This window comes from Parasteatoda tepidariorum, chromosome 7, assembly GCF_982258835.1.
Source record: "Parasteatoda tepidariorum strain Cologne lab strain chromosome 7, Ptep-v5.0, whole genome shotgun sequence".
Classification (NCBI taxonomy): domain Eukaryota; kingdom Metazoa; phylum Arthropoda; class Arachnida; order Araneae; family Theridiidae; genus Parasteatoda; species Parasteatoda tepidariorum.
Genome location: NC_141761.1, coordinates 15,828,742 through 16,117,099, shown reverse-complemented (window position 1 = coordinate 16,117,099; position 288,358 = coordinate 15,828,742). Strand labels below are relative to the sequence as shown.

General features: G+C 30.2%; 2 protein-coding genes across 2 annotated transcripts; both read right to left on the bottom strand.

Moving 5' to 3' along the window:
* Window positions 1-32,331: 32,331 nt before the first annotated feature.
* LOC147806906 (uncharacterized) lies at window positions 32,332-39,158 on the bottom strand. The gene is made up of 4 exons (XM_087168629.1): window positions 38,568-39,158; window positions 35,162-37,637; window positions 34,574-35,074; window positions 32,332-32,654 (listed from the first exon to the last, which is right to left on the bottom strand). Exons 1-4 carry the CDS (start codon window positions 39,156-39,158, stop codon window positions 32,332-32,334), a joined length of 3,891 nt encoding a protein of 1,296 aa, XP_087024755.1.
* A 53,279-nt stretch (window positions 39,159-92,437) lies between these two features.
* Window positions 92,438-249,473, bottom strand: LOC107453082 (uncharacterized). The gene is made up of 3 exons (XM_016069762.4): window positions 248,835-249,473; window positions 102,075-102,235; window positions 92,438-92,728 (listed from the first exon to the last, which is right to left on the bottom strand). The coding sequence occupies exons 1-3, from the start codon at window positions 249,232-249,234 to the stop codon at window positions 92,666-92,668; spliced, it is 624 nt and encodes a 207-aa protein (XP_015925248.1). The 5' UTR covers window positions 249,235-249,473; the 3' UTR covers window positions 92,438-92,665.
* Window positions 249,474-288,358: the final 38,885 nt, after the last annotated feature.

Genomic DNA, 288,358 nt, shown 5'->3' with positions numbered 1-288,358 from the left:
GAAAATGTTACTAACCATTTATAGTTTATTAATTAGTGTAATAATGTTATTATTTTAATAACTTGAAAATCCTTAAAATTCCCTGTGTGTAGAATTAGTATATTATGCAATAGTTATTATCAAATTTATATTTCGTAGAATCTACTCGATTTTTTCTGATTCATGTTGGCAGCTACGATAATCAAATATTTTAAATTTCCTATTTCTAAAAATTTACTCAACTCATTATTCAATGGAACTATATGTTTTACCTGTTTTGAAACATAGTTTTTCTTTTTTTCAATAAAGTCATATTCAAGTTTGAAATACCGATTTTTTTAATTTTTAAATCATCAATCAATACTTATTGTCAAATTATATATTTTATGAAATTTTACTTACTGCATAATTTGTCTCGTCTTTGGATCTCAAAATCTGTTACTTAAAATGTTATTTAAGAGAATTAAAATTTTGCTCAATATATTTTTTAAAAAAAATAATAATTTAAAATTGTCATTTTATTTTAGTTGTATGTCTTTGTTTTATCTGGATCCTTATATGAATATTTTATATGTTTGAAAAAAAGAGTTACATAATCTGTGTAATTGAAAGTGTATATTTTGTGTTGATTAGTTTTGCTTCTTTTGTCTTTATGTATGCTTTGAATTGTCATGTGTCAAACCTTCCTGTAAATAAAAGAAATCATTTACTATTTTTGAGAATCTTTTAAAATAATTTTGTATTTTAGGAAAAGTAATTAAATATTGTAAAAATGTTTAAAACTTTTTGTTCATGGGAATGGTGATAGATGAACAAGGTTATCCGCCCCAAGTTTTAAGTGTCACCACTTAAAGAAAGAAAGATTTTCGTTGTTAATGGTAGCTTTTTTAAAAAGTGCTTTAAGTTGCTTGTTTTTTTAAAACCCCTTAAAGATTTCTAAATAGTGCTTAATTTTCCCTTTCCGAAAATGAAATTTTTTTTCATTTGCATGTTGATTTTCGCTGCAAAAGCACGGTTTTCATATTTTTTCTATCCCAACGTTTTCACAATTCATTCAACCGTAATCTATTTCGGCTTATCGTCGGTCGTATGAAAGCGCCAATCATGTTTGATGAAATACTTGCATGTGCGTCTACTGAGCGTGAGATTCTCTCGTTTGCAACTCTGCTGCATTTTGCAAGTCATTCTTCATTTTCCACCCTCTGAAATCGAACCGCTCTCGATCTATTTATGCTGGCTAATATAATTAAAAAAAAGTGTTCTTTGTCAGAAACTATTTTATCATGTAAAGGCTTTGAAAATTATTTTACATTTCGCTAGTATATAGTGCATAAAAATATATTTTGAGTGCTTAAAAAGTACTTTAAATGTGTTGAGAGATTTGGGTAATGGAACCCTGAAAAAAGAAAGATTTTGAAATTTTCGTTGTGTAAAAAAGGGTTGAAAATTTCGAATTAAGATAAAGTTTTAAAATGTCACTACTTAAGCTGATTTTAAAAGGCGAATATTGATGAAGGATTCATTTGTGCTATTGAGTTTACTGAGCCAAAATTTTTTTTTTCTTTTAATTTTGAATGCCATTTCAAGGAATACTAAAAATTATCCAATATTTGTGATTTATACATTTTTTTTGGAATAATGCTTAAAATCATTTTGATATAAAAATCTATAATAAAAATAATCTTAAAAAGAAGTATTTCATTTCTCATTCATAAGTGATGAAATAAAATTTATGTATTAATTTTTTATAAAATAAAACTACAATTCATAAATATTTATTTATCTATACTGGTTGAATATCCGTTCTTTGTGGGGGGTGAAAGAAAAAAGCAATCAATAAAGCAGGGGCTTTTTTTTTCCCTCCTGAAAAAGCAACTATTTTCTGGAAACTATTGGGAGACTGTACCCCTATCGATGTTTTTTTTTTTAGTATAAACTGTCCTTCTAAACACAAAAGTAAGCTTCCAGGAGGTGAATTGGGTCACAAGGATTTGAAAAAATTGGGTCGGCTGTTCAACAACCGTTATATGAAATAAAATTATTTACTGTACATAGATACTCCTTTTTAGACCCACTGGAACAAGAAAGGTTAAGGTGGGCTGACTCAGTGGAGTCTCTCGCAATTAATGAAAAAAAAAATCTCGAGAGGAAGGGCCAACTATGATGGTGATTACTTACATAGAAACGCGTTTTTAAGAACCGGATTCGAACCCCTGAGTCATTCTTAATTTGGCAGTGGGCCAGGAGAGATGGTTTCGCTACATCTTGAGGTTTAGTGGTCTTTTTTTTTTTAATCGCGAGATGACGGCCTAATCAAAATACTAAAAAATGGTGATTCCGTCTGACGAGATCAGATTTACGGTACATTGTTTTTGGGGAATTCTACTTCAGAGAACGGTTGATTCTGCTATCAGATCCAGTAGAGATGCCCAACCTTGTGCTTTCTTTTTAGTGTCGCGAAAACCTTTGTTCAATAAAGCAAAAATATTGCTGTTTCAAACCTTTTCCTCCTAACAGGATTAAAAATTGTTGTCCGTCATGACGTCACACTAGCGATAGGATTGAATTGTCCATTAAAATTTCATGACAAGGTGGATTTTAGCTGATCACACGAAGACTTTGCTTAAAGAAAAATTTTAATAACCTAAGATTATTTTCACCTTGAGATTAAAGGATTTTTCTAACGCTTGAAAACTCGATTTAAGGTTTTTAAAAAGAAGGTCAAGGATTAGGATAATGTGTGTAGAATAGTGACAGATGACACGCAAACCGCATGAAAACCTTTTTAGGTTCACATTAAAAGGTTTTTGCTCAGTGAAAATAAATATCTGGACAAGATTCCTCTCTCCTAGACCAAAATGTAATTAAGACAACGACGTTTCTTCTGCAATTTTGAATTTTTAAAAATGAAGCTGCTTTGTTAAAAAAAGAATCTTGCTGCTAAAAGTGTTAAAAAAAAATAGAAGAAATTGCGAAGAAGAGCTTGTCTTAAATAATTCCAAAGCGAAGAAAAGGTTCGATAAAATATGCGAAAAGAATTGAATTCATGTCCAGTTTTTTGTCGCTTCCAAGGAAACACGTTTCAAAAAACGTGGAAGAACCTTCATTTTTATGCAAAAAGAAAGAGAAATGGAAGAAAGTGTTATGGGTTTCGTTTGCAATCATTATACAGGTAGAGTCATAAAATTTTTGTGGAACAAGTATGTCACATTTGAAATAAATGTCTTCTATTAGTTAAATCTTTCATTGCTATTGCAGAGTATACAAAAGATATTTAGTGAATTATTTACAGTACTAATTATTAGGCGCACTCTATGTGAAAACCTTAGGTGATACAGCTGTATTGTTTTCCCGCGACTGATACATAGAGTTGATATAGTAGGTAGAGGAACCAAGTCCGCTTTATTCCTTCCGAAAAGACACGCCACAGATAGCAAGCAAAGAGTTACAATCACGTGCAATAGAAAGAGTGCAATACTTGGCGCAGTATCACAAATGTTGGCGCACTAAGTTTTTAAACAGCTTTATTTCGATATTACCGATGCGCAAATAATCGGAGCATTTGAAAGACAAGTTTTTAAACAGCTTTATTTCGATATTACCGATGCGCAAATAATCGGAGCATTTGAAAGAGAGAAAAAAAATATTTTCGTTAATCATATTTCTTTAATATTATTAAATGGGTTTTTAAAACACGAGGAGTTTTTTTTTCTCTTAACAAATAATTTTTAATTAAAGTACTGCCCTTATTTAAAAAAAATTCAGTAGTTCTCGTCTGTACCCTTAACACTATTCTATAAAATTTATTCATTATATAAAAATAAAAAACGATATTCTGCATCACTTATATTTATTACTATATTCAGAATTTTTTATTTTAAATGTTTTTACTGCAAAGATCTATTTAAAAAAAAAATTACTAATATATATTGTAATAACTATTGTTATTTTTTTAAAAAAAAATAATAACTTCGATACAAAAATCAGGATTTTTTTTAAATCTACCAGGGCTTAAAATGTGAATTTGAAAATGTTGCCCTTCTTTTTTAATGAAACACAAGTTCGTTTAAAAAATTAATTTAATCTTTACGTTTTAAAAGTTTTATCACTGTTAGATAAAACAAATTGTAAAATTAAACAGATTGTCTGAAAAAAGTTCGATGCTTAGAAATAACGTTAATGTTGCAACACTTTAATCATTTTTATTTATGCTCACGAAGAGACTGCTCGAGAAGTAATATCAAATTTCGGGAAAAATAGCTTCGGGGAAAATAAAACCCGTTTTTAGTAGAACAGATTAGTTAGAAAACATATTTTTGATTAAATTTAATTACGTTTAGAAGTTTATTTATATATTGAATACATTAAATTATTTATACAATAAAGATTATTTACATTATTAATTTAGAATTTTGACTTCTTTTTTTCCTGACACTTAAAATAGATATTTTCAAAAATAAACTGCTGTTGCATTTTAACTTAATACTCAACAATTTGTCTAAATATGAAATAAAATATTTATTCTAATATAAAAGTTTTCAGCTCCGAATAGAGAAAAATATAAGATTAAAAGCATTAAACTAATCAAAGAAAATAATAAAAGAGTTTAATTAGAAATTTTACTTTGTATTTCATGTACAATCTAATTCCATAAATTACTAGAAAGTTTAAATTGTACACACAAAGAGACTAGTAGAAAAACTTTCGAAATTTAAACAAAAAATATTTAAATAAAAGAGAAAGCAATTAGAATTTTTACTTTGTACTAAATGTAGATTGAAACTAATGACGAACTTAAAATTAAAATATCTTACTTTTATTTGTGATAGAAATTGCAATTTATGCAACTTTTTATGAGGTAAATTTATGCAACTTTTTATGAGGTAAATTTATGCAACTATTATAGGTCAATGTATATTTAATAATTTTTATACAGAAAACCAGTATCTTAAAAAGTAGCAGTTAAAAATATTTTACTTTACAAATAAAAGAACCATAATCATTTTATGGACATTAAGAAAATTACAATGCCCATCCATAAAAAATGTAATTTTCTTAAAAATAGTAAGTGCATTTAAAACTATATCTTTCAGCCAGCTGCAAATTAAATATATACAATCTCGATAAAGGTAAAAACAGTTGAAATTTTACAAGAAAGGTTCACGATGCTAAATCTTTGCACCACAGCCAGCTGTTAGCCTTGGCCGTCTGAGCAGTTTATTCTATACCAATGCATAACATGCGCTAATTTACTGCACTAATTTACTCCTATACAACTTATCCACTTCTATGTCATGTTTTCTAAATTTGTTGCACTAAATCAAACTAATTCTACGCTTTAATATACTAGTAAAATAAAGTATTTCTAATAAAGCAACTATTTTTAAATAAAAAGAAGATAAACAAGTACTTAATGATTATATTAAATATACCTTAATTTATTTTCTAAATAGTACATAATTTGTATTCATTTTATGTATAGTAACAGAATTATATAATTTTATTAAAAATTAACACTAAAACTACTATACACTATTTTATATTTAAATACTAAAAATATTTCATAGAATTTAATTATTCATCAAACATATAAGAATATACAAATAATTTGGTTTTTAAGCATTCCTATGTAATTTAAAAAACACAACTTCTTATGCACCAAATTTTTTATTTAAATATATATATTTAAAGGAAACATTTTAGAACAAGATAAATATTGGGTTTTAGTAATCAAGAGGTAAAGATATACAAAATCTTCAGAATATACAGAAATGATATCGACATTTAAAGAGAACTAAAACAAAACCGAAAGTTTACTCAACTGTTCCTTGGCGCTAAAGTATCTCGCCAAGGAAGCCAACAAAGCTTTGCAGCTATTTCAGCTAAAAATAGAATATATATTGAAATATACTTAAACATTATAAGTTTAAAGTTTAAGAAACAATAAAAACTTATGTTAAATGCAAAAAAAGTGAGCAAAAACGAGCGTAATTGATTATTAAAGCAAATAAAACATGATTATCAGAGCATGACTGAGTATCGGAAAATTTTAAAAATCAATTTCAAAATAGAAAAAGTGAAAAAAAATGTCGCCCTTTCTTGTAAAAAGTTATCGGACAGTCCCTAGAAAACTTCTCCTTGCAGCAAAATGCTCAGGACTTTTGTACCATTCTTATTTCTGAATTAAAAAGACAGACAGTTAATTGCATCAGAGGATCGCAATGCTAAACGAATGGACGGGAATCGAAGCGGTCTCAGTGAACGGCAAGTTTGGGCTACAGTCACGTGACTTTATCTTGTCCACGGGTCGGGGGTTATTCTACTCTCTCTACCCAGTATTTCAACTCTATGGACTGATACCGATTTGCACCGCTTGGGGTTAAATTAGACGATAGATAAATATTTATTATATTACAATAATTAGATCAATTTATACTGTAGTGTTTTAGTAATTACATGTTTTGCACGATACTTTTACTAACTCGCATTTGCGTTACATGGAGAAGAAGACCACGAGAACCTCCCACGGTTAGCCTGATGAGAAGGGGACCCATGATCCGTCTACCACTGAGGATATTTCACTTCACCACTGTGGTCGGTGCATGCCGGATGCGGAATTCGTTTCGACTGGGATTCGAACCCTGTTCGCCTCATTGGACGGCGAACGCTCTATCCCCTGAGCCATCGCGGCTCTTTTACGACACTTAGAATGTTGAGAACAAAACAATATTTTATTCTAGAACTACATAAATTAACTCCCCGTAACTGGCCAACATTAATTGTACTCTATAATTTGAACAAATAAATGTTTTTAAAAATACCTAATATATAAGAATTGGAGACTGCTGTTCTTATTTTAATAATCTTCATGTTAAGCGCGTGTCAGCGCAAAGTAATTTTTTTTCCTTTCTGAAATAGCTTGTTTCAAAATGTATATCGGTTTTTCACACGCTACAACTGAAAAAACAAGAACTTATTTTTTAAAAAAAAATAATTAAAAGTTATAAATTCAATCATCATCTTATAGTTTATATAATATACATTTTAACTGCGATATTTTAATGAGAATACAAATTTAATTTAAATCTGATGCTCAACTAAAAAAAATAAAATAATGAATTTTTTTTGTGCAATTCAATTTGATTCTTTATCAAAGAAAAGAAAAAGGTAGTATATTGTGTCACGCTTATCAAAATCTGGAACGTTTTGTAAAAGAAAGAGATGAGCTGATGAAAAAAAATGGATGAGTAAGAATCTTCTCTGTCCTATGCTTTACTTTCATCAGACTAAAAGGTTTGAAAATTTACCTGGGAAGATTTTAGTACCTTTCATTGTTTTCCAAATATCGAAAAACATTCCATCAAATAAAAAAGGAAAGCTTTGCTACTCATATTTGCTTGGACATGCTTTACTAGCTGAGTGCTTTTGAGTTCTAACAGCTATCTTAAAACTTTGCTTAGAAAAATGTTCGATAAAACAAAATCATACATTCTTCGTATATATATATGAATAATACAAATACTTCCTATTTGTATTATATATGTTTATCAGGTGAGTATACAGCTTTGTTGTCTTAACGCGACTGAAACCGGTTTGCACTTGCTTTCGTTCATGTCGGTTAAATTAAAAGATATATCACGGATATATTAGAGGATAGGTTATATGAATATAGAATATTTATTATATAAGTGTATTATAATAATTAGACCAAATTATGAGACGCACTGTAGTGTTTTAATAATTGCATGTTTTGCACAACTTTATTTGCAATACTTTTATATTTAAGCCTACATGTAATGGGATTTTATTTATACTTCCTATTTGTATTTATTTTTAGCGTATTGCATTAACCCATTGATACACAAACGGAAACAAGTGTGTGTATATATATATATATATATATATATATATATATATATATATATATATATAAAGTAGAAAATTCTGGAAATTGTATGCCGGAATTAAAATTTGAATCAATGAACGTACATTTTTCAGGTCGCCGACCGGCCTGTGTAAGGATTAGGGAACTGCCCTTGCGTCAGAAAGGTTCTGGGTCGAAAATCAGGTAAGGCATGGATGATTTTTCCTTCTCTGTACTATCTTACTGTAAGAGCAACGTTGGCCCACCTAATAGGGTGCCCCTGAAAGAGAGGCCAACAAATCTGCCCTGTAAATGCCTGAATTGACGGAAAATGTTAACACAGGTGGGCATTAGGGAAAAAAAAACAAAAAAAAAAAAACATTTTTCAGGTCTGCTGATAAGCCGTATCTATCTCCTGCTGCCAAAATTAATAATCTCAAATCACAGTTTGCTTATTTGACCAACTTTTGTGCAACTACAATAATTCAGTTTCTTTTACCTTTTGTACACTGTCTTTAAATCTCATGAAAAATAATGCAACATTATTTATTTATTTTTTTGAAAAATTCTTATTTAAAAAGAAAAAATTCAATTCTACATAATCAATATTCGATCAAATATTTTAGCAATTGCTAAATTAAAAGTCATATAATTGACACTTCAGTAAAATAATCGGCTCTTTTTCCATAGCGTCAAGCGTTAGTTGTGTGATGAATAGCTCCGCAAATAAAGATTTATTAGACACAATAGAGAATGTAAACAAATCATCTTTGTATCACAGCTGAGCAGAGAGGTTGCTATGGAAACCTGTAAGTATTTTTTTTAGCTTGTGGGTTTTTCGCAGCTCTTTCTTCAAGGAAAAGCCACAGGAATCAACGCTATAATTTTATACTATATATGCTTTTTAGAACAGACAAACGATATTCTTAAAAATCATCAATTTTATCAAAATTTTCCCATTCACATTAGTCCCGCAGATCGTAAAGACACGGTTCCCAGTAGAACACCGAGCATCACCGACTGCGCGGTCAGTAAGCGGGTGGGTGACCGAGTATACATTTTATTGGTACTCGTTAAACTGTTCTACCCTAAAGTGCTCGCGCACTGGTCGTCAGACTAACAAAGCAGGGGAGCCTCTGCAGAGGAATCAAAATTGAGATGGCATGTCTTCGGATCATCCTGAGGGATGCTTCCCAGACCGTCGCCCATTGTGCAAGCTCTAGTGCGACATAAATAAAGTACCACCATTTACATTAAATTTATAAAAATCAATGCCACATTTTATGCAAATTTTTAAGGGCATAGTTTCTTTTTTTTATTTTATTTCATAACCGTCGTTTAGCAGCCGACCTAATTTTTAGGTTTACGACTACTAATGTTCAACTACGTAGCCTTGTAATTTTAAACCCAATCTAGTAGACAAGGGAACTCCTGGATCCAGAAATTGAGAGAAATTTGCCTTCGTGGAGAACTTTTTGATGGAACTCACCCTCATTTGCTTTACATGGGGAGGAAGATCAGGAGAACCTCCTCTGGTGAGCCTGAAGGCAAGGGGACTCTAACCCATGATCCATCTACCACTGAGGATATTTCACGTCCGCACTGTGGTTGGTCGGTGCAAGCCGGATGTGGAATTCGTATCGACCAGCCATCGCTGGGATTCGAGTCCGGTTCGCCTCATTGGAAGGCGAACGCTAGATCTCTTGAGTCATCGCGGCTCTGAGAACATTTCGAACATTAAAAAAAAAAAAAAAAAAAAAAAAAAAAACTGACCACAAACGCTTTTTATTTTCACAAAATTGTGGTTTTTCTCCATTTTGACGTTTTGCGCCATTTTTATAATAAGCATATAGAGGAAGTTGGCTAAACTAACAGTAGTGAGCAACTGTTGCAAACTGACAACAGTTATGATGATAGCATATGTTATTTCTCAGGCGCCATAAAAAAAACAGCCTTATGCAGACGATCACATTTTCTCGATTAAAATAATTTAAATATTTCCTTCTATTTAACGAACTTATTTAAATTTTATTAATAATCGATGGTTATTAAATAATATAATGGTTAGGGTAAATCAAGAATGGCAAGTACCCGGTAAGTAAAAACCAAACCTTAAGAAACATCAGTGTAGGGCAAATATATACTCAACATTGTAGGGAATAACTGTCAATGGTCGAGACAAGCCTGCCTTACTATTATGTCGATTTATCTGATAATTATTCATCATAAACGACAATTATCAATAAAAGATAATACCAGCACATTAATAACTTTACTTTTTCGACAAATAAGCGAGATCGAGGAACGATGGCTCAGGGGATAGAGCATTCGCCTCCCAACGAACTGGGTTCGAATCTCGGCGATGGCTGGTCAATACGAATTGCCCATCCGGGTTGCACCGATCTCAGTGCTGACGTGAAATATCCTCAGTGGTAGACGGATCAAGTGTTAAGAGTCCCCTTGCCGCCAGACTAACAACGGGAGGTTATCGTGGTCTTCTTCTCCACGTAACGCAAATGCGGGTGAATTCCATCAGAAAGTTCACCACGAAGGCAAATTTCTTCCTGCACTCGATCCAGGAGTTTCTTAGTCTTCTGGATTGGGTTCAAAATTAACTAAAATTACGGAGTTGAAGATGAGTAGTCGTAAGGGATGGCAACGCCTCGTTCTGAAAGTTTGACGTGTTTTTTCGAGCTCTTTTGTTTACTTTTCAAAACGGTGATTTTTCTGAGTTAATTTGAATTTAAAATATTTTTGAATTGTTTTAAACACCTTTTCTACAGCTTTGCTAACGTACGTGATGTGATATTGGTTTTTCTTGGACCTTAATACTTCAATTTGCAAATACGCCAGTCCAACATGACGACCCTATTGCAATAGTGAAATGCCTACTTCAATGTTTTTCAAGATATTTATCTGAACTTATTGCTTGGAATTACTCAACAACGAGCGAATTACTGTCCTTTGGAAACACCTGTGATTTGACATTTCTTGTGGAAACTGGTGAGTCTTACCTCATTCCGAACTTTCATTGTAAGTGACTATTCTGTATTTGACTATTCCGAACTTTTCATGGGAGTTTTATAAACGCTCTTTGAACTTTGATATGAATACTAATGAGCGCAAAACTGTTGAAATCCTGTTTGTCTGTTACAAACTGTTCTCACGTGACTTGTTTTGATTCTCCATCGATTAATTACCTTTGCTGGATTATTTTCCCAGTTAACTGGAACCCTCGAGCTACGCTTTGCTATTCCATCAACTGGATTGCTCTCACAGACGGTCTCATTGATTTTGATCTTCACTATTCTGTTTGTTAAAGCACTACTGGGTTGTCGGCTCGTTGGATCAACATTCCGTGAGTCTGTTTTTTATTCCGCAATTCGTCATCTGTTGACAACTACGTGTCGTCTCTCATTAACTGGATCGCTCGCCGACGACCCTACTGATACTGTGCATTGTACCTCACTGACTTCATGTCTTGACTGATGAGTCACAATTGAGACATCCATCCGCTGTACTCTTCTTTGATGTGCATTCCCAGTACTGAACTCGCTGCTGGACTTACTCCTCCTTGGTGGATTCCATCTGTCTCTTCTTCAAGTGTTCAGATAGGGTGTGAGTTACCGGATTTCTTTACCCCCGTCAGACATGCCCTCTGCGTCCGACGATCACCCCAATAGATCCCGAGGTTTATTAATCCAAGAAAAAGGACTTTTTTTTTATTGCCTGTTTAAAAACAGATGAGTGTCTAAGGACGGTTTTCTGAGGAAGCTAGGGACAAACTTACAGATATATAGCTGCATCCTTTCTTAGCATTGTAAACCAACAGAATTTGTGTCCTTACGGAACATGAGAGAATACGCCAATGTACCGGAAATCCTCGGACAGGCACTTCAAACAAGGACTCTGCCCGACAAGGGGTTAAGTCTCCTCCGACAGGGAGGCTCAAACAAATTAATTCAAAATATTTAAATTGAAACGAATTTTGTACTTTACATTTTTTTCTCACATCATTTTTTTCAAGTATGTTTCTAAGAATCACTAGAATTGATACTATAATGTGCAGATTCCTTTTAACGTAAATTTAAATCGCATTTTTTTTTCTGTTATAGATGTACTGTATGGTGCAATTAACCACACATTGTAAGCTGCTTAAAAATTACTTTTGAAAAATAGTTGTCTCTACTTCAAAACGCTTCTATTTACTCTCAAAAATTATTAGAGAATAAAAATTTTAAATTTCATGCACCAAACGTTTAAAGAACATTTTGAAATGTTACTTTTTAGATGCATCGATGGGTATTTAGGTATTTAGCTGGTGGTTATCCATATATGCTTTGATAAATTTAAGGTTTATGTTTGGGAGAAGAAAATAAGGTTAAATGATGTTCACTTTCAATATCAATATTAGATATAAATAAATAAAAACGTCTTCCATTTTGACCTCTTTCTTTAATTTTAATAATGGAAAAATGCATTTTCCTCAAACACCGCTATTGTGGAAAGTTATTTCTTTTAAACTCGTTATAAACAAAGAGTTTTTGTATCTTAAATATTAATGTTTTGAAGGTATCGTAATATCGATCATCTCGTAATATCGATCATTATCAGTTTTATTGACATAAAAACATTTTAGTTCCATTTCTTGGTGGGTTAATTGAAAAGTAAAGTTTTTTTGTTGCACTTTTTTTAATTCACATAGCAGCAAAATGTTAATTGTGTTTTTTTAAGGTATCCTCGTGTTTGTTAAAATCATCTTTTTTTTTGAAGTTTTAAAATAAATTAGATGTGCATGAGTTAATAGGTCTCCTTATTAGCAAATACCAATTTGTTTTAAATATTAAAGACAAATTTTGTGATGAATAATTTTTTTTTTTTTAAAATCCCTCTTTGTTAGCAAAAATCAATTATAAATAAAATTGCATTGAACATTAAAAATAAAATTGCTATGCTTGCTTTTGCATTCCGAGGAACAAAGTTTGACGTACATTTCGAAAATTAAAAAAAAAATGAGAAAAACGTTAAATACAAAATAAGTCAATTTTGGAATATCCAAATCTTCAAAATTTTTTTTGCACTGCCTCTTATTAGAGAAAAACAGAGTGCTAACGTTTAAATTATAATTTGAAATAGTGCTTTAGTGTAGATCTAGGTGTTACATTATAATACGCATTTTAATACAAAAAAGCATACGTCAACAACAACAATACAAATAAACAAACGTACATGACACTGTTTTGTGATTTAGTACATATTTCTAGAAAAAAAAGGAACAAAAAACGAAATCAAATTCCCTTTGTTCGAGATAGTACACATTTTATTTCTTTCTTCATATTCTGTAGCGCTCTTTCAAATTTATTTCTTCCTTGCACGCTTCTGCTTAAAGTCTATATATTCAGAAAATTAGCAAAAAAAAAAAAAAAAAAAAAAAAAAATCAAAAGTATTGCTACTGATTCAAGATGTATTACGTCACAGAATAAGGCGTAACTTCCAAATGACGTCAGAGCTTGTTTTAACCTATTAATGGTGAGAATAATGACTTTCTTTATACGTCATGAAAAATAATTCTGGATAATAATATTCATCCGGCTTGATCTTTAACTGACACGATCAAGAAAGTGTAGGCCTGAAATTGAGAGTAAAACAAACATACAATAAAAATGGTATAAGCTTTCAAATATTTCATATTTGATCGAGTATTATATTTTGCTTCGGAGTATTATTTTTTTACTTATTTTTGGTGAAAAAAAGTATCAGACGAGAATTAAGAATATTGTAAAAGGAAAATAAATAAAACTGAATGCAAAAGTAATAAGTAAATGTGAAATAAATGCCCTCTAGAAATAAATGTAAAAGGAAAAGAATTATTCTTGATTTATAATGCATAAATTTTTTTTTTTCATGATGTATTATTTTTTAAGTTAGTAGAATAAGACAATTAAAAAATAATTTAAGATTAAAGTTGAGTTGATCGAACGAATTGTCGTCTGTTTGCCAGCAAATAAATAAGTATTTATTTAGAGTCGTTGATTATTTCTTCCTAATTGGGTAAGAAATCACGAAGGTTGGCAGTGTTAAAGCTATTTGGTCTGATTTATTATCACACGTGTGTATTGAACTTGCGGAATCGCGATTTATCCAGGCTTGAATTCGCTTGCAGTTATCAAATTTTAAAAGACTTTTCCTGAATAATTTCATGAAACCGAAAATATTGCTACATTAATAATATATCGTTTGAAGTAACCGTTTTTTTAGAAGTGAATGCACGCCTATGAGCTGTTGTAATGTTATTAGTTTGAGCACAGAATGTTTATGTTTTTCCGATTTTTCGATATTTTATTTTACTTTATAACCACCGACCCAATTTTTAGGTTTACGACTACTAATGTAAGAAACCTCGTAATTTTGAACCCAATCCAAAAGACAAGGGAACTCCTGGATCAAGTATTGGGAGAAGTTTGCCTTCGTGGAGGACTTTTTGATGGAACTAACCCGCTTTACATGGGGAGGAAGATCACGAGAAGCTTCCACGGCTAGCCTGACGGCAAGGGGACTCTAATCTATGATCCGCCTACCACTGAGGATATTTCACGTCAGCACTGTGGTTGGTGCACGGAATTCGTATCGACCAGTCATCGCTGGGATTCGAACCCGGTTCACCTCATCCCCTTGAGCCATCACGGTGCGATATTAGAAAATGTTTTCCTTCAAGCTTGTTTAATTGCAGCGAATCTACTTACAAATATATACTATATCATTTTTTCACAAAGAGCTATAAATATTCTAACTTCCAATTAAAACATTATTTTTTGAAGTTAGTGGATTCTTGGAAATATACAGTTTAGAAAATCCTAAAATTCCCTATAGTCTTGTTTTTGAGCAATTGGGCCTACGTCACAGGTTGTGTTATTCCTACTAAATTTAACCCATGAACGGCATTTTCTGCGAGCCTAACTTCAAGCCACAAATAAACAAACGAAGTGTTTGATCGTTTAAATAGCTGCTCGCCAGATTTTATTGCATTATAAAGAAAAGTAATTGATATTCGATTTTTGATTAATAATTGATTTATGTGGATAGTGGCATTTATGTGGACAGTGGCATAGAATTTAGCATTGCGTCATGGTAAATGTTATTCCTACTAAGTGGAAGTAGTTGTGTTTTTTTTATATTATACCCAATTCAACATTTCTGAATTTTTCCATTTGAATGACAATATCTGAACGTTTCAATAAAGGATATTATTGTAACTTTCAGAATCCCCAGATAAAGAGCGGGAAAGTTGTTATCAACAATGTCATCTATCTCTAACATAGAGTCTTATATACTAGTGAATTGGCATTTTTGTAGTGGCAGACACATTACAGAACTCTCCCACCAGAATTTTATCTGTGATAGAAATCGATGAACCACTAGCTGATTCATTGCTGTTTTGTGAAAAGCCGGGAGAGCTGTATTAAGTGCTGTTCATGAGAGCAGTCAGTCTTATATACTAGTCCAAAATGTACGGCTTTCATGGCTGTATAACTTAGTGCCCCAACATTCATGCTAAGGGAAATCATGTATGTAAGGTATGGAAAAAATCCAACGTAAGCTGTGAAATAAACTTTATCTGAAGCAATAAAATAATGTTTATTTATTATGAATTGTTATTGTTAGTCATCGAAAAGACATTTAATTTTATGTCGTCATTCGAAACTTAATTAATTTGGGAATAACGTAAAATAAAATTTAACGATCCAATAATCAGTTCGAAAAGGGATCTTTTAGTGTTTTACATCAGTAGAAAAGGAATCAAGACAAAGAAAAATCGGCAAAAATAAATAATCTAAATTAATCGCACGTTTTGAAATCACGCAACCAGAAAGTCAGCGAAATGAGTTGGGCTATCAGAAAGTTAGATTAAAAAGTTTTCTTCCCCCCCCCCCTCAACTCGGATTCTCAAAATAATTCTGCAACATTGTGAATGTGTAGTTTATTCTCTTGGAATCTGCAAAATGTCATTATATTTCTCGGAGTTACAACTCCCAACAGTATTAGGAAATTTTCTAGTATTAGGAAAGTACTAAATAATTCTTTTCTATCTCCTTCACTGCTGTGCTTTATTTATTTATACTATAAAAAATTACAATATCATTAAAAGACATTCACTAAATGAATAAAAATAACTCATGTGAATAAAATTAAACTGTTGGATGAAATTATTTTTCCAAAAAATCGAAAGAAAAAAAAAACTTTTCCATATTTCAACTAGAAATCTCTAGTAATAAATTAAATGAAAAGGTAAAAGAAGTCAATGTAAATTTTAAATTATCCTAATGAATTCAAATTTCTGATCTATTAAGTATTTCAGGTCATACGGAGGACCTCGAGAAAAATATCTTCATTTCTTTAATGGATTTTGATGTTCATCGGAATTCGCTAGTCATAGTCGTTAGTCATCGGAAGATCAAAACTATTTGACACTAGAAATATACAGCAGTTAATGGAGGTTTACAAACACTCTCCCTCTTTTTATATATATATATATACTGAAAAATGTTTCTTTGCTAATTCATATAATTTTTCCATGTGCAAATCCATTTCGGGCAAATCCATGGCTAAAATTATGTGCAAAACAGGTAATTCATGTTTCTCTTTTCTATTTTATATTTTTTTCTTAATTATTTTCTAAAATTATTTATGGTAAACTTCTTTAAATTATCCAGTTTAAATTACCTTGTGCACATCCATTTCGGGCCCATCCTTGGTAACTAACAAATCAAACACACTTCAGCAATGCAGTAAGAACGGCACTTTAAAACAAAACTCTTCTAGTTGCGCTCAATTTGCGATTTTGTTTTCATGCTTTGCAATCTGGCAATCTTGTTACGGAAATATTTTTTAAATCATTCTTGGAAAATTTCCCGTTCATGTAAGTACATTTGAACTCGCTACTCACTTTATAGATTTTGTTTTATTCTGTTTTTTCTTTTTCTTTTATTTTATTTTCTGTTTTTACGTGTTATTTTTACTTATTGTGTTCTATTTTATTTGTTGTAAATTTTGTAAAAAATTTCTTTTGAGTGCTCCTTACACTATTGTATTAATATATTTTGCTTTGCTATATTGATATAATATCAGTAAGCACTTTTTTTTGCGGATATAATCGTTTGGGCTGATGAAAAGATTATATCTTTTATTTTCCAGATTTTTTAAAAAAATTTATCCTTTTTTTTCTTCTTCCCCATTTGTATTTTTTTATTATTATTTTTCTCCCCCCCCCTTTTTTTCCATATGTTTGTGATTTTCCTTTGTTTTATCTTCATTTTGAACTATATATATATATATATATATATATATATATATATATATATATATATATATATATATATAATATACAGAAGCAGCGATTACTCAGGGGATAAAGCGTTCGCCTTCCAGAACGAGTCCAAATCCTAGCGATCGCTGGGCGATACGAATTCCGCACCCGGCTTGCACCGACCACAGTGCTAACGTGAAATATTCTCATTGGTAGACGTTTTATGGGTTAGAATCCTCTTGCCGTTAGGCTGACCGTGGGAGGTTCTCGTGATCTCCCTCTCCATATAACGCAAATGTGGGTTAGTTCCATCAAAAAGTCCTGCACGAAGGCAAATTTCTCTCAATCCAGGAGTTCCCTTGTTTTCTGGATTGGGTTCAAAATTTCTAGGTTACAGACCCAGAGAGCAAAATAAGGTTTTATTTTCACTCAGGAAAAACCTTTTAATGTAAACCTTTTTTGTCTTAAAGCCTTAAAACGAGATGCGTGACAATCTGCTACCAAAACCTTGGAAGACAACTTTCTCTATAAAAATTATTAATGGAGGATGAAAATAGTCTAGTTATACTCAGCAAAAATCCTTTTCCATGAAATCGCTAGTGTGACGTCGGGTAAAAAACACCTAAATGATCATTTTACCTACTTTTTTAAAAAAGCTTTTTTTATAATTCTTTTAGGATGAAAGGTTTGCAATATTTTTGCTTTATTGAAAAAAGGTTTATTTTCGTGACACAGCACAGTGGGCCAGAAGACCTTGAATTTTGGCCAAAAGTCAAAAATTAAATTTCAACTAAAACATGTTTAGTCAGCTTTAATATAGCCCAAATTAAGTATTCATAATCATTCCAAACATTTTAGTTTACTTTTTGGACCGACAAGAGTGCAATGTAGTGAAAAATATGTTTAAAAATTTTTTTTTTTAATATAACTTTTAAATTTATTTTTCAGAAATATATATATAAATTTCACCTTTCTGTTACATTTTTATAAGAGTAATTAGTCTGAAAATATAGTACAATTTTTCAATGTGTTGAATTAGTTAATACTCTTGACAAACTTATAGTTTCTATTTTATCATTTGACATTTTACAATGTTTGACTCACTTTCGAAACTTATCTCCAAAAAGTTCCACGAGGTAATTAGCTAAACTTTTTTTTGTTGTCTTCTTTGATGTTTCTTCTTTCGAAAAAACCTGCCTCATTTTGCCCATATTGCAAAGGTGGACTAAATATACCGAAAAACAAAAATTATTGATTTTGAAAATTTTGAAACAAATTTTATCGAAATGCTAATTTTGGCCACGAAACATTGGAAGCTGGCCCACTGTGCACCGTAAGGTTATATGCTTTCTGGGAGAGTTGAATGTTAGTAATCGTAAACCCAAAAGAATTGGGTCAGTTGTTCAAGGGCGTTTATAAAAAATAAATAATAATAAATAAAAATATGCAGATTTCGTGCTTTATAAAATGCAAAATCGTCAATCCACGTCATTTGATAGATATTTAGCTGTAAAAATTAAAAAAAACAAACAAACAAACAATGAATTTATTCTCTTCTAAAATATATTGATTTAAGTGGGCTTTTTTTTCTTCATACGATAGAATAGCAAAAAAATGCTTCTTTTCAATTATTCAAGAGAAGAGAGAAAATTAAATTATAAATGGTAATTTGATTTGACCATCCATTTCATTTAAAATTAAACGAACGTAAAACGCTTATTTCTCTTATTTTCGTACTTTTTTGATTGGACAATTCTTAATAGCTGCTGAAGAAATAAGATAAATTATTAAATAAAATTATAAAATATTTGATACTTAAAAATTTAGCTGCCTTTTATTTTAGAGAGAAAAACTCCATAAAGAAAGAAATTGTTTGCATTCAATATGTTTTAACATGCGCAAAATAAAAAACGGAACATCCTGAATAGCTTTTGATGGTATTTTAACGTTTTGGGATTCATTCTTAATGGCTTCAGTGCCTCTAAATTATTAGTGTGAGCCGCGTTGACTCAGGGTGATAGAACGCTCGCCTTCCAATGTGGTGAACCGGGTTCGATACGAATTCCGGCTCGCACCGACCACAATGCTGTCGTGAAATCAGTGGTAGTGGGTTAGAGTCCCCTTGCCGTCAGGCTAACCGTGGGAGGTTCTCGTGGTCTTCCTCTCCATGTAACGCAAATGCGGGTTAGCTCCATCAAAAAGTTCTCCTTGAAGGCAAATTTCTCCCAATACTCGATCCAGGAGTTCCTTTGTCTTCTGGATTGGGTTCAAAATTACAAGGCTAAGGAGTTGTACTTTAGTAGTCGTAAAGCCATAAAATTGGGTCGGCCGTTCAACGACGGTTATGAAATAAAATTATTAGTGTGATCCCCGCCTGCCGAAGACTCCCCATGTGGTAAATGGTTGCTGATGCGCATTAAATTTGTTAGGTTACAAAGTCCTCCATGTTCCCATAAACAATCAAACCTCTGATCTTATGAATTGGTTCAAAATTACAAGGTTGTAAATAGTAGTTGAAAAACTCGGCTTCTCAACGATGCATATGAAATAAAAAATTATTACTATGGACGATATTTTAAATTATGTTCTTTCCTTGTTTTATTCTTCATCATCTAGCCTCTAAGTAGTTTTAATTCAAATTAAATCCTTTTTATATTATTTCATAACCGTCGTTAAACAGCCGACCCAAATTTTTGGACTACTAATGTTCAACTTCGTAATCTTGTAATTTCAAGCCTAATCCAGAAGACAAGGGAACTCCTAGTAAAGGGAGAAATTTGCCTTCGTGGAGGATGGAAGTAACCCGTATTTGCGTTACATGGATTGTAAAAACCACGAGAACCTCCCGCGGTTTGCCTGACTGGACTCGAATCCATGATCTACCACTGAGGATATTTTATGTCAGCACTGTACAAACCGGATCATTGCTGTGAAATCCTTTGATGCGATTGAAACTTGGCTGCTGAGAATCGTCCTTAATTTATGTCTATTTACCTCAATATATGACAAATGTTTGATTAAAAAACGATTACACATTTTTAAATGAGCTTAAAAATTTGAGTTTTAAGATATGCAAATATTTTTAATATATCAAGTTTTAAACAAAAACTGACATTAGAAGGAAATAGGTTAATTATTTTTTCAGGAATGACTTCTTTGAGTCGACAAAGTACAGTGAAAATAACATTTAGAAAATCCAAACTTAGTACTGGTCCCCTGTTTAAATTATAAGGACGATATTTTACCGGCTACCCTCCGTAGTTTAAAGGTCAAGTATCCAAATTTTATCAAGTACATTCTTTGTGTATGATTTCGGGATACTGTGTTCAAGATTTAAGAAGTTGAAATTATTTAAGAACATATCTTTCATGTACTGCGAAGTAGTATCTCGGGGAAGAAATATGTCTTTAATTATATCAGCGGTTGTAACAAAACGGTTCAGATATTCCTTTTCATTCTTTTGATAAATAAAGCGTATCTTCGAAGCTATTACAAATTTCATCTTGTAAGCCAGTGTTTCCCCTAACTTATGACTTTTATGTACCCTTTCTAAATTTTTAGTAAAGCTGTGTACCACTCATAAAAAAATTTGTGTATTTTTTACTATAAAAAATTGCACAAAAGTTAGAAATCGCAACTGGCTGTTGACACCACTAAATATTCACTGTTAACACTGCAAAAAATAGGCAATAGAAAAATGCGCAATCGTAAATTTTCATCACTAGCTTTGTTTTTAAATAAAAAAAATTTTTAAATTTTCGTTTGTTTCAAGATATTTCGCATAAGAACGCGTACCCCACTTTGGGAAACACTGTTGTAAGCAATTTGCAAACTATTTCCTTTCAAATTGTAGGCGGAGGAATTCTCCTTTCGGTTTATGATAATTGCCTCCAGGTGTAAACAGCAGCACTTTCATCGAAGAAAACCTTCTTCATGTTCGGTTGATCACTTCCTTTAGCGACATATTATTACTTAAATCTCACACATAAAAGAATTTATCCTAGAAAGCAAGTAACCTACTTACGACAACCCGGAATTTTCTTTTTTAAGAAAAATGCTTTTTGTTTTAATGAAGCAAAAATATTTCAAACCTAAAAGGATTAAAAAGTATTGTCACTACAGTCCCTGGCCAAATTATTCGATGCATTCTATGTAAAATCTCAATTTACGTGGTTTGCACTTTAGTGGTATCAATTGGTTAAACTAGACGCTTGGATAACTGATATTATATAGAATATTTATTATATTATATTGCAATAATTAGACCTAATTATTAGACGCACGCTTCAATAATGTGCACGGAATACTTTTATAATTAAACATAAATGTTCAGGAGATTTTTTGTATACTTTTTTAATGTATTGTATTGATACAGGAACATAAAGAAGCCGCTTCAAATAATGCTGTTTAGTAGATCACCTGATAATTTCACATAGGGCGTCTAATAATTTGGCCAGGATTGTAAAATTACTCTTCTGTCAATACTTGCATCATTTTTTTGCTCTCTCTCTTAGAATAAATAATCTCATAGTATTAATAACATAAAGCTCTTCTGGTCAACGAATTTCTATAGCGTGTGAATATTCGCAGGTTGAACCATATATCTGAACGACCTCAGGAAACTGCCTTTCTGCTGTTTCCTTCCGACTCCAACGAGTGTACATTCATCAAATTACATTCAAATCGGTTCTGGAGATCTCTTAATTTCTTTTTCCTGAATTCTTTAGTCCGTTTAAACTGCCTGTGATTACTTGGCATTGTGACAAAGGGAACAGCAGTTCTACGAGTTAATTAAGAAAACTCTAGAGAAGCAGCTGTTGGAAATTTAGATTCTTTGGCGTCAACAAACTTGTGTTATTCTCCCTGTTTTAATTCTCCATTTAATCGTTAATATCATTTAAAATACATTAAGAAACAGCTATAATCAAAAGCATAGAGCCGTGATGGCACAGAGCGTCCGCCTTACAATGAGGTGAACCGGGTTCGAATCCCAGCTATGGCTGGTCAATATGAATTCCGCATACGGCTTGCACCGACCACAGTGCTTACGTAAAATATCCTCAGTGGTAGACGAACCATGGGTTAGAGTCCCCTTGCCAACAGTCTAACCGTAAGAAATTTTAGTGGTTTTCCTCTCCATATAACGCAAATGCGGTTAGTTCCATCAAATAGAGTCCTCCACGAAGGCAAATTTTTCCCAATACTTGATCCAGGAGTTCCCTTGTCTTGTAAATTTCAGGGGTTGGGAAGAGAGGTAGTGCCCCCCTAAGCGATTTTAAAAATTCTGGCTGAATACATTTTGCGAAACTTTATAAAAAGAAACAAAATTTAATCTTTACATTTCAATTGCATAAATAACTTAATTCTTAAAATGAAAAAAAAAATTAATGTGTTGAAACACAAGTAAAAAATTATAATAAGGATTAAAATTTATTATTCCTTTTAATAATCATTGGGGCCGTTCAAAAAGTACGTACACAAAAATGGAGAAATTTTAAACCCCTCCCCCCCCCTTCGTACATTACCGTACATAAGGTCTTACTCCCCCCCCCCTTAGAGTACGTACATTTTATTAGTCTACCCCCCTTTTTCATAAAAATTAAAATAATTCTGTTTTAAATAAAATTAAATATTTATTTAAGGAGTGTGTAAGAAAAAGTCAAATTTAAATTTGGTGTATGCTTATAGTGTACGTACTTTGTATAATACCACCCCCCTCCCCATCGTACAAAACCGTACAAAATAGCGAATCCCCTCCCCCCCCCCTTCGGGATGTACGTACTTTTTGAACGGCCCCATTGAACTTCGTTTGTAGTAAAAAAAAATATAAATATAATAATATAAATAGATTCTTCAATAAACTTTCAAGTAACACGTATTAAAATATAAATTATATTTAATCTTTACGCCGTGTTGCATTACATTACGATTCAACTAAAAAAAAAAAAATTTTTTTTAAAGTACTTCTCGCATTCAATAAAAACAATTTATATCGTGAAATCCGCCATTTATAGCTTTTTTTTTTAAATTCATCACTTTTCACATAAATTTTTTTTCCGCTACAGCGAAAGTTAATTGACTTCTATTCAAAGAGAATTTTTTATTTTCCGGTTTATGAAATTTGTTAATCAGATTCTTTTCATTTTATTGACAGTTAATGAATGCTTAGAAATCCTGGCTTTTATTTACATTCAGTTCGATATCGCTTCGCTTAGAATTTCAATTTTTATGGTGAAATGTTAATTTCATTATTTTGTACATGTTTTTTTTTTTAATCAATGCCATAATTATGTTCTTCATTATTATTTTGCACTTGTTTGTAATGTTAATGGCTTATCATTAAGTTTCCGTTAAGTTTTCATTGGCTTTTTTTGTAATTCATTATAAAATTTTTAGAAAATGTTAAATTAATCTTAACAATTTTTCGTTCTAAAGTAACGGATTATTTTATTTGGAATGTGCTGAAATTGATGCTTCGCTTTTCACTCAAGTTTTTAAGAAGAGAATAAAAAATTGTGGTTCGTTAAATGTAAACGTTCATTATAAGATGAACATTTGTGGGCAAAATTAACTCGTTCCCCAATAAAAACACCTTTACATTGAATACGAGAGAGAGGGAACATCATGACTTGAGAAAAAATTACATGAAAAGGGTTTTTATTGAAGATTTTTATGTTACATTCCTCGAAAATTGTTTTGCAATCTAATAAATTTAAACATTTTGTAGTTTTCTTGTAATGTTTTCAGTATAGATGCTTAACTAACATGAAAAGACGTGATAATACTTACTTAAGTAATATTATTAAAATAATATATTAACATTTGTAGTCTTACCTTTCAATTAAAACGCATGAAAGCTTTACGGAAACCTTGTGTCCTTGTATTGTCATGAAGTACTAAAAATCTTTTTTCAATAATATTGCAGTTTCTAACTCCTGAAAGGATTAAAAACTATTTTTTAAAGCTTTTTTTAAAAAGTATTGTCCTTTAGGTAGCTGAGCATAACAAGACGTTGAGAAAAGAAACCTTATAATTACCTAGATTTAAGATTATTTTAATCTTAAGATTAGCTTTATTCGAAGATATTTTTCACGCTTACTCGATTTTCAGGTTTTTACATAGAAGGTTGTTTTTCAAGGTTTTGAATTAGGGTAGTGTGTGTCTTAGAGCAGAGCAGGTTGTTACAGATCTCGTTTAAAGGTTAGAAGGTTTACACGCAAATGACCTAAAAAACCTTTTTAGGTTTACATTAAAAGGTTTCTGCTGAGTGGAAATAAACCTTATTTTGCTATCTGGGGATTTTTTAAAATTTCTTTTTAATAGTTCTTATGATTTTCCTTTAGTTTAAAGTCATTTATTTAAAGTCATTTATGATGCAAGTCATTTATGATGCATATAAGTGCAAGATGAAAGTTTTTCACCTAGAAATATTATTTTTCTTTATATCACATTTCAGGGAAAATGTGTAAGGCTTTTATAATCGGAAAATGATTTTACATTACGACTCCCAGATAGCAATATAAGGTTTATTTTTACTCAGCAAAAATCTTTTAATGTAAACCTAAAAAGGTATGTAATAGGGTTTACGTGTAAACCTTAAAACGAGATCTGTGATAATTTGCTCTATTCTACGCACATTACCCTAATCCGAAACCTTGGAAAACAATATAAAAACCTTAAATCGAAGTTGGGTTTTCAAGCGTGAAAATATCCTTTCATAATCCTAAATATAGGTAATTATAAGGTTCGCAAAGGCATGAAATTTTAATTTCAATTTGATCCTATTGCTAGAGTGACGTCATTATGACGTCTCTAAGTGACCTTTTTAAAAATAATCCTGTCAGGTTTGCAATATTTTTGCCTGCATTAAAGGTTTTTAGTACAAACATTTTCGTGACAATAAAAAGAAAATAATAATTCGATAAAGCAAAAAATTTTGCAGCTTCAAACCTTTGATCCTAAAAATTATTTTTCTCTTAGGTAAAATCGTTACACTAGCAATGCATTGCACTACATCAAAATTTCTTGACAAGGTGGATTTTAGCTGAACATACAAGACGTTGCGGAAAGAAACCTTATAATTACCTAGATTTAAGATTATTTTCCTCTTGAGACTAGCTTCGTCCAAGCCCAGAAAACAAAATAAGGTTTATTTTCACTCAGCGAAAAACCTTTTAATGCAAAACTAAAAAGATTTTTTGGGAAACCTTTTAACCTTAAAACGAGATTTGTAACAATCTGCTCTATTTTACGCACATTACCCTAATCCAAAACCTTGGTAAACAATCTTTGATATAAAAAATCTTAAATCCAGGTTGAATTAGAGTGAAAATAACCTTAAATCTAGGTAATTATAAGGTTTCTTTTCTCAACGTCTTGTTATGCTCAGCTAAAATCCCCCTTATCATAAAAATTTTATAGACAATGCAATTTGATCCTATCGCTAGTGTCATTATGGACCTAAGTGACCATTTTACCTAAACGAAAATACTTTTTTAAAAGCTTTAGAAAATAATTTATAATCCTTTTAGGATGAAAGGTTTGAAACTGCAATATTTTTACTTTATTGAAAAAAGGTTTTTATTACAAATATTTTTGTGACGATAAAAAGAAAAAAAAATCCCGACACAAGGTTACTGTAAGGTTAGAAGATGCTTTCTGGGAGGATTTTTTACGCTAGTTCAACCTCAATGGAAGGTTTTTGTATCGAAGGCTGTTTTCCAAGGTTTTGGATTAGGGTAATGTGTGTCTTAGAGCAGAGCAGGTTGTCACAGATCTCGTTTAAAGGTTAGAAGGTTCACACGTAAACCACATAACAAACCTTTTTACATTAAAAGTTTTTTGCTGAGTGCCTTATTTTGCTCTCTAGGCTTAGATTTAAGTCCTAAACATTCTTGAATTTAATACAAGAATCTGAAGTATTCTTTCGCTTCATATTTATTGTGTCTAGTGCATTTTATTATTTTTGAAACAGGTATCTAATAAAACTAATCTTTTCAGAATCCTTTTTTCGTATAAAATTTATAATGGTATCCATTGCTTGATCACCCTGTTCTAAAATTATATTCTGCAAGCTCTTTTTATTTTCTTCGATCTGACTGAAATCGATTCACTTTTTATAACTTGCAAAAGTTTCTACCAAGTTCAAATCTGACAGAAACTCTATTTAATATTTTTAACAAACATATAGACGAAAACAGCATAAATATTATGACATAAATCTTCCGTCAGAGGTGCGCAAAAGTTTGATTTTCTACCAAGTTCAAATCTGACCGAAACTGTTTTTAATATTTTTAACAAACATATAGACGAAAACAGCATAAATATTATGACATGAATCTTCGGTCAGAGGTGCGCAAAAGTTTGATTTTCTACCAAGTTCAAATCTGACCGAAACTCTTTTTAATATTTTTAACAAACATATAGACGAAAACAGCATAAATATTATGACATGAATCTTCGGTCAGAGGTGCGCAAAAGTTTGATTTTCTACCAAGTTCAAATCTGACCGAAACTCTTTTTAATATTTTTAACAAACATATAGACGAAAACAGCATAAATATTATGACATGAATCTTCGGTCAGAGGTGCGCAAAAGTTTGATTTTCTACCAAGTTCAAATCTGACCGAAACTCTTTTTAATATTTTTAACAAACATATAGACGAAAACAGCATAAATATTATGACATAAATCTTCGGTCAGAGGTGCGCAAAAGTTTGATTTTCCACCAAGTTCAAAGCTGACCGAAACTCTTTTTAATATTTTTAACAAACATATAGACGAAAACAGCATAAATATTATGACATAAATCTTCGGTCAGAGGTGCGCAAAAGTTTGATTTTCTACCAAGTTCAAATCTGACCGAAACTCTTTTTAATATTTTTAACAAACATATAGACGAAAACAGCATAAATATTATGACATAAATCTTCGGTCAGAGGTGCGCAAAAGTTTGATTTTCTACCAAGTTCAAATCTGACCGAAACTCTTTTTAATATTTTTAACAAACATATAGACGAAAACAGCATAAATATTATGACATAAATCTTCGGTCAGAGGTGCGCAAAAGTTTGATTTTCTACCAAGTTCAAATCTGACCGAAACTCTTTTTAATATTTTTAACAAACATATAGACGAAAACAGCATAAATATTATGACATAAATCTTCGGCCAGAGGTGCGCAAAAGTTTGATTTTCTACCAAGTTCAAATCTGACCGAAACTCTTTTTAATATTTTTAACAAACATATAGACGAAAACAGCATAAATATTATGACATAAATCTTCGGCCAGAGGTGCGCAAAAGTTTGATTTTCTACCAAGTTCAAATCTGACCGAAACTCTTTTTAATATTTTTAACAAACATATAGACGAAAACAGCATAAATATTATGACATAAATCTTCGGTCAGAGGTGCGCAAAAGTTTGATTTTCTACCAAGTTCAAATCTGACCGAAACTCTTTTTAATATTTTTAACAAACATCTAGACGAAAACAGCATAAATATTATGACATAAATCTTCGGTCAGAGGTGCGCAAAAGTTTGATTTTCTACCAAGTTCAAATCTGACCGAAACTCTTTTTAATATTTTTAACAAGCATATAGACGAAAACAGCATAAATATTATGACATAAATCTTCGGTTATAGGTGCGCAAACGCACCATTTCAGTAAATATATTTTTTTTAACGAATATTTTGGCTAATTTTATTTTACTGCCTGTAAAATATTATTAATTCAATTAGAGTAAACAGTTGAGAAACTACTCTAGCTTATTAACAATTATTGAGAAATGAAATTTTTGAAAATGTATAATTATTCCTTTTAAAAGTTTATCATATGTCTTTATGATATTTTAAAGTTGCACGTCAGTAAATAAAGAAATAAAAAAAAAATTCATAAAAAAAAAACAAATGATCAACTAAATAGTTCGTTCATTCATTTAGTGAATGGCGCTTATATGTACCATTTTATTCCCCAAATAAAATACAATTTTACATTCATAAAATTTCTTTTGCGTCGTAATGAATGTAATGCAAGCATATTTAAATTAAAAAAACACCACATTTTATAAAAAAATTTATGCCCTTCCTAAAATGAGTTAAACTAAATAGTTTCTTTAATCTGGTTTAATTTGCATGGTAAAAAACACACATGCGATTTGATCAACCAAGTGTATGATTCACTTATTATAAAAATACAATTATTTTATTGAGTGTAAATCCAGCCACGGATCTTGAAATGATTGTTTGTTTCATAAATAAAGCAACTTGGTGAAAGATCTTCCGCTCATCAGCTGGGGTGTTCTAACAATACATCCGAGATAGCAATCAATATTTTGTTACTATTTCCGACCCCGCGGAATCTCAGTCAATGGCACGCCATAAATTTGCATATTCCGAATCTTTCCTCCATTCATGAGAAAGGCTTTTCCTCTGAAGGGGTTCCGGTTTTCTTTATTTCTTTTTTGTTGTTGTTGTTGCAGTAATGGTTCCGATACTCCTCTCTCGGGAGAGTTCTGCGTAAAATATGTGGGTGCATAGGGTAGGAATTTATTTTTTAAAGAATAACAACTTGATTCGGACAGATTGAGAATAGAACGATTTAATGTTAAGCCTTTTTTTGTTATTCTAAATTCCTATTATTTTTATACACATACACATATAATAGTCCGGCAGTGGACTGATCGTTAAGACACGGTTCCCAGCAGATCACCGAAGTCAAGCATCACTGGCTGAGGTCAGTGTGCTGGTGGGTGACAGCTTGGTTCTGTCTGCGTAGGAACCGAGGGTGTCCACGTTAAACTGTTCTACCATAAAATGCTCGACTTCGCGTGCAGGTCGTCGGGCTATCGAAGCGGGGGTGCCATCCCCCCTGCAGAGGATCAAAATTTTGATGGCATGTCTTCGGATCATCCTCAGGGATGCTCCCCAGACCGTCGCCAATAGCCCATTGTGCAGCTCTAGTGCGACGTAAATGAACTACAAACAAAAAAACAAAAAAACAAACACATATAATAACTACTTGATTTGAATAGATTGAGAATAGAACGATTTAATGTTAAGCCTTTATTTGTTATTCTAAATTCCTATTATTTTTATGCACATACACGTATAATATCTACTTGATTCGAATAGATTGAGAATAGAACGATTTAATGTTAAGCCTTTATTTCGTTATTCCAAATACCTATTATTTTTATGCACATGCACGTATAATAACTACGTAATTCGAATAGATTGATTGACGATCTTGATCAGTTGTGACAGTCTCTGGGACTCCGAATCTGGCTATCCAACCTGTATAGAACGTTTCTGCAACTGTGTCAGCTGTCTGATTCTGCATTGGAAATGCCTCAGACCATCTAGAAAAACGGTCAATACATGTAAGTATGTGCCTGTAATCTCTTGACGGTGGTAGAGGACCCACGATGTCTATATGAACATGCGAAAATCTGGCACTAGGAAGTCCCTATTCTCCTTGAGGGGATTTCGTTTGACGTTCAACTTCAGATCTTTGGTATGAGAGGCAACTCTTGCACCAAAACTTTATGTCTTTGGTCATGGATTTCCATACGAATCTCTTCCTGATGAGGTCTAAAGTTACTCTTCCTCCGGGATGAGATAAACCATGAAAAGTCTGAAAAATACTTCAGCGAAAGTCTTTGGTCCTATATCACCAGTAGAAACATCACAAAAGATCATTTTTGAATTTGGGAGATTCAAAGGTTTTAGTTCGAGACCGGAATTAGACACACGCAAAGAGTGTCATTAACCTGTGCCTCCGCAATCTCTTCAGAATTGATATCACTTGAATTAAAACTAAAGGAAGAAATTTTATTTTATTTTATAACCGTCGTTGAACAGCCGACCCAATTTCATGGGTTTACGACTACTTACGTTCAACTCCGTAGCCTTGTAATTTTGAACCAATCCAGAAGACAAGGAAACTCCTGGATCAGTACCCCCAGAGGTATTGATTTGTTGTGGGAACATGGAGGACTTTGAGACTCGACAGATTTAACGTGCATCAGTCACAATTTTCTACACGGGGAGTCTTCGGCCGGCGAGGATCGAACCCACGACCTCTTGGATATGGGCCCAGCGCAAAGGAAGAAATTCTCGAAAAAGTGTCAGCAACTATATTTTCACTACCGGGAATATGTCTTAAATCTGTAGTGTACTGACTAATAAACTCTAAATGTCGCATTTGTCTTGGAGAGCATTTCTCACTTTTTTACTGAAATGCGTAAATGAGAGGCTTGTGATCAGTGTATACTAGAAAATTTCGACCTTCAAGCATGTGCCGAGAAAATGTTTGATTGCTGAATAAATTGTAAGCAATTCCCTATCATAGGTGCTGTATTTTCGCTCTGCAACATTAAGTTTGCGAGAATAAAAACTCAAAGGCTGTAATTCATTGTTTACTTTTTGTTGCAAAACTGCAACAATAGCAAAATCTGAAGAATCTACAGCAAGAGATAAATTTGCATTTGGTAAGGGATGTGCTAGCAAAACAGCATTTGCAATCGCATCTCTAACTGCCTCAAAAGCAGAAATTTCCCTATCACTCCAAACTAGAGGTGTTTAATCTTTTTTAGCTTTACCTTTAGTAAAATCGTGTAAACAAGATTGGATTTTAACTGCATTTTTAAAAAATCTGTGATAGAAATTTACCATAGCTAAAAATCTCCGTAATTGTTCTACAAATTTAGGTAAAGGGAAGTCTTTTAAAGCTTTTACTTTTTCAGATATAGGCTGAATACCATCCTTTGAAACTAAATATCCCAAAAAATTAACTTCATTAACACCAAAAACGCATTTTTCTAAGTTAATTATTAAACTGAAATCGCTTAAGAACTTTGTCTAAATCCGATTTATGCTTTTCTTCGGTTTCAGAGAAAATGAAAATATCATCCAAATGCAATCTATGTTTCTTGAAACATTATCAATAAAACGCTGAAATGTTTGTGCAGCATTTCTTGAACCGAAAGGCATAAATATATATTCAAAAAGTCCAATTGGTGTGATAACTGCTGTTTTAGGAGCATCGGAAGTTTCAACTCTTATTTGGTTATATGCTTTTACTAAATCTAATTTAGAAAATACAGTTTTTCCATTTAAATTATGCGAAAAATCCTGCATATGAGGTATCGGATATCTATCACGAATAGTTTTGGCATTTAAACAACGAAAATCACCGCATATTCGAAATTCTCTATTTTTCTTTGGAACTAAATGTATCGGGCTTGTCCACGGGCTTTTAGATGGATGAACAATATCTTGCTTTATTAAATCGGCAAATTCTTTACGAACAATTTTTAATTTCTCAGGCGACAGCGTCTTGCTTTAGAACAAACCGGAGGTCCAAATGTTTCAATGCAATGTGTCACACCGTAGTCTTGGCGCGGTGAATTTTGATTGAAACTTAAAATATTCGGATATTTGACCATCAAATCATGATAACGGTTCTCTGATGAGACCAAAGTTAAGCCAAATGATGGTCCAGGACATGAAATGCCCTTAGGAATCGACGATTTTTAACATTGACCAACAGTCCGAAACGTTCTGCACCAATAATAGGGCTTGACACATCAGCAATAATAAAATCGAAGTCGACCCTTCTACGCAAACCAAGATCTAGTTCTAAGCGCTTATCGCCGTAAGTTGAGATCTTAGAGCCGTTTGCAGCATACAAATTTAATTCGTGAATTATGTTATTTCTAGTTAAATTTTTAGGAAAACAGCTAACTGCTGCGCCGCTGTCTACGAGAAATCTGAAACCAGATATTTTATCATATACAAAAAGGCGACTGTGAGACTGGCTAACATCTGCCGTCGCTACATCAGACGAGCCGTTTAGTTTTACAAAAATTGGCATGGTTATATGCACTTGTGTGCTTTATTACCAAAACGATTATGATACCAACATAATTTACCCGTACGTAGATTGGCAGGAGTACGACTACGTGAATTCGTCTGTATCAACGACTGCGACTTCTATCATGATTACGTTGTCTACAGGATCTAGATAATCTCTCAACGTTAGTGCTAAGAATCGAAATTTCTTCACGCAATGATTGAAGAGTTAAATTATCCTGAGAATTTTCAACTTCAGTCCGATTGGAAACAAGTTATTTCGCAAATCTTGTCGGCAATTAAAGCAAGTTCATTAATTGGATCTTTACAGACGGACAAAATTTGCTGCACATGAACTGGCAAACGCTGCTGCCATAAAGTACGCAATATATCGCAGCTTTTGGCAAGAGAGATTTTGCATCTCTAACAGAAGCTGTGACGATCGTTTATCCCCCAACTGCAAATCTTGCAGCAGCAATTTTAGCTGAGCAGATTCTGATTGAGAAAAAGTTTCCATTATTTCAGATTTTAAACTCTCATATGCATTAGATTTGGGAGGGTTACGAATTATATCTCTAATAGAAGATGGAACCTTACTGTCCAAAACCGAAACTACACAATGGTATTTAGTTTCATCAGCTGTTATTCCTGCTGTTACAAATGATGCAGAGCAAGGAGTCCCAAAATAGTAAGTGCGCCAAAAACATCAATAAAGTGAGCCAAAGGGTGAGTTTGGCAAAGTTTCCTCTTGCTGTAGGGGTTGCAACCATTTAGAAATCAGTAGAAAGTTTGCATAGCTGAGAAAAGGTGACCTGGTTTCGAGATGACACACCTGGTGAGTGAATCCTAGAATCTTTCCCCCTTTGTATTACTTATTGATATGTCAAATTGTAATCAAGAAAATTTTAATAATTAAATTTAATTTTAACTATGTGTTTTCTAATTTTAACTCAAATTAACATGATACATACTAAAGTGAAACCAAATTCCAACTGGTGGAACAAAGGCTCAGGCTCTGCTTCCCAAAAAACAGGTGTTTTAAAAGCAACACGAGAAAGCTCTAAATTTTTAGCGTCCTTTTCCTCAACAGATATTATAAATGTTTACAATTACTATACATAAAATTAAATTACCAGATTAGTCAATTATTAAATTACCAGATTAGCCCTACATTTACTTAAGTTAAAACACTTTACTTAATTAAAGAAGGCTAACACGACGAACTTCAATCTTCACATGACTTATTACTATCGGTCAAGAAAGAAAACCAAAATCTCACTTACTTTAAAATATCCATGAAAGTTGTTTTAGCACACTACTTTAGTAGATAAAATCATCCACTGTACTTGATTGGGTTACTACTGTAATTCTTCGGCCCACAGTTGTAATTCACCGGGTCACCAATATGTAGAATATCAAGATGTGCTCGATGACAGGTTGCAGGTACGGTATTCCCTTCGATCTAGACTCTACAACATGACTAACTCTACAACATGAACAAACCATCAAAACAAGTTGCAATTCTTATGTTGGACCATCATAAATCAGTCCGAATTCCTACATTTTGTTGCTTTTCATCAAAAAATAAAATGGTTCATGATCGAATTATTGATGATTATATCATGCTGCACCATCAATTGAAAACCGTCAAGAATTTTGACATGGGTAACGAACCTTACTTTCCATTTTCAGCGAAACACGTTCGACTCCGTTAAAATTCTTTTAAGCAAAACGAGTTTCTTCAACAGAAAAAAAGAAAGTTTATTTTAAATCACGGATCTTTCAACCATATTTTCAAAAGGAACATATGACATGCTTTTTACTTAAAACCATTTTCGTGTTAACCGACTTGATAGAACCTTCACGACATTCCAACGGGAGAAATTGTGACACTTTCCCGAAGTAAAAGGGTTGTTTGATACCCCTGTGCACGATTACGACGAATTGAACTACGATGAACTATAATAATAATAACATTTATTTACATAACAGAGGTAAGTTCACACAAGCTGCGGAAGACCGCAGGCAATCCTTTTACATGACAATCACGACTACAACTACTGTATTACAACAAACTTAGGGGAGGCAGCCGGTAGCTGCTTACTTCGCTCCTTTTACATTGGAATGTGCGCCAAAGCGCCTTGTGCAAATTAATTCGGCACACACCCCACCGGTGAACAGAATGTTCACCTAATTAATACCATTTAAACATTTACCATTTATCAAAACAAAGATATGACTAAAACTGTTATCATAATGAGACTATTCACAAACAATTACAAAATTATTACAGATACAATAAACATACATTACGATGCAAAATGAATATATAAGAAAAATTCTACTAAATTACAAAGAGCAAAATATTTTTAAACGTGTATACATACTTAAGGCTTTCAAACTGGTTAAAAAAAGAAGTGAATTATTTAAGTTACTCTATCTGCAAAATAGAAACAAAATTAGTAAAATTTATCAATTAATTTCTAAAGGATAAAGAAGCTGTATAGGTTTTTTAAAACTGCCTTTAGAAGTTTTAACTAAGCAAGATCTGACATAATTGTCTCTACCTAAAAATATTTCCTGAATGATCCCCAATTCCCACAACAATTTTGATTTAACATTTCCTTCAATAAGAACAGCACGCGTGACTGCACACGTAAACAGTGCGACGTAAGACTTATGAAAGTCTTGTCTGTCCTTTACGAGTATTGCTCCTGTAAAGTCGATTCCCACAATTTGGAAAGGGGGAGATTGAGAAATTCTGTCCTGAGGCAGCTGTCCACTTAATTGGTCAGCTGGTTTGGCATTATATTTTTTACAAATGAGACAAAGCCGAATGATTGATTTTGCTAGCTGACGACATTTAGGTATCCAATAATTTTTTCGAATTTGAGTCAAAGTTGCCGATACACCACAATGAGCAATACGTTCATTTTCCCTAATCACAAGCAACTCGGCAAATTTACTACGCCGAGGAAGAATTATTGGATGCTTTTCACCCAAGTACAAATCTGCTTCATTTAATCGACTGGTAATTCGCAATATATTGTCCTCATCTAAGTATGGCACTAAAGTTTTTATTTCAGAATTATTTCGAAGTTGCTTATTTTCTTTTAAAGTCGATATCTCCTCTGGATAAAATTCGTTTTGAATACTTTTTATCCAAAATTGTTCTGCATTTTGTATCTCATCCGCCGTGAGACACGAGTTTGTAGATTTATTAATATTTCGAGCATTGTTCACAAATCGTAACACCCAAGCAGTTACCCTTAAGAGTCTTTTTAAACTGCTGAATCGATTTATGTCGACAAATGGTTCTCTCTGCTTGGTAACAGCCACATGGACATTGGAGCGATGTTCCAGTTCTTTTGAACTTAAGTCCAAATCAAAATTGGGTTGGAGGTTGGGCCATTGATCTGGTGGTTGTTTGAGCCATGCTGGCCCATTCCACCACAATTCACTATGCAATAGTTTGGTAGCGGATGTACCACGTGAAATAATGTCAGCGGGGTTGTCCCTTCCTGGACAATGTCCCCATTGATTTGGATTAGAAAGTGTCTGAATTTCTTCAACGCGATTTTTGACATATGGTTTAAAGGTTGAAGAATCACCACGTATCCAATAATACGAAATATGTGAGTCAGTCCAAAAATATATATTGCTTTCAAATTTAAGACAAGACGATACTTGTTTGGCTAACCTGGCTGATAATAGGGCTGCTGTCAACTTTAATCGTGGCAGTGTTAGTGATTTCAATGGTGCTACACGACTTTTCGAACAAATAAAACTAGTTTCTATGCTATTACCTGAAGAAACAAAGCGCAAATAAAGAACTGTTCCATAAGCTATTTTGCTTGCATCGGAAAAGCAATGCATTTCCAAATTCATTAATTTTTTATTCGGTTCACCCAAATAATAACGTGGTATCTTAATATAAGTCAAATCATCCGCCTCACTACTCCACTTCTGCCACTTGCGGTGTAGCTCAGGGGGAAGATCCGAGTCCCAATCAAGTCCTGCAGACCAAAGTTCCTGCAGAAGGCATTTTAATCTAATGACGAATGGACCTAGTATACCGAGAGGATCGAAGATTCGTCCGACTACACGCAAAATTGATCTTTTTGATTCTATTTTACGAGACAGAAATTTTAAAAGGTCCTTCGGATCAAAATATATTAGATCATTTTCGGCATCCCACGATAGTCCCAAAACTTTAATTGAAGGTTTGGAATCAGCCAGCGTGTTTTTAGAGTGCTGTGTTTCCATATTCTCTTGTTTCCATAACAAAGCAAGATTTTCCGAATTAGTGGTCCATTTGTGTAACAACATACCCGCATCACTAAATATTTGCAAGCACTCCTTGGAAGTACTTAAAGCATCTTCAATATTATTTTGTCCCAAAATTAGATCATCGACGTAAATCGAGCTATTTAATAACTCAAATGTCTCTGGAAACTGTTCCTTGTATTTTCTAAAATGATGTTTCAAAGTCGCTGCAAGAAGGTATGGACTAGGCCTAAGGCCAAATAGAACTCTGGTAAAATTCAAAATGTAGGGATTACCATTCAAGCTATCTGCCCAGTAAAAACGAGTAAAGTTTCTATCAGGAATATCAAGTTCAATTTGAAGAAATGCTGATTTTACATCTGCTGTAAACGCTATAGGATTTTTCCGAAAACGTAGAAGAAGTTCCAGAATATCAGGATGTAAGTTTGGACCAGTAAATAAGCTTTGATTTAACGAGGCATACCCATCTTCATGGCTAGATCCATCGAATACAATACGCAGTCTACTGGTAGATTTGTCATTGCGTATCACTGCATGATGGGGCAGAAAAAATCCCGTACTATCCCTCAAAGAATCACATGAAGTATGCTCAACTATACCTTCCTTAATGTAACCATCGATTACATCCCTATATTCACAATGCAACTCTGGATCCATCCCAAACCTACAACATAACCTTTCAAAACGCTTACGAGCAATATTTTCATTATTTTTCAACACTTCTCTCATTCCTGGTCTCCAAGGCAAGCTTACACGGTATCTACCATCTACAAAACTAACTGAATTATCAAACTCACTAAGCACCTCTTCATCTCTGTTACCTAAATTCACCGAATCCTTGTCAAATATTCCTAAATTTTCTAACTCCCAAAATTTCCTTAATTCAGCCGAAATTAATTCATTTTCATTAATAACCAAATTTACAGACGTACAAACACTCTGCTCATCACATTTACCCTGAAGAGACCAACCAAGACTGGTATCAATAGCAACCAGTGAGGAATCCAATCTTTTAATTTGTTTTGTTAAAGACCAATAAAAATCCTGACCAATTAACAATGAAACTTCACAATTTTCAAACAATTCATCATTACTAAATGTCAATCTAATTCCCATTGACTCCATTTCCTTCCATGTATCCGGATTTGGAAGGGTAATATTAGCTCTAGAAATTTCTTCGATTTCCACTGCCTCAATCATCGCCTCATCTCCATTCAATAAATTCCTCAACCTAATTTCTACCTTACTACAAGTTTGTTTTTTAGGCACTTTAGATCCGAATGAATATATTTTTAACCTTTCTGAGCCTAACACCCTTAATCCCAATCTACGAGACAAGTTTTTCTTAATAAATGTTTTTTCACTTCCATTATCAAATAAACAAAATATTTTATCTGACGAAGAGCTACCAATAATCTCTGCCTTCACGCATTGCAGCAAAACCCCACCTTTATTATTATTTACCACAGAATTTGAACAGGTAGTTTTAACATCAACTCCCTTTTCTTTCGAATCTAAACATAAATTTTGTTTTTTAGAATTCTCTAATTTAAAACAAATCGCACGTGCATGACGCCCTTGACAAAACGAACAATTATTTTTCTTACACATTTTTACATTGCAAGAAATATTACAGCATAAAAAACATCTCCTTTCCTTAATTAATTTGTCTCTTTTTTGTTGAACATTTAAATTCTCGCAACAATCAGAAGAGTGGTTCTTTTCCGAACAAAATAAACAATTAAAAACCGCAGATGTCATTAATTCAGTCGCCGATACTCTCCCAGCCTGCCTGTTATGATTAGAGGGGGGATGAAATTCCGAATGATACTTAGGTTTCATATTCGCGTATCTGCGTGGCGCCGTATTGAAATATTTATTAGAAAATGAAGGCGAACTTTTTATTTGTGACTCATTTCGATTCTTTAACAATGCGGTAGTTCTTTCTCTACTTTCTATTTCCTGTCTGAGATATTGAGTTAAATTAGTGATCTTAGAATCCCCCTTTTCAAATTTTCGATTATACTCTAAAGCTAAACTAGAAGGGATAACCTTCATAATTATCGGAAACAAAAGACAACTATAAGAATCGGGTGAGATTCCAAGGGATTCTAATCCTCGAATGTTGACTTCTAACTGATCATACAATTTACGCAATGAAATAACATCAAACGAGTTCCGGACAGGGGTCAGATTTAATAAACAATTCATGTGATAATCAATTATAAGTTCTTTGCGTCCGAATCTTTTTTCCAAAATTTCAACCGCTTTTACATAATTTTCTGAAGTTAATGTTAAACCTTGTATTGCTAATTCCGCATCATCTGTAACAACCGATTTTAAATATGAAAATTTATCTATATCATTTAAACTCGAATTCTCATGCACTGCAGATTTAAATCTAGCCCAAAAACTAGGAAAACTACTAATATTCTTACCCGAAAATGATTCCAAAGTAAGCTTGGGCAAACGGGGTTGGTTTATTAAAACCGGGCTAGTTTGAGGAATTGTAGTAGTAGTTAATGGTTGAGTTTCCGCCAGATTTTGAGGAGCTGTATTCTGGTTTGCAGCTAAATAACGCTCAGCGCGAGATTTCCACAACACAAATTTATCACGATAATCTTCGCGACTCTCAATTTCTTCTTCTAACTTATCAATATCAATTAAATCCTGAACTTCCTTATCAAGTTTACACATCTCTTCAAATTTAGCAACTAATTGTAAAAATGTTTCGTTAACAATTATTTTATCGGAACTATTATCTATTTCTGCTTCAAGTTTTTTAATTTGCTTCGTTACTAACGATCTTGAAACAGACCTAGCTTTAATTGTTCTTTCTAACAAAGCCTTTTTTGCCGCATCCATTTTAAACTTATTATTTCAATTACAAAACAAATACTCAAATAACAGTCACAACCTCAATTCACTCTAAGAACAACAATAAATGCAATAAAACGCATTCAAAACAAAAATACAAATAATAAACACTGAAATTCATAATCCTAAATCGAAAGTGTAACCAACAACCATTAAATAACACTTCTATAATATTACATTCTAACAAATTTCTTTTCTGAAATGAAATCGAAAATCAAAACCAATACGAATTACATTCCAAATACTCTAACCATGCCTTATTTCGAAATAACCTTATTCAAGCACTATTCATTCAAAATATCCAACTAAATTATTTATCTAAAACAAATCGAAAGCAAGATATACAATAATTCAAATATCTCCAATAATATAACAAATTCCTATTCTTAACGAAAATTTAAACACATACTAACTATACGAATTGCATTTCAAAATTCTCAAACTACACCATAATTCAAAATTACCTTATTCAACGAATACCTTCAAATATACGACTAAATTATTCAATGAAGAAATTTAACATTTCTAACTATTCCAAAAGAAAACGCAACGAACTTACCCCAATCATGCAGCGAAACGACGAACGAAAACGACGACGAAAACTAATATGATAAATCGGTGGTTTCTTAGGCCATTTCCCGGCCATGTGCACCAAATGTGCACGATTACGACGAATTGAACTACGATGAACTATAATAATAATAACATTTATTTACATAACAGAGGTAAGTTCACACAAGCTGCGGAAGACCGCAGGCAATCCTTTTACATGACAATCACGACTACAACTACTGTATTACAACAAACTTAGGGGAGGCAGCCGGTAGCTGCTTACTTCGCTCCTTTTACATTGGAATGTGCGCCAAAGCGCCTTGTGCAAATTAATTCGGCACAACCCCTCAGGGATCCAGTGTAGGAAACTAAACTGAGATTCAGTATGTCCTGCTGCATATTGATTCTAAAGTGTTGTCATGGCCGTAAAATCTTAATTATCAGCTTTATTGTTTTTACGCGACTTGTTCACGTATCAATGGTTAAATTAGGCGATGTAATAGAATTCACTCATGAAATAGGGATGAGCGAAAAACGAAATTTTCTGATTGGTTAAGTCTTTGTTTTAAATTTTACTTTTCAAATATTTTTAAGATAACACCAGTGATCATTTGAACAAAAAAAAAATAGTTTATGGCTCACATTTAAATATTTTATATTCGCTGTGTCAGATAAATTCAATAAAGAACATGAAGCACGTGAGGTCACCCAATTTATACTTGTCTGAACATATTTTATAACTTAATAGAGAATTTTTTTCCGTTGATCTAAGTAGGCTTTTACATTACTTGTTAAATAAAGATCGAAAAATTTCATTGCAGATTTTTCACCAAGTAAAGTTTTAAAATAAATTATCTTGTTCTATTATTTATAAAGTGCGCAGCAATTCATAAGCATTATCAAGTGACATCCGTTCATAGTTTCACTCAAACATTTAAATTGTAATCTATTCTCTCTGTCTATTTACATCAAAGATAAATCACTCATGGATTTAGAGATAAACTTCAGAAATTTCTGAAGAGAATTTACAGAAACGTCCTTAACGGACATTTCCGTTTGGCTTATAGCTTACATAGAGATATAAACTTAAAGGATTTAAATGAAAGTTAAAGTAAAGTAAAAATGTTTAAGTGAGTAATGGGTAAAACATATGAAATAGAAGGAGAGAATGTTCGATGAACAACATCCCAATTACCATACCCATTATTGTTAGGAAAGAAACGAACAAGTTCTTAAATCAATTTTCGCTAGTTTTAAAATAAATGTTTGTTAAAGAAGTTACACGATATCAACCATTTTTTAGAAAAGTTTTATAATAATTGAATTATAGATTGTGTTTTGCATTTTTGTAAGAAATACGATTAGGTAGGTAGGTACTTTATTTACGTCGAACTAGAGCTGCACAATGGGCTATAGGCGACTGTCAGGGAAACATCCCTGAGGATTATCCGAAGACATGCCATTGCAATTTTTATCCTCTGCAGGGGGGATGGCACCCCTATTTTGATAGCCCGACGACCTGCGAGCGAAGTCGAGCACTTTACGGTAGAACAGTTCATACCGTGCACCCTCGATCCCTACTTAGGTTAATCAAAGTGGTCACCCACCCTCTTATTGACAGCAGCCAGTGAATAAAAGACAATTTCATCATTTGTACTATATATATATATATATATATATATATATATATATATATATATATATATATATATATATATATATATATATATATATATATATATATATATATATATATATATATATATATATATATATATATATATATATACACAAAATAAATAAATACAAGAAAACACGAAGAAAGTTAAGAAAAACAATAAGTTTCATTTATTGCCCATAAGCTGCAAGTAAAGAGAACTGATTAGATAATTTAAGAATGGAGATAAAGCAAAGAAAAATTATAGACATATGCAAAAGGGGGAAAATAATAATGAAAAAAATAACAAACAACTGATTTAAAAAAAAGAAAAAAAGGATGAAATTTCTTAAAAAAACCGGAAAATAAGAGATATAATCTTTTCATCAGCCCACACGATTATATCCGCAAAAAAGAGTGCTTTCTGATATTGCATCAATATAGCCGAAGCAAAATATATTAATACAATAGTGTGAGGAGCACTCAAAATAATTTTTTTTACAAAAATTACAACAAATAAAATAGAACACAATAAGTAAAAAATAACACATAAAATCAGAAAATAAAATGAAATAAAAAGAAAAAACAGTATAGAACAAAACAAATACTATAAAGCGAGTAGCGAAATCAGATGTACTTACATGAACGGGAAATTTTTCAAGAATGATTTAAAAATATTTTCGCAACAAGATTGCCAGATTACAAATTATGAAAACAAAAGCGCAAATTGAGTGTAAATAGAGGATTTTAAAGTGCCGTTCTTACTGCATTGCTGAAGTGATTTGCTATGCTGTGCATTCATTTGTTAGTTACCAAGGATGGGCCCGAAATGGATTTGCGCAAGGTAATATTATGCTGGATAATTTAAATAGTTGACCATGAATAATATTAGTAAATAAATATTTATTTAAGAAAAAGTATAAAATAGAAAAGAGAAACATAAATTGCATGTTTTGAAAATAATTTTAGCCACGGATTTGCCCGAAATGGATTTGCACATGGAAAAATTATATAAATTAATAAAGAAAAAAAAATGTAGTAGATAATTATAACACGGATTTGCTCGAAATGGATTTGCACATGGAAAAATTAATACAGACATTTTTAGTAAGTAATTTTACCCACGGATTTTCCCGAAATGGATTTGCACATGGAAAGATTATAATAATTAACAAAGAAAAATTATTTTAGTAGAAAATTCTAACCACGGATTTGCCCGAAATGGACTTGCACATGGAAAAATTTTATAAATTAATAAATAAATTTTTAGTAAATAATTTTACCCACGGATTAGCCCGAAATGGACTTGCACATGAAAAAATTATAAAAATTAATAAAGAAAATTTTTTTTAGTAGATAATTTTAGCCACGGATTGTCCCGAAATGGATTTGCACATGGAAAAATTATATAAATTAACAAAGGAAATTTTTTAGTAAAGGAATTTTTTAGTAAATAATTTTGACCACGGATTTGCCCGAAATGGATTTGCAGATGGAAAAATTATACAAATTAACAAAGAAAATGTTTAGTGAATATATATCCACAAAAATATACGATTAATCCAATGATTTTATGTAAAATTTAATTACTTTAGTTGGGTATCCATTGTTTTTTATCAAATTTTGAAAGAGTTTATCGATTTGTTTTTTGGATAATTAAATATTACTACAAATTCTTTTAATTCTGTACATTTCATTAAAAGTGGTATTTAAATAGATGCTTCTAGAAACATTAGAATTCCAAGTAATTAGTTAATTAATATTAAAATTAAAATAATTTCTTTTATCGCATAAATTAACAAAGCAGCTACTTTCAACTTTTATAATACCCAAATCCAAAAAATTGAAATTAATATTATCATCATGATTACGAAGCAAGATTAATTCCTCAGTATAATTTTTCCATGTGCAAATCCATTTCGGGCAAATCCGTGTTAAAATTATCTATTAAAATTTATTTTTCTTTGACAATTTATATAATTTTTCCACGTGCAAATCCATTTCGGGCAAATCCGTGGCTAAAATTATTTGCAAAACATGTAATTTATGTTTCGCTTTTCTATTATATATATATATTTTTAAATAGATATTTATTTACTAATATTATTTATGGTCAACTATTTAAATTATCCAGTATAATATTGCCTTGCGCACATCCATTTCGGGCCAATCCTTGGTAACTAGCAAATCAATGCACAGCATATAAAATCACTTCAGCAATGCAGTAAGAACGGCATTTTAAAATCCTCTATTTACACTCAATTTGCGCTTTTGTTTTCATATTTCGTAATCTGGCAATCTTGTTGCGAAAATATTTTTAAATCATTCTTGAAAAATTTCCCGTTCATGTAAGTACATCTGATTTCGCTACTCGCTTTTTAGTATTTGTTTTGTTTTATACTGTTTTTTCTTTTTATTTTACTTTATTTTCTGTTTTTATGTGTTATTTTTTACTTATTGTGTTCTATTTTATTTGTTGTAATTATAGTAAAAAAATTTTTTTTTTGAGAGCTCCTCACACTATTGTATTAATATATTTTGCTTTAAAAAATATATTTTTTTTAAAAAAATTCATCCTTTTTTAAATTTTTTTTTAAAATCAGTTGTTTGTTATTTTTTTCATTATCCCCCCCCCTTTTGCATATGTCTATAATTTTCCTTTGTTTTATCTTCATTATATATATATATATATATATATATATATATATATATATATATATATATATATATATATATATATATATATATATATATATATATATATATATATATATATATATATATATGTATGTATATATGAATGACAAAATAATACGAACACCTGTGAAAAAGTGTGACTTATTTCACACCTGCAACAGAAGTCTGCCGCCTAGTGAGCGTGAGGAGGAAGCTATCTGTCTCTCAACATTAGTCACCTGTGTTGCATGAGTTTATCTAACTATCTTTTATAAGGTAAAATGTCTGACCAGTCTGAATTCCAAAGAGGGATGATTGTTGGGGCGTGTTTAAGTGGAGCATCGGTGACAGAAACAGCTAACTTTTTGGGGTTTGCAAGAAGTACTGTATCAGCCGTTATGACAGCATACGTGAAAGAAGGTAAGACGAAGTCTTCAAAGCAAAACAGTGGCCGAAAGTCAAAGCTTGATGATAGGGATAGACGTGTCTTGCAGCGCGTAGTAGCTCGAAAACACAAGCAATCGTTATCCGAGATAACATCAGACATGAACAGTCATCTTCAGGACATCGTTTCAACAAGAACTGTTCAAAGAGAACTTCGTTCAGCGAACATTTATGGGAGAGTGGCAATACGTAAACCCTTGGTGACAGCAACCAATGCTTTCAAACGCCGTCAGTGGTGTAGAGGTCACAAAGGCTTGTCCCTACAGCAGTGGCAGCAGGTAATATGGTACGATGAATCATCCTTCACCTTATTTCAGACCACCGGACGCGTTTATGTCTGGAGATCACCCAAAGAAGCGTTTGATCCTGAATGCCTCTTACAAACTGTGAAACATGGAGGTGGCTCCATTATGGGTTGGGGTGCGATATCTTGGCGTGGTCTTGGGCCACTAGTACGTCTGCATGGGAGAATCAAATCTAATGACTATCTAAGCGTTCTAGCGGATCATGTTCATCCTTTTGTACAGACTGTATTCCCTGGAGAGCGACCGATTTTTCAAGACGACAACGCCCCTACCCACAACCCTAGGTGCGTTCATACATGGTTCGAAAAGCATGACAATGAAGTTGAGCATCTCGCCTGGCTCCCTCAGTCTCCGGACTTAAATATTATTGAACATTTGTGGCAATATTTGGAGTCTAAACTTCGTTCCCGATTCCCACCTCCATCAAATCTTTTGGAATTAGAGGCCGCTTTGCAAGAGGAATGGCTTAATATTCCTTTAAGCGTTGTCCATGACTTCTATGCATCGATCCCACGTCGTATTAAATCTGTAATTCAGTCAAAGGGTGGTCCAACTCCCTATTAATGAAGATTTTTTGATATTTCACAGGTGTTCGTATTATTTTGTCACCCATCTTGTCACCCATCTCACACATTTTTGTCAATTAAAAATAAATTTAATATATATATATATATATATATATATATATATATATATATATATATATATATATATATATATATATATATATATATATATATATATATATATATATATATATATATATATATATATATATATATATATATATATATATATATATATATATATATATATATATATATATATATATATATATTAAATTTATTTTTAATTAAAAATGAACATTAACTATAATTTTTTTTGAATCAGTTTTCATCATTTCATATTAAATTAAAATTTTATTCTAGTTTTTAAGCAATGATAATTAAGTCCCGAAAAATAATCATGCATCATTTTCTCTTTTCTTGCGTACTGACGCTTTTTGCCTTCCCCCCCCAAGTCAATCTGAGTGAGTTGTCGTTCATTTACATCGCCCTAGAGCTGCACAATCAGCGACGGTCTGAGAAACATCCCTGAGGATGATCCGAAGACATGTCATCGCATTCCCTGCAGAGGGAATGGCTCCCTCAATTAGGTAGCCCGACGTCCTGCACGCGAAGTCGAGCACTTTACTGTAGAACAGTTTAGCGAGGACCCATACTGCACACCCTCGGTTCCTAAGCCGACTGATCTAAGCCGACCCGCACATTGACCGCAGCCAGTGATGCTTGACTTCGTTGCCATCAGTGATAGATCCCAGTATTACACACCTTAACCACTGTGGCCTAAATTACAGCACATTAATGAAACTTAATTTATATAATCTTCTGTATTTATTTCAGCATATTTTCAATACGGAAGTTGTTAACTCATCTTCAACGAGTCAGACTGTGAAGCTAATAGTTGCGGGTTTGAATCCCGCTCAGGGCATAGATGTCTCTCTCTCTCTCTGTGGGTTGTTCTCAGTAGTGTGAATGTGGACCGCCCTATAAACTGTGGCAGTGCGTAATATTGCTCGTCTTCGTGACTTAGGTTTACTGGTGTCCTCTGGATGACGATAAATGAGCAACACTAAGCCAGGATAGCCTGGTCCTTAGGGCCCACGTCCAAGAGTTCCCGCCTGCCGAAGACTCCCCGTGTAGTGACTGCTGCACGTTAAATCTGTCGAGTCGCAAAAGTCCTCCTTGTTCTCATCACACTTCTGGGGATACTGAGTTTCCTTGTCTTCAGGATTGGGTTCAAAACCACAAGGCTACGGAGTTGAGCACGAGTAGTCGCAAACAATGAACATTGAGTCGGCGTTCAACGGCGGATATAAAAAAAATGAGCAACACTTCCGGTATCTTCTGAGGTAAAGAAATTAAGTTCAGTGCCTGCCGTAAAAAAATTCGATTGTTTTTTACTAAAAATAAAACTACATTTTATGTCCAAAAGAAAACTTTCAATTGAAATATTTCTTTTTTTGCAAAATATAAAAGCATGCGCAATAGTTATTTAGCCACAGGAAAATATTTTCTTTACGCAAAGAAATAATTAGCAACAACATTCGTATTAACACACAGTGTAAGAAATGAATAGCGGGACCGATTTTAATGATGCATAACATTATCCAGCGAGTGCTACACCAGTGTATGTAAAAGTATGAAAATAAAATGTATGCGTACGTATAGAAAATTGAATCGATGTTCAGCAGCAAAATTTTTTTTTCTTGGAATCGCTATAGCGAAGGGAATTCGGTTCACCGTTTCAGAAACAGGTTTTTAACTTCTCCTTTTTATTACATATTATTTAAATAAATGACCCATAAGATGAAATACAAAAATGACTGAAAAATAATACGTATCAACAAAAATGTGTTAACTTTTATTGTTTTCTAGTGGGCTGCGCCCCCTGCTCGCTAACGCTCGCCAACCCCCGAAAATTGCTGCTCAATCTTATATGATTTGCTTCGCTCGCTACTAACTTAGGTACATTGCAAATGCACAAAATTTGAAGAATTCAAAACAATCATTCAAATTCATATAACAACTTCTTTTTAAAAAAAATTACATCTTTTTAGTAAATACTAAGTCATTAAAATAAATTTGAATTCAAATAAGTGACATGCAATTCTTTAAGCCTATTAGAAATGTGCTATAGTATAAAATCTTAACATAAAATTTCTAAAACTGATATCTCTTTAAAAAGGTTAAAATTTTGGCTATAATTAAGTCTATTAAAAATGAAATAAGTGAATTGCAATGGAAAAACCTGCATAAACAAATAAATTCTAGTAAAACAAATAAATTCGTGATATAAATCAAAAATCGTCAGATAAATTCGTAATATAAAAATTCGGGAATAAAAGCGCTTTCGACAAAATACTGAAATAGAGATCTATCGACAAAGACTAGTCACTTCTGCCTAGCTTATGCTCTCTCTGGTTATTTCAGTTTCCGTTTTTAAAAGCGCTATATGTTGAGCCACCTTAGATAGATTTGGCATGGGACATTTTTAGCGGCAATCATGGGTCGATTTTCTAGCGCTGAAATTCGAGGCTTTTTTTTGTCGCCGTGTAAGAGAAATATATACATATATAGATTACTCTTCCTCTTGCATAATAATAATAAAAAAATAGTAATCTTTAGCTGATGAGCAATCCACCACATCAGATATAGAATTTCACCGACACCCGACTCTCCGATAATTTTTTATGAATTTATATATTATTCCGCTTTTTGAGCCTGTCTAACCAGGCATTCGAGCGCATAAAAGTAGTCTCACGCTATCGCTCCGCAAATTCATCGGCTTTGACTTGAGGCATTTGTCCAGATACTGGAAGATGGCGGCTTTTTTGAATGCTGAACCCATTCAATAATGCTATTCAATAATGAAGCAAACGAGAAAAAAGGCTATATCCCATGCTATAGATGGTTTAAGAAATAGGTATATGAATTAATTTTGAAGTAGAAATTTCAAAATTATTTCATAAAAAAGGAAGAATCAGTCGAAGACAGAAAAAAGTTCATAATATTGTGACGCTTATCGTCACTTAATTCAGAATCACAATAAAACATTTAAAATAGATTTATTGTAAATTGCAAAGTAATTGATTAGATTTAAAATACTGTGGAAACTTGATAAGTCTTTAAACCACCGTAACAATATCCAACTTTTCTGGTTTTTTTTGGTTCACTATACAGAAAAAAGATAACGCTATGCTTGTGTAGTGAACGGGAGTGAACATTTCGTTCACTATATACGGAGTTTACTATAAACCGTGTACACTGTAGCGGGGTTTCACTGTAACAACTTTGTTGGCATAATTGGAAGCAATGTTTTCGAAACACTTTTCGTGGAAAGACTACTCTAAAACCTTCGAATGGAAGCCCATTCGAATTTTTTCTTGCACCCCTTTTAATCTTCTTAGAGATATTCCAAGCTTAATAAAAACGTTGCAAAATATTTAACGGATATCCAAAAATCAAAAGATTTCTCCTTTTTTTTTGTATTACTCAACTCGCTAAATTAATTTGTGAATTTCCCGTCATGCTCCGGGGCATGCTTAATTAAAGGAAAGGTTTCCTTCATGATAAACATTAATTATTTTTTTTCTTCTCTTTTTTGACCCAATTATTTTTTGATGATCTTTTCCGATAAAGCGACAAAAATTTACATGAGAAGAAAGTACATAAAGATACTAAAATATTTCGCTGAATTAAGATTTTTCTTAAGATTATTTGATAAAGTGTATCAATATGCGTTACTCTGTTAATCATGAATTACTTTTATGAACAGAAACGGGAAATTAAAAATTTCCTACTGGTGTTTCCGGATTTTTATTAATTGAAAAAAAAATTTCTTTCTCTCTTTTTTTATATCTCTGTAATTTTTCCATGCTCCGTAATTGAAGCTCACGGGCAGTAAATAAAACTTATTCATTTTCTTAATTTTCTTCGTTTTTCTCTTTTTTTTCTTATATATATATATATATATATATATATATATATATATATATATATATATATATATATATATATATATATATATATATATATATATATATATATATATATATATATATATATATATATATATATATATATATATATATATATATATATATATATATATATATATATATATATATATATGTATATATACATATATATGTATATATATTGCTTTTCTAATATTGTATCTATGTAGCCAAATCAAAATATATCAATACAATAGTGTGAAGAGAACGAGAGAAATATTGAATGAAAATAGAGCACATTAAGTAAAAAATATATAACGCAAAAAAAAACATAAAATAAAATGTAAAGGAAAAAAAAATGAAAAACACCAAACGAAATCTATAAAGCCAGTAGCTAATTCAAATGAACTTACATGCACGGAAAACTTAAAAAAAAAAAAAAAAATTCGAAATATTTTCGTAATAACATTGCCAGATTTCAAAATATGAAAACAGAAGCGCAAATGGAGCTAAAAGCGTAAATAGATGGATTTTTGTTTCATGGCGCGTTCTTTCCGCAGTACTGAAGCGCATTTGACTTGTTAGTTACCAAGGGTTAGCCCGAAAATGAATGTGCGCAAGGTAGTATTACTATACTGGATACTTTAAGGAAAATTATAATTACTAAGATTGATAAGTTCAAAATGTAGAGAAAACATGGAAAAATTACGGAACAAAGAAAAAAATATAAAAAGAAAAATAATAATAATAACTACGAAAAAAAAGTCCGAAAAAAGGAAAAAAAAAATTAAAAATCCGGAAAATAAAATATATAATCTTTTCATCAGCTCACACGATTATATCAGCAAAACGGTAATATAGCCAAAGTAATTATTTGCTTCCTAATATAGTCAAAGCAAAATATATCAATACAATAGTGTGAGGAGCACACAAAAAAATTTTATAAAATTTTTTATAAAAAATTTACTTTTTGTCCTTTTTGTATTTATCTATTACGATATATATATATAGCATATATATATATATATATAGCATATATAGCATATATATATATATATATATATATATATATATATATATATATATATATATATATATATATATATATATATATGCTATATATGCTATATATATATATATATATATATATATATATATATATATATATATATACGGAAAGAGAGAGAGACGTATAATAAATAAATTCTGAAGTGCATATGAAATTTCTTTTATAAAATTTTATTGAAATGAAATAAATAACAATACATCACGAGACTTATTACAGACTCTCTGAAAGATTGTTGTATAAGATGCCTGTTAAATATAAATATATTACATGTTATATACTTTTAAAAATGTATATAAAATATTCAAAGAATGTTTCCTCAAACACACTTTTCAGCTTCAAATCAAACTTTAATATATATTTAATTACGCCGGCCTGGTGGCCGAGCGGTTAGCGTGCCCGACTGCGAAACCATAGGCTGCGGGTTAGAATCCCGCTATGGGCATGGATGTTTCTCTCTCTCTTTGTGCTGTCCTCTCTTGTGTGTGTGCAAGATGTGTGAATGTGGCCCACCCTATAAACGGGTTTGTGGCAGTGTGGCGTGGGCAATGTTGCTCGCCTCCGTGACTTTGGTTCACAGGTGCCCACTGGGTAACGCCAAATGAGCAACAATTCTGGCATAGTATAGGCAAAAGATTCAAACTCAGTGCCTCCCATTGGAAAAAAAAATATATTTAATTACATTAAATTACATTAAATGCGTATTTTTTTGTGCTTACAGAACACAATTAAATTTTGGTCTGCGGCCGTATAATCACTGTTCGATCTTATCACTGGGCAAGCCATTAATGTTGACAAAATTGTTCACCACAGGTATACACTATTGCTGGGAGTTATAAGGTTTTTCGTGATTTTCCCTGCCAATGTCATGTCGCTACTTTCGTTCTAAAAAGTTAAAATTTTTCCTAAAATTATCTTCTGAGTAGGTATTTAAAATCGAAATAAATAAGTAAAACAAATTATAGAACGCCAAGGAGTCATAAAAAGTTTTAAAATGAAATAATATAAACTGAATAATTCTTGTTTTTGCAGGAATTGTTTATTTAACAATGAGAAACTGAATTGCAAATAATTGTGAAAATAGGCGTTAATAATAAAATTCACATCTTCTTCACTAAGGGGTCCTCCACCTGTTGCTATCGTCAATTTTTATTTTATTTTATAACCGTCGTTGAAGAGTCGGCCCAATTTTTTAGGTTTACGATTGCTAACTCCTTAGCCTTGTAATTTAAACCCAATCCAGAAGACAAGGGAACTCCTGGATCGAAAAAAAATTACCTTCAAGGCAGACTTTCTGATGAAATTAACCCGCATTCGCGTTACATGGTGACCACGAGAACCCTTCACGGTTAGCCAGGGGGACTCATGATCCATGGTCGGTGCAATCTGGTTGTGGAACCAGCCATCGATGAGATTTGAACCTCAGCCATCGCAATTATCGCTATTGAAACCCAATCATTTTATTATTACCACGTTTATGTAAACTTGCCTTCGTGTATGTCTGTCCGGGTGGAATTTCGTAATCGATTTTAAACTAACTTCCCGACTAGCTACAAACTTCAAATTTAGCACACATTTCAGAATTGGATGACAATGCATGAAAATGAAGAGAAAAAAGACATGCAAAGTAAAATAAAATTAAAATTTAAAAAAAAAATTATTTTCGAGATTGTCTTTTGTTGTCGATTCCGTTATTTCAAATTATTACGTGTCAGGTGAAAAGATTTTTGTTGTCGGAGTATTTTTATTGGCTGAAAAATCACGTGGTAGGATCCAGTTTTTCCTCATTCATTTCCGTTTTGGTTGTCATCAGCATAAAACTAATGAAAGTCGTAAAGGTATTGTTTTTCTATAAAGATTTTTGTATCCTTAATTTAAAATAAAAGTTCTATTACTTTAGTAGTGGTCTTGTAGTAGTCTTGACTACTCTTGACTAAGAAAAATAAATAAAAATATATATTTTTAAAAACCACGTTTTTTGTAGTGAAGAATAATAATTAAAAAATAATAATTTTTTAAAAATATAAAATAAAAATTAAAAATTAAAAAAATCATAGTTTAAAATAAAAAAATTCAAAATAAAAAGTAATATTTTTAAAAACCACGTTTTAGTAGTGGAGAATAATAATTAAGAAAAAAATTGAAAAACGAAAAACGTGGGGTGCATGAAATACATAACAGTACATATACACATACATATACACATTTTCTTACTCATACACATGCACAGCCACATATACATCCACATACATATGCATATACAAAAGCATATTCCACATTCAGATACAATTACAATTACTGATATACATACACATATTCTCAAGAGCACGCATACACACACTAATGTAACATTACTGTTATGTATTTCATGCGCCCCACGTTTTTCAATTTTTTTCTTAATTATTAATCTCCACTACTAAAACGTGTTTTTTAAAAATATTACTTTTTATTTTGAATTTTTTTTTGTTTATTCGTGATAAACAGTTTATTACATCAAAATTAAAAGGTGTTCAAAATATTTTATTAATTAAAAAAATTAATTTTACAGATTCACTTCCCAATTGTATTAAGATGCAATTTAAGACTTAGCTCAATTAAAGTGGCAACTTCATCCACAAACTTCAAATTTTTTTTATTAATATTTTGTTAGAATAAAAGATAGGTAAATATTTTTCACCAGAGTTATAACTTAGCAATACTGAAAAAAGTTAATTCTTTATATGGGTTTAAGAATTTTATATAGTTATTTTGTGTTTATTATTCTAATCGCATGACAGGACAGTAGCAACTTCAAGTAAAATGTATTTTTCAAAAGTAAAAAAAAAATATATTAATTTCGTTTACTATTTAATAAATGTAAAACTGAGATTAAACATCTTTATCATAAAATGTTGTTAGTTATTATCATGTCATTAATTTAATATAATTAATAAATAAATAAATAAATAAATAGATGGATAGATAGATAAGTAAATAGATAAATAAATAGATAAATAAATAGATAAATAAATAGATAAATAAATAGATAAATAAATAAATTAATTATTCATTTTAAAGCATTTAATTCGATAAATGAATGCATTTAATATAATTAATTTGTTCAACTGGCTAAGGTGGGTTCAATTTTTTGAACTGAAAAAAATGTGCTCATCCAAATTTCATAAAAAGATAAGAAAGTTTGAAAGAAGAAAAAAGTGGGATGATTCTTCCTTCCTAGATCTGCCCGATTAGAGTTTTTCATTCTAATCGATGAGAGAAGAGTCTGGAGACGCGGATTACAATTTTTTTTAGCTTTTCATCTTTCTACGCTAATAACACATTTCATAAGTGAAGAACAATAATTCTTTTGGAAGCTTGAAATGCATGAAAATAAGGATTTGTTGAATGAAAATAGGAGTTACTCGATGAATAATTTAAAATTTATTGTAAAGAAAAGAAGTTAACTCATAAGAAGAAAGAATTTATAGAAATATTTGAATTTATATTTAGAGAGAATAATGGGCATATAGACGAAACTGCCGTGCTGTCTCTATTCTAATTATAAAAATGAAGAAAAATTCGTGGAAATGAAAAGCGCTTAGAATCGAAATTTCTAATGCGTAATCATCCAGATCCGTCAAATATGCAAAAAGTAGTTTTATAGATTTGAGATGGATTAGAAAAAGATCTTTTGGTCTCGAAAAGTAAAAACTGGAAAACGCTTGCATTAAAAAGGTTAGCCTGGAAAAAACTACTTGAGAAGGCCAAGGCACCACCATTGATGATGATGACATTTGCTTTATTAATTTTAAAGCTATTTGTTTGCTTCAAAATCTTGTCGATCATGGTGTCATTTAAACTGAAAGCTTTCCTTGAAGTGAAGAAAATAGTCAAAGCGCTATGTGCTTTGGAGGGCCGCGAATATCAAGTCAATGTAGAGTTCCGGATATCTAACTAAAAATTAGATATCAGGACTTCTTTCAAAATTGTTCTAAACAGTGGTGTTGCGAAAGATATTCAATAAACTTGGTCGTTCAATTATTGTGAATAGGTTATTTAATATTATACATTTGTCTGTGTTTAGATGTTTAAATTTTTTTTTTTTAAAACTGAAATAAACTTAATAAAATAAAGTTGAAGCAAAAGGGTTTTAAAAAACCTAAAAAAAAATATATGATACTAAACCTCACTGTCAGAATTTTCATTCTAAAATAATAGTAAAATAACCATCCGATTAACCGTGAAGTTTACAGTACAGAATATTTTTTTTTATCTTCACGGTTCTGAAACTGTTTACAACTAGTATGGTTTTAAGATCATGAATACTAAACCATACAGTTTTTTTTAAGCAATTTACAGCTACCTTGGTTTCAAAACCATTAAAAAAGAAATTTAACTGGACATAGGAGCTCTCGTTAGATAAGGGGCATTGGAGAGTGCAGGACACTTCATGTGCGGCAATGGGAATGGAGGTGTCAACGTTAAGAGTCGAACCACCGTTCATGAGATTGACAAATTATCTCTCTCGGCTATAATATGTACACAGTTGCAAGAAACTAAGTGTCTTCATTAGGTGAGCTAAGTGGGTGCAATAAAATTCCTGTTATTTAACCGTTTTAGGTAAAAAATAGTTAATAAGCAATTTTTCTCACTGTTAATAGTTTCATTACCATCTTATTTACGGTTATTTAACTGTTTTGTTTAAATAGGGTAAAATAACAGTTTTAACCCTTTCTGATTGTTATTTAGCCATTTTTTTTCAGAGAAATTTCTAATAGTGCATTTCATTAAAACTGTTTTGATTGCAAAATTGTATAAAAGCATCGAAAACGAAAAATCCATTAAATTCTATAACTTAAGGTGCTAGATTATTTCTCTGATTATTTTACATTTTGCGAAAGATAATGAGTAAATAACATTTGTTCAGTGATTAAAAGCGAATCTCTTTTTGAGTACCATTGAGACTCTTCTTAAGATTACAATACTGATAATTAGAGCCATTTCTGAATATGTTTAACACTTTAAAAATTGGTGAACGAAACACCTTCTATAGAATTACACAATAGTCTCTGCCTATTTCTGCGTTTCCAATTCGTCTATCACATTATTCTTTGTTTATTTGGTTTATTTCGTTTTATTTCTGATGTTTATAAGGTCTCTCAATAGAAAGGTCTATATTTATGAATGAAAGAGAAATCATACCAGATAAATGAACGATCTGTTGGTTTCTTTGACAAAAGAAGGAAAATATATTCTTAGAAAGCTACGTTTATATGTTTAGGAAATCTTGAGAAAGACTGTTATGGTATAACTAATGATTCATGAGAAAAATCGAAACAAAAACGGCGTGAACAGATAATAAAAAGTAACTACAGTTAATGTAATTAAATAATTGATTTCATCTACTCATTAGAATAAACTAATAAGAGCCAGAATATGACTCATGAAAATATATGAGTGAAGATTCAGTTAATATGTTATTCAATTCTGATAAAATGTTATTGACGAGATGTCTTTTTTTTATTTCTGAATAGTAAGAGCAGTTTTAAATGACAAAATTTGGATGCAATCGGTTACTTCGCAAACGAAAATTTAAAAATTCGATTTATAACTATTCTAATTTTGGCAACTACAAATTTCAAATTGATGTAAACACTTTTTATACCTAACAATCCGAAGCGTTTTCGACGATTCTCAAATAAAAAGTTTAAAAAATAATAATTAACTATAAGATATAATTAAAAATAATCTTTTAAATGAAATTTCCTTTGGGTAAACAAACTTTGAATTTGTGTGGCAAAAGTTTTAGATCTGTCAGCGAGGTATGGCGGAATAAATGAGAAAATTAATATTAAGGGACCACTTTTTTGACTACATTATTATGCTTCGGTGATAAAAGTATGTTTATTCAGAGATATCTTTATATATATATATATATACAGAGAGAGAGAGAGTGGAATGATAGCAGATAGCCAATCACAGAAGACTTCTGGTTAGTAACGCACAAAACAGCCAATCAAAATTGAAAACGCATGTATGTGAAAAGGTAATAATTTTTAATAATGCAGTCAAAAAATACAAAATACAAACTGACCTCAAATAAAACTCAGAAGACTTCGAATCAAATAATTAAGAAAACTCTACTATTACGTTTATAAAAAGGAAGATTTATTAACTCCACAACAAAATTATAACATCGCCATTCCAAAAAAAAAAAAAAAAAATCTCACACTTGTTGCGTAAAGTTATAAAAAGACCGAACGATTATTTATGCAAACGATTATATATGATTATTATGAACTAAACTTTATGCAAACGATTGTTTATGACGTCATTAACGCAATATTATCCAGTGTTTATTAATAATTTTGAGTGGTAATGTAAAAAGATAGTTGTTCTAAGGTTTTATAATAAAATGTTTGCTTTGATATAACGCAGTTATTTATTTTAGAATTCCATTATATTTTAATAGCTTTGATAAATCCGGTAGAGTTATTGGAAGCACGAATCAACACTCTCTCACAAAACTATTTACATTCCAAATTATCAAAATATATTGAACAAAGTTTATTTTAAAATACTTATATCTTTTATAAAAAATGGATCGCCGTGAATATCTTAGGCGATATCAACAGTGGTACAGAGCTGAACATGATTTAGCTGTACAAAATTAACTGGAAAATAATCGTAGTGCTATCACTACGCGACGGTGGAATGCGCGGCGAAGTAACGTTGAAAAGTCAAGACGTTTAAATGAAAACGAATACCTTGGTGTACTTACGAATATTTCTGATTGAAACTAAAATATTTTGTCAGTTGACAATATTGAAGTTAATTGAGCAATTACTTGCAATGGTATTTGCTTTTGAAATATTACTTAGAATCAACTTATTAATATTACATGTTTTAATTTGTTTGTAATTTTTGTAAAGTTTTTTTTCATCAGGTTTTAACCGTTTTTAGTTTAAAATTTAAATTACTGGTGGGGGGGGGAGATAAAGCACCATATAGGGAGCGTCCGGCATCCTATAAGGTCAACAATGATTTGAGTTAGGCTCTACCACTCGTGCTTCGGATACGGAGATTAATCTCCGGCTAATGCCCTATAGTAATGTGTTAAATAATTGCTTCCTCGCTTTATATAAGTTTATAATATTGTTTGTATTGAAATTGCCTTATATAAGTTTATAATGTTGATAATAAGTTCCTCTGACATTTTACAATCCTATCATATTCTCTCTGTGTGATGTTGGTGCAGAAAAATTGCCAGCTAATCTCCAGGAAAACGACTTTAAGTTTGTTCGAGAAGCGAACGAAAATGTAATTGCGCAGCAATTATCGGGGGTTGGCGAGCGGTAGTGAGCAGAGGGTGGAGCCCTCTAGCATATATATATATATATATATATATATATATATATATATATATATATATATATATATATATATATATATATATATATATATATATATATATATATATATATATATATATATATATATATATATATATATATATATATATATATATATATATATATATATATATATATATATATATATATATATATACAGTAGTGGGCAAAAGTGTGGGCACTTTTTGAAAGTTTCATGTTTTTCAAATTTGTGTGCTTGTAGAATATATTAATCTTCACTTAAATACAAAAGTTTATTTATCAAATTGAAGGTATATTAATGTAGAAATTAATAATGAATACAGTATTACAATATCTGTATTACAAAAAAAGTTATGCAACTAATAGTAAGATCTATCTTGGATTTGCATTTTTTTAAAGTGATACTTACACAATCAATACTTAGTAGAATAAACCTTATTTTTTAAGACAGCTTCCCAGCTTCTTTTCATTGAGTGAACGACTGTTTGAAGTTCATCTTTCGTAATCACATGGTGCCAAGAATCAATTATAGCTTCAATAAGTTGTCTTTTATTGGATGGACGTTTGTTTCGTGCAAGAATTTTCAAACGTCGCCACAAATTTTCAATTGGATTGAGATCAGGACTGTTTCTTGGCCATGGTAATATATCTATACCTTTATTTTGAAACCATGCTTTGCATACTTTTGCTGTGTGGCATGGAGATGAAACCTGCTGAAAAATAAATGGTGCGCTGTTGGGGAAGAGATCCCGGATGGAAGGTATCAATTTTAGTTTCAGGACAGTTTCGATGTATTTTTTGGCATTCAGGATGCCAGGAATCACTTGAATTCGGCCCACACCATCTGCCCACCATACATGCCCAAATCATAACATTTGTTGGGTTTTTTGTAGTTGCTTCAATGCAAGCAGGATGAAGTGCTTCACCTACTCTACGTCTCACGTATTTTCTATCATCACTACCAAAGAGCGATATTTTACTCTCATCGCTCCAGATTACTTGCTTCCATTGATTTTCTGACCATTTAATGTGTTCTTTTGCCCACTTAACTCGATTTTCGCTTTGCTTTTAATTTAAATATGGTTTTTTCCTTGGAATTCTAGCTTGTAGTCCAAATCCTGATAACCCTCTTCTTATTGTTCTTGAACTTACTGCAATACCCTCTGCATTCATTTCACATCTAATGGCATCTGATGAAGTTTTTCTATCTTGAAGGCATAGCCGTTTAATTTTTCTATCGGCGGTAGCATTTGTGCATTTTTTTTCCGGCCTGATTTGGCTTCATTTTCCACTGATTTCGTTTTTTCATAACGTAAACAGAACTTTCGTACACCAGAACAAATCACTGAACCACTAACTTTTCTTGCAATTTCAGTATAAGACAGGCCATTTTCTCTCAATATGACAATTCGGCTTCTTTTTGTAGATGTCCAATTAGTTCTCCTTGCTGATGACATTGTTTAAAATTAGTTTAATTAAAAGAAAAGACTTCAAAATTAAAAAGCAGCAATACTCTATTTAATTGTACTAGTATGCATCATTCCGCAAAATATTTCCACAACAATAACTCTTTTGCCATCCAAATAACCTAAAATATAGTTACAGACATTTGATTGGTCCTAAGAACAGTGTTTGTGATTGGCTAGTACGCTTTTATTACAAAACACGTCTTTATTCAAAACGATTTATGTTTGTTTGTTCTACTAAAATAGGCATAACTTTTTTTGTAATACAGATATTTTAATTCCGTTTTTGCTATTAAATTTCACATTAAATTACCTTCAATTTGAGATATAAAAGTTTGCATTTAAGTGAAAATTAATATATTCTACAAGCACACAAAGTTGAAAAACATGAAACTTTCAAAAAGTGTCCACACTTTTGGCCACCACCGTATATAAATATATATATTAGAGAAACAATTCACATAATAAAATAACTAAATGCCCAATGTATTCGTGTTTCAATTATGTTAATTAATTTACGCAGTCAATATAATAATTTAGATCTATATTTTAGTTTAGTTTCGTAATTTGCACCCATTTTTATAAACTTTATTTGATAACTGTAATGCTGCAGAATGATTGAATAATGCAAACGTAGCCTTTCTCCCGCACCCCTCGTCACGTGACACCCCTGCCAAATGACGCGCTTTTTGACAACCCCTCCCCATCTTTATAAATATTATTGTTACGCGTTGTGGGGAGTTCATGAAAGATGACAGTCCTAAAGTAGGGGAGGGGGATGACAGTGTTTCCCTTACACGTTGCACCAAAAATTGCTACATAAATTGGAGTTTTTACTAGCTCCAAATGTCAGTAGAAGGTTGCATCAAAACACCCTATCTATAAAAGCAGAGGAAGGTTGCACCCTATTATAAGGTATTTTTAAAGAACTCAAATGCAGGTTGCTATTTACCGTAAGTAGGTAATTTTACGACATAACTATTTCATACCGCCAGACAAATTTAAAAAGGCATAAAAGAAATGAACTTTAATTAATGTAAATAAAACATTGACCTATCAAAATAAGTTGATACAACATGCATTAATCGTCCCGATACACCGAGACCAAGTTATAAAGAAAACATGGCGTCGTAAACAAATATCGTCAAAGTTAATCAGTCACCGTCAAAGTTTTGTGCCTTTTAAGAAATTTTGGTGCTGTCAGCTGCTCCATGGAAGTATTTCTCTATCATACTTCACAATTTATGGTGTAACTAAAATAAAATGGTCTTTCATTTATCTAAACTTTGGGATAATAAGAAACTTTGCACCTAATACTGGTTAAAGATTTCCAGAGCTTTTTTTTTTATAGTGTAGGATTCTGGTATACTGTTTTTCTGCTTTCGATACATATGTGTTTCATTCTAGCTATTCTTGTATGTTAGTATTCTTTTTTCAAATAAAGTTCTGAAAGAATCACGGGGGGAATGAAAAAGTTTGCGGGTGAAGTTCATTAACTATCCAAGTCAAAATTCTTGATGGTCTCATTTGATGGTTTATGTTGGTTTCAGTGCGATTCATAATGGTCATACATCATTGGATGGTCGCCAACATTTTCCATCACGTGTTTTTGATATGGCCATCGTTCCAAGATGTGAAATGCTACTTTCTGATGGATCAGGAGAAGTTTGACTCTCATGAGTTGGACTCAACAATCGCCGATGGTTCCAACTATGCATTTCCATAACGGGAATTTCTGTTGGTTCTCATCAAAACTATTTGTTTTATGTTGGACCATCATAAATTAGTCCGAATTCCTGCATTAGGATGATGGTTGTTCATGATATCATTTTCCATTACGTGTTTATGGTTTTTGATGTGCCAACAAACTTCCATCATTCCATGATGAAAAATGCTACTTTAATACTATGAGGGTTAACTATCAAGAGAAGTTTGAATCTCATGAGAAGATAAGTTGGACTCAACGATCAGTGATGGTTCCTACAATAAATTTCCATCACGGTTTAATGGCAATTCTTGTTCGTTCTCAGGAATATACCATCAAAACAATTTCTTTAATATGTTGAACCATCAAAAATCAGTCTGAATTCCTGTATTGGGGGTGATGGTGGTCCTTCCAACATTGGATTTCTAAGACACTATGATGGAAATTCATGATGGCTCAACATAAACAAACGATCAAAACAAGTTGCTATTCTTATGTTGGACCTTTATAAATCAGTCCGAATTCCTACATTGAGATGATGGATCACGAAAAATAGAATGGGTTCAAGATGGAATTATTGATGGTTACCATCAAGTCCCATCAAGGGAAATTTTGACTTGGGTGTTAGTAATTCAATTTCATTCGATTCGTCGTACCTGATTTTAATAAAAAAATTCTTCGAAGGCAAAAAAGTATTTTTTAAAATATCAATTAATGCACAAGGTTTAATTTGAAATTAACTTATAGGAATTCTTTTATTTTTTAATATGATTATAAATATTATATATATAATATAATAGTATTATAGTTATAAATAATGTATCAATTAAGAATAGTTTTTCAGGCGATTAATATTTTAATTGGTTAAAAATATTAACAAAATGATTATTTCAATTTAATAAAAAACTAGTACTTAAAAAACTAGTTGAGATAGTGTTATTTGCAGTACTATAAATTTATTTATTGAAACTTAGAACAATTTTAAAATTTCTTAAGAGTCATTTTGTTGAATAGTTTGAAGTGAGGAAATTTCGTAAACCTTATGTATTGAAATTTTTTTTTCTTTACAAAAAGTATCGCTAATTCATACGAATTAATTTATTCGAATTAATTAATTTAATTGCATTTTACTTCTTGAATCGTGTTCTTTCTAAAAATATGCCTGCAAAACCTAGATTCAATTCAATTTATATACATGGTACGTTTTCATTTCAAAAGTTATCATTCCATTATTATTCCACAAATCATACAATAAAAAAGGCTATATTTTTTTCAATTTTTTATTTACAACGAAATAAAAACGAATTTAGGCTTACAGTAATGTTAGATTCAAAATATTCTAGCTACCAGCATTAAAATTAAAATCTTATGGAGTTTACCAAAAAATAAATTTTTTATTTAGATTAAAGCACTTTTTTATATTTACACTGAAGAGCCAAAAAAACTGGTACAGGCATGAGTATGCAAATAAAGGGGTATGGAGCCAATCAAAGTACAGCGCTGCGATCCGCAAAGCGTATATAAGACAACGAGTGTCTAGCACAGTTCTTAGATCGGTTACTGCTGCTACAATGCCAGGTTTAAGTGAGTTTGAAGGTGGGTGTTATAGTCGGCACACGGGACATAGCATCTCCGAGATAGCAATGAAATTTGGATTTTCGCGTACGACTATTTCGCGAGTATACCGTGAGTATCCGGTAAAACATCGACATCTACGACATCGCTGCGGTCGGAAAAAGATATCCCCACCCCCTCTTACTCCCACTGGTTTATGGACAGCCCTGCAGGATTCATGGTGTCAATTATCTCCAGCACTACTTCACACATTGATCGAATCCATGCCACGTCGTGTTGCGGCACTTCTGCGTGCTTGCGGGAGCCCTACACGATATTAGGCAGGTATACCAGTTATTTTTTGGCTCTTCAGTGTTGATTAAAGCTTAAACTTTGATTATATATGCCATCAAAGTTTAAGTAATTTTAGACATCAAAATTTAGAGTTATCATTCCATCCAAAAAATTTTTTTAGAAAACATAAAAAGGAAATAGAAAAGACTACATTTTTTGAATTAAAAATTTCTTATTTACTACAAAATAAAAAAGAATTTGAACTTACAGTAACGTTAGATTCAAAATATTCTATTAGAGTTTACTAAAAAATAAATTTTTTATTTTTTGGTAAACTCTACTAGATAGAAACACAATGTATGAAATACTTTTCTTAATACTTATCACTGAAAATACTCAAATGCAGTTAAAATAAAGAAAATACGAAAATAATTCTTTCCAATGTGAGGGACAAAAAATTTAAATTTTTTTAAATTCGATGAAATTTATATTAAAAAAGCAAATTAAAATGAATTACAATTTAAAAAAATGATAACAAAATGAAAAAAAAAAAAGATTCGTCATTTTAGTGACTTTATTTTAAAATCAACAAATTGATCCTTTCACATCTATTCAAATTTGAAAAAAAAAAGGAAAAAAAAAACTTTTCACGCATTGTCATAATCACATTTGGAAAGGAATGCAGTATTTGCGAATAAAACAGTCAAATTGGATTTGGTACGCTTTTGTTTAATTGTTCACATTGTTCCTAAAATCTGCTGATTGTTCCGGAATTATTCTTGATTGCTCACGTTTCAGCGGGGGACTTCAGGAAAAATGTTAATTTCGTTAACTTTGTTTCGAAAGTATTTTAATTAAAAAAATGCTTTAGAAAAAGAGTCTGCAAATTGTATATGAGTAAAATCTACAACTATCAAAGTTCTTCCTTTCTTTTTTTCAAATACAATTTTAAAAACTTAATTCAACGCATTCTATTCTTACCGATTTCATTCTGAACGTTTTAATTAACACGAAAAGGCATTTAATGTTATTCATAACCTGAAATAGACTCCACACTTAATTAAAAAATTAGTTTCTTTAAAAAGCAGTAAATAAATAAATAACTAATATATTATGATTGTTTGTACAGTGGACAGAAAAAAAAAGATATCACCCTGAACACTTTAGTTCTAGCGATCGGATTTTCACGTACTAAGAATGGTTCCTGGAGGTGATCTCAAATATGATAATTATTCAGTGCTAACTATTAATTAAGATACGAAATCGGACACAAAAACGTACTTTCTCCACACATATTTTTTTTCCAAGAAAAACCTTCTTTAATAATAATATTGTTAATAATTTTGCATAAGTAGTTAGAGAAAATGGTACTAGGTTTAGTTAGGTAAGTATAAGAATTATCTCCAATAATCCACCGATTTTGGAATTTATGAAACAAAATAAAATTAATTCCCTCGCGACTTTTGACTTCCAGGATCTTTTCAATTGCATTTCCCTTTATAAACTAAAAGATGTCCTTTTGAATTTTTACTATGATTTCAAAAATATTCTCAATTGCGATTTTGATTATTGAGAAATTTTAATTTATTTTTGCCTTTTTAATAATTATATTTACAATGCAAAATATGATTTTCTTCAAATTGATGGAATACTACAAGGATCTAATTTTTCATGTCTCTTAGCTAACTTATTTTTGCACTATTATGAAGGGAAAAAAATTATATTCTTAATATTAAATATGTTTTTAGATTTACTGATGATTTAATTATTAATTTTCCAGATTATGCAATTTTATTAAATAATATTTACCTCTAGGAATTAATCCTGCTTCGTGATAATATTTATTTTAATGTTTCGGATTTGGGTATTAAAAAAAGAAGAAAATATGTTGATTTATACGATAAAAGAAACGATTTGTAATTTCAATATAAATAAACTAATTACTTGGAATTCTAATGTTTCTAAAAATATCTGCCTTCCCAAAAATGGAAGCGCGCAAGGTTATATATATTATTATATTATTCGGGATAATTCAAAGTTTATAATTAATAAGGCTGATATTTAATTATGCAATTTTAATGATTTAAGAAAATTAACATTTATTGAAAAAAAAAAAGACATGATTTGCAAGGTTTGCACTGATTTTCAGCTTCTTATTGTATAACTCCTTATCGCTTTGAGTTTTCCTTTTAAAAAGTACAAAATTACTTATATAATTGCCTAAAACTTGTTTAAATTTTTAAGATATTCAAATAAAGCTTTTATCATTCGTTATCAAATGCGATTCCTTACAAAATTCTGAAAAAACGTTTTTAATTTTTTTTCCGCTCTTGCACAGTATAAAATAACTAGCTTAAATACTCATATCTAGCACGCACAGTTTTTAACGAATGTTTTTAAAATTTTAAATTAACAATTGCGTGATTTATTTTAAATCTCTCCAAAAATTATGTTTAATTCCATCTAATGTTTATGAAGTTATACCAAAATAAATATAAGACAAAAAAATTAATTTTTTTTATAAAAGTGTCCATATTTCCATAAATATTTACTCTAGGTTTACGAAACCTTACGTATTTAATAATAGCAGTTTGTCCATCCAATTAACCATAAAGTTTACGGTAAAGAATATTTTTCACCTTAACGGTTTTGAAACTGTTTACAACTAGTAGGGGAGAGTGGGGTCAATTGTAACAGGGTACGATTGTAACAGAGCAAAAATTTCGAGTATCGGGTTCTAGATTTGGTTCCTAGGTGGCACACAAGGTGTATTTAATAAATCTACATGTACACCCCTGATGGCAACCATTTTTATGTACTTTTGAAAGAGTTACATCACAAAAGATATTTTCACGCCCCGAAAGTACTTTTTTTGGTATTAGAATATTATATTGTAACAAAGTAATTTTGTTTAAACAAATAAAAATTAGTAACCGAATATGTAAGTGGACACCTTAATTAACATTTCAATAAAAAAAAAGATTAGTTTTGCTAATTAACTAGCATTGTTTTTAACAAATGAAGCTGAAATGGCGTCTTGGGGACAATTGTAACAATAAGTAAAGGGACGAATGTAACAGCTGAAAATAAATAATCTTATGTTTACAAACCATTACTTAACTCTTTAAGAACCACCAATAGTTTCCTATATCATTCATATTATGTTGCATGTGCATTATTTTATTTGTCACCTTCACAGCATAAATTAAAATTTTTAACCCCTTAAAGTTAAAAGTTTAACCCTTTAGGTCTCTGCTCATTATTATTTTTACTCCTAAAATATCACTACTATTTTGTACTAAAAAATATATACTAAAAAATTATATACTAAAAAATATATCACAACTATGATAATATGTATAATTAACTATGTTTTAGTTGAATTTATGAACTGTTACAATTGACCCCGTAAGTGGGGACAATTGTAACAAGTGCACGACTGTCAAAAATTTTTAATAACTAATATAATAACATTTGAAATCAGGTATTTATTTTTTTTTCTAGTAGAGGATAGTCTACTTGACTCGTCTGTCAATTAATACTAATAATATATGGGATTTTTTGTTAGTTAAAAATAGTTAAGTAAAAAATGTTACAATTGACCCCACTCTCCCCTACAGTTATAAAATCGTGACTAAAAAATATACTGTTTCTAACCATTTACAGCTACCATGGTTTCAAAACTATAAAAAAAAAGAAATATAACTGTACCTAGGCTTCTTGTTAGATAATGGGTACTGGAGAGTTCAAAAAACTATCATGTATGTTAAAGGGAATGTCAACTCTGGGGCTCTCTCGAACATGAGATTGACAGATATAGCTCTTTCGGCTACGCCGTTGCAAGGAACTAAATTGCTACATTAGGTGGGCTCAGTTGGTGCAGTAAAATTCTTGTTATTTAACCGCTCTAGCGATTTTTCTCTCTGTTACCATCTTGCTTATGGACTGTTTTGCTTAAATATGGTGAAATAATAATTAAATAGATTGTTATTTAGCCATATTTTCTGAGAAATTTCTAACAGTATAGGTTTTTCAAACTTCTGAAAGCTTTAAATATTATTGCTAATCGTATGAATTAAACATCGCATGAATTAAAGTTTCAGAACAATCTTTTAAGTATTTCTTGAGAAATTTAAAAAAAATGTCAACAACTGAAAGTGCCTCTTCCATTATTGTAGACATGTCCATATTTAAATGTTATAATTATATGTTAATTGTTAAATGTTATAATTATATGTACATATTTAAATTTAATAGTAAATTTCTAAAACCTATATTCAATATTTTGTGTAGAATCATATGTAATTAATTGCAGATACAAATAAAAAAGATTTTTTTTAAAAAAAAAGTCTGATGCCATCAAGCAATATTATATAGGGGAGAAATTTTTAAAATTTAGCGTGAAATAAATTTAGAAAAATAAATAAATAAAAGGAAAAATTATAATATGTAATCTATAATACGAGCATTTATAAAATAATTTTTAATACATTTTTCCTAAATTTTGATTAGCAAAAACAATAGTTTAATTAAAGCTAAAAGAAATTTTTTGCTGATTTGGAAAATATTTGCTTTATAGTAACAGGTAAATTTAACACTTTATTTAATAATTTAAGTAAAATTTAAAAACAATTTAAGTAAATTAGCTGGAATTTAAGTCTGTTATAACTCAGAAATTTTCTTTACTTTAAATATTAGCTATATAAAATCATAGTTTAAAATATACTAGTTATAAACATTTAATAATTTGAATCATTGGTTAAGCTGCTTTAAGAAGTCATTAAAACTAAAATTAAAATTTTTTTTGGGAGAAAAATACGATCCTTTAAGGATCTCAAAAATATAAGGTAGTGGGAAACGTGTAAATAACCGCAAAATATAGTCAGGATTCATTCATCCAAACAGACAATAATCATTTGAGACTCTATCATGCTCTGCCAATAAAACTCAACTCAGATTGTCTATAACTCTGCTGTTTACCGAAATGCCAAAGGAATAATTTCAACCAAATTATAATGGCTTTCTTTATAATTATGATGACTGAATTATGCCGTAATTATATTTACAACAGTAATTATATTGAAATCTTCCTATTTCATCATATATTGGGACGTGAATGGAGCTCCGGCTGCTTAGGTAAGTCGAATGACGAAATATGGAGAACATATTTGGGAAGAAAGCAAATTCAAGAAAACAACAATGGTCAAGTTAAACTTATTCATTTCAAATAACCTACTAAAAAGTGCCAACATACAACTTACGCAGGTGGTCAAACGTAGAGAGATAAATTTCCATTGAAAATGCGTTGTGGTCATTCAAACTATAAACTTTCGGTCAACATAGAGCAGTGATCAACGTAGGGAAGTTTTACCGAGGGTGCAAGGTCAAACTATTCTGGCGTGCTCGTCAGGCTACCAAAGCCTTTGAAGAGGATCAAAATTGCGATGGCATGTCATCGTCAGAGAGTGTTTCTCAGACAGTCGCCCACTCTGCAGTTCTAATGCGACGTAAACAAAACACCCACCTACGAAATAATGAGTGCAAAATTTTACCTGTAGCTTCACTAAAGGTAAATGCTGTTTTGAATTTAAAATCGAAACTACATCAATATCACTCCATCAATTCATGACGTATATAACATCAGTATGTGACGTAAAATCATGACATTGATGCACATTTAAATAGCAGTTGCATATTCCTTTGGTGCTACAAACAAAAAAAAAAGTTTTTTTTCCTCCATCTTTTAGTGTTTGTTTGAGACGTTTAAAGTATCCAGTTTTACTTCCTGTTAATAAAAAAAACAAAAAAAAAACCTTCTGCATTTTCTAAGCTTCTGATTTTAAAAATTAATTCAATAGACGCGGCAACAATTCAACGCTAAAGTATGGATAGAATTTCCGGAATGTGCTTCTTTTTTGATTCTCTTTAAGTCATCAGCGCCGCTTTTTGAGCAACAAAACGGTTTATAAATGGAGAAATGTTTTCCAAACTTCCGGATGGGGGAAGTAAACTGTCCCTCTATTGTAGTGAACAAAACGAGCCATTCTATTTTTATTTATTCACTTCAGTTCATACATGAAAATCTTTTTCCTTTTTGTTCTTCTGACAAGACATTCGAATGCAAATCGGGAATGTATGGGGTGTGAGATGACTCATGCTGGACACATACCGTTCTTGTACATATACTACCTACTCAGCTCGTTTAGTTCATAGGGTGGGGGGAGTGCCGATGACACACTCCCACTTTGAGCCATTCATTAAAGAAGTGGAATCTCCTTCATGGGCACCCCACAACCGTTGCATAATTAAGTGGATCTGCCGGGAATACTCTTGTGTTGAATTTACCTCTTCCGGACTACCAAGTATTATCAGCAATCGAATCCTGGGTTTTGAAGTGTGAATTCAATACATAGGTGGAAAATTTAATGTTAGGAAGAAGAAAAACCTTTTCAAGTTTCCTTTTTTAAAGGGTTTTAACTCTAAAAATTTTTTCGCTTTCTTAAAGAAATATATATTTTGATTCTGAGCAACTTGACACCAAATTTAAGATCAAAAAAATTTGCGGCAAAAATATTAAAAACCTCTCACAAGGGAAACTAGGGAAGTGTGACTCGTCAATTTTGAAATAAACTAGTGGAATGTATGCCTTATGAGGAATAATTTTAGGGGGCAACATTCGTTTCGGCCCATAGAAGGTCCTGTGAGAGATAAAAAGTAATTCAATATGTAGGAAAATCGGTATTTTATTACTTCAATGCAGACTATTAGTTATTGTAATTGTCTCATACTCCAATTAATTTTGTGGTACTTTCACGCACTATATATGCATATTTATTGTCGAAATTGATTTCGAAAATTTTATATATCTGTAGTTTTTCAGAAAAACCTGTTAGGTTAATTTAAAAAAAAAAATTTGCATCAAATATTTTCAATTTTTTTTCCAGAAAACTTTCCAAATTAGTTGGAGTATGTAATTGCAATTCAATTAATAATTAATTCACAATTAAATAATAGTTAATTAAAAATTAATTAATAATTAATTTTCTGATTGATTCATTAATTAGCAAATTAATTAATTATCCAATTAATTACAAATTAATTGGAGTATGAGACAATTACAATAACTAATAGTCTACATTGAAGTAATAAAATACCGATTTTCCTATATATTGAATTACTTTTTATCTCTCACAGGACCTTCTATGGGCCGAAACGAATGTTGCCCCCTAAAATTATTCCTCATAAGGCATACATTCCACTAGTTTATTTCAAAATTGACGAGTCACACTTCCCTAGTTTCCCTTGTCAGTTGAAAACACAACTATTTTCAAAACTGGAATCGTCAAGCAATTATTATACATAAGCTATTATTATATATATATATCTATATACACACTGGTGTAAGAAATTAATCAAGCTGGACCGATTTTAATGAAATTTGATGTGTACATACACTGATACACCACGAAAAAACAAGCAACCATTAATCTTATCTCGAATAGGGACAGAACTTTATTGAGCGAACCAAGCACGCAAAAACTCAGAGTTTGTTCTCAGCCTGTCTCGCTGGAAAGAATGGGTCGTACTGTGGTCCGCAAGCTTACTTCATTGTGTGCTGTACCCAAGTCAAAATTATTAATGGTCCCATTTTTGACGATTTATGTTATTTCCAGTGTGATTCGTGACGGTTCAACATCATCTGATGATCATCCAACATTTTACATTTTGATATGCCAGCAAGCAGATGAAAAATGCTACTATGATGGTTATAACCATCATGTAGCATTTTTCAAACTGTCAAAACTGTCATGGACCAACAATCTATGATGATCCGTGATTCCACAATGGTTGATAGAAAATTCATGTCGGTTCTCAAGAATATACTATAAAAACAAATATTTTGGACCATCATACATCAGTCCGTTTTCTTACATGATGGTTGTTCATGATCGTACCAGCATTTGATTTCTAAGATACTATGATGGAAATTCGTGATGGTTCAACATTCCACCAAAACAAGTTCTTATGTTGGACCATCATAAATCAGTTCGAATTCCTACATTGTGGTGATGGTTACCATCAAAAAATAAAATGGCTTATGATGGAATTATTGATGGTTATTTTGATGGTCCATCAATGGAAAATAATCAAAAATTATGTCTCGGGTACGTTGAATCTGAGAAATCGAAAAAAAGAAGACTTATTTTAAGAAATTTTTGTAAAATTCTCTTTTCTAATAAATTTTCTCCGACGGATCATTTAAAAGTGCCTTACATCTTCTTTTTAAGATCTGGCAATAATAGAGTCACAATTTTAGTGCATTTCAAAACTATAGTTTTAAAAATGATTATTTCTTTATTGTTTGCTTCGCTCCATCAGAATTCTTTGAAATGAAAATGTTTTAAAAATGGAATACATTTTCAACTTACTTTATTTTCCAAAACGGAGACTCTAAGTCTGTGGATAAAAATTCCATTATATAGAATAAAATGTAATATTATAGAAGTACAGTAAATGAAAATTCCTTTTTTGAGTTCATAAGATTCAAATAGATTTATTTGTACAAGGCAAGTTTATTTTGTTTTAGAATAACAATCTATAATTAGATTTTATTTGATAATGCAAGTAGGCGACACGGTTCGAAATTTTACATATTTCTGTTAGTATGAGCATAATTTAAAAGCTTCAATATCTTTTCCATTCAATGTTGTTTTACAAATTTATAAAAAAGATTTTTTCGTTTTGATATTTTTATTTTTTTATTACAAGCTTTAAATATAATTAGTGAATTATACTTTGTTTTATTTCATTCTCAATTTTTGCTAATATATAAAGTATGAATTGATAACTTAAAGAAATATTATTTACATAATATGTATTTATAACTATTGTGATAGGGATATTGATTTATAATGTTTAAAATGCAACTTTATTTAGAAATTCATTACTATTTGTCAATCTATATATATAAAAGTGAATGTGTGTCTGTCTGTCCTCTATAGACTCCTAAACCATCCGACAGAAAGCTATGAAACTTGGCATACAGATAGTTCAAAGCACGAGGAAGGTTTCTGTCGACATTAGAACATTCCGCGACAAGCCGTTCCAGCGATATCAGTGAAAGTCGAAATGGAATTTTCTGATTGGTTAAAAGCTAGCCATTGTTTTAAATTTTGCTATAAACGATTCAATTTTCAAATATCTTGAAGATAACAACAGTGATATTTTCTATCTTATAACTCTATTCATTTAGAAAAGTAAATTGCATATACTTTAATTTTTAATTCGCGCGTTTCTTTATGTCAGGTGAGCACAAGCAAGTAAAATCAACGAGAATAGATTTCTTAATTCGCGATCGCAACGCTCGAGTACGCCGTCTAGCGGGAGCCTGTAAATATCGGACATTAATTTATCACGTTTTCATTTAGTTCCATCAAAGTCATTGACTGAATCAGACGCCATTTTTTAGCAGCAAATAAGAAACAAAATTTCCCTAAGGAAAAGGCCGAAGAACTTGAAAAAAATCTCCAGAATATTAGTAAATCTTTCAGGAAGAGAACACGCCAAACATTTGAAGAAAAATTCCTCAATAATTTTGAATTTCTATTATCAACAAACTTGCAACTGATGACTTCCGATTTCGGATACTGTTACAGATGTGTGTATTAAGGTAAAATGCATTTCTTCTGTCTTCAATTCATTACGAATTAAAGTGAAGTCAACATTGATTTCGTCATTCCAGTGAATAAATATGAATTCAGAACATACAGAATTGTAATAGTTATAGCATATTCTTCTTCGTTTTAGAATAGTATATATTTCTGTATCCATATAATTCGGAAAATAACAATAAAAAATTATCCAAGTTACTTGAAATAGTGCCATTTGTGCTGATTCTTAATTAATTTAAATCGTTTTCTTGGTAAGTTTTTTTTAATTTTGAAGAATAAGTTCAACTAGAATTCAGCTATTCTGTTTTTAGCTACATATTCAAATTCATATCAATTATAAAATTTTGCTGTGTAGTATGTTATCTAAAAGTAATGAAGGGATAAACTATGTATCTATTATTTGAGAATAAAGTTTTCAAACAAGGAACTTATCATTTTGGAATTCTCCGGGAATCATAAATCAGGTGAGTACAATGATTTTTACAATAAAAAATTTGCTTGTAAATATTTTTTTTTTCATTTGATGATGGTTCTCTACAGAATGGTTTTTTACGTCTGATTAAGAACTATAAGAATAATAAAAAAAGAAACAATATGAAAGTTTTTATTTCAATGTAAAGAATTCTTAAAATCGTTTTTTTTATCCTAAGAATTCTTTATTTTCCGTTTTTTAGTTTATAATTTTTTGATAAAAATTGTTCTCAAAATACTTTTGAAAAATTAAATGCTATAACATTATGTGTTTATGTATACTTCTTGTATATTCCAATGTTTGAAATAATATGATTCAGAAAAGTATAGAATAAAAATTCGGTATTTACGTATTAACGCCACCGCCGCTACAGATTTGGCGGTTTTTAAGTGCCGCCAATCTACACTTAAAATTTTTGCGACAATTCATAAAATAAAACACTTTATTTAAAATCAAAATTGTTAATCGGATTTCGGTGGAAAATGAGCCGATATAGAGTTTAGCATAGATTCAAAACAATCATATCGCCATATGAACTCTGATGAATAAGATTCCAAATGAAATAACATTTCCAAAACGTACGTTTACCAAGATAAAGTTTTACGTTGTGGGAATTGGTACATTTTCGTTTTTTCGGTAAAATATTTCCCTCCTGAAAAAATAAAATTGCATCTTGTTTTGTTTTTGGCAAATCCCAAAGACGAATATTCGTAGCACTAAAAATGGCGACAAAAAAGAATTGTTTTTTTTGTTTTTTTTTGTTTTTGTTTCGTCAGCATTCTTTATTTTACGTTTCTTAGTTTCTAAATAATGATTTTTATTGAAACTTGAAATTTTTTGATAAAAATTGTTGTCAAAAAACGTTGTTCACAAAATTAAATTTCATAAAATTATGAGGCTTATGTATACTTTTTGTTCATTTTAATTTTTGAACTAATATGATTCTTAAAACTATAGAATGTAAAGTTTAAATGGGCCTTTCATGTTATATCATTAAATTTAGTAATACTATTTCTCAGGCATTGAGGTTTTAACTCTTATAAGAATATACATATTTTTTTCTGTTAATGTACAAATATTTTTCCGATGTGTTTTGGATGTTCCTTCTCTAATAAAAAGAGATACCATTTTGTTTTCGGTTGTACAAGAAAGAAGATCAAGCATTTTTCTTTTTTAAATTTAATAAGCCACAATAAAGAAGGAACGTTGCAATGCTACACGCTACATTAACGACGTCTCCAGAGTAACTGAATGACGGTTCATATAGAAATCGCAGGTATGCGTCTCATACAACAACGCCCCCTATAGTTCGTTGCGATCGCGAATTGTTGGTCGTATCACGGATTCAGTACTGTGAAAACTGTTTAATAAATATAAAGACAAAAGCAAATGTCATTCAAATTGCACGTTTTCAGAAATATTTATATTTAGTACGTAATTTTAGGTTAGCACAATTAAATATAGTTTTCGAAGATTTCAGTGCTGTGACAGTTGTCATTTGAAAACTATTAGTTTGTTTGTTTATTTATGCAAAGTTTTCGAATTCATCCATTTTATTTCTTTCATTTATAAAATTGATTTTTGTTTTAAATCTTATAATTTTCATATTTCTTATTCATCTCATTTTTATTGCTCTTTTTATTATTTAAAATATGTATGTGATATTTCGATTTAGCAAATTTGCGACCACTGTCAACTTTTACATTTCTTTTTCTTTGTCAGAAAGAATATTTGCAAAAATATGCCGCCTAAGCAAATCGCTCTTAGTCGGTCGACATCTCAAGCGCTCAAAAAGAGAACTACACGTGTTTCAGAAACATCGGAGCAACGGGAAAAAGACTTGAAACTAATCGAGAACAGAATGCTTTTGCCCGTTCCTTGGAAACGTCTGAGCAACAGGAAAGAAGACTGTCAACAAATCAACTACGAACTACACAAGCCCGTTCGTCGGAAACATCAGAGCAACGGGAAGCAAGAATGAAAACCGACCGAGAACGCATTTCGCTATTCAGACGCTGCCAATACTCTGATTTGAATTTCAGTGCATTTCACTATGATCCGACAACAAACTATAGTCTTCCCCCAAGTGTCATCATCGGAGAAATATATCAATTATGTATGTTTTGTAATGCTCTCAAATTTAAAAATGAAACAGCTGAAATTTGCTGTTCTAGAGGCATACAGAAACTACAAGATTTTACGTCACCTGCCGAGACATTATCAACCTTCGTATCAGGTCAAACAAACCAATCGAAACATTTTTTGGCGAATATACGCCGGTACAATTCGTGTTTCTAAATGACTTTATTCGGTGCTACACGTATCGTGAACGAGAATTACATCCCAACATTCAAAGTGCAAGGCCAAATTTATCATCGTGCAGGATCACTTCTTTCAATGCCTAACGCAGATCATAAATTTCTACAAATTTATTTCATGGATAACACAAATGATCAAGTCAATCAACGTTGTCAGGTAAACAATGGCACTAAACGAAAAATTGTTACCGTATTACAAAAATTTTTCGATCAACATAATCAGTTAATTAGGCTGTTCACAATTGCCCTTGATTAAATGTCATCCGATATTTACAAAGTTGTTATTAGAGCTGAAATAACACCTGTAGGCCACCACAAAGAAAAATACAATGCGCCAACATTGGATGAAGTGGCTATTGTTATAGTTGGCGAAGAATTTACCTCCCGCGATACAGTTCTTCATCGCAGAAATCGTGACGTTCAAAGAGTTCTCAGAAACGTATCGATCATATGATGCATTGCAATATCCTATTTTATTTTGGTGAGGAGAGGAGGGATATTATTTTAACATAAAATTAAGAAGTCCGCAAACAGGCGAGAAAACCAATAAGAAAGCAAGTGCAGTAAGTTTTTATGCATATAGATTAATGATTGCCAAAACGCTGATAATCATACTTTAAAATGTCGACAATTAGTTCATTAATACATTATCGATATGTATGCGAACGCCTACTGTATATTAAATTAAATCAAACCAAATTACGTTCAGAAGAATGCATTCATTTACGGGATGCAATAATCAATGATGGTAACGTTAATCCTAATGATGTGGGGAAAATGATTATATTGCCGACTACATTTGCAGGGAGAAAAACTTGGACTTCATACATGTCTGAGTATTCATACATGTGCCTTGGACTCCAAGGCACATGTATGAATACTCACAGGATGCAATGACATATGTTCTCGCATATGGGCTCCTAGATTTATTTATTACATTTACGTGCAATTCTGCTTGGGTTGAAATTAGAGATATTTTGTTACCAGGACAATCATCATCGGATCGTCATGATATTACAGCACGTGTGTTCAAACAAAAATGATAATCTTTACTTGATTTCATTGTGAAGCGTCATGTTTTTAGAGAGACACGGTGTTGGGTGTACTCTATTGAATGGCAAAAACGAGGATTGCCTCAGGCACACATTCCAATTTGGCTTATTGAAAAAAAACCACCTTCTAAAACTGATCAGATATCAGCAGAAATTCTTGATGTCACCATAGATCCAGTCTTATTTCAGATCATTGTCCAAAATATGTTTCATGCTCCGTGTGCATCACCGTACATGTCTGTTTGAAAATGCACTAATGATATCCTAGAGAATTAACTGCTGAGACTATCACTGGTTTTTTTCACCATTAAATAAAATTTGCGTTTCAAATCATAATCGCAAATGTCATTTACACACTTAAATACAAAATTCAAATTCAAATTGAAAGCGTTGCAACGCACGCAGGGTACAGCTAGTATTACATAAAACATCAATGTATTTATTGCCACAAAATGAATTTTCGTGTTGCAAATTGTAAGTTGCAATGTTAGAAACTTCTCGGAAGCTAAATAACAACCTATTTAATTGTTATTTCACCACATTTACACAAAACAGTCCGATGACCATTTATAAGATGGTAATGAAATCATTAACAGTGGGAAAAATCGTATTTTTTTGGAACCTAAAACGGTTAAATATAACAAGTATTTTATTGCACCCACCTAATGAAGCAACTGCTTAGTTCCTAGCAAAGCCGAGAGAGCTAATCTGTCAATCTCATGACAGACAGAACGGGGGTTCGAGTCCCTGCGTTGTCACACACGAAGAAGTGGCCTGCACTCTCCAATGTCCATTATCTAACGATAAACCTAGCTCCTATGTCCAATCAAATTTCTTTTCCTTACGGTTTTGAAGCCATGGTATCTGTAAATGGTTAAGAAACCGTATAGTTTTGTATTCGTCATTTTATAACCATACTAGTTACAAACGGTTTCAAAACCATAAAGATAAAAAATTCAACTGAGTTATTTCAACTATTATAGAGATAATAACTGTGATGTAATAAAAATAACTGTGTGTAAAATGACTATAGATTGTTTTTATTTACAACAATAATTATTTTACAGTATTTTTTATTACATTCTTAGGAGAAACCGGGAGATCAATAGTGTTTTCAAATAATATTTTTAACCTCTTATTTCTTAGATATTTTTGCTTATTGGAATGCAGATAAAAATAAAACAACTAAAGGCAACCACACTGTTAGAAATTCCTCTTGTATTCTTGAACACTGCTAGAAATTTCTCTGAAAAAATGGTTAATCAACAATTTATTTATTGTTATTTCACCATATTCAAACAAAACAGTCAAATAATCACAAATAAGATCAAACTTGTCAGAAAAACCGTTTATTAACTGCTTTCACCTAATACGGAGAAGAAACCAGAATCTCACCCACCTAATGAAGCCACTTAGCTCATCGCAGATATTATAGCCGAGACGGCTAATCTGTCAGTCTCACGACAGACAGAACCAGGTTCTCAATATTTCCTCCATTCCACATGAAGAGTATCCCTCCAATTTGTGACTCTGAGCTGTTAGAATACGATATTCTCTTTCGCGCACAGATGGCAGCACAATAGAGTTGCTATACTGTGTCTAATTAAATTTCTATTTTGCGGTTTTGAAATCATGCTAGTTGTAAATGGTTAAAAATCTGTATAGTTTTGTATTCATGGTCGTTTTAATTATACTAGTTGTAAAACCGTAATTTCGAACTGTCGAAACCGTAAAGGTAAGAAATGTTCTTTATCGTAAACTTAACGGTTAACTGGATGGGACAGACAGCTGCTGGTTATTTTACCATAATTTTTTTTCTTCTTTAAATACAGGCATACCGACTCCATTTTTACCTATTTTGTTATATTTCCTCTCTTCATTATCTAACCTTTTTAATTTCTATGAAATACTTGCCCCAAAAGAAATTTCCGAGTAACATTTAAATAGTACACTGTTAAAAAATTGCTCGAAAAAAATAGTCAAATAACAATTTATTGAATGGTTATTTTAAATAAATAAATCATAAATAAAATAGTACTTAAACTGTTAAGAGTGAGAAAAACAGTTTATTAACTGCTTTCACCTAATACGGTTGAACAACCAGAATTTTATCGTACCAAACAATAAGAGCCACCTAATGAAGGCCTACATATCATAGCCGGGCGGGCTAAGCTGTCAATCTCATGAACTGGATTTGGAGTCCTTGTGTCACACTATTTCCTTCATTCCTTTCAACACACGAAGAATTTCCAGTCCTCCCTTACCTTACGAAAAGCCAAGATGCTATGTCTAGATAAATAATTAATTTATTTTTGTGTTTTTGTAAAATGCTTGTCGTAAATGGTTAGAAAGCAGTATAGTTTTGTATTCATGGTTTTATAACCATACTATTCGTAAATAGTTACAAAAATTATTTCACCATAATGAAAATTCTAACATATTTAATCAGAAAAAAGGGGATCTTTCTTCAACCAATTTTCATTTATTGTGACGAAAAAGAAAGCAGTCTGTGAAATTCTGTTTATTGATCAAAGTTTTTCTCTAAGAAAGGCATTTGTTGGGAAAAGTGTGTTTTGTAGATATTCACTTCGGGGAATTTTAAGCCCTGAATTTAAAATTATGTGCAACACCTAAGGTATAAATTTGAGAAATTTTTTTTTTCGCTAATTACTCTGGAGTAACTCTACTTTTTTAATTGCTTAAATATTCATTGCAACTTTTCTCAAGGAATAACTTTTTATTTCAATTTTTTTTCATAACAAGATATGAATAAAGCGTTTAACTTAGATTTAAGTAGAAAGTTATCTTAATATTTGTAAAATTTCAAACTGCTCATTAACAATTTAATACATCCTTAAGTTTAAAAATTACAGGACTTACTATGAGGAAAACTTATTTTGCATTTGTATGCATTCAAGTTTAATAAAAACAGAAAAAAACACTGATTTCAATATTTTAAAAAGTTAATTTCTTAAAGGATTTTTTTTTTCGTTTGGAATTTAAAAAACATAAAAGTGAATTAATAAAGAGATACAAGAATCAAACATTTATTTTATAGCATTTTTGAGGATAAAGTTTTTCTCCCTAAAATACCAGCATCTATCTCTGTAGTTTAAAAAAAAAATTATTTAATAACTTTTAATGTTTTTGGGATATGCAAAGGGAGTAATCTAAGGAAACAGCAGAATCAAAGATTTATTAAAATAGTTATCCTAATCGGATCAATCTGCGTGGAAGGGATATGCGGCGTATCAATCAAGGAATGATAGAAAAAAAAATAAGGAATACAACATAAATAAAACAGCTGGCGTTAGAATTTTCCTTCTAAAATTATGGTAAAATAACCGGCTGTCCATCCGATTAACCGGTAAAGATTAAGGTTTTGAAACCGTTAATAACTAGTATGGTTATAAAATCATGGATACAAAACTTTTTAAACCATTTACAGCTAAAATGGCTTCAAAACTGTAAAAAAAAAATAAATAAATTTAAGTGGAGCTCTTTGGAGAGTGCGTCAAAGGGAATGTCGGTTATGGGATTGACTGATTAACTTTCTCGGCTATGCAGTTTCGAGGAACTAAGTTGCTTCAATAAAATTCTTGTTTTTTAACCGTTTTAGGTAGTAAAAATAGTTGATAAACGAGGTTTCTCACTGTTAATAGTTTCCATCTTATTCATGGTGATTTGACTGTTTTGCTTAAATAGCGTAAATTAACAATTAAATAAATTGTTATTTAGCCATATTTTCCGAGATATTTCTAACAGTGTAAAAGAATAAAAAAATTATTTTGCAGCATTGTTGAAATTGATTAAGTTTTCTCCCTAAAATATCATCATCAATCTATGTAGTAAAAAAAAAATGTTGTAATTTAGTAACATTTAATGTATGGTGTTTTTGGGATGTGCCTATCAAACAATCTATTGGAGTTAATCGATGAAAGAAGGATTCTTTTAGAATACAACACAAATGAAACAGCTGGTTCAGAGTGATATAAGAATCAAAGATTTATTTTACAGCATTATTAACAGATATGCACACTTTTATTAACAAAAAGATCAAACCTAATTCAAACAATATAAATAAAGTATTTTAGAAATGCACGTAACAATTATAAAACCATTTTACATAATTTTAATTGTCTATTTTTAAATTAACAAAGATAGACTTTCAATATATTATCCATTATTTTTTGGGTTCAACTGTTTTTATGTACAATAAAAATATATATATGTATATATATATATATGAGGGGAAAGGGAGGAAGGGCGTCAATTGAGAATACAATATTTGCATAAATGGTTAAATACACGGGGCAATTAAAACATTATAATGCAATACTAATCAACCTATATTTTTTAAAAATTTCAAAAATCGATAAACAGTTCTTAAAAAACAATGAACATTTTAAAAAGCTAATTAATAGTTTTAAAATAAAAAAGTGTTTTTTTTTTAACTCTTACAGAACTTAACAGTTGAAAATGAATTAAAATTTTACAAAAAATACATAAGCCTTGAAAATTAGAAAAAAGTTTAAGAAAATAATTAAAAAAATGAAAAAGTTTAAGAAAATAATTAAAAAAATGAAGAAGGAATTTCAAAATTATTTTAAAAAGAGTTTGCAACATTTAAAAAAAAGGTTAAATTTATTTTGTTAGATAACTGTTATTAAAGAAAACAATCAATGCGTGCATCATATCAATAAAAAAATTTCAATACAACTACAATAAAAATTATTGTTCAGGTTTTTAAGCTAATGTAAAAAGTAAGGAATCAGTTTTAATAAAATTTCTAAACTCATTACAAAATTCATGTTATTTCCAATATTTCCAAATTATGTTATAGTCTTTGATATTTTGTACAATATTTATAATTAATTGTTTTCTTTAAAAAAATCATCTATTAAACATATAAAGGGGGGGGGGAATTATTTAAGAATTTATCATGTTTAATCATGAAATTTTTAGAGCTTCAAATAAAATTTGTTTTCAACCCCAGAAAAAAGGAAAATGAAAAAAAAAATACTGAATATTTAAAACTTATACGTTGTTTTAAAAATTAAAAAAGTCTTTATTGCTTTTATTTTTTTAAATTCTGTAAGTCGTAGTAACTGTACAAGTTTTATCAAATTGATAAATTCCTTTTTGTGTCATTAGAAGTACGTATTTGAAAAAAGAAGAAAAACTAATATTTTTATCACCCTCTTTTTTAAATGATTCAAAGAGCTGTGAGATTTTTAAAGTTACAATTAAAAATACATAGGTAGTTTTTCATTAATCATGAAATACGATGACGTATGTATATACGATGAAATCTTAATAACTATTTTGTGTATGATTTTGAATTAAAAAAAAAAGGATAAATATTTAGCAGTTATTTTTACACCTATATTCAAGATTATATATCATAAGTATTTCCTTTTGGCAATAAATATTTGAGAAATATTAACTAAAAATTAAAATTTAATCGATTTCATCAACTTCTTATATAAAATATGCAATAACTGATATTGATAAATTAGATTGTTCAATAAATAATATTTATTTCATCTTAGCAAAAATAAAAAAATTTGAAAAAACATACAGCAAATGTTTATCAATTTCAACATTTTGTTTTAAAATTTTCAATCATTGTGACCATTAAAAGGCGATTACTGGTTACCCATTGACAAAATGGCTGCTGTCTAATTATTTTTTCACCCATTTTTGTTTGTGATATTCACCCGAATTAGTAATGAAAACGATCCAGTTCAAACTGCAGGCTAGAATTTCTGATTCTGAATTAAAACAATAAAAACAAGAATATCGTTTAAATTAGGAAATTAAATTTTTATTCACAACTAAAGAAGTATTTATGGGATATCTCTGGTCCCATATCTCAAAAATAAACTCCCCAACTAAATGCATAACAAAATTAAAAGTGAAAAAATGAATTCTAAAAAAATTATCAAAAAGCAGCGGCCCCCATAGCAACGCATGCGCACTGTTTACAATTACTCTTGAACACAGTTGAAAAGTGTGATGATATCCAAATAAGGTGCGCACGCCATCAATACCAAAACAACACTCATTTTGCAAATGGGTTATAAATGAATTAAAAAGTAGAATGAAAAAAACAACAACTTACTAATATTTGGAAGAAAAAAAAAGAGAAGACATTGCCTCATCGATAAAGATACAGAATATGGACACATAAAAAAGACAATTAAAAAATTCTTGCTCAAATCAGTGCTAAGAAATGTATCATTTCAGGCGTTGATCGGTAGAAAAGGAATCCTGTAAGACGGACATTTGGCGATACAAACTGGGGTTTGGCTTCAAAATATAATTTACAAGTTAAATATAATATTTTGTATAAAAACATTCTTTTTTGCGTAGTTGGGATTACTTTTTTTATGTGTTTAGTCGAAAAACATTAAGGAAAACCTCATAGTCTTGAATACGGTTTATGACTGACGTAGTTTTTTGAGTCATTTATTATTAGCGAAAATAGCATTCATCGAGATAATAAGACAGAGATTTTTGTTCCATTGCATGATGTGCTCGGTATTCAATTCGCCGATGTTCTTCCTTATATATCCCAATGTTATAATAAACGTTAATATAATAATGTCATAAAAATAACCATCCATTATTTATAATAACTAAATAAGTGTAATAAAATTAATTTTAAGTTAATTTTTGAAATTGTTTCTGTTGTTGGTTGTCTTTTAAAAAGAACGATTATTTTAATCGAATAATGGCCAATCAAAAAGCATTTTTTTCCAAATAGATTTGTTTTGATTCTTTCTTTTAAAGTGTGTTTTCTTTAGTATTATCTTCACTTAATAAAATGTTACCCAAAGAAAAGCAGAGGAAGTAAATAGAGTTGCGTGCACTTTATTTTAAGTTTAAATCCGTTATTTTAAGAATTTTATTTTTATAAGGTTGTCCAAGACGTTTAAAGTTTGTTAATTAATTGCAAAAAATGCTGCCAATTGATGAAGATAATATATTTATCCAAATAAGAGAATCTTTTTTATTTTATTTCTGTATTCAACTAAAAGTAATACTAAAAGTTTTAATTCCTTATCCTACATAATTATTTTTCCATGTCTTTTTAATTTATTTAAATTTTAAATCTCCTTTTTTTTAAAATAATAAAAAATCTCTTTTTATTTTTATTTTAAATGAGTTTAAGTGTTTAAATTATTTTAAGTTCCATATATAGTTTCCGTGTATAGCATTTAGTTTCGTTCAGTTACTATATATCTTAAGTTCCGTATTTAACTTAAAGTGATACTAAAAGTTTTAAATAATTTTCCTCCATAATAATTTTTACACGTCTTTTTAATTTTTTTGAAATTTCAAATCTCCTTTTTTTTTAAATAATGGAAAATCTCTTTTTTTTATTTTAAATAAATTTAAGGACTTAATATATATATATTTTTTACTAAATGTATTTTATAAATGCTTTATAACTTAAAAACTTGTTAAAATTAAATTTAAATATTGTTTAATTGAAAATTTTTAAGAACAAAAATTAATTGCTTCGATTATATCAAAGATGAAATATTTAAAAAATATATTTATTATTTTTATCAAATATTTTAATGTTCGAAGATTTTTGAGCATTTTTATTGGCGAGTTGAGAGATACAACAAAGCAAAAATGGAAATTAATTTATGAAAATCAACCAATCAATAACCATTTAATTCAAATGAATCAATTTTTTTTTAAAAAAATGTAATTTATATTTTAAAAATATGTTCCTGACCCTCATCAGCTGCAGTCCATATGCAAATTTTTCAAAGATATAGAAAAAAAATCTTTTTTTTGCATAATTTGTTGTACTTGAAGGAAAAAGAAAACTAATCAAAATGTTCATTTTCATGTGCTATCCTGCATTTAACATGATGTAAATTTAGGAATTTGACCACTGGGGGTTATACAAAGAAGTGACCCGTAAAATCTAAATATCAAGAAAACACTCACAATCAATTAAGTACTGATTTACATAAACACTTATTATCAGCTGCTTCGCGTGATGGCTGTGAGGAGGTGTACACAATCAATCAATCAATTATTTATTATTAGTGTACAAATTTACAGTACCTGGTCAAAATATTAGACGCACTCTAAGATTCTATGTAAAATCATAATTATCACGTGATTATTGTTTTCACACGGCTGAAACCAGTTTGTTTATGTTCGTGTATCAGTTGGTTAACATGCAATACATAAATACAAACAATAAGTGTACAAAAAAAAAAACCCCCATTACATGTATGCTTAAATATAAAAGTATTGCAAAATATATAATTATTAAAACACGTCTCATAATGTGGTCTAATTATTATAATATACTAATATAATATAATAAATATTCCTTGTAATCATCGAATTTATATGATATATCGTCTCAATTAATACACAAACGTAAACAAGTCGTAAAAACAACTGATAATTAAGACTTCACAATAGAACCTTAGAGTCTAATAATTTGGCGATCGAGGTATGAACTTAAAATATAATCATCAATAATGAACAAAGAGATATTTTTAGAATGTAACTACTGTAAAATACAAGTATTAAATTTCTTTATTTTCACACACACAACACACATATTTCTCAAAAAACTAGCTTTAATTTTAAGGGATGGTTGATATAACATCGTTGTAAGGTTGGTTTAATTTATAATAGTTATTACATTATTTAAACTAGAAAAAAGTCGCAATTTATATATTAATGCAAGAAAGGGTGACAAAAATTAAATTATCGCACTCAATGTTATATTGCTTATCTAATGTACTTATGTAAAAAATTGTTAAAATAAATGTTAAAAAAATAACAAATTTATTATTATTGTTTAAAATACATACATGGTTGTCATTCTGGTCGGAATCGGTCGGACTAAAGAAAAGGAAAAAGAAGGAAAAAGTTTAACACAGATGATTTGGTTTAGAGCAGACGGTTTTTGTCCATAAATAAATATTTTAAATTACTTTTTTAGAAACTTACTAAACACATAAAAAATATTCCTCTTTTAGTAACATTTTTAAATAAAGTTAATGACATTAATTAAAAATCTTTGTTAATTAGAAAATGTATGAAACATTGCAAATCAAACATTTTCTACACATTATTTTGTGTCTAAATATTTACTTACCATATTTATTGCAAAATATTTATGTGCTTGGAACAAATAATTTAAAAAATAGTCTCCTAATAAATGAAAATGATTAAGAATTTTAACAAAATGTTAATGTAAAAATGTTAACAATAATTAAAAATGTATATAAATATAAAATAGAAGTTAAAATGTAAATAATCATTTTCTTAAAATGAAATCGTAATGAATAAGAGATCATTTTTAATGATATAAATAAATATGTTTCAATTATAAAAATATTACTAATTAAGGTTATACTAAGTTATTGCGCAACAATCAATGGCTAGAATTTTTAATTAAAGAAAACTGTAATTTATTTGAAAATTTAATTAAAATTTACTTTGACAAATTAATTAATAAAATTGTTTTAAATGAAGTTTTTAAGCTATATTATGTATATTGTAAGCAAATACCGCAAATGATGGAAATTTCCTTTCATCATTTCATTGTAATATGCTTATTTCGGAATTAAGACGCTTAACAAACATATTAAATTTTATATATTTAAAGGATTGTGAACTTATTTAAAACTTAAGTTACGCTTGGTTTTAAGAAGAAGAATATAAATTTTTTTTTCTCAATTAAGATGATACTTAATATGACACAAACTTTTTTATTAATTTAAATATTTTAAAGTTAGAATTTGAAACTGCCAAATATTTTGATAAGTATAAGTAGTTTTTCTTTGAGGAAAAAAAGTTAGGTTTGATATTAACAATTTTAATCCCTGGTAAAATAAATTATGAAACACTGATAGTTTAAAAATTGGTACATTTTTTAATTACGGAAAGCATGTACAATAAATATATAGTAGTTAGATTATAGATATTCTTATATTTTAATTGGATTATTATTCTGAGTAAATTTAGATAATAATGTTAGGTTATTCGTTTCTAAGAACTTGTTTAATGATATAGTAAAATTGAATACAATTGGCAATATGCTGATGTCGTAAATTTTAATTAAAATGAAATCTTTTTTTATTAATTAGCAAAACAAAATTTTATTAGGGAGTCAAATTTAGGAATTGTTTAGTTTACATTTTACTAAGATTTTTGGAGAGAAAAAAGCGAAATTTTATTAGGACGCCTAATTTAGGAATTGTTTAATTTACATTTTACTAAGATATTAAAAAATTTTTTAGGACGTCTGATTTAAGAACTGTTTAATTTACATTTTACTAAGGTTTGAAAAAAAGCAAAATATTTTTTAATTTAGTTTAGTTTTAATATTCGTAAATAATATATAGAATTATTACTAGAATATCATCAATTTTATTTTGGTTATAACTGGAAATATTAATAAGCGTCTTTGAAATCAGTAGAGAAATTTCATTAAATGGACTGCAAGTATTTCAGTTTAACTGAAGTAATTTTTAAAACTCTACAGAGGAATAATTAAATAATTTTCAGTGTCAAAAATATTGACAGTTAGGCTGAAAATTAAGAATCCAAAAACTCACTTTTCAATTTCTATCCAGTTTTGCAAAATCATATACTTTAATATAACTTTTGATAATTTAATAGTTAGATTAATGTTGAATTAAATAGTTAAATTCATTTGAAAAGAGTTGTAGAACTTATTGATTAACTGTGTCATATTACGAATGCCTTTTTTTTAGAATAATGTTCATTTAGATTACTCGCTGATTAATAATTTAGTAATAACTAACATAGTTTATTAATATGAAATTTTTTTTACAATTTATTGATCTAATGTGAGCTTTTAAATATCATGCTGAACATTTGAATTACTAATTTATTTTATTAACCTTTGTATTTTTAAATGCATTTCAAAATTCCAAAAATCGCTTAAAAGTTTCATTTAAAAGTAAAAAAAAAAAAAAAAAGAAAAGAAAAAAAAAATAGGGCACTCAAAAATAGAGTTCCATTAAAAAAAAAAAAAATAGGGCACTGCAAAAATTATAAATGTTAAATAATTAAACATTTTTTTTGATTCAGTTCAAGTTCTCAGTCAAGTTAAATAAAGTATATTTATAAATTTGCAAACTAGTAGTCCATGCTTAGCATAACCATTAAAATCTCAATTGATTTAAGAAAATAATTGTGAAGAAAGCCAATAAAGAAAAGAGTTCATTGAATAAAGGTAAATATTTAACACTAAATTGCCCAAGGAAGTCGTTTTGATTGCTTTTTAATTTCAATTAGAAAAGCAATGATGTTATATAATAACACAACTTCTTAGAACTTTGTGACTTTTTGAACAACATATAATTTTTTAAAATTGTTAATATTTACTAATAAATTGCTTATAACTGTAAATAATATAAAAAATATTAAAAATTAATTTCCGACAAATTTTTAGAGAAATTCTTTCATAATGCAGTCATTTTGACTGCTTTTGGGCATTATAGGTAAGTTTCAGTCTTTCTAGAGTGGAAAGAAACATTTAGAAGCTAATTATAGTTAACAAATTAAATTTTACATTGGAATGAATAAATTGAAGTTTTTCGATTGAATTGAAATTAGTTTTACAGATCAAATTTAAAATTTTTTAAAACTATTTTTACAAATTTAATTAATTTTAATTTTCAAAATTAATGTTCCCGATAAAAAAAATAGAGAGTTAAATAAAATTTACTTTTCTTGTTAATTACAATAATCTTAAAAAAATGTAAAACTTAATAAACTTAAAATAAACCTAATAAACTTAAAAAGTTTAAAAAAATGACCTAATATTGGAATAAGACATGTAATGCAATGACAGTTTTAAGAGAATTGAATCGGATGAAAGATAATTTAAGAAACATTCGGAAGTGAATGACAATGATTCACTTCGATATCACAGATTAGGTCAAAATAAAGTGTTTTATAGTAATTAACAGGTGTTATATATTTTGTTTTAGGTTAAACTAAACAATTTAGCACCATAGCATACTACTTACGAATAAAACAAAACACTCAAATATAGTAGGCGATATGCTTGTTGTAGGAATATGCAGTTTTTTTTTTGGTTGAAAAGTGCCGTCAAAAGTGTTGTAATACAACAATTTTATGTAAATACAGCCCTTAATAAATATTTGCATTAAATCCCTCGTCTTCTGGATTTTGTTAAAAATTACAAGGCTAGTCGTAATCCCCCCCCCCAAAAAAATGGCTCAACGACGGTTATAGAATTAAATATAAAATGTAGAAAGAATATGAAAATATTGATCAATTATAAGAAAATCTATTCCTATAATTGATCAATATTTTCATATTCTTGAAGAGAACATAAATATTTACTGTTTATTTCTTGAATTTTTTTTTTTATCTGAAATTACATGTTCTATCTATTCTTTTCAGTGAAAATAATACCTTATCTATAAGTTAAAATTTCTGGTTTCGTCTTTCATAATTTGCTATAACTAATTTTTTTCCTTAACCTTTTTTAAAATTTTTTGCAGTCAGTTTTCTTATGAGGGTCCAAAGGTGATATGATTTGGTAATTATTTTCGACATTATTATCCGTGATCAAAAACAAAAAAAAATTTTTTTTTCTGAATAGTTCAATTTTTTTTCTGAATCAATACCAATTATTATTCAGTCTTTTGTAATAAAAAAATTACTAAAACTTTAAGTGCAATTAGTTAAATTTAAAATGAAGCCTTCATTAAAATTTCAGATGCAAATATCAAAATTGAAAAATATTTCATAATTGTCGTTTAATTTTTAAAATACTAAATTAGATAAAAATGTGTTTGCCAATTAAAACATTATATCACCTACGCCAGCGAAATATAAAAGTATCTATAAAACAAATTATAAATCAATAAATTAATTTGAACACTATAAAAATTTGTGGTCAATAAACTTTTTCTACGCTGTCATTAAATCTGAGAACAACTTAATCACATGAGTTTTGTTCATACGATTAACTGCGAAGAAAAATTTAATGTCCATAAATAGTTTCATTAATGAAGTTACATCAAATATTCTTTTACTTAAAGACACAATAACAACCTTCTTTCAAATCGTTACGCAAACCAGAAATGGATTTTTTTACAAACCCTTATTTGGGTGAAGAAATAGAATACAAAATTCATTGTGCCGCACGAATTTTCAATTTATGAATGATCAAAAACTAAAATTTTTTGAATGCGTCGTCAAGTTCTAATTGTACCGCAGACAGTTGGCAGCTTTAATTTTGATTCTTATAAGGAATACTTTCGTTTTAAAAGGCAAAAGATTAAATTTAATAGTCAGAAATAAAATTCTGTTAAGAGTAATGGAATTTGCAATTTTTTATTTCTTCTTTTATATGATAATTAGAATTTCTTATGGTATTTAGAATAGGAAATTTTTATTATTTTGGCTGAATTAAAACGGGAAATTATTTGTAATCTATGTGTTTAATATAGTAGAATGGATTCTTAAGACTGCAGGCATTTAACAAGTTTTAAATGATTTACCTCGTTTTTTCCTCTTTTCATTCTTTTTTTACTGAAGCTTAGATTTTCTCAAGAGAACACTTTCTTAGAACAACACTCAGAAAGGTCGATAATAACATCTAAAGAATTGCGTCATAAACTTTTGAGAAACATTTCAAAGAAAATACTTTTCGAAACATCAGTATAAAAAGAATTCTAAAACGCAGCTCTCGCCATAGCAACGCATGCAATGACGACGCATGCGCTCTATTACACTTGAACACAGTTGAAAAGTGTGATGACGTCCAAATAAAGTGCGCACGCCATCAAACCCTTTTTAAAGCAATTTTAATTAGAAAACTTTAAAAAACTGGAACAAATTTACATAATTTTGAAATCGTTATGATATTTTGAAGCGGAATGATTGATGGAAGTTTTAACTCTGATAAGGTATTAAATTATTTATAATATTATTAATATTACTTAATTAATAAGAGTTATTTACAACAGTATTTAAAGATTAAACTACTTAAAATAAGGTATTTATAATATTATAAATATTCAATAGAGACTTAAAACTGTTTTTCTGCTTTTAAATATTATTTTTTGGGCCCTGAAAATTCCTGAACAAAACAATGGTATTCCTAATGAGTTTTTTCAATTGTGGTGAAATTCCTGGATTCAAATTTTTAGAATTTTTTAAGAGTTTCCAAAAAAAAAAAAGTTAATTATTTCTTTTTCAGATCGATATCTTAAAAACTAGGAACATAAAATCTGAATAGCCTGATTATTAACTTCTTATTTAGAGTCCAAATTATTAGACTGAAGCATGAGATCCAAAATCTTAATTATCAGGTGATACAGCTTAACTATTTTTAAGCAGCTGAAACCGGTTTGCACTTGTTTATGATTGTGTATCAATTGGTAATACAATACGTTAAAAAATAAATACAAATAGGAAGTATATAAAAATTCTCCTGAAGAAAATCCATGACATTGAATATAAAAGTATTGAATATAAACTCGTGCTGAACATATATTTATTAAATAAACTGCAGTTCCTCTAATAATTGGGTCCAATTATTGTAATATAATACCTGATATAATAAATATTTTATATTTATATAATATATCGTCCAATCGTCTGATTTACATTATAGATCGTCTAATTTAACCCATTGATACACGAACGTAAACAAGTGCAAACCGGTTTGAATCACGTAAAAAAAAAAAAAAAAATAAATAAATAAAGCTGTATAGAGTATCACGATTCAGATTTTGCATAGAATCTTATAGTGCGTCTCATAATTTGTCCAGGGACTGTACAGCCAAAAAAAAAAAAAAAAAAAAAAAAAAAAAAAAAAAAAAAAAAAAAATTCTGATTTATAAATAACAAGGGGACGACACTTTTCAACCATTCTTTAAAAGCCGATTATTTAAATACACCTAGTTTCAGGAAATGACATGAAAAGATTGGAATGTTTTGTGCATCATTCAGCAATAAATATAAACAAACAATAAACATAAACAGTTTTTTTTTGTCACGCATTCTTTTAAGTAACAATGTTTGTTTGTTTTTCTCATCATACATAAATATTCAATCTAGCAGCAATAAGTACACTTACATGATTAAAAAGGATTTTTAAAGCATGCAGACAAAATCTCTCTATTTCGCATCTTTTGTGATCAGGTGTGCAAACAGTTCACTTTTTTACCAATTACAACTATTCAAAATAGAATACCAATATCTATCCATTATTATTATAAAAATAAAGTATTTTAATATAAACATTCATACAGTTTTAAAAATTTTTCTAATTTTATGTATATGGCTGTTTTTTAAAACATCTGTTTCGTTTAAAGTAGAGTCTTAATATTCATTCGATTATTTAAGTCTTTACTTTTTGCAAAAATAAAATTTATTGTAATATAGACGAAATAATTTTTTCTTATAAATAGATATTTATTATTAGACCTTAGTTGATATTTATTCTAAAAAAACACGTTTCAGTAAAAACTACCTACATAGAAGTAAAAACTAGTTGATAGAAATTTATAATCATTAAGTTTATATTTGATTGCTCGCAAATAAAAAAAAAAGAAAGCATTAGAAACTGGCTTTGAAAGTTAAAAAAAAAAGTTAATGTGCTCAAAGATACAACTTAATTTCAATTGGATTTAATTTTTTAAAAATAAATTTGTAATTAATTTGTAATTGACTTTTATTAATTAATCTTAATAAGAATTAATTTTTTAAAAAATAAATTTTTAATTAATTTAAATTTATTTTAATTAATAAATTTTATTCAGATTTTTTTAAAAATAAATTTGTAATTAATTCTTAATTTTAATTAAGTAATTTTAATTCGATATAATTTTTGTAAAAATAAGTTCTTAATTTTCAATTAATTTAATAATTTACTAATTTTAAATAATTTTAATTAACTTTAATTAATCTTAATTATTTTTCAAGATACTTTCAGTCATGGTTTTTATAATGGCAGGAAGAAGTATTAAAAATTTCCCAGAAAATAAAGACTCTCTCTAGAATAGGAACTGTTAGCACACCTCATTTGGGGGGGGGGGGGAGCATACAATGATTGAAATCAATTGCAAATGGATGGGGGGGGGGAAGATTTAAAAAGATCCCTATAGAGTATATAATGATTAAAAATGATTTTTTTCCGCATACAAGAGTTTCCAAAAAATTGACGAGCACTTCCATATCGTAATGGTGTAAAGGATGGGACGAGAGTTTCTTGGCTTTTGATAAAAGGGACTCACAGGCGTATTTTTATTGTCTTTTGGGTGGGTCATTCATCCAAATCCATTGATGCATCTTTCCTTGGCGTCTTCAGTAGCGTCCTCTTGCCCACCGCAGCAATGCATCGGCTAAAACATCTAAATGAGCTTTCGTCTGAAAAGAAAAAAGAAGATCAAATATTTTGAACATGTATGAAGAAAGGTACGGTTTGTCTAAATTGGCTAAATAACAATCTATTTAATTGTTATTTTATAATATTAAAACAAAAGAGTCAAATAACAATGAATAAGATTGTAAATGAAACAGTGAGAAAACCCCCACCACCTAAAACGGTTAAATAACAAGAACCCATGAAGCAACTCAGTTCCCTGCAACTGCGTACATGTCATTATTGAGAGAGCTGATCTCATGATTGACAGAACGGGGGTTCGAGTCCCAGCGTTGACATTCCCTGTAACACACTCTCCAATGCCCATTCTCTAAAGAGATGTCCAGTTAAGTTTCTTTCTTTACGGTTTTGAAACCATGGTGGCTGTAAAAGGTAAAAATACCGTACAGTTTTGCAATGAAGATTTTATAATCATACTAGTTGTAAACGGTTTCAAAATCGTGAAGAAGAGAAATATTCTTTACCAGTTAATCAGATGGGTAGGTTATTTTACCATGATTTTAGAATGAAAACTCTAAAGTGAGAACTCCATTTATCGGTGACTATGGTAACGAGGTATAACTATTTCAAGTGGGTCATTGTTTCAGACATCGAGATAATATATTTTCTGCCTGCCCTTGAAGGAAAAGAAGCCCTCCCTGAAATGCACTGTTTTCATAGCAGCATCGGACATAGCATGGCGGGCGGAGTTCTAACCGTAGACAAACTATACAGACATTACATAACCGTAGACAAACATTTGTTATTGTATTGACCCAAAACAAAATGTGAAGTTAGAAAATTGATAGGACATTTTATGTTTTATTTTTAATTAAGAAGTTATTTCTGAAAATGGTATACACTTGAGATTATTTATTTATTTTAATAATCATTGTAGCATTTTGTTATTTCCTCAAACTATGGTTTTAAAAACATTATTTATTAGCCAATATTTTTATTTTATTTTCATTCAAACACTTTAAACACTCGAAGATTAATAACGAAGATTGTAACAATTATTTGTATTTTATATTACGATATTCCAACACCTTTCTAGATTTTGCACATTTGTTAGCATTTTTGTTTTGTCCATATCCTAGTTCTTATTTTTATTTAATAATCGTCGTTCAACAGCAGACAAAATTTTTGGGTTTATGTTTACTAATGTTCAACTCCGTTACCTTGTAATTTTGAACCAAATCCAGAAGACAAGGGAACTCCTGGATCAAGTATTGGGAGAAATTTGCCTTCGTGAAGAACTTTTTAATGGGTTACATGGAGACCACGGTTAGCCTAATGGCAAGGGGATCCGTCTACCACTAAGGCACGTCAGAACTGCGGTCGGTGCAAGCCGGATGCGAGTTTGGAAGGCCATCAAATGAAATATAATAAAATTCCTTCTTCTTAATGTGAATTATACGGCAACAGGTTTCAAAAATATTCCTTGAAATGTGAATTATAGGGCAGTAGGTTTCGCGTAAAGAAGCACTCACTGTAATGAAACGCAGATGAAGTAATGAAGACTCCAGGAAATGGGGCCATTACTGAGGGCATAATAACTGTTTTGGATCTTTTCGAGAAGGCTTTAATTTTACAACTTGGGAGAACTGATTTCGAAACCAAGACATTTCAAATCAGTTAATTGTGTCCTCTCGGGGATGCTTTCAAAAAGAGATGATGTTAGGCAACTTTTTTCCAGGGATTTTTTATAATAAACTAAACTCTTAAGAAAATAATGTTCCAATAAGAAATAACTTTGAATTTTTCAAATAAAGATGATACTATATTTTTTGTCGATAAATATGTAAATTGACATTTAATATCACAATTCTTAGGTCACTTATCTTAAACTCTTAGAAATTTCTAGAAAAAAAATGGTTAGATAACAATTTATTGAATAGTTATTTCACGATATTCAATCAAAAGAGTCAAATAACGATAAATAAAATAGTAATCAAACAGTGAGAAAAATAGTTTATTAACTGCTTTCACCTAATACGGTTACAGAATTTTATCGCAAGACCACCTAATGAACTGTGTACACATCATAGCAGAGCGGGCTAATCTTATGACTGGCAGAACTGGGATTCGAAACCACACTATTTCAACACAAGAAGAATTTCAAGTGTCCGGCACTCTCCATTACCTTACGAAAAGCTATGTCTAGTTAAATATATATATATATTTTTTTACGTTTTTGAAAAATGCTAGATGGTTAACCGTGTAGTTTTGCATTTATTGTTGCATAACCATACTATTTGTAAATGGTTACGAAACAATAAAGATAAAAAATATTCTTCACCGTAAGCGGTTAATCGGATGGACAGACAGCTGTCATTTTTGAATGAAAATTCTAACAGGGTAGGTGATGAACTTTGCTATAAGATACTGAGCATACTGTATAAGATACTGTATATAAGTACTGCTATAAGATACTGATTTAATTGGTTTTAATAGTAATGTTTTTAATTGTTTTACAATATTGTTCTCTTGTAATTTTTGCACGTTTATCTTTTAAATTGCTCTCTTAAATTTTTCTTTTATATTTATTAGAAATTTTTAATATATTGCTGTTTTAATGTTTATCACCTTACATGATTTTAGCTGTTCTACGCCCGCCATGTTCATGGGCTGTTGCCATGTCTGATGTGTATTTTATGTAATTTATGTTTGTACTGTTCTCTGGATTTTTTTTTTTGATTTTAATAAACATTTACCCGTATGCCCTAAATAAGGGCGGGTCGGGGTAAATTCTTCCATAAGATACTGAGCATGGTTCGCGATACTATCGTAACAGAAAATTTTCCAAAATTTTATTTCCCGCGTAGACATGATGTATATATTTAATTTCTTTGACAAAATGTTTCATTCTTTAAACTGTAAATCACAATCGTGTTCAAGAAAAGTAGCAAAATTTCTTTTGTTCATAGTTAAAATTTCTTTATTACCCTTTTTAATAGTTTTAAAAACATAGATTGTACTAAAACTAACCCATTTACCAAAATATAAAAAAAAAAGATTTCAATTTTAGTATATTCATGCATTTTTTTCGCATATTCATGTATTCATAACTTTCACTTCTAAATAGTTTGTATTTATTCAATAGTTGCTTAAATTAATAATACACTGTTAGAATTTTCATTCTAAAATCATGGTAAAAAAACCGGCAGCAGTCTCTCCATCTGACTAACCGTAAAGTTTACGTTAAAGATTATTTTTCACCTTTACGGTTTTGATTAACGTTTACACCTAGTACGGTTATAAGATCATGATTACAAAACTATGCTGTTTTTCAACCAATTACAGCTACCATGGTTTCAATACCGTATGAAAAGAAATTTAACTGGAGCTCTCGTTAGATAGTGGTCATTGGAGAGTGCAGGACACTGGAAATTCTTCATGAGTGTTAAACGGAATGTCAACTCCGGGACTCCAACCCCCGTTCAATCGGTCATGAGTATATTTCTCGGCTATAATATGCAAGGAACTAAGTAGCTTCATTAGGTGGGTGCAATAAAATTTTTGTTATTTAACCGTTTTAGGTGAAATCAGTTAATTAACGATTTTTCTCACTGTTAATGGTTTCCTTGCCATCTTATTTATAGTTATTAGACTGCCTTGTTTAAATGTGGTAAAATAACTATTAAATAGATTGTTACTTAGCCATTTTCCGATAAATTTTTAACAGTGTAGAAAGATTCAATTGGAAAAATACACTTATTTTTCCAAAAATAGGATATCTAACTTTAAATCTTTTACAATTTCTTCTCATTGATAAATGAAACCAATAAAAAAAGGGGAACAAAAGTATAAGAGCTCATCGGAATACAAGTGAACCAAGCTTTCCCCTTTGAGGTAAAACGCAAATTTTTGTTCCCTAAAATGGGTTTTTATTATTATTTTGAAAAGGGAAAAAAAAAGGATATTATACTGCTGAATGATTTGTGGAGTAAACTCATTGTTATGCATGGGGAGGAATCTTTCGTTGGGACTCTAGAATTGCAAGTAGGTCTAAAAAGAGGAGAAAATGTCAAAGACTATTCGAACGCTAACTTTTTTGTGTTATTCGTAAAAGGTATCGCAAAGAATTATCTGTGAAATACACGAGCGTCTTTTTTACTATGTAGAACTACCACACAGTATTAAAAAGGTTTACTTAGTTTTTCTTGGTCAGAATTAAACAAAAAAGTTCAGAATTAAACATGCATAGAAATTTATTTATATTTATATAAATTTATTTATAGTTTCAATCCAACTAAAATAAAAACAATACTCTGAATTATTATACTAAGCAAAAGATATAAATGAATTGAATAGTAAATAAACTTATTATTATTTTCAGTAGAATAAAAGTTATAAGCTGAAAGCCAATATTTATTCTTTAAATTTTTTTAAACGTTTATTATCGAAATGGATCATAAAATATAAAAACAATGCATAAAAAACATGGATAGAAATTTATTTATATTTATATAAATTTGTTTACTGTTCTAACTAAAATAAAAACTCTGCACTGAATTATTATAATATAAATGACGATTAAGATATAAATGAATTGAATAGTAAATAAACTTATAATTATTTTCAGTCGAATAAAAATTATAATCTGAAAGACAATCTTTATTCTTTATAATTTTTTTTAACGTTTATTGTCGAAATGGATGATAAACTATAAAAACAATGCATAAAAAACATGGATAGAAATTTATTTATATTTATATAAATTTGTGTACTGTTCTAACTAAAATAAAAACTCTACACTGAATTATTATAATATAAATGAAGATTAAGATATAAATGAATTGAATAGTAAATAAACATATGATTATTTTCAGTCGAATAAAAATTATAATCTGAAAGACAATCTTTATTCTTTATAATTTTTTAAACGTTCATTCTCGAAATGGATGATAAACTGTATAAAACCAATAATAATAATAATAATGTTTTGTGAAATTTAAAATCCTGAATGGCGCCAGAGTGTCTAATAAAAATAAAACGTTTTATCATTTTTTTTAAATAAATCGTTCGAAATGTATTTACTTCATTATCTTTAAACCAATTAAAGTCAACAGCATATTATGATTAAGTTATGTTGAAAAGGCGTCAAACCAATTAACTTCTCTCGTCTGTTCGTAAATTTAATTCCATTTCTCTTCTACGAAATTAGGTAATGGAATGAATGCGTTATTGATTTTGCTTTACTCGCATCTCTTGAATATCAAATTGATTTCCTTTTAATCATACAAAAAGTTATTTGCCAAAATATTTAGGAAGAATAAATTATCTTTGCTTTTTCTGTTTTGTTTGGGGACAAAGCTTTTATTTTATCGTGTTCCAACCAATTTTATTCAATTTTTTTTTCTCTAAAGAAGCTACTTTCTGCTTTAGAGAGCACTGTTAGAATTTTCATTCTAAATTTATGGTAAAATAACCGGCAGCAGTCTGTCCATCCGATTAACCGTGAAGTTAACGGCAAAGAATATTTTTCACCTTCACGGTTTTGAAACCGTTTACAACTACTATGGTTACGAAATCATGAATACAGAGCTATACTGGTTTTTTAACCATTTACATCTACCATGGTTTCAAAACAGCAAAAAAATTTAACTGGACATAGGCTTCTCGTTAGTGGGCATTGGAGATGTGTGTTTAAGAGAATGGAGGTGTCAACGCTGAGACTCAAACCCTGTCGGTCATGAGATGAACAGCTATAATATGTGCGCAAGAAACTAAGTTGCTTCATTAGGTTGGCTTAGTGGGTGCAATAAAATTTTTGTTATTTAACCGTTTTAGGTCAAAATAGTTAGTAAACGATTTTTCTCACTGTTTACTAGTTGTATTACGATCTTATTTATGGTTATTTAAATGTTTTGTTTAAATATGGTAAAATAAGAATGAAATAGATTGTTATTTGGCCATTTTTTCGAGAAATTTCGTAACAGTGTGTCAAAAAATAAGCAACAATTACCAAGCCACAAATTTAAAATTACGAAATAGATAAATAAAATTTTTTTTTCAAAAACTAATCTCGTTTTAAATTTTTTTTAAAGAGAAAGATTTTTTTAATGTTTAATTTATTGTTTACATTTGACCATCCTATTCCAGTCATTAATATTCCATTTTTCTGTACGACATAAAAATATAATTATATTAAACTATTTCTCATTGTTGTCGGTAAATTCTCCAGAAAAATCATAGCATGGAACCCTTGATTAACAAGAATGATTTAGGTTTCTTGGTTGTAATAAAAACTGTTTGATAAATGTTATAGATACTATTTTTTTCTATATACTGTAATAATATTTAAATAATATTATACCTATATAATACTATTTTTTTTTCTTGAAAAATATTTCTTTTTCCCCTCATTTTACTGTATTTGAATGTAATATTATTTTACGATCTGTTTTCAATAGAATGCTCTATTATCATCACAAACCAATTCAATGCATGTATCAATTTCGGGTTTACGACTGTTTATGTTCAAATCCTTGCAATTTTGAACTCAATCCAGATCAATCATCCTAGCTCCTAGATCAAGCATTGGGAGAAATTTGCTTTCGTGCAGGACTTTTTGATGGAACTAACTCGCACTTGCGTTACATGTAGAGGAAAAACACGAAAACCTCTCACTGTTCGTCTAACGGCAAGGGGACTCTAACCCATGATCTGTCTACCACTGAGGATATTTTACGTCAGCACTGTGATCGGTGCAAGCCGGATGAGGAATTCGTATCGACCAGCCATGGCTGGGATTCGAACTCAGTTCACTTCATTGTATGACGAACACTCTTTCCCCTAAGTCAGCACGACTCTGGTTTACATTATATATATTTATATTTATTTATATCCGTCGTTGAACAGTCGACCCATTTTTTTTTCGGTTTACGACTACTAATGTTCAACTACGTAGCCTTTGTAATTTTGAACCCATTCCAGAAGACAAAGGGAACTCCTGGATCAAGTATTGGGAGAAATTTGCCTTCGTGGAGGACTTTTTAATGGAACTAACCAGCATTTGCGTTACATGTAGAGGAAAAACACGAAAACCTTCCACAGTTAGCCTGACGGCAAGGGGACTCTAACCCATGATCCGTCTACCACTGGGGATATTTTTACGTCATCAGTGTAATCGATGCAAGCCGGATGTGGAAGTCCATCGCTGGGATTCGAACCCGGTTCACCTTGAGTCATCGCGGCTCTTCAATGAAGAACATGACGTCACCCTTCTTTAATAAAATGTCTCAAATTGAAATACATTTTAAAACTTGCAGTGAATGACACTCGATGTTTACAAACATTAATTCATTCATTAAACTGAATTAATTAATTTTATAAGGGAGAAAAATTTCTCTTTGTTAACCAAAGTAGGACAGTTTTCAAGAAATGTTTCCTAAAACACACAGTTGGGACATAATAAGTAGACATCCACTTGAGTAAACCACTGTTTTCTTGAATTTTTTTGATTTTACTTGACAATTATTCTTTTATAGGTCAAGAAAACTGTTCTATTAAAAACATTTTAACTAGTTTTAAAGTATACTTTTAGGTGTTACTATAACAACAGTGATGTTATTACAATACAGAACATTAAAGTAAAATCCTCTGCAATGATATACGGTGACTTTTGTTAGGTAAAATTTCATATATAGAGAAATAAAGTAAGTATTTAATTTCAGTGAAAGAAGGAATGAAAGATAATTAATTTGTAGTAAGTGAGTTATTTTTTGGAAGTAAGTAATTTTAAAAATATTCTCCTTTATTATCATAATTATTACAAAAAAAGTTCTAATAATAATTTATTTTAATCTTACAGTTTCATTTTATGGAAATAAGTAAAATATATATGTAACGAAGGTAAGAATTAAAAAATAATTTATTTTTTTAAAGTTAAAATTTTTACTTAATTCAAATATAACTTTTTAACTGTTTTTTTATTACACAATTGCGAATAATGTATTTTAATTATGAACTGACTAGAGAAAGATGACTTTTATGTAAACTAACAAATTCAAATAAAATTTTGCTTCTCAGTTCCAAAGAACAAAAAATAGGACTACATTTAAAATTAAAAGTAAACACTTGAAAATGATTCAAAATTTATCAGAAAAATCTTTGTATAAAGAATGGAAAAAAAATTATCAAAAGTTAAGCTACTCAAGTATTTTTTTTGTTTATAATATTCAGCTGGACGTAGAATGTAATTTGGATGGTTCGATAATATAATTTTATATATTGTTAACAAGGAGTAGAAATGATATTGTTTAACTGCCTCACAACAATAAAGAAGTATAATTTCATCGTCGAATTATTCTTCGACCATCAAAATCTTGTCCTTGCCCAAAAACAAGGCAAGATAATAGCAGAATTATTATATAGTATCCAAACCAATGCAAAATAGTATTAGACTAGGAAATATTAGTTTGTTATATAATGCAGAGATAAGACTTTATTCTAAATAATATTTTATATAAATAAAATAAAATATTATTTCGCATTATTCTTTTTATTATTGTATTTATTCCTTTTATTATTGTATATTATTTCGTTTTATTATTTATATTTTAAAACCGTGCTGAACACCCCCCCCCCCGAATGTTCAGTTTACGGCTATCAGTGTTCGACTCCGTAGCCTTAAAATTTTGAACCCAATCCAGATGACAAGGGAGCTTTTTGACTTTGTGGAGGACTTGTTGATGGAACTAAGCTGCATTTGCGTTACATGGAGAGGAAGACCACGAGAACCAAACACGGTTAGCCCGGTGGCAAGGGGACTCTAACCCAAGATCCGTCTTCCACTGAGTATATTTTATGTCAACGCTGCGATCCGTGCGAGCAGGGTGAGAAATTCGAATAAATCAGCCTTTGCTGGGATTCGAACCCGCTTCAACTCATTGGGAGGCCAACGCTCTATCCCCATAGCCATTGGGGGTCTGTGAAATAATATCTTATAATTTTATATTTCATAACCGTCGTAGAACAGCTGACCCAATTTTATGGGTTTACGACTACTAATGTTCAACTCCGCAGCCTTGCAGTTTTGAATCCACTCCAGAAGACAAGGGAACTCCTGGATCGAGCATTGTGAGAAATTTTCCTTCGTGGAGAACTTTTTGATGGAACTGACCTGCATTTGCATTACATGGAGCGGAAAAACCACGAAGACCTCCCACGGTTAGCCTGACGGCAAGGGTACTCTAATCCATGATCCATCTACCACTGAGGATATTTCACGTCAGTGCAAACCGGAATTCGTATCGAACCCGGTTCGCCTCATTGGAATTCGAGTGCTCTATCCCATGCTTCTCTGCGAAATAATATTAAGTAACACTTTATTGGAGCACTTACCGTTTTGTAAAACATACATGACATTCTGTCTTCGTCTTCAGCAGCCGCGCAATCTATAAAACCGTCGCAGAGCATGTGGTCATCTATACATCTATATCGGCCCATTCTGTCGGGTGTCGGACACGCGAACCTCTCCAATCCATCGTCTGAAGGAGCACATTCTGTGAAAAGACAAAAATGATTTTATAATATTTATCGGCATGCACTCCGATTGAATGACAGCTAACACTCGGCAAATAATCTTTTAATGCGGTAAACCTTTAAACGAGATCTGCTCAATTCTACCTTAATCCAATACAAAAACCGACTTCAACACTGAAAAGTCTCAAGGTGAGAATATTCTTAAACTTTTCGTATGCCCAGCTAAAATCCACCTCTTAATGGCAGTGTGGCGTCAGTTTAAACCATTTTATCTAAGTGACTTTATGAAACAGGCTTTAAAAAATAATTTTTGATCCTTTTAAGGTTTGAAACTGCAATATTTTTGCTTCATTGAAAAAAGATTTTTTTTGTACAAACATTTTCTAGACAATAAAAAGTGAATTCCGAGTTGCAGAAAAGGTGACAGGTCTTCTGGGAAAGTATTATTAGCTAAATCGAGGAAAATTCGTAATATCAGGGATTTGACTGGAATGCGTGCCTAATAAAGCAAATACACAAAATAAATAGAAATCTTAAACTTTTTCTTCAGGCACTTAAAATATCAGCGAATGATTACACGCTGATTTATTTTTTGAAATTTTAAAGCATTTCATGAGTAAGGTTTGCTTATTTCTTACTTTAAAAAGTTCTTTTTCAAAGTCAAGAAGAGAAGAAAATACTCCTTTATTTACTGCATTAGGTAAGTTTTCACTGTTTCCAAACAGCGCAAAGCATCAAAAAATGTAACAGTTTTCACTGGAGATTTTTTATCATTGACTCCTGTGTCATTGTTTCCTATAAATGTACGTCATTGACTTCATAAAATTATTCTTTATCTTATTTCAATTTACTCAAATGAAGAAAAAGAATAATCATTGAAGAGAAAATTTTTATTAAAAAAAATATGTAAAAATCTAAGAATTTTTTTAAATTTTTTTTAAAGTAAAATTATTTCTTTATTTAATTTATAAATTTAACTTTAAAAACAATTTAATTTCTTTATAATTTATACTTATTTTTTGAAGAAAAAAAAAATTCTTATTTAGTTAGTAGAACGAAAATATTTAAAATTTTTAGATAGTTTGAAGAGTAGATTTTTTTTAAATATATATTTATATACTTTAAATAAATAATAACAAACTTTTCAGTATTAAAGAAATGAATCTTCAATTTTAATAATAAATGAAAACAGTATTGATCAAATTTCAATAGGAATTTTACTGTTTCTACTACGAATACCCAAGTCTTGATGGTTTATGAAGGCTTCAGTGATGGTTCAACATCATTTGATGGTCATTCATGGTTTTTGATATGCCTTCCATCATTGAATGGATGGAAAATGCTATTTTAATACTATGATGGTTAACCATCAAGAGACTTTCAGGAATCCATGATAATCCGTGATAGTTCATGATGGTTCCAACTATACATGATGGTTTAATAAGAATTCTTGTTGGTTCTCAGGAATCAAAACAATTTGGATTATTTAATGGTTACCATCATGGATTATTGATGGTTAATTAGTGATGTTGGTCCATCAATGGAAAACCATCAAAAACTTTGACTGGGGAGTCTATTGTTAGAGGATCTATGCGCTCCAAAATTTTCGTTTTTAGTGCCAAGCTATTCCAAGCCAAAATGTTTGATGGTTTATGTAGGTTTCAGTCCGATTCCTGATGGTTCGACATCATTGGATGGTTACCATCATCCAACATTTTCCAATATGAGTTCGTGGTTTTCGATATTCCCACAAACTTCCATCATTCCATGATGAAATATGATACTTTAATACTATGATGGTTAATCATCAAGAGAAGATTGATTCTCATGAACCGAAATGATGGTACCTAGTATTGTGTCACCCTTAAAAATACCATAACAATATATTCACTGACCTTTAAAATATGCATCCCATTGCCTATATATATATATATATATATATATATATATATATATATATATATATATATATATAATTTCTTTTGAAAACATCAAAAACAAATATTGCTTGGATTTAAAGAACCTAGGTCTATCTTGAAAAACTACAATCTTATACTATTTTCATAAGAAGAAGAAATGAAATTCTAGAACATGCGTTCCACATTTTTATACCAACCGTCAGAGAAGAAAAAAAAAGGAAGAAAAAAAATAATATAATAAAAAAGTGCTGTACATAGAAAGTAAAAAAACATACTGGAACGAGCTTAAGGGTATTCGAGAGAAAAATGTTTTTTTTTTCGTTTCTTCAGGCTATGAAGAGAGTATCGTAGCTATTTCTGGCGAAAAATTGACATTTTTAACCTATTCCAGTGCATATATTTTGCGGAAGTGGAGATCAACTTGTCCTGCTAAAGATTGAAAAGCTGAAAAAAAGTCGTTAAAGAAGAAAATGCTTTTTATTTTTATGTTCGCTCTTTTAATTTTTTTTTCTTTTGAAGATTGGTGCATTTTTAATTTATATTATCTTGGTGTTGTTAAAAATTAGTAGAATTTTTTATTTTGCTTAAGTCTTAGAATATCGTTTGGCACTCTTCTGAGTTTTTCAAAAAACCTATAATTTCTTCTTTTCCTCCTTTTTTTGCAAGTTTTGAAACCCTGGAAAATCGTAATATCCAATAATTTATTTTTTATGCACTCTTAGAAATTTAATTAAAAATGGTCAAATAACAATTTATTGAATGATTATTTTACCATATTTAATCGAAACAGTCAAATAACCTTAAATAAAATGGTAATCAAACAATTAAGCTTAAGAGAACCTGTTTATTAACCGCTTTCACCTAATACGGTTGAACAACCAGAACCACCTAATGAAGAAACTTAGTTCTTTGCAACTGCGTACAGATCATAGCCGAGCGAGCTCATCATGACCGGCAGAGTGTTGACACCACAGTCCATTCGCCATCAACACGTGAATAATTTCCAGTGTCCGGCACACTCCAATGCCCATTACCTTACAAAAAGTAAAGCTCCTGCTAAATAATTATTTCTTTTTTTACGATTTTAAGAAATGCTAGTTGTAAATGGTTAAAGAACGATATAGTTTTCTAGTCATGGTTTTATAACCACACTTTTTGTAAATGGTTTCAAAACCATAAAGGGAAAAAATGTTCTTTACCGTAAACTTTACGGTTAATCATTCATGATTATCCGTAAAAATGTCAAATTCGGGATGTCAGGTACAAAATGTCACATACGGAAAACATATAAATATTATCCATATTTATGGAAAAATAACTGGAGAGACAGCTGCCAGTGATTTTTCCATAAATTTAGAATGAAATTTTTAACAGTGAAATAGATTTTTTTTGTAAAGAAAAATATAAGGCTGCTTTCAACAAATACATATTTTTCAATAACAATGAAATAAAAGGAGAGTCCTAAAATGCAATCTAAATATGTTAATTAATTTGTGCAATGTACTTTATGACATCAGAAATTGCATTCCCCAAAATACGCCCGGAAAATATTCCTTGTTTCTTTCTGATTATACAAAATGGCATCATAAAAAATGAAGTATTTAAAAATTTTATTATGAAAAAATAATTTTTGTTCATTGTCCAGAGAAGGAAGTCAACCGCATTCCAATTAAGTACAGTTTTTTTTTGACACTAATGCAAGGCTGAATTGAATGACTTCCAAAATAGTATTTTTTTTGATACGAAACAACAAAGAATTTTTAGTTACTTTTTATTAAATAATTAAAAAAATTTTTTTCTCTAAATTTAGTTCTAAATCTAATCTAAAATTAATGAATTAATATTTGAGAAAAAAAAAAACTGTATTAACAACAAGTGTACAGAAGTTTAAGAAAATGTATTTGAGTGGATGAAGTATTTTAAGAACTATTGAAGATATGTGAAGTAGGAATTGAAGAAAAAAAAAGGACAACTATTAAAGTATAAATTTGATGATCACGTCATGTTCTTTATTGAATTTATCAGACATTGCGAACATAAAATAATTAAACACTTAAACTATCTTTTTTGTTCAAATACATAATGATCACTGATGTTATCTTTAAAATTGGAGAAAAATATGAAAAAGGAAATAAAATTTCATTTGCTGCGCTTAAGCTGCAATAGTAGGATCCCCGAGGAATTAATCTAGCTTCGTAATCACGATGATAATATTCATTTCAATTTTTTGGATTTTGGTATTATAAAAGAAAAAAATATCTGCTTTGTTGATTTATACGATAGAAAAAATGATTTTAATTTTAATATTAAACTAATTACTTGGAATTCTAATGTTTTCGAAAACATCTATTTAAATACCATTTTTAATCAAATAAATAGAATTAAAGGAATAAGTTTATTTATCCAAAAAGCAAGTAGACAAAATCTTTTAAAATTTGATAAAATAAACAATAGATACCCAACTAACGTAATTAAATTCTACATAAAATCATTGAGTTAAATGTATGTTATTATTAACTTCTTTGTTTACTGATATTTTTCCAAATCAGAATCAGGCAAATCCGTGTCTAAAAATCTGTGCAAAACAGGGTTTTATTCTCTCTCTTTAGAAGAATAAATAATAATTTAGTAAAATTGTACAATTGGACCTTTCTAATTATAAGCTTCTTTAAATTATTCAGCATAATATTATTACCTTGCGCACATCCATTTTCGGAACAATCCTTGCTAACTAACAAATCAAACGCGCTTCAGTACTGGAGTAAAAACGCAATCCTTCTATTTACGCTTTTACCTCTATTTGCTCTTCCATTTTTCATAATCTAGCAATCTCATTACGAAAATATTTTGAAAGTTGCCCGTACTTGTAAGTTAATTTCAGTTCGCTACTAGCTTTATAGATTTCATTTTATGCTCTATTCTGTTTTTTCTTTATATTTTATTTTCTATTTTTACTTAATGTGTTCTATTTAATTTTCTGTAAATTTTGAGTGCTCCGCTCCTCACACTGATTGTATTGATATATTTTGCTTTGGCTATATTGATTGTACAATATTATTAGAAAGCACTTCTTTTTGTGTACATAATCGCGCGAGCTGATGAAGAGATTAAATCTTTTTTTTGTTTCCCGGCCATTTAATATATATTATTTTAATATTTTTTTAAAAATATTTTATTTTAATAATTTTCTTACTCTCTTTTCATTAATTCTTAATATTTTCCATGTTTTCTCTCTCTCTCTCTATATTTTTTTTTTATAATTTTATAACCATCGTTGAACAGCTGACCCAATTTTGGGGTTTACGACTACCAATGTTCAACGCCTTGTAATTTTGAACCCAATCCAGAAGAAGAGGGAACTCCTGGATCAAGTATTGGGAGAAATTTGCCTTCACTTTTTGATGGACCCATTTGTGTTACACGGAGAGGAAGATCACGAGAATCTCCCACGGTGAGCCTGACAATTCGATGAGCGATGAAATTCGGCATACGGATAAGCATGAGGGAGGTCGACACATCAATATTTTGGGTTAAACCATTCATGAGCGAAAAACCAAATGGAATTTTCTGATTGATTAAGCGTTCTAAATTTAAATATACACGTTTCAACTTTTCACATATTTTAAAGATAACACCAGTTATATTTGTAAGCTTTTATCGCTATTTGATCAACAGAAAATAAAAAGAGTTTACTGTATGGTGTTTTAAATATTTACTTACTTTTTTATTCGCAATGTCATATAAATTCAATGAACACCATAAACGCTGCACCAAATTAATGCTTCTAATTTTATCTAAAGCACGTTTACATTTTGTTAATAGTAGTTCTTTTAAAACGCGTTTGTAAATGGTAAATAATTTAAAATAAACGGTAATTGATATGGAAAAAAAATTATGGATTCAAAGGCAAATATAATGGAAAAGTGGTACTAATTCGCTTAGGTAGGTGGAATGTAAAAAATCTCCATACTATTAATGACGCCTAATTAATTTAGGTAATATGTGCTTATTGGAATAAATGAAATAATTTACGAACTAAGAAGAAAAAGTAATGGAGAAAAGGTACTTATTAATCTAGGTGAATTGTAAAAAAATGTCATATTATAATTGATGCTTAATTAATATTGATAATATGTATTAATTTAAATAAAAAAAATCTAAAGAGGAATGTTATTGGTAGAATGAATGACTTTGTACTGCCAAAAATTTGAAATAAAATTTTTGCAAGCATACTTAGTTACGTTAAGAATAATTCTGTTATATTACAATTCTGTTTTTCTGATTTCCACAAAGAATGTCACTTACCTGGTTCTTCCACTAGGCTCTTCAAATGTGTCGGTTTATGACTTTCGGTTTTGACCGGGATTTTTTTCATGCTCAGAACTTTTCTTTTTTTTAAGAAGAACTTTTCTTTTTTTCCAGAACTTTTCTTGTTTTATGGATTCTTTTTTTTAATTCACTCCATACAAAGAACAGATATTCAGCTACTTCAAAATACTTTGAGTTCCGGTCATAATTCTTTGGCAAGGTAATTTAAATTTAATATAAAACAATGCTTTTTCTTAAGTTTTCATCTCGATAATGCTCTTGCATACTTATTCAATAATAATTGCTTTAATATAAAAATTGAAATATAGGGTTTTGTCAAACTAATTTATGTAATTCTATTGATCTTAACTCAAAATGTTTACCTAAGCATTTCTCTTGCTGTAAAAAGTGCACTTTTTACCATTCAAGTATTTCACACTTGATATTATTAACATTTTATTGTACAAGTTTCTTAGATAATTTAGAAGCTTCTCCAAAGTATTTATTTAAAGGACATATTTCTATTTTGATATTAGTGGAAGGAAAATTTATTAAAGGAAAATATGTATTTATAAATTATTTCAGTTCCTCTAATGTTCCACGATTTCGGCGTTTTATGCAATTTGAGAAAATATGATTTTTATTTATTATTAATAGAAAAGGAGAATGCTTAATCAAAATTCCTTAATTAATTAATTAGAGCTTTATTTACCAAAGCTTTTCTCTCTAAAAATAAATCCTTGAAACAAAAGCTGTTCAATCATTTTAAGAAGAAAACATTTTAAAATGCTCCGAAATGAATTTTTATTTATTTATTTATAAAATTTCTCTTCTAATCGAGTCTTTTTCAAGAAATCTTTGAAAAATTTACTTCATGAATAACGACAAAAATATGCTTAATAAATCCAGACGATAATATTCCTTAATTAATTAAGCTTTATTTGGGTTTTCCCAATTCGATCAAAGTTTTTGAAGCTCAGAGCGTTCCAGTGAGGTGAACCGGGTTCCAGCGATGATTGGTTGATGCGAATTCCGGCTTGCACTGACCAACAACGCTGCACTGTCAGAATTTTCATTCAAAAATCATGGTAAAATAACCGTCATTTCGATTAACCGTAAAGTTAACGGTAAAGAACATTTTTCACCCTTACGGTTTTGAAAACTTTTAAAACTAGTATGTTTATAAAATCATGAAGACAAAACTATACGGTTTTTAACTATTTACAGCTAAGATGGTTTTGAAACCGTTAAAAAATGAATTGAACTGGACATAGGAGCTAGGCTTCTCGTTAGTGGGCATTGGAGAGAGAGCAGGAGATGTGTGTTTAAGAGAATGGAGGTGTCAACGTTGAGACTCGAACCCTGTCGGTCATGAGATTAGTTCTCTCGGCTATAATATGTACGCAAGAAACTAAGTTGCTTCATAAGGCGGGCTTAGAGGGAGCTATAAAATTCTTGTTATTTAACCGTTTTAGGTAAAAATAGTTAGTAAACGATTTTTTCACGGTTAATAGCTTCATTGTCATCTTATTTATGGTTATTCGACTGTGTTGCTTAAATATGATAATATAACAATTAATTAAATTGTTATTTAGCCATTTTTTCCGAGAAATTTCTACCAGTGTGACGTAAAATATCTTTATATATAGACGGATCATGGGGTTAAAATCCTCTTGCCGCCAGGCTAACCGTGGGAGGCTTTCCTCTGCTTGCAAAGGCGGGTAATTTCCACCAAAAAAGTCCTCCACGAGGGCAAATTTCTCCCAAAACTTAATCCAGGAGTTCCCTTGTCTCCTTGGGTTCAAAATGACAAGACTACGAAGTTGAACATTGGTAGTCGTAAACCCAATAAATTGGGTCGACATTTCAACAACGGTTAAAAAATAAAATTCTCGCAATTACGTCATTTTTCGAAGTTTTTTTATTATTTCACGTACTAAGTGTCAATCTTAATAGTTTCAGGGATCGATAGCAAACATTTAAATTATTTAGTACTAACCTCTTATTAAGTTAGGAAATTAGACGTAAAAACTAACTTTATCTGCATAAACATATATTCTTTTACATATTTATATTTTTGACCTTCAAAATATAGGGGGTTTCAGCAATCTGGGAAATATGGTTCCCATAGATTGGTCAGGAGAGCGATCCAAAGTTCCTTAATGTTATTTTCATTTTTTTGCGTTTTTAGTCATATTTTTAAAACTAATTAAGCAACTAAAAAAAAAAAACTATTTACTCAAAGATAATTTCATGCCAAAAATAATTTTTGATACTTTTTTTTATAATTGCGGATGAAAAAATTTTGAGTTATGAGGTATAATTTTTTTATACCATATTAATCTACGTATTTTTCTATACCAAAATCTAAAATTTCAACGGTTTTTATTTAGTAGAAACCAAGAAAAATTAAAATTAATTATTTTTAAAGAAATAATTTGGTGACAATGAAGAAATACTTAAATGGGGTGATTAATATTTAAATGTAGATAACTTACGGGCACTTGATTTACGTGCCTTTAGAGTAAAATTTCATTTGATATTTTTTTCGCTAATAACCAATTGCTAATCCCTTTTTTAAGTCTCTTTTTAAGTCTTCTAAAAATTTATTCGTAATTTAATAAAAAATGGAATAAAACATTTTATTGAATAAAAAATATTTTATTCAACGAATACCGAGTTTAATAAAAGCATGTTTCTGATAGAATGTGATTATTCATCAGTTATTTTTTATTTTATTTTTTAATTCATTCTTTGAATAATTGACACAATTGCAATAATGTAAAAACGTATGCATAGATTTGGAATAATATATTTATCAATGTATATTTTATAATTATTAGTACGAATATGTCTTCAACACTTTTAATCATCTTCTCAACGTATTGCCTATCGTCTTAAAATAAAGTTTTTAATTACCTGTCCGTGCGTGTTCCGCAGAAACATTTTAACAACAATTTAATTAAATTTTAACATATCTGAAAATCTTATTCTACCACGTATATTTTCTATTTATATACTTATCAATTGTTTTAGTACTTTAATTTAGGTTTTCTTTTGAAGAAAAATTCCTTTTAAAATTATTGTCAAGTTTTTATTGAAAGAAAACTTGGAATTATTGCCTGCTAGCTGAGAATAAACTCTTGTTCAAAAATATTTTGCTGATCAAAATTATTCGATGAAAAGAAACTATTTACTAAACATACTGTTTTTTCAAAAAAATGAAGATATATTATTGATTGTTTTTTTATTGTTTCATATTTATTTGAGAGATGAAAAGTAAATGTGTGCATAAAAAGTACAACAGTTTGCTTTGTTTTTTAAATGAACAAAAAATTATATAAACATACATTCAACATTCATTCTTCTTCTTAACCGCTAAATTTGAGAAAGTTACCTTTTTAAAAAGGATAAATAATGAAAAAATTTGCTTAAAACGATGTTTATATTGATTCTCAACTTTAGCACAATTCAAAAAATATTGTTATATCAGGAAATTGCTATATGTCTTATTTTGTTAAAACAGCAAATACTAAAAATAGAAAATTTTGAAAAAGATTCTAAAACCGTGCCATTTTTTCAATATCTCAAAACATTGTTCTTTTTCTAACTTTAAAAATTCCTAATGCTAAAATAATATATATGTTGAGATTTTTGGATAACATATTATTTTATAAATATAATTAATATGTTTAGCAAATAGTTTTAATTTACGTTTTTTTAGAAATTATAAATAGAAATTCTTCTTTTATTTCGCTGTAAAAAGAGAAGAAAGTTTATGTTTCTTTTATGCTCAATTGAAACGTGTCAATGATTTAATTAACTCCATAATTGAAATCTGTTTAAAATTAACATTTCATTTCTTGAAACAGCTTGAAACAATTAAATTTATTAGAAATTAAACTTTATTTTGTTAAGAGTGACAGGAAAAAAGAGTAAAGAAAAGCTCCATCATACTTATAGTTCATACATTTAATCATAATAACTTGAGTATTTTAAGCAAAAAAATAAAGGCTAAAATATAAACTATGTTGAGATATGTCCCCTTAAGTATGCACTAAAACATATCTAGAATAGATTTTGGTTAAATGAATGAAAAATATATTTTCCAAAAATTTCGAATAGGGCGGAGGCGAAATAATTGCAACTACTTAACTTTGAGTTCAGGGGAGAGGGGTCAATCAAAATTTCTGATGAGATCTTCTTTTGTTCATATGAATGCCTTTTGTTAACGATATTAGTTTCACACCATTTCGAAAGTGGAAATGCATTTTGCCCACATTTGCCTTTCCCTGCGGTTTTTTATAGTTTTTTACTATTTAATCTTTTATGTATTTTACTATCTATTTCATTGTTGGGCGATTTTTCCAGAGTTTTATTCTCGTTGCAACTTTACATTCTTTCATCATCATTCTCGAGTCCCATTTATTTTCCTCTTTAATCTTATGCTGAAGAAAAACATCTGTAAGGGTTCATGCGGTCTTTAACTGAAATGAAATTTTTAACTTTCTAAAACATAAGATTTCGTTAACAGATATTTGAAGTTATATATTGAAAGTTACATACACTCCATAACAAAAAAATCCAAGATGGAGTTGTCCGATTGAAACGAAAATTGGTGGATAGGAAGACAATGTACAGAATAGTAAATGATTAAAATTTCAGAACAATTTATTGCAGAGTTACAGTAACAAGTTCAATAATGTGTTGACCCTCCTCTAGGCTGGATACAAACTGCCACACGGCGTGGCATAGACCGATAAAGCTCCAGGATGGTCTCTTGCGGTATTTCCTTCCAAATTCGATCCAATTGTCGAACGAGGTCATCAACATTTCGTGCCAGATGCAATCGCCTTCCCATCACATCCCAGACATGCTCGATGGGAGAGAGATCTTGTGATCTGGCAGGCCAAAAAAGAGTTTGACAAGCTTGCAGACAGTTCATAGCAACACGTGTGGTATGTGGTCTGGCATTGTCCTGCTGAAAAACCAGCCCAAGACGCAGCAAGAGGAGCGGTAGCAAAACAGGTCTTAGGATGTCGTCGACGTACCGCTGTGCGGTAAGTGTACCTCTAATGACGACCAAAGGGGTCCGGCTGTCAAAGCAAATGGCACCCCAGACCATAATGCCTAGTTGAGGGCCGGTGTGGCGTGCAATAGTGAAGGCAGGATCCCTCCTCTGCCCTGTGAGTCTCCAAACACGTCTTCGATGATCGTCAGGACACAGTTGGAAGCGGGATTCGTTGCTAAAGACTATACTTCCCCAGTCGGCATCATTCCAGCCATATCTGTTCAAAACATTCATGCATACGAAATTTCAAAGCAATCGGATGATTGCTTCTTGGTGCGTCGATTTTTTTGTTATTTAATACTGTGGGAATACCGACGGTAATAAAATACACTTATCTTCTTAGTTTTGCTGCCACTATTACAGTTTCTTAAGGATTTTAAGAATTCTGCTTAAAAGGAGACTATCTTATCAGATAAGTGCATGTAATGATGGTAAGAATCGTAAAATAAGTTTGGAATAAAAGGAATAAAGCAAAGAAATTCTAATAGCAATATTTGGTGATCGTAACTGTAGAGCGATATTATACGGTGAATTTGCGAAAATCCGTTTCAGAAGGTATAAAAATATCAGATTCCTTTTTGAAATTATCTTTTTCTAAAGAAAGCCACGTACCTCACATGTATTTGGTAGAATTAAGAAAAAATTTTAAAAAATGAATCTTACGTTCTTAAAAATGCATTTTTCCATCTTTTTAAAATGTCACAAATTTCTTCAAATAATAATAATAAAAAAAAAAAAACAAGAAGTATCGCCGTAAAGATATAAAAGAAATACCGAAAAAAAAAGAAATGTAATAAATGTATATTTAAAACCTTGCGAATGCAGATTATAATTTCATCCAAATATTTTACAACTTTTACGAGACCTTTTTCGTGATTTGCCCTACAACTTTGTATATAATTAAATTAAAATAATGTAAATTTGCATAAAATCTTAATATTTAATGCAGTTTAAAACAACTTAAATACAAATAATGCCTTATAAGAATCTGACGTGTTCAAATACTACAATCTTGGAAAATTATAAATAATTTATAAATTAATTCAAATTTCATTTTTAAGGGAGATGAAGGAGAAAGCAATCTTTTTTGGGGCAGTAATCAACTAGAAACAAATCTGATGCCTAAAAGATATTTTTCTATTAATTCTTTAAAAAAAGCCTTTTTGACTCGATTTATCATAAAAACGAATCCAGTTTTTATTTCATTCTTTATTATTCTCTCAGCTTGGTTGCTTAGCAACGGAATATTTCTCTCTTGTCGATTACGCGGTGAGAGTACGGTTATAGTAAATTTCTAATCCTGCTATGGCGATAATTCTTGGTTTCTTTTTGGGATGATGTCAAATATATAAAACTTCCTAGCGACCTAAATTTTGATCCATTTTTTGTCCCAATATTTTGAGGGTCAGGAATCCAAATATATATATATATATATATATATATATATATATATATATATATATATATATATATATATATATATATATATATATATATATATATATATATATATATATATATATATATATATATATATATATATATATATATATATATATATATATATATATATATATATACACATAATAATAAACGCGGCTGTGTGTGTGTGTGTCTGTAATCACAATATATCGCCCCAGAAGCCTCGCCCGGGCACGAAATTCGGCCCATAATTGTGTTTTGCATTATGAAGAAGTATTTTTTTTCTTTTTCAATATCAAATCTTAATTGTATCTCTGAATACAATTTTTCTTTGACTTCAAATTATTTACTTTTATAGAGAAAATAAATAAAATAAAAACGTAGTTCAGGAAATATTTATTGGGTGACGCTACCTTGTTAATGTTTTTCATTGAAACTATCTGACATAGCAGGTGATATTTAAGTACCCGCAATATACTCTTTTTGATCACTGACGCTATCTTTATAAAAAAAATTTGAATCGCCTGTAGTCAAATTCAAAACTCGTTTTCCGCTCATTCCACTTGAACTGTGAATATTCTGATGTTGACCTGCTACAAACAGTGCCAAATTTCATCGCTTTCCATCAAACTATATTGTTTTTTTTAAGGAAAAGTCCCGTTTCACTATTTTAAAATACAACTTTAAAAGAATAGCCTACAATAATGCAAAAATGTATAAACAAATACATTATTATTGATTAGAATCAATAAGGTTACCGCAAAAGCTATTTAACTCAACATATTGATGTTCCTCTTCAAACCGCACACTTCTTGCATTTTGATTGGCTATTGGATCTTCTACGTGTTATCGAAAACCATTACGTATTAAGTACTCACCATATAAGGGTGAATTGATTGAAAAATCTCGATTAAGTCCAGCACCCACGTGAAGAATCCCTAATGTGGACAGCTTGTATATTTGCAGTAATCAATCGGCAAACTTCCAGAGGCGGTGATTTATGGGCAAGTGACATAAATCGATACAACCTACATTTTTTTCCATCGATTCTTAAAGGTCAATGATTGCTATACATAAAGCATCGATTACACGTGTTGCAAATACAATGTTTTTTCTTTAATTTTCTCAATTTCTTGATAGACATGAAAAAATGAAAGAGAAAAAAATTAATATTTTTTTTCCTTCATACATTTTCTGATTGCTTGTAGTTACGATACTACTCATCAGATAGAATAAATACATTCTATAGATACAAGATATTTGGTTTCCAAATTAATTCCATCAAGATATTTGACTTCCAAATTAACTCCATCAAGATATTTGGTTTCCAAATTTACCGATTTTTTTTAATTAACTACCAAATTATTTATTCCTTTTCTAATTACAAAGTAAATCTTTTTGTAATTTGGAATAAAAATATTTAGTAATTAAGAAGCAATATCTTTAGCAACTATGAGGTCCTTTAAAATTAGGAGGTAAATATTTTCGAAATTATGAATCATCATCTACAGCAATTAGGAATCATAAATTGAAGCAATTAAGAGAGTTTTTGCACTAAGGAATCAACAATGTTAGCTATAAAAAAGATACTTCTTTGCCAATAAAACTATAAATGTAGAGAATATATTTGCTTTTATGAGTCTCTTAAAACAATTTACGAAAAAATTCATGCATTACGAGTTGTAGAACGAGGACATTTAATAATGTGAGATTAAAAAGTATTTTCGACTCTTCTTTTTAATAGTTAATATATTGGAATAGTTAGTACTAAAATTAACATTAATAAACGATTGGCTTATTGATTCTAATTTGTTGTTAGTGAATTTCAATAGTTATTATTATGAACAATTATTCTAAGTAATGGATGGAGGAAAAACTCAGTTTTTATTATTCAATTTAGGATCAATCATTCTATCTGATCCGATAAATAGCGAATTTGAAATACTCAGTTATTAAAGTTAGAAACAACTATTCTAATTGATCGAATGAATAGGAAAAACTCAGTTTTTATTGTTGAAGTTAGAATAATAAACAATTATTCCAATTGATCGAATAAACAGTGAACTAGAAAACAAAACTCAATACCAATAATTTATAAAACTCAATTATTATTAAGAACAACTATTCTAACAGCTGATTAACAGGTTTAATTTTTTTTTTATTGGGCTTTTATACCTTTATATCCGTAACTATTTGTTTACATTATAAATAAACTGTCTACTCACGAATCTCGTATGATTACATTGTAATGATCATTAACCAGGTCAAAAAGACCAAGATAATATATATTGTTGTTTTTCCCTCTAGGTATTATTCCACGTAAACAGGCTTTATTTTAAGATGATATGGAATCATCTATTCTCTATAAAGATATCATTCATCGCCCAGGAGTATCCCTTTGACATTTAAGAACTGGTGATTGATGGAACAGGTAATCAAAAGCCTTTTTTTTCCCCCCAACGAGCCATTTGGGGATTTTTTTTTATATTTCCCAGTGGTGATGATGCGATGATAAGATACGAAACAATATGCGAAAGTAAGAGTTTGGATATAGATGGTCATTTTTATCTATTTCGTTGTCTTCTTTTCCGAAAGTTTCTCGGCAGCACCAAAGATTTGATTCATTGTGGAAAACATTTTGTATTAAAAGGAAAAAATGCTACTTTAGAATATAAAAAAGATTATTAACGAAAAATCGTATCAATATATATATATATATATATATATATATATATATATATATATATATATATATATATATATATATATATATATATATATATATATATATATATATATATATATATATATATATATATATATATATATATATATATATATATATATATATATATATATATATATATATATATATATATAAAATCTAATCTCGTCATCAGCTCACACGATCATATCCGTAGAAGGGAGTGCTTTCAAATATTGCATCAATATAGCTAAAACAAAATATATCAGTACAACAGTGTGAGGAGATGGATGCCCTCAAGGTAAATGGATGCGATCAAGATAATACTATACTGGATAATTTAAATAAGTGTATAATTAATAAGTTTTATATTTAATTAAACAATTTTAAGGATTTTAGAAAATTAACTTTTATTTAGGAAGGAGAGAGAGAGAGAGAAAGAAACATGAATTGCCTGTTTTGAACATATTTTTAGCCACGGATTTGCCCGAAATGGATTTGCACTTGGTAAAAATTATATAAATTAGCAAAGAAGCTTTTAGTAAATTTATTTATAATATCGTACAATTAACTCAATGATTTTATATCGAATTTAATTACTTTAGTTGGGTATTCATTCATTTTTTTATCAATTTTTTAAGGAATGTGTCTACTTGTTTTTTGGATAAATAAACATTACTACATATTCTTTTATTTCTATTCATTTGATTAAAAAACATTTAAATAGATGTTTTAAATACCATTTACTAGGCATGACCATTTAGAACTTTGCGGTGGAACACTTTAACGAGGACCGATACCGTGCACCCTCGGCCGCTGAGCAGGATGATCAAAGTGGTCACCCACCCGCTTACTGACTGCAGCCAGTGATTCTCGATTGGGAACCGTGTCTTTACGATCGGTCCACAACGGGACCCATAAATACATAGAAATTCTATTTGTAATATGTAGTTATAAATAATAACAAAGTTATAAATAATAGTACGAAAATTTACAAAAATTCTGAGTGGTACACGAAAATGTTTAGGGTTGTAGAGGAAGATAAGAGAAGCAATAAATTTGAACTATATGTACACCAATGAATAAAATATTAATGAAACTTTTATCATTTAGGAAAAAAAAATAAACAGATTCATTTAAAAAAGCACTTGGAAGTATAAAAGATTAGCAAAAATAAATTTGAAATGCAGTAGCTCCAAAGCAGTGTTTCCCAAACTTATGACTTTTGTCTTTCTGAACTTTTCGTAACGCTGTGTATCACTAATAAAAAAATGAATGTACTTTTTACTATAAAAAAATTGCACAAAAGTAAAAACTGGCTGTTGACACCACTCATTATTAACTGCTAACTATGCAAAAAAATAACCAATATGTAATTGTAAATTTTCGTGGCTAGCTTTGTTTTTATATAAAATTTTTTGGTTCGTTGCAAGATATTTCGCATAAGAACAGGTACCCGTACCCCTGGGGGTACGCGTACCACAATTTGGGAAACAGTGCTCCAAAGTAATGAATCAATTTAGATGTAGTTATGCATGTATCTATTTTTAGTTATTAATACTGACGATGAAAACAAACCATTATTTTTATCACAATCAAGTTTAACCTTGCCAGTTCTAAAAGCACAAATGGTAACTGGAGATAAATTAATGAGATTTAATTTCGATGGGTGACTGACCGACAAACAACAACAGAAAATTTATGAACGGATTACAAACAGGTGCATTTTGATTAGAGTGGGAAATCAGCCTATATTTATATATATATAGATATTCTGTAGCAAAACTTTTGCTACAGAATAAACTAAACGGGTTTTTTATATATATATATATATTTAAAAACCAGTGAAGTTTGTTAGCTTATAAAAAAAATTATTTGCGCGTTCTACTACAATGAATTATTTTTTAGAATCTGAAAACACGTTCGCCGTGCGGGGTGAAAAAAAAGAACAATTAATCAGTATTGAATGACACTGCAAAATCGTGAACAAAATTTCATGACAGCTACCGACACATATAACAGAACTAAAATACACTGGTGTAAGAAATCAAGAGAAATTTGCAGACTGGGTCTCTCGAACTACTGAACCGAATTTAATGAAATTTGATATGCACATACATTGATACAATACAAAAGAAGTAACCATTCAACAATTGTAATACAAATGAGAATTGTTGTAATTACCATTCAACAAATTCAGCAATATTCATTCAGAATTCAACAATAATGATTCATTGTAATACAAGTTCAACACAATTACCATTCAACAATTGTAATGCACAATGTGTATTATAATTGTTGAATGGTTTATTGTTTTGCATTGTATCAATGAATGTATATCTCAAATTTCATTAAAATCAGTGCAGTAGTTCGAGGGATAATCGACGCAGTCTGCAAATTCTTTTCATTTCTTACACCGGTGTAGGCGTTATTTTTTACACACATTTTAAAAGCAGTAGAGTTGGATGGCTTATAAAAAAAATTATTTGCGCGTTCTACTACAATGAATTATTTTTTAGAATCTGAAAACACGTTCGCCGAGCGGGGTGAAAAAAAGTAAGTACAATTAATCAGTATTGAATGACACTGCAAAATCGTGCACAACTACCGACACAAATAACAAAGCTAAAATAACTGCGATGTTTCTTGTAATTATTATTTTTTTCCCTTCTCGCTGACTTTACGTTAATAAATTAAGCAAAATACGTATTTATTAGTTCAAAATAAAGATTGATTGTATCATCTGGCATAATGTTTCTCCTGCATCTTCAATTGACCGTACAAAAATCTATCGAAAGAATGTACAGTTATTCATGCAGCAGTAATCGGTGAAAAACTCATAAAATACTTTGCACCAATACAAGAGTATTTCCAAGTCAAAAGTTTTGATGGTTTTCCATTGATGGACCCACAAAATCTTGATTGTAACCATCATTAATTCCTTCATGAACCATTATATTTCTTGATAGTAACCAGCATAAGTAACCATCACCTCAAAGTAGGAATTCGGACATATTTATGATGGTCCAACATAAGAATAGAAACTTGTTTCGATGGTTTGTTCAACCATCAGAAATATCCATCATAGTTTCTGAGAGATCAAATGTTGGAACGATCAGGAACCACCCACCCACCTCAAAGTAGGAATTCGATCTGATTTATGATGGTCCAATATAAATAAAGCAAATTATTTTGATTTTATATTCCTGAGAACCAACCTATTAAACCATCATGGAAATATCATGTACCGTCACGGATCAGCATGAATTGTTGATCCATGAGAATCAAACTTCTCTTAATGGTTAACCATCATAGTATTAAAGCAGCATTTCCCATCATGGAATGATGGAAGTTTGCTGGCATATCAAAAACCATGAACGCATAATGGAAAATGTTGGATGATGGTGGCCATCAAATGATGTTGAACCATCATGAATGACACTGAAACCAACGCAAACCATCGAAACGATTTGATGGGACCACAAAAGAATTTTGACTTGGGTTTACTTACTGGCATCTTCCAATAATGATTTAAAATAGTTTTTAACCAGTTTGCCAGAACGCAAAATATGAAAATATAAACGTTATCAGAAGATAGCGTATTTTAAACTGTGTTCTTATTGAAGTACAGTTTGATTTCCTCTGATTGCCCCGATCACCGCAATATAATTAAATTTAACCTCTGGGGGAGTTTTCCTGTCTCCTGGATTGGTTCAACATTACAAGTCTTAAAGCCTTAAAACTGGGTCGGCTGTTCAACGGCGGTCATAAAAATAAAATATAATTAAATTACATTCTAAGTTTATAATTAACATCCATTATTACATTTTAATTTTGCTGAATTTTAAAAAAAATGTTAACAAAAAATTGTTAATATTAAATATTAATAGCCACGGATTTTCCCCAATTGGATCTGCACATGGTAAAAAAAACAATTTTGATAACAAAACAGATTATATTATTATTACTCGTTTTCGAAGGTATTCATAATATGTCCATCATGATAGTTATGGCTTAAATTTTCAGAATAAATATTCTATTTCTAAAAGGATTTTGAGAAATCGTTAGATTTTGTCAACTGTAATGTCACCCTTAGATGTAATCAAACGCTTGTAAATTATTAATATTAATAATTATTAAAATTAATATAATTTAATTTTTCAGCCATTAGATATTTTTTAAGTTACAAATTTCGAACAAACACTTTTCTTTCCTTCCTTTTTCTACAAGGTTGAATGGTAAAGAAGCGTTATTATAACGTACACTAACGTAGAAATACAATACAGAAAATGTATTTTCATAAATATATTACAAAATTTTGATGTTTCTTAATACATATTTAATTCCATTCGGTAAATTCTTATTTACAAAATTTTAGGGTACGTTTTCACGTCTGGAATTTAGATTATGAATTTATAAACAAGTTTTTATGCATTTTTTTTTAATAAAAACTCAAAACAGAAATGTGTGAATCTCAAGAAATAACTGCTTAAATCTGACTTATGAAACAAGCATTTAAAAATCATTTTTTATAATTGTGTTTTGGAGACATGATTCAAAAATGCAAAATTTATAAACAATACTATATACCAGATTTCGTACTGTCATTGGAAAAATATTATGAAATTTTAAACCTTCAAAAATTGTCAAAATGTGAACTGTATTTTAAAGAATGTTATAAACCACACATTATTGACCTTTCGAATTGTCACCTGGTTTAAAGGGAAATTATTTTTAATCCAACGCGATTACATACATAATTTTTTATTGCTTTGTTAATTAATGGAACCCTGTTGTTGTATGAGACGAACTGTATGAATGGTTGTTGTATGAGACCTGCGATTCTATATGAACAGGTTACTCTAGAGACCGTCTTTAATGTAGCATTGCAGCGTTCCTTCTTTATTGTGGCTTACTAAATTTAAAGAAGAAAAGTTTTTGATATTCTAAGGCAAACGAAAACAAAATGGTATTTCTTTTTAGAGAAGGAACATCCAAAACACGTCGGAAAATTATTTGTCAATAAACAAAAATAATTGTATATTCTTATAGGAATTAAATAGTTTTACTAAATTTAATGATATAACGTGAAAGGCCCATTTAAACTTTACATTCCATAGTTTCAAGAATCAGATTACTTCAAAAATTAAAATGAACAAAAAGTATACATAAGCCTCATAATTTTATGAAATTTAATTTTGTGAAAAAAGTTTTTGACAATTTTTATCAAAAAATTTCAAGTTTCAATAAAAATCATTATTTAGAAACTAAAAAACGCAAAACAAAGAATGCTTACAAAAAAAAATAATAATAATTCTTTTTTGTCGCCATTTTTTAGTGCTACGAAAATTCGTCTTTGGGATTTGCCAAAATCAGAACAAGATGCAATTTTATTTTTTCCGGAGCGAAATATTTTACCAAAAAAACGAAAATGTACCAATTCCCATGACATGAAACTTTATCTTGGTAAACGTTCGTTTTGGAAATGTTATCTCATTTGGAATCTTATTTATTAGAGTTAATATGGCGACATCATCAGGTGAACGAAAATAGAGATTGTTTTGAATCTATGTTAAACTTTATATTGGCCCATTTCCCACCGAAATCCGATTGACTACTTTGATTTTAAATAAAGTGCTTTATTTTATGATTTGTCGCAAAAATTTTAGGTGTAGATTGGCGACACTTAAAAACTGCCAAATCTATAGCTGCGGTGGCGTCAATATATAAGTACCGAATTTTTATTCCATACTTTTCTGAATCATATTACTTCAAACATTAGAATATACAAGAAGTATACCTAAATACAAAATGTTATACCATTTAATTTTTCAAGAAAAGTATTTTGACAACAATTTTTATCTAAAATCATAAACTAAAAAACGTAAAATAAAGAATTCTTAGGATAAAAAAACGATTTTAAAAATTCCTCATATAGAAATAAAGAAACTGTCATATTGTTTCTTTTTTTTTTATTCTTATAGTTCTTAATCAGACGTAAAAAACCATTCTGTAGAGAACTATCATCAAATAAGAAAAAACATTATTTACAAGCAAATTTTTTATTATAAAAATCATAACACTTACCTTCTTTATAAATCCGGAGAATTCCAAATGAAATGTTCTTCGTTTGAAAATTTTATTTTTAAATAATAACTACATAGATTATCCCTTCATTACTTTTACATAACAGACCACAGAGCAAGAACTCGATATGAATTTTAATATGCAGCTTAAAAACAGAATAGCTGAATTCTAGTTGAAATTATTCTTTCAAAACTAAAAAATACTTACCAAGAAAACGATAAAAATTTATTAATAATCCGCACAAATGACACTATTTCAAGTAATTTGGATGATTTTTTATTGTTGTTTTCCGAATTATATAGATACAGAAACATACATTCTAAATAAATAAAAATATAATTTTCTCTTATTTATTACAAACATTTATATAAACTGCACAATGAATTAGTAGTTACTAGGATTACAAATACTAGGATTGCATTATAAAGTAATAAAAGGAATACTAGGTTACTTATAGGAACCTAGTATTTCTTTTATAAAAAAATTTATTTCTTTTACGAAATAATTAATTTCTTTTTTGAAATAATTTAAATGACAAATGTCAAGTTATCTGGAATGTCAATTTATCCGAGGGTACTGCGTTTTTTAAATGAATCAAATATGACGTTTGCCAGTTCCGCAATCAAGCTAATGATTTACAGAGGTTTCTGCACAAAAATCTGAAAGGGGTTTTCCATTTAGGTAGATGTTCATAATAGCGTTTAACGCTTCTTGTTTAAGACCAGTACGTATTTTTTTTTTTTTTTTTTTTGTAAGTTCATTGCTGAAAAGTCCCTTTCAACCGCTGCAGTACGGGAGTCAGAGAAAACATCCATTCCACCATGCGCAGTATGTTGCTGTATTTCTAGATTAGAGGGTCATTTTAGAAGTGAGGCGCTAGACTCTTGTAAGATAACAAAAACTGAAAATGTATCACCCACATTAACGGGAAAATGGCCGTCCGCGTGGACGTCGGATCCCAGAAATTCGTTGTCCGCGGGGAATTTTTCACCGCCGAGGACGGGCGGACGGGTGGTTTTTCGAACCCTGATTATTATTATTACTAGATACATTTTAAGCAAAAGAAAGCAGATCATTAAAAGCATAAAAGTAGGCTATTACTCACAGCATGTCTCTTCTATTGATTTAATGAATTTAAAATTACTTATAGTATATATTTTATTTTTTGTTAATCATACACTTACAGTTTGTCAGTTAATAATAAAAAACTTTTTTTTTTAGAATAGTACTTTTTTATTCATGCAAAAAAGCATTCAATAGTAGAAACATTACACAAAATTCCTTTAATTTAATCAGGTGAATTTTTGTTTAATAATCATAAAAGTTAGCAACTATGAAATTTAGAAACGGAATAACTTCTCTCTAGAAAAATCTAACATTCGGATTTTTATTAATTGGCTTGATTTTTAAAAAAAAAATTATTCATTGAAATTTTCAAAGAGGCCTTGTATACATATATATACTAAACGTGAGAAAGTTAAAACCCTTCATTGCTGTGGTCTTTGACATTTACATAATAATGAATTGAGAATTACATAATAATGCCTTACTATTATAACATTATGACATATTATTAAGACACAATAAATGTCTTACTATTATATTCTATTACATTCTTAATATATTTATTCGGAGTTGTATTAAACTCAGTTGATTCATTTAAATTAGTAATTGCAGCAAAATACTATAAAATGAATAAATGTAAGAAATACTAAAGAGTTAGAAAAGTGGTTAAATTTTTATTACATATTTTAAAAATATGCAATTTAGGAATGTATAATAACTAATAAGAATACTATTTTAGAATGATAAGCATTTCTAGCATAAAATTGCAATTTTAAAAATGAAAATCAAAACTGATGTCTCTCATACTTGACACAAAATATTTCTAGAATTTCGATATTTTTTACATATAAACTAAAGAGAGATATTGAGATTGTTGAATTTTTCTATCATACACTCTTTTGAGAAATCCAACAAACTTTTCGGAGAATCTAAAACAAAACTTACATTGCATTTTAGAAATACAATAATTTTGAAAATGTCATAGCAACAAAATTTTACATGAAAATTTTTCAATAAAAATATAGTTATAAAATTAGCGACAATCTTGATAGAAACAGGTTTCACCGAAACCAGAGTTATTAAAAAAACAACGTGAAATAAAACCAATTTTATCCAGGGAATAAATTTCAGAAATATTCTACATGTATACTTACATATACAAGAATAAGTTATAATAATATATACTTTCAAAAGAAATAAGAAATGATTCTGAGTATTTTAAATGTATTATGAAATGATTTTTCACCAAACGTCATATCTTAAGAATTAAATTGTATATAAACCCATAAATACACTGTTAGGAGTTTCTTAGAAAAAATGGCTAAATAACAATCTATTTAATTGTTATTTTACATTATTTAAACAAAACAATTAAATAACCATTAATAAGATGGTAATGAAACTACTAACAGGGAGAAAAATCGTTTATTAACTAGTTTTACCTAAAACGGTTAAATAACAAGAATTTTATTGCACCCACTAAGCCCATCTCATAAAGCAACTTAGTTCCTCACAAGTGCGTACGTATTATAGCCGAGAGAGCTATTCTGTCAATCTCATGACCGACAGAACGGGGGTTCGAGTCCCAGTGTCGACACCTGCATTCTCTTAAACACACACGAATTTACCTGCACTCTCCAATGCCCATTATCTAACGAGAAGCTTTGCTAATATGTACAGTTAGATTTCTTTTCTGATGGTTTTGAAACCATGGTAGCTGTAAATAGTAAAAAATCGTATAGTCTTGCATTTATGATTTTATAACCATACTAGTTGCAAACGGTTTCCAAAACCGTAAAGGTGAAAAATATTCTTTAACATAAACGGTGAATCAGATGGACAAACTGCTGCCAGTTATTTTAGAAGGAAAATTCTAACAGTGTAATTGAAGAGGAAGGCATTTAAACGCAAAGTGCAAAACATAGATTCTTCTTTTGGGAAATTACCTGAGAGGGTTTGCTCTCACAAAGGAATCGTGCATTTATGGAATGCACATATTAAATATTTGTAGCTTATGAAAGTTCGATTGTATTTAGCAATAAATGAATTCCTTGTAATATTTTATAATATAAAAAAATATCAACTTTTATTTTCAGTTTTTGCATAAAAAAGAATCGTAAATTGCGAACACTTATTTTCCAAGCACTGCAAGTATAAGATTTTTATGGGTATACATAAATGTTCATCAACTTTATGGAAGAACACAAATAAGTTATTCCGATGACATTTAACCAATACTTACAACTAGGACTGGGCTATAAATCGATGTATCGAGACATATCGATTTAACGCATATATCGGCAAGACGATACAGCGACTTTCATTCAAGGCGATGCATCAGAAATCTGATTTAAGCCGTCGAGTAAAGACAACGAGCGCAAAACGATATAGCGATATAAGACACGCAAGGATATAAGATAACGATATAGGGATAAAAGACTCTTCTCTTACGTTCCGATGTCGACTCGCGCTGTGGAAGACGATGTTCATTTCATTATGTTGAAATGGCCTTGATGGTGAGCTGTAGAATCAGAGTTTTGAGAACACATATCGTTATATCGCATGTTCCTTTTCGCACCTCTTAGCTTTTTTTTTCTTTGTCGCAACTTTTCTTGTAGATTATTTTCAGTGGGACTAACTTCGTGATCGCCGATGTTACCTTGTTCTGAAGGCAATCTATTATTGAAAAGAATATATAAAGAAGAGTTTGTTCATTAATTAGATAAGTTTTTTTTTTAAAAAAAAAAACTTCTTTTTATCTTTAAATGTGAAAATTATCGGCAATCTAATTTAGGCCTCCATAAAGAATTGAATTTGTTAGGTTATTTTTTTACTTTCTTTTAATTTATTTAAAATTTTTTGGATGAAACTTCTAATAATTTAATGAGTTTTTATTACCGATTTTAAATTTATAAATCTTGTTGTTTTTATTTTTAGAAATAAAGTAAAAAAAAAAAAATTATTTTTGTCATTTGGATTTGAACATATTTCAATCAACTTTGTTTACACAAAAAAAATTTGAAAGGGTTGCGTATTTTATTCATTTTTTAAAATCATTTAGCACTTCGTTTTATTAGAGAGTATAATAATTTTTTTAAAAAAATATTCTTTTCATATTATTTGTTAATTAGCTAAATATATTATCGAATATCACAATTTTTTTATTTTTAAGAAATTAAATCTTACTTTGTTTTTCGTTCATTATTTAATTTAATTTAATTATTTATCTGAAATGATAAGGTCCCGCAGTGGACTGATCTTTAAGACACGGTTTCCTGCAGATCACCGAAGTCAAGCATCACTGGCTGCAGTCAGTGTGCGGGTGAGTGACCACTTGGATCAGTCTGCGTAGGGACCGAGGGTGTGCGGTATTGGTCCTCGTTAAACTGTGCTACCGTAAAGTGCTCGACTTCGCTTACAGGTCGTCAAGCTACCGAAGCGGGGGTGCCATCCCATCTGCAGAGGATCAAAATTGTGATGGCATGTCTTCGGATCATCCTCAGGGATGTTTCCCAGACCGTCGCCAACAGCCCATTGTGCAGCTCTAGTGTGACGTAAATGAACTATAATAACTGAAATGATAATAATAAAAAATAGTGTTTCAAAAGCGTTTTTTTCTTCTTTTTTCTAAAATTTATTTACACTTTATTTTAAACATACAAATAATTTTTAACGCTTCATTTAGAAATTGAACATTACGATCGAACTTAATAATTATGAAATTATTATGCATTAGTACAAGAAAATATTAATTTTTAAAAAACGCTTTAAAAAAAGTTTTTAACACTTTGTTTTACGCGTATTATGAATTTCTAAGCAAACATTTCAACAAATATTTTAAGTAAGATTTGTACATTGTAGTCAATTTATTTAATATCTTTCTTAAGCAAAACATATATATCTTCAAATTTATAAATTGATTTAAATCAATCTGAGTATGAAGTTTTAATAGAAATCTGACTTTCTGTGCCTTACAAGTAAATGAAATTCAAAAATACTATATCGCGATGCAAAACTGACGATGCATCACGATATATAATTTCTAATATCGCCCAGTCCTACTTACAACATATATTCACATTTCATTATACTTTCATGATTATTTAATCTTCTTTTGTAACAAACAACTTTTTTTTATCGAATAAAATATTAGTAAGCTCTTTATATTTGAAGAAACAGACCCTGGCCTAATTATTAGACGCACTGTAAGTCTCTATGTAAAATCTGCAGGATTCTATGATACATTATTGTTTTGACGCGGCTGAAACCGGTTTGCACTTGCTTACGTTATTGTATCAATGGGTTAACATTGTAATGCAATACGTTAAAAAAAACAAACAAATAGGAAGTATATAAAATATATCTTGAATAACAACATGTTTGTTTAAATATAAAATTATTGCATATATTTTCGTGTAAAACGTGTAACTATTAAAAACTATAGTTCGTCCAATGATTTGATCTAATTATTATAATATACTAATATAATACCTGATAAAATAAATATTCTATATTTATATAATATATCGTCCAATGTATCCAATCATCTAATTTAACAAATTGATACACGAACATAAACCGATTTAATTCGTGTAAAAACAATAGTATCAAATGATAATTAAGATTTTACATGGAAAGTGCGTCCAATAATGTAGTCAGAGAATGTATGTTTACGTGATATATTTTTTACAAAATGCGTTCTATTTTGTTTCAATTTTTTAAGTGCTCCTCACACTATTATATTGATATATTTTGCTTTGGCTATATTGATTGTACAATATTAGAAAGCACTCTTTTTTTGCGGATCTAATCGAGTAAGCTGATGAAGAGATTATATTTTTTTTTTGTTTTCCGGCCTTTTAATATATATTTTCAAATTTTTTAAAATATTTTATATTAATAATTTTTCTTCTTCTCTTATCATTATCTTTATATCATATCTTTATATCTCCTATCATTATCTTTATATCATTTCATTAATCTTTAATATTTTAAATATTTTCTCGATATTTTAAACTTTTTTTATGATTTCTTTATACTTGCAGCTTATGCGCAGTAAATAAAACTTATTAATTTTATTTCTTAGATAATAAATAATAATAAAAATTAATTTTCTTCGTTTTGTCAGAGAAATTTTGATTTAATAAATGTAGTTACACGAGTGCCGTATCCACAGTAACTGATATAAACAAGAATTTTTTTCCCTCCCTTTTTTGAAATATAATAACAGTTTACAAAGCGTGAAGTTGTTCAAAAACAAAATATTTTACTCGTTGCGTTTTAAAACTACGCGTTTTTTGTGACATTTTAAACATAACTTCAAAAAATAACTTCAACATAACTTTAAAAATAACTTCAAAAAACATTGCAGTTCTGACACCGTATCAGTTCATAACATATTTCTCCCTAGAGTCTTAAAATGTAACATTTATAATAAACAAAAAATATAAATATTATTTAATTGTTTACATCATTATGGCATACTTCCATGATTATGATTTGCTTAATCATATGATTTATTACATTGTTAAAATTTTCATTCTAAAATTATGGTTAAATAACTGGCAGCTGTCTGTCCATTCAATTAACAGCAAAGTTTACGGTAAAGAACATTTTTTTTCTTTTATGGTTTTGGAAACTATTTACTAAAAGTCTGGTTATAAAACCATGGATACAAAACTATACGGTTTTTTAACCATTTACAATTAGCATTTTTTAAAAAGGTAACAAAATTTAAATTTTTAGCTTAACATAGGAGCTAAGCTTTTCGTAAAGTAATGGACATGGGAGAGTGCCGGACACTGGAAATTCTTCACGTGTTGAAGGGAAGAAATAGTCAGCACTGGGACTCCAGTTCTGCCGGTCATGAGATTGACAGATGAGCATGCTCGGCTATGATATGTAAGCAGTTGCAAGTAACTTCATTCGATGGTTCTAGTTAGATTAAATTCTGTTTGTTCAACAGTATTACGCGAAAGAAGTTAGTAAACAACAAACTCAACAGTTTAATTACCATTTTATTTATGGTTATTTGACTGTTTTGATTAAGTATGGTAAAATAACCATTCAATAAATTGTTATTTAAACATCTTTTCCGAGAAATTTCTAACAGTGTATGGTAGGATGAATTAGGCTCAGTATATTCCAAAATTAGTTAATTAAATGATTAATAACTCAATTAAATGATATTATTTAAATGATAAATAGCTTAAATGAAAGTAAATTGAAAGATAAATAGCTTACTTCGTCATTAATCCACAACGCAAAAATATACAGTTTTACTGAAACGTCGATGCGCACGCACCATTGGTGTCATTGCACAGAGAAGTCAGAAATATTTTTCTGTTAATGCATTTGCGGATATTCATAACAGGAAGGTTGAATAGACACTCCAATAATTGAAGGAAAACACTCTTCTCAATTTAGAATCATTAACAAGAAATATTTTATGACCCAAAGCAATGAAGTATTCTCGCGTGACGCAATTGAATGAAAAAAAGGACCCAAATAAGAGAGAAGACACAATCATAACGTCACGCCATTTTTTTTATATTGATTACGGAACGAATGTCAACTTATAATATCACGCTCTGTTTTTATTTAACAAAGATACACACAATGAATTAATGCAATATCATTTAATAATTCGATACTATTATTATTAAGCCGGTTTTTTAAAGGGCAATCGACTAAAATGAACATCAAGTTATTACTGCATAAAAAAAAGATACAATGGAGTGTTGACAAAGATAACCAATTAAAAGTACATAAATGCAATGCTCACAAACTCATATATATGTATATATAATATAAGAAGAGAGTGAAATGATAACAAATAGCCAATCACAGAAGACTTCTGGTTAGTAACGCACGAAACAGCCAATCAAAATTGAGTATGCTTGTGTGTGAAAAGGTAATAATTTTTAATAATGCTGTCTGCAGAAATGTTACAACTAAACTTAACATCTAAAGCTGAGTAGCGATTTTTATTTCATTTTGAGTATGTCTAATAATGATGGTCTAAAAATCATTCAGTTTTTCTTCATTCATTTCTAATTATTCAAAATGTAGAGGAAACAGGGGAAAAATTACAGAGTAATGAAAAAAGGGGAAAAAAGGGGAAGAAGGATAAAAATAACAAAAAACCGGGAAAAAAGAACAAAAAAATTTAAAAAATCGGGAAAATAAAAGATATAATCTTTTTATCAGCTCACACGATTATGTCCGCAAAAAAGGTTGCTTTCTAATATTGCATCAATATAGTCAAAGCAAAATATATCAATACAATAGTGATACAATAGTGTGATATAATCATGTGAGCTGATGAAAAGATTATATCTTTTATTTTCCGGATTTTTTAAAATTTTTTGTTTTTTTCCCCCCGGTTTCTTGCTATTCTTATTTTTTCCCCTTTTTCATTGTTCTGTAATTTTTCCTTTGTTTTCTCTACATTTTGAACTTATTTTATGAGTTCTATTTACTTGCAGCTTATGCGCAATAAACAAAACTTATTGCTTTTCTTAATTTTCTTAGTGTTTTTTGTTTTTATGCCATATATATATATATAGATATATATTTCTGTTTTTTACGTGATATTATTACTTATTGTGCTCCATTCTATTTTGCTTGAAGAATTCTTTTGAGATGCTCCTCACACTATTTATATTGATGTACTTTGCTTTGGCTCTATTGATACAATATTAGAAAGTACTCTTTTTGGTGGATATAATCGTTCGAGCTCAGCTCATAAAGAGATATCTTTCTTTTTGCCGGATTTTTAATGAATTTTTTTATTTTGATGAAACATTTTTTTTCTTTTTTATTATTCTGTAATTTTTCCATGCATTTTGAACTTATTTTATGAGTTCTATATTTTTGAAGTTTATGTCTAGTAAATAAAACTTATTGATTTTCTAAACTTTCTTGTTTTTCTCCTTGAATATATACACAGTCGAACCTCTATTTAATAAAGTTGCTAAATCCCGATAATAAGTTCGATATATGGAAAATCGCCTTTAAAAATGCTTAAACAACACAAAACGGACTTTAAATTTATAAACACTAGACATAATTAAAAAAGCAATTGATGCACCGGTAAACTAGTATCTTGTATTTATTTTATAAATCTTCAGCCGTAAAAGAAATCTACATGGAAAACAAGAATAGAGCAAAACATTATCCAGCGTTACACTATCATGCTGCATACATTTTCAACTAAAAAAAGCTAAATTTATGCATAAAATTTTGACTGTATTTATTTGCTGTATAAAATTATAACTGCAAAGTAATTTTAAATAGGGAAAGTGGAAGTTAAATAGGGAAGTGGGAAATAGAGAAAGTGGATCTCAAAGAAGAATTCGCTAAATAGAAAATTCACTTGGCTATTTGGAAGTTTTTTTATGAAGAAATTTCCAAAATGTTCTTGGTTCCTCAAAAAAATTCGCAAAATAGAGAAATTCGCAAAATATAAGTTCGTTAAATAGAAGTCCGACTGTATATTGCACCAAAATAATCGATACGGAAATAAAACATATGTAGTAAAAATATACAAGAAAATAAAACTGAACACAAATAAAGCAATCAGATGTCCATAGTTAAATAAAAGGCTTAAACAGCAGATAAATTCAAATAAATGGTTTGTTTAAAACTGAAGCATCAATCAATCTGTAGAAGGTAACACCAAAGCACTCTCTATATGTACATATTATTTCTATGTCAAAGAGTGTTAAATCAGAAATTAATGAATGAGAATTTTAAAAATGATCGTGAAGCGCTTTCCTTGGAATTCCGTGCATTTACAATATTTAAACGAATTGATAGGCTCCAACAAGCAGTTGCTGTTAAAAATACGTAAAGAGCAAATTCGGTATAAAAAATAAAGCTCTAAATCCAGATGAGACGGGAATAAAACTTCTTATTTAGAATTTAATGCATGTATCTTTACTTACAATATTCATAGATGCGTTTTGAACATTTTTTTAAAAATTTTATTTTATTTTAAAAACGAAGGGAAAAAGTAATGGAGAGAGAAGAAAACTCTAAAGTGGATTGTATCACGCATTGGTCAAAAAAAAAAAAAAAAAAAAAAGAAAGAAAGAAAAAGAAGTAATTTGCGTTTATTTGTAGTTATTTAGATCTAAGAGAAGCAGTTCATCATTGAAATCTCCTTAATTTTCAAAAAAAAAATTTTTTTTTTTAAAAGTTGGCAAAAAAGTTGTTGTTTTAAGGTATTCCAGTCTACGTTCTTTGGCTTTAGCTTTTTCAACCTTGGCAGTTTAGGCCTTGGCATCGTTTTTGTATTCTTCTTGCTTCAACTCTAACCATTGGGACCGTGTCAATCAGTTAGCGACCTTCTTTATTTGCGATATTCCCCTGAATTAGTATTAAAAACGATCCAGTTTGAACTGCAGGTTAGAATTTCTGATTCCTAAAACAATAAAACCAAAAATCTCGTTCAAATGATGAAATTCTCTTTTATTCACAACTCAAGAAGCATGTATGGTCCCATATCCCAAAAATAAACTCACCAACTTAATGCACAACAAAATTAAAAGTGAAAAAAAAAAAAGAATTCTAAAAAAATTATCAAAAAGCAGCGGTCGCTATAGCAACGCATGCAATGACGACGCATGAGTACTGTTTACTATTACTCTTGAACACAGTTGAAAAGTTGACGTCCAAATAAGGTGCGCACGCCATCAATCCCAAAACAACACCCATTATGACAATGGGTGAAAAAAAATTGACTCAATTTTTAAGTAGTAGCAAAATATGCTGCATGTGAACGCAAGCTGAATTATATTTTTAATAACTTAATAATGTGTTTTAAAAATGCATCATAATTTACGCAAGAAAAGTAATGCGGGGTTTTAATGAATACCAACGATTCCTACTTTAATATCGTAGTTTATTGTTTTTATAGACACCATCAAAACAGAAGTGTTCCGCTTTTTATATTTAATAGTTTTATTCTTGTGCCTTACTTTTAATTTAGGAAAAAAGATGAATTATTTTTAACGAAAATTCTACTTTTAAAAGGAAGATTCTTTTTAAATCTAATTCCCAAGCATTTCCTCATATTTAATCTCCCAAATATTTCAATTTTTTTTCTTCTATAAAGTAAACATTTCAGTTAAATGAGTTTTTAAATTGATCACTGCATTAAGTTTTTACTTTAAACTGTTTTAAGGCTTTTTTTAACCCTTAGACACAGGTCTCTCTTTTATATGTATATTTTTTCTGGCGCTCTAATCACAAACAAAAATATATTTTATAATAACTTATAAAATATTTTTGGCGTATTTTAATTATACAAAAACAGTTTAATAGTTACAAAAAAATACTTCAGATTATATTTATACTAAAATACAAAATCTGAAACAAAAGTTTGAATTCATTCATATTCAAACAATTATAAATTTCTGTAATGTTCTGTAAATTAAAGAAATTTCACCGATGAATGAATGTTTCTTTTATATCTAAATAATTGCAAATTTGAAAAATTATTGTTTGCAAAAGAAAACACAGAAAATGTTTGGAACCTTTAAAGCAGAAAAAGACACCGGGTGTTTCATGCTCATAAATTATACTTATTTTGACCTAAGTTATATATAATAATATTTTGACCTAAGTTACATCGAGTATTTTCCCTCCGAATCGAAACAAATTCGTTTAAAAAGAAATCCTTTTCAACGCTCAAAGAAAACCATAATTCGTCTTATTTTATTTATGTTCAACTTCTGTTTATACACAAAAATAAGACAGTGGAACAATTTTATTACTTTCAAAATAAAATCTTGATTCAATTCAATTGAAAGATCATTTACTGTCCCAAAAACAACAGAAATAAGGGATAAGCATCTTCAAAGAAAACCATAATTCATATTATTTTAAACTAGAAATATGACATAAATTCTTAATAATTAAAAATAAAATATAATATATAAATGCAGAACAGTAATTCATCAGGGGACACACTGCCTGCAAACACACAGGAGTTAGTGGATTTAACCAAAACTAACAGTGCCCCGAGGCCCCTTAATGAAAAGACAAGAAAAAAAACTATTACCACAAATTAATATCACCATAAATTTGAAAAAGAATCACACCTAAAAGGTGCAAATTTTAAATCAACAATTGAATGAAACGCCTCCTTGGTTCCTCTTTTAAATTTAATGTTATTAGCCTAACACATTTTTACTCCAACTTGTATTATAAGATTTTTAAAAATATTGTTTTCGGTCAAATATTAAGATTTAAATTTATTTGTAACAACCGGACAGATTTTTTTTTTATCAGCTATTGGGAAATTAATCTGAAAAAAAATAAATTTCCTTCAATAATTTTGATGTCTTGATTCAAAATTTGGCCGATATTGAAGCCCGTATAAACAGGCGGAGAAGGATATCATTTTCCATTTTTATTATGCTCATTGATTTTCAGGAATTCCTTCACAGATGTTTTTTCTCTCACTGATTCGGTCACTTTTATTAACTGTTACTTTGATTGGATTTATTTATATTGTACTTCGTTCAATTGTTAATTTAACATTTGTACCTACCTTGTGTTTAGGTAAATTTATGGTGATATTAATTTGTGGTGATAGTTTTTTTCTTGTCTTTTCATTAAGGGGCCTCGGGGCATTGTTAGTTTTGGTTAAATCCACTAACAACAGAAAGGCTCCCGTGTGTTTGCAGGCAGTGTGTCCCCTGGTGAAGTACTGTTCTGCATTTATATATTATATTTTATTTTTAATTATTAAGAATTCATGTCATATTTCTAGTTTATATAATACAAATTTGGTTTCAGCTGCTTTGTGCGCTTTTCCAATTTGAATTATTAAAGTAAAGTTTCAGTGTGTTTATTTTCCTCTTAGTTATCATTATTGACTTAGTAAATTTTATTGATTTTGTGATTGGATTCATACTATTTTATTCATTTTCAGCTTCTGTTTACACACCATCTATAAATTCCTAATAAGACCATGGAACGATTTTATTTCTCTTACTTTCAAAATAAAGTTTTGATTCAATTCAATTGAAACATCATTTACTGGCCCAAAAACCACTGAAAAAAAGAATAAGCAGTTTAAAAAAAGAAAACCATAATTCGTCTTATTTTATTCATTTTCAGCTTCTGTTCACACACCAAAATTCATAATAAGACTGTGGAACAATTTTATTTATCTTATTTTCAAAATAAAATCTTGATACAATTGATTCAATTCAATATAAAGATCACTTACTTTCTCAAAAATCGCTGAAATAAAGGATAAGTAGTTTCGAAGAAAACCATAGTTCGTCTTATTTTATTCATTTTCAGCTTCTGTTTTCACACCAAAAATAAATTCCTAATAAGACTGTCGAACTCATTTATTTCTCTTATTTTCAAAATAAAGTCGATTTGGTTAATAAAGTTGATTTAGTTTTGCACTCGAAAAAAAACGATCATTTAAGGTGCCGAAAACCCCTGAAATAAAGGATAATTTATACTAAAGATACCTTCTTTGAACAATTTTCATTGTTTGCGATTGACACACTATCATGTATAAAATAAAGGAGATTTTTTTTTTTTTATGATTATAAACAAATTTCAAGAAGAAAAAAAATTCTGAAAATAGTTACAATTTAATAAATTTTGTCTTCAAAGTAGAAGGAAAGAAACTTTTTAATAACTAGTTATCTTAGCCTGGAAATAATCTACTGTATTGATTTTAATTTTTAAAAATACTTTCCTGCAGAAAACTAGTATTCTCAGAATTGATATATTTTATGAAAAGATAACTACTGTAAAAGTTAACTTTTTTTGGAGCCTCGGAGAAAATCAATTCCTCCAACTAATGATCCTTCGAAACACCTCGTTATTTCTTTTACGAATCCAAAGTAGGTGCCGGAGGGATAAACTAGAATTAAGAAGCCTTTAAATTAAGCCTTTCTTGAAGATTCTCCCATTTTAAACACGTGACGCGAGTGGGAAAAAATAATATTGCGTGTTAGAAAAACTCACAATAAAATCAATTTCATGTGATGGTTAGATACAATTACAAAAGAGCTAACCAATGCAAGTCCCTCGCCAAATTATTAGACTTCACTATAGTGTTCTATGTAAAATCTTAAATATCAGGAGATACAGCTTTATTGCGCGGCTGGCATTTATTTACGTTCGTGCATCAATTCGCTGATATTGAAATACAATACATTAAAAATCTATGCGAATAGGAAGTATATCAAAAAATCTCCCGTATAGAAACCAAATGACATGTATGTTTAAATATAAAAGGATTGCATTATTATAATATACTAATATAATGCCTGATATAATAAATATTCTATATTTATATAATATATCGTCTAATATATATTATCTACCCTCTAATTTAACCAATTGCCACACAAACGTAAGCAAGTGCAAACAACCGCGTAAAAACATCAAAGCTGTATTAAGATTTTACATAGAATCTTGGCCACGGACTGTATAGTTTTGTAGTCATGGTTTTATAACCATTCTTTTTGTAAAAAAATGTTCTTTTCCGTAAACTTAATCGGATGGACAGACAGCTGCCAGTTATTTTAGAATGAACATTTCAGCAGAGATTGATTGGGGGGGGGGCATAAAGAAAGGTAGGCGGGAGGGAGCACTGTTTGCATAATGAGTTCTTTCTCGGAGATATATCCGCCTCTCATTAATAAGTGATAATTTTCAATCCCGAAATAGTGTACGGAAGCTCAGTGCCGCGAATACTAATTGTCGGCCTAAATTAAACACACTATAAATAGCCTTTACGGTTTTTCTTCGTTACCCAGCAAATGATATTTTAATCGAGAATCGATGGAAGGCAACAATTGGGCGGTTTTCCTTTACCTTTTGTTTCTTTCTTTTCAATTTGTGATTAATTTTTCAAACAGATTGGAAAAGCTAAGCATTTGTAACGAATTCTTTTGATTTGCTCGTCTGCGCTTTCGAGAAAAGTCGTCTGCAAACAAGATCTTTTTGAAAAAGAACATTTGTTTGTGTAGATTTCAATGTTCTCTTTGAATGTAGCGATTTCTTAGCCTTTTTATTCTTCAAGGTACTCGATGAGGTGAAAACGCTAATTTTAAGGGTTTGAAAGGTTCACACGTTAATGAAAATGCGCTAAATAAACATTTATAGCTTCACTTGTTTCGTAGAGAATTAACTTTCTTCCTTCGACCGTTGTTACTCGCTAATTAAATACACTGTCACATTTAGAATGGGTCGCGAATCTTGTGGCAAGCTTTCTAAGTATTTATTTCCATTAAAATCTTAAAGTAATTATTATATCTTTTTAATTTATAGTCCTTGGCCAAATTATTCGATGTACTATAAGATTCTATGTAGAATCTTAATTATCAGGCGATACTATATTGCTTTTACGCGGCTGAAACCGGTTCTCACTTGTTTACGATCGTGTATCAAGTGATTAAATTAGACGTTCTCTAATATAAATTCGACGATTGGATACATTATAAAAATATAGAATATTTATTATATCAGGTATTATAGTAGAATAATTAGAGCACATTATTGGACGCACTGAAATATTTTAATAATTATGTGTTTCACGCGAGTTAGTTAGATAAAGCAGTTCAAAAGTTAGATAAAGCAGTAAAATCCCTTTTTGTTTGCATTTCAAACGTCCAAATCAACAGATTTTATCCTTAAGAGCGCATGCATGTTTAAAATTACTTTTATAATAAATGCAGATATAATTTTATACATAAATATAGCTTTTTTAGTTGAAAATGTACTTCACTGGATAATATTTTGCTTTATTCTTGCTTTCCATGCAGATTTCTCTTAAGGCTAAGATTTATAAAACAAATAATAGATACAAGTTTACAAGGTGCATCCATTTCTATTTTAAGTATACGTCTAGTATTTATGAATTTAAAACATGTTATGTGTTGTTTAAGTATTTTAAAAGCCGATTTCCTATTGAACGAATTTTACATATAACGAACTTATTTTTGGAGTTTCGAGACTTCGTTAAATAGAGGCCCGACTGCACTAAGATTACACTGAGGAACAAATTATTAGTTGTATCATAAAGCTTCTTTAAATAAAATCTTTGTTTTATTGTACAAGTTTGGAAACAACGTATATGTATGCATACACACTTGTCTTTCACTTTGAAAATATCAGTTGAGACCTTAATTGACCCTTACTCGACCGTAACAGAAAAGTGACACTCGATTGACGTTAAGGAATATATTATTAAAAGCTGCACTGTTAGAAATTCCTTGGAAAAATGGTTAAAAAACAATTTATTTAATTGTTATTTTACCATATTCAAACAAAACAGTCAAATAACCGTAAATAAGACGGTATTCAAACTATAAATTGTAAGAAAAACCAGTTATTTACTACTTTCACCTAATACTGTTAAACAATCAGAATTTTATCGCACCAATTAGAAGGCAAATCGGTACAGAATGGGGGTTCGAGTTCCATCCTAGATACCACAAAATTCCCTTAAACACATGAAGAATTGTCCTGCACACAAATACCCTGGGCTATTAAAATCTCTCATCACGCATAGATGGCAGCAGCATAAAACTATCTATCATGTCATGCCTTTTTTTTTAAATTTTGAAACCATACCAGTTGTAAATGGTTAAAAAACCTATTGTATTCAAGGGTTTTTTAACCATACAAGTTGTAAACGCAAAAATACAAAATATTCTTTACCGTAAGCCTCATGGGATGGACAGAATGCTTCGGTTATTTTACCATAATTTTAGAATGAAAATTCCAACTGCGTAGTACGTAATTTAAATAAATGGGTTAAATACATTTAAACTACCTTTATAAATTCCATTTTTTACTTGTCATACTACAATAAACAGAGATTTCTCGATTCTCAAGTATTTTCTTTTATTTATTTAATGGGAGACAAAAAAATAAAAAAGAGTTTTCCACTTTTTTTTTGGCAGCCGTTTTTCGACAGGTTTATTTTCTTAAGCAAAGAGGTTGAAGCGTAGCTGCCAGATCCTTAAATCCTTTGAGGTAAGTTTACCGCGCAGCCTGGTTGTCATAAAAATTTCATACAGCTGCCATAAAAATGTCTCTGGTGTACTCTCCCACTTTGAATGTAACAGATTTACAGGAAGCGCTGGAAAAAATGAAGAGGGGATAGTAAATATTCCCCTAGTGATTAAAAAGATTCGAAAGGAACTTCTTTACGTAAAATATTTTTAAGTAAAGTTAGTGTTTTATTTAGATCAACAAGAATCTCCCCGTTCCTTTTTTTTTTTTATAAAAAAGAAATTAAATTGACAAACAGGTAAAAAAAAAAAGTGTAAATACATAATGTAAATAGGTAAAAAAATAAAATAAAATAAATAAAAGTTGTGATCGTCTTATTACGATCCGTGGTTACCCATTTCTCAAATTCTTTTCTGGATTGACTCCGTTAAACCAATCACTGCCTTAATTGATGTTTGTCGTTTTCATATCCTTGCCTGTGTATCAAGACGTCACAAAATACTGTTCCTTTTTCAGCATTCATGTTTACATCACCGTCAAGACAGTAATTATACATTAATAATAAAAAGAATGTAAAATTACTCTAACTTATTATTATGTAAATATATTAAAAATGCCTGCTAGTGAAAGTAAAAGATAAACAGCAGCGGTCGCCATAGCAACGCATGAAATGACGACGCATGCGCACTGTTTACTATTACTCTGTTAAAAAGTGCGTGCACGCCATCAAATCCAAACCAAGACCCATTTTGCCAATGGCTATAGGAAGATATTCATTGAAAGGTAAAAAAATTAAGCGTATCCTAAAAAAAGTTAGTAACTATACACTTTAAAAAAAAAACTCGATAAATCTTTAACCAGTATTGGTTGCAAAGTTTCTCATTATCCCAAAGTTTAGTTAAATGAAAGACCATTTTAGTTTAGTTACACCAAAGACTGTGAAGTATGATAGAGAAATACTTCCATGGACAGCACCAAAATTTGGTAAAAGACACAAAACTTTGACGGTGACTGATTAACTTTGACGATATTTGTTTACGACGCCATGTTTTCTTTCCAACTCTGGTGTATCGGGACGACTCATGCATTATTTTTGATAGGTAAATGTTTTATTTGCATTAATTGAAGTTCATTTGCCTTTTTAAATTTGGTTTGGTGGTATAAAATGGTTAGATCATAAAATAACTTTATTCCAGTAAATAGTTTTGTAACGGTAAATACCAACCTTGGACTGCATTTGAAAAATACCTAATAATGTTACAACCCTCTGCTCTGCTTAAAATAGAAAGAATAAAAATGTGTGTTTCTTCAAAAAAAACCTACTTTTTTTGTGATATCTTTGGAGCTAGTGAAAATACTAAGATAAGGTTAAATTGAGCTTTATTTTTCCAGCAAATAAATGCCAATTTTTGGTACAATGTGGGTCGGAATATTTTAGAGTGTACTTAAGCATAACCCGTTTACATTATCTTCTAGTGGTTTTGCTGATTGGTTATTTGAAAATGTTAAACTATTGTATTTTAACTTAATTAGAATATAAAACTTTTGCTAACGAGTTGAGTATTCAATTGCAGGCTACCTAAAACGGAGCTCAATTTCACCCTATTTTGGTATTTTCACTAGCTCCAAATATCACTAGTACGAGTAGGTTGCATCAAAAGTAGATGTTTGAAGAAACAAAATACCTATTTTCATTTCTTTTTTTGTTTTATAAAAGCAGAGGAAGGTTTGCACTATTATCAGATATTTCTAAGGCAGGCCAAGGTTGGTATTTACCGTAACAAAACTATTTACCGTAAGAAGGTTATTTTATGATATACCTCTAACCATTTTATACCCCCAAATCAAATTTAAAAAGGCAACATAAAAGAAATGAATTTTAATTATTGCTAATCAAACATTTACTTATCTAAATAAGTTGATACTTGAAACAATATGCATGAGTCGTCCCGATACACCGAGATTGAGTTGTAAAGAAAATATGGCGTCATAAACAAATATCGCTCAGTTAATCAGTCACCGTCAAAGTTTTGTGTCTTTTACCAAATTTTGGTGCTGTCAGCTGCACCATGGAAGTATTTCTCTATCATACTTCACAGTCTTTGGTGTAACTAAAATAAAGTGACCTTTCACTTAACTAAACTTTGGGATAATGAGAAACTTTGCACCAAATACTGGTTAAAGATTTATTGAGTTTTTTTTTTTTTTTTTTTACAGTGTAGATGAAGAGACATGCATATTATAAAGGAATTGTGTTGCACCAATTTGCCTACATCGATAGATTCGCTTAATCATAAGTTTACAGATGTTTTTTTTTTTTCACTTGCTGTATCAAAATTCCGCTATAGCAATTCATAAACTGTTTTCGAAAATGAGCTCAATTCTTCACAGTTGTATGAAACAAAACTTTAAAAGTAGGAAAATATTTACATTCCGTGGAATTACTTTTGCACTAATTTACTGACATCGATTGGTTCGCTTAATCATAAGTTCACAGCTGGGTTTTTTTCACTTGCTATATCAAAATTCCGTTATAGCAAATCATAAACTGTTTTCGTAAATGAGCTCAATTTTTCACAGTTGTATGAAGAAAAAAAAACATAAAAAGTTAATATATTTACATTCCATGAAATTACTTAAAATATTTACATTCCGTGAAATTACTTTCGGATGTTCCCTCCCATTGTGTCGATCACGCATTTCCAGTTAATTGCGGTCTATCTTATTGGCAATAAAATGAAGTTGTATTTTTAGAACCTTAATAATCGTTCTCATTTAAGAATGCATACGAAAGAAAGTGTTCTTATTCCGAGGTCATTCTGTTCGAAACAAATTGAGAAAATATTTTTTACTTAAAAGAAGAATTTTCTTTTACGGTTAATACAAATTTTTTTAAAACTAAGATTTTATTGTTGAAGAAATTCCCATATTACAAAAACAAAGAAGAAAAAAAAAATGTAATGCCGATTAGTTACGAACGAGAGAAACTTGTGATCGTATTTTTGCAATCACTGGTTACACATTGGTCAGATTCCTTTTTTATTTTCTTGATAGACTTTCACAAACATACCAAGTCACGGGTTGCAAAAAACTGCATCAATTGACGTTTGTTCTTTAGTCGTCCAAAGGGCTGGTTGGGTTTTCAATTGCAGTCAATATACGTTTAAGACGTCGCAAAATTCTTTCTTCCTTCAATATTTATATGTACATTAAAATCGCCACAAAGACAGTAATTATGATAAAATTAATCATAAAAAAAATAATTCTGAAAAAATTGTCAAACAGCAGCTGTCGCCATAGCAACGCAAGCAATGACAACGCATGCGCACTATTTACTATTTATTACTCGCGAACCAAGTTGAAAAATGTGATGACGGTGCGCGCGCCATCAAACCAAAAACAACTCCCATTTTACCAATAGGTTAAAAAAAAATTAGGAGGGGAAGCCTCGTTCAAAAATTGTGATACATCAAAAGATATTTACTGAGGAGTAGGATTGGGCGATATAAGAAATTTTATATCGTGATGCATCGTCAGTTTTGTATCGCGATATAGTATTTTTGAAATTCATTTGCTTGTAAGGAGCAAAAAGTCGGATTTCTATCAAAACTTCATACTCAGATTGATTTAAATCAATTTATGAATTTGATGTATATGTTTTGCTTAAGAAAGATATTAATGTTATATTTTCTAAAAATGATCGCGCAAATAACGTAATAAGATTTCTTAGTTTAAAAATAAATAATAAAAAAATAAATAAAATTGAAATTTATCAATATATTTACCTAACAATATAGAAAGAAAATTTAAAAAATAAGTTCGTTAAAAATTATTTGTATGCTTAAAACAAAGTGCTAAATAAATTAAACAAAAAAAAAACACTTTTAAAACAACACTATTTTTTATCATTATTATTTCCCATAAATAATAAAGTTAAATTGAATAATTACCGAATTCTGAACGAATAAACAAAGTAAGGTTTAATTTCTTAAAAATAAAATCAAAAGAATTATGATATTCGATAATATATATTCAACTGACAATATTGAAAGAAAATTAAAAAACACGATTATACTCTTTAATAAAACGAAGTGTTAAATGATTTTAAAAAAAGAAGTCGCAATCGCAAACATTACTAATTTTTTTGAATAAACAAAGTTGATTGACTTGTGCCCAAATCCAAAAGAGGAAAAATATGTTTTGTCATAATTTTATTTATAAAAATGAAAACAGCTAAAATTTATAAATTTAAAATCAGTTATAAAAACCCATTAAATTATTATTTTATCCAAAAAGTCTTTAATAAATTAAAATAAAGTAAAAAACAGCCTAACAAATTTAATTACTTTTTAACTTAATTCTTTATGGGCACCTTAAATTAGATTTTCGTTTGTAATAAATTCAATAATGCAAAATAATACTTAAACATATAATATCAAAATTAATTTTCACATCTAAAAATAAAAAAGAAAGATTTGTTTCAAAAAATTTTTTTTAACCTAATTAATTAAGAAACACTTCTTTATATATTCCTTTCAATAATAGATTACGTTCAGAACAAGGAAACGACGGCGATCACAAAGTCAGTCCCACTGAAAATAATCTACAAGAAATGATATCAAGTCGCGACAAAGAAGAAAAAAAAAACTATTTGGTGCGGAAACGAACATGCGAGATCACGGTATATGCTCTCAAAACTGATTCTGATTCTACCGCTCATCAATCAAGGCCGTTTCAATATAACGATACGAACATCGTCTTCCCCAGCGCGAGTTGGCATCGGAACGTAAGAGATCCTTGCGTGTCTTGTGTCGCTATATCGTATGTATATCGTTCGTCTTCTTTACTCGACGGCTTAAATCAGATTTCTGATGCATCGCCTGGAACGAAAGTCGCTGTATCGGCCAGCCGATACAGGTGTTAAATCGATATATCGATTTATAGCCCAGTCCTACTGAGGAGACAAAAGGGATTAAGACAAATGCTGTACGCAGAATTGAATGAGACAACAATCAAAGCTTTCAGGACTATTAGTTCAGACATAAAAAAAAATGTAAGAATAAAGCATATAAAAAGTAAATTTTTTTATGAAACTTATTATTAGGCCTTAAATTCTTAACTTAGCAAATAAGATCTTATTTCCAAGGTATTTTTTACATTGAATCACATAAGGCAAGAAAGATTTTGGAAGTATGAAACATGAAAAAGTACAAATTTTCATTATACTAATTTATAGGTCTTAAACACTTATCCTGAGAAGTGTGATTTGTTACTAGCAGCTTCCAATAAGTAACTCTGGCCTACCTTTTTAAATTAGCAGAATTTCAAGTATATTTCAAAAATAACGGAAATATCCCTAAGGATCATAAACTTCTATTGCTCAAATGAGATTTTTGTCTTATACATGCTTATAGGGTGTTGTAATTATCGTAGTGAATTTAAAATGTTTAGTACAACATATGCTAACATAAAAATATCTCAATGGCCCCATCAATGAATAATAAATCAAAAATTAAAATCGATCTTACTTTTTGAAAGATATTTTTAAAGAAGCTAAACATCTCAGTTATCGTATTTTCAAGAAAAAATGAAAGTTTAATAGAGATGATCCTCTTAACAGCCGCGTCATAATAAAAACCTCTTCAAAAACTTTTTGAAAAGGAAAAAGCTAGATAGAATCCAAAACAAAAATCATTCTTAATTTTTTGATGAAAGATTTAATGCTAAGAAAGAAAGTTTTAGAAAAAGAATAACGATAAGCTCTTTCAAAAATGCTGTCATAATAAAAAAGCTAATAACAAGAAAAGTTAATAAGAAAAGCTAAACAAAAAAAAAAAAATGTCTTAGTTCTGAAATATAACATTAACGCTGAGAATCACAGTTTTCTATATTGCCGGTTATTTGTCTAACCATACTTTAAAAAATTAACAATAAGAGAATAAATCTAACCACACAGTTTATTTGACTAACCATACAGGAAAAAATTAACAATAAGAGAATAAATCTAACCATACAGGAAAAAAGTGGCAATACGAGAATAAATCTAACCATACAGGAAAAAATTAACAATAAGAGAATAAATCTAACCATACAGGAAAAAAGTGACAATAAGAGCATTATTAATACAGAGAAACAAGTAAAAATTAAAAAAAGTTGTCAATTTTTAAAGCATAAATCTTTGAAAATCATGATATACTTTCCTGAATACAGTTTAAAACAAAATCATGGTTCAGTATAAAATAATCTAATTTCAATTCTCTCAGAGCATCAAGTTTTAGAACAGTCCCTAACTTGATTATTAGCCTCACTATAAGATGCACCATCTTAATTATCAGAACTCTATACACAGACTTGTTTACGTATTCAATGGGTTAAATTCAACTATATAAATGTAGAATCATGTATTATAATAATTGTAGTGTTTTCAAATAATGACACGAGTTTATAAGCAATACTTTTATATTTAAACATACATGTAATGGTTCAGGAGATTTTTTTATATACTTCCTATTTGTACTTACTTCTAACGTACAATGATGCGTAAACAAGTGCAAACCGGTTTCAGCCGAATAAAAATAATAAATACGGTATAGTATCAACTGATAATTAAGATTTTAGGATCTTAAAGTGATCCTAATAATTTGGCCATGGACTGTATGTGTAAAAACAATTTCTAATAATGCAAAGTAAAAAATACGATTCTATATTATTCTTTATTAAATCCAAATTTCCGCCCAAAAAAATTTAGTCGAAAAATACTTTTCCGTATGTTGGGTCGACCCAATAAATATTGAACAAAATGGCTGAGCAGTGGCCAAATATTCGTTACATCCCAAGACACAACTTTTAAAAATCCCGAATTATTTTCGACAAAACGTTAAAATTAAATATATTTTAACACTTCCTATTCTCTTGTTCAATTCCTGTTTAAATTGGTTTCCTAAAATTGTACGGAATTAAATTCCATTGTTATTTTTGAGCCCAAATCTGCTTAAATTGGGGAAAGGTACTGAAATTATTTAAAGAGTCTAACAACTATAACTTAGATATCGATTTATTTCAATGTCAGTTCATTTAACGCGTTGAAAGGGGAAAATAATTTTAGAAAAGACGATGTCAATTTTCAGTCATTTAAAAGCTTTTAAGGAAAAATGAGTTTATGGATTTTTATGCTTTAGCAGTTATTAAATGTACATAAGTTATATAAATATTTTGGAACTAGGTTCATACACTGATTTTCAAAAATAAGGAACATTTCGTTTAAATGAAGTAACTATGAAATAACTTACGTGTTCTGAATTAAGTATTCAACGACACAGAGATGTTAAATCATTAACATTTAATCAAAATAAATTTACTACAAAGTATTACAGATTAAATTTTTGAATAGAAAACAGATACTTGAATTAAAATTATTTTTTTTAAAGCCTAACCTTTTTTTTTTTAACCTAACTAAATCTCTTTTTTTTTTCAACCTAAGGAAATCCGGAGAGGGTATTTTGGGACATTTTTCTGCCAAAATGTTACCCATACAAATTTGTAATCAAATGTTAGTTACGTTTAGTGTGCCTACCACTACAAAATAACAATTCCAATTTACTTGTATATAAGACATCTTAACTCGATTCTATGTTGAGGTACCTTTTCATAGATGAAGGTTGACACGATCGATAACTACAACCTTACTTGATTATACTACTTACTTTATACCTTACCTACCCACATTACCATAACTAATACTTAATGTAGTCGCAGACACTGTAGTCTGTCTACCACTACATAGTTTTGCCGACACTTGGATATTTGAAAACTGTTTCTGTTCTAGAGAATTCTTCCGCAACATCCAAATCAGTTTTCCTCAACTCAAAAAAACATTAAAAAAGTAAAATTTGAAAATTCCAATTACAGCAATGAAAAAAATTATGTACGATCAGCATAATTTATATTTTCAAGAAAAGCTCTAAAAAAATATTTTTTTCTTATAAAAGAAAATTGACAAATTTTTTTTTTTAGTCTATAATGATACATTCCATCATCAAAAAAACTTCCAAAATTTGACTTAAAATCCAAGTGGGCGAAGTTCTTACCCGTTTAAACACATTTTTAGAATTAAATAAGAACCAAACGTAGAAATTGAATTTTAAATATCTGACTTTTTCAAAATTATGTTCTTTAAAATGATGCAAAAATTGTCTACTTTACTATTGAAAAATTTTTCGTTTTTTTTTTAAAATTTTTATTAATGTAAGAAATAATTAAAAAAAAAATTGTAATCATCGAAAGGTGATCATAGGTTACCCATTGGCAAAATGGCTACTGATTCTTAATTAAAACAATAAACACAAAAATATCGTTCAAATGACGAAATTCTCTTTCATTCACAACTCAAGATGTAATTATGGGATCTCTCTGGTCCCCTATCTCAAAAATAAACTCACCAACATTGCGTAGCAAAATAAAAAGTGAAAAAATAAAAAAATTCTAAAAAAAATTATCAAACAGTAGCTGTCACCATAGCAGCGCATGCAATGACGACGCATGCGCACTATTACTCTTGAACACAGTTGAAAAGCGTAATGACGTCCAAATAAAGTGTGCTTACCATCAAACCCCAAATAACACCCATTTTGCCAATGGATAATAAAAAGAATCCATTTACGGCTGAAGGAAGACCTTAAATTAGAAATTTAAATTGTTGCAAACATAGGATCAGCCTGTTGAATAAGCAGCATGGATACGTGAAAGAAAGACGACAGAATAAAATGAAATCAACAATTTTGAGACCAGCACATTAAACTTAAACCATGGTAGAATTAAAGTAAAGTTGAAAATAAATTTTAATACTAATAGAAAAATATTTTCCAGTCGTATTAAATTTTTTATATGTATATAATGAACTCAATCCGAAAATAACTATGTTAAATATTGTGTCGTAGTATACGCTTAGAAAGAGTTTGAAAATTCACTCACAAATTTGAAAATCTCAAGCTCAACCGCAAAATCACACCACAAATTCCGAAAACGGAAATTTAAAATGGCTAAAACGCAATAAATCCGTCGAATCTCTCGCCAAATCTATAGCTGCATGTCACATACAATAAATGTCAATTCTATGCCATAAAATTAATTTAAAAAAACCCGTAGGGATACAGAAAAGTGGCAAATTAGATTTGCATCATTGAATAAATTTCTTTTTCTTCACAAATACTCGATTTTTATCTTTTCTTCTAAATGTATAGTTTGCTACTTTCGAACTTTTTATTTATTTTCGTTCTTGAAAGTATTTAAAGAAGAAAGAAAGACAAAGAATTATAGAAGTTACAAGGCATTGCAACAAATAGTTTAGTTTCCAGAGGTCAACTTAATTTGGTGAATAATATTTTGAAGGAGCGGTTACAGAACATTTTTTAACAATTCGAAAAATAATATAAAATTTATTATAACTTTAAAACTTTTAAAATTTGTTACTATTATGCGAAAATATTCAAAAATCGAGCAAGAGTTTAATTTCCAGCAGGAAGAAAAATAAATATCACCTAAAAATATAGAGAAAACATGAAAAATAATAAAGATTAAGGAAAAGGAAAGAAGAAAAATTATTAAAATAAAATATTTTTAAAAAATATAAAATCTTCAAAAAAAAAATTATTAAAAAGCAAGAAAGCAAACAAATAAAAAGAAATGATATCCTTATCAGCTCACACGATTATATCCGCAAAGAGAAGTGCTTTCTAATATTGTACCAATGTAGCCAAAGTAAAATATATCTATACAATAATGTAAGGAGCACTTAAAAAATTTGAAACAAAATAGAACACATTAAGTAAAAAACACATCACGCAAAAAAAAGAAAGAAAAGAAAAGTGTTAAAAACGCAAGACGAAATCTTTAGAGCGCATTCAAATGAAGAATCTTTCAAGAGTGATTTAAAATAAATATTTTCGTTGCCAGATTACAAAATATGAAAACAGAAACGCAAATGGAGCTAAAAGCGCAAATAAAGGGATTTTGTTTTATGAAAGAGGGACTTTGTTTTGTTCCTAAGTTATAAATTTTCGATAATACTTAAATTAGCAGGAATAATACATTCATGAAGTTTATCAACGAAATCAAAATATTTCTCCTTTTCACATTGACATTCATAAGTGGATATATTACTTTTCCCAAATATTTTGCTACTATCATTATAATTAAATATAGTTCGATCATTTATTAAAAGTTTTTAATGATATCTTTAAATCTTTAAATAGAAGCAAATTTTTTAAAATGTTACCGAATTTAATCTTCTCGAAAATAGGGTTTTGAAAGTTAATAACAAAATATAAATTATGTAAATCTTTTTTCTATTTGGGGAAATTTTACTCATTTTCGCATTTACAAGATCGAAACAAAGAATTTTGAAAAGTAAATTAATAAAAAATAATGTTAAGAATGAGATCTTGAAGCTTATATAAGTCATTATTCTTAAAGGAGCAAAAAATCTTTCATTGGTTTAATATTATAATGTTTATTTCCACGTTAGATATAAAATTTACATTTAATTTGTGGCTATTAAGGGAACTACTTCCAGAACCCCGTTTACCTCGATTTGAACGCTAATATCAAAAAGCGAGTAAGTTGAGGATCTGTGTATGTTGGAACCTACGTTTAGCACATTCGGCAAAAATTGTTTTGAATAAAAGTAATTTTCTTCTTGTAGTCTTAAATCTAAACATTCTACTATATCAAAAATATTAATTTTAACACTGTTAAAATTATGTTCTCGAATATATAGCTTAGCATAATAAATAAATACAAAGAAAAAAACCCGAAGAAAATTAAGAAAAACAATAAGTTTCATTCACTGCACATAAGCTGCAAGTAAATAGAACTCATTAAATAAGCTCAAAATGTAAAGAAAATATGAAAAAAAACTTCATAACAATGAAAAAAGGGAAAAAGAAAAATAATAATAAAAATCAGGAAAAAAAATTCGAAACAAAAGGAAAAAACTCCTCTCACTATTGTATTGATATATTTTGCTTTGACTATATTGATACAATATTAGAAAGCACTCCGCCTTGCGGATATAATCGTGTGAGCTGATGAAAAGATTATATCTTTTATTTTCCGGATTTTTATTATTATTATTTTTCTTTTTACCTTTTTTCATTGTTCTGTTATTTTTTTTTCATGTTTTCTCAACAGTTTGAATTTTATATATTATATTATACTTACAAAAAGGATAAAAAGAACGATGAGAGAAAAACGAAAGAAATGAAGAAAATAAATTTTATTTAATGTGCATAAGCTGCAAGCATATAGAACTAAAAAAAAAATATGTATAAGCACCTTCTATTTACGCTTCCAACTCTATTTGTGCTTCTGTTTTCACACTCTGTAATCTGGCAATCATATTACGATACTATTTTATATCATTTTTGAAAGATTCGAGTATTTGTAAGTTCATTTGAATTCGGTACTCTCTTTAGATTTCGTCGTATTTCTGTTTTTTTGCCTGATATGTTTTATTTCGTATATATTTCTTACTTCAACTTTCGTTTCAATTTTTTTGAGTGCTCCTCAAACTTTGATACATTTTGCTTTGGCTCTATTGATACAATATTAGAAAGCACTCCGCCTTGCGGATATGATCGTGTGAACTGATGAAGAGATTATATATTTTCATTATGTTCCTTTCAGGCTATTCAATATTCCTTCATGTAATTTTTTTTAAACATTTTTCAAAATGTTTTATTTTATTTTATATATGAAGCCGGTTTGTACTTTCTTATGTTCGTATATCAATTAGTTAAAATTGTAATGCAATACGTTAAAAATAAATACAAATAAGAAGTGTATAAAGAATAAAAACCCATTAAATATAAAAGTATTGCATGTAAACTCGTGCAATTATTAAAACACTACAGTCCGACTAATAATTATTATAATATACTACCTGATATAATAAATATTCTATATTTATTTAATATATCGTCTGATTAACAATAAAGCTGTGAATCTGATAATTAAGATTTATTTAAGTCATGTCGTTTTTCATTTTAAATTTACTTTTCAATCTAATATTTAATAATAAGAAACATATTCATGTTCTAAATAGGAAAATTGAATGAAGATCGATTCCAAGCAGGCATTTTATTAATCCCCTTTTTCAAAATTGAATTTAAAAATGTCGACTGCGCAGGATGATTATATAATTAGTTAAACACTCTTTTATCGTATCTCGTTTAAACAAAAATTGGATCACCGCCGCCGTATCATCAATCAACGAACGATGTTCTACTAATGAATATCATCAAAGATCCCCCACCTGTTGGTGACAGGAGAGACTACAATAACTCGCTTTCTCAGATGCTGTTGCCATCGGTAGAAATCTAATTACTTCCCATTACGATCGAGCTTAATGCAGTTGCTCTGAGGAAGAGAATTATCTGTCAGACGATTTTAGAGGTGCTGAAGCTTCATTCCTGACGATTTTGCATTTTCTTCAAATGTCAGGAGATATTTGCACAGCTAATTGCTCGCGTAAGCTTTCGGAAAACGAAAAGGTGAAATTACTTCTCTAAAGAATATGTCGGAAGGAAAAGAGAAATTGTAAAATAACTTTTAAGACGTTAGAAGGAAATGTGAATTTTCTATCGATTACTGCGGAAAGATTTATCCTAGAATAATGCTGGACTTCAAAAAAAGAAAACTGCTTAATCATCTTAACAATGTACATAAAATAGTAAAAAAATTAATTTTCTTAAGCATTTCCTTATTGAGCAGGATTTAAAAAAAAACTGCTTAATGATCTTAACAATGTTCATAAAATAGTAAAAAAATTATTTTTTTCTGAAGCATTTCCTTATCGAGTAGGATTAAAAAAACTGCTTAATCATCTTAACAATGTTCAGAAAATAGTAAAAATATTAATTTTCTTAAGCATTTCCTTATTGAGTAGGATTTAAAATGAAAATAATTTTTTTTTTATAAAGCTATGAGGCTAGCAATAAATATTTTTCTTCCTATTATTATTTTTATTCATCATTTACATTTTTATTCATATAACATCATTTCTTCCTTTATTATAATATTTTCATCATTTTTATACACAATTTTTGCATTCATTAGTTCATGAGCAAATATTTTATATATTGCATAAAAAATTTTTTTTCTTTAAAAATTTCATATGGCTTTGTACTTAAGTTTTTTTTTTTTTTTTGCAATCTGATTTACGTCACAAATTTTATTTTGATAACAAAAATATAAAATATTTACCAATATTTAAGAGAGAGTATGATCTTAAGCAACATGCTATGCTCAAACTAATTACCAATATTTAACCTGATAGGTTTATTACAAATCAAGAATATGCCTATGAGGCGAAAAAATGAGAATTGAAAAAAAAAAAAAAAAAAAAAACACAATTAAAAACAAACTAAGTTGAGTTTGCAGACTGATTACAAAAAGGATGGTTTTTAGTGGGTAGGTCACAATATCTTTAATTTAACTGTTTTCTTAGAACACTCTCAGAATTTTCATTCTAATTTTACGGTAAAATATCCGGCAGCAGTCTGTCCACCCGATTCACCGTAATATTTACGGTAAAGAACATTTTTTACCTTTATACTGTTTTGAAACCGTTAACAACTCGTGGGGTTATGAAACCATGAATACAAAACCATACTGTTTCTTAACCGTTTACAACTAGTATGGTTTCAAAATCAAGAAATAGAAGACAGAGGAGTTTTCGTTAGGTAATGAGCATTGGAGAGTGCAAATTGTGGAGTGTAGAACACTGGAAAAACTACATGTGTTGAAGAGGCAATATTGTATTGTCAACGCTAGGACTCGAACCCCAGTTCCTGTTGGTCATGAGATTGAACGGCTGTATGCACGCAAGGTACTAAGTGGCTTCATTAGGTGGGCTTATTGGGTGCTATTAAATTGTGGTTGATTAACCGTATAAGGTAAAAGCAGTTAATAAACCGTTTTTCTCACAGTTTGATTGCCATCCTATTGATGATTATTTGACTCTTTTGTTTGAATATGGTAAAATAACAATAAAATAAATTTCTATTTAATTGTTACAGTGTCTTACATATCTTAGGCTTAGTGTCAAATTATTCAGCATAAAACAGGTTATTCATATATTTTTTACAAAAAAAAATTTTTTCTTCCGAAGTTCTGTAATTTTGAGTCTGAGAATTACAATTATAATCTGACCCCTTAACTGCAGAGAAGTTTTGAACGGTGAACGTTTATTTTATTTTATAACCGTCGTTGAAGAGACTACCCAATTTTTTGGGTTCACAACTACTAATTTTGAACTCAATACAGAAGACAAGGGAACTCCTGGATCAGGTATTGGGAGAAATTCGCCTTCGTGGAGGACTTCTTGATGAAACTAACCCGCATTTGCGTTACATGGAGAGGAAAACCACGAGAACCTCTCACGGTTAGCTTGACGGCAAAGGGACTCTAACCCATGATCAGTCTGCCACTGAGGATATTTTACATCAGCAATGTGGTTGGTTCTAGTAGGATGCGGAATTCGCATCAATCAGCCATCGCTGGGATTCGAACTCGGTTCACCTCATCAGCGAACGCTCTATCCTCTGAGCCATCACGGCTCTCATTAATAGGTTGTACTTTTTTTTAAATTTGCTTTAATTTATTACCCCTCTTCATCCCATGTTCAATAATATACCTTAATTATAATCATAATTGTTAGTTATAATCATAATTATAATCATAATTGTTTCTTTAAAAGTGTTGAATCGGATCATGAATTGAACTAAACTATTTCAATTAATTAATAAAATGAATGGGTCTCTGAAATGTTATGAATCATTCGCTGAAACATCAAATTATTTCTTCCTGAGATTTTGTTTCAAAGAAATCATAAAAACAGTGATAAAGAATAAAACAAATGATGCTCTTAGAAGTGCGTTAAAAATCAAGCAACAACTTGAAATGAATTAGAAATAGCCATTCGAAAGCCACCTCTCCGTGTAGTAAAGGGAGCACGTTAAATTTCTCAGGTCACAAAGTCCTCCATGTTCTGATAGAAAATTATACCTCTGAGGGCTCTGAATTGGAGATGGACCGGTTCAAGTCAATGGATGTGTCCGCTCTTTAAACGGGTGAGACGTATGCCAGGAATAGAATTTTTCCATAAATGGAAAACTGCCCTTGCCTTAATGGTCTACGACAGCGACAACAATAGAAATTTGTAATCTTAAATGAGTTAAATAAACAGATATGAGCCACGATAGAGCGTTCGCCTTCCATTGAGGCGAACCGTGTTCGAATACCAGTCGATACGAATTCTGCATCCGCAGTGCTGATGACAAATATCCTCAGTGGTAGATGGATCATGGGTTAGAGTCCCGTCAGGTAACCGTGGGAGGTTTTCGTGGTCTTCCTCTCCATGTAACGCAAATGCGGGTTAGTTTCATCAAAAAGTCCTCCGCGAAGGCGAATTTCTCCCAATACTTGATCCAGGAGTTCCCTTGTCTTCTGGATTGGGTTTAAAATTACAAGGCTACGGAGTTGAACATTAGTAGTAAACCCAAAAATTGGTTCGGCTGTTCAGCGACGAGTTCAGCGGGAAAAAAAATTTGTTTCAAGAGGGTCGGGATAGCCTGGTTTGTAGGGCACTGGGTGTATGTCCAAGAGTTCGTGGTTTCGACTCCCACCGGCTGAAAACTCCCGTGTAGTAAATGGTGACTGATGCACTTTAAATCTGTCGAGTCGCAAAGTCCTCCATGTTCCCATAACAAATCAATATCTCTGGGGGTACTGATCCAGGAGCTTCCTTGTCTTCTTTATTAGTTCAAAAATTACAAGGCTACGGAGTTGAACATTAGAAGTTGGACCGGCTGTTCTACGACGGATATAAAATAGATATCTTAAGTACTCTATTCTTTTTGAAATATAAAAAAAATATTCGATATTTTATCATAAACAGAAAACTTAGTCTGATTCTTCAGAAAAAGTTTAAAAATGTTTTTAAATTTAAGATCGTAAAAAAGCCCATGTTCTTAAATTTAAATTCCCTTTTGCACTTATGTCCTGCACATGCTATACAAAATCTTTTTTTTTTGTACTTTACACTTTTTGTACATAATTTTGACTTAAATGTGAATTTTTTATATGAAAGTTTTGTTTCCCTTAATAAGAAAGGCATAAATTATGTCTTGTACAACTTTCATTTTTCTTTACGTATTTTTTTTAATGGCACTCTCATTATTTTTTCAGAATAAAATGTTTTATTTTTGAGAAATGCACATCATTTACATGATAACCCCATCAGGACATTTATTTTTTTCATACTTTGCCTAAATAGCATTTGTCATTCTATAGAATGTCTAGGCATTATATACAATGCTATGTAATATTTCTCATATTTTATACCTTACCTGAAAACATGCAGCAATACATGCAAAGCCTAGGCATTCTATATCATACATGCAGTGCACGTCGAAATTGTAGTTTTAAAACTGGTTTTCTGGTATAAAAAGGGAGATGCCAGAGTTTCATGCTGATTTAAAAGTTCTCTTTAGGACAAGGGAAGATTTCAATTATTTTCTCTCCTCTTTTTCATTAAAAGTACAAATTATTCCTTAAAAATAAAACATGATTGTTTCTGAGCTGCCACCATAAGAAAACAGAAAGGGTGAATCTTTTGTAACGAACATGTATGGACGGCCCTCAAAAATCTTTCAAAAGTCTCTAAACACATATCAGTACAAAATGCTGTAATATTTAGGTTTTCCTTCTGAAAGTACTTCTCACTACTACTCAAGATTAAAAAAGAATTATTAGTGTTTTTAAAAGCATGTAAACTTCCTCATTTTGGAATAGTCAGTGTAAATACTTTTTTTCTTCATCTCCCGTAAGTTTTATACAATATATATATATATATATATTGTAACATAAAAAGCTTCAATTAATCTTTTTATGTTAGTTTCTTTGTTATAAAACTTCATCCTAATTAATTATTCTAATCGAAATACTTTCTCACACTTTTAAAAGGCACATCCTGTTCTTAAATCTATTTTTGGCTCAAGTATGCATTTAATTAAAAGCAGGACATTTTTCCCTTTGCTCTCCGTGGGAAACGCTCGATCTTTTTCATAAACCAATAGCCACTACTAAGATTTCCCTCTTTCCCTAAATTGAGACATTTTACGGATTTCGCTTTGCGAGATTTTCCCTAACATATAATGAAGAAGCACTACTTTTCGTACACACTCTCATGACTGCTCTGACTAATAATTAATAAATAAATTTTGTAACCTCCTTCCCGACGCTAGACCTGTTTTAATCCTTCCACTCGGCAACGACGTTATATATATATATATATATGTGTGTGTGTGTGGGTGTGTGTGTATAGTACAGTAAATAAATACAAAAAGAACAAAAAGAGAAAAACAAAAAAAATTAAGAAAATTAAGTTTTATTTAAACTATTGTATTGATATATTTTGCTTTGGCTATGTTGATACAATATTAGAAAGCACTCCTTTTTGCGAGTATAATCGTGTGAGCTGATGACGAGATTATGTATTTTCCTTCCGAATTTTTATTAATTTTTTTAAATTATTTACTTTTTTCAAAAATTATTCTCTTTTACTCTTTTTTTATTATTCTGTAACTTTTACCATGTTTTCTCAACTTTTTGAACTTAAGTTCAAAATGAAGATATAACAAACTGGGGAAAAAAAAGGGTAAAATTTTTTTAGAAAATCAGGAAAATAAAAGATATAATCTTTTCCTCAGCCCACACGATTATGTCCGCAAAAAAGAGTGCTTTCTGAAACTTATTGTTTTTCTTAATTTTCTTCGTGTTTTTTTTTTTGTATTTATTTTGCTGTATATATATATATATATATATATATATATATATATATATATATATATATATATATATATATATATATATATATATATATATATATATATATATATATATAATATTTTATTCATATATTTTACAAATATTAGCACAGTATGTCGAAGCCACGTGCTGCACGTTCACAGAGGAAGCTCAGAAGAAATGTTTCTGTAAGCACTTTTTTTAATAACATTTCAATTACGATGTTGCAGAAATATGTTTTATCAAAAACGCATAATATGTGATATTTTATCAAAACACATAACATATGTTGTTCCGAAATTGCAGCCAAATCGTGTAAATGTTTTTTTTTTTTTTTGTTCTCGGTCACGTGAAGTAGAACTGCTTTTTTGGCAACTTTATTATATTCTCCTTCATTATTGCGTTACGCTAAGTTAAAAACCACGAAATAATAAACGCGAATTTATTTAAAAGTAATATCAACTCGTTCATCTCCCACACTTAATAATTTTAGAAACACTACTTAAAGAACCGAATAATAAAAATTCTCGGTAATTCCAGGCTTTAATTAAACTTATTCATAATTTTTATTATTCTTGCGTCTCTTTTACGCTAAGTTCTAAAGATTCGCGAGACAAACAAAACAAGCTGCAGACGATCTGAAATAAATTTTATTTAAAACTCCAACTTTGACTTAAAAGTAATCTCTACTTCCGCCTGGTGAACAAAAGAAAAATGCATTCTAATTTTTCTCATTAGTTTTAGAGAGATACGATTCAAACAGGATATTTAAAACTTTACTGAAAATTATTCGAGAAAAAGAAGAAAGAAAACTTGTCAGAAATGCAAACGAATAATATAGAACGAATAGAAAATCTGCTAACCTTTCCTCTTCAATGAAGACCTCTTTGAAGAGAATCCTTTCCGATCGAACATGATTAAAAAAGAGACGAGTGTTTCTTCCGTTCACCCCTTATTTCCTCCTCCCCTTATCAGTTCGAATGCTTTTCTTTCTCCCCTTCATCCATCTGATCCTCATGTAGCACCACTCCATAGATTCTCCCCCCCCCCTTTTTTCTTTCACATCCTCTGAGTGGAGAGGGTGAAAGCAGTCGACAATTACTTGTGAGAACGTTTACTATCCGTGTCACCAACACCTGCAGTAGCAAGCGATTTCAGAACGTAGCTTTCAAAAATAATAACACCCTTAAGCAACTGAGAAACATTTCTTTTAAATACTAGTTAGATTTAGACTCATTATTCTAAACGATGTTGAGGAGTTTTCATTTTTAAGCGTTTTAATCTCTTATAATTACAAATTTTTAACGTCCCTCACCGAATTATTAGACTCGCACTTCTATGTACACAGCTTTGTTGTTTTTATGTGACTGTTCGCATTTGTTTACGTTCGTGTATCAATGGGGTTAAATGAGACAATATATGATATAAATTCGACGATTATAAATATTGAATATTTATTATATCAGGTATTCTATTAGTATAATGAGACCCAATGATTAGACCGACTGTCATTTTACTCTAAAGAAGCTGATATTCAAAACTGAAGCTTTGTGCGCTCGATATTATATATATATATATATATATATATATATATATATATATATATATATATATATATATATATATATATATATATATATATATATATATATATATATATATATATATATATATATATATATATATATATATATATATGAGTGGTTTCATGCCACAGGTCCTAGGTTCTAACCTCGGCCGGGGAGCAAGGCAGCCTTTCAAGTGGGTCCATAAACATGATTGGTAACACTGGGGGTTTCACGTATAGATACCCTGAATCACTTTTGGTGTAATGATCACGTTCTAGAACGTGATCATTACACCATTTTCTTTTTATTATTCGAGGGGTTGACCCCAAATATGCTAATGAATGAGTGCATACGATTTTTTTAAGATTGCAAAATCAGACACAAATTCTGAATAAACATACTCTTTTTTCGACGGATTCGAATTTCTGACTTCCAAGTTCTGACCGCAGTTCGGAAAATATGATGTGAATAATTTGGTCAGGCTGAGATCGGTCCAATATTTGGACTTTTTAATGATCGCTTTTCTTTTCTCGGATATCTCGAGAACTTCTAAAGGGAATTGAAGATTTACTCATTTATCCTAAGGTAATTTATGTATTATCCCAAGATAATTTCATGCAAAATATTGAAACAGATATTTCTGATTTTATTTTGTTTAATAATAGTCAACTGAATTGTAAGGGATAAAAATTTATGCATAATTTTCAAGAATGCAATTTTAAATGGCAGCAGCATACTAATTTGGAGCGAAATCGGGAAAATAATTCCTGAGAAATAGAATTTTAAAAACACAACTTTTTCATAATTCATAAGCAATATAAATGATCATTTCATAAAAAAAAAAGCATCGATCCAATAATATTTACTAAAGAAAAGCTAATTTTGTCGTAAATTATTTCCGCTTAGACCAGCTTTTTTAAAGACCATAAGAGAATATCCATTAAATAAGACTCCTGTTCTATTATTTAACTAATTTTCAAATTGTGGGTATTCAGAACTTTAATGTTGTTGCCATTTTATTACCCTGGAATTTTAAAAAAGCGTCTTATAAATAGCGGAATTTCTTAATTAAAACACTAGATTGATGCATAGTGTTGGAATGCCTTTCTTATAAAACAAACAGACGGTACAAACAGACTGCTCAATGGGAATTGAAAGCGCTTTTAATAATGTTTCATAATTGAAGCACTGTCTTCATCCTAGGTTTTTACGAGTTACAATGTTAGACACTTCTCGAGAAAAATGGCTAAATAACAATCTTTTTAATTGTTATTTTACCATATTTAAACAAAACAGTCAAATAACCATAAATAAGACGGTAATCAAGCTGTTAAGTTTGAAGAAACTCAGTTGGTTAACTATTTTTTTTAAACCTGAAATGGTTAAGTAACAGAAATTTTATTGCACCCACTTAGCCCACCTAATGAAGCAACTTAGTTGCTTGCTGCTGCGCGCATGTTATAGCGGAGAGAGTCAATCTTATGAACGGGTGTTCGAGTCCCAGCATTGACAAACATGAAGAACACTCTCCAATGCCCATTATCTAACGAGAAGTCCAGTTAAATTTCTTTTTTTACGGCCATGGTAGCCATGGTAGTAGTAAATGGTTAAAAAAATGTGCAGTTTTGTATTTATGGTTTTATAACCCTACTAGCTGTAAACGTTTTCAAAATCGTAAAAGAGAAAAAAATTCTTTAACACAAACTTTACGGTTAATCGGATGGACAGACTGCTGCCGGTTATTTTACCATAATTTAAGAATGAAAATTTTAACGGTGTAGGGATCTGAAATTTATAAATTCTAAATTTCAAAGAACTATTATGTTCCTGATCAAATCACTATTATTATCCTAATGAGAACTAACAAAGAACTATTATATAAAAATGAATCATATAAACGAAATTATTCTTTTTATGATTGGAGAAATATTTCATGGAACTCTTTCATTTTCCAACCTTTTTCTTTAGACTTCTCCTTTGTTGTTGTCGTAGGAAGGCAAGGGTTAAGATTGTTATTGTTTTCTTGTGGCGCCATCTATGGCCAAGAATTCGACGCCAATACGTCACACAAGTTTATAGAGTGGACCCATTCATAAATCCATTCATTTATCCACAGATCGTAATTTTGTCCTGAACCAGAGAACGACCCATCTCCAATTCAGTACCCACAGAGTTATAATTTGTTATGGGAACATGGAGGATTTTGCGACCCGACATACTTTTTTTTACATGCGTCGTTGAACAGCCTACGCAATTTCGGGATTACGACTACTGAACTCCGTAGCCTTGTAATTTCGAACCGATCCAGAAGACAAGAAACTCCTGGATCAGTAACTCCAGTGGTATGATTTGTTATGGGAATTTTGAAGACTTTGTGACAAGACAGATTTAACGTGCATTTACTACACGGGAAGTCTTCGACCGGCGGGGATCGAACCCACGACCTCTTGGACATGGGCTCACTGCCCTATCAACCAGGCTACCGCGGCAAGATCCATCAGATTTTTTTTTATTTTTATATTTTATAACCGTCGTTGAACAGCCGATCCAATTTTCGGGTTCACGACTACTAATGTTAAATTACGTAGTCTTGTAATTTTGAACCCAAGGCAGAAGACAAGGGAACTCCTGGATCAAGTATTGGAAGGAGTTTGCCTTCGAGGAGGACTTTTTGATGGAACTAACCCTAATTTGCGTTACATGGAGAGGAAAACCTCGAGAACCTCCCACAGTTAGCCTGACGGCAAGGGGACTCTAACCCATGATCCGTCTACCCCTGAGGATATTTCAAGTCAGCACTGTGGTCGTTGCAAGCCGGATGCGGAATTCGTATCAACCAGTCATCGCTGGGATTCGAACCCGGTTCACCTCATTGGCAGGCGAACGCTCTATCCCCTGAGCCATGACCGCTCGACCCGACAGATGCACCATTTACTGGCACGGGGAGTCTTCAGCCGGCTGGATTCGAACTCCACGAACGGGAGTGCAGCGCCCTGCCAACCAGGTTATCTCTGTTGTCCCTTCTACCAGTAATAGGGTTAAAAATAAGAGTGTCAGAAAAAAACGGAGCTTCTTTAAATCATACATGTACATTTATTTTCTCTCACTAAATGTAAACCAGACTAAAAAAAAAAAGAATTTTTACTACATTCGAAACTGTTACGATGGAATTGTCCAGAGGTTCCAAATAAAGAAAGTGACGGATTCAACTAAGCACACTGTTAAAGGAAAGGAGAAACATTCTATTTTTAGAACAAAAGAACTAAAAAGAAAGGCACCCCCTCTTTGTACCTCTACGTGCCTCTATTCGCTGCCGAGATCCGCGTGCGCAGGAGTTGGGGCCCGGATCTCTGACTGGCTAGAAGTCCGGCTACTGAATGGAAGGGGTGGATCGATGACCGCCATGACGCCACTTCATTCACGCTCTCTCCCCCATTCACCCCTTCTCCTCTCCTCTCACACCACACTTCTTCTTTTTACGACACTTTTTTATTTATTTTGTAAAAAATAATACTAAATATTAATTACACATTTTTTCAATATATACATGAAATGGAAGAAAATTACAGGATAAAATAAAATATATAACCTATAAAGTGAATTCAAAATAACTTACATGAAGGGGGAATGAGTGATTTAAAATATACTCGTAATAAGTGTCCTAGATTGCAAATATGAAAATTGGATAATTTAAAGTTTATAATTAATAAGGTAGATAATTAATTGAACATATTCAATGATTTCAGAAAATTTTAAATGTATATTTCTATAAAATTTGCCATGACTTTCAGCCATGGATTTTCCCGAAGTGGATTTGCACATGGTAAAAATATAAATTTGGTTAACGAGGAAGTTTTTAGTAATTTATTAATACTAGTAACATACTCAATGATTTCATATAGAACTAGTCTAATTTTTGGATAAATAAACATTACTACATATTCTATTCAGTTAATTAACAATAGTATTTAAATAAATGTTTTTAGAAACATTCGAATTTTCCAGTTTACCTATATTTGGAATCATTTCTTTTATCGTATCAACAAATCAGATATACCTAAATAGAAAGAAATTATCATCATGAAGCAATGTTAATTCCTCGCAGCAGCAGCATTATAAAAGATTGCATAATTTTGAAAGATAGTTGAATCGTCAATATATTTAAAAACAAAATTATTATTATTAGAGTATAATTTTTTTTCATATTAGTGTCAAGTTACCTAAGAGAAATGAAAAATTAGATATTTGTGGTGTTCCATCCATTTGAATAAAAAATATGTTTTAAGAATAATTATTAAACAGACAAACATTAACTAGAATTTCCCAATAATCGCTATAAAGGATATTTTTATAATAATAACTCAAAATAACATCTTCTAGTTTAGAAAAAAGAATGCTATTGAAAAGATCCTGGAAATCAAACGTAACAATAGAATTTATTGTATATTGTTTAATAAAGTCTAAAATCATCAGTTGATTATTAGTGATAACCCAAGAAAAATCATCTTTAATAATATTGTTAATGATTTTGCTTAAGTAGTTAGAGAAAATGGTGCCAGATTTAATTAAGTAAGTATAGACCCACATGTGATTGTTCTAAATATGATAGGAATTCATGAACAGATAATTAAGTACGGAAATCGCATGTTGCTAATTTTTAACCTCTTACATAAAGTTAAAATTCTTTAAATGATAATATTATTATTTAAATTACGAAGCTTAAAATTTTTACTATCTATTAACTCCTTATTTAGTTCAACATAGAATTTTTTACAGAAGGTTGCATAATTATTGCTAGCTTTGTCTATGGGGGTAAATACAAAATTTTTTTGTAGCTGTTCGATCAATTTTAGAAAACTTAGTTGAATTGTTACCATTATTGAAGCTTTCCTTAGTATTTAAAACAAAAATTTTAAAGTAATAATAAACAAATTATTTCCATTCTGCTAACATATCTTAAGGTAAAAAGAATATATTTGATATAATTAAACAAAAACTATTGAGATCATTAAGAAACTATTTAAGAATTTCATAAATTGATTAAATGAGTCTAAATTTTGTGCTTTTTATCATTAAATTCATTTTCTATTATATTTAAATTACTAGCAATAATATGTTTATCAATAAAATGTTACTCTTCTTCAAAGTGACATTCATAACTGCATAGATTACTTTTCCCAAAATTTTCGCTTACATCATTATAATTAAATATAGTTCTATTATATTAAATATAGTTATATTTAAAGCTTTTAATTATGTTAAAATTTTTCAAAGGAAACACATTTTTTAAATTTTCAAAAATATTATGAAATTTACTCTTATTGAAAATAAGGCTTGAAATAGTTAATAACGAAATATAAATTATCTAAATTTTTCTTTTTATTTGCGAAAATTTTACTCATTTTCGCATTTACAAGATCAAAACAAAGAATTTTGAAAAGTAAATTAATAAAAAATAAAGTTAAGAATGAGATCTTGAAGCTTATATACATCATTGTTCTTAAAGGAGAAAACAAAATCTTTCTTTTGTTTAATATTATAATGCTTATTAAAACCACATTAAAAATAAAATTTACATTTATTTTGTCTCTTTTACTCCTTCCGTTTACCTAGATTTGTACGCTTTATATGAAAAAGATTTTTAATGGCCTTCCAAAATACACAGATCTCAACTCATATTAAAGAGCTAAACGGGGAAGTCACTCTTAATAGTGACAAACACAAATTTACATTTATTCTAATTTTTAGACATTAGAAAAAATTTTATTTCTGAAAAAGATTTTAATAAACATTATAATATTTTGTTTTCTCCCTTAATGACGCCTTCAAGATCTTATTAATAACTTTTCTTTTATTAATTTAAAATTCTTTGTCTTTTAAAAGTTAAATGAGTAAAGTTTTACTAAATAAAATGAAAAATTTATATTTCGTTATTAACTTTCGAAACCCTATTTTCGATAAGATCAAATTTCATTATATTTTTCAAAATTTGAAATATTTGTTTCCATTACAAGATTTTAACTTAATTAAAAGCTTTAAATATAATAAATCTCTTGGTAGAACTATTTTTAATTAAAATGATATTAGCAACAATTTACGGAGAGTTAATATATTCGATTGTGTTTGTCACTGCGAAGAATATTTTGAATTTGTTGATATTTATCATAAATATATTATTACTGGTAGTTTAAACATTATAGAAAACTTAGGAATTAGATGCAAAATTTAGACTTAATTTAAACTTAATTACAAACTTTAAATATAATAAATCTCCCGTTAGAACTATTTTCAATTATAATGATATTAGCAAAAATTTAGGGAGAATTAATATATTCCAGAGATGGCCAACCTGCAGCTCGCGAGCCACATGCGGCTCTTTGAAGGATTATTTGTGGCTCTCGATAAATGTACCAGAGTTCCCTTTTCATTTTTGTGCTATTATATTTTTTAAAAAATTATTATCGTTCCTTGACGAATCGACTTCCGCTATTTTCATACGTTTCACCTGACTTCGTTGTTAATGAAGAATTATTAGATTTTGTAGCACCTTAACCCGTGGCGTCGATATTAAAAATGCATTCCATTCCATAATGAAAACTTTTAATAAAGCATTGCAACTGATGGAGCAATGCTTGGTAAGAAAATCGGTCTTATTGCGATTTTAAGTTCTCAAATTCTACAATTCATGCCGATTCACTGCATAATTCATTCTCGTTACAAAATATTTGAAATATCCTGATGTTATGACACATTGTAAATTACATTCGCACCAATGCAAAAAATCATCGACAATTCAAAAATTTCCTTAAGGAAATAAAGGAACTTCCAAATGACATTAATTTCTTTTGTTTTGTTAGATGGTGATCTGGCTACAACGTATCAAATTGCTTTGTAGATTTGTTTGATCCGATAACTGCATTTCTAAAAGATAAGGAAATTCAGAATTCGACGATGACGGGTGGTTACAAAACTTGACGTTTTTAAATGATGTACATTTGCAAACACTGAATTTACAATTGCAGGGGGGGAGATAAAATAATATCTCTCAGTGTAGTTTTCAAACTAAATTACAACTTTTTCAAAAGGACATTAAAAATAAAACATTTGTCATTTTCCTCTAATTAAAAAACCTTGTTCCAATATTGAACAAGAAAAACTCAACGAGTATATAAAAAAGCTAGAAGGAATAATGACGGAATTCCAAAATAGATTTCAAGACTTGAAATATTTAAAATCGTCTCCTGATTTTTTCTGAATCCTTTGGAAATTAACATAATTCAAGGTGAGTGTTTTCCATTTCCAATATAATTATGACCCAAAAAGCATTTGGAGAATTAGAATTAATAGAGATGCAAGAAGATCAAGCTCTACAATTAAAATATAAGTCGACGTCGATTACTGAATTTCTAAAATTTGTACCAGAATCGAAGTATCCTGAATTAAAAAAGGCTGCTTGTCGAATTATTTCAATATTCGGAAAAACGCACTTATGTGAATCATTTTATTCCACTTTAAAATTCGTGAAATCCAAACACCGATCAGTATTAACTAACCAGCATCTCAAAGAATTACTGATAAGTTACTAAATTTTAAAGAGTTATCGAAAGAAGTAAAATAAATGTGTTTAATTCTTAATATTTAAATTCAATGCACATATTTTGTACTTTTATTTATATGTTTTCAGTAAATATAATTTCTGTAAAAAAAAAAAAATTCATACCTTTTTTGCCTACCTTTTAAACAAGTATTTAATTGCAGCTCGCGAAAAATTTCAAATTTTGAAAAAATGGCTCGACTATGAAGGAGCTTGGCCACCCCTGATATAATCGATTATGTTTGTCACTGCGAAGAATATTTTGAATTTGTTGATATTTATCATAAATATATTATTACCGGTAGTTTAAACATTATAGAAAACTTGGGAATTAAATGCAAAATTTAGACCCATTTATCACATATCAATTAATAAAATTTTAAATAACTTTCTTAATTTTTCTCAACAATTTTTGCTTAAAGATAGCAAAGAGACTCTCTTTACATCTAGGTATGTTAACAGAATGGAACTTTGCTGTTTATTATTACTTTAAAATTTTTGTTTTATATAATGAAAGTTTGAATAGCAGTAACAATTCAACAAATTTTTCTAAAATTGATAGATCAATTAAAAAACTGGAGAAAAAAAATTGTAATTACCCCCCATAGACAAAGCTAACAATAATTATCTTCTATAATTTAAATAATAATATTATCATTAAACAAAATTATACCTTTATATAAGAGGCTGATAGTTAAAATTTGCAATATTCAATTTCCACACTTAATTATCAGTTCAAAATTTCATAAAATTCCTATTATATTTAGAACAATCACATGTGGGTCTGATACTTAACTTATTAAATCCGGCACCATTTTCTCCAACTACTTAAATAAAATCATTAACAATATTATTAAAGAAGATTTTTCTTGGATTATTGCTAATAATCAGCAGATTTTAGAATTTATGAAACAAAATGAAATTAATTCTATAGCGACTTTTGTTTTCCAGAATCTTTTCAATAGCATTTCCCTTTATAAACTAAAAGATGTTCTTTTGAGTTATTACTATGATTTTAAAAATATTCTTAATGGATACTTTGGTTAATGGGAAATTCTAATTATTTTTTTTCGTTTTAATAATTTTCTTTAAAATGACAAAAACATTTTTATTCAAATTGATGAAATACCACAAGGATCTCATTTTTCATCTCCCTTAGCTAACTTATTTTTACACTATTATGAAAAAAATTATATTCTTAATATTATATTTGTTTTGAGATTTATTGATGATTTAATTATCTTTAATCTTTAAAATTACATAATTTTTTAAACTATATTTACCCCGAGGAATTAATCTAGCTTCGTAATCCTGATGATAATATTAATTTCAATTTTTTTGGATTTGGGCATTATAAAAGAAGAAAATATCTGCTTTGTCGATTTATACGATAAAAGAAATCATTTCAATTTTAATATAAATAATACAATTGTTTGGAATCCTAATGTTTCTAAAAATATTACTAAATACTATTACAAAATTACATTCATTAATACCAATAGTTTTATTACGCTGAGGCAGTTGTGATAAAAATATACATTTTTCTACAATTGAAATATTTAATAAATTACATTAGTGATTGCCTGCATAGTTATTACACTGTTTTTGTTTTAATGTTAAAAGTAATAGAAACGCATTCTCTACAAAAAATATTCAAAACTAATTAACATCAGAAATTATATTGATTATACTGCTTACGTTTTTATTACGCTGTTTACTCTTGAGGCTGTTTTTCGGCTGTGTTTAAAAGAAGCATTTTTCTGCAATTGAAATATTCAATAAATTACATTATTGATTGTTAATAGCTTTATTACTTCTTCTTCTTTGTCAGCGCAACTGGCTGTCTCAACAGCGGACAAACGCCAGTTCCTCCTATCCATGGGAACTCCCTTTCAATCTTCGTTGTTGTTGTAGTTCATATACGTCGCACTAGAGCTGCACAGTGGGCTATTGGCGACAGTCTGGGAAACGTCCCTGAGGATGATCCGAAGACATGCCATCACAATTTCGATCCTCTGCAGAGGGGATGGCAGCCCCGCTTCGGTAGCCCAACGACCTGCACGCGAAGTCGAGCACTTTACGGTAGAACAGTTTAACGAGGACCCATACTGCACACCCTCGGCCCCTACACAGACTGATCCAAGAGGTCACCCACTCGCACACTGACCGCAGTGAGTGATTCTGTGATCAGATGGGAATCGTGTCTTAACAGTCAGTCCACTGCTGGACCTATCGGAACCTGCTGTTCTAATCTTTAGAGTTTTCAAATCATTTTTGATATTGAGTCATCTGGTTGGGGGGTTTGCCTCAGGGACGTGACCCCTCGGGGTTCCTAAAGGTTCGCATGACGCTATTTTCAGAGCTTCTCCATAGATGGCTCTGCCTATTTCTGTGGAGTGAACAGTGTAATATTTTTATTACACTGTTCTCTCTTTTTAAGTTAAAAGTATAAAGAAAAACAATTAATATTAAAACTTAATTATTATCAAAAATTATATTACTTTTAGATTAATTATTTCATTTAATTTCCAGCATTTCATCTCTCACTTCCGAGACAGTTTTGCAGTTCAGTTGAAAGTAATCGAATCATTTACATTTTATCGAAATCTAAATACTACCACGTATATAATTATGTATCAATTAAATTCAAATTTGACGCTACAATAACTCAGAGTAAAATAACAATGTGAAATAAATTATTGTGGAATGACGATGACGCTGACAATCAGTTTTCTTCCTTCACAAACACAATGTATCTATGGCACAAAGGAAGAAAATTAATAAGTTTTATTAACTGCGAATAAGCTGCAAAGTATAAAGAAACTCATAAAATAAGTTAAAATATTGAGAAAATAATAAAGATTAACGACAAGAGAAGGAGAAAAATAATTAAAATAAAATTATTTTTATAAATATTTAAAAATATTTAAAATATTTACACACTAAGAGTATCTCTTTTGAATCAACTCTATGTTTTAAACACGTTATAACTTTTCTCTTTGAATGCTTAAACAACTACGATAAATCTGAACCTAATTGATTTGCTCTAAGATTAAAACATTTATTAACATATTGAATGAACTAATTTATATTTGAATAAGTTATTTTTATGTATAAAATATTCATTTGAAGGAGAATGTATAATTATTCGTAAAAATAAATAGGGTTAAAACGCAAATAATTACTATCATTTTTGTTTTTAAGAAATAATTTTCTTTTTGTGTGGAGATTTTTGGAACAGTCTCTTTATGATAAAACGAAAAACAAGTTTTTAAAAAGCTTCAATAGAGAGGCATTCTATTGTTCATTAAAAACTCTCTAATTAGAATCTGACGCCTCTGACCATGTAAACAAATGAAATTAATTGTAAATATCAACTTCTACAAAAACAACAATTTATTTAACTTTTTTCACTAATTGCTTTTTTCATAGCAAAGGTAGAGTGGAGGGAATTCCCACTGAAATTAATTAGCGTTCGTAAATCGCTCTAATGATTAATACAGATAAACCCTTTCCTTCAAGAGTATTAAAATAAAATGTTTATTAGTTAATAAGAATAAATTGAGGAAACAAGATTCTGAAATTGCGATTACTACCGGGACCTGCGGGGGTGGAGTCTTGCTAAAGCTCACTTATTTTTCGTTCATAATTAAAATAAAATGTTTCTTAATCAATCAACTATGTTATTATTTTGAATCATTTTCTTTAATTCTTTAATTAGAAATACCTTAATGACAGTAACAGAGCACTAGTAATAATGTAGAGAATATTCAATTCTAATGGTTTTTGTCGCTAACATTCTCGCTTGTCATGGTGGAATAGAATACTTTTATATTCTATTCCGATATTTTATGATCTATTTTATGTTCGACAGATAAATATTGTAAACACTGTAAGAAATTTCTCGGAAAAAATGGTTAAATAATAATCTATTTAATTGTTATTTTACCATATTTAAACAAAACAGACAAATAACCATAAATAAGATGGTAATGAAACTATTAACAGTGAGAAAAATAGTTTATTAACTATATTTACCTAAACGGTTAAATAACAAGAATTTTATGGCACCAACCTAATGAAGCAACTTAGATCCTTGCAACTGCGTACATATTATAGCCGAGAGTCAATCTCCACAGAATGGGGGTTCGAGCCCCAGCGTTGGCACATCCATTCCCTTTAACACACATGAAGTGTCCTACACTCTTCAATGCCCATTATCTAACAAGTTTTTATACCCAGTTAAATTTCTTATTTTACGGCTCAGATGATAGAGCGCTCGCCTCCCAATAACTTACCCGGGTTCAATCCCAGCGAAAGATGGTCGATTCGAATTCCGCACACGGCTCGCACCGACCACAGTGCTGACTTAAAAATATCCTCAGTGGTAGACGGATCATGGGTTAGAGTCCCCTTGCCTTCAGGCTAACAGTAGAAAGTCTTCGTGCTTTTCCTCTCCATGTAACGCATATGCGGGTTAGTTCTATCAAAAAGTTCTCCGCGAAAACAAATTTCATCCAATACTTGATCCAGGAGTTCCCTTGTCTTCTGAATTAGGTTCGAAAGTACAAGGCTACGGAGTTGAACGTTAGCAGCCGTAAAAACTAAATTGGGTCGGCTGTTCAACAACTGTTACAAAACAATTAACAACGAAGTTTTAGGTCATAAAAATTAGAATGTTCTTTACATTTAAGAAATAAAGAATATTTCTATTCCTCCCCCTTACACTAATATAAGTAAACTTGCGGATTTAGGTTTGCTCATTTAAATTTTTCTAAATATTCAATTTTTATTCATATATTTATTTATTTTTTAGCTTTTTCGCACGTATAATAATCAGGGCCGACACGCCTCCGCACGCCATCACTGACATGAGGAGAGAGGGGTCATCCAGACAATTCAAATGATGACTTCGAATGTAGGCTTAAATTAGGAAATTCTTACCTTTGACACTTTTTTGAAATAAAATATTTTTTGATCAATAAATACAAACAAATGTAAGAATGAAAATAATTTGAATTTGAAAGAAAAAAATGAAGAATATTTTGTTACTAATATAATATATATATTTTTACATTATATAAAAAATTTGAAAAATGTATTTAATTAAATTTTCATAAAAATTAAATTGGCATTTTTGGAAAATCAGGATAACACTCCTTTTATTTGAACATTCAAGGAATTTCCACTGACAATCAAATTAAATTAGATGAGAAATCAACATTTTTATTCTCTCAGTGATTTCATTCCATTAAGTAAGGGCATTAGAAGGAATTTGAAGGATTGATTTCCGGAAGAGATAAGAGGAGAAATCAACATTTTTACTTTGCTTTTTAAGAGGCATTCGAGGTATTTCCCCCGGTATTTGGAAGAAATAAGAGGAGAAAGCAGCATTTTTACTCCAGCAGTGATTACGTTCCTTTCATAATAAGAATTTCGACTATTATTCAGAGGAAATAAGAGGATAAAAAAACATTTTTAGTCCCGCAGTGATTACATTGCTTTTATTCACGGCATTCCAGGAATTTCCACCGGTATTTGGAAGAAATAAGAGGAGAAAGCAGCATTTTTACTCCAGCAGTGATTACGTTCCTTTCATAATAAGAATTTCGACTATTATTCAGAGGAAATAAGAGGATAAAGAAACATTTTTACTTCCGCAGTGATTACATTGCTTTTATTCACGGTATTCCAGGAATTTCCACCGGTATTTGGAAGAAATAAGAGGAGAAAGCAGCGTTTTTACTCCAGCAGTGATTACGTTCCTTTCATAATAAGAATTTCGACTATTATTCAGAGGAAATAAGAGGATAAAGAAACATTTTTACTTCCGCAGTGATTACATTGCTTTTATTCACGGTATTCCAGGAATTTCCACCGGTATTTGGAAGAAATAAGAGGAGAAAGCAGCATTTTTACTCCAGCAGTGATTACGTTCCTTTCATAATAAGAATTTCGACTATTATTCAGAGGAAATAAGAGGATAAAAAAACATTTTTAGTCCCGCAGTGATTACATTGCTTTTATTCACGGCATTCCAGGAATTTCCACCGGTATTTGGAAGAAATAAGAGGAGAAAGCAGCATTTTTACTCCAGCAGTGATTACGTTCCTTTCATAATAAGAATTTCGACTATTATTCAGAGGAAATAAGAGGATAAAGAAACATTTTTACTTCCGCAGTGATTACATTGCTTTTATTCACGGTATTCCAGGAATTTCCACCGGTATTTGGAAGAAATAAGAGGAGAAAGCAGCGTTTTTACTCCAGCAGTGATTACGTTCCTTTCATAATAAGAATTTCGACTATTATTCAGAGGAAATAAGAGGATAAAGAAACATTTTTACTTCCGCAGTGATTACATTGCTTTTATTCACGGTATTCCAGGAATTTCCACCGGTATTTGGAAGAAATAAGAGGAGAAAGCAGCATTTTTACTCCAGCAGTGATTACGTTCCTTTCATAATAAGAATTTCGACTATTATTCAGAGGAAATAAGAGGATAAAAAAACATTTTTAGTCCCGCAGTGATTACATTGCTTTTATTCACGGTATTCCAGGAATTTCCACCGGTATTTGGAAGAAATAAAAGGAGAAAGCAGCGTTTTTACTCCAGCAGTGATTACGTTCCTTTCATAATAAGAATTTCGACTATTATTCAGAGGAAATAAGAGGATAAAGAAACATTTTTACTTCCGCAGTGATTGCCTTCCTTTAATTAGAAGAGTTTTCAGATATCCGGATGAAATAAAAGGAGAAATCAATATTTCAAGTAAGTAGACTTTTTAAGTAATTAAAATTTTAAGTATTTTGAAATGCAATATCTTATATTCAAAAACCAAGACTGTTCAAGTGAGAGTTGATTTCATATTCGCATGGGTATTGTGGTGAATCCGTTATTAAAATGTTTAGTGCAACAAATGCTAACATGAAGCAAAAAGATCAAAAAACATAACATGAAAAAGGAGTGATAACAAATCAAGTTTTATTTTTTTTTATTACGGGAAGTGTAGCCAGATTTTTCAATAAAAAATAAGCACCTATTAAATACTTTTTGAGCACCCGAAAAATATTTTTAATCATTTTCCAAAAAGAATCATAATTATAAACTGTGCTGCAATAAAAAAAAAAACTTTTTTTCAATCGTTTTAAGTTCTTAAATTATAAATACAAAATCAATAAAATTCAAAAACATTTGCAGTACATTTTACATAATCATGATAAAACAACTAAAACTAAACTCAGTGGCGCGACAGCCCATAGAGGGCCAAGGTGTACTATGCCCATCTCAGTTTTCTTGATCTTGGCCTCTGGGGTGCAGGATAAGATGTTCCGGTCAGGTGGTCAGCCGAACGTGGAACCCCCAGTGTTTAGTTCCCAAGCATGCTTGGTACTCATTTATCGACCCACTGAAGGGATGAAAGGCTGAGTCAACCTTGCCCTGCCCGAGGATCAAACCAAGGACCTGTGGCACGACAGCGCTACCGCTCAGCCACCGGGAGTCTGATAAAACAACTAGTTTCTGATAAATATTGCAGAGAAAATTGTGAAAATCAGGCATTTTTTTGTACTTTAGAACGACAATCGATACGGCAAATAAAAATTATCTTTTTAAAAAGATAAAAAATTAAGCACCTTTAAGCACTTTTTAAAAACACTACGCACCCTGTATAACCATCGTTCAACAACCGAGCCGATTTTGAGTACTACTAGTAATGTTCAACTCCTATAAATTTGAACCCAATCCAGAAGACAAAGGAAATCTTGGAACAAACGTTGTGAGAAATTTGCCTTACAAGGAGGACTGTTTGAGGGAACAAACTAGCATTTGCGTTACATTGAGAGGGAAAACCTCCCACGGTTAGCCTGATGGCAAGAGGACTCTAATACATGATCCAACTACCACTGAGGATATGTTGCGTTAGCACCGTGATCTATGGAACTTTCAACCTGCAACTTTCAAATCAAAATCAAACCGTTCACTTATTTGTTATTTGTAACTATAAGATTCAATAAATTTTCTTTGAAATGCTTTTTTACCAAAACGGTACGATCTCTCATAAAATTCTTAAAGTTGAAAGAAATCACAGATCTAAAACAGTGTATAATACATTTTAAAGCAAAATATAATCTTCAAAATATAATTTAGAATTTACAGCACTGTTCAGGAACTAAAAGAAAGCATAGCCAAGTAAACGAGTATTGACGTTTAGAAGTTAAAATCAATCTTATTTGACATGCTTAATTGGTAAATAAAATGAACTATAGCCCATTTTAATCTACGTTTTAATTTTTTCAATAAGTTTTTTCATTAGTGAGATTTCGTGCTTGTGACAGAACTACATAATACCAAAAATTGGTGATTGCTTAGTAACCCAAGTGGAACTGCTTGATGGGCCCATGAAAACATTTTGATGGTTTATGATGGTCCAACAGCATTTGATAGTCACCAACATTATGCGTCAACAAACTTCCATCCTCCCATGATGGAAAATGCTATAATGGTTAACCATCAATAGAAGATTGATTTTCATGGACCAACAATTCGTGACGGTTCCAACCATACATTTCCGTGGATGGTTTAAGGATAATTTTTGTTGGTTCTCAGGAATCAAAACAATTTTTTGTTATGTTGGACTATCTTAAATCCGTCCTACATTAGGATCGTTGAAACATTTTATTTCTAAGAAACTATGATGAAATTTTCTGATGGTTCAACAAGAAGAAACCATCAAAACTAGTTGCTACAAAATTTTTTACTTGAAAACTACGAGAATTGAGTGAAACCAACTCAAACGTTTTGATCCATTGATGAACCGAAATAATATCGATGGTAACCATCGTCCTCCATGAACCATTAGATTTTTTCATGATAAACAACGCAAGTAACCCAATTCAGACTGATTTATGATGGTCCAACATAAGAATAACAACTTGTTTTGATGGTTTGCTAAAGCTGAACTATCAGAAATTTCCATCATAGTATCTTAGGAATCAAATGTTGGGACGAACCACCATCACCCCAATGTAGGAATTCGGGCTGATTTATGATGGTCCAACATATTAAAAAAAATGTTTTGATTGTATATCCCTGAGAATCAACAAGACATCATGGAAATCTATAGTCGAACCATCATGGATTGTATGAGATTTAAACTCTTGATGGTTAACCATCATAGCATTTTCCACCATGGAGTGATAGAAGTTTGTTTGCATAACTAATAATGGAAAAGGTTAGATGATGGTGATCATTTCAACTTTTGTTTTAAGCCATGAACTAAGATCATGAATCACACTGAAAACAAGTCTTGATGCCGACTTGGAAAGATACTATTGGCCAAATTATTAGGCGCTCTCTAAGATTTTATCTCAATTATACTCTCTACAGCTTTTACCAGACCGGTTCGTGTGTGTCAATGTACTAAAGCAATATGTTTAAATATAAAAAGTACATTGCATATAGAACTCGTGCTGCAAAACCATGTCATTATTAAAAACACTAATAATTGGGTCTAATTACTGCTATTATATTCTATATCGTCTCATTCATCCAGTTGTCAAATTTATAGATTATGTATCGTCTAAATTTAACCAATGGGTGCAGCACTAACGTAAACAAGTGCAAACCTGAGACTGAACAAACCAGTTTCAGTCGCGTGAAGACAATAGAAGTATCTCCTAATAATTAAAATCTTAGTATAGTGCGTCTACTAATTTGTCCAGGAACATCCAGACAGACTAAATAGGATGCTTACAATTATATTTAACTCATTCATCGCTGAATATCAGTTAAAGCCTGGTATAATCCCTTCTATCGATAACCTTTAATAATAACCTGTTGAAAAGAAATTCATTCAGAGTCTGATATTTTATCGACCCGCCGCTGCTTCTCTTTTCCGCATTTGGAAAAGAGAGTGCAGACGAAGAAAATGGACGGAAGCCAAATCCTCTTTTCATTCATGAAAATCAACACCCCCCCCCCCCCCAGACGGCGGAAAGACAGATTTGGAACTTTGTTGCCATTCGGGTTGAAGATCAATTAAATAAAATAATTCTCCGGAAAAATATTAACTAATCGAAAACTTCTTCAAAAAAGATGAAATAACTTAAAAACAGTCGTCCATTTTCAAAGCAGTCAAAATTGTGTCCTCATTGGACCAATATTCCCAAATCTTGGAGAGCTGCGATGGAGCATTCCAATGAGGTGACCACACTGCTGACGTGAAATATCCTCAGTGGTAGACGGGTTAGAATCCCCTTACTATCAGGTAAACCGTGGAAGGTTCTCGTGGTCTCTATGTAAAACCAATGCGGGTTCCATCAAAAAGTCCTCCACGAAGGTTAATTTCTCCCAATACTTTATCCAGGAAAGCCCTTGTCTTCTGAATTAGGTTCAATAGGACAAGGCTAGGGAGTTGAACATTAGTAATCGTAAACCCAAAATCGAGTCGGCTGTTCAACGGCGGTTATAAAATAAATAATAATATCTTGGCTCAATAAGGGTTCAAAGGGCCGATATTTTCCGATATGGGCCCTGTATAGAATTGTTCGATTCACCCGATATTTTATAGTCATTATTCAGCCAATATAAGCCCTATATTGGTCCTATTTAAGTCGATATTGACACTGCATAGGACTAAAAAATATAGATATCTCCCAATGACAGGTCCCTCAAATCATGTTCATATAGGACCCATATTGAGCCAAACTGGGTATAAATTGTTGCTCGGGGTAAAGAAACAAAAATGATTTGAAATAATCAACGAAAAATGAAAAGGTAAGAAACAAAACTAGAAAAACCACAGAAGCTGAGAGAGAAAAAAAGAAGAAAAACAGAGATGCGCAAATCAAGATAAAATGCATTTCCACGCGTTATGGTGAGGTTGCCGGCTACCAATGTCGTTAACAAGGGGATTCAAGGAAATAAGCCAAGATTCCAGTGCATAAAGATAAGCTGATGGGACTGAAAAAAATTATAGCATTGCCGAAAGTGCCCAAAACTCCAACATACAAAGACACGTTTTGATTAAAAATTTCAAATCGTTTTAATTTCTTTATATTCATGTCTTGACAACTCTCAAAAAGCTTTTTTGGAAACATGTTATTTCATATTTTTGAAGCGAATATATATATATATATATATATATATATATATATATATATATATATATATATATATATATATATATATATATATATATATATATATATATATATATATATATATATATATATATATATATATATATATATATATATATATATATATATATATATATACATATGTAATGTAAAAAGAATTATACATTAAATATAATTCATTAATAGAACTTCCTTGCTATTTATTAAAAAGTTCTATAAAATTATTATTATTCAAAGTTAGGAAGAAATATTTCATTGCTTTTATATGAGTGTTATCGTTATAATACTTATAATATTTATAAATGTATAATATTGCACAATATGTTAATTTTAATTAATTTTAATTGTAATCGCGTGTATGGGAAAGTTCTGACCAATAAGCTAGCATATTGGTCAGACCTTTCTTCAGAGGGAATATTATGCAATATTAAGAGAATCATATACTAAACATCATCCACAAATAGAACTTTTATATCTAACGCGTTTAAAACCACAGAGAAAGTAATAATATCGATCTAATTATCTCAGAAAATGTGTCTTCAGTAGCTTGGGAAATTGATCAGTCTCACATTACCTATTAATATAAAGTGTCCAGAAAGATATAAAAACCCTCTTTTCTCTCCATGTTCGTGTTTCTTTCTCAATAAGCATCGTGCACACTACGAATTTATAATTTTAATGCTTTTATATATATTAATATAATGCTTTTGTATATGTTAATGCTTTTATTCTTTATACAGGGATGGACAAAATAATGGAAATAATTCTACACTAATACATTTTTTCATATTTCTTAAGAAATACTAAAAGAATGATTTTCAGAAGTGTTCACATCGTGCGATTTCTCATACTTATCGACAATGAAGTTTAAAGCTTTTAGAGGTTTGAGGACCAACAATAAAATATTTCAAGATCAACAAAAAGATTTAGTAGGCCTAGCTTAAATATTTATGGAGATTTTTTTTATGTAAATAAAAAAATGTGAATAACTCATTTTTTTTGTCTTACGCTTTTTGTTGTAACTTCAAAAATATTTAATAAAATTAAACAAAATTTTCGTAGCAATTCAAAATTAAATACGAAATTTTTGTTTTAAAATTTGAGCGAAAATCGTTATAAAAAAAAGTGTGCTATGTACAAGTAAATAAATTAGATATTTTACACTGCGCATGCGAGGAAAAAATTCAGCATTTTTTTCTCCTTATTTTTGCAGTGAATCGTATTTAACAAAAAATAAAAAAAAATCTATTTGAATATCTTAAAAATTTAAAAAGTGTAAGCAATTTTCTAAGCAGTTTTCATAAGTAACAAAGAAACTTCACATGATAAAGGGTTTTCTAGAAATATTATTTTGTATCATATGACAAAGCTAAATGACAAATGAGGATACCTTGCAATAAACGTTCATTGTTAGAAATTTCTTGGAAAAAATAACTAAATAACAATTTATTTAATTGTTATTTTACCCTATTTAAGCAAAACAGTCAAATAACCATAAGTAAGATGGTAATGAAATTATTAACAGAGAGAAAAATCGTTTACTAACTATTTTTTTACCTAAAACGGTTAAATAACAAGAATTTTATAGCACCCACCTATTGAATCAACTTAGTTCCTCGCAACTGCGTGCATATTATAGCCGAGAGAGAGCTCTAATCTCATGATCCACAGAACGGTGGTTCGACTCTTAACGTTGACACCTCCATTCCCTTTAACACACTCCTTCACTCTCCAATGCTAATTATCTAACGAGAAGCCTATGTCCAGTTTAATTTCTTTTTTTTTATGGTTTTGAAACCAAGGTAGCTGTAAATGGTTTAAACACATCATAGTTATGTATTCATCATTTTATAACCATACTAGTTATAAACGGTTTCAAAACCGTAAAGGTGAAAAATGTTATTTACCGTAAATATTACGGTTAATCGTATCATTTTGAGCTTTTTTAAAAAAAAAAAAATACGAAAAATACTTAAATATCGCTTGAAATGTTTTAAATTTTCAAGAAATTCCTATCAAACTTTTCTTATTAGTTGCAAAATACGATTACCATAACACGTTAGGTAATCAGGAAACGGGAATCGGTTTTAATTCCTCCTAAATTAATATTGCTATCCCACTAAAATGGCAAAATTATCTTTACTTAAAACATTTGATAGCCATGAGAGACATTAAGAAACCATCAGTCATTCAACAATAGACTGATTAATAAGACTAGTAAATCAAAAATTGACTACTCAAACGGCAAAATTATCTTTACTAAAAACATTTGATTTTCAGGAGAAACATTAAACTACCGTAAGTCATTCAACAACACACTGATTAATAAGACTAGTGAATAAAAAATTGACTACTCAAACGGCAAAATTATCTTCACTAAAAACATTTGATTTCCATGAGAAACATTAAACCACCGTCAGTCATTCAACAATAGACTGATTAATAAGACTAGTAAATCAAAAATTGACTACTCAAACGGCAAAATTATCCTTACTAAAGACATTTGATTTCCATGAGAAACATTAAACTACCGTCAGTCATTCAACAACACACTGATTAATAAGACTAGTAATTCAAAAATTGACTACTAAAACGGCAAAATTATCTTTACTAAAAACATTTGATTTTCAGGAGAAACATTAAACTACCGTAAGTCATTCAACAATAGACTGATTAATAAGACTAGTGAATAAAAAATTGACTACTCAAACGGCAAAATTATCTTCACTAAAAACATTTGATTTCCATGAGAAACATTAAACCACCGTCAGTCATTCAACAATAGACTGATTAATAAGACTAGTAAATCAAAAATTGACTACTCAAACGGCAAAATTATCCTTACTAAAGACATTTGATTTCCATGAGAAACATTAAACTACCGTCAGTCATTCAACAACACACTGATTAATAAGACTAGTAATTCAAAAATTGACTACTAAAACGGCAAAATTATCTTTACTAAAAACATTTGATTTTCAGGAGAAACATTAAACTACCGTAAGTCATTCAACAATAGACTGATTAATAAGACTAGTGAATAAAAAATTGACTACTCAAACGGCAAAATTATCTTCACTAAAAGCATTTGATTTCCATGAGAAACATTAAACCACCGTCAGTCATTCAACAATAGACTGATTAATAAGACTAGTAAATCAAAAATTGACTACTCAAACGGCAAAATTATCCTTACTAAAGACATTTGATTTCCATGAGAAACATTAAACTACCGTCAGTCATTCAACAACACACTGATTAATAAGACTAGTAATTCAAAAATTGACTACTCAAACGGCAAAATTATCTTTACTAAAAACATTTGATTTTCAGGAGAAACATTAAACTACCGTAAGTCATTCAACAATAGACTGATTAATAAGACTAGTGAATAAAAAATTGACTACTCAAACGGCAAAATTATCTTCACTAAAAACATTTGATTTCCATGAGAAACATTAAACCACCGTCAGTCATTCAACAATAGACTGATTAATAAGACTAGTAAATCAAAAATTGACTACTCAAACGGCAAAATTATCCTTACTAAAGACATTTGATTTCCATGAGAAACATTAAACTACCGTCAGTCATTCAACAACACACTGATTAATAAGACTAGTAATTCAAAAATTGACTACTCAAACGGCAAAATTATCTTTACTAAAAACATTTGATTTTCAGGAGAAACATTAAACTACCGTAAGTCATTCAACAATAGACTGATTAATAAGACTAGTGAATAAAAAATTGACTACTCAAACGGCAAAATTATCTTCACTAAAAACATTTGATTTCCATGAGAAACATTAAACCACCGTCAGTCATTCAACAATAGACTGATTAATAAGACTAGTAAATCAAAAATTGACTACTCAAACGGCAAAATTATCCTTACTAAAGACATTTGATTTCCATGAGAAACATTAAACTACCGTCAGTCATTCAACAACACACTGATTAATAAGACTAGTAATTCAAAAATTGACTACTCAAACGGCAAAATTATCTTTACTAAAAACATTTGATTTTCAGGAGAAACATTAAACTACCGTAAGTCATTCAACAATAGACTGATTAATAAGACTAGTGAATAAAAAATTGACTACTCAAACGGCAAAATTATCTTCACTAAAAACATTTGATTTCCATGAGAAACATTAAACCACCGTCAGTCATTCAACAATAGACTGATTAATAAGACTAGTAAATCAAAAATTGACTACTCAAACGGCAAAATTATCCTTACTAAAGACATTTGATTTCCATGAGAAACATTAAACTACCGTCAGTCATTCAACAACACACTGATTAATAAGACTAGTAAATCAAAAATTGACTACTCAAACGGCAAAATTATCTTTACTAAAAACATTTGATTTTCAGGAGAAACATTAAACCACCGTCAGTCATTCAACAATAGACTGATTAATAAGACTAGTAAATCAAAAATTGACTACTCAAACGGCAAAATTATCCTTACTAAAGACATTTGATTTCCATGAGAAACATTAAACTACCGTCAGTCATTCAACAACACACTGATTAATAAGACTAGTAATTCAAAAATTGACTACTCAAACGGCAAAATTATCTTTACTAAAAACATTTGATTTCCATGAGAAACATTAAACCACCGTCAGTCATTCAACAATAGACTGATTAATAAGACTAGTAAATCAAAAATTGACTACTCAAACGGCAAAATTATCCTTACTAAAGACATTTGATTTCCATGAGAAACATTAAACTACCGTCAGTCATTCAACAACACACTGATTAATAAGACTAGTAAATCAAAAATTGACTACTCAAACGGCAAAATTATCTTTACTAAAAACATTTGATTTTCAGGAGAAACATTAAACCACCGTCAGTCATTCAACAATAGACTGATTAATAAGACTAGTAAATCAAAAATTGACTACTCAAACGGCAAAATTATCCTTACTAAAGACATTTGATTTCCATGAGAAACATTAAACTACCGTCAGTCATTCAACAACACACTGATTAATAAGACTAGTAAATCAAAAATTGACTACTCAAACGGCAAAATTATCTTCACTAAAAACATTTGATTTCCATGAGAAACATTAAACCACCGTCAGTCATTCAACAATAGACTGATTAATAAGACTAGTAAATCAAAAATTGACTACTCAAACGGCAAAATTATCCTTACTAAAGACATTTGATTTCCATGAGAAACATTAAACTACCGTCAGTCATTCAACAACACACTGATTAATAAGACTAGTAAATCAAAAATTGACTACTCAAACGGCAAAATTATCTTTACTAAAAACATTTGATTTTCAGGAGAAACATTAAACCACCGTCAGTCATTCAACAATAGACTGATTAATAAGACTAGTAAATCAAAAATTGACTACTCAAACGGCAAAATTATCCTTACTAAAGACATTTGATTTCCATGAGAAACATTAAACTACCGTCAGTCATTCAACAACACACTGATTAATAAGACTAGTAATTCAAAAATTGACTACTCAAACGGCAAAATTATCTTTACTAAAAACATTTGATTTTCAGGAGAAACATTAAACTACCGTAAGTCATTCAACAATAGACTGATTAATAAGACTAGTGAATAAAAAATTGACTACTCAAACGGCAAAATTATCTTCACTAAAAACATTTGATTTCCATGAGAAACATTAAACCACCGTCAGTCATTCAACAATAGACTGATTAATAAGACTAGTAAATCAAAAATTGACTACTCAAACGGCAAAATTATCCTTACTAAAGACATTTGATTTCCATGAGAAACATTAAACTACCGTCAGTCATTCAACAACACACTGATTAATAAGACTAGTAATTCAAAAATTGACTACTCAAACGGCAAAATTATCTTTACTAAAAACATTTGATTTTCAGGAGAAACATTAAACTACCGTAAGTCATTCAACAATAGACTGATTAATAAGACTAGTGAATAAAAAATTGACTACTCAAACGGCAAAATTATCTTCACTAAAAACATTTGATTTCCATGAGAAACATTAAACCACCGTCAGTCATTCAACAATAGACTGATTAATAAGACTAGTAAATCAAAAATTGACTACTCAAACGGCAAAATTATCCTTACTAAAGACATTTGATTTCCATGAGAAACATTAAACTACCGTCAGTCATTCAACAACACACTGATTAATAAGACTAGTAAATCAAAAATTGACTACTCAAACGGCAAAATTATCTTTACTAAAAACATTTGATTTTCAGGAGAAACATTAAACTACCGTAAGTCATTCAACAACACACTGATTAATAAGACTAGTGAATAAAAAATTGACTACTCAAACGGCAAAATTATCTTCACTAAAAACATTTGATTTCCATGAGAAACATTAAACCACCGTCAGTCATTCAACAATAGACTGATTAATAAGACTAGTAAATCAAAAATTGACTACTCAAACGGCAAAATTATCCTTACTAAAGACATTTGATTTCCATGAGAAACATTAAACTACCGTCAGTCATTCAACAACACACTGATTAATAAGACTAGTAATTCAAAAATTGACTACTAAAACGGCAAAATTATCTTTACTAAAAACATTTGATTTTCAGGAGAAACATTAAACTACCGTAAGTCATTCAACAATAGACTGATTAATAAGACTAGTGAATAAAAAATTGACTACTCAAACGGCAAAATTATCTTCACTAAAAACATTTGATTTCCATGAGAAACATTAAACCACCGTCAGTCATTCAACAATAGACTGATTAATAAGACTAGTAAATCAAAAATTGACTACTCAAACGGCAAAATTATCCTTACTAAAGACATTTGATTTCCATGAGAAACATTAAACTACCGTCAGTCATTCAACAACACACTGATTAATAAGACTAGTAATTCAAAAATTGACTACTCAAACGGCAAAATTATCTTTACTAAAAACATTTGATTTTCAGGAGAAACATTAAACTACCGTAAGTCATTCAACAATAGACTGATTAATAAGACTAGTGAATAAAAAATTGACTACTCAAACGGCAAAATTATCTTCACTAAAAACATTTGATTTCCATGAGAAACATTAAACCACCGTCAGTCATTCAACAATAGACTGATTAATAAGACTAGTAAATCAAAAATTGACTACTCAAACGGCAAAATTATCCTTACTAAAGACATTTGATTTCCATGAGAAACATTAAACTACCGTCAGTCATTCAACAACACACTGATTAATAAGACTAGTAATTCAAAAATTGACTACTCAAACGGCAAAATTATCTTTACTAAAAACATTTGATTTTCAGGAGAAACATTAAACTACCGTAAGTCATTCAACAATAGACTGATTAATAAGACTAGTGAATAAAAAATTGACTACTCAAACGGCAAAATTATCTTCACTAAAAACATTTGATTTCCATGAGAAACATTAAACCACCGTCAGTCATTCAACAATAGACTGATTAATAAGACTAGTAAATCAAAAATTGACTACTCAAACGGCAAAATTATCCTTACTAAAGACATTTGATTTCCATGAGAAACATTAAACTACCGTCAGTCATTCAACAACACACTGATTAATAAGACTAGTAATTCAAAAATTGACTACTCAAACGGCAAAATTATCTTTACTAAAAACATTTGATTTTCAGGAGAAACATTAAACTACCGTAAGTCATTCAACAATAGACTGATTAATAAGACTAGTGAATAAAAAATTGACTACTCAAACGGCAAAATTATCTTCACTAAAAACATTTGATTTCCATGAGAAACATTAAACCACCGTCAGTCATTCAACAATAGACTGATTAATAAGACTAGTAAATCAAAAATTGACTACTCAAACGGCAAAATTATCCTTACTAAAGACATTTGATTTCCATGAGAAACATTAAACTACCGTCAGTCATTCAACAACGCACTGATTAATAAGACTAGTAATTCAAAAATTGACTACTCAAACGGCAAAATTATCTTTACTAAAAACATTTGATTTTCAGGAGAAACATTAAACTACCGTAAGTCATTCAACAATAGACTGATTAATAAGACTAGTGAATAAAAAATTGACTACTCAAACGGCAAAATTATCTTCACTAAAAACATTTGATTTCCATGAGAAACATTAAACCACCGTCAGTCATTCAACAATAGACTGATTAATAAGACTAGTAAATCAAAAATTGACTACTCAAACGGCAAAATTATCCTTACTAAAGACATTTGATTTCCATGAGAAACATTAAACTACCGTCAGTCATTCAACAACACACTGATTAATAAGACTAGTAATTCAAAAATTGACTACTAAAACGGCAAAATTATCTTTACTAAAAACATTTGATTTTCAGGAGAAACATTAAACTACCGTAAGTCATTCAACAATAGACTGATTAATAAGACTAGTGAATAAAAAATTGACTACTCAAACGGCAAAATTATCTTCACTAAAAACATTTGATTTCCATGAGAAACATTAAACCACCGTCAGTCATTCAACAATAGACTGATTAATAAGACTAGTAAATCAAAAATTGACTACTCAAACGGCAAAATTATCCTTACTAAAGACATTTGATTTCAATGAGAAACATTAAACTACCGTCAGTCATTCAACAACACACTGATTAATAAGACTAGTAATTCAAAAATTGACTACTCAAACGGCAAAATTATCTTTACTAAAAACATTTGATTTTCAGGAGAAACATTAAACCACCGTCAGTCATTCAACAATAGACTGATTAATAAGACTAGTAAATCAAAAATTGACTACTCAAACGGCAAAATTATCTTTACTAAAAACATTTGATTTCCATGAGAAACATTAAACCACCGTCAGTCATTCAACAATAGACTGATTAATAAGACTAGTAAATCAAAAATTGACTACTCAAACGGCAAAATTATCCTTACTAAAGACATTTGATTTCCATGAGAAACATTAAACTACCGTCAGTCATTCAACAACACACTGATTAATAAGACTAGTAATTCAAAAATTGACTACTCAAACGGCAAAATTATCTTTACTAAAAACATTTGATTTTCAGGAGAAACATTAAACAACCATCAGTCAAAGACTGTACGTAATTTGCCGGACTAAGTAGTCTATAAAATACAATCATTTACTCTATTGTGGGGGTTGCGATGCCCCTTGTGATTGCGTGGGGAGAGATGAAGCGTTTTATCGATTGTTGTTCCCCCTGCCACCTCATTCCTCCCACTACTACTCAAAATGTTTATGAGGTGCAGGAGGTGCCCTTTGTAAAGAAATCTATGATGCATGCTGTACATTATTGTTAATTATCTTTTTCCACACAGCAGATAAACCGAAGATTTACTTTTAAATAACCCAGAATCGCCTTTTCTTGGCTGATTTCCAACCAAAAGATCAGTCGACTGCGTAGATTCAAAGATATATATATATATATATATATATATATATATATATATATATATATATATATATATATATATATATATATATATATATTATTTATTTCATGATTTTTTACAACATTAGGTTTTTGCGATATCGACACATATAAAGAATAATTTTTATCTTAGGATAATTATTCTTTATTCAGAAATATCGCATTATTTATGGCAATTAGATGTGTCTTGACAACGACTATTTGCCTTTACCATTCTTGTTTCTCTACCATTTAGTTTTTTATTTTTATTTTATTCATGTTTTTCATGTTAATTTGTGGTTATATATATATATATATATATATATATATATATATATATATATAATGTACATATGTATATACGAGGGCTGCGTCCGGCCCGCGAAGACTTTTTCTGCGGCCCTCGAACGAAAATATATTATTAGTCATTTTTTTGCAAGCAATTTTCGTAAAAAATCTATATGGGTTTAAAATACTTTTCTTCCATTTAAAAAAACTGAATTTCTTCGTTTCTGTGAAATTTAGCATACCAACGGTGCAAAAAAATTTCTCAGATTTTGCATCCAAGAAAATATGTATTCAAATACAAAAATAATCGTATACGTTGCTCTTTCTTATTTCAGTTTTTTGTATTTTGTGAATATAATTTAGCATATGCGTGTCAGAAATTTTATTGAAGAAATTCTCCCTTTTAACTTTTTGAAACCACTCATTTTGGACGAAATTATTTAAATTTGTAAATTTTAAAACGCATAAAGGAGGGAATGAATTACTTAAATGTTTTATTTAAATTCCTGAGATATTCCTGAGATATTCCTGAAATATCGCCTGAGCGGAAAAGAAAAAATAATTAATTTCATATGCTCGAGAATTTTTTTTTGTTGCTACTATTCCTAATAAGTCGAAAAAATGTTAATGAAATTAAATTTAAAAGAAAAATCTTGTCACTCAGCTTCTGATTAAGAGAGGATGATACGCAACAAGCAATATTTGTAATGCTTGTTATTTTGCTTTTTAATTTTAAAAAAATTTTGATAAAAATCTGGCAGTAATATTTAATGTTCTTTCAAACATAAAATAAGTCCTACATAAACTTTTGATAAAGTTGCGGCCAGCCATTTGACTGGTGATTTTAATTGCTGCCCCCGGCCTCATGTAAGTTGGAAACCGCTGATATATATACGAGTATATAAGTTCAAAATGAAGATAAAACAAAGGAAAATTATAGACGCATGAAAAAGGTATTATAGACATATGAAAAAGGTAAATTATAGATAGATATATACCCTCAGACCTCGATATAAGGTCACCCTAAGGGACATCGCAAAAGTGACCTTATAAGTGGGGTGACCTTTAAACCGATTCATTAGCAGTTCGTAACTAAGCACGTAAATAGTACACATTATGATTTTTTAATAATGAAAATACAAACGAAAACGATCGGCCTTAAATTAAATATTTAAGTCAATAAATTTTAACAGAATTGGTAAAGAATTAAAGAAAGTTAGATTTTTAGAAAAACTTTAATAATTTAAAATAAAGCTGCTTACAAATTTCCTTAAAGTGTACATGCATACATTACGTCTTACTTTATTTAAAATAAATCATTTATGTAGGTCTGTCTCGCTTTTGGTTTCATTTTTCGAACCATGTTTTCTAGATTTTGTAACTTCTCAAAATGTTCCTTAGCTCCCTCATGGATCGTAAAAAAATTTCGTATGAAATTTATAGCATTGAAGGCTTCCGCGTGGGTTACAGCTACAGTCTCAGGATCACTGTCATTGTCCTCACTGTGAAACAAATTCAGAAATTGTAGCTTGTTTGTTGGTTGCAACAGTTTCATAGAACTCGAGAGGGGCAATTGCCTTGTAAAGAAGTCAAATGGGCTTTTGTTAGAAAAGAGCTCCGCTCGCCTCAGATAAAAATGACCATATAAACGATAACGATTTTAAAAACTTGACCATATATCCGATAATCTGTAACAAAGAATTCCTATTCAAAGAACCCGGGACTTTGGAAAAGTGACCTCATATGCGGATATATATATATATATGCGGATATATATATATATATATATATATATATATATATATATATATATATATATATATATATATATATATATATATATATATATATATATCTACTGACTGAAATAGATAGATCTGACTAATGTCAGATCTATGAGGATAAGCAGCAACAACAACGATAACAACTTAACTTATTTTATGAATTTCTTTTTCTTTTGGCAGAAACCTTGCCTGGATTTGTAATTATCTTATCAATTCTTATCTTTGTAATTATCTAATTATCTGTTGAATCTAGTCTATACAGAATTCAATATTCTATCCATTACTATCAAAACCTTGTTTTGTTTTAGCTAAGCGAGTTAAAAAAAAAACATTTTAAGGCAAGCCTTGAAAATAATAAATGATGAGTGCTCGCGTCATGAATACATTTGTTTTATAGTCATGAAATTTGGACAGAGGCAGTCAATTTTAGCCCTCGGTAAAAAAATTCGTTTGAAATTTTCCATCGGATCGTTCGAGAGAGACACGTGAAAAATGGAATTTTCTGATTGCATAGCATTAGACATGCTTACATAAGCATAGCATAGCATTGCTTTAAATTGAACTTTTTTTTTCTTCAAAAATTGTAAAGGTAATGTGACTGATGTTCTTCTAGCTTATATATCTTATATAGCTTGTATAACTTATGATTTTTTTAAAAAAATATTTCACATTCCTGTGTAATTAATTATTTATTATTCGTTCTGTCTAAACTAAATGATTAGCGAGTGCTCAGTAACATACGCAGACTACTTCACCAAATTAGTATTTTTAAATTTATCTGTAACCTTGTGTTTATTTCTTTATAATTATGATTTTAAAATGTGTTTCTATGAAAATATAAATTATAAAATAACGGTAGTTGAAATTTAAAAAAAATATGCTATGCACTAAAAGGAACGAAAAATTAACGAAGAAATGATTCACTTAAGAGCGAAATAATGCAAACAATGTTTGTTAATTAGTACAAAACGAATTGTACGTTCTGTACATAAAAGTAAAAATTACTGAAGAAGTGAAGCCGTCTTGATGCGATGCTTATTTGAGTATTGGTAACAGATACTACTGGTATTATGGTAATTGGTGCAGTTTTAATAGACAGCAAATATAGAAACAATATATGATAATAGCAAATTTTGGTACCTATTAAAACTCCATCAATGTTTTGCAGATTTATAATAGATACTATGAAAGGAAAGGTGAGCACAGAATAAATTTGATTAGCATAATGAATTTGGTGAGCATAGAATAAATTTGTTTGATTGCGGTGAAATTTGTTTATCATGATTTGACCTCGAGGAACAGCATTATGTCAAGCGATACTGAAAATACTTAATCCACATTAAGAGAAGTGTACTTCTTTTTCATCCTATACGAAGATCGGGAATTTTTCTAACATAAAATTAGGAATCTCGACAAATAAAAATAAATTTCTTTTTTAACAACTGATTTATGGCCATTGTTTAATGTTTATAAAAATTTTGCTTACTTAAAACTGCAATACTTTTTCAAGCAAGTTTGATTTATGAAATAATGTTCAATCTGTGTTAGAAAATTTTCCAATGTGTTGGTAAAACAGCTCGAATCAGTTGTAACCAATGGAAAATATTAAACATTTAAAATGTTGCGAATTAAGGGTGTTTTGTTTGTCTACAATGAATGATCGAAAATATTTGTTTAAAATCATTTTGAATTCATCATTGTCTTTATTTAAACAAATTAAAACTTATTAAATATCTCAAACGCAAAAGGAATTGAATTTAATTTACATAAATAAAAAATAAAAAAACCTAAATAATATTTTAAAAACGCGAACGAGTTGCTTTATAATCCTTTTTAATTAAATACACATTAGTAACCTCTTCTCATTTTGAATACTTTTCAAATTTATCATCTCTTCATTAATTTGATAAAAGGTAATTTTTTTAAAAGATTTTTAACGTAGAAATTAATTGAATTCAAGGCTCATACTTCATCGTTTGTTAAACGCAATTTTAATAAAATGTTGAGAAAAACATTATTACGCAAGCAATTTTTTTTTCCTTTGAAAAAATCCCTTAACGAGTTCCATCCCAGTCGGCCGCCGAAGTGTGTATGGTGACCTGATGCACGTTCTTCATGTTCCCCTAAAAAAATCAATACCTCTGGGGGTACTGATCCAGGAGTTTCCTTGTCTTTTGAGTTGATTCAAAAATTACAAGACTACGGAGTTGAGCATTAGTAATCGTAAACCCAAAATTGAGTCGGTTGTTCAAAGACGGATATAAAATAAGATAAAAGAAATCCATTAACTAAATATTTTATAACAGAGAATAAAATAAAATGGCGTTACCGTGTTTTACTAAATGGAAAAAGGAACAAACAAATTAAAATGATATGCAAATATGTGTTTACTTTATAATTATGAAAATATCCTTTATTTCGAATTTGATTTCGATGACATTTTCATTATTATATGCCTTTTTAATAAGTATCTTTATGATGAGAAACATTTTTTAGATGGAAAAGGTTTTGATAGATGATTTAATTATTTGCTTATTTTGACGCTATTAAAAAAATTACTATAAAATTTGTTTTTAAATTTATTGATGACTTAATTAACTTTAATTTTCACGATTATACAATTTAGTCAAATAATATTCACTTTGAGGAACTAATCTTGCTTCATAATCGTGATGTTTATTTTATGGATATTAAAAAAAAAAAGAAAGTGTCTGCATAGTTGACATATACGACAAAGGAAATGATTTCAAGTTTAATATTATATAAACAATTATGTTTTCAAAAACATTTGTTTAATTGCTATTTTTAATCAAATAAATCGACTTAAAAGCATTTGTAGTAAAATTTGTTTATTCAGAAAAACATCTCTTCTAAAGTTTGACTAAATACAATGCAACTAGTGTATTTAAATTATCTATAAGATCATTGAGTTAATTGAATATTAATGACTTTATTTATATCAAAAATTTTGTCATCTAAATTGATTTTAACCATATGCAAATCCAATTCGGGTGGATTTGTGGCAATAACTTTTTCTAATATTTTTACACTATAAATGTTAATTTCTCTAAAAATCATCGTAACCAAAATGTTCTATATAAACTTCAGCATTTATTAATTATAAATTTCAATTATCCAGTATTATGTAATTACCATAAACAAATCCATTTTCGGGACAATTCAAAATAACAGACAGATCAAACACGGTTCTGTACCAGAGTTGGGCAAAAATGTAATCGATTCCATTTTTTGACTACAGTAATCAATTACTTGTAATCATGATTACAATTTTCAAAAATTTTGATTACAGCTGTAATCATGATTACAATATTAATTACAGTAATCAGTTACCTGTAATCATGATTCCAAGTAATTGCGATAACAAGTAATCACAACAAAAACGATTACGGGTAATTATGATTGCAAGTAATCAAAATATATGATTACATGTAATCTAAATACATTATTACAAGACTATTGTATTCATATAAATGATTACATTTTACAGTAGATAGTATAATGTATTTCATAATGATACATTTTGCACGTATTTACATGTACTGCATTTTGTACGCATTCGTATACGTACAAATGAATGTAACTAAAATGTATGTTCATATGATTTTATCTAGTGCATATGTTCAGACATTTTAGTTTCACACACATATACATACACTTTTATTGTAAGTATAAAATATATGTACGTATGTGTATAGATAATAATGACGTATGTATGTGCAAACAATGTAGACGTGTACGTTTATACACAATGAATATATGCATTTTATGCAAATATTTGTGTGTGTAAAATGTATATCTATGTTCATGTACGCATGTATATACAAGTACTTGTTGTTTGTACGAACATTCATACATTGTCTGTACAATGTATGTCCCATGCATGCATGTGCAATTTATTTATGAACAGTATAATATATGCATGCATGTGCAATATAGGCATATATGTAGTATGTACAATATATGTATGTATACATGTACATGATATGCATGTCCAGTGTATTTATGTACATATACACAATATGTTCATGTTCGATGTATGTATCCAAATATGCATAATACATTTGTGAACGATTGTACGAACATTGGGCGTATTTATATTTTACATATATTCATACATACATTCGACATGCATAACGCATGTACATACACACATTTGAGATGCATATATTGTACAGATGTATATTTTGTACAGATTTATATACATATAGTGTACAGATGTATATTCATATAATGTACATATGATGAAATGAACACATAATGTTCATATAATGTACATATGTGTGTACATATACAGTACATATGTGCATAAATATATTGGGCATAATTCTTTCGTACAAATTTTACATGTGTACATGCATGCTATCTCTATCTATGCATATGGTGCAATGTATATCCAATGAATGCATCCACACATGTACCATGCACGTATGTTCCATGTATGCATATCCATATGTACTATATATGCAAGTACATACATTGTACATGCGTACATACATTACACGTGTGCATATGTACACTACATTTGCCTAAATATGTGTAAAATGCAATAAATAAAACGCATGTAAGTTAACTTTTAATGACTCAAGCAAGTTAAATGGCAAAATCAAATGATATTTAAATTTAGTTTTCAGCTTTAATTGTTCTATATCATTTTGAAATTCTTTGAATAAAAAATTATTTTCAGGTATTTTCATGAAATGCTTGACAATACAGATTTATTTTTTTATAACATAATGCATGATTCATAGAAATTTTTTAAATGGTTAAAAAAACGGTAAATTTTATGTGTGGAAATAATATTTAGAAATTTAAAATAAAATTATCGTTTGCTTTCTAAAAAATATGAGGTCGAGTTTTATATGCCTTAAAATAAATTTTAAAACAAACTTTAATAACTTTACTTATATAAATTTTTTTAATGTAAGCACAATGTATGTGTACATTGTAATTACATATATTTAAATGTACATATGTATTTATACATTACTTGTAATTATGTACATGTATACGTTGTATGCACATGTGTACATTGTGCATATAACTATTTTTTGTACATCCATACAATACATGCGCATAAGTATTAACAAAGTATGTAGTTATACAAAAACATACCTACGTTGTACATAAGCACATACCTTGCGTGTACATGTATCGATGTACATATAAATGTGCAATTATACATGTACACATTTTATTTACGCAACTATGTGCATATATTGCACCTTTAAATAATTTTCTTACATATTGTACGTAAATACGTACAATTTTATATACATACGTACATTGTATATACTTGCTATTATCGTAAATTTACATGTACTTAAGTACATAAGAGCATGCAAACGCATAAACATTATTTTCATATACGTTCATACATATATTGATTATAGCTGTAATCAAACTTTGTAATCATGATTACAAGTAATTGATTACTGTAATTGAAAAATGTGATCGATTACATTTTCGCTCTACTCTGATGTAATCAAAATTTTGATTACTTGTAATCGCGATTACAGGTAATTAATTACATAGCTGTACTTATCTGTAATCAATTACAGTTGTAATCGATTACTGTAATAGACGGCCAACTCTGTTCTGTACTTCAGTAAAAACGCATCTTAAAAAAATTATCCGACTACCTACTTACGCTTTCATTTCATATTTTGTAATCTGGCAACTTAGTTTCAAAAATATTTTGAGATCATTTCTGCAAGATATCAGTAAGAATATGGACGTCTGTTCTCTTAGTTTAATATTCCCATTAGTGTTTTATTTTGTAATGTTATTGAATTTTTTTATTAATATATATTTAGATATGGCCTTATTAATACAATGTAAAAAAAGTACTAATTTACGGATATAACTGGGTGATCTGACGTCAATTCTTTCGTTGTTTTATTTTAAATTTGTTTTATTGTTTTATTTTATATTTGTTTTATTGTTTTATTTTAAATTGTTTTTCAATTCCTGAAAAGAATACTTCAAAACATTAAAATGCAAACAAATTATTGGAAGAGAACTTCTCCGTTGTGTAGTCCTAAGTGATCATCTCATAATTTATTTTCATTTCTATATTTTAAAAATTTTCTTTTCAGTATTTGAAACTTCCATGGCTTACTCTAGGTTTGTCTGAACTCACTTTCTTAGCACTTTAAATTAGTAATGAACAGGGCCTCGTCTTAATAGTATGCAGGGCAAAGAAATGTTTTGGGCCCTTATAACATGTCATACGGGGTGCAACGTAGACCTACCTCCTCGTGGTGCACCCTGGGCAACGTTCCAGTTACGGCAAAGTGGTTCGGCATTTTATCTGGATGCCTTCCCACCGACATTTTCGCCTTACAAACAGGCTTGACTCAGGGTGCTGTTGGGAGTGGCACAATGGGATATCAGCAAGTGACGTAGTGTGGGCATCTCGATCATGATTGGTTGATGAAACATTTGCTTCGGTTTGGAACTATTTTCATTTTATTCTATTTCTAGTAAGCCAAGCCCGTCAAGCATCAATTGTATAAAATGATACATTCTATAATCTTGCACTAAGATTCTTCACAAAGATTTCAATTCTTTCGCTATATATTTCTTACTTAGCACAAAGACAGGCATTAAGCCAAATAGAACATAGACAAACTGATTAGGCATCGAAGTTGCCAGGAACACAAAACAAAAATACATCACGGTTACAATTAAAATACACAAACAAATAATAAATCTAAATAAAGTAATAGACGTAGAAGAGAAAGAATTATTCGATGTGTGATATTGCACTGTATTTAATTAATCTCGCATTAATTAACATTCTAACTTATATTGGAGAAACTTAGCTCGACTTTAACCCACCATTTTGCTTATAAACGATCAGCCGGTGATGATGTCATAGGTCACATGTGTGGGAATACATGGTCCTCTTCTTCTTGAAATGCAAGTACCCAATTCATATATTAATGACCTTGTGACCCTGGCATAAATTGTTTACTCTTTGCTGACAATTTAGTTATTTTGGGCACCTAAGCGAAACCTTTCATTGAAAGTAAAATTAATCAAGTCCTCGATTTATTGTCTAATTGGTGCACCGAAAATAACATGATTTGGAGAAAACTGCCTTCGCTGATGCATCAACCACTCACACATTCTAGCTATTTAGGAGTGACGTTTGATAATAAACTAAACTGGAAATCTCATTCCGAGTCATTCAGAAAAAAATGACTATCCTGAAATGTCTTGAAAGGATCCCTTGGGACAGATCAACCTTACTTATAAGACCTGCCTTTAAGCTGCGAAACCCTAATTACCGCAAGTAATGATGTCTTGGAAAAAAAACTAGAACTTTTACAAAACCAATCATTCAGATTCGTTATTGGAACAGTCAAATCGACCCCGATTGATGCAATGCTCTTGCTGACGTATAATAAACCTGTTAGTGATATAATTGAAGAAAAAGCTCTGATTCTTTATGAAAAGCTAATTAGAAAAAATTCTTTTTGGAGAGATTACCAAACAAGTGCTAGAAATTTAAAACTCAAAATGGCTTTGTTCAGTTTGTTCGGGACCTCAGGCAGAATTTTGATTTGCCAGCTGACATTGTAGAGATAGCAAAGCCTCCAAATCCACTGGATTTGGTCCAAGTCGAAACAAACCTGAGTCTTTCTGTCAGGCTTCTCAAGAAAGACAAATCTCCAGAGGTTCTAAAGTCTTATGCTGTAGAAACTATTAACAAGAGGTGTCCAGAACCGCAGTGGTTGCGCTTATACACATATGGCTCTTTTTATGATAACCTTGACTCGGCGGGTGCATGGGGCTTTCTCGAACTTATTCTCCTTTTATGCCTCCGCAGGGAAACACCGAACTGCCTTTGATGGTGAAGTTGAAGCCATTCGCTATTGCTCTTAAGCACTTTTGAAGACAAATTTTGCAAAGTGGTTGTTTTATCTGACTGCCAAGTCGCAATTCAGGCGATCAGTTCAGCTGGTCTGGCTGCAACAAATGAAATCACCCAGTGTCGGCAACATCTACAAGAACTGTGTGTTAACGTTTGATTCTTCAGTGGACCACTGCGGCGGCCTCTTTGGAAACGAGCAAGCAGATGCCCTGGCTTATTCAACCGAGCTCCTCTCCACTTTCTTATCATTCTGTGAAGCTTTATTTAAAGCAAACTTTAAAAGGGCAATTGCCTTGCAGATCACCTTCACCGTATTCGGATCTTCTCAAGCCCTTACTGCCCCCTCTCTAATATCCCTATCCACACCACATCCGCCACTGTGCAGTCGTTAGGGGCGAGACTGGGCTTTATTGGAAGGCCAGAGAACTTATGAGGCAATGACTTCGGTCAATTTATTGTTGTGTCATCTTTATTTCTGTTCCTGTTCATTTTTTTTTTGCCTTGCCATTAGAAATAAAAAAAAAATAAGTCATACTGCTTAGTAAAAAACTTCACATACATAAAGTAAAGCATTTTTAACATATGCAATAATTTGAACAAATTTAAATGCATTTCGATTTAAATGTATTTAAATTTGTTTTTAGTAGACTCAAAAAAGCTGAATTCACATAAAAATTTCATTGGGACGTAGAAAAATAGATTTCAGTTGCCTTTTTAAGTTTCCCTGGTGGTAAACTATTCAAATTATTGTTGTTTGCAAGATAATCAATCACTATTTGTAGAAAGAAAAACAAAATACACACTTTATTCAATATAATATATTTATTTTTAAAAAAATATATTAGGTAATTTTGCTTAGTCACAGTTTCTTTTAATACAATTGATAAAAATTCTCAAGGGCCCCCTGAGTGCCTGGGCACTGTTCGGGTGTGCATAAAGACGGTAATGGTGGTTCCATGGTATGGCGTCCTCTTAAGAACTCCCACACAGAACGATTAGAATTGAATACACATCGAATTTAAAGAGGACAAAAAGCAAAACAATAAAATGAAACGAAGCCTTTATCCTAATTGCAATACATTAAAGGAGAAATAGTAACAGTTTAAACTTTAGAAGAAAAAAGAGAGTTATTTATGTATAGTCTGGAATGTTTAGAGGAGTTCATTCATGTATTCTTGCCAAAAGAGTGTTCGATTCACAAAATATAGAGAGCGACCGAAAACCAGGGATCCATTGTTTCCTTCGGCGCCGACACTCAAATGGCGCCGCCACCCTTTGCTTTAGGAAGGGGGGAGTCATCCTCAAAATAATAGTCAAATAAATAAGCAAATCTGAAAGGACGTCATCCACGATATCTCATTTTTCTTTTTTCATGTACAGAATTTCCTTTTTTGGGTGTTTTTAAGACTTGTTGTATAGCAGATAAGATCATTTGAAAACTAAAAAATTCATCAAAGATAATTGAGAAATCTATTTCAATGCGAGAATTTGCATTTATTGCCAATTAACGTCGGCTTTATCAGGATTTTTATTTATCAATTTCTGAGCGATTTTTTTCTACTGAAAATTTTAAATTTTTAAACATAAACATTTTAACCAGGAGTCTGTTTAGAAGAAATTTGGGTCCGTTAACGGACTCTTCGCAAAATATCTTTTCATAAAACCGGACCCTTCACAAAATGATTTTTCCTTCAATCGAACCCTTCACAAATTTGTTTATCTTCATTATTGTTTTGTTAATCGAATAAATCCTTTCCAGGGCAGAAAACAAGAAAGATGGATGTAAACGAATTAAGTTTTATCTTAGGCAGACGATTCTTCCATTATTCGTCCGAAATGAATATTCTGCGTTCAGCAGTATAGGCTAAATATCAAATATTTGTATGTTGCATCTCTCATTTAGAACCAGCAATTGTTGTTTATTTTTGAAAATTTAATTTTTTTTATTATACTTTTACAGTGCCGAGCATAATCTTGTATCTATTTACAATTTAAAAACTCCTTGAAAAAGTTTTTTGCAATAGCTGGACCCTATTTGCACAAATTCATAAAAGCGGTCCCTGGTTGAAAGAATGTTTTCGCAATGTCCCGGACCTTTCACAAAATGTCTGACCCTGTTTTAACCCAAGTCGAAATTCTTGATGGTCCCATCAATACATTTTGATGGTTTGTTTCGGTGCGATTCGTGATGGTCCAACATCCATCCAAAATTTTTTCCTTATGGTTTTTGATATGCCAACAAAAATTTCCATCATTCCGTGATGGAAAATGCTGCATTAATACTATGATGGTTAACCATCGAGAAAACAATCCATGATGGTTCCAACTATGCATTTTCATGATGATTCTCTGGAATATACAACAATTTTGTTTGTTGGATCATCATAAATCAGTCCGAATTCGGAATTTATAACCGTCGTTGACCAACGAACCTAATTTTTTGGGTTTAATGTCCGTAGGCTTGTAATTTTGAACCCAATCCAGAAGACTAACCATGGGAGGTTTTCATCTCCATGTAACGCAAATGCCGGTTAGTTTCATGGAAAAGTAATCCACGTAGCAAATTTCTCTCTAGTTGATCCAGGAGCTCCTTTGTTCGTTCCAAAGACACTTCGTTCCAAAGAAATTCGAGATGGTCCACCCAACGATGCTTTTTTATGATAGTTAAATAATATTATTGTTGGTTCAGCAGGTTTCTTATGTTGGCCCATCAGTCTGAATTCCTGTATTGGGGGTGATGGTGGTCCTTCCACCATTTGATTTCTAAGAAACGATGTAGGAAATTTCTGATGGTTTAACAAGAGCAACCATCAAAACAAGTTTCTATTCTTATGTTGGAAAATGAGTGTTGTTTTGGGTTTCATGGCGTGCGCACCTTATTTAGACGCCACACTTTTCAACTGTGTTCGAGAATAATAGTAAACAGTGCGCATGCGTCGTCGCTCTGCTATTTGATTATTTTTTTAGAATTTTTTTTTCACTTTTAATTTTGTTAAGCATTATGTTGGTGAGTTTATTTTTGAGATATGGGATCAGAGAGATCCCATTAATACTTCTAGAGTTGTGAAAAAAATTAGAAAACAACCATTTTGCCAATGTATAACCTGTGATCGCTTTTTGGCGATCAAAATTTTTTAAAAATTTGAGTTCGAAAGTGAATTAGGGGAAAATATTAGTTTTGCTTACTAACTTTCATGCTTCAAAGATCGGCAATTTAGATGTAAAAAATGGCAACAATTTTTATATCTTTCAGTTTAAACTGCGCTTTGATCCCAAATTGCTATTTTAATGTTATTAACATTTCACTTGAGTATTATTAAAAACAAACCCTGCTTCTTTTATTAAATCAATTCGCTGGTATTTTGATGGCTATCAAAATTTAGATCCAAACAAAATAGTACCGACCTTTACCGGCAGATTTTACAGCTGAATTACAACTCTTTTTGCAATAAGTGTAAGGAATACCGGACAAGTGTATACCACTCTTAAAAACATCATAGTAAAGAATTCGGAGCAAATTTATACCACACTCAAAGTTACACGGTATTCTCTTTTACCATCATTTACGGCTTTCTTTTTCCCCAAAGCAGCAAGTGTCCTTTCATGCGTTTTTTTTCCACGGCAGTTGAGATATACTTGCGTAGGGAAGATCTTCCGAAAACAGAGAGGAGAATGGGGAAAAGCCTATACTATTTACAAAAATAATTCATTCCCTACATTTACTGCAGGGAAAAATGGAAGAACCTGTTGGGGATGCTTGTCATTTACAATAAACGTATTTCAGCGGCGAACGTCAAGTTCTGAAGAGGGATTTGCAAGCATACAGATTTACAAAAAAAAAAAAAAAAAAAAAACTATCCTTGAAAATAAACCATTTTCTTTGCGTCGATGAAGAGAAAAAAAACCCTGTCTCGACTCATGTGGAAAACAGTGTTTTTCTAAGAGACTTATCTATCTATAAATAAAGATTTATCTATTGCTTAATAAAGATCAGAGAGTGGATCTCTAATCCCTCAAGAGTAGATATTAGAGAGCTCCTTTGAGTTCAATTTTAGGTTTCAAAACACTTTATTTTGTCTTCTCTAGCGATTTCATTGACTAGAGATCTTAAAATAAACTAGTCTAAAGCATTATCTCTTAAATGTGACAGAAACATTTAACTTTCATAATCCAGACTATCAAAACACGCATATATATATATACATATATATATGTAACATAAAAAGCTTCTATTAATCTTTTTATGTTAGTTTCTTCGTTATAAAACAACTCCTAATTTATTACTACTTAATTCTTCAAATCGAAGCACTTTATCATAGTACTTTTAAAAAACCACATCCTGTTTCTAAATCTATTTTTGGCCCAACTGTGCATAAATTTTAAATAAAGATATTTTTCCTTTTAAGCTTTGTGGGAATCGCGTGATCTATTTTTAATTAACCAATAGTAATTTCTGAGATTTCCCTCTTTTCCCTAAATAGAGACATTTTCGGATTTTTTGCAAGATTTTCCCTACCAGAAAGACTGTTCGCTGCGGGAGTCACTTTTTTTTTCGCTCTCCACTCAACCAAGAATGATCAAATAAAAGTTCATTAAAATCCTGCTCGGTCCGACTGCATCATTTTATAGAAAATGTAGAAAAAAATTACACAAATTAAATCAATATTTACTTATTTATAGTTATAACCGTCGTTGACCAACGAACCTAATTTTTTGGGTTTAAGACTATTAATGCTCATGTCCGTAGGCTTGTAATTTTGAACCCAATCCAGAAGACTAACCATGGGAGGTTTTCGTGGTTTTCATCTCCATGTAACGCAAATGCCGGTTAGGTTCATGGAAAAGTAATCCACGTAGCAAATTTCTCTCTACTTGATCCAGGAGCTCCTTTGTTTTCTGGATTGGGTTCAAAATCACAGGGATACGGAGTTCAACATTAGTAGCCGCAAATCCCAAAAATGGGGTCGGCTGTTCAATAAAGTTCAAAATGTTGGGAAAAAAATACAGAACAATGAAAAAAGTTCCTGGAAAAAACTCCTGGTACAGTAAACCAGAAGTATTGATTTGTTATGGGAACATAGGGAACTTTGCGACTCTTTAACGTGCACCAGTCACCATTAACTACACGAGGAGTCTTCGTCCAGCGGGGATCGAACCCACGACCTCTTGAACATGGGCCCAACGCCCTACCGATCAGGCTGAGACCTATCATTTGACTGTGTTTATTTCAATCGAAAGAACATAACAGAGCTTCTTTAATGGTAGGTAGGTACTTTATTAACGTCGCACTAGAGCTGTACAATGATCCTCTGCAGAGAGGATGGCTCCCCTGCTGCTTTAGTAAGCCTGAGCGCGAAAGGAACCACTTTGTTCGATGAGGACCGATACGATCGGTCTCTACGCAGACTGATCAAAGTGGTCACCCACCCGCTTACCGACAGTGTTCTACTGGGTCTTTACGTTAATGGACGCATTCAATAGTAGAGAAAATGGTTTTCTGAATTTTGATATCGAGTATGTTTACCTTTTATGTCCCAACTTGTCGTATTAGATTTTCAGAGATTAATGCGTTAAGATTTATTAAACTGCCTGTCTGCAATTAATTTTTTTCTATCTTTAACCAGTCCTATGTTAATTATAAATTATGCTAATGATATCAAATGGTGAGATGTATGAAAAAGTACAGTTTTGTGAAAATTAAAAAAGTGTTTGTGATCTATTTTTAAAAAATTATTATTTCAACGCTATAGCGTTTGAGCTCATGAAAATATGTAAAATTTATTCATCCAAGTGAGAGAAAAAATTTGAAAATTATTTCAAAGTCGAAAAATGTCGCTTAATTTGTGTATTTATTTTTTGATTAATGATTATTCAACATTCCAGCTACTTACTTGATTTAAAATTTCATTCGCTTCAAAAATATACGAATTGGAAATAATAATTGACATTTTTCAAGCGCTCAAAAATAGGTTCGTTGAGCATATGAAATGTAAAGTTGCCAATGTAAATCTCATTGGCAACTCGTTTTATATTCCTGATTACTTTTGTTTCTTCTCATTCACCTTTGGCAAGTTTTGAAAATGGGCACTTATTCTTGAGCGCTTGAAACATGTCGACTTTTATTTCAAATTTGTATATTTTTGAAGTGAATCAAGTAATATCTTACTGCTTCAGTTTCTTGGGATTATTTATTTGATTGAAACTATTTGTTTCTTTTGAAATCCGAACAATTTTTAGTAAAATATTACTTTCAACAAAAAAAAAAAAAAAAGATTTATTTCGAGTTCGAAACTGTGTTATTCTACTTGGTGATAGAGGTTCGGTAAACCCCCGAAAGACCCCCATAAATACTGATCACAGGAGATGCACATGACAATCGATTAAACTTTTTCAAAAACTAGTTACCTTGTATAATTTTACTTATTTATAACCATCGTTGATCAGCCCTCTCAATTTTTTGGGCTCACAACTATTAATGTTCAGCTCCTTGTAATTTTGAAACCAATCCAGAAGACAAGGGAACTCCTGGATAGTGTTGTAGTGTATTTACCACTACAACAATATAATTCCAATTCTTTAGTATATAACTGCAGGGTTCATAGCCAAATATTTCCTTGAAAAATAAGCACCTTTTAAGTACTTTTAAGCACTAAGCATTTAAGCACTCAAAATATATATTTAAACATTATATACTTTAACAAAATGCAAAATAATTTTCAAAGATTTTATATGATCATGAGAAAACAACTAGTTTCTGACTAAGAACTCTTTTCTTGATTATATTAGCAGTTATAAAATGATCGAGAAATTTTTCGGTTCGATATCAGAGGGTGGAAAATGAAATCTGAAATTGAGAATATCTTGCAAAATGCAGCAGAGTTGCACATGAGAAGGCAATAATCTCACTGAACCCAGCTCAGTAGACGCACATGCAGACTTGCAAGTATTTCATCAAACATGTAAAATGATTGGCACTTTCATACGCTACGGCGGTATGCCGAAATGAATTGTGAAAACGTTGAATAGAACAATGCGAAAAGCACGCTTTTGCATAATACGTGGATAAAATCGACATGGTAACGACATAAAAAACGGAAAAACTAAGCACTTTTTAAAAACACATAATGAAAAATCACCTTTAAGGGTTTTTAAATAGCGAAAATAAGCACTTTTTAAAAACGCTATGCGCCATGAACTCGATTCTATGGTGAGGTACCATTGTCTCCCGATCTTCGGACGTGATGTGAACCATGATCGATGGATGTTCCACATTGAACTTCTGATACGTCCTCCTCACGCTTCGATCACGTATACACTTGATTGCTAAAGGTAACACAAGAGTGATCGTGGACTTAATTCGGCTCAAAAAGTACGGTGGTCTTGATACAGCTCTCCCTGCTTCCCACAAAACAGCAATGAATCAACTCGTGGTATCCGTTCATCGAATTTTATCACAGATATAATTCTGGTAGGAGAGTACTGTTGCGTATCTACCACTACAAGTGAATTGCCTTCGTGGAGGACATTTTAAAGTAACTAACCCGTATTAGCGTTACATGGAGAGGAAAACCACGACATCCTCTCACGGTTAGTTCATTCTCATTCGTAGAAAAACATGCATCACCTCGATAGAATATGCGAAAAAATAATCTTAATGTCAAAATATCTGTCTGCTTATCGTTTTGGACAGCGATGTATTCAAACGAAGAAAATAAAACTCTTTAGAAGAATCCATAAAAAAAGATTTTCTTCTAATATTTATGAAGGCTTTATTCATTGAATGAAGTGCTCCCCCTCTTATATTCCCACACAAAAAGCCTTCTCTTGAATTTCATGGAATTCAACTGGGATTCTAAAAAGTAACGTCGAATTTCATTTTATCGGCTGCCGATTCTGAACAGATTTTATTCCATATTTTTGTTTAGGTGCAATACAATATTTTGAGGAAGGGAATTCTCAACAACAAGAAGAATAATTAAGAACAAGTTGATCAGAAATTAAAAATTTAAATGAGTCATCTTTTCATACAACACTTCAAAACTAAATACTTAAAAATACAGAAATAATAAGAGAAAATTAGAGATAGGGTAAACCAACCAGTGAAGGAACATTTCATATATATTGATTAAAAATAAGAATTTCAAAGTTTTTCTTTAGATAGATTGGTAACAATAGCTTACTGCCAAACAATAGGAAGTCATCTAGCAATGTTTTGGATTACCTGGTCAAATAGACTTCTCTGGAAAAATTTTGAATTTGTTATTATCTCTGCAACACCTTGTCTCTTTAAAAAAAATTATAAGGTGAGTGTTTGTATTTATATGTTTGAAGTGGAATAAATTGCATGTAATAGTTTTATTTTTCCCGCTGTGAAAATAAAAATTTAAAATATAGTCATTGAAATTGCGTTTTATTTTTTTTAGCATCATAGCATAATAAAGTACTGAGTTAATATTGACTGGATCACCAAACGATGAAAAACCAGTGAAGGAAGTTCCTTTACTGGGTTTTTTTCTAAGTTAAAGAAAATAAAAGATAAACTTTAATTTTTTTGTACCTTTAGTGATGTTTCTCATCAAAAGTATGTTAAAAATACGAAAAACAACTTCTAACCAGGGAGGGAACAGGCATGTTCCTTTACTGGGCATAGATTTCCCAGTGAATGAACAGTATGTGTTAATATGTTGACACTTTAATTTTCAATTCATGATTACAAAAAAAAAGTTAACATTTTCCAAGTATTTATATGTTATAATTTCAAGAATAGGCCTGTTTTTAAATATTTGTATGGCTTATAAATTCATAAAGAGCATTAAAAAATAACCAAAATTAAGTGTTCCTTTACTGGGTGTTCATTCACTGGTAAGAGCTGTACTTTCACTTGGTCTTCTTACTACTTGTTATTTCAACCTCCAAAACTTTAAAACAATATTATGTAAGTTCTCTACATTTTTTTTTACATAATTTGCGATTAGTAACAAATATGTTGACACTTTCATTTAACTTAAAATTACGAATTTTGATATTAATATGAATTTTTAAAAGGCTAGCGAAGCTTAAGTGTTCCTTCACTGGTTAGTTTACCCTAACCAAAATAAAATTTATGAGAAATGAAAAGTTGAAATGAGTATTGTTTTCTGCTTTATCAAATAAAGTAAATAATACAACCCGAGAAGAGCAATAGATAATAATAAATGAAAAAAAGGAATAATTTTAGCTTTTTTAATTATGTTTGTTTTACAGTTTTTCAGTACTGATTTATTGATGCTTATTTTTTTGTTATTAAATAAAAAATAATAAAAAGGTTTTGACCCGAAATAATCGAAGAAAAAATTAGTGAACTCCTGGATTTTATGACACACCTTATTAAGAAAAATTAGTAAATAACTCCCGGATTTAAAGACAACTTATTAAGAAAAAAATTTGCGAATAACTCCCGGATTTAATGACACACCTTATTTAAAAAAAAGGTGAATAACTCCCGGATTTAATGACATTAGGACAAAATGGGTGAATAACTCTAGGATTTAATGACACACCTTATTAAAAAAATGGGTGAATAACTCGCAGATTTAATGACACACCTTATTAAAAAAATTAGTGAATTTGTCTCGGATTTAATGACATTAGGAAAAATGGGTGAATAACTCGTGGATTTAATGACACACCTTATTAAAAAAATTAGTGAATAACTCCCGGATTTAATGACACACCTTATTAAAAAAATTAGTGAATAACTCCCGGATTTAATGACACAACTTATTAAGCAAAATTAGTAAATAACTCCCGGATTTAATGACACAACTTATTAAAAAAAAAATTTGTGAATAAGTCCTGGATTTAATGACATTAGGAAAAATTGGTGAATAACTCGTGGATTTAATGACACTATTTATTAAAAAAAACAATGCAATATTTTTGAATAATGAAGATTTTTATTTTAAACAATAAGGAAAAACGGAACAAGAGTCTATTACTAAGAAATTACCTCATTTTTGGTCACGGCTAAATAAACTTTTATAGAAGAAAAATATCTTCAATAGAACTTAGGGATGAAAAATTTGCAGGAGATTCTGAATTAGAAAAAATGTTCATTTTTGTTTCACTTCTAATTCATTCTGTTGAGGGAAAAAAATGGTTTCGTTTCACCAGGAAAACTTTTTCAGTTTTGAAAATCCAGTTTTTCTTTTTTTGAAGTCATTCAGATCGCGTGTTATCTGAAGTCAGGAAATATCTTGTTATCATTATAAGCGATCATTTGTTTAATATTGTTCAATAACTTTCATTGAATGTTTCATTTTTTTATACGAATCTTCATTAAATAAAAAATAAGAGGCTTTGTAGGATACTATTTCATCCGATTTAAATGAGTTTATTGAATTACTTCTCAAATTATGATACGCACACTCTAAAGATTTTATGTAAAATCTTAATTACAAGGCTTTTACTCGGCTGTTAACATTGTAATGTTCAAAATAAACTGAGTCTCTCGAATTAAAACTCATTACATGCTTGTTAAAGTATAAACTCGTACAAAACATGCAATTGTACTAATATAATACCTGATATAGTAAATACTTTATCTAATATATCGTCATATTATATTTCGCCTAATGAATACGCGAACAAGTTCAAATCGCTCACATAAGAACAGCTGGTCAATAGATAATTAAGATTTTACACAAAATTTTATAGCGCATCTAATAATTTCGCCATTAAACAAGATATGTGAAATACTTTTTCTGAAAATTTAATTTTGAATTGAGAAACAAAAATGGGTCTCAAATTTGTTGGGTGAATTTTTCACATTTTAAAATGACTCTTTATAAAGCAAGATTTTATAGAAAACAATTTTAAAAATGATAATATGTAAAATGCGGGAAATTTTTTTAAGTAAATGCGTAAGCAATTCATAATTGCATAAATATTGCTATAATTACAGAGTGACTTTATGATCACATATAGTTACTTTTTTGTTTGTTCAAAGTTATTTACACATCAGAAGATAAGAAAAAGATGATTCAAGCAATTTATTGTTCTTAAATGTAGTTAAACTCACGAAAGGTTTATTTTTAACTATTCTTTTCAAATCCCTATTTGCATTTCCCAAGAAGAATGGAATGAAAAATTGAGAGAAGCCATAAGAACAAAAACAATTCGCTACTTAATAAAAGAAGAGTCGAAAGCTCAAACGTTTGCTGTCAAGATTGGCTTTTGCAAAAAATACCTCACATATTAATGTCAAAAGTAAAGAGACTGAAATGAAAGAATTTTTAACAAGGATTAACTAAAAAATACAATAACTTTAAAAAGAAATTAAGCTTTTAGGCAATTTTTAGAAGTTTTCAATGTGTCAACTAGTGTTTTCAAAAGTCCCTACAGGAATCAATTTTTTTTTTTAGTTTTGGAAAAGAAATTAAAAAATAATTAAAGTTGAAGAAATTATGGGACATTCAGAGCAGCATTTCTGTAGACACGAACTATATATATAATATAAAATAATATAATATAATATAATATAATATAATACATATATATATATATATATATATATATATATATATATATATATATATATATATATATATATATATATATATATATATATATATATATATATATATATATATATTATAATAGATAAATAAAAAAAGGACAAAAAGAAAGAAAAATGAAGAAAATTACGAAAAACAAATAAGTTTCTTTACTGCGAATAAGCTGCAAGCAAATAGAACTCATAAAATAAGTTCAAAATGTAGAGAAAACATGGAAAAATTACAGAACATTGAAAAAAGGGGGAAAAATATTAAAAATCCAGAAAATAAAAGATAACTTTTTCATCAGCTCACACGATCATATCCGCAAAAGCAGTGCTTTCTTATATTGTATCAATATAGCCAAAGCGAAATATTTCAATACAATAGTGTGAGGAGCACTCAAAAAAATTTACAACAAGTAAAATAGAAAACATTAAGAAAAATATTACGTAAAAAGCAGAAAATAAAATATAAAGAAAAAACAGAATAAAACATAAAACGAAATTTGTAAAGCGAGTAGCGAATTCAAATGAACTTACAAGAAGGGGAAACTTTTCAAGAATGATTTAAAGTGTTTTCGTAATAAGATTGCCAGATTGCAAAATTTGAAAGCCGAAGCGCAAATTTAGGTAAAAGTGTAAATAGAGGAGCTTTGTTTTATAGTGCGTTCTTACTGCAGTACTGAAATGCGTTTGATTTGTTAGTTACCAAGGATGAACCCGAAAATGGATGTGCGCAAGGTAATATGTTGGATAATTACAGAAGTTGACAGTTAATAATTTTAGAAAATTAACTTTTATTTAAGAAAAAATAATATAAAATAGAAAAGAGAAAGAAACATAATTTCAGACATGAATTTGCTCATAATGGATTTTTAGTAAATTTATTTACAATAATATGCAATTAACTCATTGATTTTATATAGAATTTAATTACTTTAGTTAGGTGTCCATTGTTTTTTTTTTAAACAAATTTTGAAAGAGTTTGTCTATTTGTTTTTTCGATAAATAAACATCTATTATATATAATTCTCTTACGTGGCTCCCAAATTTTGGCTGTATTTCTTTTCCGCCGGTGGCAACGTTTGCTTTGTTTTGAAAACACCAAAGCATTCTGCCTTTTAATGATGTGTTTCTGATCTAATATATATAATTCTCTTACGTGGCTCCCAAATTTCGACTGAAGTACTTTGTACAACTAAATAAGATTCTTTTCACAACAGTTAAATATTTACTTTATTTTCTTCATTCATAGAGAAAACAGTCGGCAAAGAATTCTGTTAGGTTAAAAAACATTTCGCTAAAAAAATAACGAATTCTAAAAGAATTAAAAATAAACAACTTCAAAAAATAAAAATGCTGATGCCAGCCATAGAATTTTTTGAAAGTTAAATTAGCAACATAAATCAAAATGACATAGAAGCGCAACTAGATCAAAATTATGATTCCCGAGCGCTTGACGTAACAAATCCTTCAATTCTAAAAGTGTTGTATCGTCAAATGCCCAAATTAACACTTGTGTTTTTAAAGAAATTCTATAAAAAGTTTTAAATAAACAACCTACTTCTACAACTGCTTCTTGAAGAACTTGGCTCATTGATTAAAAATATTGTTTTAATTTTACAGTACTAACTTTACTTCTACTTTCATTATTGCTATGACCCTCTTTCATTACATTTTACAGCTTCATGCTAAATTTGAGGACTTTAAGTTGTTTTGTGGTTGAATACTGACATTTAGAAATGTGTACATAAAAAAAATAATATTTAGAGGTTAAGAGTTCCCTCAGAAAAATTTGAATTGTTGACATTGAACTTAACAATGGAAACAATCGTTTTTGTGAAAAATTGAATTGTATTGTTGACATCAAAACTAAAAATATTGTGTTTCAACTTAACAATACTACCTTAATTTATACTTTAGAATTGCCTCGGAGAAATTTGAATTATTAGCAATGACTTAAACAAAAAGTTTTATTTTAACTGACAAATACTATATTATAATTTTAACTTTTTCTATGACTGTACTCATTTTCTTACTCCTTTCTTTGTTTTTTAAACATTTTATAATTTTGTGATAAAATAAAAACTTATAGTTGTTCTGCTTCTGAACACTGATGAAAACACAAAATGATGGGCTTCATCAACAATCAAAAATATATACATTTATTTTGCAAATTCCATATTATTAAGATGGCGCACTTCAGAGAATTAAAAATGCAAAATTATCTTCATAGAAGCCGATGCTTTACATCCGGCGTTCAGTGGCAGACTACTATTTCATATTGTTTTACAACACATAGCTTTAGCCCTCTGGTGGGAAAGACTTTAAAACAAAACTTACAATAGTTACTTTTCTCAAAAACTGAAATTTAGAATAGTGTGATTAAGAAAAATATGTGAACTGTTTGCAATTTCAAATTAATATTGAAATGTAAAGGTTTAGAATTTTCTACAGTGAAAAGTTTTAGGAACTTCAGTATTCAAAAAAGTATACAAAAGCTAGACGTTAAGAACGTATCCAATGAGCGAGCAAAGCGATCATTGGATTGCGAAGCAATCCGAAATGAACTGTGAAAGCAGTTCCGGGGGTTGGTGAGCGCCAGCGAGCAGGGGGCGAAGCCTCCTAGTTACTACGTATTTTTAAATACTATTCATTTGATTAAAAATGGTATTTAAATAGATGCTCCTAGAAACATTAGAATTCCAAGTAATTAGTTTACTTATATAAAATTAAAATCATCTCTTTTATCGTATAAATCAACAAAGCAGATATTTTCTTCTTCTATCATACCCAAATCCAAGAAATTGAAATTAATATTATCATCGTGATTACGAAGCAAGATTAATTCCTCGGGGTAAATATTATTTATTAAAATAGTATAATCTTGAAAATTAAGGACAATTAAATCATCAATAAATCTAAAAACAAATTTAATATTCATATATATATATATATATATATATATATATATATATATATATATATATATATATATATATATATATATATATATATATATATATAAATAAATAAATACAAGGAAACACAAAGAAAGTTAAGAAAAACAATAAGTTTCATTTATTGCGCTTAAGCTGCAAGTAAACAGAACTCATTAGAAAAGTTCAAAATGAAGAATAAAACAAAGAAAAATAATAGACATATGAAAAAAACGGGGGGGGGAAATAATAAGTAAAAAAATAACAAACAACAGTTTTTATATATATATATATATATATATATATATATATATATATATATATATATATATATATATATATATATATATATATATATATATATATATATATATATATATATATATATATATATATATATATATATATATATATATATATATATATATATATATATATATATATATATATATATATATATATATATATATATATATATATATATATATATATATATATATATATATATATATATATATATATATAAAGGATGAAATTTTATTTAAAAAACCGGAAGTAAAAAAAAAAAGATATAATCTTTTTTTCAGCTCACACGATTATATCCGCAAAACAGAGTATATATATATATATATATCCCTTCCTTAATGTATTATTCTAATCGAAACACTTTCTCACACTTTAAAATTCACATCCTGTCCTTAAATCTGTTTTTGGCTCAAGCATGCATTAATTAAAAGTAAGAAATTTTTACCGTTACTCTTCGTGGGAATCGCGCGACCTATTTATTAAACCACTTGTAACTATTAATCTTTCCCTTTTCCCTAATACATAATAAAATAGAGGGAAATTCATTTTCAAAATTACTTGTATTGGCTTTCACATTTTCCATATTGAATTTATAATTTTTGCCGCACCGTAAAGGCATTCAAACATTAAAAATAAATTTCAGTGATTAAATATAACATTTAGAAGATGAAAAAAAAAAATTCAAATATTTATATATTTTTCTTAAACACCATAAATAAAATAAAAATTTAAATTTTACTTATACAATCAATAAATAATATATACTGAGACATAAAATGCAATAAAAAGATTCCTTAAAATGATTTAAATATTAATTAAAATCGTAATCATACTGAATCAAAGGTGAAAGGAAAAAAAATATATAATGAAAACACTCAATTTTATTATTATTTTTATTTGAATAAATAATATTTTAAACCATTGAATAATAATATCAAAGAATAGAAGCATTATCAAAATATAAATATCAATAACCATATAATAATATTTTCAAATTTCACCACATGAACGCGAATTATTTTTTTAAACATTTATTTTTGTAATTTCAATTGTTATAAAATTTTGAGGGTAAATATCATTTCAGATATAAAATAAAACACAATGGTGAAGCAAAAATAAATAAATAAAATCTCTCCTCCATTAAATTTATGTCAATCTATTTGGAAATCTTTCACAACACCGTCAGTTGAGAAAAATTATTTATGAAAAATCGTTGTTTGGAATCTCTTTCATAGCATTTCAGGATTTTGTTTAACGGATGTTGTTTTGGAACACAGATTTTACGATCAGTGGTGGAAAATTGAAAAAAAAAAATTTTTTTTAACAGGGTGCGTAGCCAAATCTTTGAATCAAAAATAAGCACTTCTTAAAAACTTTTCAAGTACTTTACAAAAATTTTCAAGCACTCAAAAAATTCATATTCAATGATATTATTGAAAAACAAAAACTTTTTATAAACAGTTTTAGCGTTAAAAAAACCCAAAAAGAAAACAAATCAGTACTTTCCCACATCGCCGAGTGAATTCAACTTGACCCTCAACTCAGAACAAAAGTACCCTTACCCCCTACGTCAAAAAAAGTGTTAGAAGTAAAATAAAATAAACAAGAACAAAATTAAAATAAATTAAAAAGAAAAAACATTTCATACGGATCTGATATTCTCTATCCAAATTGGAGCACTCGGGTTTCGGTTTCAAGTGTGCGCGCATGCGCAAGTCATAACGTGGGTACGCGTGAATGATTACGCAACAAACTCCCCAATTTTCGTGAAATGCATGGGATCCACCAGATATCACTGAAGGGAAAAAAATTATTCGAAAAAAAAGCACCTTTAAAAGCTTTTAAAAACGAAATCCCCAAAAAAGCACCTTTAAGTACTTTTTACAAACGCTACGCACCCTGTTTAATAGTTTACAAAAGAAATAAAATATTTTAAAAAATTATTTAAGGGGGCATATACAAAATCGATTTTTCCCCCATCTAATTATGTTCCTCACTGAATCATAATCCAAAAGATTAAAACGTCATAGTTTCATTGTAAACATTAATAATGTTGAAGCTCTCTTCATTAGGTTTAACCAAAGATTGTATTTGCCAAAGTTTCTAAAAAAACGCATTACATTTATTATTTAAAGATTTTGAATACTTGAATTATTTATGCATTGTTCATTATGAGAAAAATAAATGAGAAGACTAGCATTAAAAACCCCAGTTTTTAAATTAATTGTGGGGGGGGGGATCTGTGTCTATGACCCCCAGGAAAGATTTTTCGATCCGCCCCCTGTTTATGATTGTGGAGGGGAGCGTTACACAAACCTATCGTAAAATCAAATTTTTTTTATTATTATTTTTTATACGTTCCAGCAAGTTGATAAACACGAATACGATTCCGTAAAGAAAAGAGAAAGCACATCATTTGTTTTTGTTTAAGTTTCTCACATTCTTGCATCATAAGAGCTCTTCATGTGGGTCATAACATCTGGCTTATACTGTTTATCAGGTATTTCTGTCTCACCCTTATCAGCATTGGGAAATTAATTATTTTGCACCATCAGCACAAGCGTGTCACATCACCTCGTCTGCCAGTAGGACATGATGGTTTTGATGAAGGTTCTGGGAAAAGGTTGGATTTATTCAAACTAGAACCAGTGAAGAAAAAAAAAAGAAGGTACCAAAAGTTATCCCGCCTCAGTCTCATGGTTGAATCACGCATTTGGAAGGCATTTTATTTAGATTCACATTGTATATTCAAAACATTTTCTATGAATGACGGAGAAGTGTGTGCTTTATCCTAGGGAAAGTAACAAATAAATTTCCCTCTATTTTATTATGTCTTAGGGAAACATTAATAATTACAATTGGTTTATTAAATGGGTCGCGTGATTCCCACAAAAAGTAAAGGTAAAAATGTCTTAATTTTAATCAATACATGCTTGACCATGATTATTCTATATATATAATGCTCAAATCCGTAGCCTCGCAATTTTGAACAGAATCCAGAAGACAAGGGATCTCCTAGATCAAGTAATGGGAGAAATTTTCTGTCGTGGAGGACTTTTTGATGGAACTAACCCTCATCTGCGTTACATAGAGAGGGAAAACAAGAAAACCTCCTACGGTTAGCCTGGTGGCAAAGGAACTCTAAACTCATGAACCGTCTACCACTGAGGATATTTTACGTCAGCACTGTGGTAGGTGCAAGCTGGATGCTGAATTCGTATCGACCAGCCATCGCTGGGATTCGAAACCAATTCTCCTCATTGGAAGGCGAATTCCAGAATTGCAGGTGATTAAATGGTAGTCATATAAAACTAAATTTTGAAGATTAATCTTGGTTAAATAATTTTTCATAATCTAAAAAGGTAAAACGTATATATTAAAGAATATAAGGGAATTACTTGCAAAACACTTTCTAGCTATGAGATTTAGTAAGTTAAATTTCAAAATAAGATTCAAGTCAAAGGCTTACCTCGCAATCTTTAGAGCAGAGGTTCCTTTGCTTATTTTGAAAATAGCAATCAAAATTCTGCAAAACATGCTTAATGTCATCTGTTAACTAAATAAACAATTAAACATCACAATGCGGATTGCGCAGCTAAATAACCATAAAAAATGCATCCCCGCCGACATCGCGAGTTGCGCAAATTTTGCTATTTTTGCCAGTCTAGTGGTTACTGTATTGGCCTGTGGTAGAGTGTTCGAACCCCTCTTTAGGCATGGGTGTAACTTTCTCTATGTCTTTTCTTCTGTGTGAATGGCCCTACAAACGGATTGTATGACGTGGGCGACGCTGCTCCGTGACATAGACCCCCTTGACATAGACCTCCCCCCCCCCTTGGGTAATGATAAGCGATCTGAGATCAAATAAACTGCCCACCATTTAAAGAAAGGAAAAAAACGTTGCCCCTTGAAGATACGCAACGACAGAATTAAGAATTACCATTCATTTCGAATAATTACTCGGCAGAGTGTCCATTTTCTGACCTGCCCGATATTTTCGTCACCGATATATTTTTAAGGTCTTGGCCGACTTTACCTCATTTTACCTTATATTTTACCTCATCGTAAAATTTGTAACCCACGAAAAATTATTCTAATAATTGATAAAAAAAAGTTACATTGAATAATGTTATTTTTAAAAAGAAAAAAACAAACAAATAAATAAGTTACATTAACACGCATTTTATTTTAGAACCGTCGTTAAACAGGCATTTATGCATTTATGTGCCCCAAAGTATTTTTTTTTTTTGAAAAACTTTGAATGAGTTTCACTGGTCGGAATAGCCTGGTTGGAAGGGCACTGGGCCAAGAGGTCGTGGGTTCGATCCTCGCCGATAGATGAGTAGTAAATGGTAACTGATGCACGTTAAATCTGTCGAGTCTCAAAGTCATCCATGTTCCCATAACAAATCAATACCTCTGGGGGTACTGATCCAGGAGTTTCCTTGTCTTCTGAATTGGTTCAAAATGACAAGGCTACGGAGTTGAGCATTACTGGTCACAAACCCAAAATTGGATCGGCTGTTCAACGTCGTTTATAAAATAAAATGTGTTTCGCTATCATTTTTCGTACAAACGACATTCAAAAATTTCAAATCCTTTCAAAGACATTTCCAGAAAATTAGCTTTCGAACGAACCCCAATGTTTCTTACAACCTTCATGTAAAAAAAAAAGAATAAACAGAAAACGTGCTTTTACCACTGTTCTATAATAATTCTGTGGACAATAATTAGAATTTCAAATAATCAGGATACTTTCTATTCAAAATTATAATAATATTCTATTTTTAGCTCATTCTCCTGGCACGCGACCTCCTCACGTCACCTGTAGTGGAATTGTCTTATTTTCGTATTTATTCGAAGTGATTTTGTACACGCTTCGCTTTATTGGCCAGAATTTATTTTTTCCTCCATTATTTGTATTATTATACTTTGCTGCTTTATTTCATTTTTGAAACTAATCTTATAGAATCATCCGATTTTATTAAACATTTATATCTACAATTAAATCATTTTTAAGCCATAGCTTACAGTGTAAAATAACCTGGATACGCACAGGGTGCGTAGCGTTTTTAAGAAGTGATTAAAGGTACTTATTTTCAATTTTTAAAAGCCCTTAAAGGTGCTTTTTTCATCGGGTGCTTTTAAAAAGTGCTGAATTTTCCCTTTTTCAAAATGAGATTTTTCCTTTACCATATTGATTTTCGCTACGAATTATGCAAACAGACACAGTTCACATTGTTCTATTCAACGTTTTCACAATTAATTCAACCTCAATCTATTTCGGCGTCAGACAGTAGCGTATGAAAACGCCATTCGCATGCTTCAAAATTTCATGATTTTTGACAATTGCCAAAAACAATCCAAAAGTTTATTATTATTATTTTTTTGACATGATGGTTAAAACAAGATAAAACCGTCAATTGTCAAAAACTTTTCCAAACCTGCCTGATTATGATATTTTTTTAAAGTGCTTAAAAATATTTTTTGAGTGTTTGAAAAGTGCTTAAAAGTTGCTTATTTTTTGTTGAATAATTTGGCTAAGCACGCATCACTTTTTTTTTTTTAAGCTACTGACAACAATGTTGTTGTCTCTCTCTCAACATCGGTTGTTGTGCAAACCTGAATTCGTATCGACCACGACTTGAACCCGGTGTTCGACTCACTGGAATTAAATAAGACCCTCTTAGAACTTTTAAATCATTGTTCTTGAAAATCAGAATAACAAATCAAAAGTTATTCAGGGTGTTCATTTTTTGCACACTTTACAATAAATAAAACAATTATTGTTTCTGTTGTTTGAACTATTACTACAAAATAGTAATAGAAATACAAAATCTTATTTTTTCTTAAAAATTGCTAGAAGATATAATATTTTTGTAATATGCATCCAAAGCTCAAGCCGAGTTAACCTTGTTTTAATTGTTGGATCAAAGAAAAGAAATAAGTTTTACATCTGTATTACCAACACTGACTTTTAAAATGAGTAACATTTACCAGAAACACAAAAAATAAGAAAATGTATGCACAAAAATAAATTGTTTTTTCAGAACATAGTTTAAGAGCATCAATGGTGGACAATCAGATACACGTTAAGGGAAGAAAAAAATAACAATTATAAAAAATGAAATTAGAAAGGTTTTTTTAAATACTAATTATTCATTCTCTTGCGAAAAAAATTTCTACGAAAAGTTGTAATAATGTTCGTATAAAAATAAGGTATCGATCATAAGATATTTCATGAATATATATGTTATTATAGGAAAAAATCATATTGAAAAATAAGAGGTTGGTAGTAGCAATAATTTATTTTTCAGAGATTGGAAAATCATAAAAACTGTAAGAGTTAAAAAAAATTGATTCTAAGAGTATGTGGGAAAAGAATTTTCAGCCAAAATAGGAAGTAATTATTGTGCTGCTTTACATATAAATAGAGACAGAATAATCAAATGTCAATATAATGTTAGTTACGTGATATTTAAGTGAAATTAATTAAACTAAAATAGGTTTTTTTAAAAATATTTTCAGAATTTTATGAACTATTATTAATGTATTCATGCTTCGTAGAATATGTAGAAAAAAATTAATACAATGTTCGATTTCGAATGTATTCAATTTTTCTGTCTACATTTTCCAGAAATATTTCTAATTTTTATAATATTTTAGAATTTATTTAAAGACGAAAAACTAAATAAATGAAATTAATCAACTGTATTTTTTTTAAAAAAAATAATAAAAGATGCTTAAAAATAAATTATTTATAATAACAAGTGTATTTATAATAACAACTACCTCAACACAAATGCCTAAAATTTATTAAAAAAAAATAATACAAAATTCCTTGCCTATACTTAAAATGTACAAAAGTAACACGATGTGTTTTACATATACTCAATGTACATTGAGAATATTCTATTTTATTTACTTATTAATTTATTTTTACAAAAGAAATTACACTTTTTTTTAAAAAATAAATAAAATGTAATCAGAAAAAAAAATTGATTCTAAAATGAAATGTTAGTGATAAAAACCTCTTAATTCTATTCAGTTATAATAATACTTCAAAATATATGATACAACAAAAAATAACTGTTCATTTAGATTAATAGTGACCGTCCCAGAGGAGTTTTCGGACAAGGGTTTGTGCCATGTGAGAACCAAACACTACAAAACTAATGAAGATTGATACACATTAAAAATAATCACACTATGTAAATTTAAAACAATGTGTCAAGTATTTTAAAGGAAAGAAAAGTGGATAAATGAAGGTTCCTCGCAAGAACAGATAGTTTGTCAATTATAAAATCACTCATAATAAGGGATTAAAGCCAATATAAAATTTCGGAGCAAGACATCAAAGGCTATCACCAAAAAGAGGTCACCAATGATTCTCCACGGAAGGGAACGGCAACCAGTCCAAGTGTCCGGCTTAAAATAAAAAAATCAAAGAGAACCAGAATTTTTTTTTTTTTTTTTTTTTTAAATCAAAGAGAACAAGTCTACAAAAAAAAAGTCAGAAGCGCTTAAAACATCTAAAAGGGTAAAATTAACCAAAAATAAAAGTGTCAGAAATGGGTATAAAGAGTAAAGTCAGGTAAAACATCAAATGGTAAAAATAAGAAAATTCACATTAAAAAGGATCAAAAATAAGATTAATAAATTAATTTAAATAGTTGACATCATTCAGTTTGCACACGAGATTTATTTCCGAAATGTTGGCGCGCTTTGAATGCCGCCAAGAATAATCCAGAATGAGAATATCAATAATGTTCTATTTCATTACTTGGTACACTGTTCGAATTTTTTCGGAAAAAATGGTTATTTAATTATTATTTTACCACATTAAAGCAAAACTGTGAAATAACCAAGATTGTATTCAAACTGCTTTCACCTAATGCAGCTAAATTATCAGAATTTTATTGCACCTACTAAGCCCTCCTTGCAGCTGCGTAGATGTCATAGCCGAGAGGGCTAATCTGTCAGTTTCATGGCCAACAGAACTAGGGTTCGAATCCCAACGTTGACAACACAATTATTTTCTCTTCAACACAATTCTTGAATACCTAACAAAAAGCCTAGCTCTAATCTCCAGTTAATTTCTTTTTTAACGGTTTTAAAATTACACTAGTTATAAGAAAACCCATTAAGTTTTGTATTCATGCTTTTATTATCATACTAGTTGTAAACGGTTTCAAAACCGTAAGGGTAAAAAATGTTCTTTACCGTTAATTGGATGGACAGGCCGGTTATTTGGCCATAATTCTGGAATGAAAATTCTGACAATGTTGTCGCCACCATATTTTGCATTCAATAAGCACAAAAAGTTATAATTACAGTAATACGCAAAATGTTCTTTTTTACGATACTCTCAGAAATAATCGATAATGTAGAATGATGTCTCCACTAATTCATAAAATGAATCAAACTCAGGCAGAACTAATGAAAATGACAAAAACTTTCTTTACTACACAACTGAAATTGCAAAAATAAATTTTCTGAACTCTTTTATATATCTTGTTGTTCAAACTGGTCTATTAAATATCAAGTAAGTATCATTCATTTTTACTAATTATTGATTGTTGTTTAACAAGCAATTTCAAGTGAGCAAAATAAAAACCCTGAATAGTTTTTGATCTTCACGTTCTTGGACTTGAGGGGATGTGACTTTAAATATACTAAATGCAGACGATATTTTGAGTTGCGAAGTGGCATACAAACCCTCAAAACCACAATCTGGGAGGAGAACGTTCCAAAATTTGGTTCATTTTACTTTTTGCGCTCTCTATCTGTGGAGAACTTTTTAAGCTAATATAAAAATTTTTACACGCAATTATAAATTTTTTTTGTCCAAATAAGCAAAAAATAACTTTTAGTACATATTTATTATTTTTTATTATTTTATTTAAGAATGGTTGAAAAAATTTTGAATTGTGAAGTAAACAATTTTTTGAATCTTTTTCAAAGAATGTAATTTTATAAGGCAAAATACAAAATTTCAGCGAAATTTGTAGAATAGTTCTTGAGAAATTGAATTTCAAATAAGTCAGATACTTAAACTTCAAATTCTCAGGAACTACTTGGCTCAAATTTTGAATTTTGCCATAAAAATTTACATTCTTTAAAATGATGCAAAAAATTTTGTACCTTAATATTCAAAATTTTTGTAAGTATTTTTAAATAAAATAATACTAAATATTTACTAAAACTTTTTTTTAATGGAATTATCTTTGGTTAATTTAATTTTATAGTTGTGTGTAAAAATTTTTCAATTAGCTTAATAAATTCTCTAGATGCATCAAAAAGTTAAATTAATATTAAGTGGTCCTTCACAAACTATTGGGACCTTATTTCCCAAACAGCGTATCACAGTCCTAGAACATCCAACCAAAATCATTCAGGGGGGGGGGGGTACTGTACTATAAAGATATTTATGCTCTCATAATATCTATACCATAATATTCAATTGTATGAAAAAAGTTCCCATAATATTCAATTGCATGAAATTATTTTATAATATTTTACTTCGATTCACTTTAGTTTTGTTCGAATTTTCCTTAATGTTCGGTCTGTGTTTAATTAACAAACTAATTTTATTTTAAGAAATATTGTTATACAGTCGAACTTCTATTTTGCGAATTTCTCTATTCTGCGATTCTTCATCGAGGATCCAAGAACATTTTGGATATTTCTTCGTAAAATAACTTCCAAACAGCGAAGTGAATTTGAACTTTTCTTTGAGATCCAATTTCCCAAATAATTTCAGAGTATTTCCAACTTGTAAACGTATTTTATGGGAGAAATGACCTTGAATTAATTTTCGAAGCCACTTTAGAGAAAGCAGTAAAATCCCTTTGCATTTCATACGAAATTAACGGATATTATCGGTAGCCATTAAACTTAAGAGCGCATGTGGTTAATGTATGCTTAAAAGTACTTTTATAATAAAAGAAGCTATAATTTTATACATAAATTTAGCCTTTTTTTGTTCAAAATGTTTGTAGAATGGTTACACTGGATAAAGTTTTGCTCTATTCTGTCTTTCCATGCAGATGGTTAATATTTATAAAATACTAGTCTGCAATTGCTATTTTAGTTATGTCTAATGTTTATGAATTTAAAAAAAACCTGTTTTGTGTCGTTAAAGAATTTTAATAGGTGATTTTCTATTTAACGAACTTATTATCGGGATTTAGCAACTTCGTTAAATAGAGGTCCGATTGTACATGCATCCTAAATTAATAATCTTTCACTAATGTAATAATAATTTTAGTGTAATTTAATAGAAAACAAGTTAGAGAACATTCTAGGAGTTGTTGACTTTAGGTGTTCAGATTGGATTAGAAAAGAGAATTGGCGTAGCGAAACATGATGATGTTTCATTACTCCCTTTTCATTCAAAAATTATGCTAAAATAATAGGCAGCAGTCTGTCCATCTGTTTAACGGTCAAGTTTACGGTAAAGAACACTTTATACGCATACAGTTTTGAAACCATTTACAACTGACATGGTTTCCGTAAAAAAAAAGAAATTTAGCTAGATATTGGAGCTTGAATTTTCGTATGATAATGGGCATTGAAGAGTACTACAGGACACTAGAAACTCTTCATGCGTTGAAGAGAATGGCGGAAATACCGGGCCCTGTCAGTCATGAGATGGACAGATTAGCCCTCTCGGCTATAATATTTCCGCAGTTGCAAAGCTTCATTAGGTGGTTCTAGTGGGTGATTCCGGTTGTGTAACCGTATTAGGTGAAAGCAGTTTGATTATCCTCTCATTGATGGTTATTTGACTGTTTCGTTTGAATATGGAAAGATAACAATTAAATTAATTGTTATCTGACCATTTTTTCGGAGAAATTTTTAACAGTGTGGTGTTAAATATTTGCCACCATTTTTTTCGTTTAGTTACTCTAAAATTTTTTACAGTGTGTGACAAAAAACATGAAAAGAAAATATTCTAAAGAAACTAACTATGCAAAAATATGTAATGCGCTGAAAAGTTTTTAATTAACGAAAATGTGTGATGTCGCATAAAATGTCTCAATTTTAAGAGGACGCCATACCGAGGGGAAAAAATTTCGTCACAAATTTTCTTTCTCCACCATAACTAATTTAAAACTTAAAGTGTAGGAAAAATAAGTTTAGTCTAACCTAGACTAAGCCATGGAAGTTTCAAATACTGAAAAGAAAATTTTTAAAATATAGAAATGAAAATAAATTATGAGATGATCACTTAGGACTACACAACGGAGAAGTTCTCTTCCAATAATTTGTTTGCATTTTAATGTTTTGAAGTATTCTTTTCAGCAATTGAAAAAACAAAGCAGTTAAAAATAAAAACAAATTTAAAATAAAACAACGAAAGAATTGACGTCAGATCACCCAATTATATCCGCAAATTAGTACTTTACATTGTATTAATAAAGTCATATCAAAATATATATTAATAAGAAAGTTCAATATAAATACAAAATAATTCCAGGTTTGCCTCAACTTACTTTCTTTTATATTTTAATTCAGTAGTTGTTATTGTTGTTGTTGTTACTTTACGTCGCACTAGAGCTGCACAATGGGCTATTGGCGACGGTCTGGGAAACATCCCGGAGGATGATCCGAAGACATGCCAGCACAATTTTGATCCTCTGCGGAGGGGATGGCACCCCCGCTTCGGTAGCCCGACGACCTGCGCGCGAAGTCGAGCACTTTACGGTAGCACAGTTTAACGAGGACCAATACCGCACACCCTCGGTCCCTACACAGACTGATCCAAGTGGTCACCCACCCGCACATTGACCGTAGCCTGTGCTGCTTGACTTCGATGATCTGCTGGGAACCGTGTCTTAACGATCAGTCCACTGCAGGACTTTAATTCAGTAATAAAGGAGAATTTTCTTCCACTTAAGAACGCTTTTAAGTGTTCTTCAAAAAGCATTTTACTCGATCACCTTTTTATCAATCATATTTACATTGCGTATAAATTCTGACTTTATTGTAAAACTTAGTCGCTTCATGTTCTATTCAAGTTTGGGGTAATACCATTAGCAAAAAGATTTTTTTTTTAAAAAAAAACATTTTTAAAAGATAATTTGTTAATTAAGAATAATTGTTGCGAGCGTCTTTGACAATTGAAATATCCCGCAATGAATTTTCCAGTTATTAGTTACCAATATCTTACGAAGCACAAATATTTGCCTATTTTAAAATCCGTAAATATTTTAATAATTCATAAGCGTAAAAAGTGTGGACATGAAATTAATTTTCTTTTCCAAGAGAAGTTTATTAAAAAGGAATGGTTTTAAACTACCTTCAATATTAATTATTAGAGACTGAAAATCTGAATTACTGGAGTAAATAATATTGACTGTTGATTCAATTCTACAGTGAATAGAAAAACTTTAATAAAGTTTATTGGATTAGTGAAAATATTGTTTTCAGAAACTAATTAAACAACTGGATCAATAAATTATTTATTTTAAGTCAATTTATTCAGAAAACGAACTATATATTCATTCTAAATAATGAATTCATTCTGAATTTAAGTTCAAAACTATACGTGCATTCTGAAAAAGAACTGCACAACATTTCTGAAAACGATTATCCTTAAAAAAAAAAATTAATAAATAAATAAATAAATTATTCTAAATATTACTTATGTGATTATTCTGAAGAAAACCTATAAAGTTATTTTGAAAATTAACTATACCTTCAGATGATAAACAATATGATTGTTTTGAAAAATTAACTACACCATTATTCTGAAAGTATAATTCCAGATCTTTCGATGGAACTAACCCGCATTTGCGTTGCATGGACAGGAAGACCACGAGAACCTCCCACGGTTAGCCTGAAGGCAAGGAGGCTCTAACTCATGATCCGCCGACCACTGAGGATATTTCACTTTAGCGCTGTGGTAGGTGCTAGCCGGATGCGGTGTTCGTATCGACCCACCATCGCTGGGATTCGAACCCGGGAAACCTCATTAGAAGGCTCTATCCCCTGAGCCAACACGGCTCAGAACAGAGATATGAGAAAAATAACATTAAGATATTTATACTTCTGAACATTCGGCAGATAGACACCAATAATATAGGGGTGTTTTGCTTGAACCTCAGTACAGTTTGTTTACGGTAAGAACTCCCCCCATCACAAAGTCTGAGGCTGCCATAGAAACGAGAATAGCGCATTTTCAGAGAGGGTAGCTTCTCTTCACTCTAGGGCTAACACAATGGACAAAAACATTCTCTTTCTTTCGGTGTCCCGCGCCAAAACTTGTCATAAGCAATGACCCTACTTGAACTAATTATACATCGTTGCCATGGTCGCCGCCACAATTCCAGACGAAAGGCTAGGGGAGTTGTTACTTTATATAAACTGCATATTCAATAGGCTTGAATCAATGCATATTCTTTGAGTGTTTCTTAATATTCTCTGTTTTTCCAACAGAAAAGAGTGCCAGTTGTTTACAAAGAAAGTCAAAGTATGTAAATAAATACCACTCCAGTAATATCTTTCCTTTAAATATACATTTGAAACCATAATTGAGATACATTATAATAATTAACTCCCATAAACATTTAAATAAATTACTATTTTCAAATAAACGGCTTACTTTTGAGATTTGATTATATTGTTGTGATTGATTTCGAGAATTTTATTGTAATTAGAATTTTAAAAAAGCAGAAAACTTCCGGTAACAACAGGTGCCATATGAATGGTTTAAAGCAGGGGTCCCCAACCCTATACCCGCGGGCACCATGGCGCCCGTCGATCGATCTAGGTGCGCCCGCTGCTCAACGATAAAATATTTCAGTTTTCCATTTTCCCAATAAATGCTATGCAAATACATACTGAAGTACGCTGGCTCAGTAAATGTAAAGTACTTGAATAGATTTCTACATATAATTGGAGAAATAGAAAATTATCTTGCAACCAAAAATCAAACATTTTTAGAACTAAGAGATCCTCTTTGGCTAGCAGATTTGTCTTTCATAACGGACATAAGGGAAAAACTAGATTATTTAAACTTGGAGCTGCAGGGAAAGGACAAATTTAAAGCAAAAATGATAGAGGCTGTTAACTCGTTCAGTTTTGTGGATATCACATTTGAAAATGAAGTCTCTTGTGCATTTTCCAAACATGAAGAAATTGATAGGTGACAGTGAAATTGACATTTGTCATCAACCTCCAATTGCTTAAAGGTCAATTTAAAAAGCGCTTTCAGCAATTTAATATCATCGAGCCTTTGATAACCTTTTTGTTAATCCTTTTACCAACCAAATAAACGTAACCGTAATAGCAACATACATTTCAGAATTTCTTCAAGTAAAGCGAGAAGAATTGGAGATAGAAATTTTGGATCTCCATTGGATGACATAATCCTCAAAACTATTATATCACATGAGAAATTCTGGAATATATTTGAAGGACTAAATTCCATTCTTAAAAAGAGCATCATATTCTCCCAATTATGTAGCCCTGGTCAGCGAAATGCCGTGTCAAACACCACATGCCACTGTATTTTATAAATAATTTTTATACTTCGTATGTTTTGAATGCAATTTAGTAATCATTTATTTTACACAAAAATATTAATTGCATTCATATGCTAAATTAATTTTTGAAATTTATTTTTTGTGCACTATATAAAGTGTGTATTATTACCTATGTCTACCAATAATAAGTTTATCTTGAAAAAATAAATGGTGCCCGCCATTCGAACGATATTCTGGTATTTGCTCTTAGGTACAAAAAGGTTGGGGACCACTGGTTTAAAGAGTTGATTCTGGTCACCAGAAATTGTCTTTAAAATGCAAGTAATGGTGATTTTGTTTTTTCCTCGTCTGTGTAACAATTATTTCAAATAATTAGGCATTCAATATATAAAATTTTATTTTTTTAGAAAAATACTCTCATAAGAGTGTATCTACCACTACCAAAATATAATTCCAATTCACCAGTATATAAGACTATTCTATGTTGGGGTACCTTTGCATAGAAGAGGGCCGATAACTTCTCTCCCCGCATTGGTGACCCAGACGTGATTTGAACACGCCTATCTTGACACTAACGCCCTCTTCGATCTGAAGACGCCTACTTCGATGGATGGTCCACATTGAACATTTGACTTGCTACTTGTGACTGCTACATTATCCGCTTCCTCACGCTGTTGTTACTCAGTCTCGATCACACACAACGTATACTCGCGACTGCTTAAGGCAGCACAAGAGCGACCACGACGGTGAACTTAATACAGCTCTCCCGGCTTCTCACAAAACAGCAATGAATCCACTAGTGGTTTATCAAATTCTGTCACAGATATAATTCTGGTGTACTGTAGCGAAAATATAATTCCAATTCAGTAGCATATAAGGCACGTTAACTCGAATCTATGGTGGGGTAGCTTTTCATAAATGACATTACTACTACATAAATGAAAGCACTCCTGAGGAGGTCAGGAATAAAAACTTGTTTGTTTTTTCTCGCAGAAAACAGTTGCCTCCAACAAACCACTTTTCCTGTTACAGATTTGAAGATAATCAATAGAATACAGTAGTAAATTCTTAATAAGAGCTTCAATTGAACGATTTTAGCTCTGAATAAGCTTGTTTCTGTAGTTATTTAATTTCAATTCTTCGAATTAATATTATGTTTTAAAATTATTTATCTAAAGAAAACTGTCAAGAATGTTCTGCCGTAATTAGATTTGTATGGATTTCCTGGAACAATCTGCTGAATTTCTACCAACGGGAAAAAAAAACTTCTGGATTTTGTTGTTAAGTAAAACTTTTGTTTAACGTTTCATTAAAATTAAATATCAAAAGAATTGGTAAAAGCATTTTCCCAATAATTCCTTTAGAATTGTTACATGAAAAATATTTAAAATCAACGAAAAAAGAGAAAACTGAATAAATGTCAACTTCATGTTCAATCTAAAAGATAAGAAGTAATTTATTATTTTTTGCAAAACTTGAATCGATTCATTTAATCTGATCGATGAAACAATTTATATCGATAATCTTTAGTGTTTATTAAACTAATCAAATTCCCTGAAATTAAGAGAATTTGCAGATCAATTTTAAAGAAATTGGATGAATGTTGATACAATGCCAAAAGAAATAACCATTCAACAATTGTAACACTGGTAGGGAAGGTATGAAAACAATTGCTTACATGAAATGATAATTATTTCACGGCCTCTAAAAGGGGACCCATTTTTTTTGTTTATTCTGCTTTCGACGATCATGCTTGTGTATTCTAATTGGATGTTTGTTTCTCATTGCATGTACATTAAAATTGTTCTAGAGATAATTACCAAGTCATTGATTACACCATCTTTGTTTTATTTTAATCAATTTTGCACACCAATGTTTTGTCTGAAATCTTTTTAATTTTAATGTTGCCACAAATCAAAACTAATTTTACAATATAGGCCAGTACATCTCTTACAATTTTGTCTTAATAAGAAACCCATAAGAGTTAATTTTTTACATAGGAAATCAGTTTGAAAATAAAATTATATAAAATGCGATCAGACCGAACAAAGAGAAGAAAATTGTTATAATAATTTTCGTACAAAAGATTGACAAAACTATTTTATATCTCAAATGTTCCCTTTTTGAATTCTGAAAGTAAAGAGCCCGCATTCGGTTTTACGGAAAGCAGTCACGTGAAAAAAAATTCTCTCTTGGGTCAGTATGTAAAATAATCTTAACTTTCGGTTGAAAAACTTTACATTAGAAATAATTTATTTTATAACCGTCGTTAAAGGGTCGTATCAACTTTTGGGTTTACGACTACTAATTTCCAACTCCATCACCTTGTAATTTTGAACCCCATTTAAAAGACAAGGGAACTCCTGGATCAAGTATTAGGAGAAATTTTGCCTACGTGGAAGACTTTTTGATAGAACTAACCAGCATTTGCGTTACATGGAGAGGAAAACCTTTCACGGTTAGCTTGTCAGCAAAAGGACTCATGATCCGTCTGGGGATATTTTGTGTCAGTATCGGTTCAAGCCGGAATTCGTATCGACCAGTCATCGCCGGGATTCGAACCCGGATCTAAACATTAGCAATGAAATGACTACAAGGAATTTCTTTTACCTTGTAAATTCTAAATTAAAATGATGATCGCCTAACAATTACATAAATTATTTGTTCACCTCTAAAAAAATTAAGCTCCAAAAGTAATCAGGAGGAATGTGGGCTACGATTGATGCAGACAATAACACTAAAATTCACCAGAATAACGATACACAGTCAAGCTTTGTTAGTAAAGGCTTCTTAAAATAAATTTTGTTTGGAATTAAAATATTTATATAATATATATATATATATATATATATATATATATATATATATATATATATATATATATATATATATATATATATATATATATATATATATATATATATATACAACAAAATAAATAAATACAAGAAAACAAGAAGAAAGTTAAGAAAAACAATAAGCTCATAAACATTAAGAACGGCACTTTAAATTCCTCTAGTTACACTCAATTTGCGCTTTACATATGATTTCGCTACTCGCTTTACAGATTTTGTTTTATACTGTTTTTTCTTTTATTTTATTTTCTGTTTTTACGTGTTATTTTTACTTATTGTGTTCTATTTTATTTGTTGTAATTTTTGTAAAAAAAATTTTTTGAGTGCTCCTTACACTATTGTATTAATATGTTTTGCTTTGGCTATATTGATACAATATCAGAAAGCACTCTTTTTTGCGGATATAATCGTGTGGGCTGATGTAAAGATTATATCGTTTATTTTCCGGTTTTTTAAATTTCAACCTTTTTTTTTTAATCAGTTGTTTGTTTGTTTTTTTTTTTTTTTTCATTATTATTCCCCCCCCTTTTTTTTCCATATGTCTATAATTTTCCTTTCTTTCATCTTCATTTTGAACTTATATATACAGCATAATAAATAAAAACAAAAAAACACGAAGAAATGACGAAAAACAGTGAGTTTTATTTACTGCACATAAGATGCTAGTAAATACAATTCATAAAATAAGTACAAATGTAGAGAAAACATGGGGAAAATTACAGAACAATGAAAAAAGGGGAAAAAAGAAAAAACAATAATAAAAATAACAAGAATTCCAAGAAGAACAAAAAATTCCGCAAAAAGGAAGAAAAAAAATTAAAAAATCCGGAAATTTTTTTTCTTCCGATTTCTTGTTATTTTCTTTTATTATTTTTCTTTTTTTCATTGTTTTGTAATTTTCCCCATGTTTTCTCTACATTTTGTACTTATATATATGTAATATAAAAGGCTTCAATTAATCTTTTTATGTTTCCTAATTAATTATTCTAATCGAAATACTTTCTCACACTTTTAAAAGCCACATCCTGTTCTTAAATCTATTTTTGTAGTATGCATTAGTACATTTTGTAGTGTGTATTAGTATGCATTTAATTAAAAGCAGGACATTTTTCCCTTTGCTCTCTGTGGGAAACGCTCGATCTTTTTCATAAACCAATAGCCACTACTAAGATTTCCCTCTTTCCCTAAATTATGACATTTTACTTTTTCATGACTGCTCTGTCTAATAATTAATAAATAAATTTTGTACCCTCCTTCCCGGCCTAAGACCTGTTTTAATCCTTCCACTCGGCAACGACGTTATATATATATATATATATATATATATATATATATATATATATATATATATATATATATATATATATATATATATATATATCGGATGGTTTTTAAAGAACCATCGTTATATAATGAAAGGGATTGAATCAAAATATTAAAAAAACGAAATCGAGAAGGGGGTGGGATGCAAACTAATTTAATATCTTCTGTGTTTTATTATATAATTTTGCCAAAGATCACGTGTCTTCGTGCTGATTCTTTTTTCGCCCACGAATACCATTTCATGGAAATTCATGACCACGCGAAATTGAGTGATATTCTCCTGTCGATGGTTGAAGCGTCAAAAATACTGTCGAAGGCCTGAAACGTTACGTGTAACTTTTCTTTCAACAAACTTGAGTCCAGAAAACCCCCACAAAATTCGTAAAATGTCTAAATTCCAAAGGTTAGGAAAAAGACAACAGTATGAATAAAAATTCTGTCTCTTGCGCGACATTATTTATCGAAACTGATATGAAGCCCTAAATGATTATGTTACTGTTTGGTATGATTATATTATTTTAAAATTAATAACTGATGAGTGGGATATTTCCGATGTAATCGAATGAGAGTTTCTCAGAAGAGCTTCTAAGCAATTTCTACACACTTTTTTGAGCGGGATGATTGGAGGTGACACCAATTTATGTACACAAAACGAACAGTTTTGCACATATCTACGCAAGAGAGGATGTTAGAAGCGTTCCAGGAATTATCTGAACATGTTTTGCACTGAATTGAATGAGCTAAATTTTTGTTACTTAAGAAGTCATTAAAAGATAAGTATAAAAAAACACAATTTTATACTTTTTAACTAAAACTTTTGAGGTCAGTTCACTAATGAAAGTTAACCTTTAAAAAGAAACAACTCAGTTTATTTTTCATAAAAACCTACATCATAAGAAATTTAAATTCTTTCTAAGAAAATGCCTACCTATGTACTCGTTGAAACAATGTCTTAGATAACATTTATTGTACGATAAAGTAAACTATTTACTTAAGCGAATCCAAAACGAACCGTCAAATCATAATTCAAAAAAAATTTCCATTCATTTTTTATAAAATTTCATTTTAGGTTACTTTGATAAAATCAAATTCAACAAATGAACGCAATCAACAAGCATTGCTCAAATTTTAAAAAAGAAAACGGTCCCTTTGAGTACTTCATCCTCTTTTGAATAAATGTAATCATTTGAACATAATTATTTAGGTATAAACATTTTTGAATAATGACTGAGGTTGTTTCCGGACATCTTTAGGACGAAAAGGACGTTTCAAGTACAGATATTTTGAGTTATTTGTAATTACTTCCAAATAACTGTAACGAATTTCTAGTAGAAAGTACTTCTAGTATTTTTACTTGAAATGAAATTTTCTTCAGTGCTTGATCATATGAAAAAAAAAGGAAAGACTTAGAATAGGAAAAAAGTGTTTTCGTACGGGTTTTGTACTCTTTTTTGAAATGTGATTTGTCAAATTACGTCATCATTTTCGTTTTTTATCCTCACGATTTGTGACACCAATGTGTACATTTTTGATTCTAAAAGAAAATTATATGTTTAGACCGGTCTTTAAGGAACACCCTCCTATAAAGAACCTAATGTTTACCAACGATATTTATAGATGTTACCGAAATTTTAACTAAACTATTGCTTATCGAATGTCTACAATTTTAAATTATGTGGTGAGATAAAACGTGCGCAACACACAAAATAAGGGAAACATCTCCTTTTTACGGATCTGTAAAAAATGGACCGAAAAATAAATATTTAAATAAAAAAGCTGATAATAATTACGAAATTTCAAAAGGTTGTAGGTCAGGTAGATGGAATATCACCAGGTAAAAATAATGAAGAACAACTACAGGAAATTTTAAAAGATTTTCAGATATTTTTTCTAAAGACAAATGCAATGCAGGAACAATAAGAATAGAACCTCAAAAAGTAAGATTGGAATTAGGGGATGCATCGTGATTTGGCCGAATGGCTGATTTCTATATACTCCATCAAAAACGTCCGATTAGCAACATTTTAAAAAAAAATCAATAATAAACATCATTTTTATATCAAAATACGTTTAGTTATTATTAAAAAATAATCAAACCTTAGCAGTACTATTAGTTAAAAGAAAAAAAACTAATAGAAATATTTAGGATTATAAAGATAATTGGATAGGATGATGCTTGAAAATATTCAAGATAAAAAAATTGACTAACATGCATTTGAAGAAAAAAGTTGCGTTTTAAAAAAAATATCCTCTTAATTCTAAAAACAAATCTTTAATGCTGAAAATAATAGTTTCCTAAAACAAAATTACCCATTAAAGGAAAGAATGCTTATCAGAAACGCTATTTAAAATGCAGCACTATCATAAAAACGCCTATATAAAAACGTACAAAAGCAAAATAGAACAAATAAAATAATTTTTGAAAGTAAATTTTAAATCAGTTTTCGAATTACCATATTTTCAAGAAATTAGAGAAGAGTAAAGTCTTAATAGCAGAATCAAAATAAAAGTATAGAGTTTTTTGAATTTCCACGCTGTCCTATTCTTAGAATAACGCTCTTTAAAAATACTCTCATAATAACAACTTTTGCATGTAGTTTTTTTAAAAGAAAAGCTAGATAGAAACGAAAATTGTTCTAAAAGTTTTAAATGTTAGATTTTAGGCTAAACATTTTAATTAACCTTTTCACGCTGTCGTATTCTTAGAAAAAAATTACGTAAAAGAATAACGCTTGTTAGAAACGCTCTGCTGTCATAATAAAAAGTTAATAGAAAAAGAAACAGGAAAAAAAATTGAAAACTAATTCAGAAATATAACTTCAAAGTTGAGAATCATAGTTACTATTTATCTGTTTGACCGTGCAAGAAAAAAGTGATAATAAAAGAATAATGTTTATCAGAAACACTCCTTTGCCTTAGTGAAAACAAAAAAAAAACAAAAAAAAAAAACGTTTCTTAATTTTTAAAATAACAAGTGTTGAAAAAACGATCAAATTACCGCGAGTGAACGGAATTAAAAGAAAAAAATCGTGCGTGGAGTCCCTCCGCGCGGAAGAAGTTAAACTTTGCAACCTGCGACGTTAATTGCAGAAGAATCTGCAGTCGTAGAAGGATCACTAGTTCTATTCAACGACTCTTTTTCCTGCTCCACTCGCTTCCGTGCTCTGTAATCACGGTAATATTCTGCATTTTTTCCCTCGTGGACCTCTTGAACCAGTGGAAGTGCTTGTGGTTGCCTCATCGTCTCGCCCTGGAAAATGTATTTGTATTAATAATATATGTGAATGCGTCATAATGTAATTTCAGAAGAGAAAACCTAACAATCAATTGATATTCACAACAGACGTACCTTGACATAACCTTAAATCCGTCGCATTGTCCGTGGGATTGTTTTCACTTATTTTTTACAATTGTTATCCACGAAGTTTGAAAATAAAAAATACTATCCTATTAAATTATATGTGTATCAAAACAAACTAAAAAAATATTTATAGAAAAGCAATACTTTTATGACTTTTATTACTTTTATGCTAGTGAGAACCAAAACAATATGGAAGTGAATGAGGGAAAACTGGATTTTACCACGTGATTTCCCGGCCAATAAAAATGTAGCGTTAAACGTTTAACGCAACCTTGTTGGAAGTCGCATAAGAAGTATAACTTCAAAAACAGTCAGCATTATAAAACTCTGCATAAGTAATCCAGTTCTTCAAATTTCGCTTTTCCATGTGTGTCTAAACTCAACAAGATTGAGAACTTAACAATTATGTGTAAAGACTATTTCTAAAAACTCATATTAAAAAGATACGATTTTATATTATTGTTTATTAAATCTATTAAAATTTCTCCCCAAAAAGCTGTGTCGAAAAATATTTTTCCAAATAATATTTTGCCGAATATTCAGTAAAATGTCCGAACAGTGGCCGAATATCCCAAATTAACATCTGACTGACCATTGTCCAAAACAACAGGAGGAAATGGAAATTTAAAAATTATTAAAGCATAACTTAATTGAAGAATCACCCAATTAAATTCCAGTAACATTTGAAAATGATGAAAAGTTGACTATGTAAATACTTAAATCAAATAACAAATAGAAATTGAAGCATTATTAAACCATAACTTAATTAAAGAATTCTATTAAGCTCCAGCAAATTTTAAAAATGATGATAAATTATTATGTAAATACTTAAATCAAATAACTAAATCGAGTGCAAAACCTCGTATAGAAAATATAAATTAGGTTCAGTCATATGGATATGATGTTTGGTTTATTTGCCCTGGCGATACTGAAAAACTTGTCTCCAATAATGGCTTATACGAATGGATAAGATTGCCATTAGGGAGGAAGAACGCCCAGATTACAACCCAAATCAAACTTTTTGTTGATTTTTCATTGATGAACCAACGTAATCTTGATGGTAACCATTCCATCATGAATCATTCTATTTTTATAGTAACCATAATCACTCCAAAGTAGGAATTCGGACTGATTTATGATGGTCCAACATAATATTGACTCTTTTCTGTTCATTACGAACCACCAGAAATTTTCATATATAATTCAAATGTTGGAATGATCATGAGCAACCATCGTCCCAATGTAGGAATTCGGACTGATTTAAGATAACATAACAAAAAATTGTTTTGATGATATATTCCTGAGAACCAACAAAAATTCCCATTAAACCATGATGGAAATGTATAGTTGTTACCATCTCAAATCATCAGGGTATGTTGGTCCAGGAAAATCAAATTTCTTTTGATGGTTAATCATTAAAGCAGCATTTTCCATCCCGGAAGTTTGTGGCCATATCAAAAACTATGAGCGCATAATGGATGATGGTGACCATCAAATGATGTTGGACCATCATCAATCGCACTGATACCATCAAATGATGTTGGACCATCATCAATCGCACTGATACCATCAAAATATTTTGATGGGACCATCAGGAATTTCGACTTGGGAAAGAATACTCATAAAATTTCAATAATTATTTCGATGATATTATTATTTTTTTTCTAATAGTATAAAATCATATGAATCACCTTAAAAACTTTTTTTAAATATGCAGATTTGAAAAGTTAACATTACAAGCTTCGAGATGCTCTTTTTTGCAAACTAAAATTTAATTTTTAAATGAAACAACAACATTGAAACAGGTAAAAATTTAAACCCTCCAACAAAATTTAGATATCTCTTCAACGCTTCTTAAATTCAATAAATGTGTGAAATAAATTTATAAATAAACATGCTGAAATACGAGCATCGTTAAACATCCTTTTGAAGAAAGATGTTCAACCTGGTGTTGTCGTTCTATTTTCTTTCAAAAAATAATTAACTCAAATGACTCATAAAAAAAATCTGTTATTTGGAGTCAAAAAACAATTAATTTACTTACACTTGCTAATTATTGGGAAAATGTTACTTTAGATATCTTTATAAACATTTTCATATTTCATGAATAGTTGATACTGAATAGTTTACCGAAACACTTTTGAAACGTTCATAAAAATATTCCATTTCGATTGAAAAATTTATTTAAACTATGTTATAATGATGAATAATATTTCCTATTTTATCGTTCACTTCAAACAAACACTTTAACAAAAATGTGTTTCATATTAACCTGTATATAATGCTTGTATGTTCAGATTACAAATAATAATCTTTTTATGTTAATTGTGCTTTTCACATAGGGCAAAAGATTGCAAGGAAATTATAATTTTTTTCTTAAATTTTGAAATGGTTATTCACATATTGGGGAGGGGGGGGGGGAAACGTATAAAGCTTTTGACAAATCTTTCTGTTATTTCTTTATCTTCTTCATTTGTTATTCAAAATTAAAGCGTTCTCACATTCAACTCTTTTTCTGTAAATCTTTTTCTTAATTTATTATTCAAAACGCTATTTCTCACACAATTCAAATCCAGTCTTTTAATCTATTTTTAGTTCAAGTATGCATTCATTAGCAGTTTGACATTTTTCCTTTTGCTAATAAGTTAGAGATTTAACAGATCAATTACTAAGACCTGTTTTTATTTTTCCACTCGGCAACGACGTGATATATATATATATATATATATATATATAAGTTCAAAATGAAGAATAAAACAAAGAAAAATTATAGACATATGAAAAAAAGGGGGTGGGAAATAATAAGTAAAAAAATAACAAACAACATATTATTTAAAAAAAAAAAAAAAAAAAAAAAAAAAAAAAAAAAAAAAAAAACATGAAATTATAATTAAAAAACCGGAAAAAAAAATATATAATCTTTTCTTCAGCCCACACGATTATATATATATATATATATATATATATATATATATATATATATATATATATATATATATGTATATATATATATATATATATATATATATATATATATAGCTCAATAAAGACAAAAATGATTAAAAAAGGGTTAAAAAAATTAGGGAAAAGCAGAGAAAATTAATAAGTTTTATTAACTGCGCATAAGCTGCAAGTAAACTAAAAAAATAAGTTTAAATATTGAGAAAACCTGGAAAATAATAAAGATTATTGAAGAGAGAAGAAGGAAAATTATTAAAATAATATTATTTTCAAAAAACATTTTACAAATTTCGTATATGTCTTTAAAAAAAAATAAAATAAAATAATAATGAAAAGAAAACTTATTAAAATTGCGATAAACAAAATAAAAAAAAAGTTATAATTTTTGTATATATTATATCTTTTTTTCTTTATTTTGCTTCCCGGAATTTTAATTCGTTTCTCTTATTATTATTTTTTAAGATCCATAAAAAAAATTTTTTTAAGTGTTTTCTAAAAATAATATTATTTTAAGAATTTTTCTTTTTCTCTTTTCATTAAACTTTATTATTTTCCATGTTCTCTCAATATATATATATATATATATATACATATACATATACATATACATATACATATATATATATATATATATATATATATATATATATATATATATATATATATATATATATATATATATATATATATATATATATATATATATATATATATATGTGTGTTACGGTGAAACACCGAAATCTGGAGAATGTCAACATTCACGTAGTCGCTTGGTGCATATCCGAAATATTTGCTAATTACCCTTATTTCTGACTTTCACCGGTGAATGTCAACAATCACATAGTCGCTTTGGTGAATGTCCGAAATATTTATTACATTCGATTTGATATGAATGTAATAAATATTTCGGAGTGTAATGTAATATTTCGGACTGTCTTCAGAATGTAATAAATATTGATTGAATAAATGTAATCATGGATATAATTACATTTATTCAATATTTTAATACTTACTGACGATAGATCAGAAGACACATCAGTGTTTGGAGTATCGGGCCATACATTTACATTTGCCCGGTATACATTTTCTCGGTATACCCTACACTGATGTTTTTTTTTTAAGGTGAAGTGCCACTGCCCGGTATACATTTGCCCGGTATACCCTACACTGATGTTTTTTTAAGGTTAAGTGCCACTGCTCGGTATACCCTACACTGATGTTTTTTTAAGGTCAAGTGCCATTGCCCGGTATATATTTGCCCGATACTCCAAACACTGATGTTTCTTCTAATCTATCGTCAGTAAGTATTAAAATACAGAATAAATATAAATATATCAAATAAAGATAATAATATCAACGAATAAATTATTATAAAATTGGATATAACAAATATTTCGGACATTCACCAAAGCGACTATGTGATTGTTGACATACACCGGTGAGGGTCCGAATGTACAAGAAGGTAATGAAATATTCGATCTTTCACCGACGTTTTTGGTGTTTGTCGGCATTCACCGGTGAAAGTCAACAACCACCGATTTCGGTCATTCGCCGTAACATGTATATAATATGATATAATATAAACTAACAAATCCATGCATTTATTTCAACTGCTAATAAACGTGGGGGGGGGGGGATTCGAAGAATTAATTTAAAGTGTTGAACGGGGTGCAGTGAACTGGAGAGAGAGAAAGAAAAAAAATTCAGAATGGGAGAGAATATTGATTCCTGCAGCTTAAAATAGAAATTTGGCAACTTATCAAATAAATCAACAACTAAAAGAGTTTTATTTTGGTGTCTTTGGCGTGAAATGTGTTCTAAGTGGACGGTGAAGCGTGACGTGTATGTGAAAGGCACCAATCGTAGCCACGATTTAGGATCGTAAATGTTTTTATTTAAAGAGTAAATAGATTCGTGACATTGAAATGACGGGATCTTAACCCTCCTTCGATTGGATACATTGTAATTTGAAATTTTTTTTTTTAACATTATTGTAAAAAGCTATATTTGAAGGTGAAACAGAGATATGATGAGTAGTGCAAATACAGTAAGGAGCAAAAAAAAAAAATTATACTCTTGAAGATTGATCTTCTTCTATTGCATTCTATTACATCATCTGTGATTCGTGTCATCATTTCATTTTCCATGTAAACAATACTATAAATAGAACGAACCGGCCGAACAATACAATTCAACGTTTTTAGCCATAATTCGTTTTAAAAATTAGATTTGAGTGAAAAAGTATGTCCAGGCGAAACAGGCGCGATTATTCATGTTGTCCGAAATTTGTTAGAAATGACAAGAAAGAGAAGAACATGAAAAAAATCCTTAAAATATATTACGAGCAAACAATGTGCATAGAATAACATGCTTAGAGCGAACCATTATCTTCCCTTAATGGACCCATCTTCATACTTCAAGAGAAATATCAAAGTGGGTGAACCAACTTGAAAAGAAGATTTGGTAAAAAAGAAAAACTTTCGACACTCTCTCTTATAATTTGTGCGAAAATGGCCTCAAATGGTTATGAATGCTAAAAGAATTTTTTACTGTTTTATCTGTATAGTATTGTACAAAAATCTTGAATTGCGCATCTCTATTTTCTTCAATAAAACATTTCTTGAAAGTCTCAATTTGCCCATATCATACAAATTTATCAATGATTATTTGCAATTTAGTTCGCATTCATGGCCATATTATTAAACGCACTATAATATTCTATGTAAAATCTTTGTTATCAGTTATTTTAAACCCATTACATGTAGATTTATATATAAAAGTATGGCCGTGCAATTCATGTCATTATTACAGTGAGTCTAATTATTACAATATCTATCTATATTACATAAAAGGCTAATACGTATGTATCAATAAAACCGATGATATTTCTTTTCTCGCGCTGGCAACAGTTTTCATTTTTAATTGATTGGATTCGGCGCGCAAGAGGACGTAGTGAGCAACCAGATAACAATAACCAGAGTGAGCATTATCAGGTTGTTCAATTCAGATTCATGCACTAAAAACATGACACTATTTAATTTAAACTCAATTAGGAATTAATTAATTAATTGAAGTGAGAATGTTTTAAAAGGCCGCTGTTGAATTGATATTTTTCTAATGGGAGCTACCTAAACGTTTAAGTGTTTGTATTGAATGCATTGAATTTTTTTATATTTCACGTTTATTTATGCATTGAATTTTCACGCTTTAAAATGCAGAATATTAGTGAAGCAATATTTGATAATTTATTTTGCTAATATGTTTCTTATTTAGCTAATGTTTTGATTTTTTTCACCATGTACAATCTAAATAGCTAATATACTTTTTTTTAAAAGCCAATAAGAACATTGGTAGAATTCTTCTACATAAGTACAATACTATGTCTTTGATGATAAAATACTATGTCTTTGATGATAATATATTATGTCTTTGTGCTAGAACATTGTGTTCATTGGCGAGCGAGTGCAGCAAGCCATGGTTCACGGCGTGAACCACATAGGATTGCGTAGCAATTCTCGGGGGTTGGCGAGCAGGGGGCGGAGCCTCCTAGTACTAATATAATACCTGATATAATAATTATTCTTTAATATAATTTATTTAATCGTCTAATTTAACCAATGGATACACGAAGGTAAACAAGTACAAACAATAAAGTATCCCCTAATAATTAAGATTTTATAGTGGGTCTTCGCCAGGGACTGCATGTTACCAATAATGTACAAAATGCGTACATTGTACACAATACCCGAGTTTTAAGACTATGAATGAAATACAAGAATCTCTCTCTAGGCACTGCATTTTTAAATTCTCTTAATGCAACGTATAATTTAACGAATCCGGCAAAAAAAATTATTATTTTTACTCATATTATTTTTTTTTTTTCGTTTTCTTTCTTTTGTTCAAAATAAATGTCTAAGAGAGATAGCAATTTATTTATTCAGTAAATTATTATTATTATTTTTTTTTGCAGAAATTTTAATTAACCGATTATGCAAAATATGACTTCATCACGAGATGATTGTCATTAAAAAATTCAGGAGTGATAATTTATTAAAGAAAACAAAATAAAATATGATCCTGCTTTCACTTATTAAATAAAAACGTGATCTTTGCGATGCAATGCGTCATTGATATATACAATGCAGGAACATGGTGCTTTATTTACTAGGTCGCACTAGAGCTGCACAATAGGGTTATTGAGAAACATCCCTGCCACCATTTTGATCCTCTGCAGGGGTTTTCTTTCCTGCTTTGGTAGGACCGATACCGCACACCCTCGGTCCCTACGCAGGCTGATCAAAGTGGTCACCCACCCGCTTACTGACCGCAGACAGCGACTTAAGGTCTGGTTTCTTAGGACAAGCGCCTTATCTGGGCGTCAGCGGGACGTCAACGTCGCGCTGACGCCAACAAAATACTGGTTTGTTAGCTCAAGGCCTGGTTTCTTAGAACTAGCGCCTTATCTGGGCGTCAGCGGAAAGTTGACGCCAAAAAAATAATTTTTTGTTAGCTCAGCGTGAGCAGTCGGTCCAACGCAGACATTAACTCTCATTACGCATGCGTTAATAACGTAAACAAATATTTATTTTAAATTTGTATTGATTTTGTGATTGTCGACCAGTGTTTTAGAGAACAAATAATGACTTTGTCCAAGAAAAAACACATTATAGCTGAGCTAAATGAAGAGTGCTATGCTTAATGAAGAAGCTATGTTTAATGTCAAAGTCAAAATCTTTTCTGATTTTAATGTGCTGTTGGATGTAGTCCGCCATTGCTTCTGTGGTTAACGTCACGTTGTAATCCAACTGCAGTTGAGTTGGACGGCAATTGTAGTTCAAGATGAGCGTTCGATGACGTATACTATCAAACTCACAAATGGACCAATCAGAGGTTAGCGCTGATTTCCAGCTGACGGCGTCCTGTCCTAAGAAACCAGGCCTTTAGGTGTTCTACTGGGAACCGTGTCTTTACAATCAGTCCACCCTACATTAGTTCCCTGAACGCCAAATGTAGACATTTTTTTTTAAAAGATGTGCAAAATCACTTGAATTCCTGTTCTAGACTGAAAATAGTGGAGGAAAAAAAACGCTATCATTTTTGTAGTGATTGCTTTTGTTCTCCGACAGTATTACTGTACTTCAGTATACATATATATTCATTTTACGTAATATTTTAAGAATTTGAGGAAATTTCTGTAGTTTGAAATACGGAAGTGTATATTTTGGTGTAAAATCTGAATTAGGAAACGTTTTTTAACGAAATGAATAAACAGCGTCGCTTTTTGCGATGTTTGTGCGACTTCATTTAAAGTTAGAATGAACAGAAGAAGTCTACACAATTTATGAAATGAGATGTTTGATTTAAAATAGCTTGATTAATAGCGAAAATTGATTATTATTAAAAAAAAAATTCCCCACTCAACCATTAATATTTCTCGCTTATGCATCTCTCTATTTTAGTAACAAAAATCAATAAAAACATTCTAAGTAATATTGAAACAAATATTGTTTTATTAAGGAGAAAAAATTTTTTGAATTAAATAATTTCTAAAGCTCTTAATAATGGCCTAGCATAGATATTTTTTCCGTAAGAACAGGAAAATTAAAATATGGTTATTCTCTTTCCTTTGTTGCCAAGGCAACACGTTTCTTAATGTCGAAATTTAGTATATTATGTAACATTTGCCAGGTTCTATTTTTAATTTCTAGAATCACCCTAAATTTCTAGAACTTACCCTAAAAATGAGATCAGATTAAATTTAGGTAATAAATCAGCATTTAAGATTATCTTAATTTTCTCTTGTTTATTTTAAGGTGCCATTTATACAACTATTAGTGTCACACTCTCCCTGCACCTTGTTCAAATTTGAAATCGTTTATAAAATACTTTTAATTTCATCCACTCAACTTCAAATACATTTTTTTTTTAAACTTGCACTTTTCAAATATTAATCCATTTACTAAATGGGAATGAGCAAAAAACGAAATGGGAATTTCCGATGGGTTAAGCGTTAGTCATTGTTTTAAATTTTACTATTAGCGATTCAGTTTTTCACATTTTTTATAAATAACATCGGTGATAATTTCTAACTTATAGCTCTCTTTGAATTAGAAAATAGTTTCTTGCGCACATTTAAATATTTAATTATTTTATGTTCACTGTGTCTGATAAATTTAATAAAGAACATTGCGTGGTCCACATCACCTGATTTATACTCTTACAGTTTTCTGATACCACGCACTTTTTCAATTCCTACTATTATTTCACATCCTCCCTATATATATTTACATATCTTGTTTAAATAAAATACTTTTTATTCAAATACATTTTTTCTAAACTTGATGTTTCAAATATTAATTCATTCATTAATATTTAATCAAAAAGTAACTAAAAATAAATGTTATATTACTTGTTATCGAAATGAAACTCTCTCTCTCTTATAACAACCGTTCATGAGAATCATTTCAAAATTCTCATTGGTTAAATTAAACAGTTTCCAACCATTTCAAAATTAATTAAGTATTTATTTAGATTGTAAGGTTGTCTTACGTGACGATTCAAGCAGTTAATTTTTTTTTTTTATAATTATTCACTTATTATAATTCTGCATTCTTGCAGAAATAATGACGAAGTAATTACTTATATTCATCTTTGATCTTTTCTCAAACAACTATAGAAATTTTAAACATTGGTGCCTTACACTGTCATTTCAATTATTGGTGTTATTGTTGTTGTTAATTTGCGTCGCACTAGAGCTGCACAATGGGCTAATGGCGACGGTCTGGGAAACATCCCGGAGGATGATCCGAAGACATGCCATCACAATTTTGATCCTCTGCGGAGGGGATGGCACCCCCGCTTCGGTAGCCCGACGACCTGCCCGCGAAGTCGAGCACTTTACGGTAGCACAGTTTAACGAGGACCAATATCGCACACCCTCGGTCCCTACGCAGACTGATCCAAGTGGTCACCCACCCGCACACTGACCGTAGCCAGTGATGCTTGACTTCGGTGATCTGCTGGGAACCGTGTCTTAACGATCAGTCCACTGCGGGACTATTGGTGTTATTATCTACCAATCTGGTGTTATTATCTATTGGTGTACTTACCTACCAAATTATTATCTACCGATAAGTATTTGGACACGTGTGATTGAAAAGAAAAACAAACTTTATTCAAAATGAATAGTTGGTAGAGCCTCCACAAGAGGCAATTACAGCGTGAACCCTCTGGGGCATACTTTCCCCAAATGCTTGTGTGACTGCTGGTGGTATTTTCTTCCACTCGGCTTGGAGAAGACATGTAAGTTCCTTCACCGATTTTGGACGGGTAGAACACCCCTTAATTCGGCAATCCAACTCATCCCAGAGGATCTCGTTCTGAAAGGTCCACCCCGTACAACTGCCACAACGTAGAAAGCGCATTGTCATCCAAAATAGTGCAGTAGGCATCGGCGTTGAGCTTACCATGAATGGGAACCAAGGGTCCCAATCCATACCAAAAGAAACACCCCCAGACCATAATTCCACCTCCATCGAACTTGACTGTTCGCGCAATGCATTCTGGCAGGAGACGTTCTCCAGACATAGGCCAGACCCTGCCATCCGAACCGTAGAGAGTGAATCTTGATTCGTCACTCCAAAGAACCGCTTTCCACTAATCAACGTTCCGATATACTTTGCACCACATTAACCGAGCAGTGCGGTTGATGAAAGGCTTATGGACAGCAGCAGCACGACCATGATAACCAAGCAGATGTGCTGATGGTATTAATTGAAACAGCACTCCCGGATGCCTGTTGAAACTCCTGGAGTATCGGCTGTCTCAATCTCCCAGGGTCTTCCGACACTCAAGCCACAGTAATTCAGCTCGCTAGCCCTGTAAGGATTTTTGTGATGCCCGATAATTATACCTTTTTCGAATGCCGAGATGTTCTTCCCTACACGATATATACCGGCGGACGTATCTCAGGATCGCAAATATAGTCCAAATACTTATTGGTAGATAGTATATATATATATATATATAAAATAAAACATAGTAGTACATTTTGAATGTCATTTGTAATTCCATAAGCAGTTCATAATGTTTATATATTTTAAATTAATAATAAATAGAGTAAACATATTTTCAAAATCTTCTTTTTTACCCACTCGCAAAAATTGAAATAATATTTAGATAAACATTTTTACAGAATAGCTGTTTATCAAGGCAAATCATCTGATATAAAATAAATAATTTTACAAACATTTGAAGACTTGTTAAAGTAAATAAATAATGTTTTTTATCAAACGACGCAGTGAGAAAAATCACAAAAAAGTCTCGGATAAATATTCTTTTCCCTGTTAATGAACAAGTTTTTCAAATCACATGTATTATTTCATTGTGAAGAACTTTAAAAATTATTTAACCGTAAAAATAAACCTAAGTAATTTTACTCCGTTGATAGCTTCACCTATTTGGGGTCAAAGATTAACAACAAAAACGACACTACACTAGAAATACACACGAGAATCACGATGGCCAAAAAGTGTTTTTATGGTCTAAGAAAATATCTTAAGTCAAGCCTAATAAAAAGAAAAACAAAAGTACTACTCTATAATTGTCTTATTCGATCAGTGCTTACATACGCATGTGAGACCTGGACAATGACCTGTGGAGATGAAAATATGATAGCTAGATTTGAAAGAAAAATACTACGAAGCATTTTTGGTGGAATAAGTAGAAACGGTACCTGGTTTAGAAGATCACACACGGAACTTTACAAAGCATATACAGAACCTGATGTCATTAAATTTATCAAAATTCGAAGGATTAAATGGGCAGGCCACATTATAAGAATGGAGGATAGCAGGACAACCAAAAAAGTTTTCAGTGCCAGGCCAACAGGTACAAGAAAAAGAGGACGGTCAAACTTAAGATTTTTAGACTGCCTTGAAAAGGACCTACTAGTTATAAAGATAATAAACTGGAGAACCTTGGCTAAGGGAAGAATTTCTTGGCATAGGCTTGTTGAGAAGGCCAAGGCCCATCCTGGGCAGTCGTGCCAATGAGAAGAAGAAATAATTTCACTGTGAAAATTTTTTTATAATAATAGACCTTAAACAAACTACTTTATTGTAAAAACTTCACTAATTATTTTGCCGTAAAAACGAACTCTTCATAAGTTCTTCTGAACTCTTCTATGAAAACTTCAAAACTGTACCCTTCAAAAATTATTTGACTTTACAAATTATTTTAGAGTAAAAGACATGTTCAAACTATTTTATAATACGAACGAAACTTCACAAATTATTTCAAACGAAACTATTTAACATTAAAACGGTCCATTCGCAAAACAATTTATTTAAAAAATGCACCTTTTACAATTTTTTAAAAAATCGACCAGCTACAAAATTTTACGTTTGGAAAATGGTGTCGATTACGGCATTATAGGACAATTTTAAAATAACTCCTTGAAATACAGAGGTTTCCTAAAAACCGGTTTTTATTTTTATACATTTAAAAAACGGGACCCTGGGAAAACCTTGATTCTACACTAGGTTTAAATTCAGGATTTCGCCAAAAGATTTTTCACAAAAATAGCATTTTATTTTCTTACATTTACAAAAACAGGACAGAAAGAAACTTGATTCTACGCTAATTTTAGGTTCAGCATTTCGCCAAAAGGTTTTTCACGAAAATAGCATTTTATTTTCTTACATTTACAAAAACAGGACAGAAAGAACCTTGATTCTATGTAAATTTTAGGTTCAGGATTTCGCCAAAAGATTTTTCACAAAAATAGCATTTTATTTTCTCATCTTTACAAAATCAGGGCAGAAAGAACCTTGATTATTATTTTTATTACATTCTTCGAACACGAAAATATCTATTTTTTTTTTCAAATGAATTTTTCATTTTTTTGATATTTAAATTCTAACAGTTTTTAGGATAAGTTATTAACACTTTATTTAGACCAGCAGAAAATTCTTTTGTTTTCATCTATGCTATTTTCAGGAACACTATCGAAACTTGAAACATGTTTTTAGCGTTCTAGAGCCGCCTTCCCCCATAGTGTTTTTACACTTTCAGAGGCATTTTCTTTTCTGACTTTATTTGTTAATTCTTATGAGTAAATTTCGTTTTAATTTTTTTTCACAAGGAAATATCCATCAAAAGTCATTATTGAGAAAACTTCTGTATATAATAGATTCAATTGTTTAATAAGGTATAACATTCCATACTATTCGACGCACTCTATGTAAAATCTTAATTGTCAGGTGTGATGCTATACAGCATTACTGTTTTTACTCGGCTGAAACCGGTTTGTACTTGGGCGTGTATCAATTCGTTACTTTTATACATTGCAATACGTTTAAAAAATAATATATTTATGCAAATAGGAAGTATATAAAAAATATCCTAAATAAAAGTCCATTACATGCATGTTTAAATATAAAAGTATATTGCATATAAACTCGTGCAAAACATGTCATTATTTGAAAACTACAGTGAGTCTAATTATTATAATATACTAATAGAATATCTGATGTCATTAGATATTCTATATTTATCCAATATATCGTCTAATTTATATTATGTGTCGTCTCATTTAACACGAACGTAAACACCAGTCTCGTAAAAATAATAATGCCTGATAATTAAGGTCTAATAATGAATACTCAGTAATATATATTAATTTGCAGTACTCACCAATCAAGGGCACATCGTAACGGTTGTTGTCTCGTCCTCTGGGTTCCCGAGGTGATGTTGGATCCGGATCTAGCGGAATCGAACTCTTGACACTTTGCTTTGGAGGAATATGATCCGCGGCATTCTGCATTTTTTTCATTCTCCGCCCCCTACTCTGACGCCGGGGCAACATCTCTACTCCCCACGGTATGCGGTAGGTGTTCTCATCTGCCGCGGCGGGGTTCGAACTCTGCACCTCCAGCGGCCTTTTGGGAAATATCTGTGTTGAGGGTTTTATAGCCAAAAACAGATTATTATGAGGTTTCCGGATTATCTTAGCGGTGTCTTCGTACAGGCCGGACGAAACCGGAACCGTCATTAAGACCACTAAGGAAGCTGATAGCACATTTAGGAAAGTCATCGTTTTATGTAAATGGGAATAAAATATGTATAGTAATTACAATAGTATTCTGCAAAAATAATCCGGGAATTAATATTTTTTTTTTGCCGGACGTGGATGGTGCGTGGAGGGGTGGGTGAGTGAGAAATAACAACAATCCAAGAGAGTGAGTGTGTGTGTGTGGAGCACAGCGTCCGGTTTCGTATCGTCCGGGAAGTCTTTTTCAACCGCTCCTTACTCGCGCGCCGGATAAGCGCTTTGTGCCGGATTTTGTCTTCGTTAACCGGAGCGCGCGCATCTCTCCTTTTATTGGTTCTTGGAAAAGGTCAGTGGATAGGGTAGGATGGGGAAAATCACCCTCGATTTATTTCTGTTGTCGCCCACGCGATTTCTTGCTCCCCCCCCCTCCGATGTACCGAGGGTTGTGAATGCGGGGGGACGCTAATATTTGCAATTAATTAATTATATGTATCTGAGGAAGGTGAAAGACTCATAACTGTAACAGGAATACATGTATAGTGATAGAAATATGATCATCACAAATGATAATAAGAGACACTATATAATAACAGTTCAAAAAATTAGACCCACAATAAGTAAAATCTTAATTATCATCTTATTATAAGTAGTTTTAATAATAATTACATGTTTTTGAACGAGTTTATCTGCAATACTTCAAACACATGTTATTCAGGACATTTTTATATGCTTCCAGCTTGTATTTATTTTATATATTATGTAATATTATATAAATATGTATGTAATATTATATTTCATATATTTATATATTATTGTATATAACGTAAATTAGACCATTGAATAAATTTAGTTATAATGGTTGAATAACAATAATTTAAAATACTGTAAGAAAAAATTTGATCTTTCAAATAATATTAGAAAAAATTACAGAAACATTATTCAAAAATTTAAAATGTTGCTTTCCAAATTTATATCAAATTGATAGACACTAAAAGTTACGACGTTTAACACAGTTTTATCGCAATTAAACGAAATTTTAGTTAAAAAGAAATTTTAATCTAACAAGGGAGACTAGTTTAATCCAGTAAGGGAGATTTATATAATTGTTGTTCTAAACAATGTAAAACTAAAAACAATGACTAGAAAAAATATATTCAGTTATATTGATAAATGTTATGTTGTTTTACTAAGAAATACCAATTTTATTAAATAAATGGGTGTAATTGAACAGTTTTTACAACAAAGCCAGGTAAATTTCTCCAACAAATAAAAAAACATTCGAAAAATTAGACAAAAATAATTTTTCTTCTTCATCCAAGTAGAAAAAATAACTTTTTTTAAAAAAGGAAACATCAAAAATTAAAATAATTTTTAGGCAGATTCTATTTATTATCTAGTTTAAATAGTATTAATTCTTCAGCTGATTGGAACCAATTTTAAAAAAAAGTAAAACTAAAAATTAAAATTCGTGAAAAAAATTAAAAACACCTAAAGTAGAGTTTAATTTAATATCTCTCCGCAAAGCGCCGCTTTTTTGGGGGTGTACGTTGCATTTTATTACGGTACAATAACGTTACACTTTTTACATTTCCATCATTTTTGAAAGTTATTGCTTTTTTTAGCAATATTTGCCCTTTTTTTTTTTTTTTTTTTTTTGCTTCTCATTTTGTTTTCTTTCACAAAGCTGTAACACTTAGAAGCATAAAATAACGGAGGGTTGTAAAAAGTGTTGAGGGAGGCCGATGTAATTGCGGGACACTCTGTAGCCGGCAGAAATGCAGCTACAGAATTGAAATTTGACGTGATGTAAGCGACATTTTTATTTATGAACTTAACATGCGTTTGTGAATAATTAGAATTTTTTTCGAAAATTACAGCAAGTTTAAGCTCTTATGTGTCATCTCTTTTTATTAAATTAAGCACTAATGTGTCATCTTTTTTTATTTAAAGACAATTATATTTAAAGACTTAACTGGACGAAGGAACAAGGCTTCTCGTTAGATAATGGGCATTGTAGAAGGCTGGGCACTGGAAATTCTTCTCGTGTGCTAAAGGAAAAGAAGACGTCAACGCTAGGACCGAACCCCTGTTCTGTCGCTCATGAGATAGACAGAACAGCTCTCTCAGCTATATGTACGCAGTTGCAAGGGACTAAGTGACTTTATTAGGTGGGCTTAGTGGGTGCAATAAAATTCTTGTTACTTAACCATTTTAGGTGAAAAATGGTTAATAAATGATTTTTCTCACGGTAAATAGTTTCATTACCATCTTATTTATGGTTATTTGTCTGCTTTGTTTAAATATGGTAATATAATAATTAAATAGACTGTTATTTAGCCATTTTTTCCGAGAAATTTCTAACAATGTACATCGCTAATAGTTAAGCTTCAGCAATTTAACTGCTGCAACATAAATATTGCCGTTTTGACCAAAACCATTTCAAGTGATGCGGTAACATTTGAGCGTAGTTTCTCACTCTAAAATGTACCCCCTGCTTAAGCAATTCAATTTCTTTTTTTTTTAAATTCTGCAAAATGAAGAATTGAAGAACCGCCTAATTCCCCCCCCCCCCAAAAGCCGTATAATGAGCAAAAGAAACTTTTCCAAAAAATGTGTGCTTGATTGTTATATTAATTTTTAAGATCAGCTGAGTGTTGCCTTATTTCAATCGTTAAGTTTGATTACAGCGCTAGAAGTCGTTTCAAAATAAATAATTTTTTTTAAATTGAGTTATTAAGAAATGTTTCCTCTTTATTATTACAATGACAATCTAGTGTAATATTGAATTACAGATTATTCTATTTTCACAGCCATAAACAAAAAGATGAATTATAATGTGAAGTTCCATCACGCTTCAACTGAAAGCAAAACAAATATCGTAGCAATCAGAACATTCATGTTTCTTTTATTTCAGAGACTCTAATGCAGTAAGCACAATGTTGTAGCAATCGCAATGCATATTTAAGGTGTCAAAATATTCCTAGAAAAAGAAGTCAATGCAATAATGAATTTGCAGTGAGTATTTAAATTGACATTCCTAGAAAAGAATTCAACGCAATGGTGAATTTGCAATATGTATTTAAGGTGACAAATTATTCCTAGAAAAAGAAGTCAATGCAATTATGAATTTGCAGTGCGTATTTAAATTGACATTCCTAGAAAAGAATTCAACGCAATGGTGAATTTGCAATATGTATTTAAGGTGTCAAAATATTCCTAGAAAAAGAAGTCAATGCAATGATGAATTTGCAGTGCGCATTTCAATTGACATTCCTAGAAAAGAATTCAACGCAATGGTGAATTTGCAATATGTATTTAAGGTGTCAAAATATTTCTAGAAAAAGAAGTCAATGCAATGATGAATTTGCAGTGCGCATTTCAATTGACATTCCTAGAAAAGAAATCAACGCAATGGTGAATTTGCAATATGTATTTAAGGTGACAAATTATTCCTAGAAAAAGAAGTCAATGCAATTATGAATTTGCAGTGCGTATTTAAATTGACATTCCTAGAAAAGAATTCAACGCAATGGTGAATTTGCAATATTTATTTAAGGTGTCAAAATATTCCTAGAAAAAGAAGTCAATGCAATGATGAATTTGCAGTGCGCATTTCAATTGACATTCCTAGAAAAGAAATCAACGCAATGGTGAATTTGCAATATGTATTTAAGGTGACAAATTATTCCTAGAAAAAGAAGTCAATGCAATTATGAATTTGCAGTGCGTATTTAAATTGACATTCCTGGAAAAGAATTCAACGCAATGGTGAATTTGCAATATTTATTTAAGGTGTCAAAATATTCCTAGAAAAAGAAGTCAATGCAATGATGAATTTGCAGTGCGCATTTCAATTGACATTCCTAGAAAAGAAATCAACGCAATGGTGAATTTGCAATATGTATTTAAGGTGACAAATTATTCCTAGAAAAAGAAGTCAATACAATTATGAATTTGCAGTGCGTATTTAAATTGACATTCCTGGAAAAGAATTCAACGCAATGGTGAATTTGCAATATTTATTTAAGGTGTCAAAATATTCCTAGAAAAAGAAGTCAATGCAATGATGAATTTGCAGTGCGCATTTCAATTGACATTCCTAGAAAAGAAATCAACGCAATGGTGAATTTGCAATATGTATTTAAGGTGACAAATTATTCCTAGAAAAAGAAGTCAATGCAATTATGAATTTGCAGTGCGTATTTAAATTGACATTCCTAGAAAAGAATTCAACGCAATGGTGAATTTGCAATATTTATTTAAGGTGTCAAAATATTCCTAGAAAAAGAAGTCAATGCAATGATGAATTTGCAGTGCGCATTTCAATTGACATTCCTAGAAAAGAAATCAACGCAATGGTGAATTTGCAATATGTATTTAAGGTGACAAATTATTCCTAGAAAAAGAAGTCAATGCAATTATGAATTTGCAGTGCGTATTTAAATTGACATTCCTGGAAAAGAATTCAACGCAATGGTGAATTTGCAATATTTATTTAAGGTGTCAAAATATTCCTAGAAAAAGAAGTCAATGCAATGATGAATTTGCAGTGCGCATTTCAATTGACATTCCTAGAAAAGAAATCAACGCAATGGTGAATTTGCAATATGTATTTAAGGTGACAAATTATTCCTAGAAAAAGAAGTCAATACAATTATGAATTTGCAGTGCGTATTTAAATTGACATTCCTAGAAAAGAATTCAACGCAATGGTGAATTTGCAATATGTATTTAAGGTGTCAAAATATTACTAAAAAAGAATAAGCATTGAGAACAGCAATTTCACAAACATTATGCTTCCAATGAGGCGAACCGTTTCCCAGATCGATGCGAATTCCGGCTTGCACCAACCACAGTGCCAAAGTAAAAATATCCTAAGTGGTAGAGGTTTTCGTGGTTTTTCTCACCATGTAGCACACACGTGGATTAGCTCCAACAAAAAGTCCTCCGCGAAGACAAATTTCTCCCAATACTTGATACAGGAGTTCCCTTGTCTTCTGGATAAGGTTAAAAATCAACATCATTTGAGTCAATAGTCTATGATGTTATTCAATCATTAACATTATATACTAAACATCATTTGAGTGAATGATTTTTACTCGAATTTGATTCATAATAGTCATCCTTTGAGGGAATTTATTTCAATTATACTATAGAGTTATTTTCAACCATTTCATATTCTTTTTACGTCATTTAAATGACATTTGAGTTAAATGAATCCATTATTCATTGAATGCCTTTTATAAATAATATTATACGAAATATATTTTTAGCATGAGTAACCAAATTTTACAAATATATTATAATTTACTTATGTTATAAAAAGATTAAAAATATTTTGCAAATGAACAGCGTGTAAATTTGAATATTAATGGGGGCCCCAATAGTTTCCTGGATTTCTAAACCTTTCATTTCGCTAATGTTTAAATCGTAATGTTAATCGTAATCGCTAATGTTGAAATCGTTTGACATTTATAAATTCCACCAAAGCACTTCGCTAAAAGCGAGGCACCGTTCATAATGTTCAGGAAACAACATTATTTTCAATAAATACAGTTCCAAAATAAAATGAATTCAGTAAAATATAATTCCAAATTAAACTTTTAACTAATTTAAATATTATAGTTGAATTGCATCATTTCTCATTCCATTTTTTTTATTATTTGGTTTTTGTATTGGGTCTTTGTTTCAGGGAAGTAAGAAAGATTTTTTTTTAAGAATTGAATGCACATTTAAATTAAACTAATTCAATCCACGCTTTTTAAGATACTCCTTTTAAAAAGAGAAATATCACAGAACTTAAATAACGTTCTTTTCTTTACCTTCAATTTCTTGTTTAACTTTTAATGACATCGTCTCTCGAGAAATTAGGTAAGTTATTTTTTGTGAAATTTATTATTATTAGTTATAATTATAAAATAAATTTTTTCAAAAATAAGTTTTAAATAGTTTATATTTGCAATGCAATTAAAATATTAATTTTTGAGCTATTTTTTGTATTATTTTTTAAGTAAGTAAAAACTAAAAAGGCAGAAAAAAATTATGGAAAAGAAACGAATTTCTTAAAATCATAACTATTTTATATTAAAGAGTATAGTAATACTTAAATATGTAAAGAATTGGTAAAATAACAATTTACTTATTAACAAATATAAATGCAACCAAAAATATTAAATATAAATTTTGAATTCTCAATGTCAGATGTGAATCCTCTAAGAAATCCTATATTTGAAAGTTAATTAAGTTTCAAATAATAAGGAAAAATTAAAGCCATAAATACAGTGTATATTAAAGTTAAGTTTTAAATTAATTCTACTCTTAATATTATGAAACTATCTTCGTATTTAAATTCTTACATTTATTATACTTCGTGAAATAATTTGTCTGGCAGGTGCACTGTTAGAATTTTCATTCTAAAATTATGGTAAAATAACAGGCAGCAGTCTCTCTATTCGATTAACCGTAAAGTTTACGGCGAAGAATATTTTTCTCCTTTACGATTTTAAAAACCATTTACAGTTATAAAAACATGAATACAAATCTATACGGTATTTTAACCATTTACAGCAACCATGGTTTCAAAACCGAAGAGGCTTCTGGGTAGATAATGTGCAATGGAGGTGTCAACGCTGGATCCCCCATTTCTGCCGTCGGATTGACAGATTCTCGGCTCTAATATGCAATGAGTAGCTTCATTAAGTGAGCTTAGTTAGTGCAATAAAATTCTTTTTATTTATACCGTTTTGTGTAAAAATATTTGATTTTTCTCACTGTTTCATTACCATATTGTTTATAGCTAGTTGACTGTTTTATTTAAATGTCGTAAAATAACAATTAAATAGATTGTTATTTAGCTATTTTTTCCGGGAAATTTCTAACAGTGTGGTACTTTCACAATTTCGATTAATTCACTGTTTTTGCATTTATTTCCAAAATATCCATTATAAGGGGACCCTAATCATTGGGGGCCCCAGACCAGGGCCTAGTCTGGCTAAATGGGTAATCCAGCACTGAATTTCATCGTAAATTTAACAGTTTTTTTCTTCGTTTTTTTCAACAGTTGTGGGTATTTTATTAGTTTCACACTACAGCTGCACAATCGACTATTGGGGACGCTCTGGGAAACATCCCTGGGGATGATCCGAAGATATGCCATCGCAATTTTGATCTTCTACAGAGGGGATGGCTCCCCTGCTTTAGTAGTCCGACGACCGGCTTGCGAGCACTTTAAGATAGAGAAGCGGACCGATACCGCGTACCCTCGGTCCCTACACAGGCTGATTAAAGTGGTCACACACACTCGCTTACTAACCGCAGCCAGTGATGCAACAGTTTTAAGATTTAACATTCAGAAAATTTCCTATAATTCACTAAATATCAATGTTCTAAGGATGTACTGAACTGAATAAACCCAACCGAATGCTGAATCTTATTTTGACCTACCTTGTGCTTGTTTTACTTTAAATCATATTAGACCTCATACAATTTCTTTAATTAAATATATTTGATTTACAGTTATGTCGCTCAATAAAATGTTTTTTTTTCTTAAATTTCATTCAAGAGTATTACAAAAATGTATTTTAAAACAAACTTTTTTGTGCCATATGACGGGATAATAGAAATAATATCCACAGTGATCATGGGGGTTTCAGTCCCGTTGACGTCAGGCTAACCGTGGGAGGTTCTTGCACTCTTCCTCTCCATGTAACTGTAAATGCTGGTTAGTTCCAAAAAATGTCCTCCACGAAGGTAATACTTGATCCAGGAGTTCCCTTGTCTTCTGAATTGGGTTCAAAATTACAAGGCTACGGTGCTGAACATTAAAAGTCATAATCCCAAAAACTAGGTCGGGTGTTCAACGACGGTTATAAAAAATAAAATATGAAGTGTTAAAAACCATCACTTTTTTCCCATTGCTATATTTTTTCATAAATTTTTTTTTAATCTTAATTTTTTTGGTAAAAAGGAATTATTTTAAAAAATATCAATTTGGTTTTTCTTCAGTTTTTAACGTTTAAAGGAATTCAATTTAATACAAATATATTACAAAGTTAACTAATGAAAATAACTGAAACGTTAAAACAACGTATACTTGGACCCTTCATTCGAAAAAAGGTTGTGCACCGCTACTATATACATATATGAATTTCAATAAAAGATATTTTTTTTTATTCGCTTTATTAACAAAACTTTGATTGTGAGTTATTTCGTCATGTCAGTAAGATAAATTTCATTTCAATGTTGTTACTATTTAAGAGTTCCAACTAAGAGCTTTTTTTTCTAGATTCCGCCTCACTATTATTATTTCTTTATTAATTCATATTAGAATAATTTAAATTAAAATCTATAGATTGATGATATTATATATATATATATATATATGATATTATGTGTATATATATATATATATATATATATATATATATGATATTATGTGTATATATATATATATATATATATATATATATATATATATATATATATATATATATATATATATATATATATATATATATATATATATATATATATGATATTATATATATATATATATATATATATATATATATATATATAGCTGAATCAGAGGACAACAGAACCTTCTCCGGGGGGGCCCACTTCAGAAAGTAAATTTAGCCTCAACGGAACCATTGTTGGTTTTACGCTACGTTCTTTTGTTTCAAAGTCGTTCTTTTATGTTCGGATGCTTTATTTGTTTTCTAAAAGCTTTCGATGTAGTTTCGCTCCGAAAAAAATTCTTTGGCGATCCCTTGAGATTTGACTGTGAATGTTTTACACAGTTTTTATTTATTTTTTCGTAGGAAGTTTTCAAAAAAGGAACCTATCTGAAGTCTCTTGTTTAAGCTCAATACTTTTTCATAAGGAAAATAAAACAAATTTAACTAAAATACTCGTATATTTTAATTATTTGGTCATTTGATTATCGTGGTAGCAGAGAAGTCGGGAATTTTTAAAAACTGTGGCGTCATCGGAATTAAGCATTGAATTTCCAGTTGAGTACCCTTTAAATTACTCATACATAAAGACTCCATTATTTTCGTCAGTTTTGGTTAGGAAGGTGATAGCAATATAACAAGACTACATTATTTTCGTCTATTTTGGTTTGGAAGGTGATAACAATAAACCATTCTCCGAAAGTTTGATAAACAAACCAATCTCGGGAATATTGTATAAATGCATCCTCAACAACTGTAGTTACTGAATAATATTTACACCCGTAAAAGGAACCATTATGGAGTTTCACTTTTTGGGTCACCCAAAAAAATTTATTATTTAGTACCTCTTCTATCACTATTGAGATTATTTTTAGAGTATCTCTCGAAAAGATCAAACACACAGATATTTTAATTAATAATGTAGTTGTTTTAATTATCCTAATTAAAAACCCTAAAATACACGTTAAATCTTATAAAAATGCGACAAAGATTTGTGCATCAGAAATAAATAATCGTTTACACTGGCGTATTAAACTATTGATCGAAATAAAATAAATTATCAGTTTGACTTGAAACTTCAAGCCTTCAGAAATATATCAAAAAGAAGAAATTGTGGAAGATATTTAATTAGAAAGCAATTCTCGTAAAATATAAAACAGATAAAGAAAACAAAAAATCTTATTCAATAATTTACTAAGAGAAAGTACTTTTTTCCGTAGAAAGGGTCGAAACGGTCTGTTAAACCTTTCAGCTTGATATATTTATTTTTCCTTTTCTATTTTAGCAATGATTTTATTTTATCTCATCGTGTTCAAGCATGTTTGGTCCGTTGATGTCACTTCCGCTAAGATGGGTTTTTCAACTAGGGTGACAAAATTCTGTGATTCACATATTTGTCTTGAAATACATTGTTACTTTAAAGGATTTCAGAGAAGATTTTTAAAATAAAAGGAATCCTATTTTATTGTAGTTTTGTCAATAATAATGTAAAAATTGGAAATACTGATAAGAAAATAGCTTAAGTATATCAAAAACAAATAATATAACAAAAGTCAATTCCTATTTAGGTCGAGAAATAAATTTTTATTTTAGTTATTAAATAATTACAATTTTTCCCGCTAAAATTAATTAATTAATAAATTATAATTTATTAATTGTTAATAAATTAGTATTTGAAAAAAAACTGTAGGACAATCAAGTGTCATTCACTAGAAGCTTAAGAAATTGTATTTCAGTGGATGAATCTATATTATATAAAACGCTAATACGTACGTATGTATCAATAAAACCGATGATATTTCTTTTCTCGCGCTGGCAACAGTTTTCATTTTTAATTGATTGGATTCAGCGCGCAAGAGCACGTAGTGAGCAACCAGATAACAATAACCAGAGTGAGCATTATCAGGTCGTTCAATTCAGATTCATGCACTAAAAACATGACACTATTTAATTTAAATTCAATTAGGAATTAATTAATTAATTGAAGTGAGAATGCTTTAAAAGGCCGCTGTTGAATTGATACTTTTCTACTGGGAGCTACCTAAACGTCTAAAAAACGTTTAAGTGTTTGTATTGAATGCATTGAATTTTTTTATATTTCGCGTTTATTTATGCATTGAATTTTCACGCTTTAAAATGCAGAATATTAGTGAAGCCAATATTTGATAATTTATTTTGCTAATATGTTTCTTATTTAGCTGATGTTTTGATTTTTTCACCATGTACAATCTAAATAGCTAATATACTTTTTTAAAAGCCAATAAGAACATTGGTAGAATTCATCTACATAAGTACAATACTATGTCTTTGGTGATAAAATACTATGTCTTTGATGATAATATATTATGTCTTTGTGCTAGAACATTGTGTTCATTGGCGAGCGAGAGCAGCGAGCCATGGTTCACGGCGTGAACCACATAGGATTGCGTAGCAATTCTCGGGGGTTGGCGAACGTTAGCGAGCAGGGGACGGAGCCTCCTAGTAAAAAATAATTTATTAACGATTGGAACAAGATACTTATATATAGGGAGAGTGTGAACACAACCCATAAAAATATAAATTTGGTGACGTGCTTGCCACGTCATGTTGAATTTATCTGACACAGCTAATAACTAAATATTTAAATGAGCGCAATAATGTTTAAATCGAGCTAGAAATGATCACTGATGTTATTTCTAAAATATGTGAGATGAACTGAATCGCTTATAGTAAAATTTAAAACAATGACTAACGATCAGAAAATTGCATTTCGCTCATCTCTATTTCATGAATATTTGAACTTTCTTCACATCAAGTATCATCATCATCCACTACTAGTTTAACGAAAAAACATGTATTTGAGTGTATGAAGTATTTTATGAACGATTTGAAGAAGATGTAGGGAGGGAGAGAGTGTGGGAAATAATTCCCTCATAACTTCAGGCGACTGTGTGAACCCGATCCTATAAATTCTTCAAAATATCATTCAGGGGAGGGGTTTAGAATTTTTCCCTTTGGTTTAGCGCTGGCGGCAATGAAACTGCAGACGATTCTGTTTTCCTCTCAGTGTCAGGACCGAACCCCCGTTCTGTCGGTCATGAGATTAGCTCTCTCGGCTATAATATGTACGCAGTTGCAAGGAACTAAGTTGATTCATGGGCTCAGTGGGTGCCATAAAAATCTTGTTATTTTACCGTTTTAGGTGAAAAAAATAGTTAATAAACAATTTTTCTCACCATTAATAGTTTCACTACTCTCTTATTTATGGTTATTTGACTGTTTTATTTAAATGCGGTGAAATAACAATTAAATAGACTCTTATATAGCAATTTTTTCCGAGAAATTTCTAACAGTGGAATTAATAAATCTATTACACGTTTTTGATTAAAATTAGGATCAGAGTACGTTATATGAGATTTAGTGGGTCTGTGATTCTTTGGTATAATCAAAAGATCAAATCAGACGGAAATTTATTTATTTTAAACTGTGATAATAAAACTAGATTGATTCGCTTCGTCTAAAGAGAGGAAATTATTTCTGCAATCCTTTAATACAACAAAAGATGAATTTTCCACAGAAAGTTTTTCTATACATTTTTGCCGTTTCAATTGAGTTGTAAGATGAGGGCACACCCAAAGGTTATAAGAGGTTTGTGTGTGATCTTCACACAGACACATTTTTCAGATTACATGGATTGAAGTTAAGACATAAGTTTATTTTTCTTCACCGAATTTATTCGTTCTGATCATTTCTCGCATGCATACGATTGAGATTTACAATTGAAACATACAGTCGGACCTCTGTTTAACGCCGATAATAAGTTTGTTTTATCGAAAATTCGCTCAATATAAAATCACCATTTGAGAAACAACACAAAATAGGTTTTGAATTCATAAACACTTAGACATAATTTATTTAGCAATGAATACACCTTTAAATGAATCTTAACCATTAAAGAAATGTGCGTGGAAAGCAAAACATTATCCAGTACATGCTACATACATTTTCAACTAAAATAAGCTAAATTTATGTACAAAATTATAGCAGCATTTATTATAAAAGTGATTTTAAACATACATTACGATCTTAAGTTTAATGGCTACTGATAAAATCCGTTCATTTTGCCTGAGTTTGAAATGCAAACAAAAAGGGATTTTATTGCTTTCTATAAATGGCTTCGAAAATCAAAAACCCCCATAAAGCGCGTTAACAAGTTTGAAATGTTCTGAAATATTTTGGGAAAGTGGATCTCAAAGAAAAGTTCGTCCAATAGAAAATTCATTTCGCTATATTTTTTTTTTTTTTTTTATTTAAACGACTTAAAACTTCTCATGCACCACAAACTATAGCATAAGGCTTACAGTTGTAAGTAGAAAACAAAAAGAAGAAAAATTTACAAATTTACATTAAAAACAAAATTCCGCAAAGCCGCAAGACTTTCAATACTTTTCACCAGTTCTGATAAGACAGGTGGCCAACAAATAGAAAGACGTCTCAAATCAGTCTTTAAATTCATTCGGGCACTCGCATACAGACTACAATGAAGAAGAATATGTTCAGCATCTTCATCAGCATCACCGCAAGCACAAATTCCACTGGTCTGCAGATGGAAACGAAATAAATATCTCTTAAAATTTCCATGGTTTGTTAAAATTTGGGTCAATTTAAAATCAGTTGCAAAGAATTTACATTGCAAACGGTGAAAAATGGATGGAAAGAACCTTCGCTATATGGAAGTTATTTTACGAAGAAATTTCCAAAACGTTCTTCGAGAAAAAAAAATCGCAAAATAGAAAAATTCGTAAAATGGAAGTTTGTTAAATAGAAGTCCAACTGTAATTCTCGGAATTTGTTGTATTTTATAAAACTCGTTTTCTCCAAAGACATTTTAGTAATTATTACCCATTGGCAAAATGGGTGTTGCATTGGGTTTGATGGCGTGCACACCTTATTTGGACGTCATTACGCTTTTCAACTGTGTTCAAGAGTAATAGTAAACAGTGAGCATGCGTCGTCATTGCAGGCGTTTCTATGGCGACTACTGCTGTTTGATCATTTTTTTTAGAATTCTATTTTTATTTTCACTACCTGGCATTCTTATTCTATGTATTTACATAACAATAAGTATTTTTATTGGTTACTTATAGTTACTGTCTTGATGGTGATTTTAATATAAATATTAACCGTAACCAGTGATCACAATTTATATAAGTGTTTTTTAAACTGAGAGAAGGCGTGTGTTCGTTTATTTCCCAAAATATGATTGTGGTCCCTTTTATGGGCCTCAATCTCAATGGTTATTTTCCTTCCAGAATCATTTCAAAAGGGAGTTTTCCCTACTCGATAAAATTGAACTGTTTATAACATTATCCCACTAAAATGTGTAAAAGAAAGTTTAATTGCTACGGATAAAAATCCATTTTATCCGTTAGAAATGCAAACACAAAAGGGAAAGGAATTTTACTGTTTGATGTAAAAGTTCAAAAATCAATTGTAGGTCATAAAATTCGTTAGAAATGATCTGAAATATTTTGAGGGAATCTCAAAGAAAACTTTGCTATTTGGAAGTTATTTTACGAAGAAATTTCCAAAATGTTCTTGGTTCCTCGAAAAAAATTGCAATATAAAGAAATTCGCAAAATGGAAGTTCGTTAAATAGAAGTCCGACTGTACTTTATTTACGTCGCACCAGATTTGCACAAACAGCTATGGTCTGGGAAACATGCAGTTTTGGTTCTCTACAAAGGCTCCCTTTACTAGGTAGCCCAATGACCTGCGAGCACTTTACAGTTTAAGGAGGACCGTTCACCCTCGTTTCCTACGCAGGCTGATCAGAGTGGTCACCTACCCGCTTACAACCAGTGACCCCATACAAGCAGTCGAAACATTTTACTCAAAATGACATCGCGACAAAAATATTGATATATCAGATTCACCTGAAACTCATTCACTTTTCTCTGCCCACGAATCACTCGAAAAAATAAATTGTTGAGAAAAATGGTATTCTGAAAATATCATAGGATCCGTTATTTAAGCTTAACTATTTATCCGGTCTTAACTATTATATGGGCCGCCCACCCATAATAGAATGTTTTAAAATCCATCTAGAAAAAAAAACGATTAAAAAAAGAACTGCTAAATGTCCCTTGAAATCAAAAGAATCTTTCTAAGAATCCTCCCTCTGCAGAGGTGGTGGAAGGCATTTAGTTGATTATAAAAGATTCTGTTCGTTCAGATTATTAGACTATGTAAAATCTTAATTAACAGCTATACAGTTTTATTGCTCGGATGAAACCGGTTTGCATTTGTTTGTCTATCAATGCGTTAAATTAAACCATATATAATATAAATTCGACGATTGGATAAATTAGACAATGGACCTTGTTTACGTTCGTGTATCAATTGATTAACATTGTAATGGAATAAATGGGAAAAACACAAAAAACTCTCCTGAATGAAAACCTATTTACATGTATGATTCAATATAAAAGTAGGTATTGCGTATAAACTTGGGCAGAACATGTCAACACTTGAGTGCGTCTAATACCTGATATAATTCCATTCGTCTAATTTATATTGTATATAGCGTTTAATTTAACCCATTGATACACGAGATTAAACAAATGCAAACCGGTTTCATCCGAGCAATAAAACTGTATAGTATCACCTGAAAATTACGATTCTACGTAGAATCTTATAGAGCGTCTAATAATTAGGCCATGAACTGTACTTCAGACAGTTGTTTCATCTATTCTGATGAGAAAGAATATCATGTGATGTCTTTCAGTTGAAATCTTTCTTGAAAAGCCATTCGATGACCCGCTGGCCATCACTTATGCATTGTGGTTTTTATTTGTTTATTTATTATTATTTTTTTAACAACCATCGTTGAACAGCCGACTCAATTTTTGGGTTTATGACTACTACTCTGAACCCTTATAATTTGGAACCCAATCCAGAAGACAAGGGAACTCCTGCATCAAGTATAAGGAGAAATTTGCCTTCGTGGAGGACTTTTAAATGGAACTAATCCGCATTTGCGTTACATAGAGAGGAAGACCACGACGGTAAGGGGACAGTAATCCATGATCCATCTACAGTTGAGGATATCAGCACTGTGGTTAGTGCAAGAAGGATGCGCATCGACCCACCATCACTGGATTCGAACCCGGTTCACCTCATTGGAAGGCTCTTTGCAGGGTAAGGGACTGAGGGAGGAGGAGCGGCCCCTGTGTTTTCAATCTAACAAGTCAAAAGGAAAAAATTCTCAAAAAGGGAAAACATTTATTTGATTTCACAAAAACAAATAAATTTTTCCCTTTTTGAGAATTTTTTCTCACTCAGTCCCTGCAACAACAAAAAAAATATTGTTCCTAATTTTTTTGTCATTTTGGACCACACAGAAGTATTTCACAAAAAAAAATTAAGCTTAAGATACAGGCCAATGTTTGCAAGTTGCTTTAAAATTACTGTCAGACTTCTATTTAACGAACTTCCATTTTTTGAACCTCTCTATTTTGCGATTTTTTTCCAGGAACCAAGAACATTTTAGGAAATTTCTTCGTAAAATAACTTCCAAATAGCGAAGTTCAATTTAACGAACTTTTCGAACTCTCAAAATATTTCAAACTTGTTAACGCATTTCATGGATGAAATGACAATTTCAAAGCCACTTAAATTTTAGAGAAAGCAGCCCTTTGCATTTCAAGCGAAAAACTCAACGACAAAATGAACGGAAATAATTAACGGCAGTAATTAAACTTGCTGTAATGTATGTTTAAAATTACTTTCATAGTAAATGCTGCAAAATATATATTTAGCTCTTCTTTTTGTAGAAAAAGCATGATAGTGTAACAATGTTTTGATCTTTCCATGCAGATTTCTTTTAAGGCTGAAGATTTATAAAATAGATACTAGTTTACAAGGTATACCCATTGCTATTTTAAGTACGTCTAGTATTTATGAATTTAAAACCTGTTTTGTGTTGTTAAAGTGATTTTCCATTTAACGAACTTATTATCGGGATTTAGAAACTTCGTTAAATAGAGGTCCGACTGTATTTATTTTAAGGCTTCTGTTAAATAATATACAGATTGATTTACGCTTATCAAAATTTTAAACTTTAATATTTCGTACTTAAACTTTAATATGTGGTTGTTTTTAAATTGCTGGGAAAATAATTTCTTTAGAATATGTTTTACGTACTTACAATCATTTAAACTTACGTTTTAATTATTATGAATTTTGTGAGAATAGTGACTTATTAATTTTTTGTTTCCAAAATTTGATTTAATGTATAATAATAATTTGTTTTTAATTTTACAGAATAAGTTACTATCTGTTGATATTAACCACTGGCAAAACGGGTGATGGAGTGCGCACCTAATTAGGACGTCATCAAACTTTTCAACTGTGTTCAAGAGTAATAGTACGCATGCGTCGTCATTGCATGCGTTGATATGGTGACCGATGCTGTTTGATATATTTTTTTAGAATTCTTTTTATTTTTTCATTCTTAATGTATTTACACATTAATAATTTAAAGTATTCTTTTTATTATTAACTTATAATGACTGTCTTGACGGTGATTTTAATATAAATATGAAAACAGAAATTATTTTGTGAAGGCAAGGATATGAAAACCAATCCAACGACCCATGATTTGAAGCGGAGTCAATCCAAAGCATTTGGGTAACCTGTGATCGTAACAAAGCGATTATTTTTCTGCTTCCAGTATGTTTAAAAATTTCAAACAAAATTAGAAATTAATTTGTAGAAAACTGCTTCATTTTTGCAAAATCTGTGTCGCACCCTCTGTACCTAAATTCCGAAAGTAGTATAATTTTGGAACATAATAAAATTGTTAAACACCGTCAGAATATGGGTAAATAACAAACTATTTAGTTGTTATTTTACCCTATTTAAACAAAACAGTCAAATAATCATAGTAATGAAACTATTAACAATGAGAAAAATCGTTTATTAACCATTTTAACATAAAATGGTTCAATAACAAGAATTTTACTGCACCCACCTAATGAAGCAACTTAGTTCCATGCTTTCATATTATAGCCGAGAGAGATAATCTCATGACATCCATTCCCTTTGACACACATGAGGAATGTCCTGCACTCTCCAATGCCCAACGAGAGCTCTTATGTCCAATTAAATTTCTTTTTTTACGGTTTTTGAAACCATGGTAGCTGTGAATGGCTAAAAAAGTGATCTTTTTGCATTCACGATGTTATAACTATACTAGTTATAAACGATTTCAAAAACGTAAAACTGAAAAATGTTCTTTACCGTATACTTCACGGTTAATAGGATGGAGAGACTGCTGCCGGTTATTTTACCATAATTTTAGAATGAAAATTCTAACAGTGAACTAATAAGTATTTTTTTTTTTGTTTACATTTATCATAATTTTGACTTTTACTCAAACTTTTTCTGTCTTCCGTATGTTTTAATATGTCAAGCAAGTTCCAAAATTTGAAAAGCAGTTTAATCATATTAAATACTACTAAACGAATTCATTCATTTGTTTTATATGAAATTTTCTTATATTTCTCAAATGAGTGTCATTTTTTCTGCTCCAAAATTTGAAGGAGTCATTTTACATTTTTGTTCTAGGAATTTGTATTCAAATTGTATAAATAATTATTGAAGTCGAATTTTGTTTCTGTTTACACTTAATTATGATAATGGATTATGTCGTTCATTTTTCTCTTTCTTGTTTAAATTTGTCTTGTTTAAGCAATTGGTTTTTTTTTCTTCAAAAAACTATTTTTTAAAAAAAAATTATTTGTGATTTCAAAAATTAAGGAATAATTTAATAAATTTTCTTTTCCTCAATACTTAAGTATTTTAAATTTGATTAAAGATGTCTCAGTGATGGGAGTGGAACCAGAGCTCTTATGGTGCTGACTAAATAGTCACTCAATTGTAGAGATGTTTGTTGAAAATTGATTTACTTTATAACCAATTTTTAAGTGTTATTGACCAATATTATTTTTTTCTTGCTATTTATTTACTAATACTTTTGTTTTCACCTACTTTTATTTTAAATATGCCTGTTCAAACATAATTAAAAATCATGAAGATGTTTTGTTTAAAATACTGTTAGTTTCAGCACACTGTAAGAATTTCCATTCTAAAATTGTGGTAAAATAACAGGCAGCAGTCTGTAATGTATACGATAAGGAAAATTTTTCACCTTTACGTTTTTGAAACCTTTTATAACTAGCATGGTTACAAAATCACGAATACAAAACAATATGGCTTTTTAACCACTTACAGCTTCTATGGTTTTAAAACCGTAATAAATGAAAATTAATTGGACGTAGGAGCTCTCGGTAATTAATGGGCATTGGAGACTGCAGGACACTTCATGTGTATCAAAGGGAATGGAGGTGTCAATGATGAGACTCGAACCCCCGTTCTGTCGGTCATGAGATTGACTCCCTCGGTTATAATATGTACGCAGTTGCCAGGAACTAAGTTGCTTCATTAAGTGGGTTTAGTGGGTGCAGCAAAATTCTTGTTATTAAACTATTTTAGGTAATATTAGTTAATAAACGATTTTTCTCACTGTTAATAGTTTCACTACCATCTTATTTATGGTTATTTGGCTGTTTTGTTTAAATGAGGTAAAATAACAATTAAATAGATTGTTATTTAACCATATTTTCCCAGAAATTTCTAACAGAGCAGGCATTGTTATTTTCACAATGAATGTTTGTGCATACTAAGTAATCCAGGGCTTTACTTAAAACCAAACTGATTATAGCGATAGAAGTCTAGTCACTTTTTTTTCACAATCATAGTTCCTAGTGTAGTGAAACACTAAACTGCTACCATTTTTAGTTCTTAATAACATTTGTATTTACGATGAGATTTGATACACATAAGAAGTATTTTTTACAATAAAGCAAGATTAGGATAAATATATACACTAATATTAAAATTAGTTTGATGATCAAGCATACACACAGTGCAGATTAAGTTGAACTCGAAGTAGACTTAATAAAACAAAAGTAAATAGAAATGAATTATTACGTACAGAATAAAATAATTAACAGATACTTAAAAATTAAAATATAATCATCCTTATGACACAACTAAAAACATATTTTCAAACGGCCAAGTTTTGTTTTTGTGGATATGTAGGAACGGGGAATAGAACAACAAATTCACGTTATCTTGTACTCGATTGTAAATAATCTACTGGCGATAACCGAAGTGATTTTGGAAGTAAAAATGGTGGATAAGCACGGATATCTATTTATCTATCTATCCCTCCATCTTTATCTCTCTCTATCTGTCTCTCTCTATCTTTATCTCTCTATCTTCATCTCTCTATCTATCTCTATCTGTTTCTATCTATCTCTGTGTCTCTGTCTCTCTGTGTCTCTATTTCTCTATATCTCTATCTATCGCTCCCTATCTCTGTTTCGCTATCTCTCTCTGAATGTATACGAATGTTTAATAAATTCAGCCAACAGAAACAGTAGTGAACGAGCATGTTTCTATCCATATCCATCCTGTCTTTTCACAGAACAGTTAAACAGTTCTATTCTTATTAAATACACAGTATCCCGCGACAACCTTAAAACAGATATTAACCAATAAGGCTTCTAAGAAACACGAATTATTCACGCATTCAAATGGTGCACAAATACGTATATTTATACGCCGATTGAATTATTACAGGAGAGTTCTAATACACCAATATTCCTGACGAAGTTAATATCGTTTTCATGTACAGACAAATCACATGAAGGGCTTTGTAATAAACTGTCAATTGAATTATCTGTTAATGTAATCAACCGTTCCCGAAACCTCACAGAATTGTTCGCCAGAGTTACATTCATTTTCATGTACCAAATTAAGATTCGATGCAATAATCTTAATACTTTAGGGGCAAATATTCTACATTTAATTTGCCTTTTGTCAAATCGAATTATCAAATAATACAGTCCATGGCCAAATTATTAGACTGTAAAATCTTAAATAACGGGTGACAGCTTTGTTGTTTTTACGCGGCTCAAACCGGTTTGCACTTTTATATGTTCGTGTATCAATGCGTTAACATTGTAATGCAATAATGAATGGAAGTATATAAAAATCTCCTGAATAAAAACGCATTACATGTATATAAAAATAAAAGTATTATATAAAAATGTATATAAAATGTATACATGTATATAAATATAAAACTGTTGCGTATAAACTCGTGCAAATTATGTCATTATTAAAAAGTTACAGTGCGTCTAATAAATTGATCTAATTACCATAATATACTAGTATAGTACCTGATAGAATAATTATTCTATATTTATATGATATATCGTCTAATTCAACCCATTGAATACACGAATGTAAACAAGTACAGACAGTAGAGTAAAACTGTGTCTAGAGTATCAAATGATAATTAAGATTTTACATAGAATGTTAGAGTGCGTCTCACAATTTGACCCGAGACCATCAGAACCCTAAGTTGGAAACACTAACTGATGGCGAGACATAACATTATCACGTAAGAGACAAGTTTTTAAGGCTTACAAAAAAGGCAGTTAATTTTTAAAAAAAACTTGCCTGTATTTGCTTTAGTCAACGAATTAAAAACCCTTTATAATTCCATGTTCAAGTACGCTGTTATAAATTTCATTCTAAAATTATGGTAAAATAACAGCCTGCAGTTTGTCTATCCAGTTAACCGTAAAGTTTACTATAAGACATTTTCTTTTACCTTTATGGTTTTGAAACCGTTTGCAGCTAGTATAGTTAAAAAAAAGCATGAATACAAAAATATACGGTTTTTTAACCATTTACCACAAGCATGGTTTCAAAACTATAAAAAAATCAGCCTGGCATTGGAGATAGTTTAGCAAATTCATGCATCAATGAGCGCATCGTATTCCAACTGTACAGGGTCACAAATTGGAGGGTACAGGAGACTCTTCAGAGGAAATATTGGGACTCGAACCCTCGTTCGTGAGATTGACAGATTAGCCGTCTGGGCTATAATATGTGTCCATCTTCGAAGAGTCTTAATTAGGTAGGTCCAGTTGTGTACGATACTAATTCTAGTTTCAGTTAATAAATGGTTTTTCTAACAATTAAATGCTTGATTATTTTACTGTAACATAGTTTGAATGTGATGAAATATTAATGAATAAATACTCCTATAAGATTTCACTCGACTATTAAATTTCCTTCTTGACCTATATTTCTTGCAAATATGAAATCGCTGGCCTTTCTGGATTGACACAACATCGAGGATCTGTCTGTCGTCTTTTCAAATGTTTCAAAATACTTCTTCAGCATTCATACGTATATTGAAATCGCCAGTAGTTATAAGTTAATAATACTTTAAATACATTAAAAATGCCTGCTAGTGAACAGCAATGCATGGAATGACGACGCATGCGCACAGTGTGTGGACGCCATCCAATCCAAACAAAGAGTCATAAATTGTTGATTAACCATTATTTCCGAGATACTTACTCACAAATTTATTCAATTTTTAGAATTTTGTGCGGCTATCTGTTTCCAAAAAGAACTTTGCTTACATAAATGCGAGTAACACTAAACGCATTCACGCTTTCTTTCATTTAATCGTTTCTCATCATGTTTCTTTGAAGTTATAAAAACATATATTTTAAAATAAAATTTGATTACTCATAAGAATAGATTATTAACTTGAAATGAAAATAAGAACAAATTATGAAGTAAATTTCATTTTTATTTTATTAACCACTTTGCTTTCCAATTTTTTTAAAGGAAAAAAAAAGCAAAAAAACAAAAAAAAATTTCTTCCATTAATAAATAGAGAGAACTAAAGCAAAACGTAATACATAAGTTCTAAGGTTTTTGCATAAAAATTGTTTAATTTACCATCAGTTTACTATGCCAAATGAAAAAAGTTAAATATGTATATTAATAAGTCACTCTCTTTTTTTTTCTATAATAAATTCAACAATCATTTGCCCAAAACCTGTCCCCACAGAGAGCAAAACTCCCGAACAAAAATTGGCCATTATTATTATTATGTTTCCGGGCCGAGTAAACACGTGATAAAACGTATTGACGAATTTTACTGAGTTTACTCGAGATAATAAAACCAAAGTGAACTCGGGATAATCAGGGAAACCTTTCATTGAAGACAAATTATTAAAATCAGCGAATTTGTGTTATAAAGTATTTTTCTTTTAAATGGCTTTGGTGTGAGGAATTGGAAAACTTCCGGCCCAGCTAGAGCACTCAAATAGTGCAGGGTGACTATCCGAAACTCTATAATTTCCTGACTCAAACAAGCAGAATTTTTATACGTGCATTTTATAATTTTTATACGTACAATCCAACATTTAACTGGATGACATATCAAGTTTAAATAATTTTCTTATAAAATTTTCACAATGTTCCAACCAGCTGGTTAAACTCAAATACAACTAGCTTATATTATTACCGCTGCTTTGTGCATTGTATACAATGCAATTTTTTCATAATTGTTACAAGCAAAGTGTTTATTGTAATATCAACCATAAAATGTAAACCACTTTTCGACTAGCTGACTTTATCGAATTTCAACTAAAGCTCTGTTTCAGATGATATCGAACAATCGAAATATCGAGAAACTCAAATTCTATCTGGGTAGACTAAAATAACTGTTACAAGTAAAGTGTAGATAAACCACAAAACCTCCTTACTGAGAGGGCGCTGTGAGCGCAGCAACAAGCAGTGAACATGTAGACACGGAGTTGTATTAATTCTTTTTTTTTTGTTTTTAAATATATATTTGATTTAGCCGATAAATTATTTTGAACCTACCTTGATGTTGATTTGAACACGGACCACACTAACATGAATGATTCTGTGTTTATACAAGTTTTATTGCCATTTTGTATGTAAATTTTGCTCGAAATTTTGACTACTTGCCAACTCTAAGCACTAACATAACAATTTATTTAATTGTTATTTACCATATTCAAACAAAACAGCCAAATAAAGATGGTATTCAAACTGTTAACGGCGAGAAAAATAATTTATTAACTCATTTCACGGTACATCTGTCAATCCTCTGGCCGACAGTACTGGAGTGTTGATACTACTATATTTCTTGCATTTCTTTCAAGACTGAAGAGTTTCTAATATCCCAAGTTTGCGACTATTTGAGTACGATACTGTCATTTACGCATAGAGGGCAGTACTATAAAGCTGCTAAACTATCTCCAGTTAAATTTGTTTTCTGGTTTTGAAACCGTGCTAGTAGTAAATGGTTTTAAAACCGTCAAAGTGCGGTAAATTTTAAGGTTAATAGAATGGACAGGCTGCTGCAGATAATTTTAACATAATTTCAGAATGAAAATTTTAACAGTGTAGAGACACTACAAGTTCAATCGTTTGCTGCAACTAAAATTTAGTGCCTTTCAACCTCTATATTAAATTTGGTACACAATTGGTATTGAAGCTGTTATTTTTGGACTTCTTTTGATTCATTGATTTTTTGAGTCACTTCGCTAATTTGCAGTTTTGACAAAGATTCCAAAAATAAATATGAAGGTCAAGTTTAAAAACTCTGTGTACATAATTTAGCAGCAAGTCTTACGGCAAAAGAAATATCTACCAAGCGACTTTCTTCTATTCCAGAAATAGAAGGAAACAGACTAAAAGAACCGTAGAAGACGTTAAGAATACTGAATTCTTTATAGCTTCAGAAAGAAAGCTATTTTTAGACCAACGAGAAGTAGTTTTTTTATGATCGTCCCCCTTTGACTAACCCTTTTCCCTTCCTCCACCTCACCCATTTTCGACTCAACATACCCTAATTCGATTTCTTTACTTTCCAAGCGGACCTCTAGCACAAATTCGAACAAACCAATAAAACAACCAAGAATCCTTTTTCGGACCTCCTGTTCGATTTGTTCAATCAGGAAATTTTTCTGACTCATTTCGAAAAAGATTCCTTTTTTGTTTATTGAATAGGGAAAACAAACCTTTATAATCAATGTGACAGCACTGTTAATTAATAAAAATTAGTAATACACTGTTAGAAATTTTTCCGAACAATGTCTTAATAACAATCTATTTAATTATTATTTTACCATAAATAAGCAAAACAGTCAAATAACCAGAAATAAGATGGAAACTATTAACAGAGAGAAAAATCGTTTACTAACTATTTTTACCTAAAACGGTTAAATAACAGGAATTTGATCGCACCACCTAATAAAGCAACTTAGTTCCTCGCATTTGCGCACATATTATAGCCGAGAGAGCTCTAATCTGTCGATCTCACGACCGTTGACATTCCCTTAGACACACACGAAGAATTTCACTCTCGAATGCCCATTATCTAACGAGAAGTCTAGCTTTTATGTCCAATTAAATTTCTTATTTTACGGTTTTGATACCATGGTAGCTATAAATGGTTAAAAAAAACGTATAGTTTTGTGTTCATGATCATACCGGTATCCAAACTGTTGAATTGTGAGAAAAACCGTTTATTAACTACTTTCAACTAATACGGTTTACCGCACCAAATAGGCCCACCTAATGAAGTAGCATACAGATTGTTAAATATTATAGCCGAACGGGCAAAATCTGTCGACAGAACGAGGGTTCGAATCCCGGCGTTGACACCTCCATTCCTTCATGAAATGTCCCGCCCATTTGACAACTTGAATACTGTCATTCACTCATAGATGGCAGCACCATTAACACTAGGAAATCTTGTATTTTCATGTTAGTTTTAAATGGTTACAAAACCATAATGATTTGTGTATTCATGATTTTTTAAGTATACCAGTTGTTAACGGTTTTAAAACCGTAAAAGAATGCTCCTTACCTTAAACTTTACGGTTATTTGGATGGACAGACTGCTATCTGTTATTTTACCGTAATTTTGGAATGACCATTCTAACAGTGTATATAAATTCCGATTCCGGAGCGTACGAAACAAGTTTTAACGTAATAAATAAAAGCATTTAGAATATTAAAATCATTCATAAAAATATGGAGAAAGTTCATTTTTTTATGGACTAATTATAAAAAACATGAAAAGTTTTTTTTTTTTTTTTTTTTGATGGAAAAAATACTTATGTTATAACATTTCGATCTTGGCCTAAGCTCTGGCTCACTTCAAATTAATAAAGGAAGGAATCAGTGAAATAAAAGTAAACAAAATAAAATAAAAGTAATTGAACTAAACTATCTGATATTTCAGCTCATATTCATAGTCTTCATTAAACATACCTTTATAATCAAATACGTCGTCACCATTACTTTTTTCATTAACGGCTTTTTCAGAAAGTTGTTTCTTAAGAAAAAAAACAACAGCAAATAAATAAGTATTGTTAACAATATATAAAGAAAAACCAAGAAAATGAAAGGAAAATAATGTGTATATTTCGTTATTTTCACGTCAATAAAAATAGCGAAACAATAATGTGCTTGTAAAAACAACGGAAGGAAGCTAATAACCATTTTATGTAAAAAAAAAAAAAAAGATAGTTATGCATAGAAAAATTAATAAACATTTTAAACAATATATTAAGGTATAAATATACTTATTAAGAATGTTACAAATTAACGAAAATTATAAATCAATAAAACATTCTGTTAATGAGGAAAAAAACAATTGGCTTAAAAAATACTGTAAGGAAATGAATAAATAGTTTAAACAATGTACAAAAAACTATGAATAAATAAAACCCATGACCATTTTAAACAATTTATAAAGTATCATATATAAATGTAATGAATCAATGTATGTAAAAAAACAAAGAATTATATATGAATAAAATCTATGCACACTACTTTAAACAATGTAGAAAGATGTATAAAGATAGAAGAATAATGTATAAATACAGACAATGAATATTTTAATCAATGAAGTACACAACAAAAACAGTTTATTAACTGTGGGCTTTCTTATTACCCTCGTTATTATTAGACTTTTAAGTGTTGCTTTACTCTCTTTTTTTAATGCATAACGAACAAATTAAGATTTAACCATTTTAACTTATGTATTCAATTAATTAATTACTTGTTAAAAAATTTTTATCTTAACAACTTTTAATAACTTTAAATTATATTTCATCAGCACTGTATCACACTAATTGATAATATGCTGAATTAAATTTTCTCATCGAAAGGGATTAAAAATACTTCAAATAGAAACACTCAGTATAATTTTCAAACGGGCAGGAAAATTAATTTTGGGTTCGTAATTATTAAAATTTTCAAAGTATGTTTGGAAGATGAATTGGTATTGCGCTGTTTTGGTTTAGGATGTCAATTTACTGAAAGGTGTATATTAAATAACCATTTAAACCAAGCCAATTCTTTTTTTTTAATTCCCTATCGTTATGAGTTGAGAAGAAACTAAGAATTTTGTGTGTGTGTGTGTAGTTCAGTTCACAAAATAATAATTTGGAATGAAAAAAAATACTAATTGTTAGTGAATTTTCTAGTAGCGCGAACAAATCTACTGGAAATATATTATGTGTTATGCAAATTACCAGGAAAATAAAGTGTCGTAAGAACCTGGAGAATGAAAAGGATATTCTGATGATCATTACTTTTGGTCCAGTACCACTTTTTTTGTGAAAGGGCATCCCATATTATTAAGATAATATTAGATTAGTTAATATTGGATTAGTTAATTGGATAGATAACATGTGCAGTTTTAAGTTTTAATGGGGCATCGAAAAGGATCAGATCTTAATTGAGGTACCATCATGAGTCGGCCTCGAGCAAGAAAAAAAGTTATTTTGATGGAAATGAACTTGTAATAACGCACAGACAAAATAAATCGGACTTACTATTTTAGCTTCATTAAGAGTGTTATCTTACAATTTTGGGATATGACTTTGTAGCGCTGTTCAGTTCTGATTTATTGATAGTTTTTCCACCCCTTTTGGGTATTCAGCAAAACCAAGAAGGGGGGAGGGTATTTATGCATACAAGAATTTCGTGACCCAGTATTGTGTGTACTTGTGATTGTTCTCTCCTTTCAGTCCTTTTTTCTAAACAATATCGATTACGGAATGATTATAATTTTCACCCTCAACTAAAAACAGTTGCAATACAGTCATCTGTCTTAATAGTAACTGTTTCATTCGACATTGAAATATCAAATGCATAATTTCAAAATTATGAATCAGTCCGCAAAAACATCACTTGTCTAATATTCAATAACCCACTTCTGAACCTCTCTCTTCCGCTATAAGTTCAAGGCAGGGGACAAGCCCAGGTATCCATACATTTCCGACTAACTAAAGTGCTCAAATTTTACAGGGGATCTGAGTTTTAGAACAATGAAAGTTTTAATAAAGATGTCAAATTTATATTTGTATCGCCCTATTATACCCAAAGCCAATTTATCGCCTGTCACACTCTACGACTAGCTTGTGAGCTCTCATTTTAAAGAAAGTTCTATGTGGAATGACTTCACTCATTTTCTGACAGGTACTATACATAATGGAATCAGTGTTTGACCCCATTCTTACTGGCTAGAGTTTAACCGGAGCTCCATTCATTTCTGCATCACTACAAATAAACTTTAAATCATCCAAATTACCACTCATTAGATTGCTCAAATTTCTTCTGAACGATTAGTTTTTTGTGTTTTATTTTCTCCACAATTTCCTTTGAAGCGAGTTTCCGTCCAAAATTTTAACCAACTCAAATGGTTTGTCTTTAAAGGGGCCTATATAATTTTATCTAACAATACTTTTTTTTAAAAATTTATACATTACAGCCTGTTTTATTCAGAGCAATTTGACATCCAATGCTTAAAAAACTTTCAAAATTAGAGCAAAAATACTGACATTTTTTTAAATCGTCGTGTTTATTTAATTTATGTACTCTTCTTCAGATTTCGTTTTCTGAATTCAATTTTTTTTTTCCACTAACTGATTGAGGTGGTAAGATCAAATGTATACTAGCAATTTTGGTAAATATTTTGTCAACGGGGTGTCAAACTAATTATTTTATAAGATAAAATTATTATTTTGTATAATAATTATTGTTATACAATTATTATAATTTATTACAATTTGTATAATAATTATTACTATACAATTTGTTACAATTTGTATTATAATTGTTATTATACAATTTATTATAATTTGTTACAATTTGTATTATAATTGTTATTATACAATTTATTATAATTTGTTACAATTTGTATTATAATTGTTATTATACAATTAATTATAATTTGTTATATTTTGTATTATAATTGTTATTGCACAATTATTATAATTTGTTACAATTTGTATTATAATTATTATACATTAGTATTTTTATTGTACTATAAAATTATTATATACCTCGTGAGGACATTATTACAGGTACCATTAAATGTACTTTACCAATTTCTTTAAGTTCAAAAGAGTACAGCCTATTAAAAATTGTCATTAAATTTATTTTTAGGATTTATTTCAGAAAATCTATTTAGAGATAATGAATGCATAAAAAAATATTTAGAATTCTAAATTTAATACGTTAATGAAAGTTTCTCTCTTTGAAATAAAACAAGACTCTTTACTTAGCATCACGAGTTTTATGCCTTAAAAACTTCTCTTTTCGCAAACACATGATGGTGACATTTCACAAAATCAATTTATTGATTGGCGTCACTGAAATTTTTAGAAATTTCTCATGAAAAATTATTAAATAGCAATTTATTTAATAGTTGCCACAAGACAGTTAAATAAGCATAAATAAGATGGTAATCAAACACATAAAACGGTTCTAATGAAGTTCCTTTCAACGGAATTATATAGCCGAGATCTGGTTCGATAGGGTATTTCCTCCATTATTTTAAATACATGAAGAGTTTCCAACCATTACCTAACGGAAAATTTCATTTTTACGGTTTTGAAACTATGCTAGTTGTAAATGGTTTAAAAACTGTTTAGGGTAAAACATGTTAGGTCACACTACATTATTTTCTCCATTCCCCTCACCCCATGAGGAGTTTTCAGTGTCCTGCGCATTCCCCCATTTGTAACAATTTGAATACGATATACTGCAGTCTTTCATATGACTTTTGAGTACCCTTTCTAAATTTTTCGTAACGCTGCGATAAAAAAAATGTATATATTTTTTACAATAAAAAAACTGCACAGAAGTTAAAAATCACAACTGGCTGTTGACACCACTAATTATTAACAGTTAACTTTGCAAAAAATAGCCAGAAGAAAAATACTTAAATTCGCACGGCTAGCTTTGTTTGTTGAAAGATATTTTGCATAAGAACGCGTACCCCCGACAAAAACTGTTCCCGTACCCCTGGGGGAACGCGTACCACACTTTGGGAAACACTGCGATACTGTCATTCACGCATATATGCCAGCTGCCTAATACTAGGAAATCTTGTATTTTCATGATAGTTGTAAATGGTTACAAAACCGTAAAGTTTTGAGCATTCATGGTTTTTTAAACATACCAGTTGTAAACGGTTTTAAAACCGTAAAAAAATGTTCCTTACCTTAAACTTTACTGTTATTTGGATGAACAGACTGCTGTCGGTTATTTTACCATAATTTTAGAATAATAAGAATTCCAACAGTGTACAATGACGTTATTAGAAACACTTTTATTTATTTATTTTTCAGGTAAAACTTTTTAACACTTTTTCTTTGTGTCAGTTAAATTTACTCTAGTCATGATTGCAATTTAAAAGAAATTAATATTATTCTTGTATAAGTATTTTCGGGAAACATTTCATTTAGCAGAATAAATCATGGAATGCATTGTGCGCCAATCGTTAAATATTTCACCCTGACTGCTAAATAAGGGCTAAGATAGAATTTTAAAGACAGTCTTTAAATAGTTAACTGTAATAAGTTACACCAATATACAATAAAATACTTAATATAATACATTCTTGATCGATCCAATCAATTCATATCAAAAATCAAACCATAACCATTTATAAGAGGATGTTGTTTTGAAGAAAAAAAATTTCTTGCAGAAAACAAAAAAAAATTACTTAAAAAACAGATTTTCTTAAAAGGGAACCGCAATAAAAAAAAATAGAAAAATGGTAGATTTAATAAACAGTAAAAGTTCCACATTTTAGTGCCCAATCAAAGGGACATATTCTACTCTCATATTGCGAAATTAAATAGTACATAAAAAATGAAATCAAAAATTTTCTTTTTTTCTCTTTCAATTTTTGAGGACGTTTTGCGGTACGCTTCTATTCTCTTTTGAAACTTTTAAATAAAAAATATTTATCCGCATTCGCCGAATAGCTAAAGAAATGCATAGTATCCATATTCAAATCTGTAAATGTGGACCCATTTACAGGAACAAGTAGCACTAAATAAAGGTAAAAACTGATAAAAATTCATCAACGCACTGTGGGCCAGAAGACCATGGTCTTTGGTCAATAGTCAAAAATTAAAGTTTCAACTAAAATATGTGTAAGCAGTTTTAATATAGCCCAAATTAAATATTCATAATCATTCCAAATATTATAATTTACTTTTTGGACCGACAAGAGTACAATGTAGTGAAAAATATGCTTAAAAAAAAATTTTTTTTTAAATGTAACTTTTAAATTTTTATTTCAGAAATACATATAGGAATTTCACCTTACTATTACATTTTTATCAGAGTAATTAGTCTGAAGTTATAGTACAATTTTTCAATTTGTTAGATTAGTTAATACTCTTGACAAACTTATAATTTATATCTTATCATTTGACATTTTACAATGTTTGAATGACTTTCGAAACTTAGTTCCAAAAAGTTCCACGAGGTAATTAGGTAAACTTTTTTTTTGTTGTGTTTCTTCTATCGAAAAAACCTGCCCCATTTTGCCCGTATTGCAAAGGTGGACCAAAGAAGCAGAAAAACAAAAATTATGTTTTTTTCCGCTATGTTTTCGCGTTATTTTGTAATATTACTCCGGAAATATAATTTGAAAATTGTTACATTTTCATAGCTATATTTAATTATTCAAACGTACTATATTATTTTTTTAATTTTTGATCACCCTATTTCCAACTGCCCTTTTGTTTTTTTTGGGGTATTTTTTGCGTATTTCAAAATTTCAACTACGAATTCACTTTACCTGCACATAAAAAATTTTGAAGCAAATTTCATCGAAATACTAATTTTCGCCACGAAATCTTGGATGCTGGCCCACTGTGCAACGGTATAAATAAAATTCATCAACGAAAATTATAACGAAACCACACTAGTATATATTAAATAAATTATATATTCTTAATAAATATATATCAAAAAATAATAAATTATACTCGCACATTTATATTATATATATACATTACATATATATATAATCGTAGCAGCCAATATCATGAGAAGATCCTTTTTTTATCATCCGTGTAAAAAAAAAACATTACCGCCTGAAATACAAACAATTGTTTTTCAGAAATTATTCCAGAAAGAAGTATTTTGCGATATCTCCTCATTCATTATTTGCAGGGAAAACATTCATTCGTAAAGAGAATCGGCGAAAATAAAAAGAAAATGCAGTTGCGCAAGTGTTCAATTTAGGAAGAATTTCGGAGTGCTTCTCATACGAGGAAAAAAGCTTTTTCCTTCTCTTGAATCTACCTGCAGAAATTTTAGGATTGTTTCATATTTTCTGGAAAGGAATTGTAAAAAGAGTGAAGAAACATTTTCTTGGAATAATTGCTCGTTTTTTTTAAGTTGCTTCGTCTCTTTTAAATATTTAAAAATAAATCTTGCGCAATGGTTTAACTGATTAAGAAAATGTAAGAATTTTTGCGGTAAAATATGTTTTTTTGTGTAACTGAACACCAAAAACCAAAGATAGTTCCTTGTGTAGTGAAACACCGTTCTGTAAATTACCCGCCATCATGTTTGTTATTCTGTAACACTAAAATTTATAATCAGAGTGAGATATAATTCACGTGAGATGCAAAAAAAAAAAAAAAAAGGCATGTGTATCAAATGATACTTTTACAAGACAATATAAAGTAAGACACATAAATTTAGTATGAATATATATGGGCAAATTTTGAAATCAGGCATTCTATTGAGGCAATGTATAGATAATACCTAAATCCAGTCGGCAATGTATGAAACGATTTATATTTCACACATTTCCTGGGCATTCTATTGAATGCGATACCGGCAAACTATAAAACACATCTCCAATTTCTATTCAGTTCTGTAATTCAAAATGTCATTCAAGCCTGCCATGCTGCAACAAGTAGGTTAATTTCTTATTTTTTATATGAACATTTTGTTTCCCTTAATAAGAAAGGTATAAATTACGTACGTACTCATTTTTCCTTACGCTTTTTGAATACATTTTTTTAATGGCACTCTCATTATTTTTTCAGAATAACATTTTAATTTTTGAGAAATGCACATCATTTTCATAATAACCTTATCGGGACGTTTTTTTTTTCATACTTTGCCTAGATAGCACATTTCATTCTATAGAATGCCTAGGTATTATATACAAAGTCTAGGGAAAGTATGTAATACTACTCACATTTCATACCTTGCCTAAAAACATTATATACAACGCCTAGACATTCTATAGAATGCCGGCGTTTCACACTTTGCCGGTAATATATATACTATTTCTTAAAATATGCTAATTTGACAGCACAGAGGGGATTAACAAAGAGGATAAAAATTAAATATCATAAAATCATTGAATACAGATGCTTAAAATATCACAACTAAAAACACACACGAACTTCAACAGATATTACATAAACAACGAATTCTTACAGCTACTGGCGATATCTATAGTACGCATTTATTGTGGGCGGATCTTGACCCGATAGCAATATAAGGTTTATTTACACTCAGTAAAAACCTTTTAATGTAAACCTAAAAAGGTTTGCAATACGGTTCACGTGTAAAACCTTCTAACCTTAAAACAAGATCTGTGACAATCTGCTCTGTATTCTACGCACATTACCCTAATCTGAAACCTTGGAAAACAACCTTCGATATAAAAACCTTATAATCAAGGTTAGCTTAGGGTTTTCAAGAGTAAAAAAATCTTTGAATAAGGATAGTCTGAAGGTGAAAATAATCTCAAATCTAGGTCATTATAAGGTTTCTTTTCTCAACGTCTTGTTATGCTCAGCTAAAATCCACCTTGTCATGAAATTTTAATGGACAATGCCATTTTATCCTATCGCTTATAAGAAAATGATTCAAAAGAATACAAGATTTAATGCTGATGAATATAGACGATTAAGGAGAGAGGAAAAGTGAATCCATAAGAGCAAGAAAAAAGCTTTTGAAGAGGAAAACCTAAGAGGTATTGAGTCCCTGAAGACAATAAATGAAAGCCGAGCTTTCTACAGACGAATTAATGGAAGTCGAATGGACTTTAAACAAACATCTAACCTCTGCAAAAGTAAAGATGGTTTGATTCTGACAGACAAACAGGCTGTACTCAGCAGATGGAGTGAACATTTCCAAGAAATGTTCAGTAAACATGATCAATCCTATTGCTCTGGGAGCGTTTTTGAAAATCAGAATAATGAAGATATACCCCCACCTGAACTGGGCGAGATTGATATTGCTATTAAAAAGTTAAAAAACAACAAAGCAACTGGGCACGACAGGATAGCAGCTGAGCTGTTAAAATGTCATGGTCCAGTATTTCTAAAAGTAATTTATAATCTTATTACTGATATTTGGAATGCTGAAATTTTACCTTCTGACTGGAACACTGCCATTATGTGCCCAATATATAAAAAAGGTGATACCATGGTTTGTTCTAACTACAGAGGTATAAGTTTGCTTTCTACTACCTACAAAATCTTGTCAAACATTTTATTTGAGAGACTTATACAATATATAGACCCTCAAATTGGAAACTACTAATGTGGTTTTCGCAAGGGAAAATCTACTAAAGATCAAATATTTGCACTTAGACAAATTTTAGAGAAGACCAGGGAATTTGGTATTACCACGCATCATCTCTTTATTGATTTCAAAGAAGCCTTTGACAGTATTAATAGAAATCGCTTGTATGAAGCCCTGGTTGAGTTTCAAGTACCACCAAAACTAATTAGACTTGTAGAAGCAAGCATGTCAAACACCATATGCAGAGTCAAACTTTTGGGATCTTTATCTGAAGAAATTAAAGTAAACAATGGAGTCAGACAGGGAGACTCCTTATCCTGTCTTCTTTTTAATGTTGCTCTAGAAAAAGTTATAAGAGATGCTGAAATCAATATCAGAGGCAACATATTTTCAAAATCTATTCAAATATTGGCGTATGCGGATGATTTAGACATCATTGCACGAACTGTTCCTGCATTAAAAGAAGCTTTCCTTTCTTTGGAGCTTGCTGCTAGGGATATGGGACTAATCATCAATACCGATAAGACCAAATACATGCCTGTACTTGCTAAATTAAATTCTAGTGAATCCTATCTGGAGATTGGTTCCCACAGGTTTCAGACTGTTCAGAATTTTACTTACCTTGGTTCAATTGTTACTGCCGACAATAACATAGACAATGAGATTCGGAGTCGTCTAATTTGTTCAAATAAGGCTTTTTATGGTTTAAAACGTTTTTTCAAATCATCTCTTTTATCAAAAAATACAAAACTTTTACTCTATAAAACATTAATTAGGCCAATACTTACCTATGGCTCTGAGACCTGGAACCTAACTCTAGCTGGTGAAAATAAAATTGCCATTTTTGAGAGAAAAGTTTTGAGGGCCATCCTTGGTGGGATAAAAATAAATAATTCCTGGAGAAGACGATATAATACTGAACTGTATAAAATCTACAGAGAGCCAGATATTGTGAAATTCATTAAAATAAATCGAATGAACTGGGCAGCTCACATTTTCAGAAGGAATGATGACTCAAATTTAAAGAAAATCCTACTACACAAACCCCTAACGAACAGGAAAAGAGGTAGACCCAGGCTGAGATGGCTAGATTTAGTTGAGACTGATTTCCTTACTCTAAAGGAGAAAAACTGGCGAACAAGTGTCAAAAGTAGAGAGAAGTGGATTCGAATTCAAAGGAAGGCACTGGCCCACCCTGGGCTGTCTAGCCAAATATGATGATGATGAGTCTTAAAACATCATTATGAACCTAAGTGACGATACTTTTTAAAAAACAATTTTTAATCTTTTTAGAATGAAAGGTGTTGAAACTGCAATATTTCTGTTTAATTGAAGAAAAAAAACGTAGAAGCATTTTGGTGAGAATAATTCCGAGACAAGGTTGCCCTACATGCTTATTGGATGGTGTTAACATGAAATATTCATTCACACATGTGTTGCAATAATTAAACTGAGTGGCACGACAAGGCCTACTGTGCTCAGTTTTCTCGGGCTCTGGGGTGCAGGAGCAGATGTTCCGGTCAAGTGGTCAGCCGAACACCAAATGTTTAGTTCCCAAGCATGCTTGGTACTCATTTATCGACCCACTGAAGGGATGAAAGGCTGAGTCTTGCCCGGCCCGAGGATCGAACTCAGCCACCGGGGGTTGCAATAACTGCTTTTGTATTTTTCTAGAATTGTTTCTTTTGTACAAATCAGAAGAGAATACAAATCCAATAATTCTTAGATAATTAATACCATGCTGCTATCGAGTATTATCAAAAAAATATGTTTAGAAACTCAAAAGGAGAGTTTATGCGCAACAACAATACCTAGGAACAAAATTTTTTTCCTGATATGTTTGACGGAAAACATCTTTTAATTATAACATTCAAAATAAGAACTATCCCTCCATTCAAAAAAACGTCCGGAAATACTTACTTAAATTATAAAATAATAATACAAAAACTTGCATTTTAAATTTAACAAATTTAAACCTATTTATAACTTACTTGAATTATATAAAACAAACAAACATACCCATTGGTTTCAATAACATAACTTTCAATAGTATTTAATGGTGAAATACCATCATAAAGTACACGCATAAAGTTTGCTAAAAAGAGTGGCAGCCCCAACAACACTAGAATAAAAAAAAAATAGAAATCAAAAGACCATGAAATTTTAATCTTGTATTAAAAAATACTTATTTTATTTTAATTAAATGGATGCTAAGTGCACCTGACTGTCAATTACTATTTATACTATATCTAATTAATATCAAAAAGTAAACAAAAGCAAGACAAATAAAAGAATTCTAAAAAAATTATCAAATAGCAGCGGTCGCCATCGCAACGCATGCAATGACGACGCATGCGCACTGTTTACTATTACTCTCGAACACAGTTGAAAACTGTGAAATTATGTAAAATTATGTTCTTCAAAATAATGCAAAAATTGCTTACCTTACTATTCAAAAGATTTTTCGTTTTTTTTTTCTTCAATTTTTATTAATGTAAGAAATAATTTTAAAAAAAATTTTAATCAACGAAAGGTGATCATAGGTTACCCATTGGCAAAATGGCTGTTGATTCTTAATTAAAACTATAAACACAAAAATATCGTTCAAATGACGAAATTCTCTTTCATTCACAACTCAAGAAGTAATTATGGGATCTCTCTGGTCCCCTATCTCAAAAATAAACTCACCAACAATGCGTAACAAAAAAATTAAAAGTGAAAAAATAAAAGAATCCTAAAAAAAATTATCAAACAGTAGCTGTCACCATAGCAGCGCATGCAATGACGACGCATGCGCACTATTACTCTTGAACACAGTTGAAAAGCGTAATGACGTCCACATAAGGTGTGCACGCCATCAAACCCAATACAACACCCATTTTGCCAATGGGTAAATAATAATTACTAAAATGTCTTTGGAGAAAACGAGTTTTATAAAAGGGATATTTTTATTCGCGTATTTAATTCCGAAAGGAAAAAATAATTTAAACTATTTATCGTTTAGAATGAGTTAACGATTATTTCTTCTAAATTCCTCCATATTTTCTCTTTTTATTAAAATGGAAGTGGCCATCATATTTTTGCGCAAAAACTTGGAAATGTGAAATTAAGAAGGGAAAATGTACAGAGAGTACAATGAAATAAAAAAGAAATAACTAGTTCGAGAATTAGTAAAGTGTTAAACTTATAGTAAAAATTACCATGTGCGCCAATTCCAGTAACTGTCAGATAGACAAAGTTTGTAAAATTTGATACCAACTTATTATACATAATGTGCTTCAGTTAACTTCATGAAGTTCATTATTATTCAGTTAACTTCAGCTAAATGTTTTTATTAATACAGTCAGACCTCTATTTAACGAAGATGCTAAATCCCGATAATAAGTTCGTTATATGGAAAATTCGTTAAATAGAAAATCCCCTTCTGAAATACTTAAACAACACAAAACAGGTTTTAAATTCATAAACACTTGACATAATTAAAATAGCAATTGAAACACCTATATCTTGCAAACTAGTATCAACTATTTATTTTATAAATTTTAACCATAAAAGAAATCTACGTGGAAAACAAGAACAGGGCAAAATGTTATCCAGTTACATACATTTTCAATTAGAAAAAGTTAAATTTAATATAAAATTATAGCTGCATATATTGTAAAAGTCATTTTAAACGTACATTACCGCATGCCTTCGTAAATTTAATTACAACTGATAAAATCAGTAAATTTTTCGTTTTTTACTCTTTAAAAATTAAGTGGCTACGAAATACAATTCCCCCATAATTTACGTTAACAAGTTTAAAATGCAAGTTACGTTAACAAGTTACAAGTTTAAAATTATTTTGGGAAAATGGATTCGCAATTTAGAAGAAATTTCCAAAAAGTTCTTGGTACCTCTCTCAAAATGGAATATCTAAATTATCAATGATCGATAAATTCCTGAAACTTCAATCTACAGGATTATGTGACAAAGAAAATAGGATAAATACCTTTAACTAAATTATTGTCAATTTAGGTTTAAACCGATATAAGAAATTCGTGGCTGTAGAATTTACTTTTGGTCCCGAAAGTATTATTGTAGTTTAGCGTTGAACTTTTAGAACTCTTTTTATTGAACTGTTTTCTTTTAGACTAATATTTCTTTAAAACTAGTTTACGCTATATTTTATAAACGTCGTTGAACAGCCAATCCAAAATTTTTGGGTTTGAAAGGGCTGTTTTAGGCTGAATAATTTTCCCTTCAATATTTTTCAATCCTTAGCAAGAATACAAATAGTAAAATAAATGGCGACAGGAATGAGAGAATAACACTAGCAATTTTATTTTATACACTTTTTGGAACAGCAACAAAAACATGATGCCACTCACCACAAAACAAATATATATACACAAGAGATTGGAAATTAAATTAAAGAGGGAACATAGAGCACTCTACAGGTTTATGACTACTAATGTCCAACTCCGTAAACTTGTAATTTTGAACCCAATTCAGAAGGCAATGAAACTCCTGAATCAAATATTGGGAGAAATTTCCCGTTGTGGAGTACTTCTTGATAAAACTAACCCGCATTTGTGTTACATGGTGAAGAAAACCACGAAAACCACCCACGGTTACCCCAATGGCAGAAGGACTCTAACCTATGATCCGTCTACCGCTGAGGATATTTTACGTCAGCACTGTGGTCAATGCGAGCCGGATGCGGAATTCGTATCTACCAGTCATCGCTGGGATTCGTCACCTCGTTGGAAGATGAACACTCTATTCCCTGAGCCACCACAGTTGGTTTACATTATAGCTTGAAACAAACCTTAATTGGTCGGTACAAAACATCAAACTTTGCTCAATCTTTTACAGGAAAAATTTTTAACAGCCAATTC

Coding starts and splice junctions, on each gene's coding strand:
- LOC147806906 (XM_087168629.1), bottom strand. CDS start 39,158: ATGGATGCGGCAAAAAAGGCTTTGTTAGAAAGAACAATTAAAGCTAGG. Junction 35,075..35,161: donor AGAACAATTTTGGATAAAAA/GTATTCAAAACG, acceptor TAAAAACTTTAG/TGCCATACTTAGATGAGGAC. Junction 32,655..34,573: donor CATTCAGGAAATATTTTTAG/GTAGAGACAATT, acceptor TTGTAACAGCAG/GAATAACAGCTGATGAAACT.
- LOC107453082 (XM_016069762.4), bottom strand. CDS start 249,234: ATGACTTTCCTAAATGTGCTATCAGCTTCCTTAGTGGTCTTAATGACG. Junction 102,236..248,834: donor TTACGATGTGCCCTTGATTG/GTGAGTACTGCA, acceptor GTCTTTTCACAG/AATGTGCTCCTTCAGACGAT. Junction 92,729..102,074: donor CATGTATGTTTTACAAAACG/GTAAGTGCTCCA, acceptor TTTTCTTTTCAG/ACGAAAGCTCATTTAGATGT.